This window comes from Thermobia domestica, chromosome 2 (genome assembly GCF_964235325.1).
Source record: "Thermobia domestica chromosome 2, izTheDome1.hap1.1, whole genome shotgun sequence".
NCBI classification, from domain to species: domain Eukaryota; kingdom Metazoa; phylum Arthropoda; class Insecta; order Zygentoma; family Lepismatidae; genus Thermobia; species Thermobia domestica.
Window position 1 is genome coordinate 293,241,695 of NC_137455.1, and position 283,399 is coordinate 293,525,093.

At 34.8% G+C, this 283,399-nt stretch overlaps 2 protein-coding genes across 5 annotated transcripts in view; both read right to left on the reverse strand.

Moving 5' to 3' along the window:
* Positions 1 to 57,726: 57,726 nt before the first annotated feature.
* Positions 57,727 to 209,544, reverse strand: LOC145678581 (aminopeptidase N-like). 2 transcript variants are annotated; one of them, XM_081748896.1, is made up of 15 exons: positions 209,388 to 209,544; positions 192,679 to 192,850; positions 130,359 to 130,820; positions 127,491 to 127,646; positions 118,759 to 119,079; positions 113,547 to 113,730; positions 105,887 to 106,040; positions 104,279 to 104,544; positions 100,688 to 100,886; positions 86,928 to 87,205; positions 81,906 to 82,090; positions 80,839 to 81,006; positions 75,795 to 75,944; positions 72,610 to 72,691; positions 57,727 to 58,995 (listed from the first exon to the last, which is right to left on the reverse strand). In XM_081748896.1, the coding sequence occupies exons 3-15, from the start codon at positions 130,793 to 130,795 to the stop codon at positions 58,480 to 58,482; spliced, it is 3,096 nt and encodes a 1,031-aa protein (XP_081605022.1). In that variant the 5' UTR covers positions 130,796 to 130,820; positions 192,679 to 192,850; positions 209,388 to 209,544; the 3' UTR covers positions 57,727 to 58,479. The 2 variants fall into 2 exon arrangements, with proteins under 2 accessions (XP_081605022.1, XP_081605023.1); XM_081748897.1 differs by having other exon boundaries at positions 209,308 to 209,544.
* A 34,015-nt stretch (positions 209,545 to 243,559) lies between these two features.
* Positions 243,560 to 283,399, reverse strand: part of LOC145678584 (acetylcholine receptor subunit alpha-like) — a 730,942-nt gene continuing 691,102 nt past the window's right edge. For 2 of the 3 annotated variants that reach the window (XM_081748902.1, XM_081748901.1), the window contains one exon: positions 243,560 to 244,062. In XM_081748902.1, coding sequence (XP_081605028.1) covers positions 243,865 to 244,062 — 198 coding nt within the window. In that variant the 3' untranslated portion in view covers positions 243,560 to 243,864. The remainder of the gene's footprint in view (positions 244,063 to 283,399) is intronic. The other variant, XM_081748903.1, reaches the window with a different exon arrangement.

Below are 283,399 nucleotides of genomic sequence, written 5' to 3' on the forward strand. Positions count from 1 at the left end.
TTCAGGACGGACTTCTGGGGAAGGGGCGGTCGGCAGTAATACTGCTACTTTTAAGAGCTCCAAACTTGTTATGGATGGGTTTATTTATATATAAAATAAGAAAGTTTCCTCTTGTGGGGAGGGGGGGCGATGGCCCCGATCGCCCCCCTCTGGATCTGCCCCTGAGGTTTGCTATCTTTCTCAAAGACTTACCCTTCTTATGCACTTTAATAATTACTTTTCTTGTCTCCTCATTTGTTTCTGTTCGGTTGCTTCCCATTTCGACAGCCCACCGTGCAGTTTTTTTCACTCCTATTCACAACTAAACTCATTCTGTTACTCGTCATACTATACAGAGGTGTATACTCAGGTGAATACTAGTGAACCCCAGTTGTGGTATCTTTGTTTCGTATTCGTACGTCAGGTGTACGATCACTTTTTGCGTCTACTCTATACATTTTCTACGGAATTTATTTACTTTCTGACCATTAAACTTGTCTTTGTGGTTCTTTATTAATATATTCATAAAGCTTAGTTTTCATTATTCATATTGTGTGTGTTATTACACTTCTTAAATTTTCTGTTTCTTTTTCTCAGGCATTCTCGTTTCAATAGCATAGGTGTACGAACACTTTCTGCGCTCACTGTATGTACAGTAAATACAAATTTATAATTTTTGACTTTACGAAGTATACAATGTAATTGTTCAATAATTAACATAAGCAGGCATTCATTAATTTATATTAATATAATAGTTAACAAAACTAATAAGCGGGTGATTGAAGACTCAGTGGTAGAGTTTTCATGTATGGTATTCTAACCCAGGACATGTGGGTTTTCGATGGCTAATTTTGTGTTCGAAAATTTTCCCGGTGGTACTCTTGGTTCCCTTTCTTATATTTGTTCCATCATCACTCATTAACGAATTTAGTTTATCAAAACTCTATAGCCATATATTCATTCTGTCCGTCAGTGAAACAAACAGTCTCAAGAACTATCTGATGGATTACCAATCAATTTTGGCCATGATGTACAGAGTCAATAGTTAAGAATCGAGTTCCCTGATGAATGTAATATTCAAACCGGAAGCGGTACAAATCAACCATTTCCGGTTTTAACGTTAATCATTATATAGTAAATATGGTAATAGATAGCGAGAAGCGGTTTCCAGTAATCGACATATATAACATTCATGTAGATAGAATGTTACCCAGTTTGTGCATCTGCTGAAAATAATGAGCTTAGGTATTTAGAGAGCATTTTCCGCTTTAGAAAATGTGTGCTTGGTAAAGAATGTAGAGAATTAGCTGAGTCAGGCACGTAGCTAGAATATGGTAATAGGAAGGGGGGGGGGGTCTGTCACGAAACACTGTGGTTATTTACCAGGGGCTCAATCATTCTAAACTATTTTATTGGCAACATATATTGGTTCGTTTAGCCAAGATTTCTAATGGGGGTATGATATGAAATACTGTGGTTACACACCAGAGGCTCGATCAATCTAAATATTTTACTGACAACATACCCATATTGATTGGTTAGGACAATAAAATGAGGATATATTAGTAAGTATTTTAATAAGAAGCTATGAAGAAATCTCGAGTAAAAGAATATAAAAAAGTATTGAAAAAGATATCGTCTTCCGAGGTCATTCGAACGGTGTCGAGAATTTTGCGTCTGGGAAATTTGCGCCCTACCTCAAGAACAGGGAAAATTGCGCCTGCGATGTACCTCCACCGGGAAGTTTGAGCCCTGCGAAATAAAAGAACCTATTGGAGCTTACGCATTTCCTCGGAGGGGCTGACATTACAGCATAAACAATCCTCCCCCCACAACCATGCCATTTGTGATTTTTTTTCATTGTGGCTATATAAGGGGAGGAATAACTTCAATATAATCCAAAAGAACACAACGGATCAACGCAATCACTGCTTCTTCCAGAGATGATTTTGGGAGAACACTGGCCTTCCCAGAGCTCTCAGAGTGCCCCCTCGGAGGAGACCAAAATAATACGTCTATAATATAATAATAAATAGAATAGTACCAGCAGTGACCCCCATCCGGAATACTAAATGTGCCCCCCGGAACATTTTTCCTGAAAGAACGACTGAACGCAATTGTGTGTTTGAAGTGTAATTCCAGCAAGTAAACACACTGTACATAGTTTTCTTGATAATATTACTGAACTGATTTTACATTCACTTTACATTTTCTTTTCTATATTTTGTGTCCTGAAAAGCCAAACAACTCGCAAGGATTGTGAACAGAGATATCTGGATAGAGCCAAACAGCCTTTTGTAGATTAAATTATACTCTTTGATTATATTAATAAATAATTATATATCAGTCATTTATACGTTTATTGTAAATTTTGTAGTATAATGAAAAATTGTATTTGTATGGATTGCCCTTTAGTGAACTAAAATTGTATTTTGTTTCATTTGTTCGGAATATTATAACGGATGGAGTAACTCACTGAGACGATGAGAGGCAATCCTAGTTCAAGTGCGAGTGGAAGTTACTTTGCACAATACAATAATAAGTTGAATTGTAGGGCGCTAACATCCCAGTGCAAATATATAGCCGGCGCATTTTCCCCTCTTTTTGGGGTAGGGCGCAAACATCCCAGTGCAAATATATTGCGAGCGCATTTTTTCCTATTTTTGTGGTAGGGCGCAAATTTCCCGGGCGCAAAATTCTCGCATTCAAGGAAAATATAATGTCCGTGAAGTTGACAAGCCACTTATGTCAGACTCCAATTTCGACTTTAAACGTCGCTAGTGCTACGTTAGTGTTCGATAGTGACGCAAATCTCACTCCAACGATAGTACTCCAACTGCATGCCAACACGCCCACTTCTAAGAATCATCTAAAAAATGAGGTTAACCGTTAGAGCAAGTAAGTGCTCATTGGTGCCATTAACATTAATGTTAAAGCCTCCATCGTACGGCCCTTTGAGTAATAATAACACCACGTTTTTTGCTAGTCTCAATGCGTCCCTATATTCTCGCGAACATTCTGACGTGCCCAAGTTAGTTACTTTTTTGGGGGGGGACTGTTTTTTATCTGTTATTGTTTATTGTTTATTGCTAGTCTGCAGAGTAGTCCTTACATTAATATGCCATTGTCCTTGATAATCATTGCGTATTTACAAGCAATTTGTTATTACTGTTAGAAGATATCAAAAAACAACAGATAAAATCTACTACTTAACGGTTCATATTTTTCTTTTACAGTACATAAACGATTAATAATAATAATAATAATAATAATAATAATAATAATAATAATAATAATAATAATAATAATAATAATAATAATAATAATACTATTTCAGCATAAAAGTTATTAATTGCATCACACTGGCAACAAGCGACGCATATTTTAACTTCATAAAAAATCGTTTCTAACGATTTTCTGGAAAACTACGTATGATATCTTCATTATGTCAAGTTGTTTATCTCAGTGTGATATATGTCTTACCTCTGGACAATATCACAGTAAAACAAAAATTAAATATTAGGAGTACATCGTACTTTTGGACTACATCTCATTAACCATGGGAAGATTGAGTAGTGTATACTTTAGGATGTAAGTTTCAGCTTAACTTGCATCATACATTCTTACGATTACAAAAAGGAAATTTGTTCGTTTGCATTTGAACAAAATTCTTAGGATTACAAAAAGAAAAAAATATTTTTTCCGAATTTCGGAATTTTTCCGAATTCCGGAATTTTTCCCAAATCCGGATTTTTCGGAATTCCGGATTTTTTCCGAATTCCGGATTTTTTCCGAATTCCGCAATTTTTTCTGAATTCCGGATTTTTTTCGAAATCCGGAATTTTTCCGAATTCCGGAATTTTTCTGAATTTCGGATTTTTTCCGAAATCCGGAATTTTTCCGAATTCCGGAATTTTTCTGAATTCCGGAATTTTTCTGAATTCCGGATTTTTTTCCGAAATCCGGAATTTTTCCGAATTCCGGAATTTTCCGATTTTACTTTCCGGATTCCGGAAAGTAAAAATTCCGGAATTGGCCATCCCTATGTATTAGGTATTTTATTTCTTGGTAAGCACTGACCGGATGTAACCTAAATTTACTGGATAAGTAACCCATCGTTTATAATAAATAAATATAGCTTTTTTGATGTAAATCAGGCTCGGCTTGGCGACAAAAGTTGTGTACTACATATTTTCACACCGGGAGATTCTGAGTTTAGTTCACCGATTATGTTCTCCTTCTTCAAATTAGACCTCTTGCTTGATTTTAAAGATTGATATTCATTTCATATGCAACCTCCGTCACTCTTGAGTAAAGCGGGATTATCTAGTACTACTACATATGGCTTAACATCACAAGTTCAAACAAGATCTCAGATTTTTCGTAATACTTTTTTTTTTAAAAAAAAAGTAAAAGAAAATAAAAAAAGCTTTCTTTAAGAAAAAAGGAATCAAATCTCATTAAAAAGTAAATAATAAAATAAGAAATATTTTTAAAAACACACTTTCTTTTAAACATGCTTTTAACAAACAAAATAAAACAAATCGCACATTAAAGAAGTAAAAGATAATTCTGTTTTGAAGAAAATTACTTTTAAAAAAATCTATTAATGCATGACTAAAAAGAAAATTATGGTGAATGCTCTCATACACAATCACTTGATTCACAAACGGACGTATAAATTGATTGTATATCAGAGGAATTACCATGCTTTTCTTGTTAATCATGTGCTAATAGATTTTTTAAAAAAGCAATTTTCTTGGAAACAGAATTATCTTTTACTTTTTCCTTTACTTTGTTTGTTATCTTTTCAAAGAAAACATGTTTTTAAAAGTAATTTTATTTTTTGTAAGAAACTGGTAGAATGTACACCTTTGAGTTGAGTTGAGTTTAACATCCCTTTAAGCAGCGAGGCTATATGAGGCGTGGAATCCGAACTGATTAACGTGGAATCCGAACCACAAGAGCTCCCGCCGGGAATCGAACCCGGGTCTCCCACGCCAAAGGCGCGTACGCTAACCGCTTAGCCACAGAGAAGCTCAATGTACACCTTTGGTGTGAGAGGTCTCTAATACAATCCCAGACCATGTGTTTGTTGCAGATAACATCGTATTCCTGAATTTTCTCAAGATTCTCTCGTTTCTTTTCAAATACTCATTCCACCAACTCTTCCGTAATGATTCACTTTCTTTTAGAAAACAAAATAACACAAATCATGCGCTAAAAACTGAAAGATAATTCTGTTTTCAAGAAACTTACTGTTTTTAAAAAATATCTATTAATGCATGACTAAAAAGAAGGGTATGTGAAGCGAGCATATCTCACTAAAAACCTGTCTCTTTTAGTCTGAAGGGCATAACTCTGAGATCTTAAATTAAAGATTTCTTTTATTCTTTCCAACTCAAGTCAGTGTTTTTTTTTAAAAAAATCTTTATTAGTGAAGGCGATTGCATATTCAATAAAATATTTATCTGAACCAAGTGTTAAGTTTTAGTGTACCTCGATGTTAAATCGCGGCATAACTTTGTTCAAACTAAAAGTATATAACAATGAACTCAGAGAGAAACTGCTCTAGTTGCGTAACTTCAGTGACAAGTTGAAATGGCAAATTTATTACATTAACATACGGTAAATATATACGGTACTTACCAATTATTGTGATACCTCACTGTTTATATACACTGTGTGTGTATATCATATTAATATTGCGAACACTGATAAATTGAAGTTTGACAAGCTAGTAACGTTTCTCTTACAGAGAAATTGCGCTTGTGTTTTGAGTATATGCATATCAAACTCGAAGCAATGTGATCGAAGCAATTACACATTTTCTTTCTTGATCTAGAGGAGCCAGCTGACAAGCTTTGTCATTTTACAATGTACTATAGATCTATTTCGTACTTATCAACAAAGATTTTTAATTTTCCTTTTCAAAGCTCCTTTTGTTTACATTTCACTTCATATATTTCTCTGCTTCAACGTCCACGAAAACGTATTCAACATAAAGATAAAAAGTCAAGTCGAGAGGAAAATACACCAGATACTGGTAAGAGCTAGTTAATGGAGGAGGGAAATATCTATAAGTAAATAATGAGTAAATCTTTTATTTTCATACTCAATTTTGTCGTCGTTCTAACAGAAGTCAAAGTCCAAAATATTAATTTTGAAATATAGTTGTTTCAACGTTAGAAAAAAAATCTGTTTCGTGATAAGAATTAATGCCAATATATGTTTTATGTTCTTTCCAGTTTTATGTTCTTACTCCTATACATAATTTCACTGTTCTAGCGCTTGCTAAGTTTTCTGTATTAAGATACAAAGATTAATATTCAAGGAGTTAGTTATTTCTATCAAAAGGACGACGATTCGTATTTTGTTTATTCATGTACTATACAATTATTATTTGTAGTGTCCATTTATTTAAATAATTATATTGCTGTAATTAATAATTACAGTCATATTCAAATTTATGTTATTTCAGCGGAGGGTCGCTGTTGAGCAATGGCGTTAGGTTGCCAACTGGCCGCTTATTGACCGGCCTGGCCGGAAAAATTGCTGTTATTTTGATTGACGCCGGTGACCGGTACAAACTTCTTGCCAGCCCCATTATGACCGATTTTTCCAAATTTGTCTCTAGTTCGAAGCAATTTCATCTAGTCTGAAGTATAGATTTAAAAAGTAGCTTTCATTCTGTAAATTCTAAACTGCCACCTTTCACCATCTATCAACGATTAATACATTTTGTTCATCTGTTTAGATAATTTTAAAGAGATGACAGGGACTGTATCAGGGAAAATTTGAAATTTACTTGTAAGAAATTTTATACATTTATTGAGTGAAAAAGGACTTTTTAATGCAATTTCCTGTGCTTGAAGTTTAAAGAATAAATTTCATTTTGCAAATCCAAAATTGTCACGTAAAGATTAATACACTTTTGTTCATCTGTTTCGGTAATTTTAAAGAAGTGGTAGTTACTAGTAAATACAATACAATGATCAATACCGATTTCAGTTTCTCATTTATAGCACAATGTATCTATTAAGTTTATTAGTGAATGTACTGAGGATATACATAATACAGGTGTTAATGCATTTTGTTCACACGATAGTACATTTCCTTCCCATGAATGGGTCCGAACAGAAATACTTTACACTTAAAAAAATGAAATGAAATGTTTAGACCTATATCATAGGGTCTGAGGGGGAGCCGGTTTTTTTATTTTCCAGAGTTGGCAACCCTAAATGGCGTTGGGAATAATAATAATACCCTAACTACGGATAGAAGCCAACAGTGACGACGCCAGAGAGGGGCAAGGGGAGTGAGCGCCCCTGGTGGCTACTCTTGCCCCTCCGACTCCTACAATCTTAAAACATATAACCAATCTCATTGTCAAATTGTATTATCCATGTATTTACTATGCGGCGGGTTACTGCTCAAGCTTTCTTCTTTGAGCTCCTGGATATGCACGTATATTTCTATTTTCTAATTTAGCCCTTTTTCCGGTAAATTTCAGTTACAGTTCTTACTTATGAATTTTAATTTCCAACACTGATAATAGGCAACACTTTTTTTTTTTTTGCGAGAAGTGGCAACATTGTAGATCCGATTCAACTGAAAACAGAGCTTTCATTATGTCTAGAGAACAACAATAGGAGAGTTGGTAGACATGCTTTCTTCTTGCGTCTCAACTTCGATTAGAAGCAAAAGAAAGGTAAGACTATTAATTATATTGTGTGCATTAAATAACTCGTGTGTATTTGTTCAGATTTGAAGTTTTCAGTTACCCATTTTGTTTTATTTAAAAGTTCTATATTTTTTTTTTTCTGAAACGTTCTTGACATTCAATATTCATAGGATGGGCTTATAACAGTTTAATTTGCGTGTACCAGAGCGTGATGTTTGGAACAGAAAAAAATGGTGTGCTCTGTCTTATTGCAAATAATAATAACAAATGTATGGTATTAGCTCCCAATAAAATTTATTGTCAGTGCTGATTTTTAGTGAGTAATTGACATGCACTATTGCTCCCTTTGGCCTCAAAGCACAGATCATATTGAGCAGAAATGTACGAGGAGCTGCCGAAAATTTCGTATTTCAAGCCAGAAGGCGTGCCCGTGGAATAATGGAATTTTAGTTATTCCATTCTAGCCCCGAAGTTCAATACACTTCCTTGCATGGTGTTCGAGTTTTTGCAGATCAGTTTAAAATATCTCGAGACTGTTGTTCACAACACTGTCCGTAGCGTTACCCCTATCAGATCCAAAATGACGTATTTTCAAGTGTTATTTAAGTTTGGAGAATAAGTAATAGTCAAACGAAGCTAAACCTGGGAATAAGGAAGACAATGTAGACATTTAAGCCCTAGATCATGTAATGTCAGTTGTGTTTTTTTTAGTACCTGATAGACAGGTGCATTCTTCTAAAAGAACCGCGTTTTTTGTAGTTTTTTTTTCTTTTTTAGTTTTGTGAGTAATGCAAAGATTCCGCATTAAATGTCTGACACTTGGGCAGGCAGTCTATGAGTATGACTCCATCCTTATCGCAGAAGAATGTTGCAAACACTTTCCGAGCCTACTTCTGTCCCTTGAACTTCTTGGAGCGAGGTGAAAATGAGTGCTGCCACTCCATTGACTGTTGTTTCGTTTCAGAATTTGCTCGTGAGAACATTGCGGTCAAAATGGGAGAAGACTTCCCTTGATATCGTCAATTTTTCAATCGTTTGATCTCTTAACAGATTTTTGGAAATCCATTATACCGAGAGCCTACACATGCCTAGTCATTATGAATTACGCTACCGACGTGTTCCAGAGAAATGCTCACAATATCTATCATACATTTTGCTGAAATTCTGCAAGTTTCAAGAGTAATATCACGAATTTCATCCACGATTTCGGGGACAGCCACTGATTTTGATTATCCTGGACTAAAACATCATCTGTTAAGAAATCGACAGTTTAAACGGTGTCACTCACTTCTTCACCACGGTATATGGTGGAAGAGAGCCCCTTAGTGTTTCACTGATTTCTTCATGACTTTACTTAGGTGTCTGTCCTTGGTGGAACGAAAATTTAACGACAGCTGTTATCTCGACCTTCGTGAAATTTGCTTGTTGGGCAAGCATGATCACTTCAGAGGCCTGAAAAACATAAGAATATCACTTTTCTTGCTGTAAATCAATAAAAGATTGTTGGATTGTTGTTTTGCTGTGCTCAAACAATGAGGTTCATACAACATTGCTGTTTCTAATTGTATATATATATGAATTTACATGACTTAAGTAAATGTAGACTTTTCTTCTCCAGCCAATTTAAATTCTTGTATAGAAAAAGGGGAAAAGTAAATATTTTCCCTTTAAATAACTACAAGAAATGAGTAATAATTTTAGTTTCAGTTATTCAGTTTAAAATCTATAATAATTATCACAAAATTTGGTATAGATTCAGGGAATCTTACTAAGGATTTGAATTGGGTAGCATATTTGGAGTGGCATTAAGAAGGGAACATTTTTATCCATTTTGGGAATATTCTAGCAAGGTACACGGCATTAAGGGCTTTCTAAACATGAATAAACATGTCAGAACTTATAGTTACTTATGATGACGTTGTGTTTATTCTTTGATTAGAAAGAAGTTATCATTATAATAATTATTCTCTATGGGTTAATTGAGCTGAGCGAATCAAAGTTCGTATACGTTTATGTTGCGTTTTACTCAGCGTATGTACCTTAAAATCCAAATAGTTGACGAAATTTCAATTTGCTGTGATAGGGAATATTGATGGCAAAGTTTACAAGTAAACTATCTCGGATTAATCGTATTCACAATGAATATTGACAGAAAATCTGTACTTGTTTAAATTGAAATTTTCAGTGGATACATGCATCAACAGAATACATAAGTGTATTGTTGATTGCAGCAAGGTTTAGGACTTCAGATACAGTGTTAAATAACGAGTAGGCAGGGAACGAGGGGAGATCTGTTGTCAAGTTACCAGTTCAGCATTAATTTTATTAATTTTTTCACTAAATGGTGTTACGTCTGTGGCCGATGCTCCACGCCCCGGCCAGGCTCGGCGCGTAGTGACTCCAGAGACCATTGAAGCCGTTGATTTCCGAGCGATTTCCATGTGTTTGGTCCGCTCAAAGAAGCAATGGGTGGCAGGAAGTTCCACTCCGATGAAGAGGTACGCAACGCGGTGCACGAGTGTTTGCACCGTCGCCCAAAAGATTTTTTTCTGCAGGTATTCAGGCTCTTCCGAGGCGCTGGCGGACTTGCATTGAACGAGTAGGGGACTATGTTGAAAAGTGATTTACTTCTGTACCTTGTGTGACCAATAAATAATATTTAAAAAAATAATTATGGTTTTCATTTGACTGCCCCTCGTATATTTACAGCGTATCCGTTACTTTACATAGTTAGGTTGGATATTGCGCTTGATTAAAAGTACAGATGGCGATCAGAAAAATGGAAACACCTGTAGTTGGCAACACGTCAGATGTATGGGTTGGCAGTGGTGTCGTGGCGCCCGCAGCGCCGGACCGCTGGTGGTGGTGTGTTAGGTCGGTCTCCATACTACGTCAGGCTCAGTGGAACAGCAGTGTCCAGTGGCTGCAGCAGACGGAGGTAGTGTAAAATGGGAGACCTCTTAGATTTTCAAAGAGGGCAAATTGTTGGTGCGCGGTTATGTGGAGTGAGTGTGAAGGCAGAGGCAACTGTGTTAGGTGTGTCGCGTGGGACAGCGTCGAAGGTGATGACGGCCTACACAACACACGGGAAAACCACATCGGGGAAGCGAAACAGTAGGCGGAAGAAAGTCATGAGTGACAGGTCACGCCGGGTATTAAAGCGCATTGTCACGCAGAACCGTCGTGCCACTGCGGAGCAAGTGACAGAGGAACTCAATCAGCACCTCCCCCACCCTGTTTCGACAATCACAGTCCGCTCTTGAATTACATGGCATGAACTTACGGGGTCGTGTTGCACGGGCCAAACCGCTCATCAGGGACCATAACGCTTTCGCACGCTGCAAATGGTGCCGCGATCATGCAACTTGGACCGTTGAGGACTGGAAACGTGTGATATGGTCGGATGAGTCATACTTCACCCTATTCCCAACCACGGGCCGTGTTTATGTGTAGAGAAAGCCCAAAGAAGCTTATGATCTGCAGTGTCTCCGCCCAACTGTGAAACATAGCGGCGGCTCGGTGATGCTGTGGGCCGCCATATCATGGTTTTCATTGGGTCCTGTGGTCACACTTAGCGGACGAATCACTGTCAACAATTATGTCGCAATTTTAGGAGACCACTTGCATCCTATGGTCTGGATGTTGTTCCCGGACAATGACGCCATCTTCCAGGATGATAATGCACCCATTCACACAGATGGCGTTGTTGCAGCGTGGTTTGAGGAACATCGGGATGAAGTTCAACACTTCCCCTGGCCCGCCCAATTCCCACATCTCAACATAATTGAACATCTGTGGTCCGTCTTGGAAACACGACTCCGGCGACGATTTCCTCCTCCATCCTCTCTCACAGAACTGGCCGATGCCCTGCACGAGGAATGGTGTAAAATTCCACTTGCTACCATTCACGACCTCTATGCCTCCATCCCATGTCGCATCAAGGCTGTTCTGAAGGCGAAAGGTGGCCCGACACCATATTAATCTGGTAAGTTTCAATTTCGTTGAGGTGTTTCCATTTTTCTGATCACCATCTGTATATAGTGCTGTATTATTCGACTTTCTTGTAATTGTAGAGAGTAACCACTGCAGACATTTGCAGTGGATATTAGTCACTGCAGGAACTTATGGACAATCAGAAATATTGGACAGCTTATTCTCTCTTTCTAACCGATACAAAAATGGAGGAGGTTCATTGAAACGAGGGATGAGAGTGTATATATATAGGGTGAATATTGTTACTTCATACTGCAAAATATCGGACGAAAAAATGTAAGAAAAAAGTTAATATTTTTCAGGGAGAAATTTACCTATGCTAAAATTAACCTCCCACTTCCCCACTTAGGGGGGATAGGGGGAAACTGAAAAATGATATGATAACCCCGTCATTTTAAGTGATAAAACTTGTGGTTCCAACATGAAAGTTGTACAGGAGGTACTAAATCGATACTACAATATTTCTTAGATAGACAGATGTGCTAAATTGGCCTGTCAGTTCGCCAGATTTATTTTGCGGAGATTACTGAAAAAAAGGACAACAGTTAACAACAAATGCCAACAATTCGTGAAACTTGACCGAGTAAATCAAGGATGTTTGCTCTTAAAATACAGATGACATACTTTAAAGATATGCACAATCATTTGATGCAAAGATCAATAAATACTTCGAATTGGATGTAATTATTTAGGCTATTACTGTAACTGATGGGGAAAGAAGGGGGACTTACCGAAGAAAAAAAAAGCATCTTTATACTGAGAAAAGATATAGAAAACAAGTTCCATCGAATCCACTTTTGATCAACAGTGAAGCACAAATCAATATAACATGGGATTCCCAGTGAAAGAAATGAAGTTCAACTACAGTACTGTACTTCTTGCTTAACGTAATGTAATCTATCATAGGAATCGAGTAATACTTATTACAAATTAGTGGCATTGTTTGTCGTAGATTTATTCTTGAATGAAACGTGGTTATTCAAATTCAAGATATCTTAGTGAATATAGTTTTCACTGATCAAGTGCCGCCCATCAGAAATCGACAAAAAAGTGAGATAATCCGAATTTCCAATAAAAAAAAATGAAGGTTCCCATACATAAGTTGCCAGCGGAGGGAGGAACTTAAGCACAGATATATTTCCTCCTCGAAAATATTAACTTTGTTTCATATTTTCTGTTGTTCGATGTGTATTACTCAAGATACTTTGCCGTATTAAGTTAAAAAATAACCCTGTACATATTGTGTATGTATTGTAAATACAGACGGTCAAAGGGAACTCATGTGGTTCGGATTCCACTTTAACCAGTAGGTTCATGTCTCATATAGCCTCGCTGCTGAACGGGAAGTTAAACTCAAAATCATCAACATCAACGGCTCAATTTTACTACGTAATTTCCCGTCTAAGAATGTTATTGTCCTTTTTTCTTCTGGCAGGTTGTCACATTGTTAACTATATCGGATTTACAATTACTATAGAGCATTGTGAGTGCCAGGGCTTTATTCTTGGACTCTATCGATGTCTTCGAAATGAAAAATCTCAGATTATTTCAGCGAGGGTGCTGGAGCGGGATCAAGTAAAAAATGCGTTGCCTCTATTGCAGAAATGTCACATCCTCTTGACAGTGTTAGTGATGCAATGGCACGGTCTATTGACAGTGTTAGTGATATAATGCCACTGTCTATCTACAGTGTTAGTGATGTAATGGCACTGCCTATTGACAGTGTTAGTGATAATGAAATAAGTGAGTTAAGTGAATGTGAAGAAGATAGGCTTGGAAAAGAGGACTTCGAAAAGTTGTGTACTTCTTAAAGATGAAGCAAACATCTTTAAGGAAAGTACGTGGAGTTGAGGACATTTCCCAGAATGTGGATGATGGACCTACACAACCAAAGTTAAAGAGATTTCCTAGAACACGTTTTGGAAAAGATTATAGACATTTCAATTCATCTTGGTACGTTCAATTAAAATGATTGGAATATAGTGTAATTGAAGATTCGTATTTTTGCTTTTCATGTCGATTTTTCTCTACTAAAGCAGATGGAAGAGCAACATTCAAGAACATTGAATTTAAGAATTGGAAGAAAGCTTTAACTGCGCATGGATTCAGGCAACATGAGAATTCAGAGGACCATACAAACACCATAATCTCATGGTTGAATTATTCTAGTGGTGAACCTACAGTTATTTCAAAACTAAGTGAACAACATGAACAGATTATTAAAGAAAACAGGCACTATGTATCTGTAATTGCGGATATTTTGCGTTACCTATCTGTGCAAGGACTTGCCTTTCGTGCAAATGAGAAAGGAGAAGAAAGTCTCCACAGAGGAAATTTTCAAGAGCTTCTAAATTTCATTGCAAAATATGACGAAATCGTCCGAAAACGTATTGAAACCGGTCCTCAGAATGCAAAGTATGTGCATAGTTCTATCCAAAATGAGCTTATTGGCAATGCGTGATGTCTACACTCATCACATGAAAAATAAGTCAAGAAGTGGAAGAAGCTAAAGTATTTGCAGTGATGGTCGACGAAAGTAAGGACATAACGAAGAATGAACAGCTATCAATTGTCCTTCGTTACGTATTTCATGGGGAGATTTTTGGGATATGCTGCTCTTGAGGCACTGGACGTTGGATCCCTCTTCAATAATCTAAAGCAACTTCTTTTAAGAAATTCCATTGATATCACTAATTGTGTGGCACAAACTTACGACGGAGCTAGCATATGAGTTGTTCTGTCACTGGTGTTCTAAGTCAATTTCAGAAAGAAGTCCCCCAAGCTCTGTATGTACACTGCATGAATCATCGGTTTCATCTAGTGATAATTGATGTATGCAAGCTTATTAAATTCTTATTCTATTTTCTGTCTTGTTAAAATGTTGAATTATTAGCCATTTCTAGAAAATTACGAAAATAGGATAAAATTTTATTTTTAATTCTACTCTTTCTAATTTTTCGGGAAAACGGCACAGGTTTCGCGAAAAGTGCAAAAACACAAAATTGTAGAGTATAATTTTCTCTTTCCAAAGGAAAAATGTTTATCAAAATTGGTCCACAAATGGCTGAGTTATGAGCGTTTAAAGGTCATGATCCGCCATCTTGAAACCAATATGGCGACTAAACAACCATGTACCAGATCACGTGACCAAAAGAAATTAGCTCTTTTAATTGATTAATGATACCCAATAGTCAAAATGAGTGCACATATAATGTACACGTAACATGAGCTAGCGCCTAGACTATTGAGGCAAACACCAAAAACTCAGCTGGAATTGAAAATATGCCACACACACCAAAGTTATTACATCAGCTACAAGGAAGCAAGTGATTTGTTGTGTACACATTCTTTCATGTTATAGCTATGTAGACTCTAACGTTCCTGAAAGTGATATTAAAAAGTATATTGATCTTAATATTTTTTATAGTTAAAACAAGTCGTTCCTCTGGTCACAGTATACTGAAAACAAATAAACAAACATTGATATGTAATATTTTACTATTATGTGAAGGAGAATATAACGGTTTCAAGGTCATGCAAGTTGCTCAACTTAATTTCATGTCATCGGAGTGTTATAATTCTGAATTTATAATTCTATTGGTATTCAATACATAAATTCTGGTAAAAATTTAAAAACACGCAATTACAGAGGAGATAAGTATCTAAGATTGTCATATTTAAACAAGTGAATACCGTTTCACAGTGTCAGTGTAAACTAAGACTTCCAAACTATTTGAATTGAATAGAATTCAATACACAATCTTGAAGCAGTGAATGTAAAGTACTGGTCGCAATAGAGTAATAAGATCAAAGATACAACCTGTTTCTTGGACGCTGAATCCATATGAAAAACTCACTATCTCACTATCTCTTAGTCACTATCTCTTAGTCTTATTTATTTTATTATTTTTAGATTCTTTTCTGTTATTTATTCAGTGAGTAATAATTAAACCTGTAAATCTTACACTTGCTTTTCCAAATTGGTAAATCTTGTTAATGCAATACATGATAGTCACTTGTCATCGTTAGGGTAAGTGATCTGTTCTTGTCACTACATCAACGCCACCTGTCCCACCTGGTTCAATTCGAAAAAGTAACACTGTTTGCTGTGAAATTAGTGCATCGTCAATTTCTCCACAAATATATTTGATATAAAATAGGCGAATTAAACGAATTAAATACTATATCGGCGTTTCTGTAAGTTAATTAACATAAATTTGAGAGGGAGGAACGAGAGTATTCATAAAGAATAAAAATAAGTAAATAACAATAATTGGATATAACGCTTCAATGTAGGGGAGACCGGGGCACGTTCTCTATAGGGGCACGTTTACCAACTGGCACTAGTTCTGAAAGAATCCAGTAGATCGCTCCTGTGGGTGGGCTGGCTGAGGCAGCAATGCTTGGCACGCCATCTACGCAAGTTTCAGCTGAGTAGCTATGTTGACGTAAGCAGGAGATCTTGTGAAATCATATTTTCGAAGGTGAGTAAAATCAGGTCTGCATTGAAACTTAAAATAAATGTAGTAGCGTTAAACGTACTGCTTTGACTTTGCATGTACTAAAGATGATGTTCTTTCTTTACGTAATGATGTGTTTGTTTCGCAAATAATATACACTATTGCTCGTTAAGGTTATGTTGAAGTTCAAAAATGGCGGTGGGGCAGGTTTACTACCAACATACAGGGCACGTATTCTAATATTTTTCCGGTCTCAGTCAGTTTCTCTAATTGTAGTAGGACTATAACAAATGCACGTAGGGCCTACTGTGTAAAAAATATCTCCGAAATAACAATGTATGGTACAAAATATGTAGCCTTGTAGCCTTTGACCAGGCATGCAGCCAGTTGGATATAAAAAAGCTATTGTTATTCTATGCTGATAATTTTTGTTGTTGCAAAAATGACGTCCGAACAACCTCCTAGAAATATCGAAGCTGGTGTGGACCTATCCCTTTACCCCCAAAAATTACTGAATACGTGATTGCCATTGACCACATAATCTATTGAGCTCCTCCGTGGCTAAACGGTTAGCGTACGCGCCTTTGGCGTGGGAGACCCGGGTTCGATTCCCGGCGGGAGCTCATGTGGTTCGGATTCCACGTTAATCAGTAGGTCCACGTCTCATATAGCCTCGCTGCTGAAAGGGACGCTAAACTAAAATCAACTCAACTCAACACATAATCTATTGTGTAAGAAACTTTAATTCGAGTGATGAAGATTGTTTATGCATTTGCTTTGAATCTTTCTCCAACTCTCAGGCAAAGAAAAAGTGGGTTAGGTGCATAAAATGCAACAACTGGGCACACGAAAACTGTACAAAGGGAGATTATGTATTTTTTGTTTGCGTTCAATGTGATTCAGACAATGATGACTTTTGTTAACTTCTTGATTAGGCCTACCGTAATTTCACTTCTGTATACTGTCCAAGCAACAAACAAAAAGTACATTTTCAGTAAAAGAAACAATTTATTACCTGTGTTTTAGCATGTGAAGTAGTTGGAACACTTGCCCCTGTATAGTTTTAGTAGGTTGGCCAACTTGCTCCGCATACAGGGCACATTTTCCAACGTAAAATGATCCATTAGCCTAACTAGGATATTTTTCTAAGGGGAGCCATGGCCCCTTAGTTCTGAAAATTGGAATAATCTTTTAGAAGATGCAGCAATCATGTCAAAAAATCGACAAGTACACTGCATTTTCCGAGTGGTCACGGAAAACAGACTTGGAGAAAGGTTATTTAAACAGTTTAAAATAGAAGGAATCAGTTTCAACGGAGACATACAATTTATTATAGCAAATAACTTCAAAGAATAACATATAAATATAACAATGAGAAAACCGATTCCTGGTGAAATTGCTCCGCAATCACGGTTTAATGTCGTTCGAAGTAATTTAACTTTCTTTGACCAATTCATTCAAAGTCCATTAATTTCGATTCAATTTAGAGGTTATTATGTTCAATATAATTCCAAATAGTTTACCAAATCTAATGTTATTAATTACATACACTATAGATCTAATAGGAGTCGGGGCCATTCCCAAGTGGGTGACCAATACTCACCTTAAAGTTGACCAAAAATATGAAAGAATAAAAAAAAAGAGATTTAAATTTAGATTTTGTGAATATTAATCACTCACTCACAATGCTCCCGTTTCCTTATACAAACCACTAATACACTCGTTTAACTTATCATATTCACGACACTATTTCGAAACAATTTCACTACCACAAGATTTTACATGTTGACTTCGTGTAATAACATGTTAACTTGGTGCATTACCTTTGCTTACTACATGGTTCGATAGGTCAATTTCTACCACGAAACTTAATAGGTGGCAGCACATTAACTATTCGCAATGTTCACCAATGTTTCCATCTCTTAATCGAAATCACAATCACTGACTTTTTTTTTCATTATGCTTCAAAGACCTTGTTATTATATATATATATATATATATATATATATATATATATATATATATATATATATATATATATATATATATATATATATATATATTATCCTTCTGAATCTCCCTTAACCCGCACTCATTATCAGCTCTTTAAGTTATTTAGATTTCCTAACATGAGACTGTCATGTAACAGTTCAGTGGAAACCTTTTACATCATAAATTTGCTTAAAATTTTACATTTCCTATATTCAGTTGTTACTAAATAACTACTTAAAATCTACTCTAATTATGAAAACATAATTTTCTATTACTGTTTTCCTCGCGCAATTCTGAATGGAAGTACATTATTAGTAAGCGTTAATTACTCGTATCATGTTCTCAGTTTACTCTTACAGCTAACAGAAGCACAAATAAATATACAAACAATGACATAATTTAAAATTATAACTTTTCAAAAATCAGTAATGGGTTAATATTATTCATTTCTATATTTAAAGTAAAATGTAAAATCTTTTCATTTTAAGTTTTAGAATAAATCGTTGTCGTTTAGTAGAGTTGCGGATTAACAAACCATTGTGAACAAAGAAATAATATCATTTATATTCTTAAAAAAAGAATGAAACCAATAATGGTAGGTAAAACTACCGAATCGGAGAAATATAGTTTGCTAACTTCCCTTACGACTTCCCTTACTTTAATATTTAAAAAAACGCAATTAGAAGAGAAACAGGTCAACAATGCGGGAAAGACGACTTGTAGACGCACTTGAGGGACAGCAATAGCAATCAAATTAAATTTCTAGTAAAAACATGACGTTTATCAAATGCAGCATTCTAAGATTGGTAGCAAGTACAAATTATTAGTTAAGTTACAATCAGGGGCGGATCCAGGACCGACTTCTGGGGTGGGGCGGTGGGTTGTCATACTGCTACTTTTAAGGGTTCCAAACTTTGGGATGGATTTTATTTACATATACAGTGGACTCTTGTTAATTCGAACTTGGATAATTCGAAATATTGGATAATTAGAACAGAAGTCAATTCCCCTTGAAAACTGTATTGAAAACAATAGTAAAAATCGTGGATAAATCGAACTTTTGAACCTATTTTTTGGATAATTCGAAATAAATACAGTTGATTTTTTTTAAATGTTGGGCAGATGTAAATAGAGAAATACAGTTTTAACGTGTTTTCAGTTATCCAGATGCAGCCATACGGAAGAGTAATACAAAAGATAAATAGAGAATCTCACGCAATAAATGAAATTCAAGATTTATTGACCGTACAAAAAAAAAAAAAAAAATCAAATTAAGGCAAATGAGGTTTACGACTCCTTAACAGTGAGAACAGAATATTCAATTTGTTACTGGTATTTAATTGTTTGGGCTCTTCAATGTATGTTGTAGTCTTGTACGTAAATATATTTTCCATTGTACACGTAGTTTGAATTATGTGGAGTCAATGTCGTTTGTTAGTTTGCGGTATTCGATCACGCAAATAATAAGCTGCTTTAAAAATAAAGTCTACACCATATGAATATGGTTTTGATTTACAGTACTTTGGTTTGTTTTTTGTTATATATGTGAAAATGAATGTTGTTGGATAAATCGAATTTTGGATAATTCGAAGTTTTTTCGTGTTCCCTTGGACTTCGAATTAAAAAGAGTCCACTGTGTAAAATAAGAAAGTTTTCTCTTCTGGGGGGGAGGCGATCGCCCCCTTGATCCGCCCTTGGTTACAATACACTAAAAATTTACATGTCTTATATAAATAAAGTCAAAATTAATAATAGTTCTCTTAAAGATTCTAAGTGGATGTTGTCTACAAACTCACAATATATATAAAAAAAATAATTAACTAAAAAGATCTAAGCTATACATTGATACATTGCAATATTTTTAAATATAATATAGCCTAACTGCTTAAATTGCAGTTAGCTACATATTTTTGTGATTTTATAAGCAATATATTCAATGCTTTGCAGCATATATAAGACAACTCTTATATATTCCTGAATTACACATGAGCATCTTAGCGTACTGTTATAGTTGCGTCGTTAGTAGTTAGTTGTAAAATAAGGGAAGTCGGAAAATATAGTTACAGCCAGGGAGCACCAACAGAGGGCTCCACCGGATCCTCAAAAAATTCTTATTATTTTTAAATGATAGTGTTCAAATACAGGGGTGTACAAAATTATTAGAACAGTGAACCAAATTTTGCGGGACATATATTATCATATCCTCTAATTATATGACTCATATTGGCAATGGGAACTCCAATTTGGTGATTTGGCTATGGCAGAGTCCGTAAGTTTAAGGCCATTTTATTCGAAATACCGGGGTGTACAAAACTTCTAAAATATTGATAAAAGTGTACAAAATTCGTAGATTATTTTTGTCTCCTTAAATCTTCGATATGATGACTCCGCACTCCAAATTGATGGTTGAGTTCGAAATTTTGGAGCTAATTTTATGGAAACACAGGGATGTACAAAATTATTAGAACAGTGAACCAAATTTTACGGGACATATATTATCATATCCTCTAATTATATGACTCATATTGGCAATGGGAACTCCAATTTGGTGATTTGGCTATGGCAGAGTCCGTAAGTTTAAGGCCATTTTATTCGAAATACCGGGGTGTACAAAACTTCTAAATTATTGATAAAAGTGTACAAAATTCGTAGATTATTTTTGTCTCCTTAAATCTTCGATATGATGACTCCGCACTCCAAATTGATGGTTGAGTTCGAAATTTTGGAGCTAATTTTATGGAAACACAGGGATGTACAAAATTATTAGAACAGTGAACCAAATTTTACGGGACATATATTATCATATCCTCTAATTATATGACTCATATTGGCAATGGGAACTCCAATTTGGTGATTTGGCTATGGCAGAGTCCGTAAGTTTAAGGCCATTTTATTCGAAATACCGGGGTGTACAAAACTTCTAAAATATTGATAAAAGTGTACAAAATTCGTAGATTATTTTTGTCTCCTTAAATCTTCGATATGATGACTCCGCACTCCAAATTGATGGTTGAGTTCGAAATTTTGGAGCTAATTTTATGGAAACACAGGGATGTACAAAATTATTAGAACAGTGAACCAAATTTTACGGGACATATATTATCATATCCTCTAATTATATGACTCATATTGGCAATGGGAACTCCAATTTGGTGATTTGGCTATGGCAGAGTCCGTAAGTTTAAGGCCATTTTATTCGAAATACCGGGGTGTACAAAACTTCTAAAATATTGATAAAAGTGTACAAAATTCGTAGATTATTTTTGTCTCCTTAAATCTTCGATATGATGACTCCGCACTCCAAATTGTTGGTTGAGTTCGAAATTTTGGAGCTAATTTTATGGAAACACAGGGATGTACAAAATTATTAGAACAGTGAACCAAATTTTACGGGACATATATTATCATATCCTCTAATTATATGACTCATATTGGCAATGGGAACTCCAATTTGGTGATTTGGCTATGGCAGAGTCCGTAAGTTTAAGGCCATTTTATTCGAAATACCGGGGTGTACAAAATTTCTAAAATATGTACAAAAGTGTACAAAATTCGTAGATAATTTTTGTCTCCTTAAGTCTTCGATATGATGATTCCACATTCCAAGTTGATGTTTCAGTTCAAAATCTTGGAGCTAATTTTCTTTAAACACAGGGGTGTACAAAATTATTTGAATGGTGTACAAAAATCTACGGGAGGTGTGCAAAATTTCACAGGACATATATTATCATATCCTCTTATTTTACGACTGATATTGGCAATGAGCACTGCAATTAGGTGATTTGCTTATGGCAGAGTCCGTAAGTTTAAGGTCATTTTTTTCGAAATACCGGGATGTACAAAATTTTTAAAATATGTACAAAAGTGTACAAAATTCGTAGATAATTTTTGTCTCCTTAAACCTTTGATATGATGATTCCGCACTCCAAGTTGATGGTTGAGTTCGTAATTTTGGAGCTAATTTTCTTTAAACACAGAGATGAAAAAAATGTTTTGAATAGTGTACAAAAATCTACAGGAAGTGTACAAATTTTATGGCACAGATACAATCATATCCGCTAATTATATCTCGTATATTGCTAATCGACACTCGAAATTGATGGTTTGCTTATGGTAGAATCCGTAAGTTCAAGGCCAATTTTTTCGAAATACAGGAGTGTACAAAAATTTTTAAAAGGTGCACAAAAGTGTACAAAATTCGTAGATCATTTTTGTGTACTTAAGTCATCGATATGATGATTCCGCACTCCAAGTTGATGATTCAGTTCGAAATTTTGGAGCTAATTTTCCTTAAACCCAGGGATGTACAAAATTATTTGAATGGTGTAGAAAATTCTACGGGAGATGTGCAAAATTTTACGGGACATATATTATCATATCCTCTAATTATATGACTCATATTGGCAATGGGAACTCCAATTTGGTGATTTGGCTATGGCAGAGTCCGTAAGTTTAAGGCCATTTTATTCGAAATACCGGGGTGTACAAAACTTCTAAAATATTGATAAAAGTGTACAAAATTCGTAGATTATTTTTGTCTCCTTAAATCTTCGATATGATGACTCCGCACTCCAAATTGATGGTTGAGTTCGAAATTTTGGAGCTAATTTTATGGAAACACAGGGATGTACAAAATTATTAGAACAGTGAACCAAATTTTACGGGACATATATTATCATATCCTCTAATTATATGACTCATATTGGCAATGGGAACTCCAATTTGGTGATTTGGCTATGGCAGAGTCCGTAAGTTTAAGGCCATTTTATTCGAAATACCGGGGTGTACAAAACTTCTAAAATATTGATAAAAGTGTACAAAATTCGTAGATTATTTTTGTCTCCTTAAATCTTCGATATGATGACTCCGCACTCCAAATTGATGGTTGAGTTCGAAATTTTGGAGCTAATTTTATGGAAACACAGGGATGTACAAAATTATTAGAACAGTGAACCAAATTTTACGGGACATATATTATCATATCCTCTAATTATATGACTCATATTGGCAATGGGAACTCCAATTTGGTGATTTGGCTATGGCAGAGTCCGTAAGTTTAAGGCCATTTTATTCGAAATACCGGGGTGTACAAAATTTCTAAAATATGTACAAAAGTGTACAAAATTCGTAGATAATTTTTGTCTCCTTAAGTCTTCGATATGATGATTCCACATTCCAAGTTGATGTTTCAGTTCAAAATCTTGGAGCTAATTTTCTTTAAACACAGGGGTGTACAAAATTATTTGAATGGTGTACAAAAATCTACGGGAGGTGTGCAAAATTTCACAGGACATATATTATCATATCCTCTTATTTTACGACTGATATTGGCAATGAGCACTGCAATTAGGTGATTTGCTTATGGCAGAGTCCGTAAGTTTAAGGTCATTTTTTTCGAAATACCGGGATGTACAAAATTTTTAAAATATGTACAAAAGTGTACAAAATTCGTAGATAATTTTTGTCTCCTTAAACCTTTGATATGATGATTCCGCACTCCAAGTTGATGGTTGAGTTCGAAATTTTGGAGCTAATTTTCTTTAAACACAGAGGTGAAAAAAATGTTTTGAATAGTGTACAAAAATCTACAGGAAGTGTACAAATTTTATGGCACAGATACAATCATATCCGCTAATTATATCTCGTATATTGCTAATCGACACTCGAAATTGATGGTTTGCTTATGGTAGAATCCGTAAGTTCAAGGCCAATTTTTTCGAAATACAGGAGTGTACAAAAATTTTTAAAAGGTGCACAAAAGTGTACAAAATTCGTAGATCATTTTTGTGTACTTAAGTCATCGATATGATGATTCCGCACTCCAAGTTGATGATTCAGTTCGAAATTTTGGAGCTAATTTTCCTTAAACCCAGGGATGTACAAAATTATTTGAATGGTGTAGAAAATTCTACGGGAGATGTGCAAAATTTTACGGGACATATATTATCATATCCTCTAATTATATGACTCATATTGGCAATGGGAACTCCAATTTGGTGATTTGGCTATGGCAGAGTCCGTAAGTTTAAGGCCATTTTATTCGAAATACCGGGGTGTACAAAACTTCTAAAATATTGATAAAAGTGTACAAAATTCGTAGATTATTTTTGTCTCCTTAAATCTTCGATATGATGACTCCGCACTCCAAATTGATGGTTGAGTTCGAAATTTTGGAGCTAATTTTATGGAAACACAGGGATGTACAAAATTATTAGAACAGTGAACCAAATTTTACGGGACATATATTATCATATCCTCTAATTATGTGACTCAGGAGACAAAAGTAATCTACGAATTTTGTACACTCTTGTACATATTTTAGAAATTTTGTACAGCCCGGTATTCCGAATAAAATGGACTTAAACTTACGGACTCTGCCATAAGCAAATCACCAACTTGGAGTGCCCATTGCCAATATGAGTCACATAATTAGAGGATATGATAATATATGTCCCGTAAAATTTGGTTCACTATTCTAATAATAATGTACACCCCTGTGTTTAAAGAAAATTAGCTCCAAAATTTCGAACTCAACCATCAATTTGGAGTGCGGAATCATCCTATCGAAGATTTAAGGAGACAAAAATAATCTACGAATTTTGTACAGTTTTGTCCATATTTTAGAAGTTTTGTACACCCCGGTATTTCGAAAAAAATGGCCTTAAACTTACGGACTCGGCCACAGGCAAATCACCAAATTGGAGTGCCCATTGCCAATATCAGTCATATAATTAGAGGATATGATAATATATGTCCCGTAAAATTTTGCACACCTCCCGTAGATTTTTGTACACCATTCAAATAATTTTGTACACCCTTGTGTTTAAAGAAAATTAGCTCCAAAATTTCGAACTCAACCATCAACTTGGATTATGGAATCATCATATCGAAGATTTAAGGAGACAAAAATTATCTACGAATTTTGTACATTTTTAAAACATTTTGGAAATTTTGTGCACACCTTTATTTCGAAAAAATTGGCCTTAAACTTACGGACTCTATCATAGGCAAATCATCAACTTGGAGTGCCCATTTCCAATATCAGTCATATAATTAGAAGATATGATAATATATGTCCCGTAAAATTTTCCACTCTTCCCGTAGAATTTTGTACACCATTCTAATAATTTTGTACGCTCCTGCGTTTCCAAAAAAATACCTTCAAAATTTCGAACTTAACCATGAACTTGGAGAGCGGAATCATCATATCGATAGAAAAATACTCCAAAATTTCGAACTCAACCATGAACTTGGAGAGCGGAATCATCATATCGATAGAAAAATACCTCCAAAATTTCGAACTCAACCATGAACTTGGAGAACGGAATCATCATATCGATAATTTAAGTACACAAAAATGAGCTACGAATTTTGTGCACTTTTATTCACCTTTTAAAAATTTTATACACTGTTGTATTTAAAAAAAACTGGCCTTAGACTACGGATTCTACCATAAGCAAACCATTAAGTTGAAGTGCCGATTAGCAATATATGACATATAATTAGCGGATATGATTGTATATGTGTCATAAAATTTTGTACACTTCCCGTAGATTTTTGTACACCTTTCAAATAGTTTTGTACTTCCCTGTGTTTCCAGAAAATTAGCTCTAAAATTTCGAACTCAACCATCAACTTGAAGTGCGGCATCATCATATCAAAAATTTAAGGAGACAAAAATATTCTACGAATTTTGTACACCTTTTAATAAATTTTGTACACCCATGTATTTCGAAAAAATGGCCTTAAACTTGTGGATTCTACCATAAGCAAACCATCATCTTAGAGTGCCCAATGTCAATATGAATCATATAATTAGAGGATATGATAATATATGTCCCGTTAAATTTTGTACATCTCCCGTAGAATTTTCTACACCATTCAAATAATTTTGTAAACTCCTGTGTTTTAAGAAAATTAGCTCCAAAATTTCGAACTGAATCATCAACTTGGAGTCCGGAATTATCATATTCATGATTTAAGTACACAAAAATGATCTACGAATTTTGTACACTTTTGTGCACCTTTTAAAAAATTGTGTACACTCTTGTATTTCGAAAAAAATTGACCTTGATCTTACGTTCACCTATAATTTTTTTTACACCATTGTATTTTAAAAAAACTGGCCTTATACTTACGGATTCTACCATAATCAAACCATCAAGTTGGAGTGCCGATTAGCAATATAAGAGATATAATTTGCAGATATGATTGAGTATGTCCAGTAGAATTTTGTACACCACATATAGAATTTTTTTTACAGCATTTAAATAATTTTTCTGGAATTCCTGTGTTTTCCAGAAAATTAGCTCCAAAATTTTGAACTCAACGATCAACTTTGGGGGCGGAATTTTCATGTCGAAGATTTAAGTAGACAAAAATAATCTACAATTTTCGTACACTTTTATATACCTTTTTTTAAAAATGTTAATACCACTAATTCTAGCTTTGGAACTTCTTGTATAAATTGAAAGACAAATTCTGACCAAAGCATATGTTAAGTAATAAATAATAGCGTTACAGTTTCTTCAAATTAACTTTGCCTTCATCAGTACAATTATGAAGTACAATTTCTAAGATTACAGCTTATATACTTCTTAAAATGAGAGGATGTCATTCCATGAACCATATTCGTCTTTTCCTTTAAAATTTTTTAAAACTTAATACATATGCAACTTTTAATGATCATCTTTCACTTAAGAGCTAAACTTTTAATTGGCACACCTGTGTATGAATATCTTTCACTTTTGAAAAACATAAACTTTTAATTGTCTATCCGCTGTTCAATACATCTGCTTTACCTCGTCTTTCTTCTCTGTTTTATCCAATATCTCTGTCGATACATCATGTATATTTAGTCCGTTATTCCAGTTCATAAGTTTCTCGCTTCCTTCCTTTCTTATCCATTCTGCCTCTTTCCATTTTCTTATAATGCTTCTTCTCTCCTTTTGCAGCCCCTCTACGCCTTCTATTTCATTTCCTGTCTCCCTTACATGCTTATATAGAGCGTTACTATCTCTCTTCAATCTAACGTCGTCCCTCTGCTGTGTAATCCTTTCTTGTAACCTCTTTCCTGTTTCTCCTATAAAACTCATATCACATTCTTTGCATTTAATTTTATATACAACCCCTTCATCACTTATTTGAATCTCTGTTACCTTCCTTTTCCTCGTTCGCAACGCATTTAACATTTTTCTGCTTCCTCTTCTGTACGTTTTTACTCCTCCTTTTCTCAATAAGTTTTTAAGGCTTCGTTTTTCTCCTATGCTCTCTATCCCGAACCATCTTTTCTTTTCTTCTTCTCTATCTTCTCTCACTTCCTTCTGTCTTCTGCCCTCTTCTTTCTTGATATTCTTCTTCAATCTATCCTCACTATATCCATTCTGCATTAATAAACTGTGAAACTGCTCTATGTCTTCTTTTCTCTTCTCGTTATCACTGTCTATCATTTTTATCCTTCTCTCCATGTTTCTAATAAAGTTCCTTTTAGTTCCTTCATCTACATCACTTCTTCTATGGCAATAAACACCTGCTGAACATCGTTTCCTATAAGTTACCATGTTGTTTCGAATCCTCCTTCCCTCCTACTTTCCTTATTGTCATGTCTAAAAAGTTTATTTTCCCCTCTTCCTCTAATTCTACCTCCAGGCTTATTCCTTTTTCTTTATCTTCTATCCTTCCCACAAATTGCTCGAACTGTCTCTTCGTTCCTTTCCAAATCCTAAGCAATCATCCACGTACCTACAAAATATAATAAGTCTTTCGTCTCCTTCCTCTTTATCTTTCTGTTCCCATTTATTCATCACAATTTCTGATAACACTGGGCTTAGTTTCGATCCTATACTTAGTCCTTCCTTTATTTTCACTAATTTTTCTCCTATTGTACACACACTGTTCTCCCATATCAGTTTTAATGCTTTTATCACTTTTCTCTCTTCCATTTCCTTATTGTTCTATTCACCATTTCTTCTTCCAATGCCTTCAAAATATAATTCCTTCTTAAGCTGGGAAACATTGCTTTGACATTACGCTAACCATCAGTGTTCTCTCATTTCTTCTTCCTACTTTCTCTATCAACCTCTTGACTTCTTCTGTATTCTTAACTCTATTACTTACTTGTTCTCCCCTTGTTTCCTCTTCTATTATCTTTATTTCATCTTCTAATGGTTGAAAGATATTCTTTCTGCAATCCATTACTGGTCTCAACTTTACTTCTTTTTTGTGTATCTTCGGGAATCCTTTCATATCCGGAATTCTTCCTTTTTCGTCTAATAACTTTCTAAAGCCTGAGTTCTTCGCATTCCTTATTACCTCCTCTTTTACTTCTTCTTTCATCTTTCTCTTACCTATCACCTCGTATGTCTCGTCGCACTATTCATCTAATTTCTCTTTGTACCATTTTTCTTCCATTACTACTACTGCTCCTCGTTTATCGGCTTGTTGTATAACAATGTCTTTCCTTCGTCTTAAGCTCTTCAATCCTTCTTTCTTTTCTTTTATAAGATTCCCTAATTGCTTGTTCATATTCTGCCTCACTGTCGCACCAGCTTTTCTTCTTATCTTGTTCCTTTCTTCCTCTTCTTCTATGTCCATAATTGCTTGTTCCACTGAAAAAACTAATTCTCTTGTATCCGTCTTTTTTTCCTTCACTTTGAACTTGTATCCCAAATCAAGGCACTTTTCTTCTTCTTCCTTTAATATTACATTTCCTATCTTCACAACTCTATTTACTTTTCCCTTTTTTCTTTCTTTCCATCCTAAATTCTTCCCTTTCTTTTCCAATCTTTGCCACTCTTTCTCTTCAAACCTTATTTCCAATTCACTTAGGCTTTTCAATACTTCTTCTCTCGCAAACACTAACGATGCATCTTCAATTTCTTCCTTTATCTTCTTCGTCACTATTTCACTCTTTTGAACTTCCCTTGTCTTCTCTCTAACTAAATCCCATATAAGTTGCTTCTCTGCTTTCTTCACTAACTGTTTATATATCCTTGTTTCATATTTTACACCTTTTTAAAAATCTTCAGTCCTTTCGGTGTTGTGTTTTCCTCCAAACATTTTCTTAAGAATTTTATTTATTTTACGGGAATAAATAATAGTTGTGAGAGTTGTGGAAGAAGGAAAGATACATTAACATTGATTGGGTCTTTTCCAATTATCGGACTTATCATCCAAAGGTATACTAGAAACATCTTTGAAACTCTTTCCAAAGTAGGGTTTCAAAGAGAAGAAATAATTTGTATTATGACGGTGCTAGTGTGATGGCAGGATGTAAGGGAGATCTTCAAATGTTATTAGAAGAAGAACATCAAGAATCAGTCCCTTGTTTTCATTGCTATAATCATCAATTTCATATTGTAATAATTCATGCTTGCTCAGCGATCCCTAATATGTAGGAGTATTTTGAATTAGTCAAGTTGCTATACAGGTTTTTCAGAATATATGGAGTGTCACAATGATACACAACTTTATATGTGGAATGTGGTACAATGGAATGATTGTAGTTTATTGGCTTTTTTTAATAATTGAGGTACATTTATAAGCCGAATTTACGGTACTTTATCTTAGGAAACACAACGTTAACAAGAGAAACAAGGTAAGTGAAATATTGTTTCAAGAAATGTTTAACTCGTTTCAAGTTATTGATATGCTAAAACCCGTCACGTTTAACACAAATATCAATTTTCACAGGCCACTAAAGTTCAACGGCTGGCAGGCAAGTGACATCATGCTCCCATTGCAGAAAAAAATTAGAGAAATCCTCTTGCTGAATCTCAAGAAAAAACCAGAAATTAAAAATTTGGTCTGAATACGTTACCTCTAAGTATGTGTACATACATCAGGATAAATGAATAGCAAAAATAAGTTTTTCGGCATGTAAAAGGGGCCATGAAACATATAAATACGTTGAAATCTGTCGAATTTGATTTTTCTCACGATCACAAGAATCCTCATAGTTTGCAATTTGCAACAAAACAATAAAAGGTTCGGAAGTAACAACAGAAGAATGATTGAAAATGTTATTTCTTTTATTCCAAATCGATCACAAGTTGATTTACGCTAAACCAATGTCCGTCACAATACACTTAGAGTGTCGTTTCACGAAATTCACAAGTTCCGCAAGTCGTAAAATTTTATGAAGCAAAAACTTATGAAGGAAGTTATTTTAAACACTAGTGCTGTTACTCGTATTTCTAATTTTATGATAGTATTATGTAACTGTGTGTTATTCAATATTTCTGCAGTAGTATTGCAAGACTAATACTACCTTGATCAAAAACTTACCGGAATTCACTCACAAAATTAAAAATACAAGTTTATTCCTGAAAATTGATGTTGTCATCTTCGAAGCAATCTCCATCGACTGCAACGCACTTATGCCTGCGCTTGATCCAGTTCTCAAAACATTTGTGGTAATCAATTTTCGGTATGTCCATCAGAGACGTCTTCGATTTTCGTATTTCTCCTCTCGGCTGCCAAAACGTATTCCCTGTAATGATTACTTGAGTCGATCAAATAGGAAAGTGTCGCACAGAGCTAAGTTCGATGGTTGCGGAATGCTATTCACTATGTTTTTGGTGAGAAACTCGCCGGTAATGATAGCATTTTTTTGACGCTCCATTGTTATGATGCAAAATCCACAAGTTGTTATTCTAGAGATCTTTTCTTTTTAGGCGGATCGCTTCACGCTTCATAATGCCCAAATAGAACTTCTTGTTGATTGTCTGATTTTCTGGCAGAAATTCAAGATCAGCGGCGCAAATCTGTCTTCAACATTGGGGGGGACAAGTAAGACCGTTTCCATTTTTTTTTTTTTTTTTTTTTTTGTTAAGCGATGCTCAAAATTATTGTGAAGTTGAAAAACAATCCTGTGGAGGATCAGGGAGCAGAGTTGTCTTCAATAGTGGGAGGCTGGCAGATTTGAGGCTTATTCTGGGGGAAGACATCAATTTCATCTCACTTTCTTTTGTGGCAATCGGACACAAATCATCACATTTTTTCGCAAAAAGCACACTTCAAATCAAATTATTGGGGGGCACAGTCCCCCCAGATCCAAGATTGGAGGGGACATGTCTCCCTCATCCCCTCGGGATTTGCGCCAGTGTTCATGATGTATATACAACACCGTTGTAGCTCATGAAAACCGTAAGCATGACCTTTTTCGACTAAAAACGGCGTGGTTGTTTCGGTCTTCGCTCATACGGTGCTCCAACTAGTAAACTGTTGTTTTGTTTAGAATAGTGTTCCCACACTTGGTACAATTGTACCAAATTCAGCCCTTTTTGTTATTCATCGGCCCGTTGGTACCACGCAGGCATTTTCAGCCCCTTTTGTGAAAAATTTGGTATAATTCTATCCAATTCAGCACCATTTAACAAACAGTCACATTTTTCAAGTGTCAGTAAGACTTTTCCTACATTTCACGTTACTCATGTTGTGTGTTGGACTCTTAAAAAAGGCTGTTGAACATTCATTCTGTGAATTTGTACCGCATAACTCTATGAACTTTCTGTGGAAAATTCGTAACTCGAACTATACCAGAAAACACATGTCGCTAGATGGGCGTCATATATATTTTTTTCATATATAGCCATAATACTGTTTTGGTTTATTGGTCACTTTGAAAAAAAGGCTCGTTTGGTTTCCTTACAATACACACCGAAGATGATAACTGTTTTCTCTTTTAATTGGCGGCCTCTGATATACTTCCTACGTGCGAGAAACGTTTCATCTACTTCCAGGGCCGTGCCGTGGGGGGACGAGCGGGGCGACGGCCCCGGGCGCTGAAGTAAGGGGGCGAAAAATTAGGGAGAAAAAAGGAAAAAGATAGGAAAAATTGCTTTGAATATATGTATGGGGACGCCGTTGTATACTCTCGCCCCGGGCGCTGATTTTCCACGGCACGGCCCTGTCTACTTCCACGGTTGTTCGGAGTCCTCCTATTTGGATGTTTTTTAATATTAATTTTTTTTATAAAGCACTTTCTCGATTTGGGCTCTTGGAAGATGGGGGCGGATATTCTAGAACTTCTAGAACCTCTTTTAGTTTCGTGTTATAGAGCCATTTATTACACTGCTGGTATAAAATAATGAATTCAGCCCTTTTTGTTTCAATTTGGTACTAATTTTCAGCCCACTCCAGAGTTAGGGCTGTGGCAACACTGGTTTAGAACATCAATGCGGAATCACTTTTCCAACATTTATAAGGTCTTTGCACTATTGAATCCGTTTTTAACGCAAGATTTAATACACACTTTTTGTTGCAAAATTAACTCTATTGTAAAATCGAAACATGCACTCAAACAGATGTACTCAACACTGCCATACTTACACCAATGGCAAAGTAGGATGTTCAAATTGGGAAGGTATATCGCTGACAATTGTGGCAAGCCACAGAAAAAAGGCCAAATCAGATAACTGAGAGCACCACACGGTGGTGATTCCAGGAACAAGATAGTATTTTTCTGAAGGGTCTTGGCATGAATGAGAACTTTAATGGTGTGAGTGTATAAATCTTGCTTTTAAGGAAGAACGAATTTAACATTGACAGATCCCATTAGTTACTTTTAGTAACATGTTCCACTATGAACAGCTATATCTCTGGCAAATAATATTATTCTGCTTAGATCCTTTTACCACATGTACTTTGTGCAATTGTTATTTATGAACTATAATTAATATCCTAACCTAACCAAAATGTTACTTGTATCACTATGGATTTCAGTCATTCAACTAATGCGTTTATGTGAAATGTAATAACAATAATAATAGCAAAAGAGTTTCTCGTAAATGCTCCAATAATTCAAGGATAGCCTTTTAAGATGGAAAGGTGCTTGCTTTTGTCAGACAGTCTAGTTATCTGTTCCCTAACCGCTTGAGGGATTCGTGAAACAATAATGATGATAAATAGAAATAATATGAAACAGATCGTCGCGGGCTACCATCTGATGACTAGTCAGCCGACGCTTTGGCCACCCCTCCAATAATCAGTGAAACAACAAAATAATTTATGTCCGTGAACCTGGCCCCACCCACATCGGCACTAATTTTAAAACATATGCCAAAAATTAGTGCCCAATTAGTGCTGACGACCTGTAATGTTAAAAAAATTTGTGCCGTTACACAGACTTCAAAAAACAAAAAAGATTCTGGGTGGGGCTAGGTTCACGCTAGCCCCACCCACTCAACCGATCGAGATGAAACCTATACCCAAGGTTAGTGTTAAATTAGTGCTGTCGATACCACATAAAAAGAAAATTAGTGCTATTATCAGAAGGCCAAAATATATTCGAAAATGTTCAATGGCGGCATCATCAAAGAAAACCAAAGATCCCTCATTTTTATGATAAGATATATAGCACGAATCTTCTTTCTATGCAGTATCGTCAGCACTAATTTAGCACTAATTTTTGGCATAGTTTACAAAATTACTGTTCCATTATTAAAAGTGGGTGGGGCTGTCTTCACGTGAACCTGGCCCCACCCACAGCGGCACTAATTTTAAATCATATGACAAAAGTTAGGGCCGAATTAGTGCTGACGACCTGTAATGTTAAAAAAAATTAGTGCTGTTACACAAACGTCAAAAAACAAAAACGATTTTGGGTGGGGCTAGGTTCACGCTAGCCCCACCCACTCAACCGAGTGAGATGAAACCTATGCACAATGTTAGTGGTAAATTAGTGCTGTCGATACCGCATAAAAAGAAAATTAGTGCCACTATCAGTAGGCCAAAACTATTCGAAAATCTAATATGGCGGCATCATCAAAGAAAACCAAAGATCCCTCATTTTTATGATAAGATATATAGCACGAATCTTCTTTCTATGCAGTATCGTCAGCACTAATTTAGCACTAATTTTTGGCATGGTTTTCAAAATTAGTGCTGTTACACAAACGTCAAAAAACTAAAAAGAAGTGGGTGGGGCTAGCGTGAACCTAGCCCCACCCACTCAACCGATTGAGATGAAACCTATACACAATGTTAGTGTTAAATTAGTGCTGTCGATACCGCATAAAAAGAAAATTAGTGCCACTATCAGTAGGCCAAATAATTTGAAAATCTAATATGGCGGCATCATCAAAGGAAACTATCGATCCTCATTTTTATCATACTATACATAGCACTAATTTTCTTTCTATGTGGCATCGTCAGCACTAATTTAGCACTAATTTTTGACATAGTTTTCAAAATTAGTGCTGTTACACAAACGTCAAAAAACCAGGAATATGTGGGTGGGGCTAGCGTGAACCTGGCCCCACCCACTCAACCGATTGAGATGAAACCTATACACAATGTTAGTGTTAAATTAGTGCTGTCGATACCGCATAAAAAGAAAATTAGTGCCACTATCAGTAGGCCAAATAATTCGAAAATCTAATATGGCGGCATCATCAAAGGAAACTATCGATCCTCATTTTTATCATACTATACATAGCACTAATTTTCTTTCTATGCGGCATCGTCAGCACTAATATAGCACTAATTTTTGGCATGGTTTTAAAAATTAGTGCTGTTACACAAACGTCAAAAAACTAAAAAGAAGTGGGTGGGGCTAGCTTGAACCAAGCCCCACCCACTCAACCGATTGAGATGAAACCTATGCACAATGTTAGTGTTAAATTAGTGCTGTCGATACCGCATAAACAGATAATTAGTGCCATTATCAGTAGGCCAAATATATTCGAAAATCTAATATGGCGGCATCATCAAAGAAAACAATCGATCTTCATTTTTACCATACTATACATAGCACTAATTTTCTTTCTATGCGGTATCGTCAGCACTAATTTTTGGCATAGTTTACAAAATCAGTGCTATTACACAAACTGCTAAAACCGCACTAATGTTTCCTTTATTGCTTATCTGGAGGTGGTGAGTTATATGTCATGAATCTCCCATATGAAATACATGGGGAAATTTTATTGTTCCAAATCCTATCACATTCGAAAGCTTTAATTACCTCTAATAGTGCAATTTTTAGTGATTCGTAAGTGCTTCGTAGTGCACCAACAACTGAGTTAATGTTTTATTAGTATAGGTGCTACAAATAAAATTGGTTTGAACGTTAGGGTGAAGTTAGTTGTCCCACTTCAAGTACTAACTAAAAATGAGTGGCATTCGTTAGTACATCGTTAGTGCTTCAAAAAACTAACAGTTGCAATAATGTTGGACTATTAGTTTAGTTATGGCCAATAACATGTCACGAAATTCACATAAGAAATGTATGGGGAATTTTTCATTGCATTGATTCCCGCCAAATTTATATGCACTAATAATCTCTTCTAAGGAAATCGTTAATGCATTTTTAGTTCTTCTTTGTGCACCAACACCTAATGTTAGTGTTTCGTTAGTATAGGCCGTGCGTGAACCTTGCGCCCCCACTTCAAGTACTAACGTAAATATTAGTACCATTCCTTAGTGCATCTTTAGTGGTTGTATGAAACACTAACAATTTCGTTAGTGCTTCACTGTTAGTGTATTTATGTCCAATTACATGTCAGAGAACACAGATAAGAAATGTATGTTGAATTTTTCATTGCGTCAAATTTCCGCCAAATTCAAAAGCATTAATGATCTCCTCTAGTGCAATCGTAAGTGCATCATTAGTACTTCTTAGTGCAGCAACCACTAACGCTAGTGCTTCATTCGTGTAGGTGCTAAAAGTAAAATATCTTTCGAGGTTTGCTTGAACTCCCCCCCGAAAAAATTAGTGATATTCATTAGTATATCGATAGTGCTTCCATTAAACACTAACAGCTTGTATGGAATTTGATGTTTCTGAAGTTGGCCCTTCAATAAAAATCTTCAATAAATCACAATATATGGTAGCACTAACGTTAATGCTTAGTACGTTTAAATGCACTAACAATGCTATAACGATTCACGTTAATCCCATGTTTCTGCATCAATTTGTATAGATATGGATATTTCTGGAGTTGTCCCCCAACCAAAAATCTCCAATAACTCGTAAACTCTGATACCACTAACGTTAGTGCTTAATGCGTTTACGCGCACTAACGATGCACTAAGGATTGCCGTTAACCCCAAATTTCTACGTCAATTTATATGGAATTTGATATTTTTGAAGTTGGCCCCCACCAAAAATCTTCACTAACTCGTAAACTCTGATATCGCTAACGTTAGTGCTTAGTGCGTTTAGTGGATAATGATGCACTAACAATTGCTACGTTTGTTGTAATTTGGAAGGTGGGAGCCAAACTTCAGACACGTCGCATAGAAAGAATATTAGTGCTATGTATAAACGTGCTTGTAGTTAGCTCCCATCTCTTCCAAATTACACCAAACGTCACACATCGTTAGTGCATTGTTAGTGCACTTAAACGCTTTAAGCACAAAGGGTAGTGCTATCTGAGTTTACGAGTAATTCAAGATTTTTGGTGAGGGGCGAACTTCAGAAATATCAGATTCCATACAAATTTATGTAGAAACATGGAGTTAACGGCAGTCGTTAGTGCATCGTTAGTGCACTTAAACGCACTAAGCACTAACGTTAGTGCCATCATATTTTGTGATTTATTGAATACTTTTGGTATTGGGGCTGCTTCAGAAATATCAAAATCCGTACAAATGGACGTAGAAACATGGGATTAACGGCAATCACTAATCCATCTTTAGTGGGGAGAATAACTACATATGAAGTTAGCCCCTACCAAAAATCTTCAATATCTCGTAAATTGTGATTGCACTAACGTGTACTAACGATGCACTAATGATGTACGACGTTTGTTGTAATTTGGTAGAGGTAGGGAGAGGGCAACTTCAAACACGTCGCATAGAAATAAAAATATTGCAATGTATACACGTGCTTGAAGTTGGCCCCCCACCTCTCCCAAATTATACCAAACGTCGCACATCCTTAATGCATGGAAAGTGCACTTAAACGCACTAAGTACTAACGTTAGTGCTATCAGCGTTTACGAGTTACTGGAGATTTTTGGTGGGGGCAACTTCAGAAATATCCAAATCTATACAAATTGACGTAGAAACATGGAGTTAACGGCAATCGTTAGTACATCGATAGTAGATCACTTAAACGCACTAAACACTAACGTTAGTGCTATCATATTTTGGGATTTATTAAAGATTTTTGGGGGAGGCAACTTCAGAAATATCAAATTCCATATAAATTGACGTACAACCATAGGGTCAACGGTAATCACTAATGCATCGTTGTGCCCTTAAACGCACTAAGCAATAACGTTAGTGCTACCACATATTGGGATTTATTCAAGATTTTTGGTGAGGGCAACTTCAGAAATATCCAAATCTATACAAATTGACGTAGAAACATGGGCTTAATGACAAATCGTTAGTGCATTGTTAGAATACTTAAACGCACTAGGCACTAACGTTGAGTTGAGTTGATTTTGAGTTTATCGTCCCGTTCAGCAGCGACGCTATATGAGACGTGGACCTACTGATTAACGTGGAATCCGAACCACATGAGCTCCCGCCGGGAATCGAACCCGGGTTTCCAGCGCCAAAGGCGCATACGCTAACCGCTTAGCCACGTAGGAGCTCTAGGCACTAACGTCATTGCTACCATATTTTGGTATTTCTTATAGGCTTTCGGTGGGGACAAACTACAGAGATATCAAATTGTATACAAGCTGTTAGTGTCTTCTAGAACTAATGAATGACACTAACTTTCTCGTTAGTTCTTGAAGTGGGGAAAGTTCAAGCCAACTTCCAAATATATTTTAGTTTTAGCTTCTACACTAATGAAGCACTAACGTTAGGGGTTGTTACACTAACAAGCACTAACACTGCACTAACGATTGCACTAGAAGAGGTCATGAGTGCTTTTAAATGTGGTGGAACTTTGATATACTGAGAAATTCCTCATAAATTTCTTATAAACACTAACGAAACTTTTTCTAGAAGCACTAACGATGCACTAACGAATCGCACTAATTATTTCCTAAGTGCTTATAGTAGGGCCTAAGTTCAAACTATTTTCCAAAGTATTTTACATGTTGCACCTATACTAATGAAGCACTAACGTTACGTGTTGATGCATTAAGAAGCACTAACGATGCGCTAACGAATGGCTCTAATTTTTCCGTTAGTGGTTGAAGTATCTGTAGCAGCGAGAAATTGTCCCACGAAGGGTATTCCTTCTAACACCTTCATTAAGAAGAACTAACGACGTCCCTGAACATAACCTCCACATCACGCACTAACGATAAATTTAGTGTCAATCGCTAGTGCATCGTTAATGATTCTTAGTGCATTAACGCCTATCGTTAATGCTTTATTCCTATAGGAGCTACAAATAAAAACCTTTTGTGGCGCCAAGTTGACGCTGCACCTGAAATTTCATGTACTAATGAAAAACTTAGTGTCATTCGTTAGTACTTCCTAGTGCACCGACAACTAACGTTAGCGCTCCATTAGTGTAAGCTCTACAAGTAGAAAAACATTTGGGACCAGCGTAAATTTGGCTCCCATTTTAAGCACTAACGGAAAGAAAGTTTCATTCGTCCATGCATCGCTTGTGCTTCTACAAAACACACATTGTTTCGTAAATACATAACTATTGATGTAGATATGGCTAATTACATGTCACGAAACTCCATAAGAATTCCATGGGGAAGTTTTCATTCCGTTAAATTTCCACCAAAATCAAAAGCACTGATGATCCCTTCCAGCGCAATTGTTAGTGCATCGCTAGTGCTTCTTAATGCACAACAACCTACCGTTCCTGATTTATTAATGTAGGTGCTACAAGTAAATACAAAACCTTTGAAAACAGCGTTAACTTGGCAGAAATAACGAAAATATTAGTGCCGTTTTATTCGTTTGTGTAACAGCACTAATTTTGAAAACTATGCCAAAAATTAGTGCTAAATTAGTGCTGACGATAGAGCATAGAAAGAAAATTAGTGCTATGTATAGTATGATAAAAATGAGGATCGATTGTTTCCTTTGATGATGCCGCCATATTAGATTTTCGAATATATTTGGCCTACTGATAATGGCACTAATTTTCTTTTTATGCGGTATCGACAGCACTAATTTAACATTAACATTGTGTATAAGTTTCATCTCAATCGGTTGAGTGGGTGGGGCTAAGTTCACGCTAGCCCCACCAACTTCTTCTTAGTTTTTTGACGTTTGTGTAACAGCACTAATTTTGAAAACCATGCCAAAAATTAGTGCTAAATTAGTGCTGACGATAAAGCATAGAAAGAAAATTAGTGTTATGTATAGTATGATAAAAATGAGGATCGATAGTTTCCTTTGATGATGCCGCCATATTAGATTTTCGAATATATTTGGCCTACTGATAATGGCACTAATTATCTGTTTATGCGGTATCGACAGCACTAATTTAACACTAACATTGTGTATAGGTTTCATCTCAATCGGTTGAGTGGGTGGGGTCAGGTTCACGCTAGCCCCACCCACATAGTCTTGGTTTTTTGACGTTTGTGTAACAGCAATAATTTTGAAAAGTATGCCAAAAATTAGTGCTATATTAGTGCTGACGATAGAGCATAGAAAGAAAATTAGTGCTATGTATAGTATGATAAAAATGAGGATCGATAGTTTCCTTTGATGATGCCGCCATATTAGATTTTCGAATTATTTGGCCTACTGATAGTGGCACTAATTTTCTTTTTATGCGGTATCGACAGCACTAATTTAACACTAACATTGTGTATAGGTTTCATCTCAATCGGTTGAGTGGGTGAGGCCAGGTTCACGCTAGCCCCACCCACATATTCTTGGTTTTTTGACGTTTGTGTAACAGCACTAATTTTGAAAACTATGCCAAAAATTAGTGCTAAATTAGTGCTGACGATGCCACATAGAAAGAAAATTAGTGCTATGTATAATATGATAAAAATGAGGATCGATAGTTTCCTTTGATGATGCCGCCATATTAGATTTTCGAATTATTTGGCCTACTGATAGTGGCACTAATTTTCTTTTTATGCGGTATCGACAGCACTAATTTAACACTAACATTGTGTATAGGTTTCATCTCAATCGGTTGAGTGGGTGGGGCTAGGTTCACGCTAGCCCCACCCACTTCTTTTTAGTTTTTTGACGTTTGTGTAACAGCACTAATTTTGAAAACCATGCCAAAAATTAGTGCTAAATTAGTGCTGACGATGCCACATAGAAAGAAAATTAGTGCTATGTATAGTATGATAAAAATGAGGATCGATAGTTTCCTTTGATGATGCCGCCATATTAGATTTTCGAATTATTTGGCCTACTGATAGTGGCACTAATTTTCTTTTTATGCGGTAACGACAGCACTAATTTAACACTAACATTGTGTATAGGTTTCATCTCAATCGATTGAGTGGGTGGGGCCAGGTTCACGCTAGCCCCACCCACATATTCTTGGTTTTTTGACGTTTGTGTAACAGCGCTAATTTTGAAAACTATGCCAAAAATTAGTGCTGACGATACTGCATAGAAAGAAGATTCGTGCTATGTATAGTATGATAAAAATGAGGATCGATAGTTTCCTTTGATGATGCCGCCATATTAGATTTTCGAATATATTTGGCCTAGTGATAATGGCACTATTTTTCTTTTTATGCGGTATCGACAGCACTAATTTACCACTAACATTGTGCATAGGTTTCATCTCACTCGGTTGAGTGGGTGGGGCTAGCGTGAACCTAGCCCCACCCAAAATCGTTTTTGTTTTTTGACGTTTGTGTAACAGCACTAATTTTTTTTAACATTACAGGTCGTCAGCACTAATTCGGCCCTAACTTTTGTCATATGATTTAAAATTAGTGCCGATGTGGGTGGTGCCAGGTTCACGGACATAAATAATTTCCAGGAATTTTCGTCAGCTCCTAGATAATTTATATGATTGGAACAATATACATATCATTTTGTAATCAACAATGTACGTTTGCAACAAAGAATAATTTCTTGCTAAGCAATAATACTAGTTACTAAGGATTGATGTCTGCTGTCAGATCTGTCTATTGTATTAACACTTTCTGAATTTTACTTACTTCGGTAGTCGAGTTCTTTTTCTATTGTTCATAATTCATACTGTTACTAGTTGAAGGTAAATTTTTGAATTCAAGAGAATTAGTGATATGAGCAAGTCATTATAATGAATATTTAATGTGACTGTCGTTAGGGAAAGAGTTTGTTGTTTCACTACAATCTGTGCTATGGTGGAGAATTAGATAAAACTATGGGTGATCTAGTCAAATTGAAGGCGTTGAAGTTTCGAGTGTAATTTGAAGATTTTAAGAATTCAAAGCAAGGCAAGTGTGACTAATAGTACATGTAAAATAATAATAGATATGGTAAATACTAATCTTTGCTTAAACAAAGCACTTTATAGATTTCTGTTCACTTCTAGAATATGTGATTTTTTATTAGGCTGATTTCGAGCTTCAAACAATAATATCGTAATCTAAATTATTATTATTAGTCTTGCTTCCAAAATATCTGACCTTGCAAGATCACAGAGCGTGTCGTATATCATTGGAGACAAAATTGTGACCATATTTCTCGCTAGAGATGCGCACGAGTCCAGACATATCTCGACTCGACTCGACTTGAATTCGAGTCGAGACACACTTTGTAAAGTTCGAGAAGAGTCGAGACAAACGTATTTCTCGACTTGAATTTTCGACACAAGGGAGTCTTTGGATACGTGTACTCACAGTACACAACACAGTACCAGAAAAAAAAATATACGGACACCAGAGGCGCCGATAAGACCACAGTCGCGGAACATAAATAATCTTATAACGAACTCAAATGAGGATCATACAGAGCATTCAAAAAGTCTCTATACACCTGAATCGTGGCAAGTCAAAGTCGCATTCAAAGTCACATGAAATAAAATTTTATGCGAAGGTTTGCAACACTGCTATATTATCAACTTGCGTGAAGTTCCTTTCTTAGATTCCAGTCGGCAAAGTGACGTTGAAGTCATTGTTGCATCTAGTTAGCGGTCTCTGAAACATTGGTGTTAACTTTGGAACAACGAATATTCCTGGTTGAACATGTGTTCCGTGAAGAGTACAAACAGACAGTCAAAGATAAGTTTGCAGCTAGGTTTCCGGATACACCTGTTCCGAATCGTCACACTGTAAGGGCACTGATCGATAAATTTAGATACATTGGAACGGTAATGGACTATGATTGAAGTGGTAGGCCGTCAGTGCTCGATGAAGAAAAAATGCTACACATATCGGATGCAATGCAACGTAGCCCCCATAAACCACTTCGAAAACTTGCCCAGGAAGAAGCAATAAGTTTTGGTACAGCACAAAAGGTGGTTCGTAAGAAACTGCGTCTTAGACGGTATAAGGTGAGAGCGGTGCAGCAGTTACTTCCTCCCGACAGTGTAAAACGAGTCCAGTATTGTGGATGGTTTACACAGTTTGTTATGGACAAGTCTGACGATGTTTTGGATAAAGTTTTCTTTTACTGATGAGGCCTGGTTCCATTTATCATGTTACGTCAATGCCCAGAACTCACGTTTGTGGTGTGCAGAAAACCCACATGTCATACATGAAGTTCCTCTGCATGACCAGAAAGTAGGGGTGTGGATTGCAATATCCAGAAGAAGAATAGTCGGCCCCATATTTTTCAGACAAACAATAGATTCAACTCGTTATTGTGAAATAGATTCACCAGTTCATGGGAGAACTAACGGAAGACGAAATTCGTAATGCTTGGATACAACAAGATGGCGCTACAACACATACAGCTCGCCAATCCATGAGATTACTGCAAGAGGATTTTGGAGATCGAATAATTTCAAAGGGATTGTGGCCACCTCGGTCTCCTGACTTGTATCCTCCGGATTTTTACTTCTGGGGTGTATGCAAAGAATTCTGTTTATAAAGGGAACCGCCACACGCTACAAGAACTCGAAACAGCTATTCAAGATTTTGCTCACATGAACAACTTATGAGAGTATTTGAGAACAAGAAGAAACGTGTGCAAGCATGTTTGGAGGATCATGGGGGACATTCCCAACATTTGCTGTAAAAATGTGTGTTAAAATGCGTGAGTATATGCCACGCCCTGTACATAGTGCTTTTATGCCATAAAATATAATACATTTTGAGTAAAACAATTTTCTCGTTGCTTTGAAAATGTGAAAATTCAGGTGTATAGAAACTTTTTGAACGCCCTGTATAAACAAGTTTACTTACTTCAAACCACTATACATATATGCGCATCAAAAATATACGGATAGATTAACCGGTATATGTAGTAGGTTATTTTTCTAAGTAAACAGAAAGACCTGCGCTAAGTTCTGAAACTTTTAACAGTAGTCCTTCCAGCAAATCAGTTAAAGTATGGATGGATCATTCGGGGCAAGAACCCAGCTGCTAATAAACATTTTGGGGTCTAACAGGGCCAGAGCCAATAAGTTCCAGAACTACTGACTGATACATATACTACTTCGAAAGAAGAAATTGTTCGACTTCATTATTCGTTAAATGACTTTTGAAAATCCTAATATTGGTATGCAGTGATTTATTTGTAAATATTAAGAATGCAAAATTCGATAACATTCAAATGAGTTGGAGAATTTATGCGTACTAAGCGTATTTCCCCTTAGGTTGCAAATATAACGGAGGTTTCGTGATTCGTATAATTTTTGTGAAAATTTACCCATTGAGACAAGGAGAAAAGGAAAGAATATAATGTCAATAAACAGTAATTTAAAAATGAATGAAATTAACGGATATCAAATATAGAACCATTAACAGAATTAACTCTGTAACTCGTTTTCTCCATTGATTTTGCTTTGATTTTTCTCCATTGAATCGCATCCTGGGTCAGGATTGGGAAACCACAACGCTAACCCTCGTCTAAAGCGTTAATTATTCTGGTTCGCATAAATAAAGAACCTTCTCTGTTCGCTCAAAACAGTAGCTTGTTAATAGTCAAATTGATTGGCAAAACACAGGAGTGTGTAATTGAGGACTCGTAGGGCATTATATCATTGTATTCACTAAATTATCAACATTACAGACCTTTTTAAAACAAAATATAAAACTCTTTTATTTTGAATCAAATACGACGCGTATATTATACTCGTAAAAAAAACTAAAGATGAATCAATTACCATGTAGTAATCGTGATTCAGTGGTGAAGGCGCTCGACCAGTAATCTGAAGGTCCTCCGACCGGATCCACGAAGGGCCGGTATTTCTTCTTACTTTTGAAATTTGGTGGCGATTGATCGACGAGAACACACGTTTTATTATCTTCAGATATTTCAATACTCGGATGTTTCAATACATGAACTATCAAATCTTCAGGGATAATAATAGTAGTAATAATAATTATTATTATCTCATAGAAGATTAAAAGTTAGGAGCTTAGTATCACTCATGTCAAACAATTACAAGCAGAAACGTGACATTGGGCAAAAATATTTCAGTTTTTTTAGTGTTCCCCACGAGAAGAGGCATTTCTCATCTCGTTAAAAGAAACAAAATCGAGACGAGAATTATCATTTTACATTCAAGACGGACAAGGCTAACTCGAATTATCGTCTCGCTTTCAGGATGAGAATCGAGACGAGACGGTAAGTATGGTGAACATTTGTCTTCTTATCTCGATTTTCGAAATAGTGTGTATCCATTCTTTAAGTAACAATTGCTTTATAGACTGCATCTTATAAGCCATTTTGTTACTTTGTATTTCGGAGCACATTGAATTTCTTATGGTCTGTATAGATAATTTTTGTAGCAAAGATTTTATAATTATTTCTGCATATCCTAAAAGTTAATTTATTATATACCTTAGTGTTCAGTGATATTTAGTTATTTTTATTGCAGTTATTTTCCTTAAACATTCAGTAGAATACGATCTATATGAAACTATAGTGGAAATATTTCGTTTAAAATTTCGGTAGTTGTAGAGGTTTGTCCCGGAAGTCCGGACATCGTCCCGAAATCCCAACTTTCAATAAGTTTTGCCTAATTTTAGGGCAGCTTTAAAAATCTTAAAACCATTATTATTATTTATGGTTCCGTGGTTCCGTGTTCCGAAAAGGTTAAGCGCCTTGTTTATGGTTGCTTTAGTCATAGCCAGCTCAGATCTGGTTCTTGCGTCCATGTGTCTATCCTAGCTCCCGCCCAGTGGATATTGTGCTGGACAATCGCCGTGTGTGTAGGTTTTCTCGAGGTTCTGTTTTCTACCACTGTTAGCTTAGCCGGCATAACCATGGAACTTTAGTGGAACACATTCATTTAAAATTTTGGCAGTTCCAGAGGTGTCCTGCAGGTCCGGTCACCCTCCCGAAATCCCGATTATTTTCTAACTTTTCCCTAATGTTACGTTGATAGATTTTAATACAATCTGTCCTCATACGGAATTTGTCTTCTATATTATTATTATTATTATTATTATTATTATTATTATTATTATTATTATTATTATTATTATTATTATTATTATTATTATTATTATTATTATTATTACTGATGAGTTCAGACCTAAAATATTAAGTCCTATTGCAATGTAAATAAGGATATTGTAGTTAATAGAAAAAAGAAAAGAAATTTTTGGACCCTTTCTATGGAGGTATTGCCTTATAAGAGATACTTTGGAAGGATTAGTGTCCGAAAGGAAACGAGGAAGGGGGGAAAGATGTCAGCTCCTAGACAGTATAAATATCTAAACTTCGGATGCCTTAACAGAAACTAAGTACGATTTCTCTCATCACGATACAAAGTAACATCTTTTCTTTGGTCAAAAGACTTTGCATTATGTATGTAGTCCAGAAAATCTAGAGCAATTTTATCCTCAACCTGGACGAAATTGCAACACAAACTTTTTACACAGATTTCGATTCAGGATTACTACTGAATAACATATTTAAAATCCGACAAAATCGGACCACGCGAACACCCCCAAAAACGGTTTTCAAAATGGCAGACCATGGTTTTTCGAAAAAATCGTAGACCTTTACATTGGCGGCTCTAGTAGCCCTCTTAGTTGACACAGAGACATGAATGATACCTCGTTAAAACCCTCATAGACCACAAATTCCAACGAAGTGACTTTTGTACCCATCATGCCCAACCCGTAGAAAAGAAGAAGAAGAAGAAGAAGAAGAAGAAGAAAGTCGATTTTTTGTTTCGTTTAAATTGATAATTCTTGGGCGCTGGCAACACTGTACCTCCTCATACGCCAGTAGGAAAATTCGCACGCGTAGATCAGATATTGGTAACAATGATGTAACCAAATTAAGGACGTAGGTTCAACAGCAAGAGAGATAAAAATTCGGAACCGCGGACCAAGGAGTGTTAGTCTGTATACTTTTTACTATGGTCTAACTTCTGTTTCTTAGATCTAGCATCCTACCTAATTGTCACAGAGACATGAAGAATACCGCGTTGAAAAGCTTATGGAACACCCTTGCCATCGACGTATCGTTTGTGCCCCCTGTGCCCAACGTGTAGAAAAAGAAGAAGAAGAAACCTTGAAAAAATTGGGAAAATCTACACTTTTACCTTTCTTGGGCTCTGGCAACCCTGATAATCGTTAGGTACAGGGGGCACAAACGATACGTCGTTGGAAAGGGGGTTCCATAAGCTTTTCTACATGTCATAGTCTTGGATGAACCTAGGCGCTGAAGAACCATGGCTGATTCCCTTACACGTTTTTGTATCATCTGCAGAAGCTTTGTCCTGACTCATCACACTTCAAGAAAAGGGAGCTGAAGGAGTGAACAATGCCAGTAAGGCTCGCGGTAGTAACATTCTCGCCGCTGCAGGTATGGTGGTTCATGTCTCTTGTCGCAAACGTTACATTGATAAAAAAAAGATATTGCGATTGCCCTAAAAACAAAAACGCCATCGCCGATCCAAAAACGAGTTACTCGCTCGTCGGATGGGTCCTACAACAGCAACAGTGACTGCCTGTTTTGCGGAACGCCTGTCTTATTTAATAACTGTCACGTGTTGAAATCAGAAAATGTGTTAGTGAAAACACAAGTATTACCACACAGCATTTTAAAGTGTTGCAATGAACGAAACGATACCTGGTCACAAACTGTTTGAGGTCAAATTGAGTACTTCTCATCTGATCTTCATGCAGCAGATTGTGTCTATCACAGATCATGTAGTATCAACTTTCGAACAGGTAAATCAATTCCTCAACAATACTGCATCGATAATCAGTCAGCGTCAAAAAAAAATTCCGGGTTGGCCGACCTACAAATGACGAGAGAATCCGAGCATTTCAGTGCATCTGTAGTTATTTGGAAGAGCACGATGATGAGCAACTAACTGTCGGAGAACTTGTTACAAAAATGGGCACATTTCTTGAAGGGACTGATCACATTGCATATGACAGACGGCACATGAAGTGTCAACTAATGGAGTACTTCAGTGAAAAAATTATAATTTCTAGTGACAGTGTAAAAAACGACTTGATTACAGAAACTGCCGAGAAACTGCCAATCACATTCTACGGGCATATCGTGATTTACCACGAGAGTATGATGAAGAGAAGGAAAAAATAGAATAATAGAAATAGTAGCTCGACTGATCAAAAGCGACATAAAATCCAAACTACAAACTGAAATTGATACTTCCCCCAGCGACTTGACCATTCAGGAATCCTTTCAGTACATTCCACCTAGCCTTAAACTATTCTGTGCCACACTTTTTGCCGGAAAGGACAATGAAACCAAAATAGCATCGATTGGCCAGTGTTTGATGCAAGCAGCCAGACCAAGAGCTATATTAGCTCCTCTGCAGTTAGGTGTTGCTGTGCAGCTGCTCCACCACTATTGATCGAAACACCTGATTGACACGCTGCATCACGTGGGATTTTGCTCTTCATACACTGAAGTGCAGCAGTTTGAACGCTGTGCTGCAAGTACATTTGGTAATCGTGTGATAGAAATGTCAGCAGACCAGACTCTCCTTTTTGCAGCGGATAATGTAGACCATAATTTCCAAACGCTGATTGGTTTAGGCACATTCCATGGTATGGGAAAGTTGGCGGCCATTACTCCATCCACTACTACCAGTCTAACCATTCTTCGGAAGTCCCTCTCTGATGCTGATGTGAAGTCCCTTGCCAGTGTTCCCATTCATGCATACACTGAAGCCAGGGCTATTCTTGAAAAGATCAACTGTGAACTGGTAACAGCACCATCACCGAACGAAAGCTCCCTGAATATTTTGTGCAAACTTTATTGGCACTTTCCGTCACGCACACCAAACTGGGCAGGAATGATGCAGGCCATTCACGCAGATCCATCTCTTCATCATCCAGGGAAATTCACTGTTCTCTGCTTGCCGATTATTGACCTCCATCCATCTGATATGTCATGCATCTATTGCACTTTAGTGTATCTGAATAATCTTGCGAGAAAATATAAAGTCACACCAATCATCACCTTAGACCAACCACTGTTTTGGAAAGCTTCACGTATCCCGCATGACAGAGCACATAACACCAGTATTAAGGACACGGTTGTCCTGTTGGGCTCATTTCATACTCTGATGAACCTTCTAGGAGCAATTGGTTCCCTGATGGATGGTTCAGGCTTACGTGAAATCTTGCATGAGGTTTATGGAGAAAATTCGGTTGTACATATGTTAAGTGGCAAGTCCGTAGTAAGAGCCTTCCATGTGCATATGATGGTTGACCTAGCATTAAGTGCATTGCTTGTGGAGAATGTTTTTCTGGAGACCGATAACGGAACACATAGAACTATTAACGATGCTTACTCTCTCTACCAGAGTCTGATGTCGGGTGAGATTACTGTAACTGGAGCTAGTGCTTCACCTCTTCTTCAAGAAGCCCAAGAAAAACTAGAAGAACGAAAGTCAGAACTTATTAACACATCAAAAACAAGTGAGTTGTGGTTTGCATACCAGCGCATGTTGACTACAGCAAGGAAACTTGTGGCAGCACACCGAACAGGAAGCTGGGAGGATCACCTTGATGCTATAGCAGAGTACATTCCCACATTAGCTGCAGCAGACACTTCAATTATTTAAAGACGTGCTTGTACCTGCAAAGAATGTTAACGCTGTCATCGGTTAATCCAACAGTTCACGAAAGCTTTCAACATGGGTTCGGAGTTATTAGAAGAGGCAACCGTTATTGGTGTGGGTTGTCCTCTGATCTAGTCATAGAGCATGTTCTGATGAGAACGCTAAAATCCACTGGAGGTCTAACCCATGGGAGTGGAATGTCGGAGATGCAACGATCTTTGTGGGTACTCTCAATGCCAGCATGCTCCGAGTACAATCTGGCGATGGAAACTCTTACTCACACAGCAAATGTCACTAGGGAACAACATAAAGAAGCCGAAACGTAGAGAATGTCACGTGATATTAGTGACACACGTCGCATTCTTGCACGACTGCAGCCCATCTCACCATTTGACAGAGACTAATCGTTGAGAAACATTGCCACTTGCGTCACAGCGGCTTCCTCGGTCAACGTCCATAATTTATTTTCAGTTGGGGAAGAGCTTGCGAAGAAACTATCTGGGAAAGACCTGTTCACTGTGAAGTGAAAACGTGCAGATGAAGTCAAAACTCTAGCATCTCCGAGTAGTGTTAAAATCAGCAGCGACATCTCCGTTGATTCGAATCTTTTGTTTCAAAGACTGTTAGTTGTCGCTAATGCAGGCAGCACATCTTTAGAGGATACCTTAGCGCGTGAATTATGTGCCTATCCACCAGCTTTATTTGTCACCCAGCATGATGCGTAAGGCAGACAAAGCCCCACTGGCCCACGCGATACTAGAGTTCAGCAAGCAGCAGACCGCACATTTTGAGGAAAAGGAGCCAGACAATATTCTGTATGTCTTAGGCGGAGGATATCTGTTACATAGACTACCATGGTGTAAAGGCAGTTCGTACGACAATATCGCTGCATCATTTGCTGAGTATACGGTTCGTGAATATGGCACATCAACCATCGTGTTTGATGGGTATGGAATTTGCTCACCATTATTCATTGCAACTGTTCTACCGGATGTGAAAGAACGTATTGTACTTGCAGAAAGAATGGCTTTTCATGTGCTATTGCTTGTGGTGTGTGCCAATAAACTGAATGTTTTAACTGTTTAAATGCATATGGAGAGGACAGTGTTAGCGTAGGCGATGACGATGTAGATGTATAATTTGCCTCCCAAAGTCTTTCGTTATTCCCATTCTTTTGCTTAAGAATATTTTTGTTTTATGTATAGTACTTATATTAAAGCGACCTTTGATTTAAAGAAAGAAACAAGATTTTTTCATGCGTAGAACGATTATCAGGGTTGCCAGAGCCCAAGAAAGGTAAAAGTGTAGATTTTCCCATTTTTTCAAAGTTTCTTCTTCTTCCTTTTCTACAGCTTGAGCACAGGGGGCACAAGCGATACGTCGATGGCAAGGACGTTCTATAAGCTTTCCAACGCGGTATTCTTCATGACTCTGTGACAATTAGGGAGGATGCTAGATCTAAGAATCAGAAGTTACATCACTGTAAAAAATAAACAGTGACCCTCCTTGGTCCGCGGTTCCGAATTTTTATCGCCCTTACTGTTGAATCTACGTCCTTTATTTTTTATATTATTATTACCAATGGCTGGCCTACTCGTGGGAATTTTTCTGCCAGAGTATGAGGACGTACAGTGTTACCAGGGTCCAAGAAATATCAATTAAAAAAACAAAAAATCGACTTTCTTCTTTTCTACGGATTGGGCATGATGGGTACAAAAGTCACTTCGTTGGAATTTGTGGTCTATGAGGGTTTTAACGAGGTATCATTCATGTCTCTGTGTCAACTAAGAGGGCTACTAGAGCCGCCAATGTAAAGGTCTACAATTTTTTCGAAAAACCATGGTCTGCCATTTTGGAAACCGTTTTTGGGGGTGTTCGCGTGGTCCGATTTTGTCGGATTTTAAATATGTTATTCAGTAGTAATTACTGAATCGAAAACTGTGTAAAAAGCTTGTGTTGCAATTTTGTTCAGGTTGAGGGTAAAATTGCTCTAGATTTTCTGGACTACATACATAATGCAAAGTCTTTTGACCAAAGAAAAGATGTTACTTTGTATCGTGATGAGAGAAATCGTACTTAGTTTCTGTTAAGGCATCCGAAGTTTAGATATTTATACTGTCTAGGAGCTGACATCTTTCCCCCCTTCCTCGTTTCCTTTCGGACACTAATCCTTCCAAAGTATCTCTTATAAGGCAATACCTCCATAGAAAGGGTCCAAAAATTTCTTTTCTTTTTTCTATTAACTACAATATCCTTATTTACATTGCAATAGGACTTAATATTTTAGGTCTGAACTCATCAGTAATAATAATAATAATAATAATAATAATAATAATAATAATAATAATAATAATAATAATAATAATAATAATAATAATAATAATAATAATAATATAGAAGACAAATTCCGTATGAGGACAGATTGTATTAAAATCTATCAACGTAACATTAGGGAAAAGTTAGAAAATAATCGGGATTTCGGGAGGGTGACCGGACCTGCAGGACACCTCTGGAACTGCCAAAATTTTAAATGAATGTGTTCCACTAAAGTTCCATGGTTATGCCGGCTAAGCTAACAGTGGTAGAAAACAGAACCTCGAGAAAACCTACACACACGGCGATTGTCCAGCACAATATCCACTGGGCGGGAGCTAGGATAGACACATGGACGCAAGAACCAGATCTGAGCTGGCTATGACTAAAGCAACCATAAACAAGGCGCTTAACCTTTTCGGAACACGGAACCACGGAACCATAAATAATAATAATGGTTTTAAGATTTTTAAAGCTGCCCTAAAATTAGGCAAAACTTATTGAAAGTTGGGATTTCGGGACGATGTCCGGACTTCCGGGACAAACCTCTACAACTATCGAAATTTTAAACGAAATATTTCCACTATAGTTTCATATAGATCGTATTCTACTGAATGTTTAAGGAAAATAACTGCAATAAAAATAACTAAATATCACTGAACACTAAGGTATATAATAAATTAACTTTTAGGATATGCAGAAATAATTATAAAATCTTTGCTACAAAAATTATCTACACAGACCATAAGAAATTCAATGTGCTCCGAAATACAAAGTAACAAAATGGCTTATAAGATGCAGTCTATAAAGCAATTGTTACTCAAAGAATGGATATACACTATTTCGAAAATCGAGATAAGAAGACAAATGTTCACCATACTTACCGTCTCGTCTCGATTCTCATCCTCAAAGCGAGACGATAATTCGAGTTAGCCTTGTCCGTCTTGAATGTAAAATGATAATTCTCGTCTCGATTTTCTTTCTTTTAACGAGATGAGAAATGCCTCTTCTCGTGGGGAACACTAAAAAAACTGAAATATTTTTGCCCAATGTCACGTTTCTGCTTGTAATTGTTTGACATGAGTGATACTAAGCTCCTAACTTTTAATCTTCTATGAGATAATAATAATTATTATTATTACTATTATTATCCCTGAAGATTTGATAGTTCATGTATTGAAACATCCGAGTATTGAAATATCTGAAGATAATAAAACGTGTGTTATCGTCGATCAATCGCCACCAAATTTCAAAAGTAAGAAGAAATACCGGCCCTTCGTGGATCCGGTCGGAGGACCTTCAGATTACTGGTCGAGCGCCTTCACCACTGAATCACGATTACTACATGGTAATTGATTCATCTTTAGTTTTTTTTACGAGTATAATATACGCGTCGTATTTGATTCAAAATAAAGGAGTTTCATATTTTGTTTTTAAAAAGTGTGTAATGTTGATAATTTAGTGAATACAATGATATAATGCCCTACGAGTCCTCAATTACATACTCCTGTGTTTTGCCAATCAATTTGACTATTAACAAGCTACTGTTTTGAGCGAACAGAGAAGGCTCTTTATTTATGCAAACCAGAATAATTAACGCTTTAGACGAGGGTTAGCGTTGTGGTTTCCCAATCCTGACCCAGGATGCGATTCAATGGAGAAAAATCAAAGAAAAATCAATGGAGAAAACGAGTTACAGAGTTAATTCTGTTAATGGTTCTATATTTGATATCCGTTAATTTCATTCATTTTTAAATTACTGTTTATTGACACTATATTCTCCCCTTTTCTCCTTGTCTCAATGGGTAAATTTTCACAAAAATTATACGAATCACGAAACCTCCGTTATATTTGCAACCTAAGGGGAAATACGCTTAGTACGCATAAATTCTCCAACTCATTTGAATGTTATCGAATTTTGCATTCTTAATATTTACAAATAAATCACTGCATACCAATAATAGGATTTTCAAAAGTCATTTAACGAATAATGAAGTCGAGCAATTTCTTCTTTCGAAGTAGTATACGTATCAATCAGTAGTTCTGGAACTTATTGGCTCTGGCCCTGTTAGATCCCAAAATGTTTATTAGGAGCTGGGTTCTTCCCCCGAATGATCCATCCATACTTTAACTGACTTGCAGGTAGGACTACTGTTAGTTTCAGAACTTAGCGCAGGGCTTTGTGCTTACTTAGAAAAATAACCTACTACATATACCGGTTAATCTATCCATATATTTTTGATGCGTAAATATGTATAGTGGTTTGAAGTAAGTTAAGTTGTTTATATAACCCTGATTTGAGTTAAATATAAGATTATTTATGTTCTCCGACTGTGGCCTTCTCATCGGCGCCTCTGGTGTCCGTATATTTTTTTTCTGCTACTGTGTTGTGTACTGTGAGTACAAGTATCCAAAGACTCTCTTATGTCATTTCTTCAGCAAGGGTTTCGCTTGACTCCTGGACACCCGTTACGATTTGTTCTCTTAACAGGTGGGGGTAACTTCATGCTGCTGTTCTAGCTACTCTACCAGGCGTAATTAATCTTGGGGTGGGCGTTTGGTACGTTGCCTTACTCACGGATTTTATATCTGAAAATGTATGTGGTCCATTGTACACAGGAAAGAAGAAAAGCAAAGATTAAGTTTAGTAGCGATTTGCTTAACTCCCTCAAAGATCCCAAACATCTTTGGAGCATATTGCTTTTTTAGGTACATGAAAGAAAACCAAACAAAGCAATTCCCTTGGGTTAAACTTAAAGGACCTTAATAATCCTAATTTACACGTGGATGTAGAAAGAAACATAATAAGTCGAATTAACCAGAACAAAAATTATACAACGCCATCATTTATTTTCTCTGATATCAGTGTAAGTCTGGTTAAATCAGCTATCTCAAAAATAAAATCAAACGCTATCGGACCTTGTGAAATATCAATTTTTATGATAAAAATATTTTGTAGTATATTGTACACCACATATGTGACAAATGTAACACAATCATTAGTACAGGTATATTTCCTAAGGAATGGAAAGCTGCTTTTGTAAAGCCCATAGCGAAACTCTCCTCTCCTACATTGTACTCAGATTATAGACCTGTAAACGTAACATCAGGAGTATCAAAAATTTTAGAATATATTATTCACGAGCAGATTATAAGTTTCTTACAAGACAATAGTCTGATGAATTCTTTCCAATCTGGGTTTAGAAAACACCATAACACTGCAACAGCTCTAATTACAGTATCCGATGACATAAGAGAAGCAATTGAAGAAAGAAAAATAAGTATGGTATTTTTTTAGATATTTCAAAAGCCTTCCAGAGACTTGACTTTGATATATTATTAGCTAATTAAATTCTTATTTTAAGTTCTCGTCATACGCTATTATTAGGATTCACTCATATTTGTTCAATCACATGAAGCAGTAGTGACAGATGAAAATTCATCTCAATGGATATATTTAAAACAAGGGGTACCGCAAGGTACAGTACTTGGTCCTCTCTTTTATTTATTGCATACTTATGATCTTCCAGAAGATATAAGCCATGCAAAATATCATCTATACGCGGATGACGTTCAACTTTATGTCTCAGCAAATCCAGCAAATTTTCGAAAAGTATTAACTAACTAACTAACTCTATGGCCTATGGAACCCGGAGGTTCAGTGCCGCGTTCACAAAAGCTCTCCACTGACTTCTATTCTTAGCTAATTGGATCCAGTTTCTACTTTGTATTCCTATCTCTGCGAGATCCATCTTAATATTATCCTCCCATCTGCGCCTAGGTCTTCCTAATGGTCGTTTTCCTATGGGTCTACCAGTCAAGACTTTAAAAGCGTTTCTACTTTCTTCCATTCTAGCTACATGACCTGCCCACCTAAGCCTCCTAGACTTGACGACCCTAACAATGTTGGGTAAACCGTATAAACTATGTAGTTCCTCGTTATGAAGCTTCCGCCATTCCCCATTCTCGTTCCTCTTGGGTCCGAATATTCTTCTCAGGATCCTGTTCTCAAATACTTTCAGTCTATGTTCTTCCCTCAGAGTAAGCGACCATGTTTCGCAACCATACAGAACAACAGGCATGATTATCGTTTTATATATTTTAAGCTTCAAATTCCTCGACAGAATTCGCGACGACAAGAGATTTTGAACCGAATAATAACACGAATTCCCTGCTTTTAGTCGACATTTAATTTCTTCGTGAATATGATTTTCGTCTGTTAATATTGATCCTAAATATTTGAAAGTATTCACTTTATCAAAAGTATTATTTAATATTTTAATGCCTCCACAATTTGCCGTATTACGGTCCCGACGCACTTCCATATATTTAGTTTTCTCTGCATTTACTTCTAAACCCATGTCCCTGCAAGCGTTTAATAAGATCTCTGCATTTCTTTCTACTGTTCTCCTATCATCCCCTATTAAATTTACATCATCAGCATATGCCATAACCTGGTGAATGCCGTTCAACTCTAGGCCCTGGTTGCTATCTTTGATTTTCCTTATGGCGTATTCCAGCACAAAGTTAAATAATAATGGCGACAACGCATCTCCTTGTTTCAGGCCATTTTCGACGTGGAAGCTCGTGGACAAAAATTTTCCTACCCGGACTTTACTTTGGGATTCACTTAAACATATCTTAATTAATCTAATTAGCTTTCTCGGTATTCCAAGCTCTGTAAGAACGTTGTATAATGTTTCTCTCCTAACCGAGTCGTAAGCCTTTCTAAAATCAATAAATAGTTGATGTACCGGGGTATTGTATTCCCACTTCTTTTCGAGTATTTGGCGAATGGTAAATATTTGGTCGATAGTTGATCGATTTCGTCTAAATCCGCACTGATAATCTCCAATAATTTCATCTGCGTATGGGGTCAATCTTGCTAACAGAATATTTGAAAGGATTTTATAGGATGTTGACAGAAGAGAAATGCCTCGATAATTATTACAGTCAGTTTTGTCGCCTTTCTTGTGAACTGGAACAATGATTGACTCTTTCCACTCTTGTGGCAATTCTTCCTTGTTCCAGATAAGGAGAATGAGTTTGTGTATCTTGTTCCACAATTTTTCGCCTCCAGCTAAAATTAACTCAGCCGGAGAGCATCGAGATGTGGTCAAAAGAAAATGCATTCGAAATCAACCCGAACAAATCGTACGCCATTTTCATCGGATCCAACAGAATTATGTCAAAAACGGACTTGAACGATATCCGAAACTCATCTGTGGATAACGTAATAATACCTGGGATTGATAATCTAAAACATTTAGGGCTCTGTTTTGATAAACACTTGAACTAGAAAAGTCACGTTGACTATATATGCAGAAAAACTTTCCCCTCTCTTCATTCTCTAAGTAGAATGAAAAAATCTACCGATCGCCATGAAAAGGAAACTAGTGCAATTGAGTTTAGTACTTTCTACAATGGAATACTGCAATATTCGGATCATTTAACTAGCTACTTTGAAAAGCTGAATTAGATGAAATTGAAGATACGACGTAGATATTACATACTTACGACTTTGTTTAAGATATTAATAAGTAAAAAACCAGAGACCTAAGGTCGTGTTTTCAATAGCGGTACCACTGAGTAACGAAACATCACTACTTTCTCTGCCGAGTCATAAAATTTGTACTGAGTCAAAAAACTCATTCAGTGTCACAGCCGTGAAATTATGGAATGACCTTCCATAAGATATTCGAAAGTCATCCTCGATAGCCGTTTAAAAGTCGACTAAAAATTACTTCTTATCTCAGACTTAGCAGCGCGACTAAGTAAATCAATATTTATTTCGGTGTGTATTTTATCTAACACATAGTCATTGCTCTTGTTATTACTTTTATTTTGTATTTTTAATTGTATTTTCAATTGAATTTTTAAATATGTTGTGTTTTAATGTTCTTACCATACTCGGTAATTTTCTTTTCTATCTTTTCTATTTTATTTTTTATTTTTGTTATAGTTGACAATGTACTTAAGTATTAGACTAAGTGGAAGAAAAGGCACAAGCTTTAACTCAGTCTTTAATAAATTGAAATTGAAATTGATATTCTAACAATTCACCATACTGTTAAATTTTAAAATAATCGATATGTAGAGTACTTTTATTATTTTTGTCTAATTTCTGGTATCTTGAATTTGTTTAATTTTCTTCGTATTTCATTTCAGATTAAACTAAAGTTCACATTTTGTCATAACGATCTACTGAAATAAATGTTATTGAAAGTAGGAAAGAAACTATAGGAACTAGAACCTCCATTTAACATTCATAAACTAACATTTATTCATTTGTTCTACTATTATACATTTTATTACATCCAAAAATACGACATCAATCTACATTAACAAAGAGAATGAATAGAAATAAATTATAAAGCATTAGTTCTTTACTATAAAATTTTTATTTCACAAGAAACGATTATTCTTGTACTTTTAAGACGCAAAAAAATGAACTCGTAATAACAAGTAAACTAACAAAAAGTCTCAAGTAATTGTACATTACTTGTGAGCCTGTTCTTAATTAAACTGTTTTAGCTGATTATTAATAATACACAACACAGTTGTAAAACGAAAATATTAATAGTTTTTGTATGGTAAAACATATATGTATGTATGTAATTAAGAATAGATATATCGTTAACCCGTATATACTTTTCTTTTACCTATACAGGACAATGAGAGACTGAATAATTTACCAATGATACTTGAATATTGAAGCTATACTACACTGATGGAAGTACCGTAGTTATAAAGGTTTATGTATGGTTATACTAGTGATTCAAAAAATCTGCAAAGTATCCTCTTTTGACATATACTTTTTAATAATTAGATTGTATTTATTCTTTTTTCTCTGAAACCTTTATTACAAACTTTTAAATTTCATTTTCTTATTTACAGGTCAAAACCATCTGACTACTGCAAAATTTTTGAATGTGAATTACATCCACTTCTAACTGTTATACATCACTAATTTTAAAATTTTTCCTTAAACTGATATTTTATACTATAAAACATTATAAGTTTTCAGATAAAATCTACTTGTGCATATGTTATATTTCATTTGTCAGAGTAACATTATTATCTAAAATTAGTGTTGCTGTAGACATTAGATCATCTTGTACATATTGTACAGATGATGGAGTTGATACTGAAATTACTATCATTGGACTTGAAGTTATTTCTGTTTCAATTGTAGTTTCTACGGGTGTTACAGAATCATAGAGTAATATTTCATCTTCATCACTTTCATCTTTATTTTTATTTTTGATCTTACCACCATGTTTAACTTCATTTTCATCTTCATCCTTATCATTATCATTGACATTCCTTTCATTTTCAATCTTATTCTCATCTTCATTCTTGCTATTCTTTTCGACTTTACCAGCTTCAATCTCTTCACTACTTTCATCCGAAACAATGTTGAGTATTTTCTTTATAGCATACACAATTTGATCATGGTTTTGCTGATACCACAAAACATTAGCCAAGGCTCTTCTAGAAGCTTCTTCTAAGTATTCGTAGTCACTTCCAAATATGTTTTTATTATTAGTAATTAGCTTTTCCAACTGTAAAAGAAAGTAATGATAAAATGTTAAAAGAAAAATTTTTTCATCTACTTTTAGTTAACAGTTGGAATTATTACTATAAAACATACAACCTAGAGTTAAGGGTTATTATTCATTATAAATAGCATTTGTTCCATTAATGTTATTATTTTTCAGAGTACAATGATATAAAAAGCAATACTTCATTCATCGTTGTAACTGAATAAATGGGGGCAATAGCGGTTCCATGTTGCTGATTGTCGGTAAGTTCCGACACAGAATCTGCAGTGGCTAATATCCACAATAATATTACTAAAAAGGTTGAATAATACAATACTGTGCTTTTACTCAAGCTCATCATCTAACCTGACAGTATGAAATACTTGTACATTGTAAATACACACTATAATACCGTATATTCAACATTATTAGTTATAGTAAGGACTTGCAAAATACATACTAAGTTTAACATTCTTAGTTTAAAATCAGGACTTTCAAACAGAATCGGAAACTCTAAATTTTGTCCCTTGTTTTGGAAATCCGCTAAATCAAAGTTCGTAAAATCAAGGGATGAATGTATTGATAAATTTTGTTTAAATGAACACGAAACCTTCATAGTTTAAGGCTGAGAAGGATTGTTACATCTTGTAACCGATAAGAATCTTTATCTTTGTAGCTTGTGGTTACTTGAATAAGTTTAGGTATTTGAGTGGAAAAGTTTCCTCATAAATATTTCTATCTACACTACTTCATACAGTATTTTAGGAAGTAATAATAATAATAATAATAATAATAATAATAATAATAATAATAATAATAATAATAATAATAATAATAATAATATGTAAGAGTAGTATGAATTCGCAAATACTATAAATTATTCGTGGTGAATAAAAGATCTCGAAACTTTGTATTCATACATGACACCTACTTCTGAAATATGTACGGAAATGCAACTACAAACTACTTTTAAATGTGCAACACTTTAACATGCAATACAAACATCAATTAAATACAAGCATTTGGTCGCACAGGATCATGTTTAAAATGTTTTAGAAAATAACCTCTAATTTTCATCGTTGTAGGAGCTATCATATCAAAGACAAATTGCCACAATAATTTTTCAACAAACGTATATATAATTGTTTAGCTCTGTAATCTTTGAAATGGGGCTTGTCCGTATCCTTTTTGGTATTTGATTACTCGTTCACCATAACTGTTTTTTCTGACATTAACGAAGCCTTAGTATCATTAAAACTAAAATTCCAGCACGACAGCACGCAGACTCAACCAACGGGCGTGTAACACTCATGCGTTCGGGTTGATGTGATATATATATATATATATATATATATATATATATATATATATATATATATATATATATATATATATATATAAAGAAAGAAATGAGTATGTAGAGTACGTGGAACTAACAAAACTCAATTTGTAAACAGGTGACTGGAAGAAGATAAAAATTTTATAGAACACATCGAAGAAATTCACAACCCTGCAAGAAAAAAATTTGAAGACGATATGTAGTTACAAAATGAATTCATAATTTATGGCAAGGTGATCTAGAAATTGATAGTGGTGCATTGAAAGGTATTTCTATATTAAATACAAGTTATACATATTTACTAACGATAATTGGTGTTTTCTAAATTTGTATTTGCTATTCCAGTTAATGATAAGGGAGGAAATTGTTTTAGAATCATTTAAATCAGCATTAAAATTTTAAAAAGCCTAATAATTTCGATCTGATCAAGAAAAATACTTTTATAACAAAGACTTTAAAGAGTTGTTGAAGAAATATAACATCAATCATTACTCAACTTATAGTGGTAAGAAAGCTTCTATCATAGAAATTTTAACAAATCTCTTAAACAAAACATGTGGAAATTTACTATTCAACGAAATTATAAATGGTCCGAAATGTTACAAGAATTGGTTAATGAGTATAATAATAAACTACATAGAATAATTTATATAAAACCTGTAGAACACGAAAAATGAGCACATAATATTGAAAAATATTTATAAGAAAGAATTCAACCATGCCGTGCCTAAATATAAAGCTGGTGATTATGTTCGTATGAGGAAAATCTAAAGGTTTGCTTGAGATAGGATATATACTTTAAACTGGTCAACTGAAATATTTTTTATTAGGAAGGTTATTCCTTTTAATCCACCTTCATACAGAATTAAAGATTAAATAACGAGGATATACAAGGAAGATTTTATGAACCAGAATTAATCAAAGCTAAATATAAAGATGAGTTTATAGTTGAGAAAATATTACGAAAGAAAACTGATATAAACTATATGTTAAATGGTTAGAGTTGGATGATTCACATAATAGTTGGATAGATAAAGAGAATGTAGTGTAATTTAATATGCTCAGCTTCTTATGGATATTAACCATAAAAGACTTAAGATAAAATTTTTTGCAAAGCCGTGATCACCACCAAGGAAATTTGTAGAATAAACTGAAAACGAGAATTTCTATATAAGAAATATGAGTACTATGGATAATTACAGTTTAAATGACATTTCTTGCGAGCAGATTAAACATGATTATTGGTATGGTTTATTTCTCAATTTTAAATTAATTATAGACAAGAAAATAGGATACTTTAACCTACTAACTAGTGTCAATGTGGTGATAGGTTTGTTAATTGGTTTAAAGATAAAGAATTAAAAGAATTATTAAAGTATTATGTAAAATATTTAGCCTCTTATAACTCTACGAAGCTACAAAAACATCTAATAACGTAGAACCAATTGGAAGATCAGAATTGACCAATTTCTGAAATTTATGTATATAAAATAATTCTGACTATTACTTTTGGATATCTCAAGATTTTTATGATAAATGCTATGATATTCTAGAAGGCTATAGTCACTTAAAACTTTAAGCAATATAAGTAGACAATGAAAAATGCAAATCAAGTCTAAAAGAACAATTAATGGAAAACTTAAAATTAAAAAACGAAAAATGAGAAGAAAAATGTAATATCCTAAAATAATATCAGCACTATATAGATGATGACTCAAAAGATAATTGTCTAATAATATATAAGGAGAACAAAGTAAATTATCCTTTTCCTTATTATGCTATCAGATGTCAAACGAAAAGTTTATACAAAACACCTATGAACCATACGAAAAAAAATTCCAAATTTTCACATACAGTAACATACGAAAAGTTCAGAGATCTTAAGCGTATTAAGTTGTTTAATTACTGTAATGAACTTGACATTCATAAAGGTAAGGGTAATGAGTTTTTATCTTGCTACCATAAGATGATTTGATTAAAAATTAATTTTTTATGTAATTGGTTAATATATTTTAAGTCTTTTATACATTCTAATATATAATTTTTATAGTTGTTAACCATAAAAATTAAGCTATAGTTTTGGGCGGCTAGATGTGGCCACTAAATTCTAAAGATTTTCTTTATAATAAATATGGAGGAACATAGTGACTTAATATGATTGCCTTGAACTTATTCATCAAGATCTTAAACTTATAGCAGCATTATTAAAAGAGATATATAGTTAAAAGAAAAAGAAAAGATGCTAAAAGAATATGAAAGAAAATTAGATAGAATATTCAAAAGAATCGAGTTGGGATAATGACAAAGAACTGAGCCTGTAAATGATAGTGATGGTATGATGAGGTAAATTTTTAAGTATATAGTTTATAATGAATTACACTGGCTTACAGTGGTTTTGGTGCCGGGTGTTTCTTAGCTGATTTGAAGTAGAATTGGGACGCTGAATCCAAATATGGCGTTAGTTTTCCCCTAACAGCTTTAGTTTTTGAGATATAGGAATTGCAAGACTGACCTGCTACAACGTTGAAAATTGCATAGGTGCTGTTTTACTGTAAGTGAAAAGAAAACTATGACATTTAAATCTGTTATTTGGAACACTTTGAAAATAATGAAAACCATATAAACACAAACATCAAGTACATAATAACTCTGTAACTACATTTTATAATAGTTCTTATGAATAAAAAATCAAATAATTTGTTCAAAACGATCTATTCAACACTTCGGAAGCTTCGTTTTCGTGACATCCTTGAATGTTTCTTTGCACAGTCTCTTTTTAGGTTCCAGCAGTAATCTGCCATCATATGGGCATCCCATCTTCCTTGGTAGCGGTCCTCCATTGTTTTAATATCTTGGTGAAATCTTTCACCTTGTTCTTCACTCAGACTGCCTACGTTGTCTGGGAAACGGTCCAAATGGCTGTGCAGGTAATGAATTTTGATACTCATATTACATCCAAGTTTTTGGAATGCATTAAGCATCTGGTTCACTAGCTCAACATAGTTATCAGCTTTATTATTGCCAAGGAAATTCTTGATAACTTCTACAAATGAGGTCCAAGCTCTACGTTCAGTCTCATTCATGGACTCCACGAAAGCCGGATCTTTCATGAGTTGTCTTATTTGGGGACTATCAAATATTCCAGCTTTTAATTTTTCTGTGCTGATCTGAGGTAGCTTGTTTCCCATGTAAGCAAAGCACGGCCCGTCCTTATTTAGCGCCTTTACAAACTGCTTCATCAAACCGAGCTTGAGATGTAGAGGTGGCAAAATGATTTTGTCACACTCAACAATAGGCATGTTAATAATATTTTTCTTACCAACAACCATGTCGTCTCTCTGCGGCCACTCTTTTTTTGACCAATGGTTTGCTTTGTCTCTGCTATCCCACAGACATATAAAACAAGGATATTTTGTGTAGCCACTTTGCTGTCCAAGAAGAAAGTTCACCATCTTTAAATCCACACAAATCACCCACTGATGGTCCTGATATTTAATTTTTTCCATAACCAAAGCAATTGCTTCATATTCTTCTTTCAGTCGTGTTGAATGAGCGATTGGAATTGAGCCATATTTATTGCCATTGTGTAGAAGGACGCATTTTAAACTTCGCTTGGAGCTATCAATAAACAGGCGCCAATCATCTGGATTGTATTCTGGAAGACCCATGTGTTCTAGGAGACCTCTAACATCGTGACAGAATACGAGATTTGTGTCTTCAGTGAAAAATGGTAAAAACTCCTTTTCCCTTGTTCGGTAGAATGTGATTTTAGTTCCTTGTTCTAGTACGTTTTTCTCTTTCAATCTGGAAGCAAGTAATTCAGACGATTCTTTTGAAAGATTAAGGTCCCTAACTAGATCATTTAGCTCATCTTGATTAAACTGTTGAGGAATTGTTGACATTCCCTCATAATCACTGTCACTTCCATCATCCATGTCACAAGAATGTTCACCACGTTCGTTTTCAGTCTCACAAAGCTCTGGCAAGTGGTGAAACGTTGGGATTGGTATTTCATCGGAATGAACAACTGGACGTCTTGCTGAAGGCAGATCAGGATATGTCCACTTGTTCCGGTTATTTCTATTCATACCCGTAACATTTACCAGGCAGAAATAACAGTCATCAACATGGTTTGTGGGTTCCCTCCAAACCATTGGAACACCAAACTTAAGACTTTTTCTTTTTCCAGTTGTCCACTGTCGGAAGTGTTCAGTACACATTTTACACACAATATGTGGAGCCCACGTTTTTTCTTGGTCCCCTAGGCGTACACCAAAATATGCATGATATGCTTTTTTTACAAAGTCACTGATATGTTTTCTATTGTCTTTAAATGTGTACTCACCACATATGTAGCAAAACACATCAGGATGGTTAACACAACTTCTTCGACTTGAACTCATTTTATGTTCAGGCCACTAACACGGATGTTAAATATAAAGCCTTAGTATACGCGATACAAGTTATGATTTCAGAACAAAACTCACATGTTCCAACATGTCACTCCACCTGCAAGACAACAACTACGATCCACTAGCCAAGTAGAATACCAATGCAATCTAGTGGACGTTCCTGGAACTACTATATGACTAGTTTCCGTTTAGTACCGACAGATAGCAGCACTAATGAGAAAAGAGCGCCGTTCTTCCAAATAGAAATCTCTATAGAGCACAGTAGGATTTATTTGAGTTGCAGAGTTTATAAGATCATATTCAAACTTGTTATTACGAGAATATTTGTATTTCTTTTGCTTATTTTGTATACTATTGCAAGAAGCATGCAGAAATAGTGGTTACATCATTTATAATTTAAATATTTATTTTGGATTGTAATATTTCTTCCACATACATTGTAACGTAAATAACACTACTGGTACAGTAGCCTGTATCTACCAAAGTAGAGCTGATAGAAAAAACTGCTTACATTATTGGATTCAGCGCCCCACACATAGTTAAAATCAGCTCTAAAATTTTAGGCACCAAGAAATTTTTTTTTCTGTAGGCCTGTGTTATTAATGATTGACGGCTTATTCCCATGAAAACTGTAAATGTTAAGTTTCATAATTGAAAAGCGAAATTTATTTTAAAAATATTTTCTATAAGAAATAAAATGAATATATACGTATACTGTCGTAGAATTAAGAAAGTACATAAAGAAAAGGAAACAAAATACGATTTCAATTAAGAGAAGCAAAACTTCTTACTCTGATTTAACAGAATGAACAAAATAACCAATATCAAGATCAATGATTAAAAATACAAAGCGAAGATATTATAAAAGATATGATTGACCAACTAGACCCTAAATATGTAATAGACTGCTTTCCAAAACCTGTTTGTAGAGAAATGGTTATTGAAGTGCTTACTTAATCGAACATTGAAACATAGGAACAATTTTCTATAACTTATTTCAAGAACTTATTTATCACTTTAGAAAAAAGTAAATTGGAGATGCATTTCATATCATTCACTTGCAGTTTCCCTCGTTGATCTTTTTGAGAATATATAGATTGGGAAGGCTTATCTAACAATAAAGAATTGGTTGCTCAAGATATCATAAGAAGTTTGTGTGTAAATTAAACTGGAAAAGAATATGTGAGCAAAATACGTATTGTTTGAAGGGATCTTTGAATATTAAACCTGCAAGGCTGTCTAAGTATATAAACTGTCATGATATACACGAGAACATGCCAAATATATGTCTGTAGTTTTTTTATGAATTTAATGATAAGTTTTTGGTATACGTTTAGTGATCACAACAACTGGAGTAAATATTCAACAAGATATACTATTGACCTTTGTAAGAAATTTAAAGTTTTATTAGATTGGGATGCTACCTCTATTAGAAACTGTTTATTTGAGGTCTGACTTTTAAGAACATTTAAGGATGAATTAAATTGAAGTTTGGTTTAAGATAATTACAACTTTACAAGTCATGAACTAATAAACTTTCTAATTAAGTTTGGTGATCCAATAAATTGCGAAATTATTACACATTCATTAAATGAAACTCTGATTGAAAAATGTCAAGATAATGTTCTTGACAAACCTAGTTTGCATGATAATACAGAAAAATTTCAATATAAAGATATAACTTAAATTCACTAATACACTGTTAAGATAGAAAGTATTCTGACAACTTTATAATGAAAACTAAAGAGAAAATAAATATATTAGTTTCTTGTGAGTAAATAAGCATATGAGTGAACCTTTTAAAAATAGATTAATATTAATATCAAGCAACTTAGTATCAGTAAAGAGTAAAAACGAATGTCAAATATGTGAACAATCAAAATCTGAAATATATCAAATTAGATGTAACCATATAATTTGTATTGAATATATAGTTTATTGGTTAAAAGAAAACAATTGTCCTATGTGTAGAAAGATATTAAGAGGTTTAACAAATAGAGAAAATAATAATAATGAAAAAGTGACAAATGTTACTGATGATATACGAGAAACCCTTGATGCAATAATTTTATATCAGTTTGAATAATCAAGCAAGATCTATTAATTTCTCGCTGATGTAATGATGTATATGGCGTGTACTGATGTACTGATGTTTTGTGAGTATTTTGTAGAAAGTAACAGGAGGCATATTTAATATGCTATACCTTTTATAGGAATTATTTTATAAAAGACTATTAGATAAAACGAAATTGATTTAAAATGTACAACAGTTTTCGAAAACAATGAATGCCGTATCACAGTTAAAACTTTAAAAAGGAGATAAACCGATATAAAGACTAATATGTTTAGAATGCAAATCACAACACCTAAGTGAAGAAAACAAAAGCTACAGATGTATAGTTAGATGTTTGTAAGAATTCCATTACATGAGCTGATTAAAATGTACAAGGATAAATATTTGAGGGAAGACATAACTCGACTTTTACATATCAAAAAGTTAATTGGAATAATTAAAGTATATATCAAAATTATCAGAAAATATTATAACAGAATTTAAGGATAAAGATATTTGGTAGGGAATCTCATCTAACCAAAAGGTATCAGAATGCTAGGCTACTTTAATATAAAGTTAATTTGAATCAAATCTCATCTATCCAAAAATTATCAGAAAACTATAAGAGAGTTTGAGAATACAAAATTTGAAGAGAGTTAAATGGCATTACTAGTAATCAAGAATTATTAGGAGAATTGTAAGGGAGTTTGATTATAAATTTAATAATGATGCCATGGGAAAAATAATTAAATTTCCAGAAATTGTCAGAAGGATTTATTACAGAATTTTCCGATGAGTTTAAAAAGACTGATTATTGAGATGTTTTAGCAACCAAATGTAAGTTGTGTCAAAAGTTCATTACAGATTTTAAAGAAAAGATAGTTTATATTTGATATTATGTGATCAAGTGTTATCTGCAGATTTCATTCTAGAGTTTTTGGTTAAAGTAGATTGGTAGGAAATTGTAAAATAACCAAAAACTCTTCTGATTTTAAATTAAAATTTATTCACGGATTTTATGATTAAACAGAACTAGCTGATAATACAACTTACTCTATTTGTCTTCGTAATAGTATTTATAAAGTTAAAACAGTATACAATTACATTTTTATAAGAGATGTCTGAGAAAGTTGTATTTAAATGATAACTGTCCGATATATAGAAAGATCTTAAAATTTATCACGAAATAATTGAACAACGGATATACTTTCTGACGATGTGGATTTTTATGCTGCAATTAAAACTTTTCTAGCAATCTATAAGATAGAAATGGAAAGAGATTATGAGACTGCAAGTGAAGGAGAGAGCAAAATGAATCAGTAGAAATTAGAAATGAAAATTTAAATCTAAATAACACAAATAGTCAAAGATGAAGAGTAAGAAGTTAAAGAGCATGAAGAACATGAGCTACATTTTAAATCAAAATCTAGAAACCAGATTTAACACTAAATCTTTTATGGATAATTGCCATAAAAATAAAAGTGAAATAAATTTAAAAAAATATTGTTTATAATAAATAAGGTCAATTATCATAAGCACACCATTAATCAATTAAAGCAACATTACAGAGAAAAGAGTATTAAAGGCTACTGTCGAATACAAAAAGCAAAACTTGTTTATTTAAGAACGATAATATTAAATACTGAACACATATAAAGGAGAGATATTTGAAGAACCAAAACCTAAAAGATTAAATAGAAAAATGCTTTAAAATTGTTCCCATTTAAAAAGAAATGTTTGAAGAAACAAAACCAGCAATTTATATATAAAAGTATAAACGAAAGAAGCGACATTTAAAATATGATTACAAACTATTAAAGTTGAAAACATAGGTGGATATAAAGACCCAATAAAATTTTTAATACGACTGGAAGAATTATTAACAAAATTAAAGAAGAATTAAACTTCTATTCTATTAAAGTTAACCTTGTATTTATTGGTGACTATATTAAAGATAAAGAAATGTAAGAGCTTAAAACTGAGAAAACTTTCTAGAGAAATGAAAAATTTCAGGGTAGAAAGTAAGAATGGGTATTACATCAAATCAAATATCTAAAAATTAGATTAAACAAAAATGTACCATCAAAGCTTCTTTTTATATTGACTTTCGCAAACGAATTAAAGATTAAAAAGCAATTAATAACTTTCAAAATAATGATAGTAAATGTTTCTGGTCTATGGCAGGGCTATATAAATCCAGTACAAAGAGACTCTCCAAGAGCTTGTCAATATAAAAAGATAGTTATTGACTTACAAAGGAAATATTACGATGATATTGAATTTTTGTATAATTTAAAGATATAGTAATGTTTTAAAAAAGAAGCAATATTTCCATTAATATGTATAGCTATGACGGGAAATTTATCGACTTCGAATCAAAAAAAGCAAGAAAACATGATAATTTATTATATGTAAAAGATGAAAAACAGTAATATTGGTTAGATAAATGATTTACGGAGATTAGTAAGTCATATTAAAAGTCCTGTGGAGAAAGTATACTTTTGTGATGCTTAACGAAACATTTTGGAAATGAAAACCAGTTACAAAAGTATAAGTATATTGTAAGGAGCATGAAGCTGATAGAACTTCCTAAACTATATGACAACTAAATTTAGTTCCAAAACTATAATTGATCATTAAGAGTTCTATTTACAATTTACGCTTATTTTGAAACTTTGTTATGTAAAATGAAAATAGAGCATAATTTTTCTAAACAGAATGTCAAAAGGATGTTCCAGTGAGTTTCTGTAATTATATTAAATATTCAAATGAAGACTATAAAACCTTGTTAGTTATATTGGTTTGAATTCTGTGAAATTATTTGTTATAATATTGAAAAAGCAATATACTTGATGTACGATACTTCTATTAAAATAGAAGATCTAACTGAAAATGAATAAGAAATAAACAATAATTCAGATATTTGTCATATATATGAGAGAAATTTGAATAATTTACCGCCATCAGTTGAGAAACAAATAAACACAGTGAAGCTAAATACAATTGTTCAAAGATAAAGATGTTATGGAAGATGGAGAAGTGAAAATATGAGTAAGAAATTGTCTACGTAAAGTAAGTATAAATAAACTGAAAGTAATAAATCATGATAATTTATTTGGAAAATTTAGAGGTGCAGTTCACAATTATTGTAATTTAAACTACAAAAATCCAAATTTATTCCAGTATTTCTTCACAACTTATCTGGGTATCATACACACGTTTATTATAAAGCTAGCTTATGATACGAATAAAATTAAACTAATCGTAAATAATAAAGAAAGATATAGCATGCGAGAAATATATAAAGACAAAAGTAAGGAATAAATTTAAGATTTGCAGATTCGTTTAGGTTTATGTCAAAGAGTCTAGTATAATTAACTAATAATTTAAAACATGATCAATTTCGAGAAACAGTAGTAGTTTGCAAATAATCTACTTGATCCAGTTATTACTAAAGGTGATTAATCACTTGATTATGTTGATTCATGTGAAAAATTTAAAGAATATCTTCCATTATCTAGAGACAAATTTAAAACAGATTAAGAGAAGGAATGAGTATTGAATGCCATAATCATTGTAAGTCTGTAAGGAATTCACTGATCATTACAACAAAACAAATATTCTTCAATGAGCAGATATGTTTGAAAATTTTAGAGATGTTTGTTTAAAAGCTTATGATTTAGATCGTACTTGGTATTTTACAGCTTCAGGTTTATCATGGGATTCAATATTAAAAATGACAAAAATTAAAGTAGAAATGTTAACTGGTTATGATAGAAAAGGGCATAAGTGGAGGAATCTCGCAATGTAGTAAAGATATATGAAAGCAAATAACAAATAGATGTAAAATTATAATAAAGTTGAGTATTTCACGTAGAGTATCTAGACGCAAATAACTCATGTGGTTGGGCCATGAGTCAAAAATTGCCCTTGAAAGACTTTAAATGTATTAAACCTTACATAGATATAATGAATATTTTAGACGATCTTGAATCCGGTTATTTATGTTAGAAGTTGATTTAGAATATCCAATGCATTTACAGAACAAGAATTTTGATTTCTTACTAGATCCAGAAGACATGTATCCACCAGGATCAAAATGACCAAATTATTAGATACACTTTAGAACAAAGAAAGATATGTAATTCACTATAAAAACTTGAAACTATATACGTAACATGAAATAAGATTAAAGAAGGTTCATAGATTATTAATATAGAGTTTAAACAAGAAAATTAGTTTTAAAATATATCGATTTGAATACAGAGATGAGGACGAGAGCTAAAAATGAGTTTGAAAATGACTTTTATAATCTTATGTATAAATCAATGATTAGAAAGACGATGGAAAATATTCGCAAGAGACGACATGTATAATTAAATGATCCTAAAAGAGCAGGAAAATTAATTACAAAACCTAATTTTGATTATGGAACAATATTTGCAGAAAACCTGTGTGCTATACATATGAAACCTAAATAATTATGGAGAAAATATAAATTTACGTGGGCACTGATAGTTTTATAAAAGAAATTAAGACAGATAATTTCCATAAAGATTTAAAAGAAATAATTTATCATTTGAATTCAAGTAATTATGAAGAAAATAATAAATATGGAATATCATTAATAAACAAAAATGTATTAGGAAAGCTGTAAATAATGGAAATATAATGATTGAATTTGTTGCATTGAGATCAAAGATGTATATTATTAAAGTAGAAAACAAAGAAGAGAAAAAGCTAAGAGAATAACGAAATGTGTAGTAGCAAAAGAGTTAAAATTTGATGATTATAAGAAAACATTATTCGAGAATGTTAAAACATTTGAAGATATTAAATTCATTAAAAGTATAAACATGAACTATACACTATAAAATTAATAAGCTTTCTTTAAATTCGAATGATGATAAAAGATACATCTTACGATCATGAGTAAATATATTAGCTTGAAGCCATCACAAAATAGAAGTAGATGTAGTTTGCAGATTTAAATAAGTTATAATAGATATAAGTTTTTTATATAGTTAAATGCTATAACATTTTAATTAGTAAAGTTCCTTCTCTAAATGCTCTTGAGCTATGTCATATATGCTGTATGTGTTAGTTGAAATACTGCGTTAAATAAGCTGTTCAAAATTAAATTGCACCTCAACATTCATTTATACACTATTTACATATTTTTTGAAAGAGTTGAATATTGCCAAAGTATTTGCTCACTCTATGCTAATACTATATGCTTTATCCAAAGACACATGTTTCAAATTTATGCAGGAGTCGTGCATGGAATTTCTTCATAATGCAGAAAAGATTCCTTGCAACTCTTTGCATGCATGGGACAACAAACCACTAACAAACGATAATTCGTTTGTGAAATGTGTTGCATAGAAAATGATGTAATGCCCCATGTCATTAGAACGTTTCTGCTCCCTTTAATTGAAAACATATCCCTCGAATTCGTTGGTCCGTTTTCTCATTCGAAGCGACATATACTTGTCCTTATAACTGGATGCTATGCAACCATACATATTATTTGTTAAGTGAGACATCAACATGTTGAAAATGAATTATCATTTGTAAGTGATCAGTGGTCTATACATGCTCATTTACGCTTATGTTATTTTCCAAAACTGCAAGGAATCTTTTCCGTCTTATGAGAAAACCTATAATTCGCCACTACATGATTTGCAAACGTGTGTATTTGAATGTGTGTTACAAGAATATATTGGACTCATATTTTCACAGTATCCTTGACCTTTTTATTTATAAGAATATTTGAAAAGTTGAATCAAGTGCAAATAAAGTACTTGTGGAATTCTAACAAAATCACTTACCTCCTGTAAATCTAATTCATGATTTATTCTTCGAGCCAATACTTGGATCATTTCAGAAAGAACTTTCGCATCCGAAAAGTATCTGAAAAGAAGCAGAGTGGTGTAAATGTAGTCCAGATATGATGTTAATTTTAAATTCTGAATAAATATACCATTCTGAATAAAGATATGTTTCGCGCCACATATTTTGATATGCCATTCAAAAATTCAGTTCCGTTCTTTTAAAAAGGGAAGTTCTCTCACAGCCTAATTATAGATGACTATTTTTAAAGAAGACTCATTTTGGCCACCGAATAAACTTTATGAATTTGTTTTCGAAAGTAAAGTATCCAGTATAATGATTAACCAACAGTATCGACAGTTCCTGAACAAACGTTTTCCATTATAAGAAATGTGTGCTTTGAGAGTATCATTTTCATCCGACATTCTGAGATGTACTCGCCGACCCAGAAGACACCGGAATTCCGATCAAGCTTATCAAAATTAAGGACACAAAGAGGCTGCATTATGTTAAATTTTTAGTCACAAACTTGCTTCAGAATCTTTTATTACGAATTATGTTCTATTTGAAAACTATTTCTATAATTAATACTTCTGAGAATGACCTGAAACAAGGAGATGCATTGTCGCCATTATTATTCAACTTTGTGCCGGAGTACGCTATAAGGAAAATCAAAGATAGCAACCAGGCCTAGAGCTGAATGGTATTCACCAGGTTATAGCGTATGCTGATGATGTAAACATAATAGAGAAACATTGGGAATTGGTCAGTTGGGGCTCAATAAGAATCACCAGTAGTTTTGCAGTACTAGTTTTATCTGTTTATTTCTCTCTCTTCTCTTTCCCTCTCTCCCCAGGTAAACCTTAAATAATCACTTATTCTACATGCTAAAGAATAATAATAAAAAATATGAAATAATCCTCCTGCGATTAAGAATTTGAACACAAAAATTCAAATTAATATTGTGAGAAACACCAGCAGTCCCATTTGTGTACTCTAAATAACCATATACTTGATAGTGAGTTTCTTGAAAGCCATGTATGTTCATTAATCAAACTTCTATTTAAGTATCATGCATGTATATTCATTAATCAAACTTGTCATTAATCTCTCCAATTAATCACATCGGAAGAGCCCTTCCTTCATGAACTCCAAGCTCTATAATTCTAGTTCATCATAACATCAACTATACTGTACACTTTTATTCTCTACCTCTCTTGCATAATTCGTCACTAAATCTTGGTACTGAAACTCACTAATTTCTTCAGCAACTGTTGGCCCTTAACATATCACAATTAATATTTAAAATACATTTAATATGACACTATTTCCGGTATTCATCCATAAAAATTTAAGTACAATAAACGAACATTCAAAGTTTTATATTCTGAACTTTCCAACGGCATCACCAGCCGAATTTTTTTTGCCACTTCGTCGTATGGCACATGGTCATATTGTTTTTTCTCTCGTTCTCAGAACCATCAAACAACATTTCTTTCTTCTCTTTTCAGCATTTTCTTCCTTCTTAATCGATTTCTTCATCTCCTCTTCCTCCTATTCTTCCCCTTCTCAATAGCCACCTCTCTCTCAAAATTGCTTTAATCTTTCAGACTTCCTTCTATCATTCTTTCCATTCGTATCTTTTTCTTCCACTTCAATCTCTATTTCTTCTTCTTTGACCTTTATACCTTCCACTTCAATTTTATCTCAATATTCCTCTTTTGTTGTTATACTATCTATTTTCTTTGATAATTTTTCTTCTAAGTTTCTTTCTTTCTTTTGTTATTCTATAGTATCCGGTTTACCAAATTTGCTTTGGATATCTTTATTTCTTCTTTTTAGACTTATATTTCTTGTTCTTTATCGTCTCACTTCTCTTTAATTTTTCGTAGTGTTTCCTTTGAGTTTTACTATTGTTCCTACTGTGTCATCTGTTATTGTTGACCTCGTAAGTATCCTCTCACTTACATTAAGGTGTTTACGGCGTTCAAGGTTTCAATTTGTATTTTACTGTTCTAGAACTTGTAATAAATTAATAGAGACAATTTAAATTGAACTTAAATATTACGAATAGCAACATATAAGCATTTCATGTGTATAAAACATTATTGAATTAAAAATAAAAAACTTAAGAGTTTAATAAATTATGGAATATAGTAGCATTACAGGTGGCATACCCTATGTGTATACTAATTTTTATATGTATACAGAAGCCGCCTTTCCTTAAGCTGATCATGGATTCCCGTTCCAGTCTTCTTTTTATGTTGCATTGCTTAACATTGACTGTTAGAAGGTACGATTTGTTAGTGTTAGAGCGCCTACCTATGGATCGAAAGGACCCTGGTTCCATTCCAGACTGTGAGAGCTTGAGCTTGTGCTGGATAACATTGTTTCCGTGGATTTTCTCGCAATTCTCCCGTTCTTCCCACACTCACATTTCATCAATTAATTGATAACCATTACTTTTCATGAAACATCTGCTTTGTTTAGCCTAAATCGAAAAATTATTTCATATCAATTTTACTTTGAACTGTAGAACATAAAACAATAACACTTGGCGTATGTGGAATTTTTATACACAAAGACGAATATATAATTAATTTGAAATAATTTAGAACCGACACTTCGAAATCATAAGGAAAGAGGTAAATTATGCTATCATTACATGTTTTCTAAAACCATTCGAAATGGGAAATAAAATTTTGCTTCAAAGGATCTCTTATTTCCTTGCACAAATTTATTATGGACCATGCAGAAGAGAAGGATATTGTCCACAGCAACATGTTCAATATTTGTTAGTGACTATCTAAACCTAATCTTGCTGAAACTAGATCCAACCTCAGCTTTTACATGTTTCTACATATAGTGAAACAAGTGTACTTAAGTGTTTCACTTAGACGCTAAAATAATTTTATTTCAATGTCAAGAAGACACAACAAATAAATAATGTACTCAATGCTATTATATATCAACTGTGTCTTAAAGCGTACTTTCATTTTACGAGAGTTCTTATTTGCAATGTGAACAAAACATTTAACTATTAATTATAATCGAGCTTATTGAGAGATTAGATAATTATTTATATTGTAAAACTTCTAATTATGTATAAATAATTAACTAAACATACTTTTGACAAATAATGAAGAATTTAGGTTACTTACATTCTCAACTTATAAATACTTACAAAGAATAAATATCAGTAAAGTTGTAGATGAGATACTCTTTTGCTAAATTAAATCCCATTTCTGTGGTACAAATGGCGGAAAATGCTGTAAAGATGTCTTCGGAATTTATCACAATATTATCCAATATACCAAGTGTATCTTCTAAGTACCTGAAACGGAAATAGTAGCTGAGCTAAAGATGTTAAGTATAAAATGATATAACCCCTTGTTTTATAGTAAAAAGTTATACACATATTGTCCGAAAACAAAACTATAATGTGTAATTAGATATTTGAAGTCTTTTCACACTTCACAGATTAATAATAACGTATGGTAGCTAAGAAACAAGAACTTTCTAGTTTTTTAATTTCAGATTCCAATCTTGTAATGCAATATAAGCGCTGAAGGTCTAAAATTCATGTATAATAAACGAGAATATTATGTGAACGAACAAATGAGAAGACATTCTCATCTGTAGTGACCATACACACTTTGCCATTTGATGTTCTGTTTACAACAGGTAGAAAATGAATGAAATGTGTAATGGAATGATTTAGAAAGTTAAAACGAAATGTACTTATGATGTCTGAAAGTCAAAAGAAGTATCTTTATCTTTGAAAATGAACCTTCATAGCTAAAAAAAGAAAAAAATTAAGATTCAGCGATTCCTGCTTATGTTGTAACAACAAAATGGGATAAGTACATCGTCAAATTTCGAAAAAGCTGGAATAACTTAGCTTCGGTATGTAAAAAATGTAATGAATAAACGAATAAATAAATAATAAAAAAGAGAAGCTTTTGATTACCCAACTATTCCAGTATATAGCAGCGTACATGTTCATAATCCAGTATACTGCAATTTATTTTTCATACTTATCTATTAGTATTACAAATAACCGCATAAATTTAATCTTTTCTAATTTCCTGTAAATCTATTCACATTGTTGGTACTAGCAGTTATAATTGAATCGTTCAGTTCGAAAACCGGTTATCTCCACCAAAGCTACGAGAGGAGTGGCAAACAAAACTGAATTAGTCAGTATGTACCTGACAAATAGGGCCGTTTTTATTGTCGGACCGTAGAACTGACATTTTTTCTACTTTTCAAAACTGAAAATAACCCTATATGTGACATACATATTGTATAATTTAGTTTTGTTTGTCATTTCTCTCAAATTCGCTTCGATGGAGATGACCGGTTTTCGAACTCAACGATTCAATTGTGATCGCTATTGCACGAGAAATTATTTCAGTCAATCAAATATGAGATCAAATTATCTACTTTCGGCATATGTACATATGGCTCCCAGTATCGCGGAATTATTGAGAGGGTCTAAAATTGCTACTAGTTTAAACACCTAAAGACTATAAATGCTGTATTTTATTAAATGCAAAGACACTTTACATTCATTTACACAAAAAAAAAATTAGTCGTTTAGTATGTACATGTACAGTAGTATCCTCATTATGAACATGTCACTAGTTTTTAGTTGTCACAACGATGATACGTGACGGCAGCACGCTTTGTCATGCAAACGTTTCACAAGCATTTCCTAATGTACTCCCGGAAGATGTCTGCAGCTTCAGCACTTTCATGTGAGAAATCTTCATGTCTTTCCTCCTGTGTTCTATTCTTCATCACTTTCATCGCTAGTACTTTCCTGATTATTTCTTCATCTGTTAATGTTTGGTCTATATCACAGTTTTTCTCATTCAGCCAGTTAGCAACATCTTCTTTATTAATTTCTCCTCCTCCTCTCGGAAGCTTATGGAACATGCCAATGTACATATCGTCAGCAATTGATGATTCCGAATTGATGAAACGTCACACTTTTCTCCAACTCTTCATTATGGTTGCGTTCTCCACTTTATCCCATGCTTCTGCTGTTTGAAAAACAACGTCACGTAAGTTGATTGCTTTCCACACCTTCAACATAACCGGTAGAATCGTTTACATATTCGTTCAGCAAGAAAACAACAAGTGCATGTCGATAATGACGTTTAATTGATTCTAAAATTCCTTGATCCATGGGCTGTCACATTTCGTGGAGAAAGGAGTGCTTATATACCATCGGACTTTAGAGTCAAGTCAGAAGGATGACTAGGAGCATTGTTAATTATAAGAATCACTTTCAGCAGAAGCTTTTTCTTTCTTTCTTTCTTTTTTTCACAGCTGGTACAAATGTTTGGTGAAACCACCGAGAGCATAGTTCTCTGCCCATCCACGCTTTCTACTAAGCACAATATTGCACTGAGTGGATTTTGGGATTTCCCAATCACCATGAGCACTAGCTTATGACTCCCATTTGAGCAACACACCATTAACTTTACATGCTTTTTCTGTTTGTATTCACAAGCTTCCTTCATGATCTTGGCACCAATGGTTTTGAAGGAAGCATCTTGTGAAAAAGACCAGTTTCTTCAGCATTGTACACGGCACCTGCAATTAAATGTTCTTCATCTATTATGTTCCGTATCTTCTTTACAAACTCTTCTGCATCTTTTTCGTTAGCTGAACGACTTTCTCCAGTGACTGTCAGCTGCGGCACGACATGCAGTTTTTTTTTTTCAGTTTGCTGGCCAACCCTCGCTTATAAACAAGTTACTGCCGTCAAGTTGTTTATTAAATGCAACCGCTTTTTTTCTTAATTATCGGGCCACTGATTGGAATTCCTTTACTGCGTTACTGTATAAATCATCTATAAACAGCTAAGTCCAGTTCTTAATTGTTACTCTTTCGTATAAATTTCCGTTTCCCCAACTCGCTCTCCATTTGGGACGTACTATCGATTTTTTTCTTTTTAATGTCATAAATAGTTACTCACCCAACACCGTACTCAACAGTAATAACTTTCTCTGAAGAGCCTCGGCTTAACTTATCTAAAATTTCGAGTTTCTGCTTGTGGTCAAGCGTAACGTGTTTCCTTTTAGAAGCCATAGTGTGTACTGAATTTTACTGTAAGAAAGTCATAATTTCAAGTGCTTGAGCAACTAGAAGCCGGATGTGGACCGGACTACTGAGAGGCCGGATTATTGAGGGCAGTGTTCGTAGTTTGAGAAGGTAAATTTAGCAAAATGGGAAAAGGGACTTTTTCCGATTAAACGTGAAAATTCAGGGAAATTCTCTCGCTGACTGATTGACCAATATACTAAATGCCTAAATTTTTCATTGTTCTTCAGAAATAAACTAATACAATAGTAATTGTGTTTCTGTGTTCAAACAGCACAATTTGGACCCATTGTTAATTAGATGTATTTGTGTGTATTTTTTAAAGAAAGGAAAAGATAAAAATAGAAGCAAAAAAAAAGTAGTTAACAATTCCTTTAATATAGCTAAATTAATCTTATCACTTAATTTTTGTCATAGTCAGGGCCGCCCACAGGGGGGATGTATGGCGCAAGCTGCGCCATTGAGAAAAATTTTGGGGGGGATTTTACTCTACTTTCGAACTAGCAATTTTATTGTCGGAATAGCATTAAAACACGATTTTGAGAAGCTAATTTTCAAAAATTTTCCGGGGTGAACCCCCGTACCCCCTGCTTCGATACTCGATGAATGAAGTACCGCGCAAGTAGCCGTATGAAAGGAAAGGTTGGTTCGTTTTAAGGGAGAAGGTCCGCCCACAGGAGGGATGAATGACGCAAGTTGTGCCATCGAGAATAAAATTGGGAAAGAATTTTACTCTAATGTCGAATAAGTAATTTTGCTGTTGTCAGAATAACATTGGAACACGATGCGATTTTTTTTTTTTAAATCTCGAGAATGAATCCCCCTACCCCAAGCTTAGAAACTCTATGAATGAAGTACCGCGCAAGTTGCTATATGAAAGGATGGCGCCAAGTTCTGGTGAACAACAGTTACAAGCACTCAAGGAATCACTTTCAAATTTAGATTTGAAACTTGCCTATGTTGTCTGTTGAAAATTATAATGTAGTTTGACATAATTGTGAGCTAGTGGTAACCATACAGACAACAGCCAAGTTTCAAATCTAAATTTGAAGTGAGCCAGTGAGTGTTTGTAACTGTTGTCCACCAGAACTTGGTGCCTATTTTTGTGATTTCAATTCTTTTTAAGGCCACTCGTACTTGGCTCTTTTACAGGAATGTTTTTTGTTGGATATCACTTCTTTTTGTAGGCTAATTTCGAGGATAACATTTTCTTTTGGTATCAAACTCAATAACTTGTAACTTGCGTCTTACTTTTCATGTGCAAGGGAATTATATCAATATTTTGTAAAGAAATAAAATAATACTACTAATTGTAAAAAAACAATACCTGTGCCATACACAGTGTGTAAAAGTTTTTATACCCTTCAATATCCTTATAGAACATATTTAGTATTATACACTACCAAGACTACTAATAAAAGTAATGCCGTTTTTATAATTACTACTGCCCCTACTACTACTACAAGCATTCTATAATACTACTACAGGAAATAAAAACAACAACAAAAATAACAATTGCTAGTACTATAAAAACTACTGCTACACTGGGCAATTGTTTTTAGAGGACTTGAGTTTTGAGGAGGAAAGAGATTATTAGTTTTGGGGGGGAGTGCGCCATCAGCTTTGGGGGGGATGGGCACCCCTGGTCATAGTAATTGGACACTCAACAAACAATGAAAAATTTCATAAGAAAAGTGGAAAGGTGAAAATTTTGTGTCAGTCGAGAGAATTTTTCTTATGGAAACATACGAACACGAATTGAGGGTCGGATTAGCTAGAACCTAGTGTACTAGTAATATTTTCTGGTGAAAAAACTTCCATTTTATAAGTCAATCTTTAATACCGATTTTGATGAAGTTGAAACTAAAGTTTGAGAATTGAGTTTTAGTCTAATAGCAATAATTGCAACATTAATTATACTAATACTAGTAGTAATACTTCAGTATTTTTATACTTATATTACATTGTATGTGCTATATGTAATTTAAGGCACCACAGACATAGATAAGTTATAACACAAAATAGCCGAAGAATAGGCTATATATATATATATATATATATATATATATATATATATATATATATATATATATATATATATATACTTTCTTTACCTTCGAAGTAATTTCTCCTTTTTCGTACAAGCAAGTGCGTAAAGTAATTCTTGTTTTTCTTTTTCCGATGTGGTCTTTGTGTATCTATCGAGGAAGAATACCCATTCTCCTTCAGCACCATTTCGAACCGCTGTACAATAAACTGTAGTTCTTAAATCAGGAAGTAATCTGTAATGTATATAAAATTAATAATGCAGATAATATATTTAATCAGTAAATTTATTTATGAAGAACAAATTTTGTGTTTATCGTGCAAGTATTGTAATTTTATTGGACATACTAAGGAAATGAAATGTTAAAACAACTCAGTCTACCAATGTTAGTGTGTTATTTCAACACCAAACCATCCCCCTCCTAGTGAATCAGAGATACCTATTAACTGATAATGAAAATTTGTATTATTGTTTTGTTTGCCAGGACCAAAACTTTACACGGTGTATTTAATTTTAATGGCAAGTAAATAACAACGTATCATATTTTCTGTAGAACAGTTTTGTAAACACATGCATTTTTTGATAACATACATAGGTAGAAGTCCTGCCATCTATTATTCCTGTGCATACTATATTTTTCTGTCATGTAAATATAATTGTAAACATAAATGTAAAAGTAAAGAGTTAGTTGCATTTATGCGCAACAGATAGTAACAGAGCAACAGTAATCAGTGCCTCGACATGGTTTCACCGTGTAAACAGCGTGAAACAATGAGGAAACATTTTAATTGAGGTTTCATGACATAATTGCTGGAACACAAAGGGTTGAAGTTCATCTATGATGTCTTTTCTAAACATCGGTGAGTCTAAAAATTTGATTACAAAATCTGACGTACATAGAAAAAAACAAGTTAAACAAAATCATGTAAATAGATCTACTATGGATCTATGATATCAATGCACATTTTTTGTAACAATTACAGTCTTCATTTATACACATATTTCTTGTAATTTTTGTTAGATACTAAAACTCTTTGTGAATAAACTGTTACATTTATCAGTACAAATATAAGAATGGTTCTCGTCTATTTCGTATGATTTTAACTACCTTTAATGTATCTAAAGTATACGTACGGTTCGTGATCCGTAACCCAAGCTTTGAAATCTTCTGTTACTCTTTGGATACATTCATCGTCATTCATTTCACAAGCCCACTTAGAGATTTCAGAGAAGAGCATGGCGTTACGGAAATTCATTTGGGAAGAAGACTTCGATGATAGATGTGCATAGACCGGAGACACAAGCTTCTTTACAAATAGCTGTTAATAGAAAACAAAGGATTGTTCAAAATGATTGGTCCTGCTGTTATTTAACAATAAACAAAAGTGGAGTAATTATCTTTACATTTTGTAACTTTACATTTATCATCTTATAACTTCTGTTATTTATATGACAGGCTATTTAAGAGTTACTCGAAATAAAATTTGAGTCACTTCTTTTTCTTTTTCTCTTCTTTTCGTTATTAACGTTTAGGCGACGCACAGTGGTCGGAATGACGAGAAAACGCGGCGAAACTATTTGCGGGCGTATTGAAAGCGTGTTTTTGTGGATATGGTATTTTTTGAAGGCATATTAGGCTATTTTCGATTGTTCTGCTGTGACGTGAACAATAATTTACCGTTTATGGCCAATGATGCGAGTTATCTGCGTAGGTCGAGAAAAAATTGGACATTTTCAAAATCAAGTTTACAAATACCATCTTGGGTTATGAAAAAAATTAGAACTTGTGGTAATGTTATTCTTATTAAAATTACCTAGTAAAGATCTCACTATAAACAAAATAAACATGTTTTTGGACAATAATGAAAAATTAGATATAAACATGAATAATGAAGTTAACCAAAAGTTAGTCCGTGTAAGAAATGTTTGCAGAAATGAAAGTGTCTCGCAACACGCATATTTGAAAACAAAACAGTGGAAATTGTCAAGTAGTCGAATCAAGTATAATAAAACTCACAAAATTCGATTATGAAATTAATCGCTTTCAAAAGTCTCTGGTGCCCAATGAGATTGGCGATGGCCATTTAAAAGTTGTAACATTTCGTTCAACATTTTGTTATGATTTGGAGCATACTGGTTCTGAGCGATGAAATTATGGATTCAGACGTTGACAAAAGATATGTAACAAGTCTAAGTTTGTATCTTTCTTAGAGTTTTTCCGGCACTATTTCTCGCGATACCTACGGAAGTCTGTTTCGAGACTTCTGAGCTTTCTTAACATCTCTATTGGGAGAGGAGCTACGGCAGTAGTAAATCCTCCAAATATTTACCGTGTACGATAGGTAGCAAGATGACAAGACACAACGGGACTAGCACTCAGTCTCTGTGAGCATTGAACTGCGCGCCCGGACTCATTGAAGCGCGCTTCGTTTTACAGGTAGCAGCTAATTCTAACGAAAAATCATTAATTGAGAGACCACAGAAATTATTAAAATAAAGACGAAACCTTGGACTTGCTAGACAAATTTTAAAAGTCTACAAATGTATAGAAAAGCGTTGATTTTGAATATAGTGTTGTAAAAATTCCTCCAATGGGCATACGAAGTGCCTCAGAGACTTGCTATTGGTCTTAAATATTTGCTATTGTTCTGATCAATAATCCCAATTTTAGCATTTCATAACTATCAACATACTTAAGAGTAACAGTTCCATCATACTACCATACACGAAAGCATTTTTACAAGGACGGCCAATTATCCACTTTCGACAGGTATTTTTCATGAACGAGTGATGCTAGGATGAAAAACATATCTGTTCTATATAGAGTGGACATTCCCTTACTAAAAGACTATAGATGTTTGTTCCGGTGATGGAGTTCATTTTTGGGGTTTTGTCCAGCTTTTTTGCTATTTCGACCACTGTGCGAGGATAGAGATGAAAAATTTTGTTATAGTGAAACCACTTGAATTCGACCTTCCAACGAATTTATTATATATTTTATCATCCTTACGATGTCAAAAAAATATTTTTTGAATATCCACCCTTCAGTTCATCCATCCGTATGTACAGAGAGCTTAAGCTCCCATATAAGCTAATTCAACGTATTAGGACTAAATATTATTATTTATATAAACATGACAGGTTATTGTTTTTAATTTTATTTTTTCGTAAACTCAAACACAAAGATAGTTTACTACAGGGTGGAAATAGAAATCTGCTATAGTCGATTATTTTCTTATGTCATAATTATACCGCTAGATTATGTTAATAGCCCAATAGTGTCGATTATTTATTTTTCGATTTAAGAAAGTATGTTTACCAGCGAAAGTTACTGTACTCTAGACTGATTAGATTTAAAAATCAAAAACGGGACATTTAGCAAAAATGCATACTTTGATAGCTTACCTAGGTATTGTCATTGTAATTTCGTCATTCATGCCAGTGAGGAAAATATCCCAGATTTTTATTTATTGATGCTTTATTCCGATTTTAATGGTTATAATATCTTACAATTTTACAGGAATCATAATTGATTGTCCCTTGAATTGATATTTTTAATGACTAAATTTCTTGTAGAATAGTTGGTCTTTCCTTGAAACTGTTGAAGTCTATGCAAGAAATAACTACGAGTCATAAACGGGACGTTTGTGTTTAAAAAAAAGAGGGGGACATTTAACGTCTCGTTTGCATTTTTCTGGGGACGCCGGACGATTTTCTGAAAAGAAAAGGAGAATCATCTAACGAACGGAACACCTGGCCACCTTACGTTACTCGTACAGTTAACGATTTAAATCATATTTCGTGAATAAAAAAATATCTTACTAACATCCTACGAATGGCATAATTAATTTCTCTGAAGAGATAAATCCAGAAAAAGTGGTTTAGTGTGGAAACGTGTTCTCTTTTTTAAACCACTTGTTTGGAAACAAATATAATGATTTTTCCATGCCTTGTAAATACTTAATTTATTCCATACTGGGGCATAATTAATTTCATTTGGATAATCTCAAAGAAAGAGACGGGACTTTTACGGCGAAATAGAGCCATTGGAATCAAGGTAACATACTGGGCATAAATGAAGTATTGATTTATTATTTTTCACCATAAAAAAGAAAAAGAAAAGAAATTTAATTCACTGCACGTTTTCACAACTGTCCGTATTTTTTACATTAGATACCCTTACATTTTGGTTAATCAGATTGGTATTTACAACTCCCTCTTCGTAGTAGTTGGAAAATAGGCGCAGTTTAGTTTCATGCGTCACTGATATGCGTCTAACTTCCAATAACTAGTCACATAGAGTAATTTAAGAGGATTGGTGCGCCTGAAATGTATAGTTAGATGCCACCTTCAAAGGATAAGAAAATGAAAACTTACAACCTGGATAATCATAGAATTATCTGGTTGCAGTCATATATTTATCCCTCGGCTAACGATTGCATTCATGAAAAATAAGTCTGTAAGCTGCGATGCAAAGAAGCTTTTAACCGCACGTTGTATCGCCTGATTATTAGATAGATATCGCCTGTCAAGAAGTGTTTGAAATCCATAAAAGGTGGTAGTCATTTGCGGGATAGAAGAATACAGTCGGTGAAGGAGGGTTTTATACTGTAACTCATGAGAAGTCTGCACCGTTGCATTTCCGTTGAGTGATATGTAGGTGTGCATTTTGGTTTAACGTGAATACATATGTATGTTGACCAATGGTGATTGATTGTGGACAGGTTTGTGGTGCATTTTATGGAGTTCTCACCGATTGATGGTTTTTTCCTCGCCGTAGGGAGACATGATGGATCACACCAGGAGCGTCATTTCAGATTTTGCTTGGAGGGGGCAAGACCCCTTGATATAAGTAAAATTTCGCGTTTTTCACTGATTTACTACTATTCTATTGATAAAATCTGTATACATCTCAAACTCAGGGGGGGGGGGGCAAATGCCCCTCCCTTCCCCCCCTAAATAACGCCCCTGGATCACACCCATCCTGAGTATCATATGAGCAACAACTTCTGAGGGTAAGGAGTGAGGATTTTAGAAACTATCCTGGAACATGTATCACGATCCTGGCTGTTTATGGTTGTTGTTGACAATCCAATACAGAAAACTTCCTCTGTCATTCCGTTCACACAAAGAACTGCACACCCCTAGACAAGGATCTTTGTTGGCCGGTTTCAACTCATGTGGCACCCATGAATCCAACTTTTTCACCTTGTCGATTATAAAGTACCACTAAACGACAGTGGTATGGCATATGCTTACCTGCAACTGCACGAATACTTTCCCGAAAGTCTACTTCCATGGTGTTACTTAGCAACTCATCACAACATGCTGTTGATCAGTAGCCGTGTGGTTCATTGTTTAGTGTAGTGTCACTGGCACAAAATTTACAAACTAACAGCGTATGGTGCGTTCAATCCAACTCCTGTTCCAAATAAGCTGTTTATATCTTCTTCAGATAGATGTTAAGAATGTCGAAGTTCGAATGCGCGAAGAACGATCACACGCAATTGTGTGTTCTCTATTGTGCGCTTCCTGTTCATCAACTCATTGACTTCTAACTGAGTACCCCAGCCTGTTTTCTGAACATATACGCAATTTGTGCCATTATACGCGTAACTTCGGTTCATCTATCGGTTGCGTTACAAAGCGTGGGTTTCTCCAGACCTAAAAATGGACATTTCATGTACCAGCAGCTTTGTTAAATAAACAAATAGAGTTCGATTATCCATATTATATTCGGAAGGAGTCACCATTTATCTATAATTGTATACGTTTATCAGTAACACTGATCGTTTCCTTAATTTATCAATAGTAATAAATGTGTAAATTATACATGTTATTATTGGCCGCTGATACAGATCCAATGTTTCACTCATTATCTATAAATTACTTCTATGTCGGATGTATTCTATATATTCATTACGAAATTATGTCTTGCTAATAATGTCCTTTATATATGTATGTAGAGAATTATAGATGGTCATCAAACGGTAAAAAAAAAAAAAAAAAAAAAAAAAAAAAACTTTTCTCCCACAGATAACCAGCTATAAACTTTCTATCTTAGGACTACAAACTTTCCATAACCACGGTATATAGTTAATGGAGTCTTAATTTAAGAACGTTTTTAAGCAGTACAAAAGTCAAACCGATATTTACCTCAAACAATTCACATTTTTCACTCGTCTGCATCATAGTCTTAAGATACTCGAGGCTGCTAAGTGCTGCTTTCCATGGTAAACAATCTCGTTCTTGTTCCAAATAACTGATTAACTCTAGTGCCACGGTGTATGGAAGGTGACCAGCTTTTGCTAATTCCAATGCATCACTTACTATTGTAGCACGTGTCAATGGACTCACTTGATTAAATTTCTTCGATTGAAAGAGTTTTTGAAGGAGTTTCCAGTTATGATCATCATAATTCACTCTGTACAATCCTGTAAACAAAAAAATATATTATGTTATTACCCAGAAAATACGAAGGAAAATCAAAAATAAATTCCTTTCCTTTTCTACTCAAGAAATCGTAATGCAATTGGGCAAATATAATACCGATTTTTAATGCAAGAGCTATCCATACGCCCTTTGGTGACGTAGGTCAAGATTTGGAAGATAGCGCTATCGCAGTGCTAACAGTAAGTTCGGATGAGGTCCCACTCTGTGGCCAGCAAGTACTGTATGAAGGTTGGAACAATCAATGCTCAGCGGTATTGTCACCCACTGACAGAATTGAGGTGGGCTATTCTCCGTAAGCGGACTGGTTTTCCGGCAGCTGATGTTCTTCTTTTGGGCAATAATGCGAGGTTGCACTTGAAACTATCATTGCTCCTTCGGTTGTGAGCGCCTTGGCCATCCGATATACAGTTCTGACCCAGGCCCGTAGCCAGCCCAAAAACTTAGGGGGGGCCCGGCTGAAGTTAGGGGGTGCCCGATCCAACCATATGATAGTTCATCACCATATTATAGTTCTTTTGCAAGCCTACTGTAAAACTTTTAGGGGGCCAGCAAAAATTTAGGGGGGGGGCGGCCCCCCTAGACCCCCCTGGATACGGGCCTGTTCTGACCTCTCACCCAGCGACGTTCATGTCTTTTCAGCATTGAGGAAGGCTGTCAGTGGATGACACTTTGTAATCAATAACAAACTGAAGACAGCCGTGAAGGAGCTTTTCTAATACAGTACACACATTTTTTTTTTTTTAAAGAGGCATGACAAATACATCAACGTCTTTGGTTCGTACCAGTGTTGGGTAAGTTACTTGTAAAAATGTAACGCGTTATAAGTTACTTTACTTTCTCTTAAAATGTAACGCGTTAGTAAAGCGTTACTTACCTCAAAAAGTAACTGTTACTTTACTTCGAAAGTAACGCGTTACTAATGCGTTACTTTTAGGTCCGAAACTTTAAATATGTGAAAAAAAAACATTACTTTAATTTTCCATACTACTATAACTACCGCTATTATTATTATTATTATTATTATTATTATTATTATTATTATTATTATTATTATTATTATTATTGCACGTTCTGAATTGCTTTATGTAAATGCAAGGACAAATTTTTACTTGATATATGAACATTTTCATATAATATTGTAATATTGATAAAATGCCATACTGCGTTACTCGTAGGGATGGGCACGAGCGAGTTTTCTTTGAAACTCGATTCGACTAGAAACAGACATCTTTGAGCTTGACCCGAGAACGCGGCTCGAAAAATTTCCTCCAACTCGACTCGAATTGGGGTCAAGTTTCGAGTCGAGTCGAGCTAAATCCGGTGTGTAGTTTCGAGTACTCTCTTCAAGTATATTACATAGACAAGGTAATTATTATCATTGACACTACTACTACTACAACTTATTATTATTATTATTATTATTATTATTATTATTATTATTATTATTATTATTATTATTATTATTATTATTAATAATAATAATAATAATAATAATAATAATAATAATAAAAATAATAATAATAACACTGTATATAAACATGGAAGATAGACGGTTTGTTGACTAAAAAACTAGTTGATTGCCAACCTCGGTAGTCGTGAACTCTAGGAGTCAAGGACATTGTTCACAAGCTTCTGAATTTGGGTTCAGGGTCTAGGTTGAGTATTCGGGTTCGAGCCAAACACTGTTAAAACTTATAGGGCACTGGCCAAATATCTTCAAAACTGCTCGGTCCGGGTTTAGAATTATCAACGACTCGAGCAGCTCGGCTCACAGCTCATTCACTATCGACCCGAACCGAGAAGTGAGCCGAGCCAACAGCTCGCCCAACCGACTCGGCTAGAGCCCCCGGCTCAGTTGAGACGAACCGAGCAGTTGGCTCATCCCAACCAAGCCAGCTCAAGCCGATGATTAACCCTAAGCGAGCCCGCTCGAGCCATCTTCTCAGTTGCGCCGAGCCGAGGTGAGCTTGTTATAAAAAATCTCTTGTGGTCTCGTTATCGAGACGAGACGAGATGCGAACAGTGTCCCCTCTCGTGAGCAACTAAAAGTATTCCATATTACTGCTTAGCTTACATTTCTCATGGGTTTCGCTTTCCAGTGTAATCAGGGCATGATTTCAAGACGAGTTAAAACGAACGAGCCATTTATCAAACTCGACTGGACTCGAAACTCGACGCGAAAAAGGGCCGCGGTGGCTCAGTGGTAGAGCGTTCACCTCTGGTGCTTGGAGTCCCGGGTTCAAACCCTGCTCCCGCCAAGTGAACTTTGTGGTGGACAAACACCGTGTGCGTGGGTTTTCTCGGTGTTCTCCCGTTTTCTCCCACTTTCTTCATTCCACCATTTTATTCATTTCTCATAATCACCGTCTCCTTTAGCCTAACCGGCATAACCGTGGGACGTAAAACTGAAAGATTTCATTTTTCGACGCGAAAAACTGAATCGGCTCGGAACTCGACTCGAGAATAATACCTTTGACTTGATTCGAAACTCGACTTGAATTCGAGTCGAGTCGAGTTTTAGCTTGACTCGTGCTCATCCCTATGCGTTAGAAAAAATGGTTGATTGCTAAACTAATTATATGATAATAACAATGTTGTTATGTAAAATTAAAAATACAGAATATAGACAGTGGTGCCCACCCCCCTCATGTCGATGACGCACCCTCCTCAATTGCCTATCCGTAGGTGTTCTTCCGTGAAAAAAATCTTTTCGATTAACTTTTACACCCTCTCAAACATATTTATATAGATTTTTAACCCCCCAAATATTTCAATGACGCAGTTTGCGTCATAACCCCCCCTTGTGGGCACCCCTGATATAGAGAAACATTACACTACAACTAATAAAGTGAGAACATATGAACTGCAAGTGAATCGAAACTTGACAGTAACTCTAAAATCGATACATGCTTTTTAAAGCTAGTTTCAAACTATAATGAACGGGACTGTAGGATAAGCAAACTGATCTGAAGGAACTTCAATATTTCATACAATCAACAAACTATTTTTTAGTAATAAAATAGGCCTGCTCCTCAGAACACAGTTTATTCATATTAACCCCTTATTGTATATCGTTAATTATGGCACTATAGCTGTTGATAAATATTTTCCGCCGGGGCACTTCAGACACTTGACTTTTAAGTTATGTCCACCATCATCCTCAGCTCTTAAGAAAAAGTATTCTTTCAAATGTTCGAAAGGTAAAATATTTTCGTTCTCGATCTTTATAAAATAAAACACCAATCAAAGTAAAATAGACTACCGGTATCATTGCACTCCTAGTTTGACTCACTAAATGTATTGATTTGGAGCTGTCAACATCTATGACAAAATCTTCCAGGTACTTGCAATCAGTACACGTGATTTTCCTGAGGCTGCAACATCTTCCCAAAACAGCAAGTGGCACTATGATCTTATGTGTTTTTGTGTACGTCGGTGACTGTCGGTCACTGACATACGTAGTTCATGCTCCATTGTTCCATTCCGATAAATTCACTTACAGGAAAGAAACATTTGTTCCCGAAAAAAATATATACATATATTGTAGTTACTCATCCTAAATGTAACGCGAAAAAAGTAACGCAAACTAGGTACGTTACTTAAAAATTTGTAACGCGTTACCGTTACAGTTACTTTGGAAAAAATGTAACGTGTTACTAGGAAACGTTACTTAAAAAGTAACGCGTTACAAGTAATACGTTACTTGCGTTACGTTACTTCCCAAGATTGGTTCGTACCTAGAAAATAATGTCTTGTTTGTTATTTCCGCAGTTAAAAATTTGTCTCGCTTGAACGCCTCTCTATCCATAGCCTACCGGGAAAACTTATTTTTCGATTTACCATAGTTTTCAACAATTCAGCAATTACAATAGTTCAACAATTAAGTCTTGTGTTATTTTAATCATAGGATGATCCAGGAATTGAGTGAAGGGTAGTTTGCTCCCACCCAGCGGCACAGGTGCCACACAGTAGTTCTGATAACCAAAAATAGAGTAAAAAATATTTTGATACGATTAACTGAAGAAATTATACCATAATTTAAAATAATAACTTGAAATTTGCTAAAAGTCGTAAAATAAATAAGGGCTCCGGGCTAACTCGCCTTCGGAACTAGACTTTATATAGAGTTGTCATAAACTTTTTTCTTCGACTTCTTTACATATGCACAGAAGATTAATTATTTCCGAAGGCTGACTTCTATTTTTTTCCTTTGGAAGTTCAACTAATCTTGAAATTAGTGAGTAAGAACTTAACATTAAGATGAGGTCCAAATTGGTGTCCCTTTTTGACTTTCGTAGCCTTCTCTACATTTTTTTTAACACGTTTGTTTAGTTGAGATTCAATGGTCTTCCCGGAAAGCTCTCCAACTGTGAAATGGGTACTTCTACTGGTACTGCCGTCTATCGATAAGAAATGTATGTACTACGAGTACGAAGAAGGAACCTCACATATAACTCAACTGTTTTCGTGTGTTAAGCTGAACCGCTAGTCACCTTTAGGGTAAAACTTTCTCACTAGATGGCAGAGCACATTGCGATACATTTCGCCCATAATTCAAACAAGCTTACGATCGAGGATTTCTCCGGTTGCCTAATTGTTTCATATGTAAAAAGGAATCGACTGAGCATAGTATCAATATGAAGTCAGAGTAACACCCCACGACCTTCCCTAGTTAAGTGGAATTAATTACTATTTTCCACTAACGGGTTCAGGCAACTATTCGTGTATATATGAAAGCTCAAAAACATATATAGATTATTCTCAAGAAGATATAATATTTTTAGCTAAGCAAATTAAGTTTCAGCAAAAATAAAGAAAGAAAAAAAGTAAGAAAAGAAGAAGAAAAAGAAAGAACACATATTAGGCTACATATTTAACGTTCAAAATCTTTGTATTACGTGGAAACAAACAGTTAAAAATGGAAAAGCGCTTAGCTGTTTCTTCAATTTATTCTCCCTTTCTCTTTGCTTCCTTTGGCTCTTCTATCTTTTACTTAGAGTTGGATTCTTCTTTATATATATATGATTCCTTCCGTTTCCCCATTTCCACTTTTATTAACTATAATAGTTTTGTCACAATTCATAGGTTTCGCCTCTGGACTTCAAACGCTAACAAGGAATTGCCCTACTACTGTGACTGCAACAGTACACATGTAAGTTTGGCAACAAAGCATTATGGTGTCGTGCGTAAGCGTGAGATTCAGCCGCTAAAACTATTTCCGTAAACATAGAATAATATTTGGATAAAATGTAAAACATAACACGAAAAATATAATATCCATATTCTGTAATGAGACAACTACCTGTAAAATAATTTATGCTTGTAAGTGAAAACTTCATAAAACTGAGCACAGGAGTAGTAAAATCTAACGGCAAGCGCCACCTTGCGTACTCATCTTAAAACTGATCAAGTTTTCCTCTTAATGTTACTTTTTTAGCTAACAGAATACATAAGCACACAAAATAGTATCTCATGTTGTAGCTGATGCATAACTCTATTTTATAGTGTAATACTTATAATATGTCCCATTTCTTTACGCGTTGGTTAAGGTAAAGAACTAATGCTTACACTGACTTCCGGGTGGTGATCCACCTTAAGGTTGAAATACAGTTAGGCCTCTATTCATTTTCTGCGTACATAAAAGTTTTGTCAATACTGTTAGCTTTTTATCTTTTTCTGTCAATGTTAAACCTATTTCAGATTTCTCGAAAAAAACTGAGCAGTATTATCATCTTTTGTAATAGTATTACTAGACTTAGGCATATCCACAGTAAGCCTCATTCTACTCGAACGGTATCTTGGATATTTTCCCCCCTTTCCAACGTTTCACGGACTTACACTGACGGACATAAGTATTAACACAGGTACCAAGTGAAATCAAACTGTTGTACACGACAAATTGATTGTGAGTTGATTGTTCCTTTTGGTAAATAATTGTTGCAACACTCCATGCTGTGTAAATGTGAGGAATGAGATGGAAATCAGAGGCATGTAGTAAAGGCAGAAGATAATCTAGCTGTGAGGGTAGGTCTGTATGGGGGCATAATTATTCACACAGCGACGTACTTAAGGAGAAAACAAAACGAAAGCGTATTAGTTCGTCTCCGGATGTTAGCGAGTGAAGTGGTTCTGTGGAAAGACGTCAGTATGAAAAAGAAGAAACAGGTTAGTTGTGCTTGAAGGTAAAATGGGTCACAAACAGAAGGAAACAACGTTTGAAGAGAGGAAGATAGTGGTAAATTTATATAAAGAAGACAAATCATATGCTGATATTGGATGAATAGGGCAAAGAAGCAGATATACTGTATGTAGTGTACTGACAAAATACAAAGGCACGAAAACAGTACGAAACAGGCAACGTATGGGATGTTCACACAAGCCTGCCGAGAGAGAGAAGAGGGACGTAATCAAGGAAGCGAAAAAGAACCCGAAAAGAATGTCATCCGCAATTGCAGCACAGATATGCGAGGGCCACGGGAAGGAAGTGCATCAGAATACGATTCGATGTATTCTTCACAGTGCCGGGTATTGTGCCCGAGTTCCCGGGAAGAAGCCATATATTAACCCTATTAATAGGAAGAAAAGACTTGCGTTTCAAAGGAATACATTAGGAAAGACATTGAGTTCTGGAATAAAGTTATTTTTTTTTCAGACGAAAGCAAATTTAATATTTTTAAACATGATGAACGCATGTTAGTGTGGAGCACGCCAAACACGAAGCTGGAACAAGCCAACATTCAGGGCACAATGAAGTATGGTGGTGGTGATTTTATGGTCTGAGAGGGCAGGTGACGGGGAACTAATGTTTATTGATTGAACCAGGAACCGTTTAGCATATTTCGACATTCTGAAGCAAAATTTAACAACGAGTCCTCAAGAACTTGGTCTCGAGAATGATTACTGCTTCCAACAAGACAACGATCCTAAACATACTTCGTACATTGTACGTAGCTGGCTCTTGTACAACACGCCACATACCCTCCAAACTCCAGCTGTCCCCAGACCTCAATTCCATTGAACATCCGTGGGATGAGCTGGAACGAAGAACAAGAAAACACCACATATCGATCAAACTACAATTAAAGGAACGACTGGATGAAGAATGTAACGACATTGGCATGGATGTGACACGAAAATTGACAAAGTCAATGAAATGCACAATAACGTGTGTGATTCAACGAAAGAGACAGTGGTCCATTTCATACAGGACGCAATCATTTCATTCAACGAAAGAACCAACCTATTAAGATTGGTTAATTTCATACAGGACTCTCATTTTTGTTTTGTGTTAATACTTATGTCCTCTGCAAGAAGGTGGAATCGACAACATTATTTTTTTTAGTGTAAGTATTAATTTTTGCTGTATGTTTTCCTTATATAACGTATACTACTGAGCTGTCGTTTTCTTTTGATACAAGTAATTCTTTCGTTGGTGTCAGTGTTACACAATATTACCACTTATACAACAAACATGGTCCTGTGTGAATACTTATGTCCGTCAGTGTAGTAATCGTATAGAATATTTTGCCACTAACCACAATGTCAAGAAATAATGTAAATCTCATTGTTATTTATCTGTTTTTCATGCTTTTTACTCTTTTTACTTGGAAAACTACCTTAATGAACCTACTGGAAACAAATAGACAAACAACAATTTTAGGAATGATCCAAAAATGCATCAAAAGATTGCAACCTTGGCCAATAATTATTTTTGGATCAGTGGCCACAAAGTTTTTGAATGGCTCCTAAATGGAAGTTTCGCATTTTCTACGGAATAAGCACATCATACTGAAGTACGTGATAGTTTGGGTTAGGAAGACCACGCATAGTACGAGCACCGGAACTTGTAAAATTAGTTGCGGCGCATGTCTGACGAAATTCAGTGAAGAAATGGTCAGTGATGGCTCGTGAGCTGAATACATAGAAAATGTCTATGTCTCTCACGTTAAGCAGTGACCCTGGACTCCATGCTTACAAACAACGCAAAGGATATCTCTTGACAAGTGAACTGAAGCACAAGAGGCTCCTAAAAGCAAACCGCTTACTTAAGCGTTACGCAGCAAATGGGTACCGTCGAATCCTTTTCACTGATGAAAAGATTTTCAGTGCTCAGGAGACTTTTAATGACTAAAATGGCAGGATATATGCTACATCCTCTAGAGAAGTTTGAGAACAGACTTCAAGGATCCAGAGGGGTCAACATCCTGCCTCAGTCATGGCGTGGTTGGGTATGAGCTACGAGGGCACAACTGAGCTCCATTTCTGTGAAAATAGGGCCAAAAAGTCAGTCAGCCACAGTGTACTAGGAGACTGTACTTGAGAGTGTAGCCAAAACTCTCACCAACATCCTCTTCTATGGTCAGAACTGGTGCTCCCATCAGATTCAACCCCAGCATACAAGGCACGGGCAACCCAGCAGTGGCTGAAGGCAAATATTCTGGACTTCATTTTCATTTCAGATTGGCCTTCTGCAAATCCAGATGTAAACCTTTTGGACTACAAATTGTAGTCCAAGCTTGAGGAGATGGCTTTGCAAGAAGAGACATCCCAATATTGAAAGTTTAAAGCTTCGGAAGGCAGGTGCAGCTTTCCCAGTTGATGTATTGCGTAATGCAATTGACGAGTGGCCACAAAGGCTTAACCCGATAATACTCCGCGTTACATATATGTAACATTGGAATTTTACTTCTTTATATTGAATACAATGGTGTTTTGCTGCTAATGCCCACTGTGACACATCTGTAACAGTACGCTCAACACCACCTACTGGATTATTGCTGAACTTTTTGTCATTTTGTCCTCCCAGAAGTTCTTGAAAGCATATTTTTTTGATTCTATGATATCACACTCTGGGTATTATAGGGTTAAGAACTGTGCGCATGCTAATGGTGGCCATTTTGAATAATTATTTGTAATTTTGGTTCATAATGTATCCCTGTAACTCAAGTTGTTAGGATACTAAAATATATCTAACTATTTTGTGTCAATATACTAGGTGAAGACTAGGTACATTAATCAAATTTGTCATTAATTCCTCTAATCAATTATATCGAAAGAGCCCTTCCTTCCTGAGCTTCCGTCCCAACTTTATTTTCTTACGACAATCAATATGTTAAAATATTGATTTGATTTGGTTACATGCATCAAGGTACTTTTTCCTCGGTATTCGTAATAATTAAATTTCAAGTAATGCATTAAGATTTTTATTCTCTATAGAGTTTATTCTCTATAGTTCGTACTTTGTGTAGCTTGTATTGTGGCTACGTGTTATGTTAAGCTAGAAACTACTAAAAATACTAATAAATAATCCCTAGAGCACCCTAGATCGAAAACTATGTGACATAAAACTGTTTGAAGAATTATACAAAAAATGCGCACAAAGTTTTATCCAAGTATCCGAGCTGTAGAAAGACAAGATTTCTAGAAGAATAACTGCTGAAAGTCCAGCAGTTATCGACCTTACTTATTTATGTATCAAATACTTTGAAAATAGCCTCATAGTATAAGTTTGTTTATAGTTTCTCGAACTAGCTGTAATGAAAATTTATTGTTAACCCTCATTACAATATATTTTTCATTTACTTCTTTTCGGTGCCTGGCTACTACTATTAGAGAAGACAGTGGAAAATGAAATAAAAATAAGGACAGGAATGGCTAAAGAAGCACTTAAGAAGAAAAGGAGTGTATTCTCTGAGATTTTGAATAAAATATTAAGAAGGCTAATAAAATGTTTTCTTCGGACCACTGTACTCGACGAGAAAGACATATAAACTAATGGTGGGCACAAAACCGGTTTGGTTTTTCACCGAAACCTGTTTGGATTTTCTTCAAAACCGGTTCCGGTTTTTCCAAAATTTGTTCTATTTCTGACCAGAATAGTGTTTCGTTGTTCTCCCGAAACCGAATCCGTTTCCACAGAAATAGATTTATGTGTTTTCCAAACGTTTTCACCGAACCGATTTTTGGAGAAAACCGAAACCAGTTTCGGGCAAAAAAACCTTGCCGGTTTTGGATAAAACCGAAATGTCGGGTTTTTAGGTTTCGTTTTTTTTAGAATCTGGTTTCTGGTTTTTATAAAAAACGGTTTTGCCCATCCCTAATATAAACCCTACGCCAAAGCGAAGAAAAATGACTGAAGACATTCGAAATCTGAATATGTACAAGGATTCCCATGAAAATGTTATGATAGCTGAGGAGAGTGGTGCATCACGTAACCACCCAGTAATTGCAAAATACCTACAATGAAGATGATGATCATGGTATAAACCAGGCACTGGAAATTTCATGTGTTTGAGCTGTTTCGTCTGTTGGGGCTCTTAAACATTATTTTAAGATGCTTCGAGCGAGGCCAATAAAACACGTGCAAGTTATTTTGATCGTGTGCCAAGGAGTTGCTAACTATTGAACGAGAAACACGCTAAATTACAAAGCGGCCTGCATTTAATAATGATTTTCCAAATATTGAAGTGGAAATATTGACGTTACTTTGCTGGTTTGCTTATAATAATTTTTGACTGCTCAAATCGAGTCACCAGTTTTTTCGTGGACGACCAGAATTCTGAAGGCGCTTGCTATAAACAATAATTTCCTGAAAATTCATAGAAATTTGCAGAAAGCTGTATAATATTGTTATTTTTCTATGATATGGGACATTTTATTCTCCTTCACATATAATAGGTTGTAATCAGCGCATTAAGGTGTTATGATATGTAATTTGCATATCAAATTTTTGTATTATAATATCAATAATTAATCATTTAATTCGTACGATTTTAATATTAATTTTAATGAATTTACATATGTAGCAGAGGAAGCAGAATTATTGATTGTATTTTGTGTATAAATATTGTTTGTATAATATAATTAACTATGTAAATGACATCAGGACAGGATAGGATCCAGGGAACATCGATATATTGATATCATTTGAATATTATAATAGAAGGACATGGGAGTTGAAGGATTTGATAACGCTAGGATTTGCTTTTCGTTGAGGCAGAGAAGCTCAGAAAAAAAAAAAAACCTCTAAGAAAGCAAGCATCTACGCTGTTGCCTTTGTGTGAGCGAAGCTTGGGTGTTTACAGTTATACACTGTATCCATCTAGTTTGGGAATAGAAACCGAGAAGCTTCAAAATCATATGTAAGAAGAGATAGGCACAAGCTTATAGTGTACTATATGTTAGGTGGGTACACTGTTCGAGTGGAGACACCAAGTCCGAAAAGACAGTGTCTCTCCAGCACAAGAAAATCTAGCGTGTCCGTGACAAATCGGAGATACAATAGTGTGTGATATTGGATAACTCCTCCTACTTTTAGCGTTCTACTTAGAGTGAGCGTCGCGTCACTCCAACGGATTTCAGCTTGGCCGTCGAGCCCGTGGAATTTGAAATTTTGAAATAGTCACCCTGGTCCTCGATGTAGTTTGTCAGAAACTCACGATAGATGTCTCTGTAGTTTAAGGTTTAGATTCCGCTTCCATAGTTTGTTCTGCTACTTGAGTATGTTTTGTTATGTTGATAATATAAACTTTCTGGATGATTCCGAACTATTTACATATTTTAGATCGTTAACATGTTTTTCATTAACGTATTGGCTTGTAGTAATATAGGTCTGAAGCCTGGTTAATGGTTTTGAGAGGTAACATATGTGAAAACACAAACCGAAGTTTTTTTTAAACCTCCACCTATAATACTAGTACTGGGGACAAGGAAAGGAACGCTCACCAGAATAACAATCCTTTTATTTCATGTTATACGTTATGACAGCACCTGAGAGGCTGTGTTCAGCTTAATTAATGTGTATAATCTGTTTAATTTAGCTTAATTACTTTGACAAACATTTTAAAAACCTAGAATCTTTGAAAGAAAACAGCGTTCATCGCTGCAACCTCAAACGTCACATTGACAAGAGTTTCGGTTGCCTGTCACTAGGTGGCAGTACAAGTCAAGACCAAGGTCGCAGTGCAAGGAAAGTGAGAATATTACAATTTTTTGTGTTTGTTTTGAGTTTGCAGATAAAATACATTAAAGTGTGATTAAGTGACGTATATCAATTTCAAGCTCATTGAACGACCTACAAAATGAACATAGTGACATAAGATACTTTACTTCGTGTGAGCTACAAGGTAGCAAAATTCAGGCAAAAATGCTAAAACTCTGAATAAGTAGGTCACGGGCAGCGTCCCTGTGAGGGTGAGAACTTCCCTTCACCCATTTTTGGAAGTTTTTAAAATTGGTTTCACCCGACGCGAGTCTCACAAGAACAATGAACTTCTGTTTCCAATAAAAACTAAGAGGTTGGGAGACTCGAGGCAGTTTTGATTTAGTTTCCGTGGTACACGTATCGTGCGTGGACAAGTACCACAAGTTAAATACGAATAGGCAGAAGCGTACTTAGCGTTCTAGTGTGTTTTTCTGACATGGTGATCTCAGTGTTTAGCTCAACATGAGCATATTATTTTAATCAGTTTCTGGTTAAAGAAAAATTACTGCATCAGTTTTGTTCACAAACTCAGTGCTACAGTAATTGTATTATGCACAGTGAACCAATGCTTTGTAACAGATATATTCCGAACATGATAACCTCCAGTGTCGCACCTACGTACAGAGACTGAGTTATAAAACCTTTGTGCAAGTAGGGACCAAGATACGAACTGCGTCGTATAAAGTTGTATATAGTTCACCATGTATATATATATTATTACTTTAGTGCATCGTATAAATAGAGATCATTTAGTTATATTGTTTCTTCGTGCTTAATTTGAGCAAGACTTTTTAATGCCATGCAGTTTGACTGCACTATGCTCAAGACAACAATCGACACTGGCTTGATGCAACGTGGAGGGTGTTAGATACAAACCCCTGTAGAAGTGAGGAAAGCAGCTTACATTAGACCCAGAGACGGAGGTAATCCAGGGAATGAGTGCAGAGTCCCACCGTCAGCAGTAGGAGTTTTCAAAGATTGGAGATGTGGAGAATCGTCAACGGAAAACCTAAGGACACTTCAAGAAACAAGACCACAGTGAAGTTGTGAGAAAAGCGTGCACGAACGGTAAACTAAAGCGAGAGCTCCGCTAAAATTATTAGTGTTGAAATTCGAAATTCGAAATCTAAAATTATTTTTTTTCTTTTGCTCACATGTGCGCGAGTATGAAGTGAAATGTGTTCTAAATCTGTGGATTCGTACCAATTCAATTAAATTAATTGATAGCTTGTGTGTGATGTTTCCTCCTGCATTACCATTCCACTAGGTCATTTAGATATTTGTTTACGTATCACATACGTAAATCTTCCCACCGTTCACAAGGGCTGTCGCAAACACTAAGTGAAATGAAAGAAAACTCTAATTTAACGTCATTTTGGGCTAAGGGAGACGGATGATTAATAAAAGTGAATTATTGTAAAAGAATCAATGGAGTAAGAATATAGAAGAAAATGTATGTGAGACTTATCTCTAGTCGTACCTGTTCCTTCAATGTTAAAAATAACCCATTGATCTTCGTCATCTGGAAGACCAGAAATTGTTAACTTTTCTACATTTTTCATCCACACTTTTGGCGTTGTTGTCTCAAAGTCCAACTCATCTTCGTCAGTATACGTCACAGGAATCCACCAAGTAGCATTATCCACAATTCCAGAAATATTCTCACTCAAAAAGCGTTTCTGTAAGATAAAAGATAGCGATTTCTTTCGTTTCGAAACGCTGAACACAAGTTATTGGGACAAGGTTTTATATCATGTAATTGTAATCTATTATATAAAAGAGAACGCACAAATCCTTTGTTAGCTCATCACGCTAATACGGCTGAACCAATTTCTTTCATTTTTGGGGGGTTATTAGGATTTGGACCCTAGATGGTTTTTATCATATCACTTTAATTTTTAATTACCAGTGTCTTGAGATAATTGACCATTCAAGTGTCCATAACGTACAAATCCTTTGTTAGTTCATCATAGGTATAAAAATAAACGTATTTATATGCAACCCGCATGACCGTGTCACTCGGCGGGTTAACATAAATGACAGGCGCTATAATGTTAACATTTACTGCAATTTGAAAGCGAAAAAGTAAAAATTATCTAAGTAACAAAGTTTATTGCGTTCCGGGGTGACCGCAGCGAAGCGGGGTGAACGCTGCTAGTTAGAAAATAAAAGAAAAATTGATTGAAAATAGTGCTTATGATTATATGTATGATTGTTGTCTTTAACAAGTTACTTCCCATGTAATGAGAAGACTAATAACAAAGTGGAACCTATGAATTATGCACTTTGATACTGACCATCAACTATACAGATCAGGGGCCCACCTACGGAGAATCCACTGGGTATGAACTTCCCAAAACTTCCTAACTCAGGATACATTTGCACAGTTTCTTAATAAAACTATACTTGTTTAACAGGGAAATGATTGACGTAGCATGAACATTTGATTTTACACTTCTATTCTATTATAAAAACAATCTAGTTCTTTCATTTCTTTCTGAAAATGTAGGTGGGAGTATTTTACAATTACTTATCGGGTACATAATATTACCCATTCAATACTACATAGACCTAGTAGCTTGTAGTATTGGACCTGCCTCCAAAGCTTGGATGTTCCAATAATAATTTCTTGGTGCGCGCTAGATATAAACATAAGATCTTTACTTTCCTATCCTCTTTACCAGCTACTAGATTTTTAGCCACGATCCCAAAATTCTATTTCGTTTCAAAACAAAAGCTAATCAGAGTTTTCCTAATTTTATGTGTTCGGTCACCTTTTTCAAGCCCTATCTTTTCAACAGTTTCTTCATTCCTCGCAAGCTAATTTTCTATATAGTTGTTTATTCCTACACTTAGATCCTTCTTATCTTTTGATTGTCTTTTGTTATAATGCCTCTGCGAAGTACACACACTTTACATGGGGACATTTGATGAGTCGTTGTTTAGAAACTCCAAGCACGGATTTGTCTTCCTAGATTGTCTCACTCGTCGCTTTCATTTCTCTCTTGTACGGTATATATGGATAAAGAGGCTAATAACGAGACAAGCAAATGGTAATAGAAAAATTAACAGAATGAAAAGAATAAGAAACACAGGATGTTAAATCTTGGGAGGCGGGAGTATCTCTCATCGCCAGACACGAACCTAATATGAGTATATAAAACAAAACAAGAGAAATCTATTTCTAAAATCTATTAATGTATGAACATAGATCTTAGCTTCTAGTGTTGGTGCCCAATATAATTTCTACTGCACACAAGATCCTTCTAGTGTTTGACAGTAATTTTTATTTATTGTTAGGTTTTCCCTTCCACCATTTTTAAAGGATTTCTCAGTCTAAGAGGAAACATTTGAACCATAAAATAAAATATAAGAACACGTGAGCTGGGAAGCACGAAAGGTAGGCTAAGTGCTCCACCTCCGCTACCTTTGAATTTCTGTATCTTCTGTTTCTCGCTCTGCATTCCACATCTAGATAACTGTAGACGTGTTAAATGAAGTGTTAATTACATGAATGTTCTCTTACAAGGTATCACGGAGAAGTGATATCTAAAATTGGTTGGTTGATTAGAGTTTACAGTCCCGTTCAGCAGCGAGACTATACGAGACGTAGACCTATAACTTAACGTAGGAACCACACTACATGAGCTCTCACTGGGAATCGAACCCGTTACTGAAAGTGATATTCCACGTAATTACTATTGGAATATAAACATAAAGAGTAGATAGTGGTAGGATCTTAATCCAAATTATCAATAACAACTACTTGATCATTACTCACAGCACAAAATCTTGCCAAAATGACGACTGCTCAATCACCGTTATAACCAGAATCTGCTTTTGGAACTGATATATCGCTGACTTCTGAGTTCTGACTTTTCTTTTTGCCAGTAACACAAACGCATTTCCGATAACATATTTTATAACTCGGTCATAGTTATCCATTTTATTAGAATGTCACAACAGTCAAATCAGTGAGTCACCTTTTTGTTACTATGTGACATTTTAAATAACAACAATGCTACATCTTCACAATTACAAATTGAGTTCATGAATTGTTTATTTTTTTATGCTAGCATGTTACTAGCGAAATAATCATCATAGCGCAAACGACACAGCTATCACAAGTACGACGTTGTCACTAAGCTGCTGGGTAACTGTACTCCTTAACTCGTAAAGCCATTTCTAGTTATAAATTAATAAGTAATGTAAAATTTCTAGTTTGCTATTCACATTTTCTAATTTATAGATATGATGCTCACTTCTAATGACAATATAACAGCTTTTCTTCTGGTCTACAGTTTGATAGTACCAACTACATGGCATTCCAATTCAGTTTAAGCACTGCAATATTTTAAGGCATAAGTTGTCTTTACGTACTACTTAAAACTTGCTGCTTTTAATCAACAGTTCAAAACTAACATTAACTAAAATAGGTAATTAAATAACAAAATATTAGCATGACTAAATAATTAAATACTTGAACGACCTCATTGGCATACAGCAATGGCCAATGGATGCCAGAGAACTCCGTCGAAGAACGAATTTGGAGAAGTTGTACCAGTGTTCATAGATGGAGGGAAATTTCCCTTATCTAAGAAAATTTGGTAGCAAAATCTAACCAATAGAAGAAAACGGAATTTGTGGAACCAAGTACTGAAATCCATGAAAATAGCCAGGTTGAGCTGCAGACCGAATTTTATAACCCTACTTTCCTTCTACTTTATGTGAGAATAATCGATAAGTCTAATTTCTCTTCAGTTTCGTTCGATTTTTTTAAAGATCTTGTCAAGTGGATGAGTTTCTTCCAAGTGTTTCCGTTCTTCTGTCACTAGTCTGAAGAAGAATGGCAGTATTGTGGGAGGAAGCAGATCACAGATCAAAAGCAGCTCTCTTGCAATCAAGAAACATTCAAGTAAAGCATGATCGTAAGTACAGAAGATCGTCAGTTACAAATACAAGAAATTTAACTAAAAAATGATTTGATGCTGTTGGTGGAAAATCTGTCTCAAACCGATGAAGAACACAAGACATGCATTAACTGGCCAAGTTGACGTAGAATAACTAGTACCTGTGTTAGAACCGCTGTTCCATTTTCATAATCCCGTTCTACGGTAACAAGAGGATATCCTGGTTGCTTGGTCCATGTGTGCATAATGTCTTTCAAAGAAAATTTTTCAGGCAGAGTCCTGTAGTTGTGTGCCATTTTGGTGAAAATAGACCAAATGTCTTCATGCTCTGCTTCGCCTGTTTTCACATCTGCAACGTATCTTCGAAGAGCTTTCGTAAATGCTCTGTCTGTGATTGTTTTATTTAGCATTCTCAGAAGACAAGTCCCTGAAGAAATAGAATATTGATTTAAATTAATTACAGTAATGAAATACACAATGCTGCTGAAATGAAATACACAATGTTTCCTTGTTGAAATCAAATTGCTTTTGCTCTTAAGGTCATGAGGTTTAATAATTGTTTATATGATTTTTTTTATTAAAGAGTCAAAACGTTCCTTCTTCATAATTACCTTCCAAATACAATGTTACGTGTTTTTTTGTAACTTTGATAGTTAAAATACTACCTCGAACAAGATTTTATATTAGACGCTACACTCAGCGTGAATAATATAGATCTTATAATAATATATAATAATTATAATATAACTAATAATATTATAATATATATATATATATATATATATATATATTGCATTTTGGTGCTGCAGTGCGTGGTTAATATCATTGGCTACTACCGTTGGTCCAATGAATATTTCCATTATATGGCTTTCCCGCGTAGCCGCTGAGTGCCCGAGAGCGGTTGCCACCGTGTTGCCGAAGCAGCGGATATTACTATTATTCCACTATGCACATGACTGATTCTCTCTATTATTCATCACATCATCCAGCTCATAGCGGGACAACAAGTTCGTCAACCAATAACTCATGGGGAGTTTAAAAATGAACTAATTTTTTTAGTTTAACGTCCCACGAACATGAACTTTAAAGGAGAAGGATGACTAATGGAAGTGAATGATTGTGCAATTATCTCTTTGTCCTCTCCTAACAAGAATCAAACCCAGAACCACGTGTACCTTTGGTACACGCTCTAGCCATTAGACCAGTGGGTATGAGAGTTTGTAGTAGAGAAGGTCATCTCATTCGATTTTCTCATTTTCTTTCAAAATTTTTATTCCATCAACTCTTCCAAATGATAATTCACTTACATTCCTCATACGTCCTTTTTTGGGGGGTGCGGTGGCTCAGTAGTAGAGCGTTCACCTCTGGTGCTTGTGGTCCCGGGTTCGATCCCAGCCCTCGCCAAGTGAACTTTGTGGTGGACAAACACCGTGCTCGTGGGTTTTCCCGGGGTTTTCCCGTTTCCTCCCACTTTCTTCCTTCCACCATTTCACTCATCTCTCATCATCACCGTCTCCTTTAGTCTAACCGACCGATTTCATTTCATTTTTTTTCACGCCCTTTTTTATTTTTACTTTTCACGACATAAATAAGCAAAATGACACTAAGTACTAAATTGATTCAGAAACAAATCATGCAAACACATTTTCGTATACATTAACATAGCAATGCCTCTGAGTAACATTTTAATGGTTATTCGTTGTCTAACTATTAATTCCATATATTTTTTCACGGTTTGCACGACATTACTATGATAACTCAGCTCTTACCTTTCAGATAGCGAAATGAATCTAACAGTTGATGGGAGGTGGGTGCTACTTCTAGTTCAACCATTGCGTGGGTGCTATCAAGAGAGTCTGCGAAGAACACTTCTAACAAGTAATCTAGTCCATAAAAGTCTACAATTCCCCACTCTTTCTTCACCTGAAACAAAATAAAACAAATCATTTAAACTATAACTAGCATAGGCCTATCTGTGATTTGAACTTCCATATTTTAAAAACAAATCGAGAAATTTTACCAGTGATGAAACTATTATAGCCCTTCATCAAAATAATCTACTGACGGTTCCTAACAATTTTTTGTATTTTCTCTCCTGTAACATCTCTTTTATGATTTATAGAATGCGTAAACCGGAAGGTTCACAGTAAATAATTGATTAATGCAAATATACTAAGGGGAAAATATTTATATAAAAGGCTCATCGGACTATATTCAACCACTTTTCAGTGTACTTACTGTAGTAATCAAATAAAGTTGATATGGATATTATATAATTCCAACAAATTGCATTCGCTCATTTCTTTTATTGTTTCTTATATATTTATCTCATTATATCCTTTTATTTTATTATTTTTAGTTATTTTTAACTCTGCGTGTAAACCTGCATACATAACCAAGATAAACTCAAAGTATTTAGATAACTTTTTATGAAACAATAGCTTTTAATTGCCTTCCCACATTTATGCAGAATTTTTCTTTGAATTGTTCCTTTGAATTGTTTATGTACAGTACATACTTAGGTACAATGTAAGAAGTGGAAAAAAAGCAGAGTCGGTATGTTTTATTATGATTTTGGCTCAACATACCGGCTATTTAAATATTGTCTTGATCACTTAAAAACCACAGACGGTATGTCCTCATTACTGAAAATCCAGAGTCGGTATGGCATACCGTCACATACCGTCTTACTTCGACCACTGCTTAGGTACGTTCACAATCTACCAACAAATCTAGAACATATACAGTATAAATATTCAGATAGTAGTGAGACTAATCAACTAAAATTTAAGTTTAATATCTGACTTAAATCATAGAATTAAACCTACATAGTATCAGGCTGTTGTTTTTCCATAGCACTTAAACCTATTACAACCTCCATCGTGGTTTCGGTACAAAACCTCGCAGCCGAAATACCGTGGCAGAACCTTGAGGCCCAAAATCTCGCATGGCCAAAATTTCGCGGGCCAAAATCTCATCTGACCACAACTTCCAGTCTAAAATCTCGCCTGATCAAAACCTCAGGTGTTTGAAACCTTGGGTGACCAAAACCTCGCGGGTCAAAATCTCACCATTCAAAATCTGGCGGGACAGAATCTAACCTGACCAGAACCTCGGAGGATGTAATTTCACGGAATCCCGTCAGTACGAAACCTCACCTCAACTACTTCTTCAGGGTACAGTTTTATATATCGCTGTATCAATAACCTTAAAAGCAATACCAACATAATTATATTACAACTGAAATATGCATAGATTTTTATTTTTCCTGTCCAAGACTACCTTTGATTGCTATGTAAATAGCATTTAATATATTCCAGTGATTCAGAAATCCGCTTGTGCATAATTCGGAACAAAGCTTGCACTACGTAATATTTGGCACGCTAACAAATAGATCAAGTTCTATCACCATGCCAAGTTTGATCTCGATTAGATGAGCCCGGTGTGTGGGTTTTTGTTTCCGAAAATATGACAGCCCACAACTCGAAAACCATAAGCCTGCACAAAATAATATTTCATACTCTTGTATAGCAGGTCAGGGTCTACCACAATATTAACTTTGACATTAATCGGATGAGTTCGGTTGAATTTGTATAATATATAGTATCCTTGATCTTTCGTTGAAAGATAAATGAAGAAACTTAATTTGATGGATAAGATTTATCTTCATTTGGGTTTATTTTATGATTACATACACCTTCATTTTCAACACGTCAACTTTCCACGCTTCTAGTATCTAAAGTAAGCATTTCTGGTCTCCATGTTGCTTCAATCTTTCTTTTCTTCCTATTATTATTATTATTATTATTATTATTATTATTATTATTATTATTATTATTATTATTATTATTATTATTATTACCCCAGGAATTAGTTTGAGTAAATTGTTTCTGTAGGATTCGTTCCGCGAGATTTTGGCCAGGCGGAATTTCATCCCGAGAGGTGTGAGTTCGGTGAGATTTTGAGCGGTTAGGTTTTGGCCTCGCAAGACGTTATGCGACGAGAATTTGGCCCCGCGAGATTATGGACTGTAAAAAATCGTTGGGTTATTTCAACGACATGCCTATGTGTTAACACGATTGTGTTAAAATAAAACACAAATAGGTGGTTAGAACAACTCACTCTCCATTTGGAGTTATGTGTCGAATGCCGGTAGTTGAAATGACTCACAGCCTGTGTGTTAAATTAACACAAGTGTAGAATCTTCGGTGTTGTTTTCTGCGTGATTGCCAAATATGTTGGGCATCTAATTATAAAGGCTTATGAATTGAAGCTACAGACAAACACAGTAGAAAGAAATACTTAAACAAATCCAGACACGCAAATCAACATGCAAACCGCGCGATGTGTTTTCAATTGTTTTACATAATGTTCCTGAAGAAATATGTCAACAGCGAGAAACAACATCTTGTTACTTTGTCACTTCTACACTGCATTAGAGCTCACCAGTCAACACCGGGGACTGTGCTTCTAACATGGCGGAAAACAAGTAGAATCACCATTAAGAGGCAAACATATTAGAAGGATATAGGTAAGAGTTTCCTATCGTTCTTGAACAAGATGTTTGTTGGTGAAGGTTGTGTTACGAACCATCAAGAAATACTTCACAATAAATGTTAGGGAGGACGACAAAAATTTTTATGAAGATTTTCTATATGAAGTGTTCTGTAGTTTACTATTCTTATTTTAAAATTAGTACGGTATCTTCGGTAAGCATGCACATCACATGGTTTTCCAACACAGAAAAAATGTTACATCAACACCACACATGGAGTTATTTTAAAACCGAAATAGGTGTCGTAGTAACACACAACTGGAACTAACACTAAAAATGGTGTTAATCTGGTAGTCTGACCTTGAATTTTAATACGGAGTGTTGAATTAACACCAAAACGGTGTCACTTACACGGCTTTGACCTTGAATTATGACAGATATTGTGTGTTGAAATAATAAGAAAATGATGTTGAAGTAACACAGGGACTGTGTTATATTGATACTTGACATGGTGTAATATTAACACAAAATAATTAACACACTACACACTGTGTTACTTTCTTCGTGTTGGTCAAACACCGTCACAAGTAACACTTAACACTTTTCTACACACTATCGACCCTAATATGGCGTTGAATCTACACCGAAAACACTAACACAGATCCGAATTTAACACCGCTCAACATCAGTTGTGTGTGCTCACCCCCTGTGTTAAACGTCAAAACCGCGGGGTCTGAGTTGAACTAACACCGCATAGTGGTAGTCACTCTGGAACCACTGCCATGTGTTAAAATTGAGTTGAATTAATAACCATTTTTTACAGTGTGGTCGGTGGGATTTTGGCCACGCGTAGTTTTAGATGGTGAGGTTTTTCCTTCGCAAAGATTTAGTTTGTGGGATTTTGGGCGTCGAAATTATGTCTGTATACCCTCCAACACATTTTATGGTAAGTGTCACCAGCATCAGTTGGTTCTATCGGACTACCAGCATCATCAATTATACCTGATAGCGCAATTTACACTTCAACAAACCACGTTGCAGCACAAGCATAGGAATTCACTATATTAATTATAACATTATAATACATCAGATCTTTTACTCTTGAGGATACCTTAAATCGCGTAACCACCGTTTCTCTTAGTACATTTCTAAATTAGAAAAACATGTTTAATTGCCTCTTAAGAACGTTTTCATGATTATGGCTGTAGCCAAGTGGGAGATACACTAGCGTCATTATGAATTTAGATTTGGGAGCTTTACTATTATTATTATTATTATTATTATTATTATTATTATTATTATTATTATTATTATTATTATTATTATTATTATTATTATTATTATTATATTAAGCTTTTGAAAAGAAGTATCTCCTACCATCCAAGTCACCCCTCAGATTAATTTTCTTCATTCTGACAGTGAGTATAAAACATTGAGAAAACACTTACATAGTACTCACATATTTGCCATTCGATTCTTATTCAGTTCAGGATCGTTCTGTTGCAATCTATTTTTTTAAATATTACAAGTAAACATTTCTTTCCATTGGCTTATATATATATATATATATATATATATATATATCTTCTAATATAATAAATAAAATAAAGAGTTTGTTTGTGTGTTTGTCTGTCTGTCTGTCTCTGTGCGGCCTGGGTACCAGACGGTCACGGGCACCTTGATCCAGGCCCCAGATCAAGACGAGGCCTTTTTCTAAATTTCGGACCAGGCCCAGACCAAGGCGAAGCGTTTTTGTCAAAATTCGAACCAGGGGATCTCAGGAGGGCGTCTACGGGGACATGTAAAAGCAATAGAAAATGACCGATATTAGTGTCGAATTCATAGTTTCCGCGGTCGCTGAGATCAATGGTGAAGCTCCTATCGCATTAACTTCCAAATTCACCCTATTTGGCTGCAATCCGGGTGTCACCCGGGGAAAGGGGGAATATCGAGACTTGTAAAAGTAAACTAAAATGAACGATATTAGTGTCAAATTCATAGTTTTCGCAGTCGCTGGAATCAATGGTGACACGGGGGGCTGGGGGAGGTGTGATACTGAGACACGTAGAAATAGCCCAAAATGACCGATATTAGTTTCAAATTCATAGTTTTTACGGTCGCTCAAATGAATGGTGATACTCCTACAGGCGTTGACTTCCAAATACAGCCCCCATGCGAAGAATGGGTATATTCAACTAATATATATATATATAATTTAGTGGTGGCAAATCGCTGGCGGGTTTACATTATCTTCACGGGTCTTAAACCTCTTCTAGAATAGGACGGGGAACACTAGCAGGAAGCACTTGGCACGTTGACCCCCTAACGCTTGAAACTACAGATTATTCCATTTATACACTTTCTTTAGTTATGTTTTAAATCTTTGATGCTGATGTTTATATGAAAATATATTGCATTAGTTACCCTAGATACGAGTCTGTCCATGGCGCCAAAATAGCTCAGGCGAATTTCAGGACTATCTCATTCTGGATAATTCATTTTAAAGTAAATATAGAATGTTGATTGATAAAAAAAATGGAGAAACAACATATAAGACACCGACTAAGAAGTCGATCTTTCTCAAAAATAGACTCAATCAGCTGAAGGTTTAACATCAGAAACTGGCAAATGAAAACTTCATTCAGAAATTAGAACTTTTTTTCACTTTTATAAAAGCTATTCCTCTTAAAACATCCAAGTATTATTGCATTATAAGCTAACCCTGATTCTAAGCCGGCCCCCAGAAATCAAAACGAATACCGTATTAAAATAAGTGAAACACGTATAGTCATTAAAAAAATGTCCTACATTAGATTTTTATTTTTCTGTCCAAGACAGGCCTTTAATTCCTATTTAAAAGATATTTATTTAGTTTTCCCTAATTTGATTTAGAAATTTTATTCTGCATATTACTAAGACCCTGTCTGCAGAAAGGTCTGTCACTACGTGAAGTTTGATTCCGATCAGATAAGTTCGGTGTATGGGTTCTTGTTTTGGTATATATGACGCAAAGTTCTGATCCTGTTCGCATGAGTTCGCATGGGTTTTTGCTTTCGAAAATATGACGCAAAATTTGACCGCGAATAACTCGAGAGTCGTAAGACTGCAATACACAATATTTTATATAGCTACTTTTATAGTAGATGAAATTCTATCACCATGCCAAGTTTGATTCCGGCCGTATGAGTCTGTTGTATGGGTTTTACTTTCGAAAATATGCCATAAAATTCGACCATTCATAACTTGGAAACCGTAAGCCAGGACAACAAAACTTATATATATTATATCAAGGTCTATCACCATACCAACTTTCTTCCCGATCGGATGAGTGAGACTAAATTCGTACGATATATATATAAATATAGGGTGGAAAGTAACGCCACCAAAAAAACTTTGGGAGGTGATTTCTTATATTAAATGAAAGAAAAAAGTTCTATAAATATGGGTCGAAAAACGTCTACTTTCAGAGTTATGGACCACCAAATATTCAAAAAATCACGTTTCAAAACGACACCCTGCCTTGGAAACTATAGGACATATCCCAAGGAGTATCCTTATACCCAAGGGCGCCGATTTCTCTGTAAATTTGGGGGGGCCCATTAAGGTATATATATATATATATATATATATATATATATATGAGGATTTAAAGACAAATTGCATTCAAATTATGCCAAATATTGTATATTCTTAAATACAAAGGGGGGCACATGAGCTTTGCCCCCCCCCCCGCCCACCAGGATCGGCGCCCTTGCTTATACTTCAACTTCCATTTTACAGTTTGCTTGGACGATAACGGAGGATGGAAAAAACATGGCTCTTTAGGTAGAGCGCATACTAGTTCCTGTGTAATTACTTAAACCGCATGGGATATGTCCTATAGTTTCTGAGGCAGAGCACTTCGAAACGTGATTTTTCCAATTTTCGGCGGTTCATAACTCTGAGAGACGTTTTTCGACCCATGTTTATTAGAACGTTTTTCCTTCATTTCATAATTTCATATAAGGAATCACATTCGAAAGTTCTTCGGTGGAGTTACCTTCCACCATATATATATATATATATATATATATATATATATATATATATATATATATATATATATATATATATATATATATATATATATAATTGATTTCTGAGTATCCTTGATATCTCAGGGAAAAACCAGACGAAAAAGAAATAAATTTATTAATGACACATTCAAAGCATAATAAAATGAACTTTATCGCGAAATGTCCAAAAATTCTGCTAAATTAATACTTTTTATGTAGAAATATTTTCTTGTAAATTTTTAAAATATCTGCTAAATCCAAACATGAGCAATATACCAGACTCCCACCCTCGAAAAGCTCCTGACTTTTATTTTACAGTGGAAAATAACTACCCATACGATATCAAAAATAACACTGAATCCACACGAATTTACTTGTGGTGGCTTCTGGTGATATTTTTCTGAACTATTTAATGTTGCAACAATAAAGTTTACCGTTCGTAACAACGATATGGATTTTAAGCTAAAAGGCATTCTTTTGAACCAAGAGGAAATAGAAAATAGCTCGGCACACGATTGAGTAAGTACGGATTGTTTAAGTCCTAATGTTCCTGAAAGAAAGATACACACCAGTTTTTTTCTTTTTCATTTCCCAAAATTAAGGGCTTTGAAATGTCAGGTTTTGGTATAAAATTTTAATTATTATCTTGATTTGAGATTTATCATTATCGTCACTTTAAAACCCAGAAGATAATATGTTTCCAAATGATGGCAATTTTAAAATATCGAAATTATGGAAAAACTTGCTTAATAATAGTTCATTTGAGAGAGTTCAGTTTACTTTGGGAGTATAACACCCTCCAATGGCGGGCCCTCTGGAAAATACTGATCACAAACCTAAAGAGACATTTTGCTTAAGAGGTATAACAATATGACTTACATGATCTACTCCTAGCAGCGTAATGAATGCTGCTAATGCATCACTTAACCACATATCTTTCCATAAGTTTTGTGTGAGAAGATATCCAAACCATTGATGGGCCAGTTCGTGCGAGATTATCATAGCCACATCCTTAATATCATCAGCTGAAGAAATTTTCGGATCGTACAAAATTCCATCTTCACTGATTAAGAGCAAAACAAAAATACAAGTCATTAGTGTCGTTCATTTATGAAATAATTAATTTAAACACAAGTACATAATTATAACCTATGTAAAACTATTATCCTGTACATATTTTACTTAAGAGTTCACCTTCAGTGATGAAACTTTCTTTTTCAATTTTCCTAACTACATCTGCATAGCTGTTTTAAAATCCAGTAACGCAAAGTTGTATCAAAAGGTGTTTAAAATCGAAAAGATTAACAACAACGTGAATGCGATGGAAGAACGCTTCTTGAATTTGGCATTCAAGATTAACAAGATGGTCTTTAGTGGATCGGGAAGAGCGAAAGCCACAATGAAACCTGCTCAACAGAGAGTTTGACTCTAAATATCATATCGAACGCTGTTCACTATGCGCTCAAAGACCTGCAGAAGTAACTCGAAAGAGCAATGGGTCTGAGGCTGTCGTTGCGGTTTTTTCTAGTTTTAAGATTTGTTTCCAGATCCTCACGCTAGCGACGAAGGAAAATTTCATCTGACCAAATACGATTAAACAGCTGCAATATTGAAAACTGGGAATGGAGTGAGACGTTGTATAGCATATCGTAGGATATACGATCAATTCTTAATATATAGGACTACTTACGTAAAGCAGAGTTGAACTAGAACCGTGAAGGGGACATTAGATCACCCACATTACCACAATGAAATTTTAATGGGTTCTTGTCTGTACGAATACGAAAGCAATTAAACTCAGCCAAATAGTGTGCAGAATCAGAGATAGAAGAAACGTGGCGGCCTAAAATGTTAGCTGTCTCTGTTGGATTAAAGTGTAGTATCTGTTTCAGATTTGGCGTTTCAAAGACTTAATAAAACACTATGCATGAGCATGCAGAATATGGAACTGTCTAAAACTCTTCGTCAGAGGAATGTGAATTAAAACTGAAAAGGGCGCACCAAGGAGCCAAAATAGCCTCGCTAGATCGCTATGGGACTCATTGTCGGGGACTGACGCCACCATATTTTGGAATGGAAGCACTGGCAGCGTCTATAACTATCTGCTCTGAAGACCAAGAGAATTACCTGCAGGAGGTTTATCTAGAGGGCAAAACTCCCTGAGATTCTAAATCTTTCTCAATCAGCACAAGTTAAAACGTGGAATATGAATTAAATTGGGTAACAGGCAAACCTCAAGTTATAAAGAGAAAATTATTCCTGCTAATGAGATCTGGATGTACACTCAATTTTAATTGTTCTGCGAGCGTCCCACTACAGAAGAAATGCCAATACATGAGTATATAATGGTACTAGTAGGATTGCCGTCGCTAAAAACAAGGATCCCACTCTTCAAGAAAGTCGGTCACCTGACAGGCATGCTCGTCCATGTGAATGAGTCCCCAAAAGATGATGTTACACACTTGGATCTCCAACAATCAATTGGTGGCTCAAGTTGATTGGAGAGATAAAGCAGATCAGCTTCCATAAAAACTGATGGAATGATGTGTGAAGAAATGGGAGAATACGGAGCAAAGCAATGGGCACAATGTTGTCCGTCACAACCCACATGACTAAAACATGATGTTGCTCGTTTCACCGAAGGTGAGAGCTCTACCACTCATCCATTGTGCCTTTCTTTGTTGGAAATTTACAATATAGCACAAAAGTTTATGAGATGCAGCAGTGATCACACACATAACGAACATTCATAATTAACAAGCCAGAAATTGCGAAATTTTCTATTGATTATTTTCCGGTATGTGCTCATTATCATTTGTGTATTGTGCTAATATTATAGCATCTTGTGTATTGCCATGATTCCATTGTCATGCACGTAATACTCTTAGATGTATATCTATTATAGAACTGCGCAGCGCATTTGTAAATTAAAAAAAGTAACTGATTAATTAATATTTTCACATCAAATTGCTATTAATAGTTTTCAATTGCTATTTTCTAAGAAAAAATCTAAAACCGCGTTTACATGTAGATTGGTGAATTGCTCGGGAGATTATAGGTAACTCTGCATTTGTAGTAATGTATTAATTTGGGATTTATTGTCCTTAATTTGGTGAAAAGCCTATCTCTAGGAGGATTCTTTTTAAGGGTTAACTTCTAAGAGAGATTTTTGTATCTTCCCCTATAACAAATTCCCCCTCCCCCCATATTCTTGAGATTTGGGAATTACTTTACCTAACAAGGGACATCACCCAATTGTCCGGCTCCGATTTCAATGAAATTTTTGTTGCTGATAGAGGACATGTATTCATTACTTATGATGACAGAAATTTTTGCCATGGTGCATGTTTTCTATTTTTTTAATAATTTTTAAAGGTTGTGATGTGGTTAATAGAGATTACTGCAGAAGTCCCTTACTACCCTTTGTAAACGGAGTGTTAATGAAAGAACAACCATGTAGATACGTATAGGGTCTAAGGGGAAGTCGTATGGTACGTATGACCTTGACGGCAGCCATCTTGAAATCCGCCATTTTGAATTAAGGTCAAGTTTCTTAAATAAGAATAGGGTAATATGATACATAATTTCGGGCTAGAATTTAATCAGGAAGACAATAGTCAAGTTAGTTTTAAGATGCGCCCATTTGCTGAAACGTTACTGGCATATTAATTGTTTATACTTACTATGTGCGTAAGTCCCTTACCTCCGCTTCTAACCTGCGTATTAATGATAATAAGTGGATAAAGGTTTCGGTAATACATATTATGCCTAGAGTGAAGTGATACGGTAAGGGTATCATTGACGGCAGCCATCTTGAAATCCGCCATTTTGAAGTAAAGTGAAGTTTTGAAAACTGAAAACCATAGCATGTGGCACCAAATTTTAATAGTAAATTTTCCCCAAAAGCCAATGCTATGCTTATTTTTGTTCTATAGTTAACAAATATTAATTTATGACTCTTCTAATGTGCACGAAACGTGCATTATTCGATCTTTCAAATTGGCAACACTCCTAATTTTCATCGCATGTTTTAAGATTCCAACTGGCACTTTGCAATCGTTTCCATGGCTCATGTTTTCTAAATGTATTACATCTTTTAAGAGTTGAGATTTGTAAGTTCGTGACTAATGTTGGGATAAGCATCCAGCAATCTTTCTGAATTTTGAAGACTTGCCATGTAATTATTAATTGCATAGGCAATGTAATTATTTATTTCTTATACCTGCCCCTCAAAAACTCGTTTACTGACATGAATCATCACAGAACGAAAGAACTCCAACTTTGCATTCAGGTAATACCGGAGACGTAGTTTGTAATGGATAGTAGATGAGACGAGAAATAAGTTGAAACAATTCACTTCAAAAAAGGAAACGAAATAAGATTTGTTGTGTAAATCAATGGTCTTTTGTTTTGTTTTATGTTTATTGTATATTTATTTATTTTCTATGGCAATATTTTAGCTAGTCAGACAAAAAAGTCATTCGTTTTCTAGCGATTGTTGTCGATGGTTCATGTTTGTAAGATTTATAATTAGTATTGATCGGGAACTCAATTAAGTTACACCCAGTGTGTTGGGAACAGTCATATTATGCCTCTTTGATATTTTCTATCATTGCTGCTGTTCCTTTAAAGTTGTATTTATTAAAAATATTTTATTGTTTGTCGTTTGCGCAATCTGTAGGCTACAATTCTTGATAATTTTGTGTTCGTATAACACCAATTTTTTTCAATTTCATTTGTATTTCTTTACGTCACATAGGTTCATACGTTCGTCATGTATTCTGGTTTAAAATAAATAATTACATTGCAAGTCTTCAAAAATTAAAAAAGATTGCTGGATGCTTATCCCAACATTAGTCACGAACTTACAAATCTCAACTCTTAAAAGATGTAATACATTTAGAAAACATGAGCCATGGAAACGATTGCAAAGTGCCAGTTGGAATCTTAAAACATGCGATGAAAATTAGGAGTGTTGCCAATTTGAAAGATCGAATAATGCACGTTTCGTGCACATTAGAAGAGTCATAAATTAATATTTGTTAACTATAGAACAAAAATAAGCATAGCATTGGCTTTTGAGGAAAATTTACTATTAAAATTTGGTGCCACATGCTATGGTTTTCAGTTTTCAAAACTTCACTTTACTTCAAAATGGCGGATTTCAAGATTGCTGCCGTCAATGATACCCTTATCGTATCGCTTCCCTCTAGGCATAATATGTATTACCGAAACCTTTATTCACTTATTATCATTAATACGCGGGTTAGAAGCGGAGTAAGGGACTTACGCACATGGTAAGTATAAACAATTAATATGCCTGTAACCTTTCAGCAAATGAGTCAATTTTAAAACTAACTTCACCATTGTCTTCCTGATTAAATTTTAGCCCGAAATTATGTATCATATTACCCTATTCTTATTTAAGAAACTTGACCTTAATTCAAAATGGCGGATTTCAAGATGGCTGCCGTCAAGGTCATACGTACCATACGACTTCCCCTTAGACCCTATACGTATCTACATGGTTGTTCTTTCATTAACACTCCGTTTACAAAGGGTAGTAAGGGACTTCTGCAGTAATCTCTATTAACCACATCACAACCTTTAAAAATTATTAAAAAATAGAAAACATGCACCATGGCAAAAATTTCTGTCATCACAAGTAATGAATACATGTCCTCTATCAGCAACAAAAATTTCATTGAAATCGGAGCCGGACAATTGGGTGATGTCCCTTGTAAGAATCAAATGCTTATTCAATTCCTTTCTTGTTTCTTCGTTACATAAACATACTTTACTTATTTACAACTCTTAGGATTAGTAAATATACCCTTCTTTTAAAATTATGCTTAGAACCGAAATACTATTAATTTGTTTTATATTTAGAGTGTTTTAATTAAATTTTGAGGTATGTTCACCCATATGAGAGAATTTAATTTCCGAGCTGATATCATGATTCATAGCATGAATGATTATGCCATAGCAGAAGTGGCGCAATGATGCGCCAAGTCATGTGATGATAACAATAGTGTGTAAATATAATATATATAATTTATTGCTATTATTTTAACATTGAAATAAACATTACCTGTACATTGCAAGTCCCCAGCTTTCTGACTGACTTTCAACAAAATGTGGTAAAATTACAATATCCTGTTTAGGTAATGGGTAATTCATTTCCAAAAACTTCTCAAAATAATCCATCATCTTCTGCCCAATATCGTTAGCAAATTTAGTTTTTGTCAGCACACTATCTCGTGACCATATTCGGAAGCTCCTGCCAACGTAAGATCTTCTCCAGTTACCACTTTTTAAGCTCACAAAATCAGAGACAACGAATGCCACTGAGTAAGTAGACATGGGTACAGACTCTTCACAATGATCCCATACCCAGCCTGGTTTACCTCGCCTAAAGTAAAAGAGAACAACAGTCTTTAAAAGCCAAAAGCTAACATCTTGGATGACAGTGGAACATTTCAGTCTCAATTTAAATGATCTTGTACGTTTTCATAGAACAAATAATACCTTTAGATTACATAACAATAATGATAATAATAATCTTAGACAACTGCGAAATAAACTTTACAAAAAAATTGTCAAACCAAAAAGAAACATATAAGCCTATAGATACTTAACACCAAATGTTATTGATAGCTATACATACGATGGAGATTAATGATTCTTGGTTTTTCATGTATTGGACAAAAGTGAAACCATTAAATTATATATTTGTAGGATTTTAAATATTTATTAAGATAAGAACATTTTATATACCTCTCAAATATTTTTGAGGTCCTATGATTTTAGTTGACAGGATTTTCATTAATTGGCAGTTCTATTTTTGCAGTGTTCCTTCAATACTCAATGAAATATAAGTTAGTGAAGATATTCTACCAGTTTTAAATAATAATCAAAATTGAATCACGTAGTTTCTTTTTTTGGAGGGGAAGATATTTATAAAGAAAAGTAAGTCAAACTGATGGAAAATCAAAAGTATTATTTCTTTCATAACTATTTCATCCTCCAAAGCTTCGGTTCGCTCTACATTTTACGTTAAAATTGTCCTTAATTTCTTATATTTGAATTATTTATGTTTTATAAAGTTCTAATTGTTTATGTTTATATAAAGTTTGTCCACCAAGTATTATACCTTGTGGTGACACAAATAATAATGCTCATATTTAAATATGACTACAGCCCTTATCTTGATAACAAACAGCAAAGCTCATTCATGTTCCATATCATCACTATCCATTTTCAAACAATTAAGTTTAAATAATAGTTTTATTGCAATTCAATTGTCACAATTAATTAGCCTATATTATTGTGGTTCAAATATTTTGAAAGCAAATAGGAGATACTTCATTTTTGGTTTGAACAATACGAAACAGTTTTCCATCACAATTAAGTGGTATAACAAAGGAGTATTTAGTACTTAGATGTTTTGTAAGATCAAAAATCTTCTTCAGGATTTTGAAGACGCATGAAATAATTTCAATTCGTAGAATAACAGTGCTAGATCAAGTCTGTTTAGTTATTACCATGTCCGTTACTTGCATTATTCCCGCAACATAAGAGAATTAACAATTGGTATGGCATTTTTTTTATGGTGATAGCTATCGAATTTTTGGTAATTAGATGTTTTAAATTTAAAAATGAGAGTGTCGAAAACAAATCTAGAAATTACGGATCAATTTTGCGTCCCGAGGAAATAGTTAGAACTCGGGACACAATCTCGTAATGAAAGTACAATCCCGTAAAATATGAGACGTATACGAAACCTATTATAGAAAGACACAATTGATTGATTGGGGGAATAATGGAAATGTCAGCATGATGGCTAGTTGTCCCCGTCACGAATAGAAAATCACAAATGGTAGTGCTCACATCTAAATGTGGTTACAGTCTTCTCCTATTTTGAAAGAATTAAATTGAAATAATGCAGTTTTTAAATTGCAATTAAATTGTCATACTAGTTTTAAATCTCCTAATTGTCTGCAGACTTGCGTCGTCTATGGACAAGTTAAGCATGACGTATTTCCGCCAGTATTTGTTGTTCATTTGTTTCCAATGGGTTCCAGAGTTGTGAGCTGCATGTGGAAGTTACAATGGTTATATTTGCCATTGACTTATAAATATTGAAATGAAAGAGAAAATAGCAATTTTTCTTTGTTTCTGAGGGAGAATCTTAAAGAACAAATTGATTAGAGTAAGTAAGTTATTGAGGGGAAACTAATTTACATGGAAATAAAGTGAAACATAAAGCCGGCCTATTATTTGTTTATCTAGTGGACGTATTGTTTGAAACCAGAAACATAAGTTTCAGATCCTTGCAGTTAGATTGAGAGATTGATAGAAGTGTCGAAATAACTTGAAAAATCTTTAAGTTTTACGTCCCACGTTTATGCCGGTTAGGCTAAAGGAGATGGTGAAGATAAATGAATGAAATGGTGGAATGAAGAAAGTGGGCGGAAACGGGAGAACCTAGAGAAAACCCACGAGCATGGTGTTTGTCCATCACAAATTCCACACGGCGCGAGCTGGGATCGAACCAGGGACCCCAGCACCGGAGGTGAACGTCCTACCAGTGAGCCACCGCCCCCCCCGAAATAACTTGACTCAATCATTGGTGTCAGTAGGTATTACGTGCAGCGAAGCAGTGAATGTTATCTATTAGGATTTACCGTTACTCATGGCCTGAGACGTTCTCCTTCTATAATGAGAATTTGAATATTCCAAATAGAACTATCATCATTTATAAGTTTCATTATTTCATATACTTTTTCATTTCCTTCAAACTTTTTTTTTAAAATCGTATACCATAGTAATTTTCTTTCTGAAGTTATAAGCACTACAGAACAAATTTTGTCTCTCTCTTTTTAGTATGTGTCATATGTAAAGAATCAACAAAGTTTGTTTCCAATGCAAATACTGGATGAAATATTCATAGATTCATAGTCAGGGTATTTAAGTTTTACATACTTATGCAAAAAATGACTTAAACTACATTAACTTTATATATATATATATATATATATATATATATATATATATATATATATATATATATATATATATATATATATATATATATATATATATATGCAAAGTTTATTATGTATTAGCTGAAACGGCTTTCAAAATGTGGATGTTGATAAGAATAGAGAGACTTAGTTGGGTCGAGCCGAAAAAGAATGAGAGGGTGTTAGAATTGATGGGAGAGAAAGAACTTTTTCTTGGATATTATTGATAAGAGAAAGAAAAACTCTTGGGATATTGGTTAAGAAGGAATTGTATCATAATGAACGTGGTAGAGAGTATGGTGGCAGAAAAGAGGCAAAAATTGATGGACGGAATCAAATCAGAAAAATCGAACGTGAAGATGAAGAGATTAGTGGAAGACCGTGGAGCATGGAAGCTTCCAGTTGCAGCAAGTAACTTGTCAATAATGGTAGAATACCTATGATGATGATGAGCTGAAATGCCAGTTCTTCGCACGGGGAGTTTATGCAAAATAATATCTGAAAGTAAAGAAATGAGTGAGATAACTAAATATTGAAAAACAACGCTTTTATCCTCTCCTTTATGTAAATTATCTAACAAATAGATCTATGTATTGTTGGTTGCATGTTGGCAAGATATTCTTAGGAACAACCAGAAAGTTTTACCCCGAAAAAATTTAGTAATTCTGGGTGACTTTTTTTATGTGAAACGCTTATGACAAACACATATATAATTGTATTTATTAGTATAGATAATCACAACTGATGTATATAAAGAAATGTGTTAAGTTCAATAGCAAATATCTGCCAGTAAGCATAGTTATAAGAAAAGTACAATGGCTTATTGATGTCTGAGACACTAAGATAACTGGGATTTAAAGCTAACACAACATTGGGTCGGACTCTATTTTTAACAACGTATATAGAATAAATGATCTCTAGATAATATCTTCCGCATTTATGTGGACTTGTCACAAACACTTGCAGACTTATAATTAATCCATTAAAAATGAAAGAATAAATTAATTAGTATTTTTAAAATTTTAAATTTAAACAATTAACTTTCGAAGGAGTTAATTTTTAATTTAATCAATTAAAATTTAAGGGAGTAAATTTTAATTGAAATCATTTTAAAATTAATAATAATTGAATAATCATCCTTATTTTTTCTCAAAAACCATGTAAAATGGATATTCTACAAGACCATTTCTGTAAGTTTACATATATTCTAAAATCTTGGTTCTTGTAGAACTAATAGACGCAGAAAAATATTTAAAAAGTACAAACTTTTTATTATTTTTCTGTTTTACTACTTTTTATTAATAATAGCTGTTGTTTGAAAATAGTAACTTTTCACAATCGATTAATTTTCCTATATCGTTAATTTTATCCATTAAATTATAAATTAATTTTTACAACTCAAAACAATTCTCTTTGCATTATGGTGAAAATTGTTATATATAATTTTAATTTTAATGGATTCATTTTAAATTCATTTTAACTTTGATGGTTACTTTTTTAACATTTTTATTTGATCAATTATTTTTTCTTTATACCTAAATTTTTAAATTTTAATCTGTGATATTATTTATTAATTTACATTTTCCCACTATGAAGACTATTATACAACTTTAATTTAACTTACAAATTCTAGTGATAAATTGATTATAGTTGAGCTTGATGGAAGAGCGACGCTTGCAGTATGGACATTTGCGGTACTGTTCTAAAGCGTAACTCCTTATTCATCAAGCTGAGAGAGGACAGTTGCGGTTGCTTAGCTAGAACTTCACATGGTTATACAAACAAGATACAAAGTCAAGATTAGCCTCTAATGAATTAGTAATTCATTATCATGTTCGACAGTACAGTTCAATCAGTGCATTAGGGTTAAACATCAGATTTTTATGCACTCAACGCTCATGAAATATGCATACAACTATGCTGTTAAATGTGCTAAAATATGCACTGACAATACAGTAAAATAGATTACTTTCAAATATGCAGCGAAGTTGCAACAAAAGTTTTATATGTGAAATATAATACGGAAAGTGTTCTTTATTTCAGGAACTTCTCTTCAGAATTATTATGCTGATATTTACGGTTTTTATATCCTGATTTTTTTAAAAATATACACAGATTGTGAGATTAAAATGAATACAGTAATATGATAACACAATTTCTAGTTGTTCTTCACAATTGCATTTTAGATGCATTTACTTTACACGAAATAATATGAGCCTCACTTTTCTACATGTTTCCATGTACAAAAAAATAAGTTTTCATTTTTAAGGATTTATTATTTCCCATTATATCACAAGATGCTTCTCTACATTTTCTGGTGTCAGTTTGTGACGTTTGTAGTCAGAAAATGACCTGTCAACATCAACTGATACTACCAGACAACATTTATAGATAGAAGCAAGATTAATATTTATATTTTCTGGCAAATTGGAATATAACCCTTGAAGGTATTTTTCCATGGCTTCAATTGTTTTATAGTCGGAGTTTCTGGCAAGAACAACTGCCAATTTCTTTTCCACAGAGCGCCCGAATTTACCAGAAACTGACTGGAGCTAATGCTGAACTTCATCAACCAGAACTAAGCATTCACTGAGCAGCATTCCCCTCATATTTGTTTCTGAACGTATGTTGACATGATATTACAATGAGTCTTTATCATTATCGAATTTCTGTTAACGTCTTGAGAATTGAAAGCGACTTTGTTCTGCTGATAGGTTGCTAACAATATTAGTCCTTCATAAACTAGACATTCCTCCATACTCCCATGCAAAAAGCCATTCTGTTGCACAGTCTTGGGAAGTAAGGTAACGCAAGTAACGCGTTACTTTTAAAGGAATGTTTCCTAGTAACGCGTTACATTTTTCCCAAAGTAACTGTAACGGTAGCGCGTCAGGCCCGTATCTAAGGGGAAGCTAGGGGGCGGGACCCCATAAACTTTGGCTGCCCTCTAAAAGTTTCACGGTAGGCTTGCAAATGAACTATAATATGGTGATGAAGTATAATATGATTAGCTCGGGCACCCTAACTTCTACCGCCCCCCCCCTAAATTTTTGGGCTGGCTACGGGCCTGTAACGCGTTAAAAAATTTTAAGTAACGTACCAGTCTGAGTTACTTTTTTCGCGTTACATTTCGGATGAGTAACTACAATATATGTGTATTTTTTTCGGAAACAAATGTTTCTTTATTGTAAGTGAATTAACAGTGACCGACACACAGAGAAACAAATAAGATCATAGTGCCACTTGCTGTTTTTGGAAGATGAGGATGTTTTTGTACCTGTACTGATTGCGAGCACTTGGAAGATTTTGTCGTAGATTTTGACAGCTTCAAATCAATACATTCAGTGAGTGAACTAGGCGTGCAATGATACCGGTAGTCTATTTTACTTTGATTGGTGTTGTTTTTATAAAGATGGAGAACGAAAATATTTTACTGTTCGAACATTTGAAAGAATATTTTTTTCTTAAGAGCTGAGAATGATGGTGGACAGAATTTAAAAGTAAAGTGTTTGAAGTGCCTCGGCGGGAAATATTTATCAACTACTAGGGTGCCATAATTAGCGATATAGTAAGGGGTTAATATGAATAAACTGTGTTCTGATGAGCAGGCCTACTTTATTATTAGAAAATAGTTTGTTGATGGTATGTAATATTGGAGTTCTTTCAGATCAGTTTGCTTATCCTAGAGTCCCGTTGATTATAGAGTTTGAAACTAGCTTTAAAAAGCATGTATCGATTTTAGAGTTACTGGCAAGTTTTGATTCACCCCCAGTTCATGTGTTCTCATTTTATTAGTTGTAGTGTAATGTTTCTCTATATTCAGTATTTTTAATTTTACATAACAACATTGTTATTATTAAGTAATTAGTTTAGCAGAATAAGGATAAGCAACCATTTTTTCTAACGCATAGGGATGTGCACGAGTCAAACTAAAACTCGACTTGACTCGAATTCAAGTCGAGTTTCGAGTCCAGTCGAGTTTGATAAATAGCTCGTTCGTTTTATCTTGTCGTGAAATCATGCCCTGATTACACTGGAAAGCGAAAGCTATGAAAAATGTAAGCTAAACAGTAATATAGAGTACTTTTAGTGTTGTTCACGAGAGGGGACACTGCTAGCATCTCGTCTTGTCTTGATAGCGAGATCACAAGAGATTTTTTATAACAAGCTCGACTCGGCTCGGCTTAACTGAGAAGATGGTTCGAGCCGGCTTGCTTGGGGTGAACTATCGACTCGAGCTGACTTGGTAGGGATGACCCATCTGCTCGGTTCTAGCCGAGTGGGTTGGGTGAGCTGTTGGCTCGGCTCACTTCTCGGTTCGAGTCGATAGTGAATAAGCTGTGAGCCGAGCTGCTCGAGTCGTTGACAATTCTAAACCCGGGCCGAGCAGTTTTGAAGATATTTGGCCAGTACCCTATAACTTTTAACAGTGTTTGGCTCGAGCCCAAATACTCAACCTAGACCCTCAACCAAATTCAGAAGCTCGCAAACAATGTCCTTGACTCCTAGATTTCATGGCTACCGAGGTTGTCAATCAACTAGTCTTTTAGTATTCAAATACAAACCGCCTATCTTTCATGTTTATATACAGTGTTATTATTATTATTATTATTATTATTATTATTATTATTATTATTATTATTATTATTATTATTATATTAATAATAATAATAATAATAATATAAGTTGTAGTAGTAGTAGTGTCATTGATAATAAATATATTGTCTATGTAATATAATTATTTGAGTTGGAGGATATTTTTCTAGCTCGACCCGAGAACGAGCTCAAAGATGTCTGTTTCTAGTCGAATCGAATTTCAAAGAAAACTCGCTCGAGCTCGCTCGTACCTATCCCTACGAGTAACGCAGTATGGCATTTTATCAGTGTTAGATTATATGAAAATGTTCATATATCAAGTAAAAATTTGTCCTTGCATTTACTTAAAGCGATTCAGAACATTCATTATTATTATTATTATTATTATTATTATTATTATTATTATTATTATTATTATTATTATTAATAATAATAATAATAATAATAATAATAATAATAATAATAATAATAGCGGTAGTAATAGTAGTACGGGAAACTGAAGTAATATTTTTTCACATATTTAAACTTTCGGACCTAAAAGTAACGCGTACTTTCGCAGTAAAGTAACAGTTACTTTTTTGGGGCAAGTAACGCGTTACTAACGCGTTACATTTTAAGAGAAAGTAAAGTAACTTGTAACGCGTTACATTTTTACAAATAACTTACCCAACACTGCTGTTGCATAGCCATTGAATGTATTGAAAATACAATCTAAAATTGGATTTATTGCATGCAATAAGCATATATCTGAAACAAAATTTTCCTTAATATGCTGAATATGCTATTAAGGTTTAATATGCTTTAACCTTCGAAATATGCATTTATATGCACTATAAAATTTCAAATTCGAGCTGTATTATTGTTGTTAGAAACTCCTACTAAGTTTAACAAATATGCATAAAAGCAAACAAAATATGTATTTGCTTAAAAATCCGATGTCTAAATACGGGCAATAACCAATGAAACTGATTGAACAATGTATGGAATCTAAATACAGTAATGGATATCGCCGATAATGAATACAGAACATAATCGCAATAAATAATAATACTGTAGCGCGTCCTTTATTGGAAAAATTTTCCAGTAATAGAAATATCTAATAATGAATATGAAACGAATCTATTGACTTATCAGTAATAAACAGATGCTTCAACTGTAGAAGACAGGAGAATAAATAATTCATATACATAAACCTACTTACATAGGTAAGGTTTGTTTCACAGGCATGTTGCATAGACCTCGGTATGGAGGTCGAACTCCAAGGCTTATTTGGAATCTGGCTTTTAATGTTGGGTCATCAAAGCAAGGAAAGGCTCTTTTGGCCCCAGTTGGATGGAACTCAGTCAAAGCAAGTAATCTGTAATAAACACATATTCTGATAAACAAGAAAATAATAAAATTCTCCAAATCACTTCAATTACTGTAAACAATTAATTGAATACAAATGAATACGAGCGTAGATACCACATTAAAGAGGAAAACATTGACAATTTTGAAACTTCTTGCCATAACGAAAAAAGGTACAGGTTGAATATTCGATGCTGTAGCAGTGACAAAGTGCACTAAAGGTTCTGAGATCATCGTTATCCTGTAGATTTTCGTTCTTACTCCCTCTAACTTGGTTCAAAAGCAAGAGGATTTTGTTGTTCATATAAGGAAGCACGCCTTATGAAGCATAGCACAATTACTCGGAACTCTAGAGGCTTGGCTTCAATTCTAGTTTTCATGATCGGAAGTTTTCATATATAAAATATTTTGTAGATTTAGTAATAGTATCCCATTATATGGTAATGCCAAAACATTTGACAGAAGAAATTTAGGTGCGAGAGGGTTTATATCTACATAGAGTAAAATGAAATTGTCTATATTTCTTTGTAGATATCCAGAGAGTAGTATAGTTTGTCTGCAGAACTATAAAACTTTAATTATTTTAATATAGAGTGTGCACCTCTGATTGCTGTCTATGAGAGGTTCGGCAATAGGTGAAATCACAATGCTTGATGTTACTTTCGGTTTAACTTTTTGTTTGTTTGTTTGGCTCGTGTCATTGTTTGTACTCTCTTAGCACAAGCCAAAAAGGACGCACAACATAAGCATAGGAATGTATGTTGACTCAGACTTATAGTCGTGCGTATACACTGAAGTTTCTTTCTCTTTTTTGTTCTGTACAACTTTGTGAAGGGATACGAGAAACCAGGGTATAGCTGTTAATTATATGCAGATATCTTATTTTACGGGTTGTAGGTACACATTTAAGTCACTGAAGTGGAGGAAGTTGTTCGACGATTCGCGCACTAAACTAAACTGATGCACACTGTTCCGAAAGTCTACAGAAAGGAATGGACCGTGCTTATCACTTGAAGGTGAGAAGTCGGCAGTTCGAGACCTGCACAGAAATAAGCAATTGATTTTCGAATATTTATTTCTGTTAGTTCGACATCTATATATGAATTATTATGAAACATAAAGTAAAATATTTTCTTAATCTCCTTCTAAGCCCTTTTTTACAGTTAGCTGGAATTGGCTTTTCGGATCACTGTTCTCCACCTGTTTCATTTTGCACAATATCGTTCTTAATATAATCTCTCCAATTCTTCTTTGGCCGGCCTCGTACTCGCTTCCCATTCAGTTCTATAGCCTTCACTCGGTGAGCTACGTATTCCAAAAGTTTTCTTCTTACATCCTAAACCATCTCAGTGTACTATTTTTCAGTTTTTCTACTACGAGTCTCACCCTTACTGTTCCCCGGGTCACTTCATTCTTAATTTTGTCCTTTCGCGTCACTCCACACATCTACCTCAGGCATCTTTATCTCCGCAACATTCAACTTCTGTTACTCTCTCTCTTCTTCGCCGTCCAACATTCCGCTCCGTATAATATGGCAGGTTTTTACTACTGTTCTGTGAACTTTTCCTTTAAGGTGTATTGGTATCTACGGTCATATAATACTTCTGCCGCTTCTCTTCATTTTATGCAACCGCTCCTAATTCTGCTGTTTGCATGTTCTATTCCTGCATTTTCCTACAATATTGATCCTAAGTGCTTGAATTTCATTATCATTAGTACCTCTTTTTAGTCCAGTCATAATCTTTAATTCTCGATTACCTTTTTCCTGAAAGGACTATCATAATGCATTTTACAATTTCTCAATTTAGTAACACCTGTTTTATATTTACGCAACTTTTTCTTGCATGCATTTATGGAATTAATAAATAATGCTTGGGTTAAATTTTTAATTGATATGCGTCTGAAATCTTCTAAGAATTCAGGTCTGCGAAGCAACAGGCGCGTATGTAAGTATCACATTTATAATCCAAACAAATAGTTATAAAATACCAATAACTAGAAAATAGCAAAATCTAGAAAAATAAAATTTCGGTTATTATGAAGAAATACGCGCATACACATAAATTATTTTTACCATGCACAAAAGGCGCGCGCGTTTGCACTAAAGTTTTTTAAATTTTATACTTGCATTTACTCCTCCCTCTTTTATAATTCAGAAATCGTCACAGATTACTTCATAACAAGATAATAAAATAATCATGAATCAATTGGTATAAAATAAATGTAAGTATTAAAGCGACATTGACTTACCAATGCACAAATAACAGTTTGTTTATGTAAATTATTTGCTTTCAACTTTTTTCTGGAGCAACAATGTTACTGACACAACTCAAAGTATAGGAACCAGCTTTTCCATGCATTAAATTGTTAAGGTAAAATCATTAAAATCATCTTCTTATTAAAATATTGTGATATTGTTGATTAGCGAACTTTTATCCTTCAAACACTCATAACTGGCATAGTGTTTGAACAAATCCGTACCCAGAACACTAAAACAAGGGAATGGGGCGAGATAACTTTTACGAGGGCTAACTTGAGTTCACCTTACATTTTTGGCTGATTAGTTTTTAAACACACATTTATGTAAGCAAACAAATAAAAGTTTCAAGAGTAACTGTAGGTGGTCATAAGGAGGAAGGGAGGATCAGCTCAACCCAGGTCACTCTTATCTACGGGCCTACTTGGAAACCATCTAATTTTCTTATAAATAGTAGGTGCTTACCTCTTTTCACCAGATGCTGGATCAACATAATTTGTCTTGTAATAGCCAGGTGGCGCTGTTGGTAACAAGGATCGAAACTGCATACGTATGACATATTTTGTATTAGTTTCTAGCAATTCATCTACTGAAATAATATAAATTTTGTTTTGTTTGTCATGTCTGTGTGCTTTAATAGGGACAATTATGCCATCTACAAATATTTCAAGGCTATTTTCGTTTATTTCCATGTCCTCGGCGTGTAGTATTATAACGTCTGTAGCTTTCACACACATCACTGTTATCTGAACATCACCTTCATACGTCGAATTATGGAAGTATGTAATAATTTTTAGTTTATATCGTTCAGGAACAAGATTTGTTGGCAATTTGTATGGTTTCTTATTTTCTATGCTTACCACAAACGAGAAAAGTAAAATTAAAATTGATTTCAAAACCATTGTTGAGTATTTTTGAAACGTTCATCTGCAATAAAAACAAAAACAAAAAATAAATAAAATTACTTAAATAATTTAAAGCTATATCAAACTCTAAGCTTACTAGGATAAGGAAAGATCACAATAAAGACGCAAACTATTTGTCAACAACGACACAAAAATGTGTTGATGGCTATGTCCTGAAACAGATTATTCTAGTTAAGTTTCTGAACAATTCCACTATACACTGGCAACATTGTATTTAATCCCGCCCAGTTGCGCAGGAGCGGGAACTGTAGAGATATCTAAATCTTGATCCCTTTGTTATTGTTATTATTATTTATAATTTTAACACATTCTTTGTTCTTATTCCTAAAGAACAACTCAACGCCAGTGTGAGTAAGGAATCTTCGTTCAGGGCTCTTAGTCTAACAAAACAGAACAAACCAATCATTTTCTAGAAAGCAAAAATCTCTGCCATTGTCTTTATATTAAGAAATAGTAGAAAGTTCCCGTTCTTTGCACAAGAATAAATTCAATGAATGTACAAAGCAGAAATTTGAATATCGTAGAAGTACTTTTTCCTCTTTAGAAAATAAATTAGTAAATACGTGATCGTTCGTTTCTAATGTAGGTTTTAAATACCGAGTTTTCCACCTTTACCTTAAGTAAATCCTCATATTGGAAATTTTCTGAATAAAGAATCAGCAAGTCGAATTTTAGAGAAAATTTTCTCTTTGCCCTTTAGAGATTGAATTTTCGAAAACGCAGAAAAAATATGTTTTTATTTTAATTTTGAATTTATATACGAAATTTCAGGCCTCCAACTCTCAGAACGAATTTTTACATTGGACATTTTCTGTATATAGAACAGGAAATATTAAAATTATGGAAATTGCCACCTCTCCCCTTTTTAGGAGCGGAATTTTCGAGAACGCTGAAACAAGTTTAATGTCATTTAATGAACGACAATGTTTTGTTTTTAAATCAATAACATTATTTAATGCAAATATTATCTTAGTCCAAAGAGATTTCTCTGAACCTTTAGAATTAAAGGTTGCGTTCTTTACACATAATTGATATACAAGGTTATGTATGCGATAGAGTATATCCATTTATATTATTTCAATATAATCCATGTAAGTTCAAAGTTAAACAGCCAATTTCTTTTTGACAACCTAATGATAATAAATTACATTCTATTGGATTTTACCAAGCACTAGAAATTTACTGCATCGTATGAAGTTAAACAAAATACACGAATTATATATTCATTATCGGACATTTTAAATACTTGAATATCAATAATGTACTGATTCACACGTGGTGAAATTTCACTTGGACATTGTACTGTATGAAAACTGGTATGATTTGTTTAATAAATTCTGTAATTTTTAGATCACAAGTTTTGCGCATAAAGTTTATGAATAAGATTTCACTGTGTTCTTGTTTAAACACTCCAAATAATTCAACAAGAGCTTTATCAATGAATAGATAATTCACTGCAAATGTTCCAGTATTGTGAGGAACAATCACGAAAAAAATTTAACCTGCACATATCACAATTACTCGGATTATTACGTAAGCATACATTTATCGTAATTAATGCAGAATCCAGATTAATCTTTTATTTATTACATAAAAAACACAAGAAAAACTACCACCAGCATCACTTTTGAAATACAGTTTTAAAACGGCATGCCCGATTTTTTTCTGTTTTTAATAAAACTTCCCGTAAATCAGGGAGACAATCCATATCACTTAATAGTTCCCAATAAGCTTCATAAACTTTCTCTCTTGTCAATAATCCGATAATATGTGTAATTGCATACACGCAAAACATATTATCTTCAACACTAGGAGTTGTAATTATACTCCAAGCACGAATTTTCTGATTTCAGATCTACATGCATACAATCATGATACATACAAAGTCTACAACCATCGCATAATAATGGTTTATCGAAATTCGAGTTCCAGTGGTTTGCATCACATATTTAGGGTCCATATAACTTGAATCACAATTACAATTTATCCGATGATGTATTGCCAGGAATTCTGGCGGTGTTGGCGACACTGTAAGTGATGTTATTTCTGGAGTGTATTATGAATGAGTCTATTAGAGGCAGACGTATCATCACAGCTCTCCTAGTCGTTCACTCCAAGTATACATTATATTCACCACACGTACGTGCCAGTAAATTCAGCGCGGCCATGCTGGCCGAGCAAATATGAAATGTATACGTAATAATACAAATCACAACGAAGTCATTCTGATTTTTAAGCCGAGGCCATGCTGGCCGAGCGAATTAGAACAAGTCCCGCATGAATAAATATTTCCCCTCTATTTTTTCACAGATGCCATTTTTCTCATAAGGACGTCATTCTGACGAAGAGTACACAATAGTATACATAATAATAAATATTCCCACCATTTTCACAAGGACGTCTTTCTAACGGAGAGTACACATTACGTGTGTGAAAATGAAATTTTCTGCCATTTCTACGTGACAGCATCCATTCCAGTTAAATATCACGTGACATCAAAATAAAAGTAAAAATGTCGTTCTTTCTTACAACACATCAACAAAGGTTAGAAAAGAGAAAGCTGCGCTCAGGGCAAAGAGAAAGCAGAACACCGTCAGCTACATTGCCACCTCAGTTTACATAACTTATGAACACTTCATTACTATTATATAAAGCAGAACGATGTGTGCACCCTAAATACTATAAACTAGAGATGACCCACCTGCAGTATTTGGGGTGCGCACGGCATGAGACAAGATCGAGAAAATGTCTCATCTCGATATGAGACAAAAATAATACCAAGTAAAGTACATATTAAAATTTTGTGAAAACTCTGCAATATTCTGATCAACTACTACAAAGTGCTGAAATCGAATACGACAAGAACGATGAACGGCAAGTTGAAAAGCCTATATTTATGTCATTTTGTTGTTCTGTTCGGCTTTGAGGTCATTTTTTTTCTTTTGAAATTTTGTTTCTTAATTACTTTTCTTTTAAGATCGAATTTCTCTTGAATCTTTCTCTATTCACTCAGAAAGTTTACCCAAAGTTTTTGTCAATTTTTCTGGAGTTGATTCTTAGATAAGATTCATAAGTTGTAAGCAGAGTTCGGATACTTATTAGCATTTTTAAATACATTTTATTTCTTATGAAATATGTATGTATTTTAAAAATGTGTATCAAAATAAAATTGATTTTTAGGGACTAGGAATTAGGTTTCTGGGCTTAGGCATCTAAGGCCCTTTAGCCCGTCACGTATATGAGAGATGACGTTCCTCAGCGTACACAAGATTCGATGAAAGGGAAGGAATAAAGCAGCCTGAGACCATTATGTTAGATACCATCCCGATATTTGCCTTGTGTGAATGAGGGAAACCCAGGAAAAAACTCATTCAAGATGGCCGGCCTGAAAAGCGGTTACACTTTTTCGACCGGGAATGGACCCGGGACCGCTCGCACCAAAGGTAAAAGTGTTAGCGACTACGCTGTGCGGCCACAAAATTGATTTTTATAGGTATACTGTACACATAAGCGTACAGTATAGGGGGTTCTAGGGGTCGAAACTCTCGCCGAAATACTTTAAAACTGTAAACAAAATAATTAAGATATAGTACAATAAATCATGTTATTCACTTCTTTTGACGTTAATGACTAGTTAATTGTGAATCATTACAACTTCTAATATATACTCCCAACATACTTCCAGTAAAATATGTTCACGTACGTTTTTTTCTATTAGATTCAAAACCTTATTATGCATAGTACAGTCAGCGACGAAATTTCTTTCCTTTGATGAAATTAGTTTCGTAAATAACTTAAGAATGAGAGGAATATTTGAGTACAGTTTTCAGTAAATTAAAAAAATGTATTTTTCTGTACGTTCCAGCCATACCACTGTTATTCCCAAAATAAATTTTAACAAACGGAAAAAACTTTTGTTCCTGTCTGTATAAGGTCAAATTTGACTTTTTGTTACTATAATCACTAGCTATGAGGAATTTTTGATCTTATATAGTTAACGTATAACAAGGTAGAAATTAGAGATCCAAATTTTGGTTTTACGGAGACATATCAGCATATTCATTGATACTTTAATTGTAAAAATTATTGGCGTTCTAATGCAAACAGTGAATTCAAATTGTGCTTTAAAGAAGCCATAAGCATTGCCGTTACAATAGAAATTAATGTTGAAAAATAACACGAATTTCTTCTCGCCAATGTAACAGGGAGAAAAGTATTAATATCGTAGAAAACTCACACAATTTTTAGATTGTATTTCAGAATTGAAGAGTTTGGAAATCACAAACACTCCTTACAAGGAGCGTGAATTTTAGGATTAGGAATTATGTTTCTGGGCGTTACAAGCATTTATGGCATTTTAAGTCCACTACGTCTTAGGAATGACATCTCTCAGCAGTCACACTACCCGGAAAAGTGGGGGAGGAAGAAATGAATGAGAAAGTACGGAGCGGCCTGGGATCTTTAAGTTATATACCATCCTTGCAATTGCCTAGTGCGATTGAGAACAACCCAGGAAAAACCTCTCTCACAATGGTGGCTGACCTGAAGAGATTTTAGACCTTTTCGACCTAGTATCCCCACTGAGAAAAAAAAATTGTACATGATGACCGAAAGTGGGCTTGATTCACTTTTACACGCACCCGAAATATATTGTTCTCCTATACCTAAAAAAAAATCTATGAAAATTTGGCTGTTTCAAAACTAGTGAGTAGATGGATTTGTGAATCAGGAGCAAATATAGCACATATACAACTAAGTAGTCATGCCTTCATTAACAGATATCCAGTTGCATATGGAAATTAATATTTCTCACATTAGATATAACTTTGTATAGTGTCAAAAAATCTTTACAAGGTTGGAATATACTGGTACACAACCATACACTACAATCAATAATAATAATAATAATAATAATAATAATAATAATAATAATAATAATAATAATAATAATAATAATAATTATTATTATTATTATTATTATTATTATTATTATTATTATTATTATTATTATTATTATTATTATTATTATTATTATTATTAGAGCCTAACGTTCCACGATAATGCACCGAGGCAAAACGAAACGATGATGAGGAGATGTATAATAATGGCGGAATGACGAAATTGGAGGAGAGGGTGAACCGAGAGAAACACCACACACACGATGTTTATCTACTACAATACCCACCTGGCGGAAGCTGGGATCGAACCAGGGGACCCCACGAGCCAGAGGTGAGTCATCTACAATTCAGCCACCATGGTCTCCTACACTCAATTAGTTTGAGATCATAGTCGTTACTAAAATTGCTATTTTGCAAAACACAACTAATTATTTTTATTAAATCCCAGATAGATTTAAATTTTATTATGAAATAATTATTCAATTTTGAAAAGAAAAAAATACATAAGGCATAACGTGACCATTAGTTATATTAGCGATAAAAGCATAATATACACTCCTGTGACATTGATTCCTTTAAACAATAATTTGAGTAGTAGTCCTGAGGAGATGGATAAACGTCTTCCAGTATGTTCCTTGTCCTCGGTTACATAACTTCGACCACATTTTTTGACATGTAAAGAAATAGGGCTTGTATTTATACATAAACTCCATGTAAGTCACTTAGAATAAATGTTTAATCAACACATTTTCAATCGTATGCTAATAACACTACAATTCTTACTGAACGGCTGTTATGAAGACATTCATAACTTTAATATGTAAACATAATATAATTAACTAGCATTTATAAATTTCAATGTGAAAGGATAGCATATACTTTGAACTTACAAAATGGACACCCTCCAATGTTTTGATTACTTTCAGAAAGAGCAAGAATCTGCTTAGTGAAGTTGATGTCCATTATATTTCTTGTTTTCAATTATTAGTCATAACATCTTGTGAAAAATAAAGATCTCACTTTATATTTTTATAGGATTGGATTACTTATTGCTAATATTTTCTTTTATTGAAACAAAAGAGAGTAAAATAAACATTTTCAGGTACACCGTAACTTGTCCTTGGAAACAAGCATCAAAGCTTTCCTTTTAACTAAGTTAAGACGAAGGATGACGTTAAGATTTTGTGATCTTCCTTTGTTTGAGATTTTTAAAAATGGACTCTTATTGTATTGCTTGCTTTTAGTAACGTTTCAAATTGAATTTAAACAAAAAAAGTTGAGAAGACACATACCATAGATATCACGTATGCAATAAACGTTAAATTTATGGTCTTTTTGATAGCCTGTTCTTTGTTTAATCTTTCAGAAGTAATTTCATTACTTACAAAAATTCTGCGTCTGCCTTTCTCTTTTTCGACTTCGCCTGTTTGAAATTCTCGGAAGAAGTTTACGATTCTGTTGGATACAGGGTTTGTCCGGAAAGTAATAGGACTGAGCCGATTAAAAAAAAATATATTGAGCCAATCGTTACAATTCTTTAAAAACTTTCAAAATAGGCTCCTTCTGCGTCGATGCAGCACTGCCAGCGCGATTTCCAAGCATTGAAGGCGTCACGGAAGTCATTCTCTGGAATAGCCTTGAGAGCCGCGGTGCAAGCTGCTTGGATCCCCTCTGTCGTCTCAAAATGCTTGCCTTTCATCGGGCGTTTCAGGCGAGGAAACAAAAGGAAGTCCGGGGGGCACATCTGGGCTGTAGGGCGGCTGCGGAAGCGTTGGGATGCCGGCCTTGGTCAGGTAGCTGTTCACAAGAAAGGCGGTGTGAGCCGGGGCGTTGTCGTGGTGCAGCTTCCAGTCGGCTCCGATGTCCGGTCGGACCCGATTGACCCTTCGTTTGAGTCTCTTGAGCACTTCCACGTAAAACTTGGTGTTGACGGTTTGTCCAGGAGGAACAAATTCATGGTGGACGATGCCTTTGATGTCAAAAAAGACAATGAGCATCGTTTTCACTTTGGATTTGCTCATTCTTCCCTGTTTTGGGCGAGGAGACGCCGGCGTGTGCCACTCGGAAGATTGCCTCTTTGTTTCGGGATCATACTCAAAGATCCATGATTCGTCACCTGTGATTACGTTATTTAAAAATTGGGGATCACTTTCACACATGTTCAAATATTCTTGGCACAATTCCACTCGCCACAATTTCTGGTCGTCAGTGAGCATTTTTGGGACAATCTTCGCGCACACCTTGCGCATGTTCAAATGCTCCGTCACAATTTTATGAACCACAGTTTTTGGTAAATTTAACATCTGGGCAATTAAACGAATACTTAGTCGACGGTCTGAGTTCAAAACTTCGCGCACACGAGTCACATTGTCGGTGTTTGTCGAAGTTGAAGGTCTTCCAGCACGGTCTTCATCGGCAACCTCTTCCCGGCCCTCCGAAAAGGCCTTGTGCCACCGAAACACACCACTTCTTGCTAAAGCATCATCTGGGTAAGCCTGCTTGATCATATCAAACGTCTCTGTCGCAGATTTACCAAGATTAACACAGAATTTCATCGCGTACTTCTGCTCTAACGAACGCTGCATTTTCGGCTTGCACCACTCACAGAAACACGTCGCGCAAAAAAGCCTGTCCTGACTCTCCGTGTGCTCGGAGACAACTGACTAGCCGCTCCTTCGTTAGCTAGGAACGCTCTCTACCGGATCCAGTCGGTGCGCGCACGCTCCGAAGTACAGTCATGGCGGAATAAAATCAGTCCTATTACTTCCCGGACAAACCCTGTATAAGTAGTTTTATTTCTTGTGTATCTGATTTCATGAAATTGAACTGTGTTCAATGTATCATTATATCTAATTTTGATCGTAATAGACACATTTAACGTTTCAATTAAATTAACTGCTGCTTAAAAACATTCAGAATTACTTGGAAATGTATTACCCGACTAGCATAGGAGTGGCATTTCTGGCTGAGGGCGCCATGTTGTGTTTATCGAATATATTAAGCGAGCGCGGCGGGACAAGGAAGTGTAGGGTTGCAGATCTGCAGTGTACCCAAGGCCTTATTTACGTACGGGCCACAGGGGCCCGGACATTGAAATAAATTTTCAAGGAAAGTATTTAAAAATAACATACGTATACATATAAAAATAACAGATTGATGTATAATATACGGAAAAGAGAGGCTGTCCACGAGAATCTGAGGCTATTGCATATTGGCTGGCAGCATGCATTTGGCTCTGATGCCCCACTTCGTTGCGATCGTCCCAATAAATATGTGGCCGTATTGTTTAGGTGTATACTTGATCGACTTTGTTCCACGATTTAATTTCTTATTGGTGTTCTGTGATAGTTTGACGATGCAAATAAGTGGTATTTCAACAGCAACACATAACTGAACATGGACAAATAAGGGAGAGGGCGCAATATTTTCTTGGATCTAAGGGTGGAAAATTTTCTCGGGCTCAGGGGCGTAAAATATATACCTAAATACGGGCCTGGGTGTATCCAATGGTTTTTCAAAGTTGTAGTGAAATATTTGAAATAACCTGATTTTTCTTCGTTTAATAAAGAACGTCATATTATATAATTATTATTAAATGTAGGAATGATTCACCATTTTTGCAGTAATTAAGGCGTATTACGGACAACAATATGCGTGGAAATTACCAATGCAGAAACAACATAGCACAATGGGCTTCTACTGTGCACTAACCAGTTTGTTACTTTTCCCCCTTTTTCTAAGTACTATAAAACATGAGGAATCTTTAAAAGGCAGTAATAACAATGTCAATGCCTAAATAAGAATTTATAGTTAATAGTTTAGTTTCATATCTTGTCAGCGTAAGTTTAAATCAAGTTAGGTTAAAGTACTTGTTTAAAACTCAATAAACTTTATGATAATTGCATTTGTATATTTTAAATATACGTTTATCAGTTGATATATTTCTAGTTTCAGAGCCTCGGAAAGAATCCAGACGTTCTCACCTGAGTAATGTAAATGCTTCGAGGCTTGGAGGGGAATTTTTACTGTATTCTTTTTAAAGGATTATGGGATTAGAGAGTTTTGTTTTTCGGGATTGACTTATAAACTTTCACTAAATTGTATCTTTCTCTTAGAATCATTATCCGAACTCAGACCTTTGGTAGTACGTCGGGCGTCCAACGAGTTATCTACATAGAGGAAGGAATGCAGATAGGCACACCTGATCATCACTGTTTTTCGATGTAGTCCCCATGGAGGTCTATGCACCGTCGCCACTTTGTGGGCAACGAAAAATCCCAGAGAAAAAATAGTCTTTCTCATGATAGCCTGTTGAACCTCGTTGTCCAACGAAAAACGTTGTCTCCGCAGGTGTTTTCACTTCAGGAGTTTCTCCTGCTCCTCCTCAAAGAAGTCAAACAAGTCTTGGGACAGCTGCATGCGATACTGCTTCTGTTCAGGCGTCACGCAGACATTCGCTACGCGGCGTAACACAAACACTTTGCTCATGGCTACTGCGTTGCTCCGACTGACCTTAAATTGCGCAGGAGGGTTCCCCACAATGGCCTTGGTGTGCGTGTCAGGCAACATTATGTTTCGCCTCTCCTTTCCTATCTAGGTACATAACTTAGCGAACGCCCCTCGTAGTGCAGGGGCGTGTATAGTAATGTCTTAATCCGTGGGATTTTGAATGAAGGATTTTGACTAAGGGGAATAAGTTGGCAATAAAGTAGGATAATTATGTACTATCGACTGTTTTGTCCAAATTTGCGACACATGGTTGTAATGACGTCATAAATTCAACATGACCATCCTAAAGAACACGACCTCAGTTATTTGTCTACCCGTATAACATTTTCCAGTGACGACAAAACTGTAAGGACTTTATTTGTTCAGCATAAAAAAGTGAATGAAAATTGTTCACTAACATTTTCTATTTAACCAACTTCAAAGACTCAATTCGACTCGTTTAGACTTTATATTTATTCATATGTTGTGGGTATATTCGCGCATAACTTCGACACTCGTGAACCAATTTTGATTCTTCTTCTTTTTTTGATTGAAAAAAGTGTATTTTCACATTGATTCCATATAAATTCATTGGAATGTAATGGTAATCTTCCGAGCTAGACTATGAGACCTTTCAACAAGTGCAGGTAAACTGACTTTAATATGAGTGGATTAACGGATAACTTCAACATAAGTGCATAGATTTTAGTGATTTTGCCTTGATTTGAAAGGATATGCTTTGCTGGTGTTTCCATCTAAATTTCTAATTAACCTACTTTAATAGACTACAATTTAGTATTGTATCTTAAAGTATGTCTAAAATACATTGATGCAATATAATTTGATTTGAAATTCTTTTGCATTAATAACTTTATTTATTTAATTATTTCAAACTTATAAATCTAAATTAGTGTTTATTTAATACTTATCTGTGCTTGTGATCATTTATAGGAAAGGAGGGCAAAGCGGATCACTTAACTTGAAGGGCCCCAAATGGCAACTAAAATTAAGACCAGGAAACCAAAGTTTTGAGGAAATATTTTATGATTAATAAATTTTCAAATAACAATACAATAATAACGAGAATTGCATATACATAAATGATATTGCTTAATTACTGAACTACTGCAATTTATTCACTTTGCCCCACCGGTAGGGCAAAGCGGATCATGAGAGTGGGGCAAAGTGAATAAGCAAAAACTCATACATTAAAAGTCACTGTTTAATACAGATATGGAAAATAGAAATTGTATAGAAGAACAATATATCTGTACACAGTCTAAGATAATAAAAGAGTTGAGTTGAGTTGATTTTGAGTTTAACGTCCCGTTCAGCAGCGAGGCTATATGAGACGTGGACCTACTGATTAACGTGGAATCCGAACCACATGAACTCCCGCCGGGAATCGAACCCAGGTCTCCCACGCCAAAGGCGCGTACGCTAACCGCTTAGCAAGATAATAAAAGAATGACACCTAAATGAACTGCTTTACCTACCAGAAGATTAAAATGTTTAATATTTTGTGAGTATTACCCTAACACATTTAAATATAGAATTAAGTCTAGACAAAGCTTGCATACACATGAGCACTAAATATGTTTAAAAAGCTCAAGTCCATAGAAGTCTTTTTTCTTATCAAGTAGGCATCTAGTATCTAGTTTCTTCTAAACTTAAGACGTTTTTATTAGAAGTCGAACTTTCTTCGTCGTTTTACCATTTCATTCATCTTTCATCATCACCGTCTCCTTTAACCTAGCTGGCATAACCAAAGGAACGTAAAAACTCAAAGATTTCATTTCATTATTAAAAGTCGACATCATAGAACCAACAAACCAACAAAATTTTCATCATATTTATCCAATCGCATAAATGGCTTTTAAAATTATGAAGATCAACATGCCGTTTACAATACGGTTTAAAATTATGCAATTCTGAAAACTTGTTGAAATTATACCTGCCAAAAGGTAGTGTTATTATATTATAAAAACAAAATAAAAGGCTTTTCTTTTTCTTTCTTTTCTTTTTTTTATTTTTACAAATACGCCATGTTAAACAACATATCAAATTTTACCATTTTTTATTGGCTTGAAATATCAAATTGCTATAAAAGGCAATATGATCTTAATTTCTATTGGAAACCATCTATGTAACTGGAGGCGATATTTATCTAGACACTTTCTCGAAATAAAGTACTTTGAAAAAAGTCAAATATTCAATTCCTTGTAACTTTGCTTATAGTTGTCTCTATGGAATACGTCCATTGATAATCGATGTATTGTGTACTAAGGTACTTTTGATATGAATTACCCCGTCCGTCTCACTTGCGTTATTACTGTTGAAAAACCCTACAAAATTTAGCTGTTTTTCGATGTTTGTGATACTGTAGCGCCTTTAGTTTGCAAGACTATATAATAAGTGTAGTATTATAAGTTTCCGTTTTGCATATAGATTTGAAATATGCAATAGCCCGATGTAGTGCAATAACCCGATTTATTTTTAAATGCAACTTTATGTTTGATTGAAAACACTGGTAATCTGGTCGTGTTGCAGAATATGTCAAACAATGTTCCCTGTCAATATTTGCATGGTGTGAAATGGACTAGTTTAAAAATTACAAGGAAGTATCAAGATAAATGGTGCACCTTGTATATGTTGTTCATATGTTCACGCATAACTTTCACACATGTGCACCTATTTTGATTATATTTCTTACTTGTAAGGGAATATTTCTCCTGTGGTTTCGTGTAAACTGTATTAGGATCTGATTATAATCTTTATAGATATAATAACGAACACCTCAACGGTTGCAGTGTTATTGCTGTAATTCACCGATTTCATTGTACTGTTCACCCATAATTTCTACATAGGCAATGATTCACAATTTCAATGATTCTTTTTCTGTTTGAAAGAGTACACTTTCCTTGAGGTTTCATGTGAATAACTGGGGGATCAAATAATAATCTTTAGAGGTAGACCAACAAATTCATCAACAGTGACAGTGTTAAAAGCGTAATTGTGTGTGTGATTATGCGTAAAAGAGTATTCTTTCACGGTGGTATCGTGTAAATTTCAATAGGATCTGCTGGAAGTTTTTGGAGTTCGACCATGGAAGTCCTCAAAAACTTTCAATCATTGCCGTGTTTATGTTCAAGTTACTCTGTGACGGATAGGCCCATCGAAAAAGTTTATTCATGTTTTGAAGACTGATGTATTTTATATGAAGTTAATGTTCTATCTTTAATTTAAGTACCAACCTAAATTATCGGAGCAACGAGAAAATGTTTTAAAAAATAACGGAGCAAACGAAAAATAACAAGAGTTCGTAAAAGCATAAATAATTTGCAACAAAATGTACTAACCGACTTCAACAAGACACTGAATCTATGCGTCATGAACGTATACGTGAACATACACGTGTTAGTAACACTATCAGCTGTTGAGAAGTTTTCTGGTCTAGCTCCAAAAACTGTCATCCGATTCTGATAAAATTCGTATGGAACTAGCGGAGAAATACACTGTTTGAAGCTAGAAGACAATCATTGAAATATGTGCATCTATGTTGAAGTAATGTGTAAGCATGCACACGATGACGACGGTTAATAACGGTTTTAACAATGCCAGCCGCTGTGGAATTTTATAGTCTAGCACCGAAGTCTATCGTTAGATCCTTATGAAATTCATATGAAATTGCTGCGAATGCATGATCTTTCAAACAAATAGTAAATTAACAAAATTGGTACACTTGAAAAGTTTTTTTAAAGTTATGCGTTATCATACACACAATTATGATATTAGTACTTTCAGTCGTCGAGAAGTTTCAAGCTCTATTTCCGAACACTATCATTAGATGTTTAGATCCCCACGAAATTTAAACGAAAACTCCGGGAAGTTTATTCTTTTAAACAAAAACAAAACAACAACGAAGAAACCGTAAAATTGATGCACTTATATGAAAGTTATGTGTAAACATACACATAGATATAACACGCAGTTCAGTAACAGAATTCAATAATATTTTTTGTTCTTTTACAGGAAGATGAAGAGATTCAGTGTTCAGCAGCAAGAATTCCTTTTTGAAGTGTACATCGGAGATTTAAGAAGGGTATTCTATTTTAGGAGTAGAGTAGGATATTATTAACTATAGTTCCTAGGAAGTAGGTTAGGTTACTTTTAGTAGTACTGTAGAACATAGCTTGGAAATAGCTTAGTATCACTGATCACCCTGATGTATCACTACCTATATATCTAATTTAAATTCAGATACTTCCCACAATGGAACGAAAGTGATGTCAGCGACACTACAAGCTACAGACGTAACTAACTGCATAATCTGCTACTGGCAGTAGCTAATTGATCATTAATTCTATCAAACTCACGCGCTCGGAATGATTTGATTCGTTCTTGTTTTCAGTAGTTCGTGCTACCCAACTGCTTTGAGTGGAGGCGCCACAGTCTCCATTTATGTGATTTAGTTTCAGTGGGAAGCTGAAAGCTCTTATACTAGATCCTTAATTCATTACAAGAAGTGATAATAAGTTTCAGCATATATTTCAATACGAGAAGATCTACTTGAGTAGAAAATTTAGCTAGTACTTCATACTTCCTCCACTAATACTTGAATTCATTACAAATAATAATAAGTTTCAGCATATATTTCAATACGATAAGATTGACTTGAGTAGAAAATTTAGCTAGTATTTCATATTTCCTCCACTGATACTTGAATTCATTACAAGAAGTTATAATAAGTTTCAGCATATATTTCAATACGATAAGATTAACTTGAGTAGAAAATTTAGCTAGTACTTCATACTTCCTCCACTGATACTTGAATTCATTACAAGTAATAAGTTTCAGCATATATTTCAGTACGATAAGATTGACTTGAGTAGAAAAGGACCCCGCACTTTTCTTATGGAAAGTGGCTTTCGGCTAATGTTGTTGAAACTTCGCTGGTTGATAGTTCTTAACATGTGGATCAAAAGTCTCAATGGGCACAAAGATCGAAATCCACTCCTTCCCCCCCCCCCCAAAACCGCCTCCAAGTAGCTGGGGTGATTGAACTGATTTCATGATGTAAAACAATTTGTTGTTTTAATCAACTCAACAAGGACCCCAAACAACCACATGTTAGACTATCAAACTAGCCCACTTGACACCGCCCTTTGCCCCCCACATCCCCCCCCGCGAATTACCTTACGGATGTTCCATATTACTGTAGTTTATAGTTGCGCGTATGTGTTGAAATACCTACAGTTTTGGTCTCACCGACGATATAATGGGTTTCACGTATCGCTGATTACGAATCTGAGGTGAGAGTTCTAGAATTCAAGATGGATGATCAATATGGCGGATCAAAAACACGAAACTCCTGAATGTAACCACAAATAGCTGTTTACTAGGGTATTTTGGGTCGTTGGTTACGAATCTGAGGTCAAAATTCTTGAATTCAAGATTGCAGATCTAATATGGTGGATAAAAACGTCGAAGCCACAAATCGTAGTAGACTAGAGTGTTTTTAGATCGCTGTTTAAGTACGCAACATTCCTTGATACTTCAGCCATCATGTAGAATTATTCTGCACCCTTGCCCTTTACCAAAACCCACCACAGATATCTTAATGCTGAACGGTGTTAAAATAATTAATCAATTATCTGTTCATTATTTTCATCATTTCGGTTTGCAGCATCTAATGTGGTACTTAGCAATGAGTCATCGGGATATCTAATATTCTGTAAATGTCGTGCATGGCCTAAATACCACAAGACACTTGCAACGTGCGCACATGTATCTAATGTACGAGCACCGCTTTGACATATACAGTAGTAACCTTGAATAACATTTTGATCATAATCCTGGTCATTGTGTTAGTAGACAGAGGATACCGCGATGCAATTCCTTTACTGGAATATTTAGGAATTGATCATAGAATGCCCGCACTCCTACTACCACGTGAAAGATAACTATCAACAGAAGAAGCGAATACTTCTCGACTAGTTACTAAAAGTCGATGGATACTCGAGGCAAGAAACGGGCCTCTAAGATCTGTTTTTAAGTTTCTAGCACAGACGTTGAATCTTCAACATGCAAAGAAACTGAATAGTTTCTATCGCATAGCTGGAGCTATTTTGAACAGATACCATCGCGTTATTTTCATGCAAGATGCAACCATTGAATTAGCTAGAGAAATGAGAAATAGGTCAATCATGCCGAACGTTGTTAAAGCAAGAGCGGACGTAGATAATCTTATTAGAAGGAACGGTCAATGGGTACCGCTGAATGATCAAGAGCTAATTAATTTCTCTGTACTTAACTTAAACTACTTACGAGATTTGACTGTAGGCACATATCAAGTAGATCTCTCATCCTCTTACGTCCAGATAAACTAATACGAGATAAGGATGAGCAATTCCAGCTTGACGAAAACGTAACTCAACCGGGATTCCTGCGCATACGTCTTTACTCAAGGTTCCGCAATGCAACTAAGCATCAAGTTTTCATAGCATATGTAGCCAATGATGAACATGACCAGGATTATGATCAAAATGTTATTCAAGGTTACTACTGTACATGTCAAAGCGGTGCTTGTACATTAGGTACATGTGCCACGTTGCAAGTGTCTTGTGGTATTTAGGCCATGCACGACATTTACAGAATATTAGATATCCCGATGACTCATTGCTAAGTACCACATTAGATGCTGCAAACCGAAATGATGAAAATAATGAACAGATAATTGATTAATTATTTTAACACCGTTCAGCATTAAGATATATGTGGTGGGTTTTGGTAAAGGGCAAGGGTGCAGAATAATTCTACATGATGGCTGAAGTATCAAGGAATGTTGCGTACTTAAACAGCGATCTAAAAACACTCTAGTCTACTACGATTTGTGGCTTCGACGTTTTTATCCACCATATTAGATCTGCAATCTTGAATTCAAGAATTTTGACCTCAGATTCGTAACCAACGACCCAAAATACCCTAGTAAACAGCTATTTGTGGTTACATTCAGGAGTTTCGTGTTTTTGATCCGCCATATTGATCATCCATCTTGAATTCTAGAACTCTCACCTCAGATTCGTAATCAGCGATACGTGAAACCCATTATATCGTCGGTGAGACCAAAACTGTAGGTATTTCAACACATACGCGCAACTATAAACTACAGTAATATGGAACATCCGTAAGGTAATTCGCGGGGGGGGGGATGTGGGGGGAAAAGGGCGGTGTCAAGTGGGGTAGTTTGATAGTCTAACATGTGGTTGTTTGGGGTCCTTGTTGAGTTGATTAAAACAACAAATTGTTTTACATCATGAAATCAGTTCAATCATCCCAGCTACTTGGAGGCGGTTTTTTGGGGGGAAGGAGTGGATTTCGATCTTTGTGCCCATTGAGACTTTTGATCCACATGTTAAGAACTATCAACCAGCGAAGTTTCAACAACATTAGCCGAAAGCCACTTTCCATAAGAAAAGTGCGGGGTCCTTTAGCTAGTATTTCATATTTCCTCCACTAATACTTGAATTCATTACAAGAAGTGATAATAAGTTTCAGAATATATTTCAATACGATAAGATTAACTTGAGTACAACATTTCGCTAGTACTTCATATTTCCTCCACTGATACTTGAATAAATTACAAGAAATAATAATAAGTTTCAGCATATATTTCAATACGATAAGATTAACTTGAGTAGAAAATCTAGCTAATACTTCATATTTCCTCTAATGATACTTGAATTCATTACAAGAAGTGATAATGTTTCAGCATGTATTGCAATACGATAAGATTGACTTGAGTAGAAAATTTAGCTAGTACTTCGTATTCCCTCCACTGATACTTGAATTCCTTACAAGAAGTGATAATAAATTTGATAGCTTCAACAGATTTGTATTTATGTATATTGCTTAAAATAATGAATGCTGATTTCGATGTAGCTTTGGCCAAAGTGTAGATTAGCAAACTTTGTGCTCCTTTACAAGTTGGGTTAGGTTTTGATAAAAGACAATGTGTTTAGTAAAGCACTTGCATTAATTCATAAAAGATTAGCAAAGTTAACATAAAGACAGTAGACATCAAGTAGAAATAGTAAACATATACATATTACGACTTTGTGATAGCTCACCATTTTTCCTATTTTCAGAATTTCCACGTCGGTTGATGCTGACAGCAATTCCATCGACACATTCCTAATAAATTAAATATATCGATAATAACATCATAATATATATGACCATCGTCGTACTCATAACATCGCTCAGCGCTTAGGTATTACTTTTCATTAATCCGATATGTTCAAATAATTACTTATGCACAATCGCACCTTAATAACTGTAAATAAAATTATTTTTTAATACATATTTTCCGTTTTAACGTGGAGGCGTAACAACAGACGAAAACATTATTGTAGCTATTTGAAATCATATTGTGCTTTTTTAAGTATATGTATAAAATACCTCTAAATTATCACTCTTATCAAATACAAATTAATAGTTAAATAACTGATTTGTATTTGCTACGTGTATTGGGTTTTTTTTATCGTTGCTATAGACAATATGGAGCCTCTGAAAGAAAACTGAGAAATAACCAGAAATGTAATATATTTACAAGCTTAGAATGGACACGTTTATAGATATTCACGACGTTCCGATGTCATTTTGGTTTTAGGAAGGTTAGATCTTCCATTGTGATAAACAATTATCGCTCCGTTGCCAATATATATATATCTATATATCTATCTATATATATATACAATTCGAATATATATATATATCTATCTATATATATCTATATATATATACTTTTCAAATTTCGAACAAACCTTCAAGTGAAAGACGAATTGAATGAAATAAACGTTACCTTTTCTGAATATCAAGTTACTTATTTCCGTTTACCAACATTCAAAATATCCTAATAGATCCTTTATTGAATAAATTACGTATTCCGGTAATTAGAAGGTTTTCAGAAATTTTAGTTTTATAAAACAAATGTTTCAGACTTCAGGATGAATTGCCTAGCTGTCTTTCTCAAAACTTAAATAGGTTTAAGATTGCTATTTTCACTTTTGCCACATATTTATATATAAATGTCACTATTGGAACACATTTCCACAAATTATCCTAACGCAAAAGCATTTAGAGAAGAAATATAATTAATCTGAATTTTATGATATTTCCGTAAATCATAAAATCCTTACATCTAAACTTAAACATTTATTTAATTCTTGTGTTTTCTGTTTTATTTTTCTTCTAGTTCTGATTCTTTTAATTTTATTAATTCTTTTTTCTTTAAACCTATCTTATAATGTTCCCAAACTAGGATATGCATCTCATCTTCTAATACATATCTTTTATCATCGTAGAAGCTTAATTCTAATTTGTTTTTTCCACTGAAAAATACATTCTGCTTTCTTTACTTCGAATTGTATTCCATATTTTGTACAATTCCTTACATTCTAAGACACGATCTTCATAATTCTTGAAAGATATTTGATTTAAAAATATTTTATTTTATTTGATCTTCCTTTTCCTTTGCATCTTCTTCATTATTTCTATCTCCCTTTTTCTTAATAGCATACATTATTGATTCAAGACCTACAACTTTCTCCATTGCAACAAGTTTAAGCTCATCTAAATTTTCCTAATACTTTCTTGTTAACCTGTTTCAACCGATATCAATATTATCTTTGAATCAGATATATCTAAATGCACGTATATATATCTTTCATATACATTATCTGTTTAAATATGCAATATAAATTAGTATTAATCATTGATTGGTAGTTTCACTTTATCTCCATTGTTTTTGTTTAAACAGACTGTAATAGAAATCATACAGGCACATTTTAGATATATTTAGGACTATCATTTCAACATAGGCTTGTTATTTTAATTTTATACGTATGAATAGAAGCTAAATTTTCAGAAAATATCATTCTATCGTTAAAGATAGGCTTCCCAATTAATTTTTCCACTAAATTTTTATTATGTGCAAGTCTTATATTTACTTTCTTATATTCTCTATTGTTTTGTCGAAAACAGCATTATTTGCCAGCTTGTAGAAATCTTTTTCAGCATCATTTTTCCTTATGATCGAATTTCTGTATTTATATATTTCTTTAATCACGCTGATTGTTTAAATACTAATATCTTATGTACCTTTCAGTTTAAGACCTTGTAATACATAGAACTTTAAATTCCATAATGTAATATATAATTTTCTTTATACTAGTGTCGTTAATAATTTCGGAAGTTTCTTATTATTTGTAAATTTTCTGGAGCGAATTGTAGATCTGAATGTTTATTATGAACTTCTTTTGGATATTCTAAATCAACTTCTAGTATGTATTCAATATCACAATCGTCTTTCGTATCGAGTATTTTATTCATCTAATATATATATATATATATATATATATATATATATATATATATATATATATATATGGTGAAACCTCTCTAAAGCGGACAGCCGTGGGCAATCAAAAATTGTCCGCTATAGGGAGGTGTCCGTCTTAGAGAGGTTTCGATATTTTCTTACGTAAATTAGTAAATAAGGTGATATGTAATTACAAACTATTGAAGGTAATTTATCAAACCGTTCTATGACTGTGTGCATGTCGACATCTGCGAATTCTCCACAAATCGCTTTGAAAGAAATTTTGTGTGTAATCCGAAACTTCTTTAACCACTCGTTCGAGACCTAGAAATCCGAAACATTCATTTCTGTTGCTACCTCCAAATTCTTAGCTTTTAGCATCGACCCTAACACAGGAATTTTCTTCATTCCGCACTCTACAAAAACATTCACTTGCACACCAACTTTGTTCAAAGCAATGAGACATTATTTTCATTGTCATTTTCACACCACAACTTTACTAACTTGTCTTGGTTTTATATTATCTCAGGTGCTTGTGTTTTACCGATACATTTTCAGTCATCCTTCGCACACCTCAGTATTCTTCGAAAATTCAATCAATTCGATTTTAACATTAGCGCTTCTCGTGACATTTCGAAAGCTCAAAACAACTTACACCTTATTGCTTATTCGATGCAGAATGACAAAAAGATTTCCGTCCACAAATAGAGGCACTAAGACAATATGCGAATACACGGACAAAAAATACCAAACATGTCTTCTGCTTGATTCCAGCGGAACAGTAGAATGACGTGTCATCCCAAATGGCAGGCAACTGTCAATCACTTTTGATTCTAAAACAGGTTGGGTGGGAGTGGAATGCAAGCAAAGGATATGAGGGTATTGTTAAACAAAGACGCTTCATCTGAGTTTCTGAACAGCCAGTTACGAGGAAAAATGTTATTACAATGCTTCCTTGGTGATACATGTATGCATTTCTGAAAATGTATTTTTCTGTACTTTTCAACTTGTTTCTAGTGTTCGTAATATGGAGGTAAATAATACCTATAAGAGACAGAAAAGACTGTCCGTGTCCGTACTAGAGAGTGTTCGCTTTAGAGAGGTTTTCAACATGTTTTTTTTTCCTATTGCAGTGTTTGGGGATTACAAAATATGTCCGTTATGAGAGGTGTCCGCTAGTAGAGGTTTCACTGTATATATATATATATATATATATATATATATATATATATATATATATATATATATATATATATATATATATATATATATATATAATTTTTATTGTTAAAATATTTCCATTTAAATTCTCCATAAGGTATATGATGAGTCATAGTTCAACCATATTCATGTTCACATCCATATGCATTCTGTAAGAACGTTCCTTATTAGGATCATAATTTTCTAAATATTTATTATTCGCTACAGCGTATCTATTTGAACATTGAGAAATTCCTCCTCGCGTGCCCTTTTCTATCAAGAACAATTTGCCATCATCAATTAATAATTCTAATGTTTGTTTAATCGCTTTTTACATTGCATCCCAGAAAAATCCAAGACTAGTGAATACTGGGTCCAATTTATGTTGTAAGCGTGTATCTGAAATTTTCACTACCTGCTAATTGAAGGAAATCCTGTTAATACACACTGAGAATAATTGGATACGCTCCCCTCGGGGGAAGAATTCCGTAGCTTTGGATGGGAATTTTGCCCTCGGGTTACCACCTGAAATAATCACTGTGAAACATAATCGTCAGTGCCAATTCACGTTTGTAGATTCTTAATCTGGATACCACGTACAATAGAATTCTAAATATCTGTAAGCATCAGATTAGGTTCTCATCATGTAAGACTTGCTGGTAATTCGTCTTACATGCATTTGTTCTTCAATTATTTTTTCTCATTATTAAATCTAAATGCAAATCCTTCATTACGAATATCAATTTTCTGATTTATTTACCGTCAAGGTATAATGATATAGTGGTAGATCTCTCATCTTTTCTGTGAGAGTTATCTGGCTCTTTTTGATTCCAGCTGGGATGAGTGACGTGGTTCTGTAATCTTGTTCACTTGGAAGCGAGATAGTATGGTCGAGGTGAGATAGTATGATATGCATGTGAGAGTTGATGTTAAATGATGGTCTACAAACTCGCTAACTGCACCGGATTCAGATATCAGTTGTGGTTCATAGGACCTGCTCTTTATAACATCGATGTTGTGTAAGGAAGTTAAACACACAAACTCAAAACTATTCGGGTCCATATGAGTTTGTGATAGTATTGCATTTTGAGTTTTTTCCCACTTTCTCTCACATCCAAATTCCAGCATTTCTTCTATGATCGTTCATATTCATTATTCATTTGTCTCCTTTAGCCGACATCATCATCAAAGAAAAAGTAGGAAGAAGACGACAAACTGTTCCTGTTCGAACATAGTGGTGGAAACTAGATGGGACAAGTGCTGATAAGATTCGAAAGGAAGTTACCACATCCCAAGTACTGCGAATAAAGGAATAAGAGTTGCTCGTGAAAGAGGAGTGGACTAGAGTGTCAGTAGCACTCAGAGAAACAGCAAGGAAAGTTGTGGGAAAGACAAACGAAACAAGCCTCATTGATAACGAAATATGCTGGCGGAATAAAGGAGTTTAAGCAGCTGAGAAGGAACCATACAAAAAATTGCAGAATCCTGGCAATCAACTAGATCTGATGGATTACAAGGAAGCAAAGAACGCCAAGAAGGCAGTTAGTGAGCAAACGGCAAGGCTTATGACGAGTTGTGCAACAATCTGGAAACAAAACAAGGAGAAAAGATGATATATATAAGCTTCCGAAGGTAAGAGAAGCAAAAGAAAACTATTTCGCATATGCGCTGCATGAAGGTTGAAAATAACGAGGTTTTGACAAGTGAGAAGATAAAGAATAGGTAAAAAGAGTATTTTCAGAAACTTCTCAACGAACATCTATCCGCGAATCAGACTAGTTCAGGCTGTGACGATAGCAGAGGTAGAATATGCCATGAAAAAGATGAAAAGTGCTGAAGTTCCGGACCGGATGATCTCCCTATCGAAGCATGAAAAAATTTAGCTAAAGAAGGAGTGCAGTAGTTTACTTTTTAATAGAGTATGCCAAAAGAATGGAGAAGCAGCTACATTGTACCGGTTTTTAAAAACAAAGATGAGCAAGAATGTGTTAACTACATAGGAATAAAACTTATGAACCATGCAATCAAACCCTGAGAGAGAGTGTGTGTGATAGGAGCAAGATTGGAGGCCGAAGTAATAGAGAATCAGTTTGGTTTCATGCCAGGACGATCGACAAACGGATGTAATGTTTGCACTTAGGATGCTAATGAAAAAGTACAGAAAATACCAGAAAGACCTTCATCGACTTAGAAAAAGCGTATGATAGAGTGCCACGGGATCTTATTTGGTGGACACTGAAGAAGTGATCCGAAACATACATCTGTATAATTCAAGATATGTATAATGGATGTAGGGCAGGAGTAAAGAGCGCGTGCGAAATAACAGAAGAGTCCACAGTGGGACTTCATCAGGGATCTAGTCTGAGCCCATGCCTTTTTGCGATTGTGATGGACGAACTTACAAAGGATACCCAAGAGTTAGCACGGCACCTTGGAATATGCTACTTGCGGAAGACGTCGTACTGGTGACTGAGGCCAAGGCAGCACTAGAAGAAAAATTAGATGCCTGGAGAAGAACATTGGAGAGCTTAGATTTAGTAAAACCAAGACAGAAGCTTTACATTTTCTTTTCACGAAAAATGTAATCGAGAATACAAGAATACAACTGGACGAAGAAAAGATGTAAATAGTGGAGTAGCAGCGGTTGGACAGAACGGAGAGAAGCGACAGGAGTATTGTGTGACCGTAGAGTACCAATACACCTTAAAAGTTAAAAAAAAACATATACGGAGCGAAATATTGGACGACGAAGAAGAGAGGAACAGAAGTTGCGTGTTGCGGAAATGAAGATCGTGAGGTCGATGTGTGGAGTGACGCAAAAACACAAAATTAAGAATGAGGTGATGCGGAGAACAGTAAAGATGAGACCAGTAATAGAAAAACTGGAAGAAATAGATTGAGAATGGTTTGGGTATGTAAGAGGAAAACCTTTGGAATACGTAGCGGATGCTATAGAACTGAATGTGAAACGAGCCCGAGGCCGGCCAAATAAGAAGTGGAAGATTGAGTTGTCATAAAGGATATGTCACAAGATAGAAACGGGTGAAGGAGAGTGGTCCAGAACCCGAGCCCAGCTAACTGGAAAAAAAGACTTAGAAGAAGATACTAACAATTCGTTGACACGTAAAGACGGCCGTCAAACTTTTTCCTCCTTTCCTCCCCACGATCTAAAATTTCCTTCCTACGCGCCTGACCAGACTTAGACATCAATGTCTTTTTTACACATTGGGAAGACCTTAAAATACTATATCTAGGACATGTACATATCGATGTTTTAGCTGATACTCATACTAAGAGTTTCTGATATAGTTAGATCTTATACTTTTTAAATGATCAGCCATTAAGAAAGGAATGCTTAATATTATTACAAATGTACATAAATCGTAGTGTTGTACAATGCTTATTATCAGACCACGATGGTCTACGGGTATTTTGGAGCTCTTAAAACAGAATACTACTATAGTAGTGACAAAGAAGTTTCGTGTACTTTGCTTAGATAATATATCTAATCTAAGGTATAAACTAAGAGAAATTGAGTGACACCAAAGGTTTTTTAAGTGTAAAAATCTTTTAGAAGCTTGTGAATTTAAAAGTACAATTTAACAGGATGCTGTCCAAGAAAATTTAAACGCTACAACTAAATTACTGCAAAGTTATAACGTTGGCATACTCTGCAAGTAGCAATTGTCAATACTTTGCATAATAGGGATAAATCAGGCTCCCTGTAGAAAAGGAAATGTATACCCGAACTACAAGACACAATAGAAAGGAAATTATGGCAAAAATTAAAGCAAACGTCAATTTTATTGTGAATAATGTAAATAAATGTACAGCACTGTGGGCAATTATGAGAGAAATAAGGGATAAAAAAGGATTTGATACCAACGTCACCTGACATCTTTCGTGAATTCTTCATAAATATACTAAGTTTGAAAATCGTAATTCAAATAACTCGAAGTCAATCGAAAATGGTGTTGAAGGTTTTAAAAACATTGTATGTTTTTGTAGAAACCAAAACAATACCTTGACATTGAATTGGACAGAAGTAAAACCTGAAGTAATTTTGTCAGTGGTACGTAAGTTAAAACATCTAGTAGCACGAATTAGTACGACTTTACTAACAGCACAATTAAAAATATTACAGATGTAACAGTGGAACCACTCACTCATCTAATTAATCGAATGTTTTCCGATTGCCTTAAAATCGCTGTTACCATTTCGATATATAAAAATGGGGACAAAAACTGCCCCAGCAACCATAGAAAACAATCCTTTGTACCAATTATATAAAAAATTATTAAATACTGTATGAAAGATCAATTATTCCTGCACTTTGAGAACAATAATTTAATTAATTGTGTGCAATACAGGTTTCGGAAATCTATATCCACAAAGCTGGGTAAAAATGTTGTGTCTGTGATGATGAAACCGTTGAAAAAGGTTCGATCGCTTGTACAACATTACTAGATTTAAGCAATGCATTTGATACTGTTTCACATGAAATATTGACAAAAAAAAAATACAATATTATGGGATGAGAGGAAATAAGCTGTTATTGATCAGATCCTGTTTAGGAAGAAGAAAATAGGTAGTCTCTTTACGAAATAAACAGTCAAGTTCTTGTTATATTAACAGGAATACCATAGGAAAGCGTATTTGTATCTCCTTTTTCTGGTACATATTAATGATCTACCTGATTACTTACTAGAAACGAATGTTACGTATTCCGATGATACAATATTTACAACGAAATACAATAATATTTTTAGTTTTTATTTATTAGGAATTAACAGACATAAATCCAATAACAATTTCTTATACATATAAAACATTACACTGAAACATAATATAAAAAATAATAAAATTAAATTTTAAACAATACAGAGCAATTATCCATGCAAATACAAAAACAAATAATAATGCATGAAGACATCAAACACAAGAATCACATATATTATGAAGAGTGACATATGATAAATTGTTTTTTGATAATACCAAAATCTCCAATAAATATATTCATTGGAGTAGTTGTTCGCCGTAGGAAAACACTTATAGATAGATACAGCCAGTAGCGTAGCGTAAATTTTTAAGGCGAGTCGATACCTTAATATTTATTTCAACACTTCAGATAGACACAAGTATAAACTAGTATTCGCATCAGTAGCTGAAAGTTGTAAATGTACACTGGAAAAAAATATTTTTAAAAAATAAACCTATGCTATATTATTATTATTTGCATTTGTACTACAGGGTGTTAATGAACTATACAGACAAACTTTAAAGGTGATTCCTCTCATCAAAATAAAAGAAAAAGTTCATATGGACCTATGGCGAAAAGTGCAGTTTCAGAGCTACGACTGTCCAAAATTGCGAAAAAGCCAAATTTCAAGAGGCCCTATTTCGAATTCGAGAGACTGTGGATGATGCTCCTTATCAGTATAAAGGAAGCCAGGCATACACAACCTAAAAGTGCTATGGTAGGTCTCATAGTTTAAGAGCTCCTGACCTTTAAAGTTAATTTATTTTTCATGTTTTCCGCTGCCTATAACTCCGAAAGGAAGCATTTGTGCACCCAGGTTGGTCTATACTTTTTGTTTTATCTTGGTGTCACGAATCATCTCCCGAACGTTGTCGGTGTTGTTTTGAAACACCGTCAAAAATTATGCAATATTCAACAGTTACAGAAACGTGCAACAACATATATTGATAATTCCTACATTTTCTTGTATGGCAGTTTGACGATCCTTCTTCTCAGCGAACATATCACTAATCTTTGTTTGAAACTAGGATTTCAGCATTGCAGCATTTTTTAAAGAGTATTGCAGAGTTTTGAATTTGAGTTGTGAATATATCTAATAATACGTGTGGTGACAGGTATGTTGTTCCGGGTCGCTTACTCTGAGGGAAGAACTAAATTGAAAGTATTTAAGAACAAGATCCAAACACGAATATTCGGACCTAAGAGGAACAGGAATGAGAAATAGTGGAAATTTCATGACGAAAAACTACATAATTTATATGGTTTAGCAAGCATTATTAGGGTCATCAAGTCGGCAGGTCATGTAGCCAGGATGGAAGAAAGTAGGAACGCTTTCAAAGTCTTAACTGGAAGACCAATCGAAAAACGACTATTAGGAAGTCCTAGGCGGAGACGGAAGGACAATATTAAGATAGATCTCGCAGAAATAGAAATACAAAGTGGAAACTGGATCCAGTTGACTAAGGATAGAAGCCAATGGAGAGCTTTTGTGAATGCGGCATTGAACCTTCGGGTTCCGTAGGCCATAGAGTTAATTAGTTATTTAGTGGTGGTATAGGCGGCGCCACAGTGGGTGTAGTGGGTGCAGCTGCACCCACATTAACTTAGATTTTCAGATTTCCTACAATAATCCTTTCTATTTTGTATATTTCTTGTTTCCTGTTTGGATATATTTGAGTGACTTCTTAAGTCTCTCATACAGGGGATTATTTTTAAAATCTTAAGGTTCAATAGTGCAGAGCGTTCTGGCAACAATATTAGGATGTGTTGGCAGAACATCTTTGATTACTAGTTCCTCATGCGATCGGAGTTTCTCGAAGATGAATTATGTCAAGTCCAAACTAAGATCGACTATGCTTCAACAGAGACTCCACTCCACAGTGTTGCTTTCTGTTGAAAGGTTTATTTCAGTGGGCACATATATTGTAGAATTTAAAGCCATGGTTTCATTCAACAGAAAAATGTCTTTATAAAATCTCTTGTAATTGATGCCATTGCAAAAAAAAAAAAAAAAAAAAAAAAAAAAAGAAAAAAAGATCCTTGTATACTTAAAAATTCTGATATTTCTTTGATAAATCCGTAACTCACATACACGTGTATCCATGCATGAAGTTTCTTTTAATATGCACATAAAAGTTTTTATTGCGTACCATGTTAATATTTTTTACTATGTCTTATCCCTTCCCAGCCTGCATCCACATTACCAAAATCCTGGCGCCGCCTATGGTGACAAGTACTTTTCAGAGTCGCTGTAAAGTATAGCGAGTTCGCTTTCAGTTATTGTTTAACTGAAAAGAATGCATCTTCATTAACTATTGTAGTTCGTTAAGAGGAAAGTTAACTTTATATTCAAGAAACATTTTCTTGTTTAATAATCCCACGAAACTGATTCCCTCGAAATCTTTCTTATTTGAGTTGCAAATGAGTCTAAAGTTTCACATGTCATCCGACGCAAATTTCTCAAAAGCGTTTCCTCGTACTTTATTTTACTGTTTAGCTGACGAGTTCCCTCACAACAGGCTATAATAGTTTCCTCGCACCTCATTTCCATAAACTGGTTCAATACAAAACGAACCTCATTGATGCATAAGGTAATATCGGAACAACTTTCAATTGTAGAATCCTAAATAGATTATCGGTGAATGCAAAACAATTTACTGAGCAAGCAAAGCAGAAACATAAACGTCGGATTTTTTAAATGTTCTTACTACAAATATGTTCAACAGATGGTGGGTCATATTCATCTTCAATAACATGGGTTAGCACTCTTTCCAATTCTTTACAATGAGCTTTGTTAGCGCTCCTCTAGAATGATAATTCCAGCTGGTATCACTGTGATGAGGAAGTTTGAAATCTTATTCCCTCAGAAGTTCCCTTCGTTTAGAAGACTTGTGTGAAATGTGCTTATGTCACATATGAACAGCTTTATTTCTTATATATGCTTAGATGCATACAATAAAACAAGATTCGTTTGGTAAGCTTAGTAATGAGTGAAAAGTGCGTATGGATAAGATTGATTGACAAGTGCTTGTACGCTAGTATGGCAACCTTTCATTACAGAAGCCTTGTTGTATGTCTGATATATAAGTTTATTTTCTATATCTCAATCCTTCAAAACATGCACAATAATGTCGGATATAAAGTCATCACTAAGTTTTGCCTTTAGAAACAAACCATAAAAAGAGACAAATCTTTCTTCCATTCTGTATTTTATAGCATATCGCAATATAATGATCAATTGAGCTCTGCAAGAAATATCAATACTGTCATCAGCTTGAATCGAAACAAAATAGGTCTGATGTATTATTTTCCTTATAGTCTGTAACAATGCATAGTTTATGGATTGAATCAAATCTTTTTACATGCCTGGTGATGTTCTTTTGAAAAAAGAGTTAGATTGAAAATGTATTCCATGCTCCTGCTCTTCTTGAGCCAGTAAGTCTAACAGCTCTAGATAGTTACCTCTATTTGCAGATAACTCATCTTCGCGATGGCCACGATACGCTAATTCTTGTTTTCCACTATCTTTGACTCTTCTGCGAAATACAGCAGATTCCCGTGACCCTTGTGGTATTTCGAAACATTTTCCTGACTTTCTGACTCATCTTAATTACCATGTCAAGATCGGTGTGAACCCTGGTAGAGTGAAAGGATCTCTAAAGGTGAAATCGAAAAATTACCATTATCGAATCCAATTCACATTCTTTCCCTTATTTAAAAAAAAAAAGTTGAGAAAATGTGTACTATCATGGAGCCCACTCGTCATATATTGAGGATAATACATCGCCAAATGCTTCTTAATCTAAGACAGTTCTCGAAATTTGTCAAGCATCGTATTTATTTATATCACAGTTTTTTAGTATGAATTACAATGTTAATAACAAGACTTCAGAACTGTTCACGAAATATTCTATCACTACTACAGAGTGTATCTTCCAATACCTATGCTAATATGAAAAATAACAAACACATTAATACATTTTATTCATAACATGTTCCAAAGGTTAGTGACGGTTATAAAAGCATTTAAAAGCACTTGATATTAGTGTTACAGAATTCTTCTGAGATGCTATCATATGTGTTCGTAAATTCCACTTTTATAGAGATCTTTTTTGCCTACACAAACACCACCTAAGTTTACGCATTCCTGCATGAAGTTTCAAATGCGTCTGAAGATTGTGGGAACGTGCAAATTTACGACCATAAATCTCACATACAAATATTTGCTCACCTATATGAGTTGCCATATGTAGACTAAGTGTATTAGCGCAGTACAGTTTTCAGCACAAACTTCACACTGTGATGATTCCTTGTGGTATTTCATGTGTTTTGATATGATACATTTTTGACCATTTTCCCATTCACTTCTCAAGAACAGCGAGTTTCATCATGACTTCGTTTATACTTCTACAAGCCATGCTTTGTCTTGAACTTTTTATTACATGTTGAACAAGCATATTTTTTAGACTCCTCATGTGCTTCAATATGGTATTCAGTCTACACTTTAATACTCTTTTGTCACATATTTCACAACACATTATTTTCGTCCTTTCTATAGATACTCTGAACATGGCTGTAGAGTCCGTCCTTTGTTAGAAGTGATTTGTCACAAAGGAGGTGGGCGGATAAGGGCCATTTTTCGCCCATCAGACAACTGAAAAATGAAGTGTCCGATTCCGACAAGTTTGCAATGTATTTGTATACTAGAAGATATGTTGCATATGTAAACATAATAGATACGTGATAAAGAAAATAGTAAGTCATAGAAATGAGTGCCCAAAAAGAGTTCGTTTCAGCGTTTTGCGACATTTTGGTAATGTTTGCTGTCTTTGATGGAGGCTTTTAGGAAGAAGGAGTCGATGAACCAAAATAAATCTGACTCGTCATAATATAACGCTGTGTAGCCTTTGATATGAGTACTAATTGATTTTGGTTCAGTGTGTCCTTCTACCTATTAGAGAACAAAATGTATTGCGCGAGAGTATAGAGCGATGACTACCGTTTATACGCTGTAATGTACGAGTTCAACTGGAGACTTCAGCTCTGATGTTATTTACCGATTGTGACTGAAAATACATGCTCAGCATGTCAATAAAATATATGAAGAAAATGTATTGTTTGCGCGGATGTGTGTGTAGGGCAGCAAAACTAGAGACAGCATGTTATGGAGTATTGAGAAAGCGTGTCATTTCTGAAAGTGGTATGAGTAAAAGTGCGAGCAGGAAAACCAGTCGCAGAATGGCATGAATTTCTGCAATATATATATATATATATATATATATATATCGAAGAATCATACATACCACGCGTCAATGAAGTACCTATGGGAATTCATTGATACGCTATATTGCAATACTAAGGGAAAGATGAAAAACAACAAAACAACGACCAACAATAACTACCTGATGTGTCCGATCCAAGTTAATACATACCCATACCCACAAACACCCCCATCCCCATATATATATATATATATATATATATATATATATATATATATATATATATATATATATATATATTATATATATATATATATATATATATATATATATATATATATAGCCAATCTTACACTCACGAGCACTTAAGTGACGAAGGAATGTACTCTCTGTACATACGAGGTACATCATGACGATGCTTCTGTTCTCCGAGTTCAGTTACGATCACGACACATAAGATTTAAAACCTATAATATTTGGATCAAAACAGAGCAAAACAACATCGCACACATACAGTGGTACTGTCAATGTAAAGTAGGCGCACGGCTCGTCAGATGTTGTGCGCATGTTGCTTCCGTACTATGGTTTCTGGCTTACTGGCGCCACAATACCACCGCAGTTAAGAAACCAAGTCTAGAATATACTCATACACTACAAGATGGCGCCTGCAGGATGGTCCAGTGGCGATTCGGATGACGACAGCAAGCACGATGCCTAATCTGCAAACTAGCTACAAGTGTCTCCAGCTGTCTGATTATTATCTATGCTTGATTATTTCCGATGTAATATATTGATCTCATAGTCGTAGTAGACTTCATTCTTCTTATTCTTGCCGTTAGTGTTCTATTTACTATTGCTTTCTCGGATTACAACTCATGACATTAGTGTTTACGTTCCTTCATTAACACACGACTTACCTCTTTATTTATTTTTTTTACCTCTCACTTATAGCGCTTTCCGTTAAAATATATTTGTTTTCTTATTTTTATGAGGTATACTATTGAAAACCATGCATTTCACATCTCGGGCCTGATGGGCGAAAAATGGCCCTTATCAGCCCACCTCCTTTTGCACGCGAAGTCTCTGGTACATTCAGTTGAATGTGTTTTGAAGTATCGCTTCAAAAGACAAAATTCACTGAAACTTTTTCGACACAACTGGTATCTATATCATCTAATATGCTTCTTCAACATATGTCCTGTTTCGTAACTTTAAAATAAGGAGAAACTGTTTTAATATAAAGATGAATAAAATGAGTGAAGGATATTGCTTTATTTTATGTTGCTTGTATTATGATGTTAATATTTAAAGGTTGATTCTTTGGATGTGAATACAGTTATTGTTGAGAGAGAGAATTTTCAATGCATAGGTTTTTAGAATAACTGAACAATTGAAATAAATTATAGAATTCTTGGTAGAAACATAAGACTAAGTTAGATGTAAGCTTACATTGAATTTAATTAAGTTATTGAAAAGGAAGTTACAAATTTAACTAGGAATGCATGTATATACCCGATTGCAATGAAATGAGTTGAGCGAGCTTAAACTACGTAATCAGGAAGCGTTTTTCGGTGATTATTCCTCGATGGTACATCGGATTTTTCATTTCGACCTATGTTGTCACTCAGCACGACATACTCTATCAGCGTGCTAAGTTTGGTTGAGATCGGCCAAACGGTCTAGGAGGAAGCGTTTTTCGGTGATTATTCCTCGATGGTACATCGGATTTTTTATTTCGACCTATGTTGTAACTCAGCACGACATACTCTATCAGCGTGCTAAGTTTGGTTGAGATCGGCCAAACGGTCTAGGAGGAGTTCGCGGACAACCAAACGGCTAACCCGAGTATAAGAGCTTCGCTTCGCTCAGCTCAATAAAATACAGAATTTATGAATTGAAACAAATTAAAGACTGTCTTTGTCCACTTAACTTCTTTTCTATCGCTTCTTCACATAATTGAATCAAAGGTTTACTTACAGGATAGTTGAAGATTTGAACAAGCTGAAGTCGATTCTGACAATGATTTAGACTCTAGTGGTTAACTAAGTTGACTACGCTGAGAAAATTAATCTATAATGATGCTATTGACGTTTCTGACAATTTTAACCGTTTATTTCTTGATTAGTTTATATATTTTTGTTTTAGCCTTTCACCTGTATGAGTTCCTTGTTTGTGTTTGTATCTTTGACATTCACTTTTATCTTTCTAATTTCACTTCCTTGAAAGTGAGTTTACTTGTTTATAGAAACTTACCATGTTTCTTTTTATTTTTAATTACAAAAATTTTAATATATATAGATGTATTTTTTGAGAATTACATTACAGATCAAAGATACTTAAGATCAGCGAATTCCTCTTCATATATAGTACAAGAAGAAAGATACATGGATCTGAAATATAATATAAATTATATCATTAAAAACATTGCCACATTTTATTGTATTTCTACTAATCATTTCAGTATAATGCTTAAAGGAAGAGGAAAAGAAACTAATTGTTCAAGAAAAAATTCTTTACGGAATATATTTATATAAACTTTATTGTCTCTCAGGCCAGCCTATAGTCTCTCCATATCTAAAACCACACAAAATTTGGCGTTTTATATTTCAAGAACTGTTACAAATAGTTTATTATAATTATTATAATTGGGAATAAAAGTTCCAATAACCAAACTTATTGTTCAGTTTTACTCTATTTTATTTTGTAGTTACAACTGGTCAATTACATGGGACAAAAATGCAAAAGGTTTGTTGCTTCTTACACAGACGGGAAGAAAGGAACTACTTTTCTTCCTTTCTCATACGTTTCTCCTGTCTGTCAACAAGAAATGTTTATCAGGAATGTTACTGAAGGACTACTACATTCCTAGGCGCTTTCGCTCTTGTGAATCTCAAAATAGGCTGAAGCATGATTTTTAATTTGTGTGTGTGTGTGTGTGTGTGTGTGTGGCAAAGAACAGTAGTTGCATGCAGTACAATTGTTTTCTTACACAGATTTTTTTTTTCAAGTTGAAGATGATTCAGGGAATTTTCATAACTATATATTTCTGTACATCTATAACACATATCGTCTCTTGTGTTTTATGTTACGCCGGGAGAAGAACAAAACGACCTTGTTATTCAATTATTGGGTAAAATTTTCTATAATTTTTCAGAAAAAAGAACTTATTTATAAATTTTATGGCCAGAGTTATACTGAAGTACAAAAGTACTGAAGCAAACTCTCATTTCTAAAAGTGAGAAACATTTAAGTTTCGATGCTGGTTGACGGAGCGGCAGTTTGTATTGAAGTAAACTAGCAACTCCATTAACAAGGTAAAAGTAGTTGAAGGATGTGTTTTACATGTTCAGTAGTCTGAGCATGTAACGATATAATATTAGTGGGCTTGTACTCGTTTGTTAAACTACTAATTTCTTGTTGTAGTCTTGTTGCAGAAACTGGCCATCTATCTATCTTTGAGAAGTTTAGAATTTTTATTTATAAATTGAATTAAGTTAAACATACTCAACTCTCTTGTGGCTGATATTTTTCTTTCTTCAAAAATTAACATCACAGCATTAAGAAGAATTAACATCAAGACAAATACTTTCCAAGTCAGTTAATCACCTCACAAATGTTCTAAGTATACGGGCGTGAAATTATTTATTATCACAAAATGTATGCACAATATCTCATGATAATTTTTTAAAAAATACTGTAAATCTTTCCTCATATGAAATTCAGTATATAATATTTCGGAATTTGAAGAAATTTGTTATTTTATCAAGAATTAAAGAATAATGATATACAGATAAAACTTGTCTGACAAAATTTGTAAATATTTATACAGGATGTTCATTTATTATGTAACCAAAATCCACTGGTGAAACCTTCATATCTAAACAATTAAAAAAAGCCATATCAACATAAGACGAAAACCGCTTGTTTTAAAGTTACGCAATGCCGGAAACGAGGAAAGTGCAACTTTGAGGCTGTCTTTGGTGTATGTTTGCCTGGTGTGTAGTATTACTTAAGTGGGACCAATGCAGGCGTAACATTTAATGAAATGCAAATACGCATCACATGTATGGTCCTGTTTATGGGAACTCACAGGAAGCACGACAGCTATATTATGAATATTTTCCAAATTATGTTCTGTCCAATCAACGTTTGCTGCTATCGATAGGAGGCTTCGGGAAACAGGTGCATTGCGCACTACATATGATTCAGCTGGGCGCCCTTGGATAGTCAACTGCGGATCAAGAAGAGAAAATTACTTATACAGTTGAAGATCCTAGGGCCAGTACAAGAAGGCTAGACATGCAAGGTGTTTTGCATGGAACCATGTGGAAAGTGTTTCACGAACAATTGTACTCTACCACTTGCAACATGTGCAAAGAATAGACGAAAGAGATTGTCTTACGCGAAGACACTTCTGCGAGTGGTATTTTAATCGATGTATGGAAAACTCTCTATTTCCTTCATTAATCATATTTACTGATGAGGGTGGGTTCACGCGAGATGGTGTTGCCAATATCAACAACGAACATCAATAGGCAGAAGAATAACGCAGGTTTGCCTACCCGGCACCAATATCAATTCTCGATTAATGTGTGGGCAGGTATATTGGGGGACGAACTACTGGGGCCATACATTTTACCACAACTTACAATTCCTTCAACAAAATCTTCCGGAATGGTCCACTCTCGGCAACTTTAGCTTATGCACGATGGTACTGCGCGTGGTGCCACATTTTCTGCGTTTCTTGATCGGAACTTCCATACAGTGGTCTTCTCGCTCCCCTGGTCTGAATCTTTTGGATTTTTATTTGTGGAAACATCTCAAAAGTATAGTGTACAAAACACAAATAAATGACATACACGAATTGGAGCAAAGAATTCGTGATGGATTTGCAATGATTCGTAATATGCCTATGCGTTTCAATCGTGTACGTGAATCACTGTGTCGTCGTGCAGAGTATTGTATTGTAGCTGACAGAGAACACAGCGAGCATCTGCTATAATTATTAGTTTTTGTGAATTTTTGATCAGCGTAGTACGCAAGAACACAAAAGATTTATAATCTATTAATAAACCACAGTATGTAACTTCATGGTGGATGACATTGGGGGTTTTTCTCGAGATCTCCCATTTTCTCCAACTAATTCTACAATTTCTTTCATAATCATTCACTTGTAATATCTACTGTATGGAGAGAAAAAGTGGGATATCAGTGAAGGTACCAGGCTACGCCCGCTTTTTGGTAAGTAGTAGTTCGAAGCCTTTGTATGGATGTTCATTTTAATAGCATTTCTGATTTTTGTATCTCTGCAATTCCTTTAGCATATTTTGTTTCTATGAAGCATTTCTTGCTAGATCACCGTCATAAAATTATATTTAAAGTTAAAACTTGGTTTACATGTGTTACAAACCACTTTTCTTTGATGTTAAGCTGTGTTATATGTAGTTGCATATCTGCGGATATTAAAACGTGATAATGTGAAACTGACAAAGAATAATACTCTTGTACACGACATCACAGTTCAATAAACCGATAATTAGGCGTTTTCTATCACAACATATTTTTTCTCTTACCCATTGTCCGTCTGTTCGTCCGGACGTAAGTACACCATTTTATAGATGCTACAGTGTCAGTGTGTCAAACTAAATATTAAACTTATGGTTTTTATCTTTTTTTAAAATTTTCTCCCACTTCCAAAATTAAAGGTAATTGTTGCAACTTATTCAGTCAAATACTACAGTGTAGGAAAATAAAGACAAAGAACTCTGCGAGAAGTTTACGAGTGAAGATAAATGAAGTGACAACTGATCGGAGTGCACGGAACTGTTAGCAGGAATTGCGTGAAGCATGTGATAACGAACCGTTGCCGTATCACACAGTAAAAGTGTTTCGGGAAGATAGGAATGCAGTTCTAGAGAAACTCCATTCGGGTACATCCATTGATTTTTTAAAAAAATTATGTAGCACGATATCCATTAAAGTGGACCGAAAAATGGAAATTCTCTCTGATAGAATAGGTGTTTGGCCGAAAGCTGCTATTCGGTTAAAGAAAGAGATTCGCCAATATTTTTAAAAATCATACTGTATCTTCATGCTCCGCAACGCCCTTGAAGTCTTACAGTTTTCGCGCTTTGTTTATATATAAAACTTCGTAGTCTTTTGCATGGATCGTATATTTCCAAATAAAGTTGCGAAACCGACATGAACTGTTCCAATGACTACTGACAACGACGACCATACTGGTATCAGTTGAAGCAGGTCATTTATATCCCGTCCCAACCTCACCCCAGCTATTTTCTCAGGTAGTTACGAAGTGGATGGCAAAGTACAAATAAGCCCTTGCGCTGGTATACGCTGCACGCATTCTAATTTTCTGTTGACAGTGACAAGTTCACAGATTGACATGAATCGAAAATTACTGTTATATACCTAGCCAAACGTTAAGATGCAAATCCGGAAGTATAAAAATAGAGAGCTGCATGTTCTAGGCTCCGGCAGACACTAGAAACCCGGCTTATGCTATCTTGAGCATATTACTAAGACAATGGTACAGCTATTGCTATTTGAGACGCCATACTGACAATTTTAAAACTGTGTTCTTTTGGTGCTCCGAAACAACGGGTAATATGCCAACTTGATGGCGACGAGTTGCCTTTAAGGCATATATATTTGAGAATACAAAGGTCTGCAACCAAAACGCTGACTGCATAAGTTTAGCTGATTTTTAAGCTTCTGGGTGCACCGAAGTCGAAAATGACCCCCGTTTCTTCCTGGGACGTCAAGTTTTGCACAATCGAAACGTAACGTGTTCAAACGGATAGCTAGAAATCGCTAAATTGCAAATGCATCACACGAAAAATAAAAATAAACATGGAAGATTACATGTATTTGTGCTCCCCAAAACATGAAAATACATGTATATTGGTCCGGATGGGGATCACTGACACATATCGTAATGTGTCATGAATGAGAGTACGAGATCACAACGAAAAACCAAAAACAATAAATCTGTTCATAAAACGAATTTAGTAAGATTACATCTTAGATTTGTAAAAAGGTTAGTAAGTAGTTCTGGACACTGTTCGTTGCTCAAATACTGCGAGCACGCGAGTTTTGGTTGACCCTGATATTAGAAAACTCATATCCGACAAAGACTTCTTCAGTTCAATGACTCCAACTCAAAAAGAAGCTTGGGTTGTTTTTACCGTGGTCATCAAAACATTTTTGGGAAACCGAAAGGATCCACTGTACAAGGAAATGGTGGAAAAAATGTTGCACGCGTTCCGAAAGCTTGGTTGCTCCATGAGCTTGAAAGTCCATTATCTCAACTCCCACCTTGACTACTTTCCTGACACTGTGGGAGCAGTGAGTGAAGAGCAAGGAGAGCGTTTCCATCAAGATATCAAAGATATGGAACGACGGTATCCAGGGGAACTGGAGTGTTACGATGATGGCAGACTACGGCTGGGTGTTGTTTAGGGATCTTCCGGCAGCCACATACAAAAGGACAAACTCCAAACGAAGTTTGACCTTTAAAAAAAGACGATTTCACAAGCAATCTGATTGAAGGTGGTATTACTTTTATGTTCTCAAGTGTGTGCGTGTTTCTGTACATTAATTTGTGTTACGTTGCTAATGGTGTTTCTGTAAATCGCATATTTGTGTTCATATTTTTCTTCAACAATGATCACCCGTTTGTTCGAAACCCAGACGTCCCAGGACAAAACGGTTGTCATTCCTGGATTCAGCGCACCCCAACACTTACGAATCAGTTAACTAAACCGAAACAGCTTAGCATTGTTTTATTTTTGCAGACCTGTGATATTAATAGTATTACCGGACTGAGATTTTTTCCTGGGCCCTTGAGGCGCTGCCAATTTAAAAGTTTTGGAAGATTGAGAACCACCTACTTCAAGTTGACCTGAATGAACGAAGTACAGCTAAAAATACTTTACAAAATGTGTTTGGTAATCGACATTGATTATTGACCCAAGAATCAGGCTAACTTAACTTCTGGAAGATTAAACAATACGAGGTAGCTCACCTTAGCAACAAGAGCTCTTTACCTTTACAAGGGAACGAGTAAACCCACAACCAATCTTAAAATAATTCCGAAATTTGTGTAAACTGTCTACGCAGTACTGGTTTGACAAATTAAATAAATAAAAAATAAAATAAAAATATTAAAAAATAAATGAAAATAAAAAAATACACCTGCGACATTAATGGGTCAAAGCACATATTGAATTCAGTTTGAAATTTAAAGGCATCTGAGGAAAAAAGTACAAGGAGATTGTAGACAAAATTTTCCAAGACAACGCCCCTTTTTTGTACCTCAAAAATTTACTGCTGGGTATGCTCTGTGATGCCAGAGAAGAGATTCGTAAAAAAGGAATGCAACAAAATTTTGGAATCACGAAAGCAGGAAAATCCCCAAACCAGAATCGGACAATTTGAGTTTCCGGAAGTGAAATTCCAGGCCTCCGATGTCATCTACTGGAATCAACGTACCATTACTTCTCCTCTTTACTGCAAAGAATGTTTGATGAAGACTTTGTTAACGCAGTAAAGAGCGGTGACCTCTCCTGCGTTGAAATTCCCTCCCATAGTCAGGCTGTTGAACGATACGTACAGATCGTGTTCGAATCTGCTGCCTAGAATGTGTAGTTGAAATAAGAGAAGGTTTCATGACTAAACTGGAGGCTCGAAAAATAATGCTACTGTTCGAATCCAAAGCTGAATTTAGATTAGTAACACAGGAATAAATCGTACTCACAGTAGTTGTGGGTGTGCACGGGGAGATTCTCATTGCAGCCGTCTTCACGCCAGAGAGTCCCGGGCAACGGATACATCGAACTATGTCTAGCTAAGAACTGCAAAATTATTTCTATGATCTACATCAAGTCACGAATACAAAATACTTGCTCCAGTTTATGTAGAGAACAAAAGGAAACACATTAGGATGTTTGGAGGCCAATTTAGATTTATATACAGAGTCTATGTAAAGACCACAAAGTTTTATTTAAAAATAATCAAAATTGCGAAATTTCAAGATCGATGCAAAACATAAAGATACAGTTTTAGTTTTAAAACGGTATTTTACAGGTGTTGCTTTAGTATAATGGGAACTTTAGGCCAAATAGCTATTCGATCGGAGAAAATTTTCTTTCTTCGGCTCACCCTAGTATCCATATTATTTATAAAGATTCTTATGCAGTTCTATATACATATACAATTGCAACTTTATAATCAACAATCTCTAGTGTGCAACTTTCAAAATGTTTTTCTACATTTAAGTATTGAAGCCTAGTGGAGATTCAACATATATAATTCAGAGCAAACTAATTGCGACTTGATTTTGCATGTTTGCAGATTCTATGAGATCAGTTAATTTTCTTCCCATGAACCTCTTACAAATAAAGAATATACTGATGATGCTTACAGTTTACGTTTTACAGTGATTTATTTCATGTGATTTGTGGTAATCTATAATTTTAAGCTAATAATGTCATAGTATAATTTCATAACAACATGGTGGAAAGTCTTAAATTAAGTAAACGAAGTTCAAGCCTAACTACTTCATTTATTAAAGATGCTTATCAAATGTATCTACTATGGATATACAATCAGAAACAATTAATCATAATATTGTAAAACCAATATCTGTAAAAATGACAGTATTACAGAAGATAAGACAGCGAATTTTCACAATATTACTGCACCTTTGGATTCAAATCCTTCATTTTACAATCGCTATAATGATGAACTTGTAGCACTTTACTATGTGTTCTTAAAATCTAATAAAGACGATTTGGGAACAAAAACATCTAGGACCTTATGCCAAGTCGTTTTGAAGCGTGATTAGTGCCATACTAAAGAGTTTGACTAACATATGTTTCCTGCAATAGTAAGACCTTTAGTATGACGCTAATCATACGCCAAAACGACTCTGCCTAAGGCCCCTAATGTCTATAAGCAGGAAATTATACCTAGCAGATATAGAAGGAATAACTAACCTTAAAACAATTAGTAAAATTTAATAAAATATATTTTCTCAATAGAAAATCAGCAAATGCATAAATACCAATTGAAAAACTATTACAAGAAATTGACAGCGATGTTCCCATTGTTTCAATTAAGCGTATGTATCGGATAAACGAGGGCAAGAAAATACCCACACCTATTGTCACATTTAATTCGCAACGTCTTCCAGAGCATATCAAAATATTTTATTTCATATTATAGTTGAGACATACATACCAGTGATATGGACACACAATCACATACCAATTCTCAATGCATTAATAATACTAAATATTTACACTGCGGAAGGGACATGAGACTGATTTTCGGGGTTGTCCAGATAGAGCTACACAGCGAAAAATTCTGACCGTAATGGCCCAGCACCGTATATCTTTCAATGAAGCAAACGTGCAAGTTGGTAAAATTGACTAACCAAAGCAACAAATGGGAATCATATAGTAACTCTTTAAACACAACGGAAACAGGTATTCCTAAATCTCAAAGTAGAACAGTAAGTCCTTTAAATACAATTCGCATTTCTAATTCAGCCTCTCTTTTAGCCAATAGAAAAAAAAAAAAAAAAAGATTCAAACAGATCACGAATCACCTCCCTGGAAAAGGAGGAAGAATATAAACAACAAAGATTTTGATTTCCATTTTCCTAGTACAAGTTCTTTAGTAAGACTATCCATGGCTTTGGATTGATTATTTTAACAAAAGAAACACTGACCAAAGCTTAAAACACACTTTATTTTAAATTATAATAACGGTTTCGGATATCTAACATATCCTTCTTCAGACAATATCGAAAGTAAATGAAAATACAGACATATATAAGTCATTGTTATGACGAAGTTTGAATTCTTTAACAGTCATATATATAGTCATTGTTATTAAAACATTTAAATTCTTTTAACAGACATATATATAGTTATTGTTGTACTTTTTTTTTTTCTTTCTCCTATTTGCTGAGGCCTTCAGCCAATACCGTAAATCTTCTTGTTCACTTTCCAACTATCACGCTCCGCCATTTTTGTTTCTTATAAAGGCCTTTTTTATTTTCTTCTTGTCTATGCTATCCAAACTTCTTTGCCATATTTCATTAATAAGTAATAGACTGTTGTAGAGAGAACTACTGGGAGCCACTAGAGAAGGAGTTGAAGGAGATTTGTGAAAGCATAAGAGAAGGATAAGAATTGTGCAGAGTGAAGAACACAGAAGAAGCCAAGGAAGTGTTAAGGAGAGTGGATCTTAGTGGAGGCAGAAAACTTTTGTTTAGTCTTGATGTTAAGGCTATGTTCCCGAGCCTTAGTAGAGAAACAATAATAAGTGTCATAGAGGAAGAAATGGGAAGTAAAAGTATAAAAGGGTGGACAAAAGAGAAGGTGGTTAAGGCTTTGAAGGTAATATGGGAAAACAGTTATTGTATAATAGGGGAGAAAGTGGTAAAAATAAGAAAAGGAATTAGTATAGGTTCGAGGCTGAGCCCAGTACTGGCAGAAATAATTATGAACAAATGGGAGAAAAAGGTGAAAGAAGGGGGTAAGAACTTGATCATATTTTGTAGGTATATGGATGACTGTCTAGGCTTGTGGAAAGGGACTAGGAGACAATTAGAGAACTTCAAAGATGGTGTGGAAGATAAAGAAAAAGGTATAAGCTTGGACATGGAGTTGGAAGAAAATGGAAGAATAAACTTTTTAGACTTGATCATAATAAAACCAGGAGAAAGACTGGTTACGAGGTGGTACCAGAAAGAGTGCTCAGCGGGGGTGTACTGCCATGAGAGGAGCGACGTGGATAGGAGTACAAAGAGAAATTTCATAACAAACATGATAAGAAGAATAGAAATGCTGGAGGACGAAAGGAAGGAAGGAAGGAGAGCATACAGAAATTCTACAGACAGTTAGACAAGAACGGTTACAGCAAGGAGAAGTTAGAGAAGGAAGAAGAACGCAGTAAGAGGAAGAGAGGGAGAAAGAATGAAGAGGATGAGAGTGGAAAATGGCATGGTATAGTAAGTATGGGAGAAGAAACGGAGAAACTGAAGAATTTATTGACGAATGGAGGGGTCAGAACTTATAGAAAGAGTGGAGAAAACTTATTAAGATCAATAAAGAAGAAGAATAGAAAATGAACTAAAAAGATTAACGAAGAGGAAGAAGGAATCATCTACAGGGTATGGTGTGAGGACTGCGATATGTCATATATAGGAGAGACAGGAAAGAGAGTGAAAGAAAGATTAAAACAACATGAAGATGATGTTAGGAGGAAGAAAGATACCAATGCCATATATCAACATGTTAAGGAGACGAATCACGGAATTAATTGGGATAAGACGAAAGTATTGGAGATGGAGAAAAGAATGATAATAAGGAAGTGGAAAGAAGCAGATTGGATAAAGAAGGTAGGAAGAGATAAACTGATGAACTGGACAGGAGGCTTACTTATTAATGAAGTATGGCGAGGAAGTTTGGATAGCATAGACAAGAAGAAAATTAAAAAAGGCCCTTATAAGAAAAAAAAATGACGAAACGTGATAGTTGGAAAGTGAACAAGACGACTTACGGGATTGGCTGAAAGCCTCAGCAAATAGGAGAAAGAAAAAAAAAAGTACAACAATAACTATATATATGTCTGTTAAAAGAATTAAAATGTTTTGATAACAATAACTATATATATGACTGTTAAAGAATTCAAACTTTGTCATAACAATGACTATATACATGTCTGTATTTTCATTTATTTTCGACATTGTCTGAAGAAGGATATGCTAGATATCCGAAACCGTTATTATAATTTAAAATAAAGTGTGTTTTAAGCTTTGGTCAATGTTTCTTTTGTTAAAATACAAGTTCTTGTAATACAAATGGAGCTTTTGTGCCTGATCAAGACACTCAAACTATCAACTTTACAAAAGTGTCTTCAAATATTAAACCGCTCTCCATTTAGGATCGGAAAAAAATACAAAATGGTAATAAACAAGAGGATTATTCAATTTCGGAGCAATCTCCACAACAAAAAGATTCAACAATAAATCATTGAAGCACTTCTCAACCTCAAGTTCTTCCGACTAGGGGAGTTAATGTTACAGATATAAACAGCGACATAATCAATTCAAAACGAAAAAAAAAAAAAAAAACTGAAATTAAAAATTTATTAAGCAGCATATTAATCTCTCTAAATTGTAATGTGACACCTGAACGCATCGAGCAACTATCTAAATCATTTTATTTATTATACACTTCGATACATAGTAGCAGGCCGAATATGTAAAAACGCAGTAGGGTAACTGTCCCAATAATTGACAATATAAGAACAGTGTTTGACAAATTGCAAGTTTCTTCACCCTTTAAATGAGCCTGGCTTACTGATCTCTCGTAGAGGTACGAAGGCATCCTTCCTTCATCTATATAGACCATCATAAAAATAATAGACTAATAATTATTATTTTTTACAATATGTATACGAAAAGTTGATCATTGTACCAGTAATTGACACCAAGATTTGTGAGATTCACCAGTAATTGACACCTTGTGACCCAGTAATTGACATCTAATATCTTATTCTAATGAACCATAATATTTTCTACCAACTTATCAAGCTGATTTATAAGTTTCCACCTGGATAAACATGTTTATTTCTTTCGCTAATATAGCTATTATAGTACTATTTTGCACTGTCCATCGATTTTCTGTTTTCTTTGGAGAACTACTACTTAGAGGCAAATATTAACAGTGGTGTGGGATTAACAACACTGCAAAGGAAGAAAAGGTGGCAGCATTTGCTTGTACCTAGTCCCGCAGTCTTGTTGCGTCGGAAAAAAGACGACAGTGTCAATTACTGGTACACTGTCAATTATTGGGACAGTTACCCTATATGGGAACAAACCTAACTATTAAATTTCTATTCTATAATTTCAACCGTTTTCATTTAGTGAAAAGAAAACGAAGTTCATTTAGTGAAAAGTTGAAATTCAGAGGACTTGGAACTTATTACTCAATACTTAACAGATACTATCATTACAACTTATCCAAAACAACAACTTTAACAAAAGAGGAATAACTGGGAATTGAACATAATCAGTATTTTACTTAAACACTTACTTCAGAATAATAGTCACTGAAGCAATTATACAGACTATAACAATATAACATAATCACCACCTACTCTCAGTGATTCCATTCAACAACTATAAGTGTACAGAACTTATCTAACTTTATGCTATTAATAAATTTTATTTACAGAAATAGGAAGAAGGCTGCAGGAACTTATAGTTCGAGCCTATGAAGAAGGCATTCTACTGGAGGCCGAGATGGAAATGGAAATCTAGTGCATTCTTTAGTTTTTAGAGTCATTTTAGCGTATACACAAGCTGCTTCTTTACCTCTATTACCTCTGTAGTACTCTGCCTTTAGCTGAAAATGCGGAATGGTTCGATATTCTAAGCAACCTGACTGCATTCATTATTCTGTGACACGGATTAAACTTACAATAACATAAAATTAATAATATTTCAATAATAATAATAATAATAATAATAATAATAATAATAATAATAATAATAATAATAATAATAATAATAAAATTACGAATTACAATTTATTATATTAGTGTAGTATTGATTTAATAACGATAATTTTTATTATATGATTGACTTTCTAAAATCAGTTTTTAAAATTTGTTTGTATATCAAGCTAGCGCACGGTTAGGTTCCCATTTGTTGGGAGTATTGTTGTAAAATTTCCAAGAATTTTGAACTGCCGAAAAAAAAAAAACTTTTTTTTTCGGAAAGACTGGAAAATTTAGCAAAAAAAAAAAAAAAAAAAAGAAAAAAGTTTAACCTGTATATCATTTCAGATCTATGGGACTCAGTTACTGGTCATTCATTACTACAGTAATCTCCGAAACTATAGAAAGTAAAACCTGCCAATACAGCAATTAATTTTACAGCAATAATCTCCTTGTATCCAGGACATGAATTTGTCAGATTCAACTTCTAAGGGGGCTTAAAGGTATTTCTGGCATTCTCCAGATCTCCAAAAATATTAGGAGTGAATGAAAATGAATAATTTTGACGTATATAATGCCTCTCACAGTGCGTTAGCAAAAACAATGAACTTAAAGTTATAATAAGTAATCAAGTTTCAAGTGAAAAGCAAATAGTTAGACTCTAAGCTTTAAATAATTTTAATATAGTTGCTTGTATGTACGTTAGAACAAAAATCGGGCCTAAGTGTGAACTCCTCCCCTGGCAGCAACAAATGTACGGTAGATACGTCACTGTATGCAACAGGAACAGGATATTACATAAAATTTCGTAATCAAATTTAATTTTGTAACGACTGTGTACGGACGAACTCTTAAAATAATAATTAAAAACTGAATTTTTTTGTATTTTCCTGACCTTGAAAAAAAACATTAAAAAAATTGATTTTCACCTTTTTTAGATTCTTTAGAACACTAGCTGAGATTCAAGCAAGACAAGAGGAAAAAAGTATGACGCTCGAAAATAACCGCAGCTTTAATTTTAAAAAAAAAATCAATGGGTATATTGATATCACAAAGAACGTCAAGTACGTACTGTATGTTGTTTTCTACCTTAGAACAACCTTTCCTTTCCTTCTATTAACTTACAATTGCTTACTGTGGGATTCGAACCGTTGCGACTGCGAGATGAGAATATAATCGTTTGTCCACGTGTCCGATCATCCTTTGTGTGTATGTGAACTTTCTTTGAAATGAGATCCGACCCACATGCCCTCTTATCGGGAATAATATTAACACACTGAAAGTATCAACATTAAGGATTAAGCCACGAGTGTACTCTTTCCACTTGTTGGAACTTTGTTTTACTCCAAACTTGTAATATTTGTTAATAGAAGTAATTAAACATAAAGATTCTGGATGTCAAACTTCTTTGGAGAACTCAACTTTCCCTGGTATACTAAATACCGGTATCTAATATTATTGTTAAAAAGTTAAAAGGAGCAGAAATTTCCCAATAGAGATTAGATGGAATGTGAGGTATATAATCCACATTTTACTGTCTATATAGTATTTTCGTGGTTGAGAATTCTCAAAGACAGCGTCGATCTGCTCGTTCCATACATATGTTTAATGTCGAATGTATGAAACCGGCAACTATCAAGATCAGTCGTTACACAGTGAAGCCTCTAAATAACGGACATCGATTAGAGATGAGCAAAACCGATTTTTATAAACCGGAAACCGGTTTCTAGAAAAACCGAAACCCAAAAACTGACATTTCGGTTTTCTTCAAAAACCGGTTCCGATTTTTTCAAAACCGGTTCGGTTTTCACCGAAACTGGTTTTGGTGAAAACTTTTGGAAAATACATAGAACTATTTCTATGCAAACGGAATTGTTTCCGGACAACAACGAAACACTATTCTGCTCTGAAATAGAATCAATTTTGAAAAAAAAGGAAGGGGTTTTGAAGAAAACTGAAACCGGATCCGGTGAAAAACCGAACCGGTTTTGGAGAAAACCGATAACCGGTTTCGGTGAAAAACCGAACCGGTTTCGGTAAACAGTTTTTTTAATTTTCAAAAACCTGTTTCGGTTTTCCTAAAAACCGAAAAACCGATTTTTGTGTCCACCACTAACATCGATAGGACAAGACTGATGAGGTATACGTTCCAGAGAAGTTTCACAAATTTGGATTATTCACAGTTCATACGGTCATTGGATTGATTTTAGGATTCAGATTTCTGGGCTTTCGGCATCTATGGCCATATTAGCCCGTCACGTATGAGGGATGACGTCCCTCGGGCGATCACAATACCCGGGAAAAGGAAAGAAAGAAAGGATGGGGGAAGGAAGGAATTGGTCTGGGGCCTATGTTAGTTACCATCTCGGTATTTGCCTGGTGTGAATGAGGAAATCCTTTTTCAGGATGGCTGGCCTGAAAAAGCTTTTTACACTTTTGCGACCGAGTGCCCCCCCTTCGGAATCGAACACGGGACCGCTTGCACCGAAGGCGAGAGCGTTAGCGACTAAGTTACGCGGGGCCACGGTCATTGGATTGTATACACACTAAATACAAGATCAAGTGTTTATATGAGGGTTGCGGGGAAAGATGCAAGCCCTAAAGGGAAAAAAAATGAAATGAAATTTTTAAGTTTTACGTCCCACGGTTATGCCGGTTAGGCTAAAGGAGACGGTGATAATGACAAATGAGTGAAATGAAGAAAGTGGGAGGAAACGGGAGAACCCCGAGAAAACCCACGAGTTCGGTGTTTGTCCACCACAAAGTCCACACGAGCAGGAATCGAACCAGGGACCCCAAGCACCGGAGGTGAACGCTATACCACTGAGCCACCGCCCCCCCTAAGGGAAAGAAGTACTTGCAATATTTAGTGATTTGCCAGTCCATTGAATAATAACAAAGATATTTTAACGGGGAAGGGATTCCCCTTGTCTACTGTACTGCATCGAAAATCTGTTTTCTAATTGGACAAAGTATTTTCTGAGCTTAAATACGTATGAACTAAGAACAATTTCCCAATCCGCTATGAAGGAGTTACTAAAGCGTTGGAGGAAGATTGCCCGTATCCTATCTAAGAGCGTCCGTAAAAAGGAAGGTTTTATCCTGTAATAATACATACGTTTTTTCCGGAACAAAAAATCTGTCCGCATTATATAAGTAAGGTCTGTTAAGGGAAGTTTCACTGTATAACTTCGCGCAGCGTGTCCTGGTAGAGCGAACCTGTCTGCTTCCTCGAACAAATTCTAGTAGCCCAGATCTACATAAATTTCTATACCCAGCTCACTATCTTTGTGGATGGAAGATTTTTTTCTGCTAGCGGAAAGTGATATTTCAATAATAAATATTACCAATTTATAGTTTAAGACTCTCTGCTTACTGGTAAATTTAGAGCTAAATATCTTTTAGTTTTTGTTCAGTGAAAAAAAAAAAGAAGTTTATCATGCTTCTAAGCAGCGAAGTGAAAACATTTCTAAAGCAAATTGGAAAATTATCATTAACGAATTTAATCCGGACCCCTTTCCTTAAAGAATAACAAAGAAAACACTTACGGGAAACTCACTCGTTCTCTATCACGAAAAATACCTAAGATAATCGTGTTTCAATAAGCAAAGCAAGAAACTGCATCTTAATCTAAGACTGTTTTCCACGTTTATTAAAATAAGGTTTTCCACTCATTTGGCGAGCATGAATTCCCTGAATTTTCAAGGGTTTTCCAGCTCAGGATTTACAAATTTCCAGGTCTCTATATGTGTCTTCTAAACATGTCTGAGTGCTTTGAGAATAGGTAGTACAGTGCTCAGAAGAAAACTAATTGATTTCCATAAAAATAATACAAATGAGGTCTTATTAGATTGTATACATATTGGATTACCGTCACCATAGAGTTAAAAGGAAGTTTATTGCATACTAAACATATGTGTGTATGGTAAAGTGATCACAAGAGCGATTTGAACAACTCGGGATACAAATTCACGTTTCTTGATGCTAAACCTGTCGTGTGTCATTTCATTTAAAAAAAAATCCAACAGAGATCATGACAGCGTACTTACGTTCGATAATTGTCCATATTCACACACCACTAACACTAAGCAGGGTCCGTCGATTCACACTGGACGAATATCGCAGAGTACCACTGAAGGCTGGATGTAAACATGGTTGAGAATGCGATTATGAATATGATGATCTGGTAAGATTTTCTAAGGTTTATATAGTTGTTTCTTACACTTTCATTTTCTATTTGTTTCTTCTGTTTATGGAACCGAAAAATAGGATTGTTTATGAAAATGGTATATTTTCACCTTTGCCAAGCCATTTAGTGTTCGATTTCTTTCTTTTTCTTTCACCATATTATTAGAAAGATGTTTTTCTAAACTTTATTTTAAAATGTTTCACTGTCACTTGTTATTGTCTGTTTTATTCCTGTCCGAAGGATTAGGTAAGTACTTGAGTTTTTACATCTCAAAATAAGGAATGTCTCAATATAAAAAAGCAACTATATTTTCCTTGACCTCATCTGCTATGTAAGTATATACATATATATTGTGTATGTAGGGACTTCGTAAAACTAATTTATTTTATAAAATATTCCCTACCAAACAGCACAGTAAGACAAAAAGAAAAATGGGTTCTGAAAAGTAAAAATTCCTTGAGTTTTCCATTTTTTTTTCTTTCTACGAGATTCCCCGACTTTTCCAAGCTTTTCACAAGTAGGCTGAATTCTCTGTCTATCAGGTTTTCCATATTTTCCAGGTGAGTGGGAACCCTGTAAAAGCAACGTATATTATATCACTGTGTTTTTTACTGTGAAGTCCAATGTTAAAAATAACAAAATAGAAACTTCACACTGTGACTATTCTTTGCGATTTTCGAATTTCTTTCTATAACCATGTCGACCTTGTTATTATAAACAATTTTATGCTTTTTGTAGAAAAAAATCTGTATATATATCCTGAGCCCATCAATTGAACTTTCGTCTTGTACTTGCTAGCCAATTAATAGACAGATATTCATCCAGGAAAAGAAGGGTTGCACAGCTAGCTTTCTTACTACAGAACGCAAAGTGCCTCAAAACGTTCGTCCTGTTGGTGTTGGAGGTTCTAAGAGAATGCTCACTTGTCGTCGATGCAGAAAATGTAGCACAAGGGGAACTGAAAAGTAAACACCTTACTTGTAGTTTGTGTTCCTTTCTGTACTGATCTCTGTTTTCGCAATTCTCATTGACGTAAGATATTTTTAGTTCTCTTCTACCATTGTAATATTACGTTTTCATAGTGGACGTTTCATTTTATTTTTCTAACAGACTATGTTAAAGCTATTGCTTTCGAACTTTATAGTACTGTACAGTATTATTTACAATTATTTTTACGGTTTTGTTCTTTTCGCTGTTGTTGTATTGTGCGGATAGCTCACTGTTCTCGACACCCGCTAATGGATGACGTTTGTGTATGGTATTAAGTAAATATAGATATTTATTTTTGATACATATATTTTCTTTTGAAATAAACTTAAATATTAATAGTGTTTTTTTAAAGAACTTAATAATCAGATTATTTTGTAATCTTTTGTTCTAATTAATAATTGCGTAACTAACGAGAGCAACCGAGTAGCTTAAAACCAAACAATCAGGGCGAGCTAGGATTCAGCGGCGATAAACGCTTGATCGATTTGAACTAAAAAGATGTTTTGCCCACAAATTCCCTTCATAATAATGGAATTATTTGACGGCAAGATCATATTATAAATTTGTTGGATTAGTTCGGCAGTGTGGTAGGAGAAGGAATTGTGAAAAATAAAAGTATATATATCTTTTGCAACGTTTTGTTAATTCTCCATTCCACACGTTCTGCGTAGTGAATAAAAGATTCATCCATTTTCTTCTAAAAGATAAAATTGCTACAGAAAAATGGATTTTTCACGATCATTTAGAAGTAAAAGTCGTCTGTAATCTGGTCAGCGATTATAAGGTAATATTTTCATTTTTATTTTGACCTCCAAAAAATTTAATAATAATAATAATAAATACGCAACATGGATACGCTCTATTGCGTCATGCTGCTGCTTGCATGAACTTTGTTTTATTTTTCCTTGGATTTTTTGCAACTGGAAGCAGTAAACAGGATTATTCTTTGGAGTTCTATAAGATATAAATTTCGCCGACGAAAATATTGTTTTACAAGAAATCTTTCAAACGTTTCATTAAATTTATTTATAATCAGTAAAATTAGTGGCAATTAATCGTTCTTCATTAGCAAGTCATAATTATTTTGTTGTGCATTAGCTTGTGCGTGGATTTATTTTTAAGGACCATAGTTACTTGTAAAAAGTAGGAAGTTCTTTTGTCTTAAAACTCTAGTTTAGAATGTATGATTCGTTTATTTATGTCGCCCGGTATAGTCGTACAATGTAGTTAATTGGTCCGCATAACATATGTAAGTCTTCTCATTTATATATGACTAATCCCGAAATACTTTGGGAAAGTACGCAGTGGAATGGATGGGAGAAGGAGGTGAAATCTCGTTCCCTGATACGTATGCACTACGCATGAAAATTGTTTTTCGTTAATATAAACAATAGCATAGAGAAAAGGAGAACAAATTCGGCTAGAAAGGTGTTATCGGCGTACATACTTCAGAATCCCACTTGATTATTTCTATTAAAAGGAAAAGTTTGATTTTTTTTTTAATCAACTGCCACTTTCAAATTTATTGAGGAAAAACTCCAGTTTTATTTGTGTTAAAGTTTTCAGATTATGTCTTTACAGCTTTTCTTGCAAAACAAACTACAAAAATCACTAGTATTTTGGTTGTTTTATTCACTATTATTGTAGAACTTCAAAATATGGCGTGCTTTTAAATTCCATTTGGCTTTGGTAGCATTAACATTTTGCGAACATAAGAAAGATGTCTCTATCTTCGAACCTGTACATATAATAACTTCTTGATATGTAATTAATGTGGTATAAAATTGTAGTACTTCTCTTATTATTGTTACGTCTATCACTACCATACGCCATGCACAGTTCACACAACTTTTAATATTTGCGTTTAACTTTCATACAACGTAGATGGCGCTCACTGAAAACTAGTTTCCTACGAGGCTGTCAGTTTTGTGAATGTATTTCGACTATTCATTTTGTGTTTATTTTATTTTATATGAGTTTAAAGTGTTCAGCTATAATTAACAAGAAATTATTTCTAAAAACTAAAACAATACATTTACTTAGAAACAGTTTCTCCGTAACAGTAATTTTACTCGGAAAGAGTCTGCGCCTCGTACAATACTTTGTACGAAGTACAAAAAGAAGGATAACATTGGAAAATGGAAACTTACAGTGGTAAGTGTATATTGTAGTGACTATGAGAAAAGGCATAAAAGGAAAGTGCACAAGAAATCGAAAAAAAAAAAAAAAAAAAAAGATTGGAAACTTCGCATCACCTCTGTAACGTGTGTTTGGGCCTGCTGTAAGCGTATGTGCTGAACATGGGGTTTGTTTGAATTGTTATAAAATGTACCGGAATGTAACAAATTGTACTGTAGAAACAAATAGCAACAGTTATATCCTACTGTCCACCTCCAGATGAAGTACAAGTACTGAACCAGAGTTTACAAATGTTCGACGGGAATTTGTCACCACTGAAACCTCCTACGAAGATCAGAAGTGATAGAAGATATCATTACGAAAAAGAAAAGGTAGGTGAAATAGACGAGGTCGTATGCAAGAGTTTCTCTGCAACTATTTCTTCATAATATAATGTGCCTGGTTATGGTGGTTGTAATTTTGGAGATATTCACAATAAATCCGACAAATATTCCCTTTGTGATGAATGGATCTGCCTAAACTTAGTAATCAAGGTAGAAAAAAATCATGATATTTTTAAAATCATTTTTGTTGATTTTTTTTTATGTAAATCGATTTTGATTTAAATCACACCTTCTCTTCGTGTAATACAAGTCGCGAACTGAAGAAAAAAAAATTAGAAATTAGTATTAAATATTAATTATGCCATTTAAGTGAAAGTATTAAGGTTGAATTTTGAATTAATCTTCAATCATTAACCTATTTCAATCCCAAACGATGTTGCTTTAGCTTTAAGGAAAAAGTACAGCAATGTTTATCAACATGACACTTTCTTCTCACAAAACTACTGATATTTGGAAGAAGCATATTTTAAAAAAATCAGAACTAGCTTCCGACACGAAATACATACAAAATACATAAATTTCGCCTAAAATTATAAAATAAAAAAAAAATTTCGTCTTAAATGTCCATGGTGATTTCCCCGTTGGAATAATTAATGATTTAAAAACCCTGTGTTACGAAAAGAAGAAAACAAGATTCCCCCGTTACCCATTCGAAACGGAATTTTCCCTGATCATCCTCTGCATGACACTCGTTTTCATACTGTGCTGTACATACATTTTAGTATTATTGTTATGATTATTATCTTCCATAATCGAAATAAAAGAACAGAAGCGGGAATTTTTAATTTCCTCTTTAAGTTAATTCATTTTAGAATCTGATTTAAATCAACGATTTTTATTTTAAAACTCAAGTGATTTAAATCTTGATTGCAGTCGTGATTTAAATCAGACTGATTTAAATCAATCCACCCTGTTAGTAATCAAATTAAAATATAAAAAGACAAAAATAAACCCCAAAACACTGCTTACTAATTTATATCTAAGTTATGCACAAGTAATATATACAAATATATGAATATAAAAAGGATCAAATAGTGAACCTTTATGTTACGAGTTAATAACATTATTGACAGATAGATACCAAAATTATGATTACTTACGTAAGCTATTTATAAATAATATGCATAAATATATGAACATATTAAAAATTGAGATAATAGCATTTTATATTGATAGTTAAGGTAATGATATGCATATAAAGTTTAGATATTAATACACTAAAACAAACTAAAAATGAAATAAAATGATTAGTTATTGTTGACTACTTGAAGATTAAAATACAACGTAATTAGACAAAGTATAGATTAAATAAAACTTCCAATACATTGATATAATGCAGTTAGATTTCAACATATTAAAATAAATCTAGATACGAGAAATATACAGTATCCACTAATGGCTTAATTAACTTCTATCAAACCAAGAATAAGCAAAGTTACAGGCATAGTTGAACAGAATTGCATTAGAACACAAAATTAGTAAAATCGAAATTAAAAATCAAGAAATACTTGAAATATAGTAAGCATGGAATTTCTTTTACTACCCAGAATGCATAGGAAGTTATGATCTAACTTAAACAAAAAATACACTCTGTATATAAATTTGCGAAAACATTTGAATATTATTATTATTACTATTATTTGCAAAAATACATATTTACAGAGAGATACGAATCAGGAAAGAAAACGGACAGACATATTACCTACTCAACACATTTCACTTTCTCAAATCAAAAAATGGGAAGGGAAACTATCCAGGTGTCAATGGACACACAAAACACACTTTTATTATAATGATGGACCGCTGGTCCGCACTCCTAAGATAAACATAATGAACATTTTTACGTCCAGTAAATATAATTGGAAATCTTCAAACCTTTTAGCTTAGCAAAGTAACATCAATAACCTAAAATATGTATACAAAAAGAAATAACATTTTTCCAATAGAAATGTGATAAGCATAGCTAACAGGAACGTATCCTTTTTCAATTACTCTGCTAATTACGTATTATTCTGCTAATAATATTCATGAGGAGCTACGCGTTGTGAAAATTCGTCAGTATACGCGGCCAGATTCAAATACCGAATTTTATTGGCAGCTATCAACATGGCATGGACATTACAGAACTTGATACTTCGCAAAACATCTACAACTGAAGTACACTGTATAATAGATAAATTCACAAAAGTTGCTGTCAAATAAGGCAAGGCAATAAACTTATCGATCAAAGGTAGTAACACTATTATCCTAGCTACCAGTCCACCAGACGGTATAGCAAATATTAGATCATAAGGAAGATCAGGATGAAATTCAGTTAAATGTGAGATAAAATGAAGTGTCATATTACGTGTACCGTAATAGGAAGTTTCATGGTCACGAAAAAAAGGAATTTTCTGTTAAAAATATCTCTGTGGACCCCTCTCCCTGTTTTAAGGCAGAGATCTGAAACAAATCTGAAAAATACTGAGGGGTGCACTGAGTAAATGTGCAAAATTTCAATCTTGTAGGTGCAAAAGTAAGCCCGCGGAAAATAATATTCCCCAAATACCCCAGATTCCCGTATAAAACAAGATCTCAGATAACAGTTTCCTGAGACATCCCAATTTATCCTAAGAGCATAGTACGTACATCATTTTCTTCAGAATAGAACAGCCTTTGAAACGGTACCATTCATATGTCTCCATCTGAGGCGGGAAAATCACGAAAAAAGCTATGTTTTTGTTAAAAATATTCTTTTTTTAAAAACATTTTTGCCCCTCTGGACCCCACTGTTTCCACACAGAGATCTGAAAATTATTAAGGGGTGCACTGAACGAGTGTGCAAAATTTCAGTCTTCTGAGTGCAAGATATAACCCGCCCAATAATAATAATAATAATACACATAACAAAAAATATCATCTTTTTAAATTTGACGTCATCACACACTATACCTCAACGCAGAAAGGCGTGAAAGCACATGTAACGTGTTCTAGAATGCCTCCAGTCTTGAAGAAAACGAAGTAAAAAAATCTTACTGGTACTTTTTAAATCGAATAATGAAGATTCTACCCTATCACCTAAAAATATAATATAATTTAAATATAATAATTTAATTATGTAATTTAAAAGGTTAAGCATTAAGGAAAAAGTACAGCAACGTTTATCAAAATGACACTTTTTTCACAAAAGTTACTTATATTTGGCAGGGGCCTATTTTTAAAAACTCAGAACTAGCTTGCAGCATGAAATACATAAATTTCGCCAAAAGTTATAAAACAAAAAACAAAAATGGAGAGGGGATAGGACCCCTCTAAATACACCCTATTATCTAGGAACAAACAAACAGACTCGTACAAAAAAGAATTCTCGTCTTAAATGTCGATAGTGATTTCCCCGTTGGAATAGTTAAGATCTTAAAACCCAAACCCAATGTTACGAAAAGAAGAAAGCAGGATTGCTCCGTTATCTGTTCAAAACGGGATTTTCCCTAATCATCCTCTGCATGACGTTTGTTTTCATACTATACTGTACATTTGAGTCTCATTGTATTATGATTATTAATTTCCATAATCGAAATAACAAAACAGAAACGGAATTTTACTTATTTTCACTTTAAATTAATTTATTTCGGAATTCGATTTAAATCAACGATTTTTATTTAAAAAATCAAGTGATTTAAATCTTGATTTAAATCAGTCCACCCTGGTACCCTCTGTTTGACTTCAATTTCAAGTTTGGGATGGCCCACGTTTTTATACAAAAAATCGGTCACATGATTTGAGCGTAGTCTATTAGGGCCCCTTCTTGAATTCCAATATGACCGCTCTGTCGCACTGTACGTTTTGCATTTATGTCCACTTTGTCGCAAAATGTCGCTTTCAACGAAAAATTTGCACCTGAACAAAATTGAAGGAAATTAAGTTTACGCAAATGCTTTCCGATTTCAGTTCAAACAAATCTGCAGTATACATTCCTATCGTGTGTTGAAGGCGTCTACAGAATGACTAAAAATATTCAGCTGTCGTTGCCAGACAAATTTAAAAATATCTTCATTTGGATAAGAGCTTTCCACTTCTCAAAAGAAATCATGACCTGTCTCGGTCATTAGCTTCTGGGTAGTAGTGTAGAAAATGTATTTTTTTGAGACTGAAACGTTTGAACCACACGTTGTGAAGAGTGGAACGCACTATTTACATGGTTGAGAGGATTCAGCATTTTATCTGAAGCAATGCTGCGTTTACAGTGGTTACCATTTCTTGTACACAGAAATACAACAATAAGTAAAGAGCTGGTAGCATCAGTTGCTCTACTAAATTTATGTGTTGATAGCAAATGCGTAAGTGAAAAGCAGAAAAACGTGTATTCCGCAAACGATTAGTTGTCTTCTTATGATGAATCCTTCATATATTTGTGGATAATGGTGAGCAGAATAGTGACATATTCAAATACTGGCATCAGTTTGTGTCTTATCTTTATCCAGTGTTACGAAACTTAACTCGTGCACTCAGGGAAGCTATTCGTTGACACAGTAACCAAAGCATTCTCCTTGTCGTTTGCGTTTGATAAAATCAACTATTCCCGGTAATTTTCTTTATGAGATCATACTAAGTAAGGAGTACGATCATCCTACAAGTTTGGCTATGGAGTGAAGGATGACTTAAAAAAAAAAAAATCCATAGATTTAGGTGCGTATAATATGAGTACTTTGAAAGAACAGCATATATATATGAAACTCTCTCCCCCTTATTCTTAAATAGACAGTAGAGTGAAATACTGATATTAAAAGGTTACAACGAAAAAGTATAAGTACTCTTTCTTTTCTAGCGTGAGAAAACACATTACCAATATTTCATTAAATTTCTTCAGCTATAAATTATCATCTTATCTGTCAATAATTGCGCGAAATTCTTTAAACATATTTTAAAAGTTTACGCTTATTCACAATATTCCTAACCAAATAGAAACGAAAAATCCCATGTACCTCTTTGTGAACAAGCGGCTAGTGTGCATTTACGGGTTCGATTCGCGGTGGAGAGTACTGTATTTTGATCTAGAGTTAAGGTGTAGATATCACGTTGGCGCAAATTAAAAATCTTAAATGAACTAAAGCAAACTAATCAATCAGTCAAAATAAATAAATAAATAAATAAATAAAATAAAATAAATAAAATAAAATAAATAAATAAATAAATAAAATAAATAAATAAATAAAATAAATAAATAAAATTAAATTAAAAAAGCTACGAACATACACTATTACAATGATGTTGATGCGACTGAAATGTCCAACTGACATGTGTCACTTTCAAAGGTGAAGAAGCTGAAAACTACAATATCACGCTAGTCACCAGTCTCAGGCTAAAGCTACACATCCTAAAGCTTAAAATTATTCCATTTGTATGTCGCTATCTTGGAGATCATGTGCTTCCTACACGTTTAAATCGTGTTCTACACAACATGCCTTTTTTTTTTTTTTTAATTTGATTTGAATATCTGCCATTTTATGGCTGTTTACTATATGCCAATTACGTATTTAGTTGGCAGCAATATCAGATGAGTCATCTGTTTTGTAAGATTAGACATGGTACTTTAATAATAAAGGGAAAATAGATGTCCTTGTAAGCATAGATCCGAGGGACATAGGGATCTAACTTCATTTTTTTCGGACTTATACTCTGGAAGGCATCGAAATTTTTGTGAGCAGTAGTTTACATGAATGCACCATGGACTAGTTTAGGTTTTTGTCACCTTATCTGCATGGAGGGGTAGGGGGTGACAAGTAAAAATGATCGAATACGACCAATATTAGTGTGCAACTTAGATTCTCGATGGCCCAGTATACAGTTTTCCGATTAATCGTGCCATTTAATTTTAGCTGTGCCTCATAACACCACACTAGAACTATCAGCTGATGGCTTTTCTTATTAAATAAACCGATTTCACATGAAATGAATCAAATCACATCTAAAACAACATCTTGTCAAAAGCGCGAAATTTGCCCAACAGCTCCTAGCTGTTGATTTTTCCCGTGCAATATGAAGAATGTCGTGAATGTTGGGTTTTGATTACTATACATTGATGCCACACCGTAGAAGAAAGAAATTATTATAAAAAAGGAGTTGGTTTCTACATTTTAACAAGACAAAACAAGCGACCCTGACGCTTAATTAGTGAAATGCACATGAAATACTTATTTCGATTCAGATTGTTTCAATAAAATGAAATAATTTTTAAAAATAGACAAACCTACAAATGGCAGTTACTGAGAAAAATAACATTGACGCCCTTACCTGAGAAACAATATTGATCATACGCTTGTGCTCGTAGTTATATTATTTCAGTATGGTATGATATTGTGAATAAATGCTATATTACTATTTCTCATTGTTATTTTATTCCGGCGAAGTATCTGGTGCACTTTAGATGAAACAAGTTGTTCGCTGATGGACGCCTTAAGAGCTGTCCGATAACCACTATCACTAATAACATGAAGGAAATCAACTTACTGCTTAGAATAAGAATTCAATGTTCATCATCCAGATACTTCAACAGATCAACTTTCAAAGAAATGTTCATTAACAAAAACTCTATTTCTATAATCAGCTCTTAAGTTATCGTCGGATACTTACATAAGCATCGTCGAAAAGAAATGGTTAAACACTCTAATACGAGGTACAGCTAGAAAAAAAACCTGGATTGATTTAGCTACTGATAAACAACGTGTACATGAAGGTAAAGCAATGCATGATTCTATAGCACGATACCCTGCCTTCTGAATGACAGACTGCCCTGGATGCAGGTCGATCAGTTTTGCTGTGGTCTTTGTACAAAGCGGAACGTACGTCTGTGCTCCGTCGGAAAAATGCTGTGTTAAAATGGAACAGCGTGCTAATGTGAAGTTTCTGTGCACGCTGCGAAAATACGCAACAGAAACGTACGATATGTTAAAATCAGTGTATGGAGATTATTGCTTATCACGTACACAAATGTTTGAGTGGTTTAAACGTTTTAAAGAGGGACGGGAAATTATCACAGATGACACGCTCCAGGACGACCTTTTACGTCGAGAACAGAAACGAACATTCAAAAAGTGAGTGATGATTCGGAAAGATAGTCGATTGAGCTTTAGAGCTGTTGCTCATATCATAGGAATAGACAAAGAAAGTGTTCGTCAAATTTTACATGAGAATTTGAACATAAGTAAAGTGTCTTCACAATTGGTGCCAAGAAACCTGACAATGGAACAGAAGGAAGCTCGAGTGAATATTTGTACTGACATTTTGAGAAATATTGAAAAGGATCCTACATTCTTAGCAAAAGTGAATACGTGTGATGAATCGTGGTTTTTCACGTACCATTCTGAAACAAAGCGTCAATCAATGCATTGGAAGAGCCCGAATTCTCCACGCCAGAAGAAAGCTCGAATGAGCAAATCGAAATTCAAAGCCATGATGATTGTTTCTTTCGACATCCGTGGGATCGTATACATTCATTGAGAACCCGAGGGTCAAACTGTAAACCAACATTATTATCTTGATGTTTTGACAACCCTTCATGAGCGAGTAAGAAGACGACGACCTGATTTGTGGCAAACGAAGTCATGAATTCTGCACCAAGACAATTCTCCTGTCCATACGGCCTATCAATTGAGACATTTTTGGCTAAACATGGCATTCCAGTGTTAGATCACCCGCCATATTCGCCGGATCTTGCTCCGTGTGACTTTTTCTTATTCCCCTCTGTGAAGTCAGCCCTGAAAGGAGCCAGATTTTAGACATAGCTGTGTAGAAGCTGTGAAAAGAAAAGTGTTGATGTCATGAACAATATTTTAAAAAATGGCTGGCAACACTGTTTCCAACAATGGAAGAATCGTATGGAACGATATAAGGATCGTGAAGGGGAGTACTTTGAAGATGATAAGAGTTCCCATTGCGCAAAATGTCCAATAAAAGATTTTGTAGCATCAGTCCGGTTTTTTTCTAGCCATACCTCGTATATTAAAAGTACATTTGGCTGCCGTGCTGTGAAACGAGCTGTTGACTGTAATCCAACCATCCTGCCAACTGAAGACAAGTGACGCTTCACTAATTCGCAGTTAAAAAAAAAAAAAAAAATCTTTGGATTGGCCGAATTGCTGAAGTGACCGAAGCAACGTCATCACTTTTTGTTTAAATACAGCTCACAAAATCATGAGAATGATGAAAAACGCAATTCTCAGCAACTAAGAACATTAGGGGCACTATGTTTTAGAAATTGCAAATTACGTAATTATTTGTACACTTGGTGTTTGACTGGATGTCAGAGTTTACACACTTACGGAAAAATGTCTAATTGTTGCAAAAACTGGGAATGCACTATGTGAGCCAAAACCCTAAAAATCTTGGTTGGCATTAGCGTTAACACTGCCATTTTGCAAACAAAATTATCATCATCTTCCATCTGTGCAACGAACCATTCACAAACCTGAATTTTTCTGTCTGGGTTGCCCTTATTCAATGCTTATAAGCGCTGTGAATTGTAAGTTTTTCCTTATACTCTCTGCAAAACACGACTTATGCTAGTCCTACTCACTCCTGTTTCACTTGAACATTGTTGTGTTGATTTCTCTCGTGAGTGAGTGTATGTGTGTGTGTGAATGCGTCTAACACTACGGTGACAGTATTTTCAAAAAGCTAAAAATGGGATGCTTACTTACTGGTTACTTAAGACTGGATTTTAGCGTCCCTTTCAGCACCGATGATATACGACACATGGGTTCACAGTTGGAGGTGGAATCCGAATCACCATAACTCTACTTAAAACGTCAAGGCTTTCCCGACAGGAATCTAAACCGGAATCCTACGCACCAAAGGAGCGCGCGCTAGCCACTACAAGAGGGAGAACAAGCAAAATAAATAAATAAAATAAATGTTCAGTAAAAGTTATTTTGAAATAAGTTAATGATTTCACAGTAATACTAGTACAAAATGAAAACATGAAACAGTTTGTTATCTAACCGGAAACATAATAAAGCAGTGTTGCATAATCAAAATATAATTTATAGCGTTTGCTAGTAACCAAATATCTGTGCCAAAATACTGTCAATAGCTCATTTGTTATTGGAATTATTTATTTATGTTGGTTGCTCTAACAAACTTACTTCAAGTTTCTATTACATTCAATAAGCCAGGCTTACTAAGTAACTATAAAAGTCACTACAACTATCCTTCCTAAAATTGAAACAGGTGAGCAAAACACATTTAATGTTTCTAGAAATGAACCTGGTCCTCTCATCTGTCCACTGTGAAGATCTAACACTGGACACTCAAATCTATAGTGGCATTGTGTTACTGTAGGTGCGCTAATATTTTGAACTAACAGTTGTTTACTGATCAGTTAAATTGTACTAAAGCAAATTAATCAAGATTACGCACGATGTAATTAGGAATCGAACAAAATGTGTTATTCTTTGTCAAAAAAATCGCGACGATGGTCACCCCATCAACACATAAACAGATGGCGCTTCACTTGTAGCTCTGCAAGGCCAGCCTGCTCTTCCCTTATGCATATCCACCACTGTTTCTTCCCTTTCAAATAGTGATGTGAGGTGGAAAATTTTCCATTTCGGAAAATTTTCCGCTATATTTTTCCGGAAAATTTTCCGTTCTAAAAAAAATATCAGCAATCAAGTAACAATTCCTCAGCAATCATAAAATTGATTGAATTCATGTACAGAAATATAAAAAAAAGTGAAAGATCGTTTAAAGAATCTGAAAATTTTCATGGCTCAGACAATTTTCAGTACTATGTAGGAACAAGTTAAACAATTTTTCATGAATCGAAATATTTTCTGTCTTATATGGAAAAATTGAAGAACTTTTTATGAGTCGGAAAATTTTCATCACGATGTAGAAACAAATGGAAAAAAACTTTTCATAAGTCGGACAATTTTGGATATTATGTATAGTGATGTTAGGTGGAAAATTTTTCACTATATTTAACTGCACATTCAGCTACAAAATTGAATTTCTGTAAAGGAAAGTTAGTCAACAACAAATTATAATTTTCCAATTAGCTTTCGGGAACCGGAAAATTTTCTAATATTTCAAGTTGGGAAGTAAAATTTTACACAGTGTTTCTCTCTCTCTCTTCATCTGCGAGCTCTTTCGTTGCTAAGCGGTTAGCATACGCGCCTTTGGCATGGAAGACCTGGCTTCGATTTCCAGCGGGGTTAATCAGTTGGTCCCGTCTTATATATTCTCGCTCCTGAAAGGGACGTTAAACTCAAAATCAAATCAATTCCTCTCTGTGTGTGTGTATGCAAAGTGCAGAGAACATGAGTTCGTAGAGTACAAATATCCAATTCTATTATTTAAAATTTCAATTTATTAAAAGTCATGAATGTTTTCCGATTCATAAAAGCATGCTCCACTTAATCCTACTCGCTGTTTAGCCGTAAAATTTATTGGTAATAAATATTGTCTTAAAAAGTTTCATGAAGTGAAAATCTAACGATTCTTCATTTCAAGAATGTTTCACAAACTTCAATGCGTTCTTCCCTCAGAATCTACCTGTGATCTTACAATATTAGATTTCGTCAGTTTAATACGCATAAGACGGTTTCCTCATAGCTTTACTACTTTTATAGATTTACATTCTGCAACATTTATAAATAAGTAGATATATATATATATATATAGAGAGAGAGAGAGAAACACTATGTAAGTTTTACTTCCCAACTTGAAATATTAGAAAATTTTCTGGTTCCCGAAATCTAATTGGAAAATTATAATTTGTTGCTGTCTAATTTTCCTCTACAAGAATTGTATATCTCAACGTGCAGTTAAATATAGTGGAAAAATTTCCACCTAACGTCACTATACATAATATCCAAAACTGTCCGGATTATAAAAAGTGTTTTCACTTGTTTCTACATCGTGATGAAAATTTTCCGATTCATGAAAATTCCTTATATTAGTTTCTACAGAGCAATAAAACTTTCCGATTCACAAAAAGTTGTTTTACTTTTTGCTTCAAAATGATGAAAATTTTCCGACTCATAAAAAGTTCTTGAATTTTTCCATACAAAACACAAAATATTTCAATTTATGAAACATAGTTTCACTTGTTCCTACATAGTACTGAAAATTGTCTGAGCCATGAACATTTTCAGATTCTTTAAACGATCTTTCAATTTTTAACATTTCTATACATAAATTCAATCAATTTTATGAATACTAAGGAATTGTTACTTGATCACTGATATTTGTTAACGGAAAATTTTCCGGAAAAATATAAAAGAAAATTTTCCACCCCGCATCAGAGCTAAACAACGATGTAGGAATAAGTGGAATATGTTTCTATGAATCGGAAAATTTTCCGTTTCAAAATTTTCCGGAAAATTTTCATCGCTGTACAGGACAGACAGTTCTTCGATTCATGAAAAATTGTTTCACTTGTTCCTACATAGTACTGAAAATTGTCTGAGCCATGAAAATTTTCAGATTCTTTAAACGATCTTTCACTTCTTAACATTTCTCTACATGATTTCAATCAATTTTATGAATACTGAGGAACTGTTATTTGATCACTGATATTTGTTAACAACGGAAAATTTTCCGGAAAAATATAGAAGAAAATTTTCCATCTCACATCACAGCTAAACAACGATGCAGGAATAAGTGGAGTATGTTTTAATGAATCGGAAAATTTTCATCACTGTACAGGACAGACAATTCTTCGATTCATGAAAAATTGTTTCACTTGTTCCTACATAGTACTGAAAATTGTCTGAGCCATGAAAATTTTCAGATTTTTTAAACGATCTTTCACTTCTTAACATTTCCCTACATGATTTCAATCAATTTTATGAATACTGAGGAACTGTTATTTGATCACTGATATTTGTTAAGAACGGAAAATTTTCCGGAAAAGTATATAAGAAAATTTTCCATCTCACATCAGCTATACAACGATGTAGGAATAAGTGGAGTATGTTTTTATGAATCGGAAAATTTTCATCACTGCTTTCAAACTTATCGTGCAAGTGAACAACGCTTACGCGTAATTGTGGTTTAGTTCCATATTATTGCCTCCATTGTCGCTACACTTCTTCCAATTCCATTTCAGATAGCTTTTTTGCTGTTTAAATTATAGTTGTAGTTGTGCCATCGCTACACTTTCTCAACTGAATGGATCACATCGATTAACACTGACGCTGTTGCTAAACAGTAGTACTACTAGTTGAGCCCGTAGCCAACGCAAATTAAAGTGTTTTCAAAATGTGTATTGAGACATCTTCCTGCAGTACTTCTAAGGAATCTAGCATTTTCTAATGCAAGAGTGTATACCACTAACAGAGTTTACGATTACCAGTTGAAAGTTTGAGCTCTTGGTAGTCCTGCACTTTAGCGCCGTGAATTAAAATCTAGTGATTTCAGGGTTGCCACATACTGCAACACATTAATAATGAAACTTGCGAACCAAGAATAAGTCATCAACATCTTTTCATAAAGAAAAATATGTTGCCAGTGAAATAAGAACTGAAGGTTTCCTGCTGTCGTGATGACCAGCCAGTCACAATTAAGCCCATATACTGACACTGATTGGACGTCGGCATTGACCAAATTCCGCCATCTTCCTACCAGCACCTAGATAATAAAGGTTTTTGTTTTTGGTCTCTCATACCTTATCCTGAAGACAAGAACAATGTCAGTTCTCGAAACGTTGAACGACCTAGATTCACTTGGCTAATTGCCCAAGAAACAGCTATGTTCATGTTGCTAGTGCTCAAAACTAAAAATTTAGCGTTCAATCTGCAGACATCTGCTCGAATAGATGCCTAAATTCTAGTGAAGTTACCCAAAATTTATCTCGACCATGGTTAGCCTTGGCTTTTCCGCACGCAAGGAGGATATTATGTTAATTTACTTCAAATTCATGTAAATAACCAACACTATATTTTAAAAAGCATATTAAAATACAGTGGAACACAACCCTTCATTCTTTGTCTTATTAAGCCGCCCCGCAGTTATTCACAATAGTAGTATCAAACTTATGGCAGTTCTATGTCGGGTGTTCATTAAGGAAGGAAGAATGAAAACAACTATTTTCCATCGCTCGGTGGAGTCACTCCCTCTAAAGAGGATGGAGCGGGAGGTGCTATTTTCTTTTGAAGTCAGTTGCCTAAAAATATTCTTTCCCTTTCTCCCTTTCACTCACCCCGAGCAGAATTCTACTTGATTGCTTTATGAATAGTATGCTGTCGAAGATATACGAACTACTACGAAGCCAAACTGTAACTGAATACACTGGCAAAAGCGAGAAGCAAGCTTTCGAAAACGTGTTTGAGTACTGGTAATCAGAACTGAGGGAAAGAAACCGAAAAGGCAACTGAGTACAGGGATTCAGAGGGACACATGAGTGCTTGTAATCAAAGTAACGAAAGTAGTCGTTACTTTTTATGATTCCTTTAACTCAACGAATCCAAAGGAATCGAATACCAGAAAGGAATCAGAATTCCCATCACTACTTTGGATATGGAAGATTAAGAAATACTAGCAGAGCCTATAAAACAAAATTTTGAAGGCGGAGAAACCGAGGAGGCAAAGTAAATAAAAGCCCGCTTTAGGGCTGGGAAAAAGAGTCAAAGGAAGTACCACCTAGTAACCGAAGTGACCCCAGAAGAGAGGAAACTGTTAATAAATAAGAACAAAATCTATATAGATTATGAGTCTCATAAAGTAAAGGATTTCTTAGTGGTACCATAATGTTACATTTGCCAGGAATTCGAACATGTAACAAAGTACTAAGATAACAAAGAGAAGCAGAGGTGCCGCTTTAGTGGATCACTAAGGTGTAAGTTCGAAGAATGCGAAGACAATGATAAAAATATTTGTGTGCCATGTAAACGGAGACACAAAATTTGCCAAACTCCCAATACAGAGGAATGTGTCTCCTACAGAGTCGCACGTGAAAGGATAATCAGCAGAATCAATTAATGGCTGAAAGATAGAATCAAAACACAAAATCAAAGAAAAAAACAAGTCACCAAATAAATTAAAACGAGATAGACAAAGGATGGAAGACTTTTTAGAAAAAAAAAGCAACAAGATCGATGAAAGGTAAATGTGTTCAAACGGAGATATCGGGGAATGTAAACTATGTAGGAGAATTTAAAACATTTCTAGAGAACCGAATTCGAATTAATCACAAATGGAGAAACTAGAGGAAATTCGGAAATTAAGCGAATCGTTTGTTGAAAATAAAGATAAATTCTTATTCCCCCCGGCAGAAGAACCAATCCAAAGTAACTCAATTTCATCAACAATAAAATACAGCGCAAAAACACCAATTATAAAAGAACCATGGCCATTATATGAGAATCTGGAGTACAAATATAAACTAGCAAAATTGGAAGATAAACAGATCCTAAACGTGGCTTATATGCAAATTATACGAGACCTGCATGAAAAAGAAAGAACAATTACTTATTCAGTCCTGGAGGAGGTGGATAGGATGGAGTTGAGGGTATATGACCTACCTGCCAATAGTTGAGAACTATCCTATTTGGTAGACAGACATTTCAGAGAAAGGAAATTATTGGAATCTAGAAAATGTATACAAGTAGATGGACAATGTCCATAGGGAAGTCTATTTTGATTTCGGAAAATCTGGAAAGGAAGCCTATATAGACACACCAAATGTGCATGATCCCTTTAAAACTCTAAAAATAGCACAAAACAATGCCCAAAGATCTAAATTGGTAACGACGGAACTAAGGAGATACGTAGAAATAAATGATAAAATTGTACTACAAGAACCATATACTGTAAATAATAAACTGGTAGCGCTTTTTGTAAATTCAAGAAACATACACGGTAAAAACGAACCATGGCAATAATGGTTGTTATGAATAAAGAATTTGAGATATTAAAAATTCCCAGTATTGTGATAAGTGGATGATTTGCTTTGAAGTTACATACGGGAAAGACACACTTTGGATAATCAATATATATATATACAGTATAGCAAGAATATATTTATTTGCAAGAAAACTATAAAACATAACATGGCGAAATCCAGAGAAGAAACTATTATTAGCAATGGAAGCAAATCCTACATCTAATACTTGGGTTCTCCCATTACAGACCAAAGAGGCGAAATTCTAGATTTCATACAACAAATTGGATTGGTAATAATTAAAACAACTTTTGTGGGCCCCAGAGGTGAATTCTACATAAATATAACAACGTGTACTGCAGAAATGTGTGAAAAAATAATAAATTGATCAACGCAGGACAAAGCATTAAGCAGTGACCATGAAGTCATTACTTATGAGGTTAAATTAGATGAACGAGGAATCAAAACTGTAAACTTTAATATTCGAAGGACAAATTGGAAACTATTTATACAAAAACTAAAGTTACCACAACTGGAAGCAACAGAAGATACAAAACCATATGGTGGAACAAATAGAAGTCTCAACATATCTCGCAACAGGCAGTTGCAATAAACAATCAGAAACAAAAACACGGTGAGTTTTGGACACCGAAATAGAAAGGCTGAAGAAAATAATGAAGGCGAAAAGAAAAAGTGATCAGTCAGCATTAGCCCCAATACTGAAACAAAGAAGATTGGGGGCTTACAGATCAATCAAAGAAAAATATACTGAAAAAGTTATTGCAGCTTAAAAAAAATTTTGTAAAGAGGAACATAGAACTACATACAGACTGATAATGCAAATAATTAATCCTATTACGTTATGCACCGCAAGGAAAATGATGGGACATATACACATACAAGAGAAGAAACTTTATATCAACAGGAATTACGCAAAGAATACCGGTACAAAGATATGCCAACATCGGAATCAAATGACATAGAACCCGTGACAAATAGCAAAGTACTAGATCTCATAATGAAGTTAAAAACAGAAAAAAGCACCAGGCCTAGACGCATCAAAAACGAGATATACAAGAAGAATAAAGAAATTTGGACCCCCTACATTACCTGGCAATTTAATATTACAGCGTTCACACAAAAATAATGTACTCAACTTCCCTGAATTTTCCAGGTATTAATTTTGCAATTTCCAGGTCTAGTGGAAGAAAATAACAGTAAGAGAATACATAAATTTAAGAATAATATATTTATATATTTAAGAAGGGCCACCCTTCTTTTCAATGAACGATTGCAATTAAATATTAAGTCACAAGAAAATAAATAACTAAAATAAATAAAATTTAAGTTGAGAAGCTTACTAAGATAATTAATAAGTAAATACTTCTGTTCCATATTTGAATATTGTACATTCAAAATATACAAAAATACTGAACTCAATTTCCCTGATATTTCAAGTTCTTTTTACTAGATATGACTGAGATCCCTAAATTATCCAGGATTTTTTCTTTCAAAATCAATTTCCCTGAGATTTCCAAGTTTTCAAGGTAGTGTATGAACCCTGTATTATACTAAATAATCAAGAAATACCCGATAGCTGGAAAATATCAAAATTAATAATACTACTGAAGAGTCCTGAAAAAGACCCCATGGATATTTGCTCCTACTGACCAATCTGCTTGATAAGCAAAAATTTTGAAAGGGTAAGTGCAAACATAATTTCTACAGACATGTTCAAATTATTAGACTCACGCTCGGAAAATGCAAGGTTGATGTTGCAGTCCTAATTTCGGAGTTTTAGAACATGTAATTTAATGGTTAAACCACCAACATACGATGCTTCATTTGTTTACTGTACAGTTGAAGTGGTGATATCACCGCTGAACAGCATATGGCATTAGTGGAGGGGAGTGAGTTCTGAAAGTGATATTTCAGTTGTAGACAGCTATTGTGGTTTCTATAAAAAAAATTACAAACTGAAGTATTGTGGTTGCAGTCCTAAGCAGTTACGACATTCAAAGCGTTCAACAGTTCGAATGGGCCAATGTAGTAATCGTGACGTGTTTTGTGTATTAATCTTTAATTCTGTGAAGTCCTGTAATCGCGGCACAATGGGGAAAAGCCAGAGACCTGTCTCCGCGCAAAGTGGAAGTTGTCAAAACATTTCTGGCGGAAGGAAATATACACAACAATAAATTGCTAGTAGAGTTGAGGTAGGGCAAAAAATCTGAGTAAAATCTCCGTTGCAATGAGCTAGAAGCAAATGTATCAGCTAAATATGGTTGGGAAATGTGGGTGAAAACCAAAGCAATCGCTAAGAGGTATTAGAAAACTAAAAAGATTGGCTCTGGGAAATAGAAACGCAACTACTAGACTTAATCATAAAAATGGCTGATATTTCGCCTGAAAATATTCGAAGGATTCTTTGTGCTGACCCGACGGGCGACGTCGACCCGGGGAGGAATTCAAGTTGGAACACCTCCAACAAACCTACTTCAGTCATGGTTGGGGTATGATGTCTATCTTTGGGCCTGGGAAATTGTATATAAAAAAGGGAATAATGAAGCACGACCAATACCTACAAGTTCTTCAAATAGAACAGCTTCCCCAGACTGCAGTCTGGTTTGATGACGCACACATCATGTTTATGCATGAGGAAGCTCCATGCTACCGGGGTAAAACTATGACACAATTCTTCGAGAACAACAAAACTAGAGTTCTTCCGTGGCCAGACAGTAGTCTTGATATGAACCCGATTGAAAACCCTTAGAGCTTCATGAAGGAAAGGCTAAAGAAGAAGCATATAACAACCAAACATCAATTGATCGAGGAGATCAACAATTTGTGGTATTATGATGCTGAATTGAAGTCAAAATGTGCTAAACTCCTACATAGTATGCCACAAAAGATAAAAGACTTAATAAAGAATAACGGATTTCATATGAAATATTAATCTTTATGTGAGAGGTCGTTTTCCTGTAAGTTTCCCATTTCATTTTTTGTTTCCAATTCAGATACACACACTGTATAGTATTTAAATTTGAATGTCACTACGCATTTGTTTTATTGATATTGAAAAGAATGTGACATGACCACAAGAAACTAGAACAGAGGTACAGAGCTGTAATTTTGACTAAGTTTAAACACGTTTTCTGATGTAATATTGTAAGAACAGTAAAATATTCAGAAACTTAATGTTGAGTCTAATAATTTGAACACGTCTGTAGGTACCGGAGAATTACAAACGATGATCTTCAATTTGGTTTCAGGGCAGTTAAGATCAACTGAAGACGCCCTAAACGCTTTCGTTGATAAAATAAAGGAAAACAGTGTTGCCACAAGATACGCTCTGGCCTTGTTTGTGGACATTGAAGGGGCTTTTGACAACTTTGTGGATACCATTCCTGATAAACAACGCAAAAAACCTAAAACCCCAAATTATAAGAGTTATTTTACACAAGAGACAAGCATAATCATGACTTATTTTACACAAGTTATTCAAAACGAAGAAAGAGATCTGACACTAAATACGGAGAAAGGTTGACTCCAAGGATTGATATTGTGCCCACTTATGTGGGATATCGAATTGCAACCATGCCTAGAGATGCTCAACATGAATGAAGCAACGGACAGAGTAGTGGCTTTTGCTCACGACAGAGCGCTCATCACGTCAGCCAACTCACGTAAAGACCTGAAAAAATCTAAACATTGAGATATTGCAAAATTAGAGTTAAAAACGTAAGCTTCGTCTACCAGAAAGAAAGACCAAAAGTATGATTTTTGGAGCTAAATTACAAAGGGATCCAATAATCAAAACTGGCAACAACAAAATTTGAAAGAGTTACGGAGTTCAAATACTTAAGAATATTTATTGATAAAATGTTAAACTCCAGTCCCTACATAAAATACATTGTAGATAAAGGAAGTAAGGTGGCAAACAAATTAATAACCATAGAAAATAGTAAATATAAACTTCCAATGAAATTAATTCGACTGTACCAAGATACTCTATTAAGTGCTACAATGACATATGCTTCGAGTGTATGGGCCCACAGATTGTCAGAAAAAAAGGAAAACATTAAGAGGTAATGTGGAGAGACCAAAAACAAATTCTTATAAGATTGAGCGGAACATTTAGAACACTACCACATGAAACTAGAACAGATCTAACAGATTAAGTTCCAAAGTTGGTCATTCATATCTAACAAAATTTTGAATTTACTGAAAAAAAAATGGATAGTAGCTTACTCATATGTCTGCTTGATAATACGTAAGAAGAGCGGATTTTATTTTATTTTTTTATTTTTTTTTTTTTAAATAAGTGGTTATAAAGATGGAACTATTTGGCAAGCGGAGGTAACTAATTCGTGCAAGGTAACCGCGTGGCAGGATTGTGGGAAAGTGGCGAACATTTGCGATTTGAACATGACTGCAGGTGTACAGAGACGCTCCAGTTGGTATTCTTACGCAGAGACGAGAAATTACACTCTTTTTTTTTTTTTTTTTTTTAATTTTAACATAATCGGTCCAAACTTCCCTTACCCCTAGCTCACCCGATCGTATCCTACCCTACATATCCCTATCTTACTCTACTCTACCCTACCCTACTCTATTACACCACTGAAAGTTGATGATTTTAAAATTTTCGTAGCTGTTATTACACTTTTTGTCGAAAACCAGGGGGATGACCAACTTCGGAAAAAATACCGTATATTATGTTTACAAGTAAATGGTTACGTCTAAAATCATTACAAATGCTTTACAATGGTTAAAGTGAATACATATGAAAGATAACTGTATTAGATATTATTTTCCGCTGCTGGAATATTTCTGCACAGTATACAAAAGCTGTATTTTATGCTTATAAGTGTAGCGTTACTAGTGTGAAAACATAAAAGGGTTTAAGTGCTGTACCGCCGAACCAATTTTAGGAAATTTACCGGCTGAATTGAAGAATTTATTTTGGTTTGTGAGGAAGAGTGAGTGAAAGTCAGGTGAGGGTAATAGTTCAAGTTAAGAAGGTAATTGTTGTTATGGAGTGTTCTAAGCGGCACTGTATGTGGAAGTGGAAGGGACTATTATCGAGTTACAGAAAGGTGGCCTCTGACAGATAGCTGCACATGCTGTAAACAAAACTAGAGGGAGGATTGTTCGCCAATCACAGCAGCATTCTTTCACGCTGTTTCTAGGCAACGAAGGTCACGGAACCCGCTGTTGCCGGTAGTTGAGACAACTTGTTAAACGTCTAAAGTTTGTCGCCAGAGGTATTGTCTCTGTTGCGGAGCGTCTGGCAACAGCGCCTCCGATACTTTACATGATCTACCCAACTATCAGAAGCCACATTTCCTTGCGTACACAGTAGTTAGCGGAGATTTATTGGCAAGCAAAGGAGTGTGGAAATGGCGCCTATGTCAAGGTTCTATCATATCGTATTTTAATTTTATAGAATAATACAAAATTAACAAACGTGCAACCTAACCAACTTAACCTGCTCGATGGCTACTACGGCGGTGGGCAAAGTTCTAGAACACAGGTCCCCCTTCTCATTCAGTTGTAATAAAGACAGAAAACAACGTGTTCTGCGGGGCTCTAACCCGCCTTCACACGCCAACACTATGTGAATTAAATATTAAACTTTGGTACAGAAACAAGACAACGTAGCTAGTAAACTATATAGGTGAACCTGTGTTCTAAAACATTCCCCGGTGGTACATTTCTGTACAGCGTATAGAAGCTGTATTTTATGTTTACAAATGAGCGTCACCAGTATGAAATCCACGAAATGTGCTATTAAAACCCGTATCACTGCCAAAGCCCACGTGCCTGCCCCCACCGGACGTATCCTGCGAGGGCCCATCAGCTTCGGCCTGCTTTGACTCGGTCAAATAGCATTCGTGCATTTTAGAGGCCACCTAGCACAGGCTAGTTTGTTCTTTGCACTGTAGTTTTTATCCCCTACATCCACACGCCGTAATTATACGCACACAGGCCTAGTAATTTTCTATTCCGAATTGTAAAACTTACATGCCTCTGTATTCAAGGTAACCGACTTGCAACTCAACCTATGCTAGCCTAATGTAACCTAACAAAATGTAGTAATTTTTATTTTTTATTTCGATATTATTTTATTTTGTTTGATCCGGCGCTATAGCAGACATACCATAACAAATGCTATGAGAATTCGTATCGTTGCGGAAACCTGTGTCAGCATCGTATTTTTTACTTACACGCATTCACACCATCGCTGACGCGTCTGCTCTCTTCGTTCACATCCCTGCGCGAGCCCACCAGTTTTTCCATAGGCTCATTCCACGGCAAATCACCAAGAAAAAATCCGAAATGTCAGCCACCGATTCAGATTTTAATGGAACTTCGTGTACTTGTTACTACTATGGTATGAAGACCTGTAAAATTTTTCTTACGAAATCCTAATAGTTTGTGAGAAATACGAAACTAAAGTTTCAGAATTTCAGCCATCCCGGTCGTTCTCGAGGCCATCTAATATTCGTAGATCTTAATACGAGGGCTATCCAGAAAGTAGATTACGTTTTCGTCTGTGTCCGCTAGGGGCGGGGCTAGCGCGGCCATCTTGGGGTCAGAGCGTTGCGCAGCTCAGTCGGCATCTAGCCGTGCTAGTGAGAGGTTCGTGCTGTGCTCCGTTAAGATACTGTGACGGTTTGAAATGTCTGCGTTAATTGAAAATCCCGCGAGCTGCGAGGTGCGTGCAGTAATAAGGTTTCTGACAGCAAAAAACTGTAAACCGATAGAAATCTATCGGCAGCTGTGTGAAGTGTATGGGGACAACATTATCACTGAAGGTGGAGTGCGACAGTGGATCATAAGATTTAAAAATGGCCGAACCAATGTTCACGACGAAGATCGAAGTGGGAGACCCAGCAAAGTGACTGCCGAACTTGTCGAAAAAGTCGATGTTAAAGTCCGTGAAAATCGAAAGTTCACAATAACGGAACTTTCTTTGAGTTTTCCACAAATTTCGCGAAGTTTGTTGCACGAAATCATCAGCGAAAAGCTTGGTTACCACAAGTTTTGTGCAAGATGGATTCCAAAAATCTTGACAGAGGACCACAAAAATCAGCGAATGGCTGCAGCGTTGCACTTTTTGGACGCCTACAATAAGGATGGTGACTCTTTACTCGATCGCATCGTTACTGGTGACGAAACATGGGTGAAACACGTGAACTGTGAAACGAAATTGCAATCAATGCAGTGGGGGCACACAGGTTCTCCCCAAAAACCCAAGAAATGCATGCAAACAATGTCGGCAAGGAAGATGATGGCGACTGTTTTTTGGGACAGAAAAGGTGTGATTTTGGTGGACTTCCTGGAAAGAGGCACTACAATAAACGCTCAAAGGTATTGCCAAACTCTGCAAAACCTCAGAAACGCAATTCAAAACAAGCGCAGAGGAATGTTGAGCTCTAAGATCTTGTTGATTCACGACAACGCCCGGTCCCACACGGCAAATGTCACGCGTGAAGTTCTTGAATCTTTTCAGGGGGAGTTGTTTCCTCATCCGCCGTACAGTCCCCACCTGGCACCGAGCGACTTCCACCTATTCCCAGCAATGAAGAAGTGGCTGGCTATGCAGCGTTTTGATGACGACGAACAGCTGCAAGAAGAGGTAACGAAGTGGTTGAAGTCGCAGGCGGCCGAATTTTTCGACGAAGGAATTTCCAAGCTCGTACATCGCTACGATAAATGCCTTAATTTGAATGGTGACTATGTCGAAAAGTAGTATTTGTGTGTGGCTTTCATTTGTATATAATAAAATTTGTTTCCTATACTTTGTTGATTTTTTATTCCAAAACGTAATCTACTTTCTGGATAGCCCTCGTACAAAAATTTATATCTCAGTACCTACGCAATGTATCACTTGGAAATTTCTACCCTAAGTCTATATAAGTCTAGAGAGAGAGAGAGAGAGAGAGAGAGAGAGAGAGAGAAATCAAGATTGTTGTACATTAAGGGTGAAAAATGTGCCCTTGCACTTCAAAACAGTTAATTTTTTGTGTAAATTTCTAATTTTACGTAATGCGCATTATCGCTGTGAGGCGGACCAATTACTTTGCCGCTCTTTTTTTAAAATTGTACCTTAAGGTATGTTCTAAGAGACCGTAAAATAAAATTAGTGTTATTTTGAATGCTTCGGTTAGTAATTCTCGTTTAACCCTATAAGGCCAACGCGCCAGCTTTTCAGGCTATCTGTAAAGTGTTATTGCCATTGATGCAAGCAAGATATTGGCACATCATTGCTTGATTCACTCACACACATCTCAAGTAATTAATCAGTATACGTGTTGTTTAATAAATGTGTGGGGGTTCAGAGAAGCGGGATAACCAAGCTAAAAACATTCACTTCTGAAATTTTATTTAAAAAAAAAAAAAAAAAGTTGCCGAACTACTAATATAATCAAAGTGAATTTAATGTTAAAATTGAATTAAATTTTCCAAATTTCCAGTCCACTATCTTTCAAATAACGTAGAAATAAAGGCTATATGAAAGTCGGGGGGGGGGAGGGGGAGTACCGTACGGGAAGACGTATTTATTACACGTAATTTACAAATAGAAACAGGACCAATAGAAAGTACAGATCAAAACTCAATGTCGTTTCTGCTTATCAACATTTACGACAGTTACATTTTAGTATTCAAACCGAAATAAAAATAAGGATTGCACTTTTCCACTACATTAAATTGAAAATTTGTAACCAAAGAAATATGCAAAACTCCTTGTCCATGAAATCAATCTCAGCATATGCCAATCATAGTGATTGGATTTCACTATTTGAGACTGATGGAACTTGTTACTTCATTTAACCAAAACGCAGCCTGTATTGTTCCTCCACAAACTGAACCTCCTTATCTGAGAAATAATACAATCTTCCAGTGCCTTTAGTAAAGGGGGCGCACACAGAACAAATAATATTGGATATCGGAACATGGCAGACGTCGTCTGTTCCTGCAGAAGGCCAGTAAAAGGATGGCGCCGGTGCAAAAGGGTGCATAAACTTGACTTCAAACATCATTTTCCTCTTTATCTTTACCTAACGCTAACCCAAAAAACCAATGATTATCGTAAACACATGCAAGATACGAATTAGTGATAATGTCCACGATGTCCAGTCGACAAGATATCTTTTCTTCAGTAAAATGAAGAATGGAACTGAAATCTGGATCAGCATTGATTCGCATTGTCCCAATCGAGGTTTGGCTTAGAGGAGAGATCTGGTGATATGATCGTATTCCAGGAATTTTTTTTTGCACCAGAAATACGCTTTTGTAGTTTTTTTGCGTGTATCTATGAGAGTTTCTTTTTTCAGCAAGCTGAAATTTATATGTTCAATGCGAGATCTACAGAAGGTAAAAAGTTTTTCTGGCGTATTTAAAAAATCAGAACATCTTTGAAGGCTTTCTTTAATAAGCAGACGTTTAATTGTCCCACCAATACCGTCATATGGGGATTTACCATGGCTTGTAGCAAAAAATAACCATGATGCACTTAAGAAGAAATCCTCATAATGGTAAGACAAGTTCATGAAGGTTTTACAATTCTTGTACTGCGCAGCGCATCCATCACTAAAGTAATTTACATTTTTTTTACATATGGAAATTGCTCTTTCAGAAAAGAAATTATTTGTTTCTGAATCTCATCAACAAATGCGACATCGTGTTCCAAGTCATCTGATATCACACACAAACTAGAAACAGTCAGGTCTGCAGATCCAGGAAGCCGTGTATATAGTACTGCTGGGTGTAGGATACAGGAACCAGTAGACCAGTGATACCCTTGAACTTCTGTAGGTCTGAACGTCTTGAATTATGGAGGAATAATTTTCACTGAAGTCCATCAGAACGACGGCTGTCTCTGGCTCAAGATTTTTCTTTCTGTGGTACAAGTTTTTCAAGCTTTCGTATCAAAATTGTCACATACTCGTCCAGAGTGACAGTACTTTTCATAAATTCTGTTCTGTCCGTTGATACCCACTGGTAATATGTTACTTCCTCCCCTGGGTCAAAATCCTCGAATTTTGCAATCATAAGCTGCCTCAAATTTCACTGCGTATCCTTGTCCCTTTTAGTGGCTACTTAGCATAAGTTGGTTTGTCTTTTGTACTACAATGTTTACGGCATGTCTGGATGCTGTATTAATATGCAAACTATAATTGTAGCTAATTTTCAGTTCCTTTAGTGGCACTCTTAAATTTCATCTATGCTCGGTGGAGTATTGCTATTGTCCAGCGCAAATCTCTTGAGGACAATGAAGTTAGTAAAAGCTCGACAATTATTAAGGGTGGTGTACCTATAATTAATGTGTACGATTAATTTATATGGATTCCTATTGTATATCTGCACCGATTGTTTAACTGCATAAAAACTAACTAAACACCATTCTAATTTATAGCAAACAAATCTATTTGTTTACTTCTCAATGCTTAGACCACTGTGGTTCATGATCAGAGCATGTAGATTAAATAAATTGAGCACTGAAAAATTAGACCTTACAATATTTTCTTGCATATATGTCTTCTTATCTGATTAACACGAACGATGTTTTAATCAAGGTGGTTATTGATAGAATCCTACTCGACACCGCACATCACAACTTTTTGTATTTATTTTTGTTTGAAATCGCGGGACACATAATCAGGATGATGGTTAATTTTCTTCTTCTTCTTCTTTACGACTAAAGGAGAGTTTCTGTACCAGCACTAACAAAAATTGCGGAGTGTTATGCAACGCAAAACAGGTAAGAATCAATTATAGCTGCTATGCCTTTTATCGCAAACTAAAATGCACATTATGACATATTTCCGTTGTAAATACATAATATAACAACGAAATGGAAAGCGGAATGATACATAACAAGGCTTATGTACACACATGGAGACAGGCGCGCACCCAGAAATGTTTGTTGGGGGGAATCCAAGATGTGGGGGATTTAAAACTACAACCGCCTTATGCAGAGTCGTTTTGACAAATGATTAGCGTCATGCTAAACGCCCGACTTCTGCAGGAAGCATATGTAAGTCGAACGCTTTAGTATTGCACTAATCACACGTCAGAAGGACTCTGCATATGGCCCCAAGTCACTATGTCGGTTAATATAGGATTTATATTTCTGGGCTCTCGGCATCTTATGGGCATTTAGCCTGTCACGTTTGAGGGATGACGTCCCTCGGCGAGCACACTATCCGGTGAAAGGGAAGGAAGAAAGCGGCCTGGGGCCTATAAGTTATGTACCACCTGGTGTGAATGAGGAAAAGCCAGGAAAACCTCATTCAAGGTGGGTGGCCTGAAAAAGCTGTTACACTTTTTCGACCGAGTGCCCCCACTGGGAATCGAACCCGGGAGTCGGTTAATATAGTATTGAGTGGGTGTTATTCTATACTTGTAATAATTAGTAATGATAAGTAATTGTAAAATACTTTCATCTATATTTTCAGAGAAACGTCATAGAACTAGATTGTTTTTGTAAGAGAAAGAGTACAGATAAAGTGTAAAATCAAATGTTCATGCTACATCAATCATTTCTCTGTTAAACAAGTATAGTTTTATTAAGAAAATGTAGAAATGTATGTTGAATTAGGACGTTTTGGAGGTTCGCCCCTGAGTGTAGGTGATTTTTTGTTTCTCAAACAAAGGACGTCAGTAGACTCATTAACAAACAGATTTTTAAATTCGTTTGAGCTATATCACGGTCCGAATTACAATCACTCGTAATCAACGTGTCGTTATGGGATTCTTTATAATACCAAGCAGGGCCGGCGCCAGGGTGGTTGAGCCGTGCCACGGTCCAGGGTGGCAAGTCTAATGGGGGGCAAAATTTGAAAAGAAAATAATACTCTCAAAGAATAATGCTTCGTAATAGGCCTACACGGAGAAATAAAATTGTGTTCAGCTGAGAATGTAATTGAACTTATTTCACTCACATTCAGGAAAATACTCAGTCAGGGAATTCAGAGCATTCCCTCTCATTTTCAATTACCAAACTACTAGCCACAGGTATCTCGTTCAATATTTAACTTGTAGCGGCGTAGATAAGATTTTCAGCTAGGGTGGATAAGATTATCAAGGTGTCTTTTATGTTTTTTTCTATTCAGCAATATTATAACGCTTCACTCCAAGTATAGAAAAGGTACACTCCTACTTGAAACAGGTTGTTCTTGCCTACAGCATCTAGAGACTTTTAGTAGGGTTGGCATTCGTCCCGGAAAATCCGGGAATTTTACGGAATCGAGATCTGCGTCCCGGAGTCCCGAAAATATTTCTCGGGACGCTTAAATGTCCTAGATTTCAGTGAAGAAGAAGGGAAAGGAATATTATAGTTTGCTTTTATCACAGAATCAGCTAGACCTATATAACTGTTCTCTTCAACTTCTGAGTATGGGAATTCAAAAGTTGAAAAAAATACTTGAATACATAAAATAAGGATTTAATTAAGTTCACGATTTAACAAGTTTGCCATTGAACGAAGCGTTTGCACTTTGAATAAGCTAAAACAGACTTTGAAAGCCACGAAGCGTAACAGATCCTAAGTTTTTTTTTTTCTTAGTAAGGGCAGAGGGTAAATCATCTGGTTACGTTTGCTTAACTAGGGAGGGGAAGGTCTACTAAAATGACTAAAAATGTGATTACGTAGTACTTGAACAACTCTATGTAATGGAAGAAAGTAAATTAGTATATAACACTTCTTTTCGTTTTAAGCACTTCAAAGATAATTTTAATTCAGTAGCGTCCCGGTCCCTGATTTTCATTTTTGAAATATGTCAACCTTACATTTAGGTTCTAGCAACGAGTTTTTAACCAATTTGCAAATTGTTCATTCCGAATACAGCAAATCGTATATAATTTTTCTTGAGAAATGTCTGCTAGAATCATTAGCACAATTGTTCATGCATTACGGAATTTTCTCGTTTTTGATAGACAATTCGTACTTTCTGCTGGATAGATTGGTGACTAGATGTGGATGATCCAGGGATAGATAATACAGGCAAGCTCAAAGTCGAAAGAAGAGACAGTGTTTGTAAGAGGCAGAGGATGAAGCTATTGAAGATCCACAAACAAGATACAACATCGATTTTTATTACAAAGTTCTAGATGTGATTGTGTTAGCTTTAAGAGAAAGGTTTGAGCAACTTAAGCATCATAGCGAGTATTTCAATTTTCTTTACGATCAGGGAGTAATCTACACCCCCTAACACCCCTCCAAATTTCTTTACACACACCCCTGGATGGAAAAGGAATACTCCCCCAAATCCAATTGTATCAAACAGTATCATATAGGTTATTTGTTACATCAAGTTAAAAAAAGGTTTAGCGTTTAGGAAAGAAGGCAATATTCTTATTTATTTTATTTTACTTGAAAATACGAAGCGGCTTCGTTCTCATGTACGGCTTCGAGAACCACATGACCTCATTGTTTCGGGCGGTGTTTCGATGGAAACAATTGATACCTACCCTTCTGAGCTCCGTGGTCGTTTCCGAGAGAAGAGATTGATGGACAGATGCAGATGACTGAAATTGGCAACGTCTTGAGCGGTCATTCACCTACCTCCTCCTCAATAAGGAAAAATGTGACAATATAGTAATAAGCCTATACCAGATTTAGTTGGTAAGTGCTACTCCGCAACAGGCTACTGAACAACCAGATGGGGGCTAGGGAAGGCCTGGCCCTCCCTAAATTTTTCATGTCCCCTCCAGACCTCAATACAAAATGCACAATTTAGATATTTGTAAGAGAATTTTTAATGACTTGGCTCCTAACATATTCATGCCCCCCCCCCAAAGCTCTGTGGCTGGTTTCGAGCCTGCTCTGCAAGTGGTGTATCAACGGACGGACGTTAGAAGGGTGGAGTTCAGAACCCTTCTGTGTCTATTCTATCATAATAATATTTTAGTTTTCTCTTGTAATAGTCAAAACGTTTTTAGAAATGAAGAGATCGATCGAATTAAGAATTATATATGTTTTAGACTGAGTCTAGTGTTATGCAGGAACGCATTTGGCGCTAGCTTAATTTTTTGTAAAGTATATTCTTATTCACGTAAATTCATTGAGCGGAACAGGGTTCATAGAGAGTCATTTTTTAACTAAAATTTACCTTTTTTTCAAGTTGGTCACTAAAAGTTACTTTTTTTTCAAATTTGTCACTAAAAGTTACTTTTTTGAGAGGTAAAGTGACTTTTTCGTGTGATTTATGTTTTACATTGGCAGTTTTCTAAGAAAAATATAAAAACAAATGGAAAAAGGCAGAAACTTGCTACTCATTACTCTTCTGAAAGCTTCAGTACTTGCTGCCACATGTGAAACAGTCAGCTTTATTCTCACTTCAGCTTTTATTCTTTCTAAAGCACAGTGGACGGTTGGTGGATGCTTAAGCTCTCAAGGTGGAGTTCAGAACCCTTCTGTGTCTATTCTATCATAATAATATTTTAGTTTTCTCTTGTAATAGTTAACGCCCCGTTCAACGTTGTGTATGTTTGTGTAGTTCATCATGTTCGTCTTGTGTTATGCTTTTGGTATGTTCTTCTTAAGAGTAGGTAATGAATTTGAATATTTCACGTTTTTGAGAACTCTTAATGCTAAGTTAAATATAATGTCGGGATGAAGAAATTCGGAAATAGGCCAGAACTGGTTCCACTTACTCAGAAGCTTTTTACATATGCTAACTCTGCTTACCGTAACTACAAAGCATACTTTAAAAACCTAAGAAAGGATGAAGCTCAAAAAGAAGAAGTAAAGAAGAAACAAAACAACAAACAAAGATAGAGGTAATGGAGAAATTGACAAAGAAAAAAAGGTCATGATGAGATTTTGGTCACTTTTTCGTGTGCTTTTGGCCATTTTTTGGTCACTTTTCAACTATTTACAAGAGGCCAGACCACTATGAGCCCGAGGATTATTAAAATTAGGGTATATTAAAGAAGACAAAACAGAGATACAAAATATTTGTAAATTGAAAAACTGGATTACTGGAAAACAACGAAATCAATGAATAATTTTCTTATGAAAGATATTCAGAGCGAATAACGTAGCCAGGAAGGGGCAGGAACGGAGATTAAGAGATCAAATAATATTACAACAATTAACGTTAACAACATGGTTAGAATATTAAAATAATGAAATTGGAACTATGTACAGTATTAATCTCTATTTCAAATTTCCTTTAGAAATAAGAAGCTACTGAGTCACAATGTTATATGAATCATTTTACTAGCAATAGTTATTTTGTGGGCATTTGTATTCATATTTGAATAGTTTGCCAAAAATAAAAAGATCGATAAATCACATCATCTTCATTCTTGATGAAACACTTTGACATTTTGGAGATATTAAACCAATGTTGACATATCGTACATCTATAAATCTACTTAGTCTGTATCCTGACATGGGTCACTTTCTGAATAAAGCAAGAAAAATATTAATATTAAAGAAATTGCCCTGCTTTTCCTCTTATTACGAGCGAAATTTTCGGAAACGCTGAAACACGTTTGAAGTTATTTTTAATGAGGAGTCTTGTTATGCTCAGGGTTTCTTCTCCTTAACTTCAGGAATGTAAAAGATAATTTATTCTTCGAAACAAAAAGTATCTTTACATGCGCTTGGGATGCGTAAAAGTTCTTTCTTATTCCTTACTTCCAAAAGCAAAGTAAATAAAATAAAAGAACAAAATAAAACAACAATAAAAATTCTGTTCAAATATAATTTCTAACCAAAAGTAGTGTGATGTGACTTTTGATGAATAAGTCACTTTTAGGCTGTCCGCATATTGACTAAAGGAAGACCAGCCAACCCGAGGCAAAGGGGGGAGGAGAGGATGTGAAGAGAGTGACTTGAGTGGATTGTCCGTATGTCTCAGTCAAAACGTTGGAGAGGCCTTTCTGTAGCACATGTTCAAGTGAATATGCGATTCGAGGGTTTTATTGCAGTAGTGAATCTTGGATCAGCTATTCTGTCCTTTGATCAATATGCAGCCGGCCCTACTCTTTTATGTAATAGTATAGGTAAAATGAAAGCATTCCAGATCTTCTCATGAAGAACATTCCTGGATGTAACAAAGATAGAAAATTGAATATATATATATATATAAATTCTCATTGAACTAATATCGTGGAAGGAAAATTTTAGAGTAAAAAATAAAAATAAAAAAGAAGTTTGTCAAAAAATTAATAAGTTGAAAGAAAATTTGCGTTTTATATCATGATGACTATCATCTTTCTTTACTTTAATACAGTGTATCCACAAAAACACTCCTGAATTTTAATTGATTATAAAATGAAAACCTTCAGAAATATTATGTTCATTAATTGGATTGACGTGTAACAACTCATAAAGTTTTATGTGATATATGTTCATTACAGGACTCAATGTGTGCCCCATTTGTCACAGGCAAACATCTAGGTGATAATCGAGCTCATTCCATACTCTGGAAAGCATATTCGGCATGATTGTGTTTACAGTTTCTGTGATTTTGTCCTGCAGAATTTCCATGGGTGCAGGTAAAAGAGGTACGTACACTATGTCTTTGATATACCTATATTTGGCTAAAAATGATCTTCGACAGAAGATTGTCATCATTTTCCAGTAACTGCTGAAGATCCGAACAGAACTGCTGTCGCTTTGGATGGTCTGCAGGTTTTAATTTCTGTACCAATTGCAGTTTGTATGTATGAAAGTGCAAGCATTTTCGTAACACCTTACTTCTCTACTCGCTTTGCGCACTGACTTTTTGGGGTTCCGGGGAAAGGTTTCTCTCACACGATCAACAACTTGCAGCGGGACTGTTGGTCGGCCAGAGTGCCCTTTCAGTTTGTCACAGGTCCCGGGTTCGATCCCAGCCCCTGCCAAGTGAACTTTGTGGTGGACAAACACCGTGTGCGTGGGTTTTCTCGGGGTTCTCCCGTTTCCTCCCACTTTCTTCATTCCGCCATTTCATTCATTACTCATCATCACCGTCTCCTTTAGCCTAACCGGCATAAACGTGGGACGTAAAACTCAAAGATTTCATTTCATTTCATTTTCAGTTTGTCACAGATGCACCCTTCTTCGACGAAATCTTGTACTGCTTCCAAATTGATTTGTTCGAAGATGGTTTCACGTTAAATTTGTGTATGAACGCACGTTGAACAGACATAACACTCTTCGTTGTGTGGAATTCTAACATACACCACCTGTGTTGCTGTTTGGAGAGCCCCATCTTGAATTTACTGCCCTCTAGCGGGAAAATGGGTAAATGTTGCAACCTGTAGGGAAGAAACAAAAATATTTTGAGTTACTACACCTTCTGACACCTTACTTACATTGCAAAAAGTTTTCATTCAGTTCAAATCAGGGAGTGCTTTTGTGGACACACTGTATATAAGTTAACAATGTAGTGGCCCAATTTTAATTACTTTAGGCATATTTCATCTTTAGGATCTTTATCTGAAGCTCCTTTCAGAGGTATGTTTTTAGTTCAAATATTGTAAATAACTATCATAATATAAAAAACACTGTTAACATTTTGTACCTACTTAAACTATACTTTAAATCTTTTCTCCTCAACTTAGTAATCGTACTTGATTCTCTTGTGCTCTGAACGACCCATATTTAAAAAATATACGCTATGGAAGTAATTTTGTATAAATTGTTTTTAAATTATATATATTTATTTCTAAGTATATAGAATGAAATGTTCATATAGGCATATTTACTAGAAAAATAAACGTACACCATAACTATAACTACAAGCTTTTTCGACGAATAACATTTATAGGCTAAGTGATAAATGAGTGCTATTTCACAGAGAATGTGTCCATTGTACTTTCAGTGAAAGAGATAGGTTCAAATTCTGTCATGTGTCGCAGTCAATAAGTTGAAAATCCACGTAAAATGGGTTCTTATCTGTTCACGCAATGACCAGAAACTTATCCTCATCGTATATTGATGATTCCCTAGCGTGCGACATTGTAATATGGCTAAAGATATTTTATTATCTATGAATTCAATTTGTGGCAGTATATGTGACAGATTCGTCTCAAGATAAGTCAATGAATTTATTTGTCATAGATATAAAGTATGACAACACTTCACTTAATAGCTCTTTAGAAGCTAAGAAACATGTAATATTAACAAATAATAGCCCACTGGCACGCAATAGTTTCAATGTTTAATGTCCTCAGTAAGAGACATGTTGGACAACGTGGTTGGTTTGAACTCGGGGTGGATCCCAATTGTTGATATTGTTTGTGACTTCGATTCTATAATGAGAATATTATTCTGGATGGTATACTGAAATGTTCAGCTTGTAGTTAATAAACAAACATTTATTGTTTATGGACGGAAGTGGCCTAATTAAATGTATGTCTGCTCATTGTCTTTTTGAAAAATAGAAATAAAAGGTACGAATCATCATACAAAACTTTCACACTCCAATTCCTTAAACTAAATTATATTATAGCGCAGTTATTAATGTAACATTTTCTTGTAAAAATAAAATAAAAATTTTCAGTTTCACGTCCCACGATTATGCCGGGTAGGTTAAAGGAGACGGTGATGATGAGAAATGAATAACTTGAGAGGAAACGGGACTGAGCTCCTGCGGCCCCGATATTTTCTTGTAATATAAGGTAAGTGCTGGTAAATAGGCCATGCTAAAGTTGTATTTTTTATGGCCTTAATTTTCACTAAACGCAAAGAACAAGACGTGTGCGTTGCAGAGTATCTTTATTGTAGAAAAAAATGTGACAATGATGCGACTCACTTCTAATTTGTACTAAAGGTAAAATAAAAAATCGTTACAAAGTGACGTATTTACCAACACGTGCAAGTAATTACGCCAAGTCTAGGATACTACTAGAAACCTGTAATAAATCTTGTAACTGTTTACATCGTCAGTATTATACAAAGTCAAATATTACTACACGATATGATTGTTAAAAATAGAATAACCAAGTGCAAGATGAGGATAAAAAAAAAATGTAAAAACGGTAATATCGAAAGTTGAAATGAAGTTGCAAACTGAAAACTTTTAGTGGACAAGAAGATAAACAAACAGTGTCACTCTACTCTGACTTAAAAACAACACACCTATATTATATGGAACATGTTTGACAAACAGAAACATCTTTGTCTTCTGCAGTCAGTCCTGCACAAGCCCTGGCGAATTTCACTCCACCATGCTTCTTATTGATTTAGTAGTCATGGAATCACAAATACTGAAATTACACTTACAAAACAAAGTGTTCCTAGACGGACACGAAATAAGGCATACATTGCTGTAAACTATCCGCAATGTTCTGAGTTAACACGGTACTAATAACAGATTCTTACCTCTTTTGAAATAATAACGTCCTTCCACGGAACCTTCCCGTAGCAAACAACACCGTAAGGTGTGGCGGTCTCAGCGCTGTCTCCTGGAGTATTTGTCAAATCGGAGTTGTCCAAGACCGTGGCATATATTGCAGGCGCATTTTGTAAATTGCGTATTTAGCTGCAGTGGCGTATATACCTGCAATTACTTTACGACACAAATTATAAGGCGTTTCCGTAAAGAAAATCACTCCCTAAAGTAAATTATCCCTTGTATATTTTTTTCATAAGAAATGACTTATGTCTAATGTTAGGGTTACTACTGAAATATTTGTTAATACAATCGCAACAAAATAACATTAGTTGTATCTTACGATACAAGAAAGCACACTCCCAAAAGTAAACTAATCCTTATGCATATTCTATGGAAGTGATTTATACAACATTGTATGAATATTAAAGATATATATTTATTTATCAAGTATGAACAAACTTAGTTGAGTCGTTTTTGAGAAAATCATTCGAAAAAATTCACTTCAAGAATAAGCTGATCTTCGTAAATACATTTTCAGAATGAAAGAGTTAACCCAAATTATCAGGTCGTAATGATATATTTAATTATGAAATATAAACAAAGTCGTGTGAGTCGTTTTTAACAAAATCGTCTGAAGAAAAATTAGACCTGTACATGTTGCAAGACAAACTAGTTATGTCATATTGTCAGATGATTCAATAGCTCTGCCGAACAACGTTGCAAGCGACAACTTATGTCACATGGAGATTTTAACAGAACAACGGTACTGTAATAGAAGTTCCAATTCTATGTAACACCATTTGATATAAAGGCATAGTTTGAGACTGAAAAACTAAATTTAAAGCCTATATATAATCAACATATATTTTTTTCGATTTCTGAAAACTTAGATTGTTATCACTTGCAACGTTGTTCGGCGGAGCCAATCAATTGATGAATAATTTATTTATGAAATATAAACACAATTGCATGAGTCGTTTTTGAGAAAATTCTCCGAAAAAAAAAAAAAAACACCTCCAAGAACAAACTATCCCTCATACATACTTATAGGACGAATGAGTTATACCATATTGTCAGACAATTAATGAAATATATAGGAATATGAACAAAATTGTCTGAGTCATTTTTTGAGAAAATTGTCCGAAAAAACTCACCCCAAAAAATAAACTATCCCTCGTACATTCTTTCAGGACAAATGAGTTGCACCTTATTTCCAGGTTATTAACCCTTTCGGACCAAGGTCATTTTTGGCGTTTTCCTACATTTTCATTTAGTGACTTATTGCTCAAAATCTATTTATCCGATTGGTGCGGTTAAGGCCTTCCTTTTTAGAAGAGGGACGTGGCTACTTATTTTGGTGTAAGTTACATTGCAATGTTGCCAACGGGAGAGAAATTATTGTCTGAAATATAGGGGTAAAAATTTACAAAAAATTCCCTAACCAAATTTTAAGATTTTTGTAGCTGCCACCACTGTTGCCACATGGGTTCAGTCACCTAAAAATTCTGTGGTGTATTGATAAGGTACAGGGAAAACCTGAAGTCGCTGTCTACCATACAAAGAGACAACAACAAAAAAACTGTGTCATCATACACATGAAATTTTGACACTTTTTACGCCTCAGAAGCAAAAATCAACAGATTTGCTGGTTCTAAAGCTCCCTTAATTATACTATTGTATCTTTTATGTTGCATTCTGTGGGATAAAGGAGAGGCTTTCAGATAGTGGTACATTTGTCCCAATGTAGCCAGCAAGAGGGAAATAATAAAGGGAAAAGGGAAATTTTCCAAATTTTTCACCTAAAATCGGGAATTATTTTTTGGCTAGATACACTGCCATCAGACAGACGAAAACAATCTGAAAATAAATCGTGGTGAACCACTAATATATCCTGCAAGTACCATGGCGATATCTAACAAAGTAAGCATGAAATTTTTAAAAAAAATCTATTCTACCTGAGAAATTCACCATTTTCCTACCATTTACAGAACATGGTTAATTATGAACCTCAACTGTACTTCCCCTAATTATCCTACTGAAACGTTTTATGGTGCGTTGTGTAGGCTAAAGACGAGGCTTTCAGACAGTGGTGAGTTCGTTCGAATGTATCCAACAAGAGGGAAATAATAGATACAAAACAGTGAATTTTTCCAAAACTTCCCGCAAAAATCCTGAATTAATATTTTTGGCTAGGAACACTGCCACCAGACAGATGCAAACTATGTTAAAATAAACATTGGTACACCACTAATATATCCGACAAATATCATGGCGATATTTAAGAAAGAAAGTTTTTAATTACGAAAAATAGATCACGGTAAACAGAAAAGTAGGAAAAACTAGAAAAATCAATGGTTGAAACCTAAATATGAATTTTTCGTGCGCCCCTAATTACCTCATTGTAAAGATTAGTACCCGCCTTTGTTCAATAAGGACCAATGTTCGATTGGCGTAAGTTGACTTACGCTCGGACGTATAGGTACGAATTTATAAACAAAAGTTTCGAAAATTATATATTTTTGCCCAAATTTAGAAAAAATTAATTTCCCTAGTTGGCAACACCACGCACGGGCCGGTCCAATTGATTTCAACAATTAGGTATCTATCCGAGGTATCTACTTGACAAGTTTTATGGAGATCTTTCTACAACGAAAGAAGCTATAGGGAAAAAAGAAACAAAGAAAATTCGAAATTTTTGTTTTCGAAATTCTCGAATTTTTGACTCGAAAATCGACACCCAGAAGAAAAAGAAACTAATATGACAAACTATGGTTCACCCATATTTGGCCATAAAAAATATCCCGATACCTTAATTAGTGTCCACACAGGAGCGGATTAGAATTTTTTTCATTTTGGCCACCTGAGTCCGAAAGGGTTAATGAAGCATTTATTTATGAAATATTAGTAGTTTTTTTTTTTTTTTAAAAAAAAAAAGAAAATTGTCCGGAAAAACTACCCCTTCTTGATGTTTCCTAGAGAAATAACTTATATCATAGTATGGGATTGTTATTGAAAAATTAATTTTTGAAACATAAACAAAATCGTTAAAATCGTTTTCGAGAAAATTGCATGTTTTATTTTCATCCTTAGAAAAGTGTACTTATTTTTAGAAATAGAAATAAAATTCTAAAAACCTTTCTGGGGAATGAAGTAAAAACCTTAAGTTTAAAATTTGGTCTTGAAATGTTGAACTGTATGACCTCTAGGCGAGTGTACATCAGGACGAATAGACGGACAGATATAAAAAAAAAAAATATTTTTTCGGTGTATAGATAATGAAACGTGTAAATCGGCTGAAAGCTCGATTTTTTTTTTCATGATCGTCATACTTTCTCCTCTCCTTTCGTTCATCGAAAGTAAAAAGACAATGCTGATGCTCTCTGATGCTTAAAACAATCTTGTTGCGCTTTTCTTTGCTTTGGAAGCTCCCTGTTCGTGCTAAGGATTCAATTAAAATACAGTATTGATACAGGATTCAATTGAAATAAAACTAAGATCCTACTTCACTCACTATTAAATTAGAGCAGATATTTCCAATTGGATGTTCTGTGACGCCACAGGTTTGGTTACTTATTCTCAGCATACCATCCAGAGAGGGGAAGGAACTTGTAGGGAACTTGACGTTGATAAAATGAAGTGATGAGAGGCAAACAAGAAAATTGAATTTTACAGATGCGATATCCGTGGGCCCCTGAATACTCATACAATGCCAAAACTTGTTTCATTCAATTTCATTACTCACTCGTGCAAATCCCGGAGAATGAAGGGGACATGTCTTTCCAATCTTGAAACTGGGGGGACTGTCTCCTCAATAATCCGATTTGAAACTTGTTTTGAGGGGACAAATGTGATGATTTGTGTCCGATTGTCACAAAGGAAAGTGAAATAAAATTGATGTCCCTCCAGAATAAGCCTTAAATCTGCCTGCCTCCCAATGTTGAAGACAATCTGTTCCCCTGATTCTCCACAGTGTTGTTTTTCAACTTCATAAATATTTTGAACATCGCTTTAAAAAAAGATTATGGGAACGGTCTTACTCGTCCCCACTCAATGTTGAAGACAGGTTTGCGCCGCTGCCAATACTTCGTTCCCTCTCATCCTTCGCTAAACTTATTTTTCACAGCCGTCCTCCGATTGCAAAGTCGTGCTCCTACGTCATACAGAGGACAGTTGGAAATGACCACGCCATGGTGTACTTTCTTTCAAAGAAATACTGCCATATTAAGTATATATTTTTTTTATATTCTACCAACACTTTCCTCACGTGTCAGCAATGATTCGAATATTTAAAAGTATTGTCGAACCTCATAGACTAAAAACTGAAATTAGCTATTACCCTATATCAGTAGGAAGCTTTTTAAAAAGCTTTTTCCTTTTTTTTTTTTTCGTGAACATGACTGTCTGGTAAAGAATTTCTTACATGAATATCTCTCTCTACAAGCCATAGTTAACATTGTTATTTCCGAATTAGAGAATTTCGAATTAAAACTCTGCGCCAGGCCATCTACACTAGTGATGAGCAACTCTTTTTTTTTTTTTTTTATGTGGGAGCCGAATTAAAATTGAACAACATTTAGGCAGGCTAATATAATTTATTAAAAACAATGGTACATTTTACCAAATTCTTGTATTACTAACTTCTATTAATAATTGAAGTTCCTTGTAAAGTCTCGTTTACACTTGGATGCTCTGATGCTGAAAAGTAGAGTTCAATGCTCATCTGTAAGTTTGTTTCTAATTCAATTCTTTTAAAGTAACCCTATTCTTCTCTCCGGGCTGGATCAAACACGTAGCCAGAATTTCGTAATAGGAGAAGGGGTTCGTGACGAAATACTATGGTTACCACACCAGGGGCTCAATCATTCAAAACTATTTTATGGAATCATACAGGGGTGAACAAAAAATCTAAAACATTTGCAAAAGTGTGAAAATCATACCTAGTATGGTATGGAGCCTCCCTTTGCGTCCAAAATAGCTTAGATTCGTCGTGTAATGGGCGTATATAGCTCCTGAATCGTGGTGTGTGGAATTTTGTACCATTGTTCCTCCAAAACATGCTCCAGTTCCTTAAGGATGCTGGTGGAGGGTAATGAGACCGAACACGCCTTTCTAACTCAGACCACAATGGCTCAACGATGTTCAGACCTGGTGATTGTGGGACCCACGAGAGGTGTGATAGCCCCTGATCATGCTCCTCAAACCATGATTTCACGTTTTTTCAGCGTGACAGGGCGCTAAATAATCTTGGTAGATGCCATCACCATCAGGGAACAATATTTGGGCCATGGGTAGAACCTGGTCTCCCAAAATGGCCTCAGACGCCTTAGCATTCATCCTTCCATGCAGGGCTATGATGTGATCTGCGGAAAATCATGATATCACTGCCCATACTGTAACAGAATCACCCCCATGCTTTACAGTTGGGAGCAGACAGTCTGTATCATAGGTCTGTTGTCCATATGTAAACACGATCGGTAGTTGGAAACAAGGTGAAGGTTGATTCATCGGATCACATTACGTGTTCCCACTGCTCATGAGTCCACGCCTTGTGGTCCTTGCACCAATGAATACGCCTCTTCGCATTTACTGCTGTGACCAGGAGTTTGGCGATAGCGGCCCTGCCATGAATTTTCATTTTTTGAAGTTCCTGTCGCACTGTTTTCGATGAAACCGAGTTATGTAGGCCGGAATTGAGTTCAGACGTAATTTTCATTGCAGAGGTCTTTTTTTAACTGCTACAATCCGTTTTAATACCCTCCGGTCCCTATCTGACAGGATTTTCTTTCGACCACTGTTGTGCTTTGCAGACGTCGTTTACCCATGAATTATGTATGCCCTCGTGACATTGGACAAAGGACCTTTCGATACCCTCACAATGTTCGCCACTGTTGGCACTGAAGCTCCAGCCAGACGGGCACCAACGATCATGCCTCTTTGGAAGTCTGTCAGGTCGCCCGTTTTACCGCACCATTTCACACAACGACACTCACAGGTGAACGGGTTACTGCTGATGGAAGAGGAATGTCCACATGACACATTGAAAACAAGAAACGATCGGCAACCGCTACCTGCGTTGTACAGTGGAGGGTCAAACTTACGTCCTGTATGTTAGATGTTTTATCAACCCCCTGTATATTAGTTTGTTTTTCCAGGATTTCGTAATGCGGGGAGCATGGCGTGAAAACTGTGGTTACACACCAGGGACTCGATCAATCTAAATTATTTTACTGGCTACATATCCATATTGGTTTGTTACGACAATAAAATGAGGATATGTTAGTAAGTAGCCCTGAGTAACGTAGTCGCTAATGCTCTCGCCATCGGTGCGAACGGTCCCGGTTTCGATTCCCGGTGGGCGCACTCTGTCGAAAAAGTGTAAAACGCTTTTTCAGGCCAGCCACTCTGAATAAGGTTTTCCTCACTCACACCAGGCAAATGCCGGGATGGTACCTACCTTATAGGTCCCAGGCCGCTTCCTTCCTTCCCTTTCCCCGGATAGTGTGCTCGCCGAGGGACGTCATCCCTCAAAACTTTACGGGCTAAATGGCTACAGATGCCGAAAGCCCAGAAATCTAAATCCTAAATCCCTAGGATATGTTAGTAAGTATTTTAATAAGAAACTATGAATAAATCTCGGGTAAAAGAATATGATGTATTGAAAAAGATATAATTTTCGGTTCTTCTTTTTCTTATCTTCGTTTAATGCCGTCAAGGATAGCAAAGATCTCTTTTAGCAGTAAAGTCATCCTATGAAATAGATTAGTGTTGCCGCAAATTGAAAATTTCTTTAACAAGTGTAAGTAGATTCTATGTTGCCAGGCTCATTTTATTGGTGATTGTGGGCATTTCTTAAGTTCTTCTGAGAGTCTATCTGATCGAACCGGTTTATCAATCGTCATTTGTAGTCCATAGGATCAGCATTGAGCTAGATATAATTCGGAATGTTCCGTTACAATAATATCCATTTTCAACTTGCCTCTCTCCCCCGTTTCCTCCCAACAAAGCTCCTCATAAGAAAGAGTAACCAAAGCTTGCTGTAGTTTTATATTTTAACGCTGATTCTTCTTTTCCTCGTTTCTTCCTCGTTCTCGTTTTATCCTTCCTTAATTTTTTCATTTCTTGTTCCGAACGGGGGAGGTTCCGGACCCTCCGGATCCACCCCTTGGCTGGATACAACCTTTCAAAGGGCCGCATTTGCGCTACGAGCCGTGGTTTGCACGTCACTAATCTATACTAACATTTCACTAGCCAACAGTGAAAATGTAACTGGAATGAAATAGGTGTTTGTTAACTATATCGACCACGCTGATAACGAAAATGACAATGAAAATCTCGAATTAGCTCTCGTTTCCAAGTTAAAGGAGGGTGCATTTAATTATAAGTATTATGTTTTATTAGCATTCATTGTCAATCCTTTCTCATTAGGCTTCGAAATCTCCATGATGGTAGACAGACTGACTAAGTTTCCTACAGGCAACAATAGCTATGTGTATTTTGTTGCTATTTTTAACTCGGGCTCATAGCAACTAGGGAAGGGGAAGGGGAAAAAGAACGGAGGAGTGGAGCATGTTTCCTTTAAGCGTAGTTTCAGTTTGTTACAAATTGTGTTCTGTTAGTGTTCTGGAAAAATGTATTACTGAAGTGTGTAGTTAGTGTGCGTGGTCACTATTTGCTGTGATTCATTATGCCTCGCAAATATGTAAACAGTGCTGACAATTTTTTCTACATAGCAGACAGGCTACATTGAGATCGCAAAGAAGACTAATAACGCCATATATTAGGAACGCGTACAGGCCCTACTTTGGCTGTGAAATCAGAGACCATGACAAGCTCTGGGCTCCTCAAGTATGTTGAAATTTTGTGTCTCGAGTCTTCATTCGTGGTTGAATCCTAAAAGATCTTCCATGGGCTTTGCTATTCCCATAATCTGGCGAGAATCACCAAACCATGTGAATGATTGTTACTTTTGTATGACAACTCCATTAACATGGTATTTCCAAGAAGAGAAATCTTTCTTCATATATTCTAACATACCGTCGGCCATGCAACCAGTGCCTTACGCAGACAGACTGCCTGTTCCTGTCCCACCTGCCTTTGTTTAAATATCAAGAAACTTTCTAGGAAATAAGAGGGCAGGAAACTGTAAGGATCTGGTGGCAAATCTTCTGTACTGCTGCGGTAGACTGGGGTGCAATGTATCCTCGAAGTTACATTTCTTAGATTCCCAAAAGGACTTTTTTCCTAACGACTATGATGCTGTAAGCGTCGAGCATGAGGAACTCTTCCACCAGCAAATTTCGGACGTGGAAATGAGATACCAGGGAAAGTGGAGTGCATCAATGTTAACCGATTACTGTTGAACACTAATCAGGGAATCACCAGCAGAAAATTATAAACGCCAGGCAAAGCGGTTGCACTTTCAGTGACCTTTCTCCGAGGGATAATAACAAGGAAAATACATGCATAAGCTTATATAGGCAATACCGTAAAGTTATTATAACTTCAAAATGAGAGCTAATCTTGCATTTTCATTAACATTGTCGTTATCAGCATACCCGAAAACATAAAGATTAGCTGCTTTCATGCCAGTTACAGAAAAAAAGTGAAATTTTGTTGGCTAGTGTTTTCTTAAAAAGAAATAAAAGTGATCCTATTGTTATGATAGAATGATGTTGAGATGACATCTTTGAATATTAGGGTGGAGCGTTTTGCACTTTTGTTGGAAATTTGATGACGGCTAGTGCGGAAAAGGTGCCATTAGTGGCACCGACCTTACTGATTTTTTTTATTTTTTTTAACAACCCCTTACCCTGCCCCAACGGTTTTTAAGTGTTTGGCTAGGCAACTTGCACAATACCAATGACAGAAAAGCTACTTGTGCTCGCTTTTAGAGTTACCTGATGACTATAATACAACTTCGAGTATTTTATTAAAAGAAACTTGTAGCAATGCCAGTAAACAATTTTGAAATGTTTGTGGCTCAAAGTACAGCCATATAGCTCAGTTGTTGGAATTAATGTCCAGAATTTGTTTGGAATGCCACGTTAACAATGATTATAGGCATAGCCCTTGATATAACACGATTTTCTTTGTGAAATTTTTCGCTTATTTTGTCTGTACGCAAAATAACCCAGAACTCACCACGGGAAGGTGGTTGCACATCGAGTTCCACCCACCCAATAAGCATACGTTGACATTTGACCTTAGGTCACGTAGTTCTTCTTGGTCTCGAAGCGGGGCATTCTTGTTCTAGACTTCAGTTTCGCTCTGACGCAAATATCTCTTGCGTTCTGGCCGTACTTTTTCGACGCTGCCTCGGACACCAGCTTCAATGTGCGTTCCACAACTTGACTATGGCAAGGGAATGTTGTTAGAGTAGCTGAAGTTCGGATGTTTTCTTCAAGCTGCTGATCCGTTATGTTTCGTGTGATTGGCGGCTCTGTTAGACATTTAGGCTAGTTAATCATGCCGGAGTAATTTTCAGCTGTAAAGTTTAATTTCGGAACAATGAAGTCACGTCATTTTGGAGTCTTTTTTTTTATCCTCCTCCAGCCTAACGTTCGAATATGCAGATTTTCATCTGCTGTAATCGCTATCAGCAGGTTTTCATGATGAGCGTTTGTTTGTTTGTAGAACAGAATGAACTATGTGTTGTAGACTTTCGGGCAGAAAACGTGATAGCTATGCTAAACAGATGCATGGCGCCCATTTCGCACGAAGGATTTCGCCGTATTGAAAACCAGACGGGAGCGTATACTTTCACAATGTACTGGTAAAGTAGACACAAACTTGAACTAGGTTTATCAGTACTGATGTAGTGGCGAAGCATTCTACAGGCCAATGTAAGCCATCGTGAATATGATAATGGTCCTAGTTTTCTGTTTGCTAGATCGGTAGTACACATTCCCATAGCAACAGCCTAACAAATTTCAAAGAGATAATTCTGGTCGCTGCTTAAACCATTTGGTTTTTCCATTTCAAACACCCATTTAACAGGAATGGGTGTGAAGGAGACGATCGGTGAACGGTCACAATCCTTTAATTTCTTTCCGATGGTTCCGGAAAAAGCGTTGGGTCCGGTCGTCCCACAATCCAATTCGGTAACCAGGTATCGAAATGGCAACTCGTTGGTATGAAGAAGGAAAATGAGATGATGCAGTTCCTTTCCTAGGGATCTTTGTATCTGACTTATCACGTCATTATCCCATCCTGTGTTCGTGGATTCACCATCGCTGCCGACTGCCTCAAGACTTGACACGTCGTACTGGTTCTCCTCTAAAAGTTCCAATATAGAGTCGGCAATATCCTTGCCAGTGCCTGGCTTAGGTGTGGCATGACCCAAGTATTCTGAACCGGGCTCCAATAGAACTATATATGCTTTTCTGTAACCTCTCGTCTTCGTAGTTTGCCGTTAATGTTTTTCTTCCACAAGAGTTGCATCATTTTTTCTGTTGAAGTAGATACTTGTAATCGCCCGGCCTAGGTGAGCCTTTTCTTTCTGGATCTTCTCACTCAGTTTAATTTTTCTTCTTCGTACCTTAGATCTGTCAACAACAAGATTTTTGTCCTCTGGCGTTATGAGTCTCGCGTCCTGAAGTACGGCAGAAGCGATCAAAGCAACATGTCTGAAGCTCCAGTTATAAACGCTGCCTCCGCTGTATTTTGAAGACAGATGCGCTTTAGGCTATGTTTCCCTCTTGGTCGCGCCTCGAAGTCAGATCCCGACGTGCTTTCCGATTCAACAGCTTAGCTGGATTCCCCTGGCAACGCCAGTATCTTTGACTTGTGCCTATGCCTAATCCCACTAGTTGATGGACTTGCTTCAACACTTCCAGCGTCTTTCTTAGTTGTCTGCCCTCTAAATCTGCTCACTTTACAGGAAAACATCTTTGACAGAGATTTGCTTGTTCGAACGTCAATGTTACCAATGCTCATTTTCCGTGATGTTTTCTGGTCCAAAAGAAACTTGGATTCTCGGTTTGGAATCTTGCGTGTCTTCTCGCAGTTGCAATCTTCGGCGGCTTTACATTTGCAAGACGCAATATCAAAGAAACTTTTCCGCGTGTGCAACAATACCTGCTCGAAGTGTTGCTTCTTGTCCTTGTCGACTGAAATGTTTTTCCTTGGTGCGACACTTATTATAAAATTTTTCAGCATGTCAAAAAATCTCTTTTCTGCAACCACAGGAATGCTTGCTTTACGCCAAATATGTACAGCATAGGTTTATCAGCCAACGAGGCGAGCGAGAAGTGAGTGAATCTTCTGGACAGAGCCGGACGTTGCGACGACGCTCGAAGAGCGTGGCCAAAGTGAGCAACCACGAAGTTGTGTAGCGTGCCTCTAGATGGCATTTGCTGTCAGTGTACATAACGAGCGAAGAGTTACCAAAAACAAATCGCGTTATATCAAGAGCTATGCCTATAATCATTGTTAACGTGGCATTCCAAACAAAATCTGGACATTAATTCCAACAACTGAACTAATATGGCTGTATTTTGACTCATAAAAATTTTAAAATTATTTACTGGCATTGCTACAAGTTTCTTTTAATACAATAATTGTATTATAGCCATCAGGTAATTCTAAAATCGAGCACAAGTAGCTTTTCTGTCATTGGTGTTGTGCGTGTTGCCTAACCAAACACTTAAAAACTTTAAGTCCGTTGGGGCAGGGTACGAGGTTGTCCAAAAAACTTTTTAAAAAATCAGTAAGGTTGGTGTCACTAATGGCACCTTTTCCGCACTAGCCGTTATCGAATTTCCAACAAAAGTGCAAAACGTTTCACCCTATTGAATATTAGTCCTCACCTATTTCCTTCCACTTTCTGTCTAATCACTGTTACTTGTTAATGATTCGAATGTAATTCCGCTCGCTGTATCTGCTAGTTCAATATATAGAAAAAATATAGAAATAAAGAAAGAAATGAACGAAATCATTTGAGCATATGTAAAGTGTATTCATTGAAAATAGAAAGTAATTCTTTCTACAATATAAATTATTCAAGAGAAAATTAATCCTGAATTTAGCATTAACAAAATAACCTTTTAAAGGTAGATGTGAAGTTGAACTAAAGACGAGTCAATTACTTCACGTATAGCTAACAAAAATATAACTGACACTCTGTGGTGAACTAAGTATCTTTTACCCCTTTCGGAATTTTGAATGATTAATTTTCAGAATTTGCCAAATAAAAGATAAGGGGCATAATGCAGAGTCGTTTTGACGTATGATTAGCGTCATACTAAAAGTCTGACTACTGCAGGAAACATATGTTAATCGAAATCGTTAGTATGGCACTAATCATGCGTCAGAACGACTCTGCATGAGACCTACTGTGTCCATACAAAACCATTATTAATGGACTCGTCTTTGAAAATAAACAATGTTGTTCGTATAAGGATACGAAAATACATGTTTTTCGAGTGTTCTAAAAATAACACCCACGGACTACAGAACACTATTCTGCAAGTCAAAACAAAACATAAAATATATATAATTGTATACTTTCCGGGGTCCATGTCTGGATATGCACTATGTGGCAACGTCGCAGGTAAAGAACTACAGGGTATAACTACCAATCTATCAAAATAGTTACATCGATTCTTTCAAGATGACAGTTAAAGTTGATAGACATTGACACTAGCACCACGTATTAGCACAACAATCGATGTAACTACTTATGGATTCTAAGAGCAATGCTAATGGTTACAAATTAATCTGCGACGTTGTCACATAGTGAAACTTTTGATTCTTCATAGCGGCTAAAGAAGGTTCCGGAGGGTATATATACTAGTGGTGGGCACAAAAACCGGTTTTTCGGTTTTCGGTTTTTAGAAAAACCGAAACCGGGTTTTGAAAATTGTCAAAAAACCGGTTTCGGTTTTCTCCAAAACCGGTTCGGTTTTCTCCAAAACCGGATCGGTTTTTCACCTGATCCGGTTTCGGTTTTCTTCAAAACCGATTACGGTTTTTTTTCCAAAATTTGTTCTATTTCTGACCAGAATGGTGTTTCGTTGTTCTCCGGAAACCGAATCCATTTCCACAGAAATAGTTTTATGTGTTTTAGAAAAGTTTTCACCGAAACCAGTTATGGTATAAAATTATGGATGTGTTAAAATATCAAATAATACTTTTGATAAAATGGGCACTTTCAAATATCTACGATCAGTATTAACAGACGAATACCATATTCAAGAAGAAATTAAATGTCGACTAAAGGCAGGAAATCCGAGCTATTATTCAGTTCACAATCGCTTGTCGTCGAGAATTCTGTCAAGGAAGTTGAAGCTTAAAATATATAAAACGATAATCATGCCTGTTGTTCTGTATGGTTGCGAAACATCGTAACTTACTTTGAGAGAAGAACATACACTGAAAGTATTTGAGAACAAGATCCTGAGACGAATATTCGGACCCAAGAGGAATGGGAATGGGGAATCTCGGAATCTTCACAACGAGGAATTACATAATTTATACGGTTACCAAACATTGTTAGGGTCATCAAGTCTAGGAGGCTTAGGTGGACAGGTCATATAGCTAGGATGGAATAAAGTAAAAATGCTTTCAAAGTCTTGACTGAAAGGCCAATCGGAAAACGACCATTAGGAAGACCCAGGTGCAGACGGGAGGACAATATTAAGATGGATCTCGCAGAAATAGGAATACAAAGTAGAAACTGGATCCAATTCGATAAGGATAGAAGTCAGTGGAGAGCTTTTATAAACACGGCATTGAACTTTCCGGTTCCATAGGCCATAGAAATGAAATGAAATCTTTGAGTTTTACGTCCCACGGTTATGCCGGTTAGGCTAAAGGAGACGGCCATAGGCCATAGAGTTAGTTAGTTAATTATATATATATATATATATATATATATATATATATATATATATATATATATATATATATATATATATATATATTTGTGTGTGTGTGTGTGTGTTAATTATACTCATGAATGAAAGTGAGAGGAGTAAAGTCAATGCATAAATAGTGCCTGAAATCATCCTGAGTTTAGTTTCTTAAAACTTGTCTACCCTTCTATATGCATTACTAGTGATGTAAAATGTCTAAGTATTCATTCAGCGAGTAAATATCCTGGGCAAATACCCCGGTATGTGTTTAAGTTTCATTTATTAATGTTCGGAAAAAGAATCAACATATAATTCTTTTGTGCCAATATTTCTAGCACTTGCTCCCTTATTTCCTCCTATGTCACTCAGTTCCTCTGTATCCCTTCTAATATTTTTGGTGTTTTAACTTGTTACATACCAGCAATTGGTGACTGGTTATTTAATGACGCTGATCATGAGAATTATAATGGCAAAATTTCAGATGATTTCTTATCGAAAACCTTTCAGTTTTCCAGCTCCCTCCGATGTATAACGAATCCGCCCTTGCTGACAGAAGAGGAGCTCCATCGTTACAAAAATTAAAATTAATAAAAGTATAAAATAATATTATTCGTTATGTAAAGAGGTTTTAAATTGCTATAATAATTGAAGGTTTTATTTATTTCCTAGGTTATTGAAAAGTAAAAACAAGCAGAAAAATCAATCTTAAACGATTTGAAAGAAGAAGAGGATGAGTGAACTGTTTACGTAACCTGGGTGTTGAGCGTACCTAGGACAATGTTGGCTCTGAGTGTGGCGATTGTGGAATGGGAAGTCTTGAGTTAAACGCGTAAATTGACTTTATTATTTAATTAAAAAGACAATATAATTTCTGTTGAAGTATGTTGGTTATATGTAGGGCCCGGATAATTATTTAATTACATATTTTTGTAGGGGTTATATTTTTATACCAAATCAGTGTAATAATGTCATTTGTGACCCATAGTGCCTAAAAACACCCATTTGAAAGTACATATATTTACATATTTCATACTTATGTACTTATAATTACATATTTTACTCATGAGCACATAATTTTACATATTTCTTGAAATTTTCATGTTTTATAGGGATTTTTCATACAAAAGCTGTTCAACAATAGACTTTGAAAAGAAGAAAACATTCATCTCTCTTTGAATTTAAAGTGGTTGCTTTATTTTTAATTTTTATTATTTATGTATTTATTGTTTCACTGCGTTACGCCCTTTTAAAATAGTATTGAAGCGTAGTTTGGCGGATTAGTAGGGAGAGTTGAACACAACCGTGTTTGATTAGCAATCGTACATTGTCGGTTGCGGTAGTAGCGCTCACATCCTTACGTGAGATTAATAATTCAATCGAATTACTATCGCGACGCGGTTTTACGATTGCCTATCGTGTTGTTGTCGCAAACTCGCCCCACTAATATTTTTCCTTCTTCGAAAAATATTAAATCAGATGGGGAAGTTTGCATTCACGCAATTGGTAACACTGAACTCTTGATTGACAAAAGTGAAGCGCCTGCCGTCGCAACGCATGCTGTAGGGAAAGTGTGAGCTAGGAGTTCGACAGTGGCTGTTACAGTGAGTGCCTCGTGCTGGTGATGCTCCGTGAGGAAGGAGATTAAGTGGGCCCTGTGATACACCTACACTACACTTACACTTTCTGTTCCATTCACACGTACATACATTCCCTTGTTTTTTTTACACTCTTTCTATTTTCATTTTATACTTCCCACTTTCCTCTACTTTTTTGCCCTATTCACTTTGGCTTTTCGCCCTCTTTCCCTGTCTGAACTTCTTTCCCGATTCTGACTTTTTCCTAATTTTGACTTTTTCCCCGACTTGTGTCCTTTTTCCAATTTTGTCCTGTATTTTATTCTATTTTGCTTTTGAATCATAAATCCTCTGTTTGAGGTACACATTTGACTATTTTGCATTAGTAGCACATATGACTAGTGAGCCGGTGCACCTACCTATTTAACCGGTAATGGTCTACGACAAGACAAGTGTGAGCTATTTTATCGAATATTTAATCTCCTGTGCTGTCAGCAAATTCTGTTTCCAAGATGCCAAAGGACAAAACCCCGTTGTCAATAAGACTTAAGCATTTCACGGAAGAATTTGAACATTTTTCCACCGATGGAAAAGTGCTTTTTTGCCAGGTTTGTGAGAAGGGTGTCTCATGCGCTCAACGTTCCCAAGTTGTGCAACACATATCCACATCACGCCATCAGACCCGAGCTTCAAAACCTAAACTATAAAAGCAGTCGCTAGTAACTGAATCTCAAGCTCAAAGTAGTCCAGGGCCACGGAAGTCTCAGTTTTCAAGTGATCTGTGCCGTGCTATGGTATGTGCTGATATCCCTATTTGGAAACTAAACAATGCAGTACTTCGTGAATTTCTGCAACAATACACACACGAAACAGTTCCAGATGAATCTACAATCAGAAAGCATTACGTGCCTGATTTATATGTGGAAACAATGAACTCTATTCGTGGGGAAATCGGTGATGGTCCTATTTGGGTGTCAATTGACGAAACAACTGATGTAGAGGGGCGACATGTTGCTAATGTTGTAATAGGTTTGTTGAAAGATAATGAAGTCAGCAAACCTATCCTGTTAACTAGTGATTTGTTGCCGCGATGCAACCATCAAGCCATTGGAAAACTTTAATGATGCTATGGGACTTATGTGGCCTGATGGTATCAAGCATAACAATGTCTTCCTTCTAGTGACTGATGCAGCACCGTACATGTGCAAAGCCGCAGAAGCTTTGCAAGTATTGTATCCGAAGCTGTTACATCTAACTTGTCTTGCCCACGCATTTCGTTGTGTTGCAGAATTTGTTCGTTCTAGATTTTCACATGTGGATGCATTAATTTCAAATACAAAGAAGGTATTTTTGAAGGCTCCCAGTAGAGTTGAGAAATTTAAAGAACTGTTCCCTGAACTACCTCTTCCTCCTCAGCTGGTACTAACGAGGTGGGGAAGCTGGATTGATGCTGTGTGTTACTATGCTACGAACTTTGATGCAGTGAAACAAGTGTTAAAACATTTTGATTCTGAAGATGCATCTTCCATAGAAATAGGGAAACAAATGTTTGATGACGGGAAGTTGAAGCATGATATTGCCTACATTCAGAGCAATTTTTCGTGTCTCAGTAGTACTATTGAATCCTTGGAAAAATCAGACAATCTTGAAATTGTTCGCTCAACAGTTGTTTCTCTGGTAGGTGTGAAAGGATCGGTTGGGGATGCAGTGAATAAGAAGATGGCTTTCGTTTTGGAGAAAAGTCCAGGCTATAAGACAATCTGTGCTATTAGTGGAGTGTTAAGTGAAGCTAAATCCGATGTCGTGGCTATTGAATACACACCTTCTGATTTGTGCAAGTTTAAGTATGCACCAATTACTTCGTGTGATGTTGAACGATCGTTTAGTCAATACAAAGCTCTGCTGCGTGATAACAGGAGAGGTTTTGTGTTTGAAAATTTGAAACACATTTTCGTTCCTTACTGTTACGAAGATCGTCTGTTGAAATAGTGAAAAGACTAATTGAGAATGTTTTGTTCTTCACGATATTTTTTACTAAAATGTTTTGAGTGTGTAAGGTACGGGAAGGTCCTATAACGCTGGACACCCATTAGAAGTACCATGGCACAAAGTTTTCGTAAAAATTCCTTCCTAAATAAGGTTAATTAAGATTAATTAGAGAGGTTAGGCTATGTTAGGTTAGGTTAGTATCCTTGTACAGGTAGGTGGGCCAGTGTTCTAGAATTCTTCCGTAATGTACAGTTGAACGATCTTTGGATGATTCCTGAAAAGTATAAATATGCAGCAAGACTTTGTGTGGAGTGAAACGACCATTTAGTGCATAGAAACTCTTTTATACGCGATAACAAGATAAGTTTTCTGACTGAAAATTTGAAACTCATTCTGTTTCTTAGTGTTGCGGAGATCATGCTGGAAAAGTAACAGGTAGTAAACATTGTAATTGAATAAATATTGTATTTACCACATTAAATGTAGAAAACGTAATAGAAAATGCTGGTATTTTCATTTTACATATTTTGCTCTTTTCGAAGGGTTTTATTACATATTTTTGAGATTTTATGTGCATATATATGTACATATTTTCATTGTTTTTAGTACATAATTATCCGGGCCCTAGTTATATGTTTGAATCGTTATTCAAATTTGTGCAAAATTTGTTTAGGAAGAGTAAAAGAGTAAAAGATTGGGTGGGGACAATGAATGAAAGTTGAAATAATTGAATGCTAATAGAGTACTCGTCTTAATATTAACGACTACAACTAAGCACCAACTAATAACGAAACAACTCCATTAATTGTTCTCTCCTTTTGCAAGAGCTTTACGGACAAATTCTTTGCCCAGCCTCAATTTTGCTTTCAGACCATCAACCGATCTTCATCATTCTACGAAGTTCTACCCTGTTGAAGACCTGTCGACCGAAATGTTCCTCCACCCATATTGTGCTTGCAACAATCATATTTACTAACTTTCTCAAATTGAACAATACAACACTTGTGGCCTATCTAGACGTTACGTCTGTGGCACCCCCTTCCCTATCATTGTTATTAATGTCCAAGCAAGCAAGAAAGAAAGACAAATACTTGTATTTATGTGGTTTGTCCGTTAACGTTCAAGCCATTTCTTAGAATCAAGTCGAGAGAAAGTAGTTTTTGAAGACTTTTAAATTTGTAGTTTTGGTGCGAGGACGTTATTTCGCTTCATGGTTTGGAATTGATTTAACATGCTGAGGTCAGAATTCCAGTCCAAAGAGTGAGGAAGACTTGGTGGTGGCAAGCAAAGCTGCAATTTTGGTAAGCTCATTATATTAAAATAATAATAATAATAATAATAATAATAATAATAATAATAATAATAATATAATAATAATAATAATAATAATAAAATAATAACATTGCGATCTCTGAATGTATAATTTAACTGGTTTACGAGTTGTACGAGGTCGAGAAAGTTGATTCAACAGGTTGATTTTTATTCATAAGTTTCATTAACTCGTGGAATATTGTCGGATTTGAATTTGAGAATTGACTATTTTATCCACGTTTTCTGATATAATCCGGCTCATACCAATTAAATTATCGGATATTAACATATTCAAAACTATCAAATTAATTTATGCTTCTGTTAAACAGCGACCTTGTGACTTGCGGTTTGAGTCACATTAAGAAAGTTGGCATTAATGCTCTTTTAATTGTGGTAAATTGGAGCTGATTGAGTAACAAAGGTTAGATTGCTTATTAAGATATGCCGGGCTTGATACCCGATTGATTATAAAATTGAAAAAAGAATATTGATTTGCCAAATTCTGATAAGTCAGTTTCGATTCCTGATTGTGTATAAATATACGAGAACATAATCTTTTTATTCATTTTATGTCGGGCTTGACTCCCCCTTTGGACAGAATAATGAAAAAAATAATCTTAGTCTGTTAATTGTGATACACCGAGTACGATTCCCGAGGGTGCAGTTTGGAATACAGTTAATAGACTAATAACTGTAGGCCTAACATTTGGTTTTCGACTTCAATAAAAGCTGACATAGGTAAATAAATATATATAGCTATTCCTTTGGTATGATTACTAATTCACTCTGGAAAATAAGATAATTTTTCAGTATTTGTATTTTTGCGGTTAATGATATTTCAATCAATAAATATTGACTTTGTTAATAAAGAGTTTTGTTTCGTATCTCGCTCTGGCTTATTGTAATTTTTCTTCATTTACAAAAGTATTTTTCAGTAAGTTTACGATTTCAGAGGCGGTTTCGCTTACTTATTAGATTCTTAATTGATAGTTTATTGTTTGACGGAATAATTATTCAGTAAGTGTTGTTCACATTTTAACATATCTACAGTATACATTTAAAAATGTTAATAGAAACTTAATTGGTACGAGTTGTGATTTAGTTGAGTTTATTTTGAGTTTAACGTCGCTTTCAGCAGCGAGGCTATATGAGACAGAACCTACTGATTAACATGGAATCCGAACCACATGAGCTGAGTTGTGATTTAGATATTTTCATATTGATATCCTGAATAATAATATTTTTAATAAGCGTATTGGGATAAGGAACATTTGTGGGCTCTATCGTGTTAAAACTTTCCATTCAGTATTTGCCTTTCATGAGCTGATTTAATCTCATGTCTACTCTGCGGTGGTAGACGTCTTGAAGTGGTCAACTTTTTTTTAAAGACTTTTCTCTTTCAGATATTTCGACTTTTATTGTAGACAAGGCTCCTTGTGCAGATGTAACTGGAACACTAAGGATACAAATGGTAACATCAACAAATTCAGTAATGCTTCATTAATGTTACCACTAAAGTAGTGAACTCAGTTTTTGTTGTTTGTTGAAGTTTAGCGTTCAACATCGACGGCACGGGAGATCTGAGTTCGATTGCCAGCGGGAACTCATGCGGTTCGGACTGTAGCTTCATGTCTCATATAGCCTTGCTGTTAAAAGGAACACTAAATTCTAATCCAAACATTCATCCATCCTTTTCAGGATCGAGGCTATGTAAGACGTGAACCTAAAGTTGAAGGTAGAACTTGCACCACCGTAATGTGTTGAAATTTGTCCTATTCCACCAAGAATTGAACCCGAGACCCCGTACACCAAAAGGCGCTCGAACTGGCGCTCGAACTCGACAATCAATGAAAGATAATGAACTTATTTGTTCTACGCAATCCCACAAAAATTCTTTCCCTATATTTTTTCCTTATTCCTATAATTAGTCAAATGTGCTTTCAGTAAAACAAAATTCAATGCTGTTTGTTCTCCAAATTCAAAATAAATTTGGAATATATAGCAATTTGCTCTAGAAAGCAATTCTTCAGGGATAAGTTTTCAGATCTGTAAAGTGGGATTGAGGTGATGTGCAACCAGATAAATTGGATACAGGTTGAATTGATATCTTTGTCTACATTTTCCATTATTGAGTACTGTCTGTGAGAACTATAGGAAAACTGGAGTTCTGAGTGAACGGAGTCTCTCGGAGGCCCACTGAACTAGAAAAAAATAATCATATCCACTGTAGGTTTTAAAATGATAATTTGTTTCCGATACGTGCCTAAAAGTAGCCAAGACGCCTTTTCTCGAGTTCTGAGTATGATGATTGAGAAGAATCTTTGGAAGCAGCGTATATGGCTCCCCATCTTGCTTCCCAGACAATTTTAACAAAATTGCAATTCTCTTCTCCCTTGCAATTTGTGTAAATAGTGGTTAGAAGTGCGGGTAAATACCAATTTGTTTTTATTTAACTACCCTCTGGGTATTTACCTAATTTTTATCACTAGCTATGACCCTTATGTAGATGATTAATGGAGTTATTTTGTTAGTTTCATCTGTGTAAATTTTGCCCTTTTAATGGGTAATCGAAGCAGAAACTACAAGTGCTTATTTTGTTACGCTCAGTGTTTCTTCCAGACATGGTTTATGGGGGGCAATGCCATCAACTTGTGTGAACAGGGTTTTTCTGCATTAATATCAATAAAAACGAAGTACAGAAATTACTTGAATCCAGAAGCAGCTCTGATTCTCGCCCTCTCGAAGATTCGACCAAGAATCGAGGAATTGGCATCCCGGAAACAAGCTCAGTCATCTCATTAACAGGTTAGTTCCAAAGTTACTTTTAGTTTTTGAATTGTTAACATTGTCCTCAGTGTACGAATTATCAGAGAGGATGAAGGGGAAAATCCCCCTCAGTAGAACTGAATGGCTCCCAAATGTTTTGAAATTTCCCATGTTAATTTTTTCGGATCTGTACTTTATCCCTCTGTAAATGGTCTTTTGATTGACACATTGATCGTCCCTTTGTTGGGTCTTTATTTGCCCCTCTTTTTAATCAACGGAACATCTGTATTAAGTTTAATAAGTTAATTTCGATTTAATTTCTTTTAAACAGTTTCAGGGGTACACAACTGGATGACCAACTGTGTCTAGGGTTACGCGAGAAAAAAAAAGGTTGAATAGCACTGCTCTAAATGATTACCACATTTCTGCACAAAATTTTAATTTCTATGCAAATATGAAAATTGTATATTCGTATTAGACACACGAGTTTTTGTTCCTGTAATTTTCAAGTCCTTCTCTGAAGGAAAGGCTCAAAATTATTTACTAAGCAGTTGAAACAGAAGTAAATTGTACGGTTTATTTGCGGATGTTGCTCATGTATAAGAGAATATAATCTCCATTACTTTTCAAGTTTATGATTCAGAGCTTGATAACTACAGGCAGAATAGAACTCAAAGTAGGATGAAGGTTATTGACATCTTTGAAACATGACAATATCCTGTAACGGACCGCAAGGACCCATTACATCCTAAATCCATTGTTTGTGTCAATCGCCTTCATGTATTGTGTCTATTCTACTTGATTCCCCGTCTTTAATTTTATATACCTCCGAGTTCCATACTAGCTTTATGTATTTTTGGTTTTAAATATTCCTTATTTTTATATTTGATGTTCTCTTTGTTAAATATCCTTAAAACTGTCATAGATATCAATGTAATTGAAATTAATATTTACTATCATATGCTACACCTTCGTAATTGTACATTTAAATATATTGTTTGCTATAGCTAATGGACACGTGAACATGGCCGCCACGCGCATATAATATTAATGTGAATTTCCTGCAAAATCAATCTCTATTTTAAATTGATGTAGAACAGAAAAATCCTTTTCTATATACATTGTTGTAATACTTAAAATATGAAATACGAATAATCAATCCGTAATTCAATTTTAGTCTTAATATTGAGATAACTAATCGAACTTAACATGTCGAAAGGTAATTCAAATGTCTAAATTATCCTTAGGGCTATTCGAATAGAATTTTGTTTTGCGAATTTGGATAATTAGTAAAATAATGTACTTCTAGATATTTAAATTTATTTTAAGCCTAACGTCAATTAAATATGAATTGTGCCTAAATTCTTCTGTAACTGAATTCAAAGAAATAGACAATACAATAGACAATATGTACATTGAGCCTGTCATTAATAAATGTGCATCCTGAGAAGGTGATTTCAATTATGTTGGTGGCATTGCTCAATTGGAATTGTACAATATACTTGTTAGCCATGAAAGAAACACTTTATGTTGATTACATATGATATCCATTTGCCACCTTACAATGTTATACTAAATAACATATTGATGTTGGGTTAATTTTATGATAATGAATACAAATATTAAAAGTAGTTGGTTTATGATAAGCTAAGAGAATAGTAGCGAAAGCGCCTAGATAATTCATTAACTTAAGTATTTATACGAATATTTATTATTATTAATCACTTTTATCCCAAATCGTAACTCTTTATGTTAAGGATGGATGTTTGCTTGTGAACTGGCATGAACTCTTCTTTCATTAATACTAGTATTAATTTTCCTAGTTTCTGACCCACTGTGATCTTGTGGTTACTACTTACCTGAATACTCACCTTTTTATCCTACATTACACTAACTATATTGCGCAGGATGTTTCATGTGCTGCATGAATTTGATAACTTGGGGTTTTAAGTAATAAAACACAATTCATTGGTATTTTAGAATCTAGATCATTTCAAACCGTACTTCTTACATCTGTGTGGTGTTTAATTGATTCCAGATAACTTACTCTTCCGCATTTCAGATAGAAGAGCACCTACTTCGGCTGGGCGAAACGTATTTGCTATCGAGTTAAAATCATATTAAAACAAAATAACGAATGCCATCTGCCAGCCAACAGAGAGGAGAGATATAACTCTGACAAGCAATCAAATTTTGTCTTCCAACATATTTTTCTCCGAAATTCTAAATTCTGAGCAACAGCATAGCACGTTTATTGTTATCAGTAATGACACGCAAGTATAACTAATAATAATCTTTTCTTATACTGGTCGGTTGTAGTAATGTTGAAATTCCTTTGCATTTAGAGATTTGCATAAAGACACTAAATGCCCGTAATGAAAAGGACAATATGTACATAAGTTGTTATATTTCGCCTATTTTCAATTTAATATTCGTAACATTGTCTTACATGGTATGAAATTACATATTGAGAATACCCAGCAGTGCTATACATAATAATATGAGCAAAATTAAAAAGCTGTTGACCTTTCATTTCTCTTCAACCATATATCATCTCCATTATATCTTAATTACAATTGATAGATATTCAGACATCAAAAATGGCATATTTTGGAAATCATCGGTAAATAACAATTGAGACATTATATGCCATATATGTATATATAGATACAAAGGCTCTAATATAATAATATTTTAAACATGCATAGTATGATAGCTTGGGAAAGTTTTATGTTGGTTTGATTGAAGAAAATTGATTTTGTTTTTATTGAGTGTTTATGAATGTTTATTTTTTGTTTCAGTTGAGAGTTTGTTTAGAAAATTGGATCTCGTTTAGTAGAGTGAATTGATAAAACAGGTACTCGTTTATGTTCATTTGCCTTTTATGTAATCGATATGTACGTACATACTTAGTATATACTTTAAAAGAGGTATTGGAAATATATTTGTGAAATAAGTTCATTTAATGTTCTTTTATCGTGTAGGTTCTTAGACAATAATTTATTATAAGCCATTCACTCATGCGCTCATAAGAAAATAAAAAATATTTTTCATGCTTTTTATTCAATAATCAAGGGAAGAGTTTTATTATATATTTATATAAATATAACTTATTTGGAAAAGGAAATATAGTATTTATTTTTCACAATTTACAAAAGTGCTTTGTTTATAATTTGTTAGTAAGTACAGGTTATAAACATTTTATAGGGGCAGATCAAACTTACAGTACCGTTACGATAATTCATAAAAGAATTTTAAATTATAAAATAATTAGCTAAAATACTAAACAGTATTTTTTAAAAATAAGCTATCCATTTTAGCTCATACAATTAATTCCTTTAGTTATATCTATATGCAACATTTCATTAATAATGAACGGTATTATAAATTGTTAATTGGGTTTCATTAAGAAACAACCAAAACAAATGTTTCTTTTAATTTTCACGTTTAATAGGATAGTTTGATCTGTCCTATAAAGACAGAGATGTATATCAATCTTATTGATAGTCAATCATCAATTCAGTTTTATATAAAGATTATATCAATAATTAATATATATATATAATATAACTAAGATATTCAATAATAACGTTTTGCACAGCCCTACTCTATATTAAAAGATTTAATATTATTTATAATAAGTGATAAGTTCTGGAAAATATTGTTCATTCTTTTTAAAAGTGTATCATCTAGTGTCCAACACTCATACACATTTGCACAGGAAATAAAAAGAATAAAATATAGTATAATATATATGTGTTATGTTGTTAACAGCTGAGCAATAATAAAAGGGTGCTTTACCAAGTAACACACCTTGGTCTTGGATAAGGAAGTATTTTTTTTAATAAACCAACTATATATTTTCTTTTCTTTTTGTAAAACTTCATATTCTAGAACCATAATCAAAGAATGATCCCCGCATTCTTTGTTGTTTTTTTTTTTTTCGTTTCGAAACGTTTTAATAAGTTCACTATATTCACACTTACAACAGCACTTTTTTTTTTCCATTTTTAAGTTTCTATTTTCAGTATCATAATTTGCAAATATTTGTGCGCCAACTATTGTCCCACACTTGTTGTCTGGGACACTTATTTTTCATTCTTATTGTTTCAGTGTTTGAGACGAGGGACATTGTCTTTTGTATTGTCCTAGAATAAACAAAATATTATAGTCTTGTCTCTATGTGAGGTTTGGCTGTACTTGTAGCTATTTCTGATAACTTCACGTCTATCGGGATACGGTCATCATACAACGTTGGTGCCTGCAAAATGATCCCTGCAGTACCCACCAATACTGCTAATGTAAATATCCATAAAAACAGGCGATCCAATACCATTGCAACGTATTTCCAATCCTCTTTTACCTGGAAAAAAGCAGAAGAACGGAATACGAGAGATTAGTAACAGAAAAATGATGCAATAACACACAAATAAGAAATATGTTTGAAGTTTTTTTTATAGGTATTACTAAGCAATGTTAAGACTAGAATTGTCAGGGTGAAAGAAAACATTTACTAAAAGATGGCACTCACAACAATATATTATGAACTCCTCTTCACAATTATCATTAAAGTGAAACACCATTTGTAATTACTAAAACTGTTATGTCTAAGATGTTTCCTCGAAATATTTAAATTAGTAATATTTTCCATTGTATAAGCTTTGCATTAGTAGACCTAAATCCGATTTAAACTACTCACTGAGCAAAACAATACGTTTATTCTAAAGATTGTTAACGTATAACAGTTTCGTCAACTATCCAACTATTCGCCAACAGTTTCATCATCCAGAATCAATTGATGATGAAGCCAAGTGGATAGTTGGCGAAGCTGTTTCACATTAGTAATTTTTACAATAAACTTATTGTTTTGCTCAGTGAGTAGTTTAAATCGGATTTAAATTAGCAAATAATAATATTTTAACTGGAAATATTTCACTATCTTATGTATGTAATACAAAAGTACATGAATCTTATGCAGAGTAGTTCTGGCGCGTGATTAGTGCCGTACTAAAGAGTAAAATTAACATATATTTCATGCAATAGTCAGGTCTTTAGTATGACACTAATTATACACCAAAATGACTCTGCGTAAGGCCCTAAATGTTCTTCGTGTAATACCGAAATTATTGTAGTGCAAGATATATTAACGATTCGGTAAAAACAAACTAAAACAGAAAATATACTTGGTTACCAATTAGGAATATACAGTAAAATATTGAAAGAGCCTAATAAACTATAAAAAAGATAAAATATAGATAAACATATTTGAAATTTAATAACATGTCACAATACATGGATAATTTAACATTAATTACGTCTGTAGTTACAAAAGTAAATAAGACACCCAGATATAAAAACAAGACAAATCCTTCTGACGACTGGTGTGTTGAGTCCCTGGTTCGATCTCAGCTTCCACCAAAACGGTTTGTCATGGATGAACACTGTGTGCACAGGTTTTCCCGGAATTGTTCTATTTTTCCTCATTTGCTTCATTCCATCATTATCAGTCATCTCATCTTCATCATTGTCTCCCTTAGTATAATTGCAGGACGTTAAACTTAAGATAATGGATACCTATTTAGTATCTTCCAAAATGATTTCAGTCCAAAAATGATAATTGAATAAGTAATCATCGAATCAGTGAATTGAAATTCTTCTGAAAAATACATTAATCCTATAACTGGTATATGAACGGCTCGGGGAAAGGCAAGGTAAGTCACATTTTTTAACTTTCAAAGAAACTAAAAAAGAAAGTTTCACATTCGCATACAATTCAATGACACATACCAGACAAGTTTTTCCTGCCACCTGCAGGTACATTTTCGAAATTAAACTGCTTACATACTATTTTGTATTTTGTGGTACGATCCCAACCCATTCCACCTAGTAAATCAATTTTACCTGGAGTGTTGTTTACTATTGTCTCCCCCTCCCTCCTGACGCGTTCATATACTTAGAGAAGGATAAACAAACTTCATGTTGTAGGTCAATGATCGACTCTTACTTAGTTCAAGACCAAACTCAGAACTTTACCATATATTCAAATTTTGAAGGCTCTCAAATAATAAATACAGTATGAAACAATATTCTTTAACAATGGTAATTACGTCAGCAGCTACAGTTGTTTACCTATTTGCCTATTTTTGACAAAATTAGTTCGGTACTGAATTTTCTGTCTGTTATTTGCTAATTTTTCAATTTTGAGCCCTCCACTCAATAGAGCATCAAAAACTATCTGAAAGAAGTGATTGTATTTTTCGCGTCACTCTTGCCATTCCCGAGATATTGACCAAGAAAGTTCCGATTTGGGGAGATTTAAGGAGCCATATCAGTCATAAAGAGATAATAGTTCGCGAATTGTTCAATTTTGAGCCCTTCATTTTGAGCATGTGTCTTGATAAAACAACATATCGTAGAACGTTTTAACAGAACTCTTAAACAAAACATGTGGAAAAATTATAGTACTCAAGGAAATTATAAATGGATAGATATGTTATAAGAATTATTTAATGAGTATAATAATATACATAGAACAATTGGTATACAGCCTGTAGAAGTTAATAATAAAAATTCGTCCTGGCAATACTCTTGGAGCATTCTTAAATGTTTTTTTTCCTCGAAACTTCTTTTCTCGAAATCTCCCTTGTTTCCATCTACGAGTTTACGTGAAATGGTGAAAAGTGGAGTTCAAGATGTCACTGTGAATTTTGAATTTTTTAACGTACTGTCCCAAACAATATAGCATTTAAATCTTGAAAGTATGCTAGTATTTGCATAGTATATCATCAGATTAATGTTCTGTACTGTGTCAGATTCAAAACTTCATGGATTCCAAATAGAGAATCGTATTAATATGAAGTAACCTGTAAAGTCGATGTAATAATTTAAGGTTTTGGACTTGCTAACATTGTGACATCAGTAATTTAGGAACAACAAGCAATTAGTAGATTAGAAGATAGCGTCTGTTAAGGAGAAAGCACAATGTGTTCTATGATTTGAAGAATTTAAGTCATGTGTTTCATCAGAGCACGAAGTTTCAGAAGTAGAGCTCCGAATGGTAAAATTATTTAAATGTGTTTAAGAAGTTCAAAAAAGTAACAACCATTGATGATTTATCACATCGTGGTAGACCTGTAGACAGCATGGAAGAGGTTGAATGCTGAACGAAAGTAGGATTATGAATCCCAAAAATTCGTCAGAAGAAGGACTGCGGAATTTGGAGTGAGTGTCAATACAATATACAAGATAATGTGTAAACTTAGAGAAGAAACCATATAATTAAAGAATAGTAAAACACTTAGGTAAGGAAGTTCACTATGTACGCATGAAATGTTTTGTAAGATGGCGCTAAGCCGAATATGACAAAATAGTCCCACAATGTAGGATTTTGTTTCCAGATGAGGCTATTTTTGTGTCACGTAAGATGAATAGATTTTACTAGAATTTGGGAACAGAATAGTCATACGAGTTTGTAATGTACAACTGACAGATTCAATGGTAGCATGTGATGGACTGTTCAAAGAAGTTTTATACATTCTGTGAATTGTAAAATGTACGTGATCCAAAGAAGAAAGTTCGTATGGTTATTCGGGATATTCTACATTAAGATTACAGATACGGTTGCAAGAATTTTGGACATCAATAAAGCACACTTGGAGATCTGGCATAGAAACAGGTACAGTATATATTATTGTCAAAATTTGAAGTCATCTTGTGTTGGAATTCACGACGCCTTATAACAAGCAAATATAAATAAACGTGAAACATAATAACCCTTTTCTAGTTTTATGCTAAAATTTAATTTTACGTTCTTTTTCTGCATCACCATGCCTATTACGTAACATGGTATAAGAACTTTCATTTTATCAATTAACATTATCCTCGCATTTGTAAGTTTTGGTGGTCCGTGTTGCCCTTAACATTATGTTTATCAATTATAATTTGTCCAAACTTCTTTGAAAAATGTAACAGAGATGTAAAATAAATATTCTCAATGACTTTCTCACATTTGAAATCCTTCTTCGATCTATTTCTATAAGTTATATGTAAGGAGCTTAAATTGTTTTCTAATTTAGAGAACATGGTACTTAAATCAATCCATTTTGTGAATGCAAATTTCTTTATTAATATTATCATTGTTCCTAAGTGTTAACCTTGAAAGTTATGCCTTCAATTTTCCGGACCTCTCCACCTATGGAAATATAAAACGGTTTCTAATGTTTCAGTTCTAGGTGTTAGCTTATTTATAGTTTCTCAGGACGTCTACTAGGAATTAAGACTGATTTCATCTCAAAATGTATACAATTTTGGACTTTAAAAATTCAGGATCAAAACACCCTTCTTACGAGGGAACCTATCCAAGTGTAACTCTGACTTCAAGTCTAGACTATGGCCATTGGATACCTTGTCCCAAACGAACATAACACGAAAAGGATATATCCTCGATCTCAAGTGTTGCGAAGATATAAGTGTTAAAATTTAGAAATTGAGCTCCATACTATACATTACAAAGTCAGCTTCCGGGTCAGATTTTTCGGAAACGGTCGGGTAAGGAAACTCAGCGAATACATATGAAATTAGTGTTGGGAGCCCACCACATTTTGAATGAAAAATGTGTCCCCGGGGCACTCGCAGGATTCCAGGCGGGGCCCAACTCAAAATTTGCAAATGGAACCGGGGGTTAAGTAGCATATTGTATGAAAGCTATTGTTAAATTAAAGAAGATAGAACGAATCCCAACTCTCTACGATAACCCTGTGCAACCGGGCAATTGGTCAAAATGTCAATACAACCTACATCAGAAAATCTATGGCCACTGTTCTAAATCCGTTAAATTGCGACAATAACAAAACAGAAAAACACGTTTAAAAGTGCAGGTATTGAAGTAAAGCAAATTGCTGCAGAGTCTCTCACAGAGTCGCACAACGGACTTTATCCAAGTATAAGTGTGACGTCGAATGACCAATAGACCATAGAATGACCATGGCCATTGGATTTCGTGTCCTAGAAGAGAAAGGATACATTCTCAATAGCAACCGTCGTGGAGAGTGAGAAGTTCAAAAGGCAACGGTATATACTTCGCGAACCGGGATCCAAAATTCGCAGAGTGCACCAGGAAATTTCTGTCGGGGGATGTGCTGAACGAGAAACATGATGGTAAAGACGAAAAGGATTGACCTTTAAACTTTGAGCCACATTCAAGAATAAGGTGGTGGAGAAAACGTGAATAGTGATGCAAAAACAAAGTATATCGGAGGGTGTTTGTCTAGGGATATAGGAAATGGTCAAGAATAATATTTCGTGAAAATATACAATGGAAACCAACTTGATAACTTTAAACGTGAAAAAAAAAAAAAACAGAAGCATAGAGGAGTAGAAGATGAGTAGGTGAACGTACGAAAAGGGAAAAGTTTATAGAAGAACGTTGGCGTGATTTACTTGTCAAAGCGCTTGCCTACGGTACGCGTGTGTGCGCGTTCAAATCGACTGATATCCCTTCAGAAAGGTGGTTGCGACTGACAATGTATCCTTTCTCTTCTTGGACACGAAATCCAATGGTCATGGTCATTCTATGATCCATTGGTCATTCGAAGTCACACTTATACTTGGATAAGTTCCGTTGTGCGACTCTGTGAGAGACTCTGCAGCAATTTGCTTTACTTCAATACCTGCACTTTTAAATGTGTTTTTCTATTTTGTTATTGTCGCAACTTAACGAATTTAGAACAGTGGCCATAGATTTTCTGATGTAGGTTGTATTGACGTTTTGACCAGTTGCCCGTTTGCACAGGGTTATCGTAGAGAGTTGAGATTTGTTCTATCTTCTTTTATTTAACAATAGCTTTCATACAATATGTTACTTAACCCCCGGTTCCATTTACAAATTTTGAGTTGGACCCCGCCTGGGACCCTGCAAGTGCCCCGGGGACACAAATTTTTCCTTCAAAATTTGCTAGGCTTCCCACACTAATTTCATATGTATTCGCTGAGTTTCCTTACCCGACCGTTTCCGCAAAAACTGACCCGGAATTTGAGTTTGTAATGTATAGTAAGGAGCTCAATTTCTAACTTTTCACGCTTATATCTCCGCAACGGTTGAGATCGAGGATGTATCCCTTTTTATGTTATTTTCTTTTGGGACAAGGTATTCAACGGCCATAGTCTCGAGTCGAGGTCAGAGTTACACTTGGATAGGTTCCCTCGTTTAGTGTCATGCGTGTCCTGTTTGGCCCCTTTAATGTGACTCTGAAAGCTTTCGAATTTATGTCGCTTCCTTAAATTTAGAATGTGAGTACATTAGCAATATTTCGTTATGTCAAATTACAAAACTCAAAATCACATTTTTGAATTAGCCATAGAAATAGGTTTCGAAATCGCAAAATCAACATTCAAAATTCTCCTTAACTGAACAAACACTACAATTTTCAATAATTATAACATTGTAGATTTATAATGGTGGAGGAGTAGAATTAAATATAGTTGTATGTAGTAACAAATAAGGAGGTAGTAAATTAAAAAAAACTTGATTGTTAGTTAGCGTTAAATATTTTACTACTCTCCACCGTCAAAACCCATGCCATCAAAAGTTAACCTGTATTAAATTTTAAACATCAATCTATAGGATCACAGTTATTCTGAAATAAAATGAAATGCACTGAGAAAAATCCACTTCCGGGACAGCGGTATATTGTACAAATGTATGGAAGCTGTAAGTTTACTACGAAAATCTATATGGAGCTTACATTACCCATATGCTAGATAGTACTGCCTTTCCCCGCTTAGATGTTATATCATGCCGCAGCAGGATGTCTGACATCTTTTCTGAATATAACATACGTGTACTTATGTTATATACGTCAACTATATGTTACATACGTCCATCTGTATGTTAGATCCTGACCGCCTATATAAAATTTCTTTGTTTTATACGGAAAGTTCGTACAGATGGAACACTTATACGGAAAGTATTACAAAACATCAGAATGTTACCTAGAGTCGTACGTTAAGTCCAAAAACTACAAGATTTACGCATATAACCTACGTTTTTACGTAAGCAACTGTAGTTTTTCTCTGTGTGATATATTTAATTTCGCATCCCACTATTCCACATTCTCATTCCATTAATTCATCCATAATCATTTACTTTTCATAAATCATCCGTCTCCTTTAATCTACAGGTCATAGTATAACTGTGGGACGTTTTTATTTTGCATTATGTTCTATAAGCTTGATCAATGAAAGTGAATGATGAAAAAGGAATTGGTGGAATGGAAATATGGAAGGAAACGTGAGATCCTTGAGAAAACCCTCGACACGATATTGTGCAAGCAAACTCAAACGACCTGAAATCGAATCAGGAACTCATCGTACTAAAGGCCTAGATGTCTACTAGTGAGCCGCCGTAACTTCTATAATTATTGTGACGCTATATTGAAATGAAATGAAATTTTTACTTTTGCGTCCCACGTTCATGCCCTATAGACTAAAAACGAATGATTCATTAGAGTGAATGATTATGAAAGAATTGTTGCTGTGAGAATCTGGGAAGAAACGAGAGAACCCAACGAAATCCAGGATTGATATTTTATTGTTTGGTTATGAAATCGATAGTACATAAAATACGCTAAGAATTTTTAAGAAACAAAGTTTCCATAAATTGTGTATATTTGAAGTTAAAAAAAAAAGACGAACAAACGATTTAACGGAGCAAATTGCTCAATGCGCAAAATCATAATTTGTCCTCGTTTTCAAATATCGTAGTAATAAGAACACGTAGCCATACTTCGCGTATAAAACACGTTTATAGGACGTAGATTCCTGGTCGGAAGGCTCTCAACCGAAAAGATTTGAAGAAAATTCAACCCACGACACTAAAGTGAGAGATACGAGTAAACCTAATTAGATGGGATTAACACTATTTAATATACAATGGAAAAGTTTTGCTTCTTCTGCTAATTTTGAGTTCTTGAGCCATATTAGTTAATGCGAGAGTATAATTGAGGGGGTTAGCGCAACAGTGGTCTAACTAACATTTTTTTAAATGGAGAAAAATCAAGTTAAACACATGTGTTTTTGTACAATATACCAAAAGCAAGCACAAGTGGTTGAATGTGTCATACTTGTATTGTACAAAAAACAACATGTGTTTAAGTTTAATTTATTTTTTCTCCATTTTAAAACATGTGGGTTAGACCACTGTTGCACTCACCCTCCTCAATTATATTTGTAAAAAGTTTTGAAGAATTGACATATCTCAATAAACCTTTAACTAAGATATTTTTATTCACTGAGCAGAGTGTATTGCTTATACGCATATAAACAAAAGTTGTTCTTTCTAAAACATTTATAAGAACTAAAATAAAATTGTTGTCATGCATTACATGATAATCCTTCTGGTTCTTGTATAGGGCATGGATGAAAAAAGTAACTTCAGGTCACAAATAAAACCAAAAAGATATATGAGTCGTTTCAGATTCCCCAAAGACAATACAAAGCGAAGGTAATGTATTCATGCCATTCCGCGAGTAAACTGAAAACCAAATGGCAGGTCAGTCGTACTATATGGAACATTTTCACATTTATCTGACTTTTCAACAGTTTATAAAGAAAATGTTGGGAGAAAAAGTAAGAGACAAAATGTTTATGTTTAACATGCCTAGACAAAAAAAAATATAAAAAATAAAATAAAATAAAAATTAAAAAATTAAAAAAATAAAAAAAAATAAAAAATAAAAAATAATAAAAAACATTGGTTCGTCAGAATAATGAGTAGTATTTGTCACAGGTACATTTTGGTGTTAGGAGATCCATTTTTCGGGTTTTAGATTAAAAAAACAATGTGAAAGGTTGTAAATGTGAAGTGCATGTTATTGCCAGTATTTCTGCGTGGTTTTTGACCATTTTTCTCATCTAATCTTATCTTAAATCATCTCATTAGCAAGTAATATTAATTCAATTAGTCAAAACATTAACATCAATTATCTGAAAGAATCAATACATTTATATATATAAAGAAAGAAGTTTCTTGAAAACAAAGGATAAAACAAGGACTATGAAGATAATTTATTTAAAACAATTGTAACGTGAAAATAAATTACTAATAGATTGTTTCAATAGTTATGAACATTAAAAACTGCAAGAAAAAACATTACAGTGGAGTCTCGGTAATCCGAACTACGTATAATCAGAACATCCGGTTAATCCGAAGAGGTCCGAGAGGATTTTTATTGTGTGTGTTTGGCAAAAATACGCAGTTTTAGGAAATTAATAACCTATAGGATGAAAATGGGTGCATGTTTCGTAGAAAACAAAGTAAACTTTTGTTAAATACAGTTTTTTCTTTATTATTTGTATTTAGGCCGTAAGCCAAATTACAACAATTACACAAAGTTTAAAATAGAATACAGTGTACGTACTGTACAGTATTGAAACTTGTATGTTTAGTATGATTGAAATACAGTAACAGGAATACAGTAGTAGAAAAAGTACTATACCGTAACATAAAACTGAACGTACAATACTGATAGTATACAGTACTAGTATTGTACTACTATCTACTATAGTACCATCGTACTGTTGTACTGTCAGGCACATAGCCAGGACTTTTTAATGGCGGGGGGTCTGTGACATGAAATACTGTAGTTATTTCACCATGAGCTCGATTCTTCTAAACCATCTTAATGGCAACATGTTAGTTCGGCGAGGGAAGAAGGGAAAGCGTGACATGAAATACTTTGGTTATCACACTAGGGGCTCGATCAATCTAAACTATTTTACTGGCAACATATATTGGTTTGTTAGGACAATAAAATGAGGATATGTTAGTAAGTATTTTAATAAACTATGAAGGAATCTTGAGTAAAAGTACATTAAAAAGAATACTGAAAAAGATTTTACAATATCTACGTTCCTTCTCCTGTTCATTTTCCTTTCATTATGACCTCAACTATTATAGAAAGTACATATCCCCTATTATAAGAAGTACGTATACAATAATGTCTTGTAAAATATTTTACAATACCTGAGTTCCTTTCTCTGTTGAATCACATGTTAACAGAACTTACTTTCCACATAACTTTTTTGTTTTATTATTCCGTCAAATACTTTCTGTTCCAAATGACAAGTTAAAGAAGCAGAGAAAACTGTTTTTGAAATAACATGTTTGATACTACAGAGAAACGATGACGAAAAGTTATGACAAAAAATGTCCACACCATTACAGAACGATACAATGCTTTCGAAAGCTTGAAATTTCCCTGACTAGTTGCAGAAATTCTGAGAATTCCGCAATTTTTCTAGAAATTTCAAATTCCCTGACTTTTCCAGGATATCCCTCTTATTCGCCACCGTGTATTGCAAGTGATTCGGCTAATGTGTTCCTCGTACAGATGGAGTGAAAATGAAACAATGAGAAGGGCACATGTCGACAACGCTGTGCGCAAGTTTGGCTACTGCTTATTTAACTTGTCATTTGCAATAGATAGTAAAACACACGTCAATAACTTTCTCATTCTGTCTCTAACAAATATGCGGGATAAGCATGGAGCTAGATAGAATTCAAAATGCTCCATTACAATAATATCCATTCTTAATTTGATCCCCTCTACCGTTTCTTCCACACAAAGCTCCTCATGAGAAAGAGTAATCAAACGCTTGTTGTAGTTTTTAATTTTGAACGCTGATTCTTCTTTTTCTCTTTATTTCTGTTTCATCCTTTATTCTTTTCATTTCTGTCTCGAAGGGGGGGGGGGGTTGGACTCCCCAGATCCCTTGGCTACGTGCCTGGTACGGAGCTAGTCTTACTCGTTACAAGATATGAATTCACTTATTGTCTTTTATCGCAGTGAAGAGAGTCTATTGGACGACGCATAGTTTCGCCATCGTCTCATAAACTAATGTACGTAGTACTGTACGTGGAAAAATATAGCCATCAAGTTTTTCCATCATTTTAAACATTTTTCCAGTACTGTAGTCAGCAAACGTGTTTTGAAATACTATACTGGTACGCCATGTACTACAACACAATAGACCCGTTCACCCGCTTCAAACCGCTATTTTATTGTTATTCCGGCTAATCCGAACAATCACGTAATCCGAACAGGGTTCGGTCCAAATTAGCTGAGATTAACGGGACTCCACTGTATTTACAAATGACATTTATTTTGGGTCTTTTATGATACTTTGAGATAACACTAAATGGTCAAATGCAACCTATGAAACATTAAGTTAATTAATGAACAATAACATTGAGCTCCTGGGCTCAAGTACCCTTTAGAAATGTTTAGTAGGTGCTCAGCAGGCATTTTCAGTCACTCTCCTTTGGCCAATATTGCTAAACACATTTTAAGTGGAAAAACAAGATTCAAAACACATTTTAAGTGGAAAAACAAGATTCAATGTTCAATTTGATGGGTTGCTTGTATTTAAGTTTGATATCTCTTTCAGCAGCGATGCTATATGACACGTATATATATAGCTTAACATGGGATTCGAACCATATGAGATCCCACAGGAAATCGAATCCTGGTCTAACGCCCCAAAGACATGAGTTAGCTAAATGATTAGTTTCAGTTTCAGTTTATCAAAAGTTTAGATAATCGTGGTAAAGAAAAAGAAAATAAAAAAACTGATGTCTTTGCAGTTTAAAAAATTTTTACTGTTCATTTTACCTCAGTAGCCTGTGGTCCCCTTGATGATTTTTCACGGCTAAGCAGAGGCCCTACAATTTCAAAATGACCATGCTATTGGATCTGTTAAGAAAATTAATTAGAATAAGAGGTCCGAGGCGTTGTGATTTATCTTGTAAGTACATAAGCGTGAGCTCCCATTGACAAAACAATTAAAGTCGAAGTTTATGTATTAACGATCATGTTCCGTCACAAAACCAATTCATAATTTAATACACTTGAGTGGAAATTACTTCTGCCTCTTAGAAAGAACACTGTTGCGGTGTAAACTTATATCTTCTATCTTTTATGAAGATGAAATGCTGTTTTGAAGTAGTAACGTAGTGCAATTGCAAACTTTTATTTGTTTATTTATTATGTTTATTTTGATAATAATGTTTTATGAACCCGCGTAGCATAGTCGATAATACTCTCGTTGCTGCGAGCGGACCTAGATTCGATTTCCTCGTGGGGACGCTTGGTTGAAAAGATGTAAGAGCTTTTTCAGGTCAACGGTCCTGGGTGAGGCTTTTCCTATGTTTACCTCATTCACAATAGACGAATGGTTGGTTGGTACCTAACTTACAGGTCCCAGGCCGCTTCCTTCATTTCTTCTCCACTTTCTTAAGGAGCGCCCAGAAATATGTATAAATAAATGAATTAAATAAATAATAATGTTTTTGTGGATAATACACACAGTTATTGATACTTCGAGAAGTTGTATTCTTATATATTTTTTAAAATCCCATCAATAAAAACGGTAAACAATTTGGATTTATTTCTAAAATTGATTGGTTGATGAAAGAGTTTAATGGGGGAGCTCAACATCAAAAGCCTAAGTTAGGAAGTAACACAGCAAAAATATTATTTCTGAATTTGAAATCTTATTTGAGAATATTTTGGAAGATAATGTATGTTATGTATTATATTCGTATCGTATATCACAAAAATCGCATACAAGTAATATGCACTATTGCAAACATATTTAACAATATTCAGTTTCTACGTCATCTTTTTCCCAGTCCATTGATTTAAATGGAAAAATTTTATTATTGTTGTCTTTGTAATGGACTGGAACTTTAATATGATTGTTACTGATTTCTGTCTTAAAATCAAGTAAAATGTCTCTTTTCTTCAGAATGAATTTGCGTCATATATATATATATACAATGTATTATATATATATATATATATATATATATATATATATATATATATATATATATATATAGATAGATAGATAGATAGATAGATATATAGATAGATATATATACAGGGCGTTTCAAAACAACACCGACAACGTTTGGGAGGTGATTCCTGACACCAAGATAAGACAAAAGGTATAGACCAACCTGGGTGCACAAATGCTTCCTTTCGGAGTTATAGGTTGCCGAAAACATGAAAAAATGAACTTTAAAGGCCCATAGCTCCGAAACTATGGGACCTATTAAATTTACCTAATATTATACGTAAATTTAATATTACTTCAGTTAAATTTCCTTATTAAATGTTAAAAACTATGTTTATAACAAAATTTAATTCTTACACAGGAATTACACAGGAACTAGTATGTTCTTTATCTAAATGTTCATGTTTTACCATCTTCTGTTATCGGTGAAAGGAACTGTGAAAAGGAAGTTGAAGTATAAGGATACTCCTTTAAGTACTAATGGTGCGTTCGTTTCTCTGGTACCGGTGAATTCTGAAACATGGATATTTAAATAGAGCGTATACCAGTTCCTGTGTAATTCCTTAAACCACTTGGGATAGGCTCTATAGTTTCTAAGCCAGGATGTTTTGAAACGCGATATTTCGAATTTTCGGTAGTTCATAACTCTGAAAGGAGACGTTTTTCGACCCTTGTTTATTAGAACTTTTTTCTTTCATTTCGTATAAGGAACCGCTTCCAAAAGTTTGTCGGTGGAGTTTCCTACCACCCTGTAGAAAGAAAATTAGCGCTATTTATTCCGGCATGAAAATGAAGGATCAATTGTTTTCTTTTGTACGCCACTATTAGAGATTTTTCGTATATCTGTTGGCTCTCTCCTGAGGAACATTAATCATCTTTGTGTGCGATCGTCAGCACTAATGTAGCACTATTTCCTTTAATTAGTTTTCAAAACGAATACTCCATTATTAAATTTGGGCGGAGCTTCTACACGTGAAGATAGCCTCACCCAGAATGAACGAGAATGCTAATTTTCTGATAAGAGCACTAATTTTCATTTTATGCGTTGTCGTCAGAGCTAATTTCTAGCGTACGAGAAATAATTAGTGGTCATGTGGGTGGCTCTGTCTTCGCAGAGATAATTTCGTTAGTCTTTAATTGCTGTATATTTTTTTAAACGTCAGCAGATCAAAAGAGAAATGTCTGAATTTATTCTCTCAATAGTTTCGAGAAAATGAAAACATATTTGTATTAATTTTCTTAAGAAAAGAAAGACATGGAGAATTGCACGTCAGAAAACTAATTTCAAATTTGATAATTTATACATATTGCAGTGATTTTAGTTTTTAACAAGTCTAAATGAATTTCCTAAGAATTATTTGAATTAATCAAACTTTGAGGTATACTACTTTTAGTCTACTAGGTAATTTACATTGGAATTATCAGAAATCAGCAAACAGCATTAGCAATAGGAAAGAAAGGCCAATTGTAAAACATCATCTTGGTATTCGTCTGGTGAAACAGAAAAAAAAAGAAAAAAACTGGAAAGACTCACTGAACATAACCGGGCCTTTACTTGCAATTTGGAACCTCCAATAGAGAACAGCAACAAATACAGCCTTCGCCATGTATCCTCTTTACGCCCGCCCTTAATTACTTTCACTCTTTAGGAATTTAATTTTGCAAAATATTCAAACATATTTATTTTTAATGACAATTTTGTAGGTTTCAATTCAGCGAGTTGTAAGCTTGGATATTAAAAGAAGGAAAAAGAAAAAAATATCCCACTTAGAGTCTGCATTCCCAAAAACTCTTTCTTATTATTGACCTACATCATAAAAGAAGTATACTGTCCCAATTACAAGTTTCTGAGTTCAACGAATTTGGCTTTGTTGATGAACGTTCCTAATAGTATGCATAATAATATAGATACAGATTTAAGAATATAGTATACAGATAGGAAATTTTATGGTAATATTGAATACAATAATATTCAAGATGGAGTTTATGGTGGTTTGTTTAAGTAATTTTTCACTAATGCATTTACACACATAATAGTGCGCGAATTTTTATCGAACACATGATATAAATACTGAATGAAGACCGAAGCTGCTGCATACATCTCGCTCAACAACATTTTGGGATGAAGCAAATGCTACGTTGTTAGCCTGAAAGCCGTGATCTTCTACTATAGATATCCAAAGTTTAACCTGAAATATTTATACTTGCTAATTTTCATGTATTGGATAAACTTATATGATAAACGCATATTATATCTAATAAGACTAATAAAATGTGGTTTGAATAGAGACTCGATATATTTCGAGATATTTTTTTTTGGATAGGTAAAATTGTACAATTTTATTAGAGTTCGACGGATAATAGTTCAAAGATGAAATATACACAGCATGTTCAGTGGGAAGGGTGACTAACCTTTTTGCTTCGAAACCATTAGTACCACATATGGAGAAGTATAAGTACCATGTAGCCACACATTTCGACTATCTTCCCTCAAAGTTGCAGCAACGATTGATGCCTACGTGTTTACATATGCAGCATGTAGAATTTTAAGCTCACTAGTGTTCTTGAATTCAATTCCAATTCTCAGTACAAAGCCGAGATTTCTGTAAACCTAATTTCCAATTCGAATCAAATGAATATCGAACGAAAGATTTGATCTTATTGACACACCAAGACCAGTTATATTTTAATTTTTCCCAGTTGAATGCTATTAATATGAGACTCGCAATTTCTCAAGTACGTCAAGCAATTTCTGCTTCTTATAAAGACTGCACGTCCGAACATTTAATGGTAGCTTATTAATTTTGCATCGATTATAAACTGTATGTCTGATACAGTAAATTTTCAAATCTCTGTATATACGAGTAACAGCTTTTGTGATTCTATTACATCAGGTAGACCGTTAATATATAACAAGGAAGGTCCTAAATTTGAACCCTGTAGAACAGCTGAATGAACTACAGACACAGAAGTCAAGACATTTTTGCATCGTATACGTTCACGGAGATATGACGATAAAATTTGTTTGTTTATTTATTTATGACTTATTTTACGTGGCGAAGTTAAGGCTCTGCAGACTTCTCCGAGAACTTAACCATGTGCATACATTCTTCTTCTTTTTTTTTAAAAAAAAGCACCAATACATAGAAAATATTAACAATTACAAAAGAAAAGTATTGAACCACACAAAAAAGAATATACTACTTAAGTAAAAAAAAAATAGTTAAACACTTCAAAACAAAAATTGAAAATAACATACAATAGAGGAAACAAAATAACATGGAGAAACCTAAATTGCACATTGCATATAGCGGTACTAGAAGTATGAATATATAAGCTGTACAAATTAACATAAGTTGCCTATTGGTTGTGTGTCTATATATGGGTTATTAATAATTTGGTAAAACGAAGATGCCTCATGTGCTACCAGTACCCTTATCTTTACTTAAGAGAAGGGAATTTACAGATTTTTTAAAATTTGGCAACTGTGGAAAAGTTGTGTACTAATTGAGGTAAACTGTTCCAGAGGCGTGTAGTACTTACTGTGAAGGATTTTGAGTATGAATCAGAAGTGTGACTGGATATGGAGAACAAGAAATTATCTTGTGACCTTGTGCTTCTAGTATGAAAGTCTGATAAATATAAAAATCTACGGGCTAGGTACAATGGTTCTGACGTAGTAAGTATTTTGTACAATAGGGTAAGATTATGTAAATTTCTTCTTTCAACTAACGTCAGCCATGACAGTTTTTTTATAAAAAGGTGTGAGATGTTCCCTGTAAGTTAAATTGAAAATAAATCTAATGCAGGCATTTTGCACTCTTTGCAAGTGCTTTGATTGATTTTCTGTTAGATCAGAATGGTATACGAAAAATTAAATGTTGTAAGTTTGCTACGAAGAATATCATAATTAGTTACATCAAGCATCTTACTGAAGTGTGTATAAATTGTGTCAGCTTGATTTTTTTTTTACCGATGTATGTTGCTAATAAGTGAATTAACTCAGCAAGATTACTTAGTGTTGATTTCTTGGGTAGAAATCCGTGCCGACTTTGAAAAACAATTTAATAAACACGAGAATATATTTTTATCTGAATAACAATTTCAAATATTTTAGAGCGTGCAGAAAATATAGTTATTGGTCTATACCTTAATATATAATTATAATTCCTGTTGGCTTTGGGAATTTGACAAATATGAGCAAATTCCCGTCTTGTTGGAATGTAAGAATTAGCTAACAACTAATTAAGTATCGCCTTAATGAATATTCAAGTAATTTTGAACAATCTTCAATGTTATATGGTAGAATATGTAATGTTCTAACTCTGAAGGATGCTGTATCGCTGTTATAAGCAGCTCATTTTTCAGCTTATTCTATCCTAACTCAAATGATGTTTTTTCAACAGATCATCTTATAACTAAAGCTGCAGATAAGAAAAGCAAACACTGAAGAAGTATTGCCTTCAATAAAATGTTCAAAAGTCGAATTTTAGCAGCTGCTTTATCTAATTCTTGTATTCAGAAATTTACTTCTGATTTGGAGCTAATAGGTTGCATAACAATGCTAAACATCAAAATCTAGAAGAAAATTAGCTTATATAGTGAATATTTACAATTCTGTAAGGCAGATGTTTAAAGAAGAATGAAACTGAAACAGGTCCAAAGTTTCATACGTAAACATGAGCTACAAAATGTGTACTCTTATTAAGCATCTTTCAATTCTTATGTTTATTTAAATTATTTTTAGTTTCACAATTATTCAATTTAAAGAAAATGGAGTAATCCTTTAAAGAGATACTGGATTATCGATTTATATTTGTTTCAAATTAGTGATCTGTGTGTACAACATGTTCCGTTAGTACTATGAAATGAATGTGTTATTGAAGTAGGAAGAATATCCCACTTTAATTTGTTCACCTAAGGTGAATTACAGAGCTAGTAGATCTTAACTTATTTGAATTACTATAATAATGCAAGTAAATTGTAACAAATGCTTAATTATTAAGGTTGTATGTTTTTTTGGTGAAGAAAGTGAATGGTAACTCCTCTATGTTCATTATCTGATAAAATCACATTTAAGGTCAATAGCAACATTTTGGGGAGATTTACAGAAAAGATTAATTCGTTCACTTTGAACCGAACACATTTTAAGATAGGATTTTTAACAAATTTCATACGAAAATCTAACATATTTATGTTGTTTCTCAGATTAAAATACATAATATTTTTATGCTTAATCTACGTACGCATGTTTTGTACTTCAAGGTTTGGAAATGAACTAGTGAAAGTGCATTTAAGAGCGCATAGTAAGAATTTACGGATCGAACTCAAAGTTGATGCATAGAAAGAAGGTGGTGGTAAGTGATAGTAGTCCCAACGCACGCCCATGAGACATCCTGAACGTGTTATAAGAGGTGTTTAAAGGCAAAGTGCTCACCGCAAAGGCACATGTAATCATTTTGAGTGGATACACAAGCAGTTCGGATAGATAGCTGGTTTTACTGATGATAAGCGTCTATCTGGGGTATTATATCTCACGATTACCAAAGGTCTTGACAAACCTGGGCGACGGTCAGTGCTGAATACTGGCTGGTGATCAGACGTTGTCCTATCATACAAACGTGCTCGATTGAGCTTAGGTTCTGAGGGTAGAAGGTGCATACTGTGTAAAGAATGCTGGTTTGCACTTTCCATATGAGTACGCAGATTATCCTGTTGGAAGACGAGGTCTTCCAAAGTGTACAGATATGGTTACAGGACAGGATTTACAACTGTTACGAATGTACAACTAGTGTTGTAAAATTTCCGGAAATTTTGAACCGGCTGGTAAAAAAACAGTTTTTTCCGGTTTCTTTCCGGAAAAATTGGGAAGAATCTTTGTATTAGTTAGTAATGGAACAGTTTTTTTTTTCGAACGCGTGAAAAATGTAAATTGAGAAATTTCAATATTGTGAATATTTAAAAAAGAAGCATTCGAAAATAAAACTGTTGTAAATATTCTTGAAAATTAATAGTCTGCACTCATTTCCTTTATGTGCCTTTTAGTCGTTTAGGCCTACTCCTGGTTGTGCATTAATTACAGAAATTTTATAATTGCATACACATCTACCATCATGAAGGGCTTCTGTTGCAACAAATAGGGCTCTTGAATGAAACTGAATTCTTAAATGTGCTCTTTGATCTAGTGAAATTTTGTTAATTTTAACCAAATTACTTCTTAAAAGAAAGAGCAGTAGGCAAATTTCACTAATACTCATGCACTAGTAAGACACATAATTACTCTTATTTAATATTCAAATACAGACTTTAATATAAACTGTATGTACAAAATTTTGTATGTAAACAAATACCTATTTTCTAATGCGACAAATTATCTACCTATATAAAATGAAAGTGCCTATATTTGTAACTTAACAAGTTTTGAACCGCCAGACTGATCTCGATAAAAAAAAAATTCAATATTGCTGAGGTTCAGGCCTGGGATGGATTTTACCATTCCACTTTGAAAGTGCAACTTGGAGGAAGGAAGTGCGGATATATATTGAAAATTAACGATCTTAATGTCGAACTCAGTTTTCGGAGCTACTGAGATGAACAGTAACATTTCCGATGAAGCATAAATTCAAATTCAGCACTGCAACTTGGGGGAAGGGGAGGGAGATACATAAAATGATAAAAATAATGACCGGTATTTGTGTCAAATCCATAGTTTTCGTAGTTGCTGAGAGAATAGTAACATTTCCGATGCTGTTTAAATAAAAATTCAGGCCGCAACATAAGGGAAAGGGAAGAGGAGATACATAAAAATGGCTGAAAATAGCCTATATCAGTGTCGAATCCATAGTTTTCGGGAACGCTGAGGTGAGCAGTGACACTTTCGATGCCGTTTAAATCCAAATATATCCCCGCAAACTGGGGGAGGAGGGATATATATATATATATATATATATATATATATATATATATATATATATATATATATATATATATATATATATAAATGATGCAAAATGATCGATATTAGTGTGAATCCATAGTTTTCGGGGCCGCTGAGATGAACAGTGACATTTCCGATGCAGTTTAAATCCAAATTCAACGCCGAAACTTTAGGGACGGGGAAAGGGGTGATATATAAAAATGATCGAAAATGACTGATATCAGCGTCGAATCCAAATTTTCGGGATCGCTGAGATGAACAGTGACACTTCTAACTCCATTTAAATCCAAATTCAGCGCCGTGACCTGGGGGCGGGGGACATATACAAAGGATCGAAAATGACCAATATTAGTGTTGAATACATAGTTTTTGGGGTTGCTGTGATGAACACTAACACTTCCGATGCTGTTTAAATCCAAATTTAGGCCCGCAACTTGGGTAGGAAGAGATATATAAAAATGACTGAAAATGGCCGATATTAGTGTCAAATCCATAGTTTCCAGGGTCGCTGAGATGAGCAGTGACATTTCCGATGCTGTTTAAATCCAAATTTATCCAGGCAACTTGGGGGCAGGGAGATATAAAAATATGATCGAAAATGACCGATATTAGTGTCGACCCATAGTTTTTGGGGTCGCGGAAATGAATAGTAACACTTCGGATGCCGTTTAAATCATTAATTCATCCTCGTAAATTTGGGGTGGAGGAGAGGGGATATATATATATATATAATCAAAAATGACTGATATTGGTGTCGAACCCATGAGTTTTGGGGTCCTGAGATAAACATTAACTCTTCCGATGCTGTTTCAATCTAAATTCAGCGCCGCAACTTGGGGGAGGGAGAAGGGGTGGATATATAAAAATGATCAAAATGGCCGTTATTAGTGTCGAATCCATAGTTTTCGGGGTGGCTGAGATGAACAGTGACACTTCCTATGCCGTTTAAATCCAAATTCAGCCCCCACTATTATAGTTACTCCTAAAGGGGGAAAGTGACATGTAAAAGTAATTGAAAATAACTGATACTATTGTCGAATTCATAGTTTTTAGAGTCCTAAGTTCAGTTGGTGATAGTTTTGTTTCCCTTATACCCAAAATGAAACATATCTCCCCGTGGGAAGAACGGATATTCTTTTAGTCTTTAGGGGGTATAATAACAAAGAACGGTAATTTCACATGTTAAATTCTTTAATATATTTGTCGCTGCTCGAATTTACGCACTTGTGTGGTATATGTGTGTATATGTAAATAAGATAAATCTCTCTTTTTCAGTGTTCGAAAAATATAATTACAAATAATAAAGAGGGAGTTTTATCAAAAATCAAAAACTAAAAAGTAAAATTAAAAGCTGTTGCCTTAAGTATTTTTCCTGCTAGCGAAATACACTGTATACATATATGCTACAGACACGTTACAGCAAATAAGATTAGTATCAAGCGGGTAGTGTTTAATTATATTTTCCGGGTTTTTCCAATATTTCCGAACAAAAGATTTTTTCTAATGGGTTCAAAATTTCCGGAAATTTTACACAGCACAAGAAAGATACGTATCTCCATAAAATATATATTTGATTTTAACATACCGGTATTAACTAAAATTATTCTGGCCCTGTTATTTTAACACTTCCCTGTCATAGAAAAATTAAATGAAATGAAACCTTTGAATTTTACGTCTCACAGTTATGCCGGTTAGGCTAAAGAAGACGATGATTATGAGAAATGAATGAAATTGTGGAATGAAGAAAGTGGGAGGAAACGGCAGAACCACGAGAAAACCTACGAGCACAGTGTTTGTCCACCACAAAGTCCACACGTCGCGAGCTGGGATCAAACCAGGGACCCCAAACAACATAGGTGAACACTCTACCACTGAGCCACCGCGTCCCCTGCCATAAAACGGTAACTTTATAAGATTACTTATGATAATTTAAATTACGTCTATATTAATTAATCTAATTAGGATTATATTTTAGGATCTTTTGTAGCAATAACTACATTGTATCACGGTGCTAACTTTAAAAGAGTAGTACAAATATATCTGTTGCCACAAAATTTCCCTATTCTAATACAAGAAACATAACTACTCAAAGATCTTAACTGTAAACTAGTAAATTTAAAATAGTTTTCATTTTAAAAACATAATTGTAGTAAAATATTCGAAAATTTCAATTTTTCCGTTTTTTCCAAGCTCGGGAAAAAAGGTAGAAAACTTTTTTTTTTTTTTTACCCAAAATTTCCGGTTTTTTCCAGGCCTTTACAACACTATGTACAACGTTCTATTTGTGCTTGCCTAAATGAAAAGTAGAGGTGACGAGGATATGAAGGTTATTTCCTTCCAAACCGCAGTCTTGCATGGCGAATGTAAATACCCACTAGATTTTTCTACACACCTACACATCTACAGACACAGAAACAATCATCACTGTATGAGACGTAAATGACTCTAATCGCAGAATACCACCGACCTCCAGTCGATTCTCTATTTCTTTTCTCCTGAATATTTTGAAGGAGTTCTGTGTACTGGATAAAAATCAGGAGACATAAATCGGGTGAATGAGGCGGGGGCATAATCATTTAGAGATGACACACTGCAAAAAAAAAAAAAAAAAAACTTCCGCAAGACACGCATGGTGTCGTTAGATGTATGATATGCGGCAGTGTCCTGCTAGAATCAGCAAACACGTTCATCTTCGTCAAGAAGCGAAATGAACTGTGTAATGCTATGTTGATACACTATACTGTTCAATGTAATTCAAAGAAAATTTGGCTCACTATATGGTGAAGTGATATGGTACACCAAACTTTAATTTTCTGAGAGTGTAACTGGTTTCGTGGCACATGTGAATTTTCAGTTGACCAAATGTGAATGTTTTCATTGTTCACGCAGCCACTAAGGTAAAACCACGGCTTGAAGAAAGCACGGTTAAACTCTCCAATTCCACGGTTGTCAACAAATGAGCGAAATTACGTACAGTACACTACGCATGATCTTTATCCAACTCCTTCAATTCCTGAACATTGCGAACATGATATACACGAAAGTCTAACCTCTTCATCGATCTCTAAACACTTCCATATCAAATCTGAGTGTGTGGTGATTATTTCCTAAAGCCTTTTGAGTACGAAAGCTGCATTACATTTTTAACGTCAGCCAGATTAACATCAAAATGGGTGATCTTCCGGTTCTCTTCTTGTCTGCAACAGATTCACATTCTCTACAGCGGGCGATTAACCTCGTAATAGTTGAATAATTAGGCACTGCCACATCAGGATATTCCTTACGAAATTCGTTGCAACACGTGCATAAGAATATCCTATGGCAAAATAGTATTCTACAATGAAAACTGTTTGGTCTTGCGAAAGCTACATATTTACCAAGGTATATACAAAGAACTCATGCTGGCGTCGTGTGTTAAATATTATCTCAATGTACTTAGGTGTGTTGTTGTTAATACCCATTTTGCGGTAGCCAATGGAACTTTTCAACTATAACACTATTTATAGGCAATTACATTTCGATGTAGCTGAAAATTATGATTACTTCTTTTCAACTATAACATGGTAAAACAGATAACACACATAATATTCATTAAATCACGTCGAACTGAAGAAAGTAAGATACTTGATGGCAAATTATCATGTATAGTTTCAAAAGAATATCGAATTTTTAAGGTGCCGAAAATTATTTGACCAACTGTTTATAAGATAGTGTATGTACTCTATTACAAGTAATCACTTACCTTATGGTCAATCTTAAACGTATATAATATTTTGTCTTGATAAGCAGGAGGTAATCTCGCGTCTGCTATTAATCCTAATTGACTAAAGTGAAGATAATGCCCCTGAGTGGGTACATTATTATGCAAGAATGATCAACACTAAATGATGTAATCATCTTATACTTGTAATCTTTATTGACTGTTATAACTACTATATTTCAAAAAGGTGATATAATAATTGCGTTATTTGGATTCCTACTCTCATTAATCGTAATAGCACACAGATCAATGAAACAGCAAAGAACACACTCACGACTGAAAAGCTATATTAACAAAATTACGAGAGGCATAGTGAAAGTCGTGAGCAAAGTCTTTCACAACTGTAATCTTTATTTGTAAGTGAAACCAAATGTACCATCTCAATCTACAGACCTTTCTCTCACTTTTCCACATAGTCTCAGTCTTTTTTATACAAATTTACCCCATCGTTCTGCAAGTTTAAAAATACCCTTGCGATACAATTCTGTTCCAGTTGCCCGTAGACATTGACGCACTGCTTGCCGAATATCCTCCAGGGTCTCGTAGCGATGGCCTCGCATCTGTTTCTTCACAAAACCGAAAAGATGGTATGTATGACCATGTCGGGGCTATAGGGAGGATATGGAAGTGTTTCCCACCAAAATATCCTTATCTGCTCCATAGTGGCACGTGCAGTATGCGAACGCGCATTATCCTGTTGAAGGATAATCTTTCCAGTACGTTTATGACGCAAGGCACGACGGAGCTTCAAAAGTGTCTGGATGTAGCGGGAAGAATTTATGGTTTTTCCACGTTCAAGAAAGTCAACCACAATGCAACCCTGTGCATCCCAGAAGACGCTCCCCATAACTTTCCCTATAGATTCCACTGTTTTCGCTTTGTTCTTCGGTGGCGAATTCAAGTGGTGCCATTTCCATACTCTGTCGTTTTGTTTCAGGTTCAAATGATGGAACCAGTTTTCATCTCCAGTCGCAATACCCGTCAAAAAGTCATCACCTTCACGTCGAAATCTCTGAAGAAGGGTTTCGGCAATGGTTGGTCTCTGACATTTGTGGTCCTCGGTCAATAAATATGGGACCCAACGGGCACAAACCTTCAGATAATCTAAGCTGTTAATCATTTCTTGTACCGCACTATATGCAATCAAGTTTTGCAGCGATTTCATTCACAGTGATACGCCTATCTCCCCTAATCAGGTCATCAAACCTTACCTTGTTGCGTCCCCTGGAGGTAGTTCGATGGCACCCGCTGCGAGGCTCATCTTCGATACTCGTGTTTCCATCCTTAAAATGTTTCACCCACCTCCTAATACTGCTGGCACCCATGCACAATTCTCCATAGGCACGCTGCAGTCTGCGGTGAACTTCAGAAGCAGATTGGTTCTCATTAGTATGGAATTCAATCACAGCACGCTATAGAAACGAAACATTGCTGCCCGCTAATTTGGAAATCCTGCCTGTGGTCACGTGCTAGCAACAAATAGAGTCAATGTTTGGAAAGAAATGTCTGTAGATTGAGATGGTATACTTGGTTTCACTTATAACTAAAGATTACGGTTGTGAAAACGGGCCTAGATCAAAACCCCCACAGCCAAAACCCCCACACTCAAGAAATGTCAAAATGCCTACACGATCGGTCATAACTCCCACACAAATGGACAAATCCCCCAAACGCACGAACGGCCAAACCCCCACAGCCAAAACCCCCACACTCAAGAAATGTCAAAACGTCCACACGATCGGTCATAACTCCCACACAAATGGACAAATCTCCCAAACGCACGAACGGTCAAAACCCCCACAGCCAAAACCCCCCACACTCAAGAAATGTCAAAACTCCCACAAAATCGGTCAAAACTCCCACACAAATGGACAAAACTCCCACACATAGCAACGGTCACAATCCCCACATAAATGGACAAAACCCCCACACAAATGGACAAATCTCCCACATGCAGAAATTGTCACAACTGCCACACAAATGGACAAAACCCCCACACAATCGGACAAATCACCCACACTCTGAAATGATCGTGATTGCACGTCTTTGTTGCGGCTTTTTACGACGCCCACTTTAGTGTTTCTGTCATTACAAAACAGTGCAAGAAGAATAGTTGCAACATCAGTTTAAGTGGAATAAAAAAATGTTATTAAAAAGTACAAGCGCAACATACAACCAGGATCATTTCAGAGTGTGGGAGATTTGTCCGATTGTGTGGGGTTTTTGTCCATTTGTGTGGCAGTTGTGACAATTTCTGCATGTGGGAGTTTTGTCCATTTGTGTGGGGGTTTTGTCCATTTATGTGGGGATTGTGACCGTTGCTATGTGTGGCTGTTTTGTCCATTTGTGTGGGTGTTATGACCGTTGGAGGTTATGACCGATTACCAGTGTGGGGGTTTTGGCTGTGGGGGTTATGACCGTTCGTGTATTTGGGAGATTTGTCCATTTGTGTGGGGGTTATGACCGATCGTGTGGGCGTTTTGACATTTCTTGAGTGTGGGGGTTTTGGCTGTGAGGGTTATGACCATTCGTGTGTTTGGGAGATTTGTCCATTTGTGTGGGGGTTATGACCGTTTGTGTGGGCGTTTTGACATTTCTTGAGTGTGGGTGTTTTGGCTGTGGGGGTTTTGACCGGTTCCCGTGAAAAAACATGTTACTCACGACTTTCAGTATGCTCCTCGTATTCAGAGATATTTGTGACACTGATATTCTGAGTGTGTAAATAACTAATGTTAATATAAGTTAATGTTGATTTTAATACTTTTATTTTGCAGCAATATTATAAATATTGCAAGGTATAAGTCATCTACTTGATATATTACTGTATATCACACACTTTCACTGCTGAATGACTTAAATATCCTTGGATTTCTTTATGTGCACTAACGGCCGTATCAATGCACCTGACACAAATCGGTGATTACTAATACGAACAATCATCGCCATATACAATAACGCTTTCACACTAATATTACACATATATAGCATATAGAGTGTCTACTTAATATTTAAATACTTATTGTTCACTTCTATTAACGGATGGCTATTATACTTTTCGATTTTCTTGATATCAATATGTTGGTGTGCACTTATCTTACGAAGAGAATAATGCACCTCACAATTATTCAAATATCTACATCTCACATTTGATATCAGAACACTAGGCACTAGAGTCATAAAGACCACTATTAGCTGTAACATAAACACAAATATCTTCTACTGGCGTTAACGGATGATGTATATAGATTTAAATCTTTCACAACTGACCTTTATTCGACCATGTTTCTCTCCGTGTTCCCGTCTGACTTCTCTTGTTACCAGCGTGAAAAATTCTTTCTTGTAAAGGTTGGAACGTCCATTTCTCCCAATTATTAGTGTTCCCAACGTTAATTTATTATCGTCTTTTTTGAGTGGCGTTAAGTATGTCGCTCGTTGCCAATAGTAATTGGCAACTTTTATTCCGCTGAAATGTTGTTTTCGTATATTTAGAAAGTATACTGTTAACTAGCAGGTTGAATCTATCGTTGTTTGTTTTCTCTGTGACACACATAATCTTAACAGTGACGCACACACTTCTAGCAGTGATGTAATACTATTTATAATATTAATATTTTTATTGTTATGTGTAAAAAGGGTTCAACTGCATGCTGATAATTGACCTAATTTGGTACACTTCGCTGTAAAGTTTTGCTGGCTATTAATGATACGTTAGAATTTAATTATTCTTATATATTATTTGGCGATTAGTTGACAAGAAACATTGTAATAACAGAAAACTTTAATTATAAAAAATTTGATCTTTTTAAGGTGAGTATATTCGTTTAAAATTGAGGTGATATAAATTAATTCTTGTCAAATTTCAATAGTAAAAATTTGAAAGATGGAATGTCAACTATTTGATATAACTTTTATTATATATATATGTATATATATATATATATATATATATATATATATATATATATATATATATATATATATATATATATATATATATATATATATATATATATAACTACATGGATATTTACCTTTCAAACTATGCATATTTGACTTATTTAACAAGTTCGTATGCAAGGTTTACTTATTCTAGTAGTGTCTAGTTAAGATGTCTCTTTTACATTAGTTTATATTATGTTACCGGCAAAGTAGGAAATCCAGGCACTACTGACAATGCTTGACATTTTTACGTAAAGTGGAAAATAATTCCATTGGTTTTTGGTTTTACCTATTTTTCTTAGGGAATGTAGGCAGTCCCTAGGCATTCTTTACAATACCGGAGAGACTTTAGGCAAAGTGGGTAATGGATATAGTAAAATCAACATAATTTACTTTCTTTTGGTGATAGCTTTTTAATTGACTTCGAACACAGGCATAATATTATGTAGAAAATATTTTCAAAACGATTTTTAGATATTGAATGAAAGATAAATTGCTTAAGTAACATTATTTATTTAAAATATTGCACATAAATAAAGAAATACTAGGAAAAAGGAAAATAAAACGAAACGACTAGTGGACAAAAGATGTTTCCGTTTTAATTTTCTACTATAGTATATATTCATCAGGAAGAAAGGGTGCTGATCCTGGAGGGCCGGGGGGCCCGTCCCCCAAAACTGATCTGCGGCCCCCACGTATTTTTATGAATATTTTTATCGTTATTATATGCATTTTTATGAATGGACCCCGCCAAAGTTATAGAGAAACCGGTGCCCTTGTCAGGAAGGATAGGTGTATAATTATTTCTGTGTCTTTTGATCATAGCAAATACCACTTTCTTTTGATAACAAATATTTTAGAATAAAAGAAAAATCAAACTGTCGATAAAACATGTGCATTTGTATGAAAGGAAAAGGTAACAACCATCAAAGAGTAAATAAAATCATTTGTTACGGGGTAAACTGAAATGGCATTTGAAAGAACGAAGCAAAAGCTTTTTAACACAATAGGAACTCACCTTTTACCACGACACTTGATCTTACCCATACATTTTACAAATTATTAACCTAGTCTATTGGTTTGTGCAGTCGCTAATAATCTTGACGATCAGTTTTTCATCTCCAGTCAGGCATGTAGCCAAGGGGTGGGTCAGGGGGGTCCGGACCCCCCCCTCTTCGAGACCAGAAATTCAAAAAAATAAGGAAGGACGAAACAAAAAGAAACAAGAAATAGGAAGAATCAGCGATAAAAATAAAGATAAAATATAAAGATAAAAATAAAGCTAAAAATAAAAATATTTTTTTTATAATCGCTTCCCTGTAGTATCAAACATGTTATTTCAGAAACGGTCTTCTACTGCTCCTTTAACTTGTCATTTTGAACAGACAATAATTGACGGAATAAGGAAAACAAAAAGTTATGTGGAAAGCAAGTCCTATTAACATTTGATTCAACAGAGAAAGGAACGCAGATATAAAATATTTTACAAGACATTATTGGATACGTACTTTTTTTTAAAAAAAATAGTTGAGGTCATAGTGAAAGAAAAATTGTTATATTTCGATGAACAGAAGAAGGAACGTAGATATTGTAATTTTTTAAAAATATTTTTATAAATATTCTTTTATTCGAGATTTCTTCATAGTTTGTTACTAAAATACTTACTAACATGGATGGGCACCGATCCTGGGGGGCCAAGGTGGCCCGGCCCCCCAAAGGTCATGTGGGCCCCCTTGTTGTATTTATGAATATACAATATATTGGCATAATTTGAATGCAATTTATCTTAAAATCCTCATATATGCCCTCTGCATCTGAATGAACCCCCCCAAATTTACAGAGAAATCGGCGCCCTTGCTAACATGTCCTAATTTAAAGTCTTAACAAACCAATATATGTTGCTAGTAAAATAGTTTAAATTGATCAAGGCCCTGATGTGATAACCACAATATTTCATATCAAACTCTCCCCCATCACGAAATCCTGACTAAACGAACCAATAAAATAGTTTAGAATGTTACCAGTAAATTAGTTTAGAATAATCGAACTCTGGTATGATAAGCACAGTATTTCATGTCTCGGACCCCCCCTATTACGAAATCCTGGCTACGTGCCTGCTCCAGTTAATGTACTATAAAAAAAAAAGTACTCGCGCCGAGTCGTGAAGCTTGGGCTCTAAACCAATCACAGAAATATTTTGCTTGAGCTCCAACACATCGGAAAACTTCGGTACAATTCGTGGAGCCGCTTCCCGAGCGCACTCTTAGGGAAACGTCAAACAGCTGAAATTCACCAACAATATTGCCAAACTTTGAAGACATAGTAAATGAATATTTAAAAAAGCATTTAAATATTACCAATAATAACACCCCACAACACTAACCAGTGTAACAATTGTTCTAAAATGGTAACAATAATATGAATAGTAACAACGAAAATATAACGCAATAAAAAAACAATTAACAAAACGGAACTTGGCGCCAATCCGACAACACTGTACTCTCGGGAGATGTTTTCCGTGTAGCGCGAGAGAAGACACTGACAAAATTTGATGGATGGGGATTGACGAATGGTACACACCCTCCCGTTCTATTGGGTGGTGAAATCAGTAGATCTAGGTCAAGCTTCACGAGTCGGCGCGAATACTTATAGTAACGGAAAATTTTGTTACTGTAAGCGAAACTTTAATAATAGCTTTGGTTTCTCATTGTATTTGTAGCTGATATTTTCCAAAACGACACTGCAGCTTCAGTGCTGGCAATCTTTTTTGATTTATTTGTCATTGATATTATTTGATGTCTCTTAAATAAAGCAAGTAAATGTAAGTTAGCGTGTGTTATGTGCGGTGCTGTCTTTCGACTATATGTACAAGGTGTATCAAAATGAATGTCGGGGTTTTAAGACTTTGTAGTATTTATTACATTTAACATACAATTATAAATAATGCATCGAACGAAAGAGCAAACTCAAACAGTTTTGTCTACAAGTGTTCAATGTGAGCTCCATTCGTCACACGGCACATCGAGCGGATAGTCGAGAAAGGCCCATAAACTTTCCACCAGGATATGACACAAAACACATTCAATTTAGGGGAGTGTCGTTGCAAATGTACTGTATCATCTCGTGAGGATTTGTTAACCTCCATGTGAACATTATAAGTGTTCACATCGCCATTTAGCTGAAATGTCGATTATCACTGAAGACGACACGATCCAGAAAATTTTCATATAAAGCTTTCTGCTTACTAGTCGCCATCTTTGCTACTAGCGCTTTCTAACGGCAGACGGAGGAAACAGTGCATATGCATGCGTGCGAAGAAAACTGTTTGAGTTGCTGTTTCATTTGATATATTATTTATAATTGTAAGCTAATTGTAAAAAATAGTACAATTCCGGTATTCAATTTGTAACACCCGGTATTTATTTTATGTTATTTGTGAAAGGGAAAAATAGAACTAAATACTAGCGTTATTCTCTTCGCTAAGCTCACGCCCATTCTTTTTTTAAAATTTAGTCAATAACTTCAAAAATAATGAGGAATATTAAAAATATGGAAAGTAAGCCAAGTAGAACCTAATATCAACTACATGTTATTAATTGAACTAACAACTCTTTCCAAACATTTTTTGTGGCGCAGCATATGACGTCATAATTATTTGGTACTTAAATTAATACACTATAAGAAAGACATTGAAAACAATTGAAGCGTTTGGAGGATAAAGGTGTTATGTAACAAATTGAATATGACGGGAAAATTTACTTTCACAACTTTGTCCGTTAACATACCGCCTTCATCGTTTCTAAATATCTGCACCCAGACGAGGACTTACTAAATAATGTATTACGTAGCATGATTAACATATAACACGTGCATGAACCACCAGAATGCAACGTTTCAAAAAATGTAACATTACACCTTTATCCTTCAAACGTTGTTCATACTAGCAGAATGACCGTTCTTCGTACGGGGAGAGTATGTTTCACTTTGGACAAAAGGACTAAATTTGGATTTAAACGGCATCGGAAGTGTCACTGTTCGTCTCAGCGATTCCTAAAACTATGGATTCGACACTAATATCGGTCATTTTCGATCATTTTTAAATATCAAAATATCAAACAACATCTATGTTGAAAATTTTGAGATTAGTCGGGTGCTTGAAGACGTATGAAGTCACAAACACAATGTGCCTTTCATATATATTAGATAGATAGATAGCTATAGATATAGATAATAGCATTTAGGAGATACTATGTGGTCTACTTACTACATTTCTTATTTTCTTCATTATCTTATTATTATAAGTTAAGTTATTCATTAAAACTAAGAAAGCGTGGAGGTGAGCTTAGGCAAGAGAACGGAAACGAACTTCGAACTTTACAAGAGAGGGAACGACCTCCTGATAACGTGTATTGAAAGTTACGAACACATGATTTTAAAGGAAAAAGACTGATACTTTGGCTTAGGGGCTAATAAAATATCAATTATAATTGCTAATCCTATTATCGCAAACTGAAACAGATTTTGCATTGCGTTGACGCATACGTTACGGAATAGAACCTTGGAGAATCATGTTTATTCACCTTCTTTCATGAAGTATGATATTAACAGGAAGCATCAAAGAGCATGAAAATTGTTATGATATTTATGTATGTAATCGTAATTCATTGTAAACTAATTCACGATGCTAATTTGGAAGAATATCTCATATTATCTCAAACCCATTCACGAACGATTTCTTTTTATCTCTATTCTATTTAGGGTGGATACGACTCCATTCATTCATTTAAGATTGATTTTTCGATTTAAATCAATATAATTTTGCTCCATTATATTAGAGTATGCCCTTGTACATAAAATATACGAGAATAAAAAACAAAATGTATGGACTACTGCATTAAACTTTCTCGATTATGTTATGTTGCAGTTATTACGGGAATAATGTACGAACAAAATTATAAGGGAAAACTTCCTCCAAAGAAAACTTACACTCTACAAGTAAATTATTCCTTGTGGGTATTTTCATGAGAAATGACTTATGCCATATAGTGTGATTATTAATGAACATAAAGAAAATGACCTGAATCGTTTTTGAGAAAATTGTCTGAAAAAACATCCCCAAGGGTAAACTACCTCTTCTGGATTGCTCAATTAAATATTGATGTGAAACATAAAATCCTTAGAGCCGTTTTCCATAAAGCCCTGTCCCAGATTTTTTCCTTGTTAGACCTTTCTCCCTGAAGTCATTTTTAACCATACCCATCCATTTCGTTCTTGGTTTCCCTCTACCTCTCCGTCCACTTCCACTGCTATTCTTCTTCTGATCACATAGTCGTCGTTTCTTCTTATTAGAATACTACACTATTCTTTCTTGGATCTTGTTAGATATCTCTCAACCTTGGTTGTTCACCTTACTCTCTCTCTCCTCATTCTGTCTCTTATTAATCCACACATCAAGTACAGCACTCTCACTACTAGTAGGCATCTTCTGTCTTTTTTATAACAACTGGAAGAATGTTTCGAGAATCCACACATCATTTGTTAACTTCTGGTGCTAGGTACTATAATAATAATACTTTCAGTAGCAAAAGGAAATTTTCTATCAGAGATTCAGAGGTTTTTTAATTTTTTTAAAAAAAATCTTAGTTAAATGTTCCAGTTTTTGTTCTGACATTTTCCGCCAAGTGTCTTTTCACAAGTAATGTGAAGAGTTCGTTTACAATTTTAGCACTTGTGCCTCCACTGGTGCTGGTGCGAACCAAATATAGCAGATGGAAGGTTGCAGCAATGAAAGATTGTTGTATGTAGAAGTTGAAGCTTGATTTAATTTAATGTCAATCAGAACTCCATCTGGATTATTACTTTATTGAGAGCGATTATCTTCTTGTATGGAATCCAGAATTATATCCAATTCTTCTTTAGTGCTGATAGTATGCGCTACTTCCCTAGGAAGACATGAGCTACGAAGTACAACCTTCATTTTACACCTAAATAGATCCTCATAACGTAATCTTTTAATGTCTAGCATTGCTATTGTGAGTAGCATTGTTCTTTATTACTTGCACTAAACGAAGTCTTTAGTTCTTTTATCCACGAGATAAGCATATTTTGTGTCTTGGTTAACCCTTTCAACACTATCTTGACTTTGACTGCCGCAGTTTTTCATATATAATTTTTAGTTCAGGTTAGTAGTCTTTCAACTTGAAGACATTACTATTTGCAAATTCTCGACTTTTGTCAGACTGAAGAATGAATGGGGCATCGAGAGAATGAAAATATCAATCAAATGGGAAAACACTTCTTCCACTCTTTTGGTTTTGACAGTTTTTAAAACAACAAACTTTTAAGAAGCTCTTGATGCTCTATCATAAACTTAAAATCATTGTGTGGATGTGGCTGAAAGTCAACTAAATCAACTTGACATCTGAATTTAAATTCCAACAATATGAAAGGTTTAATGACAAGATTTTTCTTTACTCCCTTCTGCTGTTAAAGGGCACACAATTGTACAAAAACCTCCAGGATCTGATTTTTATTTGTATTTTATCTTTTTGTATTTTATTGAGAATTTATTTAACATTCTATCACGGCCAAAAAATGTCCAATAGAAATGTGTTCATTAAGAATGTCAAAAATCTGACTACCAGGAACAAAGAGTTTGACTGAATTACTTTTCTAACCCACAGGAGAAATTAGTTTGGTTTTTGGTTGCACAACCTTAATATTGTATCTTTACAGCCGCTTATAATGTTTAGGTTCTTTCTTTCTTAAGAACTTCGCTATATTCACTTCATTTGTAATGTGTTTATACTTTTCATTACTTATATATACACTGTTATTACCATTTACTTCTATTTATTTGAAAAGTTCATTGTAGAACTGTTGTTTTATTTAAGTTCTTCGTTTTCCATTTGGACTGTACAATGTTATTTTCTACTCTCCATTAATTCATTCACAATCACTATTAGCGGTGTTAATAATAGCTACACCAGACATATAGTTCCTATGTGCTACGAATGTTAGTGAAATATAAATGTGAAATAGTTTTATGTGCAAAATGTTTTAGTATATATAAAGAAAATATGTGAATTTCATAGCAGAGGAAAGTAAAATATGTAGAAATTGCCCAAACATTAAAATGCTTATAAACTAAAATCGTTTTAAGTTGAATGGAATGATTACATTATGGAATATAGTATATATTCTTCCGCCATTTGCATATGAGAGGTAATGACACTATCAAAACGTCACATTGACTGAAGTATTAACAATTATTAAATAAGAAGAATATAAATAGAATGGAAATAAAATTGATAAAATAAAGATCATAAGTAGGAAAAATAAATGTCACAATCTGGAATAAAGTAACATCAAAATGAGGAAAGATCACAGTCGCGAAAGAAGTTTGAACAGTGAAAGAGGACTAGATACCCAGATGGACGGGACGAGAAGGATGGGGAAATGTGAGAAACGTATAATGAGAAAAGAGAACGTGTAGAGAAGAAGTGGATATGTATACGTATATTTGTAGTAAGAAGAAAAATGTAGATGTAATGTAAATGTAAATAAATCACACTTGAACCCCTTCCTTCACACAACACCACAGGAACACAATATGTATACACTTACGCATGCCATTGTCGAACTCCTCACACTGCACAGCACACTAGACAAATAAGATAGCAGCTAACCAGTGTTGTCAGGTTGTAGAAAACAATAATCCCTTTCAAGTACCAACAAGTAAATTATCGCTACGCATCATAAATACAGAATAGGTGTATAAAACAGTTATTCAACTTTCATGTTCATATCATCATATATAAATATATTGAATAAACAGATATTGTAAACAACGAAGAATAGCCAGAATAATTTCATTTTAAAAACAACATAAACAAATAAATTAAACAAAAGAAAATAACCAATTTACTAGTAATTTTCCCCAAAACTATTATCATTCTATAAATAACAAATCAAATATTTAACATTTTAGGCTACTTTAAAGGATTAATTCCTATAACAGGCAAAACTGTTACTATCTAGCAAACCGTTATTGTTGACCTATCCGTGTGAATAGTACAAGTTTACTGGTGTGATGATATTACAACTGCAGTGTTGTATCATTTCTTCAAAACATTTTCTTTTCTACATTGACTATCTCTTTTTAGGTACTAATCAATAATACTTAGGCAAAGCACATTATATTAATTATTTTCCACTTTGCCTAGAGATTTAATACATTGTAAACAATGCCTGATTTCCTACTTTGTCGGTAACCTACACAACATATCTAGTTTCACATCACAAATTTACCAAGAACAGCATGAAATTACAAATATCCATGAAATATCTACAAACTTTATATGGAACCCATTTAGGACGAGACTAGTTTATTGAATATTTTTTTATTATTTGGAAAATATACTACTATACACACTCTATAAACTAGAAACAGTGCACTAGAGAGAATTGGATGAAAATATAAACCCATTCCCAATATCTACTTTATATGGGATAGACAATATTATTCGAGGTGACGACAATTTTTTTTAAAATAAGGCATACTTAATTTTAGTCTTTATCAACTTAAAGAGTGTCTCCTTGCTCAGAGATTCACCATTCTCAGAGTTTTATCCATTGCTAAAAATTTGGTGCAAGTCATGTTCTAAAAGCATTTTTACACCATCTTCGATTCGCGCAGGATCATTTCTATGAATTCCAGACAGTGATATTTAGCTTTTGTTCCATACTCCCAAAGACCATGAAGGAACAGAGGACTAAATTGGAGAGTAGAACATAACAAGGAGGAATACAAGAACATCATCCTAGAAATAGTCCCTGCAGCAGCAGCGGAATGTATGTTCAAAATAGTTGTAAAGATCCTATGCTTTATTTGTATGGCACATCAATAAAGTTTGTAATATTTTGACTATCGTTAACATTAATTTCATGGTCCAAGACCACGGTCCCCGAAGCAAAGATACTCAGTATATTTTTCTAAAACATTCCTACTCATAAATTTTCTAGCGTGATTCAAATTGCTTTCTGCTAAAATAATATACTTTCCCCTCTTTCAACAAGCTTTCTTACATCCGAAGCTGCTCAGTGGCCCATTACTGATTCTTGACTAAGCATAAGGAAGCAGAAGACCGATTTGAGGTCATATAATCTTTTCTCGCTACATTGTGTTCGTATATTTTTGTTTGAAAGTGAGAGGAGAGCGTTCTTCCATTTCTCCTCATATCTTCCTTCTATCAATTATTTCATCATTTACTCTCGTTCCTTATTCTTCTTCTTGAGCCACAAGACAGAGCTTCAGGACATAAAACGAAATTTAATTGAACTTTTAATGTATTAAACATAAACGTTGTTTTGTTATGTAAAGTAAAATTCATACATAGTGAACATGTTGACTCGACAACTAGTAGCATTATCGACAAAATGCTACTAATTTAGCATGTATAGTCATGCCCGAAATGATTGTCGCATATCTATAAGTGTCTTGTTGTGGGAATATAATTTGATAATGATTTTGTAGGGTATTTTCAATACTATTACTATGTGTATAATCGGGAAATACATATTTATGGTAAATTTCATTAGAAAAGAACTATAAATACGAAAATTAGAATGAGTAAAACAAAATGTTGCTAAATGGACAATAAAGTTTTTTCGTTATATTCTTCTTATTTACTGCTTTTTTGACATAAAATTTACCACAAACATGTCTTTGCTGATTATATACACACTAGCATTGTAGAAATACCGGGCGATATCGTTATGAAATTATATTCCTAAACCAACATATTTATAGACATGCGACAATCATTTTGGACATGACTACATATGTTTAATCGAAATCAATACTAGCATTGAAAAACTGAAGAAATTAATGACTCGCGAAAACTCCAAAATCTAAGTAATATTGCAACGGACCTTTGATCTCATTATGTTTCCACAGATACATTATACTTACTTCCAATGAATTTTCCTCAGAGATAAGAATGGCAACCTTTTATTTATGGAGGTATCTTTAGGAGTATTTTTAATCTTTACTATTTAGAGTTTATAAATAATACTTTTTGCAGATCAAAGAGATTAATGAGATAAAATTGCTTAATATGCAAAACAATTTAGTAAACTCTGCAATAAATTAGAATAGTACTGTATAAGTAAAATACCCCCTTTAAATATCAAATCCCGTGTCTTTTTCTAACAGTTATACATTCATTTTTCCTAGCAGTAACACACATGCTTCTAGAAGTTATGAATATACTTTTTTAATAACTTGCAACATTTGATTATAATAATCCGATTTTCAACATGTTCGTATGTTTTTTCCAACACTAAAAAAACATGAATAAAATTTTGAAGAGTAAACGGAACTTTGTAGTGTAAGTAGTTAGAATTCTATAATATTCACAATTTTGATAAGTTCAAAAGTACATAGTGTAAAATGCAATACACGTATTTTACAAATGTGACAACATAAAGACATAAACCATGTACTGAAAGCAATAAAATATTAGTCATCTGCAAAGTAACACAATTGAACACACATAGATATAACACGGAATATATGACCTTTAAATAGTATTAATAAGAAAAAATAACATGTGACATAGAAGGTAGCATCTCGGGGAGAAAACTTCTGTAACAGAACAGGCCACTACACATAGATTGTTCAGAGTTTCTTTCTTCTGATAACCAATCACAGAAATTACCATTTTGTCTAAAAGTAAGAAATTAGATACTGTACACTGTAATTTTTCTCTAATTGCTCTAAATTCTGGCCTGTAGTGTAAAAATATGATTTTACTTTTAGATTTTTATTCACAAGATAAATTCATGATGACTTGGGCTTCTAAGAAGTAAGTGTATTTTCTGGATAATGACAAAATGAAACGTAAGACTTCTAACTGTTTAATTCGTTTCAAAAGAAAGGAAAATTCCACATTGATGAAACCATTGTACATCAAATAGCGGATATTTTTTATAGCGTTTAAATGAAAAAATGTCCGGTAATGAGAAATATATCAATAGATAGATTCTATTGAACTAAGCAAAGTGAAAATCTATGGGTAAGTGAAAAGTCTTGATGTATAGATTTTAGAAAAATGGAGAAAAAAAACTATTTTTTTTACAAACCTAAGAAAGCTCAAAGCCATTCTACAACTACACCACCTGTTAAAATGAAACCTACATTGAACTATGCTTTCTTCCAGTTTTTAATGTGACAGCAACAAGATGACAATATGTTGAATGGTTAATGATATATCATATTAGGATTAAGTCTTAAATTTTAATTTTTGCTTAATTTCTACATTGTCCAAAGACGAGACATATGTTAATTGATAGATCAAATCAAGCTAAATAAAGAGAAATACTTGACGGTAAAGTTCGACAAAATCGAGGAAAAACTAACTTTATGGCACTAAAACTATGTCGTTCGTTACAAATAATAACACAGGCAGACACAAAAAATAAAAAAAAGTTCTTTGCACCGGACATCAGGGTATGAATTCGATGTATTTTTTTTAGGCCGAATCCAAATTTCGAAATCCCAAGATAACTGATCGTGTCAATTTTGTTTTATGGACGAAAAACGTATGTATCCTTCTTATCCAAAATCGGTCAAGTTTTTCGCCCATAAAAAGATGACACAGTCAATCGTCCTAGGGTTTCGAATTTTGAATTCTGTATAGCAATATACATCGAATCCATACCTTGGAATGCGCTGCAAGGTTTTTTTTTATTTATTTGTATGGCTGTGTACTTGATAACTTTTATTATGCTGTAATATTTATTTTCTTTAATTTTATGTAGTGTTACGTAGCATATTGTATCTATTGTCTTTTCGTTTTTCCTAACGATGACACATCTCTTCCTAACAGTGACGCAATACTACTTCGTTGGCTATTTTGGCCAAAAATATTCTATTCAACAATGGATAAAGTAAACTTAGAAGAAATAACTAATAACAATGAAGGAGTTTTATAATTAAATCTGTGCGTTAGCAACACAAAAATATACGTTAACTAACCATGATAGTTATATATAATTTATAATAACAAAGATACAGCGAAATCTTTCAGCAGTAGAAACAGAAGCAGAAGTTAAAAGCAAGGAAGAAAACTATGTTAGAACATTCATAAATTTTATATCAAACTATATCAATTTGAATTAACAGTTGATTTGAAGTGTTACTTGGCC

Bases quoted from the DNA above. Each gene is read 5' to 3' on its own strand.
- LOC145678581 (XM_081748896.1), bottom strand. From the start codon at position 130,795: ATGGTTTTGAAATCAATTTTAATTTTACTTTTCTCGTTTGTGGTAAGC. The intron at 119,080-127,490 runs GTAAGTAGGTTT...CTTTTACTTTAG, and splicing joins GTGAAACAAACCTTACCTAT to GCGAGGTAAACCAGGCTGGG. The intron at 113,731-118,758 runs GTAATGTTTATT...GCTCTTAATCAG, and splicing joins TGGGGACTTGCAATGTACAG to TGAAGATGGAATTTTGTACG.